This window comes from Plodia interpunctella, chromosome 23 (genome assembly GCF_027563975.2).
Source record: "Plodia interpunctella isolate USDA-ARS_2022_Savannah chromosome 23, ilPloInte3.2, whole genome shotgun sequence".
In the NCBI taxonomy this organism is placed as follows: Eukaryota; Metazoa; Arthropoda; class Insecta; order Lepidoptera; family Pyralidae; genus Plodia; species Plodia interpunctella.
The window spans coordinates 1,164,453-1,415,569 of record NC_071316.1 but is presented as its reverse complement, the minus strand read 5'-3'; the positions used below and the strand labels follow the sequence as shown (position 1 = coordinate 1,415,569).

At 35.9% G+C, this 251,117-nt stretch overlaps 8 protein-coding genes, 1 long non-coding RNA gene and 1 other non-coding gene across 33 annotated transcripts; 3 read left to right on the top strand and 7 right to left on the bottom strand.

Moving 5' to 3' along the window:
• Positions 1 to 1,911: 1,911 nt before the first annotated feature.
• LOC128680145 (tubulin alpha chain) lies at positions 1,912 to 4,833 on the bottom strand. The gene is made up of 3 exons (XM_053762986.1): positions 4,625 to 4,833; positions 3,276 to 3,498; positions 1,912 to 3,111 (listed from the first exon to the last, which is right to left on the bottom strand). The coding sequence occupies exons 1-3, from the start codon at positions 4,625 to 4,627 to the stop codon at positions 1,985 to 1,987; spliced, it is 1,353 nt and encodes a 450-aa protein (XP_053618961.1). The 5' UTR covers positions 4,628 to 4,833; the 3' UTR covers positions 1,912 to 1,984.
• Positions 4,834 to 7,722: 2,889 nt separating this feature from the next.
• On the bottom strand, positions 7,723 to 7,841 carry LOC128680283 (5S ribosomal RNA). Its single transcript, XR_008405842.1, has one exon. It is a non-coding gene; the product is annotated as a 5S ribosomal RNA (ribosomal RNA).
• Positions 7,842 to 8,128: 287 nt separating this feature from the next.
• Positions 8,129 to 40,936, top strand: LOC128680243 (uncharacterized protein). Of its 4 annotated transcripts, none has more exons than XM_053763269.2 (14): positions 8,129 to 8,340; positions 27,731 to 27,831; positions 28,149 to 28,294; positions 28,409 to 28,553; positions 28,936 to 29,101; positions 29,332 to 29,480; positions 29,935 to 30,026; positions 30,490 to 30,638; positions 31,090 to 31,202; positions 32,914 to 33,008; positions 33,257 to 33,463; positions 34,298 to 34,471; positions 34,741 to 34,924; positions 38,729 to 40,936. In XM_053763269.2, exons 2-13 carry the CDS (start codon positions 27,744 to 27,746, stop codon positions 34,888 to 34,890), a joined length of 1,674 nt encoding a protein of 557 aa, XP_053619244.1. In that variant the 5' UTR covers positions 8,129 to 8,340; positions 27,731 to 27,743; the 3' UTR covers positions 34,891 to 34,924; positions 38,729 to 40,936. The 4 variants fall into 4 exon arrangements, with proteins under 4 accessions (XP_053619244.1, XP_053619242.1, XP_053619245.1 ...); XM_053763267.2 differs by having other exon boundaries at positions 32,911 to 33,008; XM_053763268.2 differs by lacking the exon at positions 8,129 to 8,340 and adding an exon at positions 25,128 to 25,404 and having other exon boundaries at positions 32,911 to 33,008.
• A 672-nt stretch (positions 40,937 to 41,608) lies between these two features.
• Positions 41,609 to 60,086, bottom strand: LOC128680242 (mediator of RNA polymerase II transcription subunit 26-like). 3 transcript variants are annotated; one of them, XM_053763264.2, is made up of 10 exons: positions 59,907 to 60,086; positions 56,202 to 56,276; positions 54,829 to 54,964; positions 53,892 to 53,968; positions 51,819 to 51,867; positions 51,092 to 51,175; positions 50,404 to 50,482; positions 50,004 to 50,163; positions 49,444 to 49,564; positions 41,609 to 47,399 (listed from the first exon to the last, which is right to left on the bottom strand). In XM_053763264.2, the coding sequence occupies exons 1-10, from the start codon at positions 59,967 to 59,969 to the stop codon at positions 46,354 to 46,356; spliced, it is 1,890 nt and encodes a 629-aa protein (XP_053619239.1). In that variant the 5' UTR covers positions 59,970 to 60,086; the 3' UTR covers positions 41,609 to 46,353. The 3 variants fall into 3 exon arrangements, with proteins under 3 accessions (XP_053619239.1, XP_053619240.1, XP_053619241.1); XM_053763265.2 differs by lacking the exon at positions 59,907 to 60,086 and adding an exon at positions 59,485 to 59,754; XM_053763266.2 differs by lacking the exon at positions 59,907 to 60,086 and adding an exon at positions 56,418 to 56,694.
• Positions 60,087 to 61,878: 1,792 nt separating this feature from the next.
• dop (drop out) lies at positions 61,879 to 134,932 on the top strand. 4 transcript variants are annotated; one of them, XM_064436779.1, is made up of 39 exons: positions 61,879 to 62,246; positions 78,538 to 78,626; positions 80,784 to 80,858; positions 90,030 to 90,166; positions 93,005 to 93,025; positions 95,495 to 95,570; positions 97,904 to 98,007; positions 99,227 to 99,352; positions 100,043 to 100,165; positions 100,643 to 100,724; positions 101,104 to 101,208; positions 101,891 to 102,055; positions 102,886 to 103,010; positions 104,090 to 104,224; positions 104,427 to 104,532; positions 106,151 to 106,350; positions 107,689 to 107,759; positions 109,436 to 109,545; positions 109,823 to 109,940; positions 110,317 to 110,441; positions 110,850 to 110,952; positions 111,680 to 111,840; positions 113,258 to 113,344; positions 114,561 to 114,766; positions 114,987 to 115,135; positions 115,801 to 115,927; positions 117,453 to 117,579; positions 118,259 to 118,360; positions 119,004 to 119,075; positions 120,003 to 120,128; positions 120,719 to 120,810; positions 121,253 to 121,432; positions 122,516 to 122,629; positions 123,719 to 123,976; positions 124,386 to 124,570; positions 125,510 to 125,809; positions 126,258 to 126,445; positions 126,907 to 127,038; positions 127,462 to 134,932. In XM_064436779.1, exons 1-39 carry the CDS (start codon positions 62,117 to 62,119, stop codon positions 127,600 to 127,602), a joined length of 5,073 nt encoding a protein of 1,690 aa, XP_064292849.1. In that variant the 5' UTR covers positions 61,879 to 62,116; the 3' UTR covers positions 127,603 to 134,932. The 4 variants fall into 4 exon arrangements, with proteins under 4 accessions (XP_064292849.1, XP_053619186.1, XP_064292850.1 ...); XM_053763211.2 differs by lacking the exon at positions 93,005 to 93,025; XM_064436780.1 differs by lacking the exon at positions 122,516 to 122,629.
• Positions 134,933 to 137,577: 2,645 nt separating this feature from the next.
• Positions 137,578 to 188,055, bottom strand: LOC128680223 (uncharacterized protein). Of its 9 annotated transcripts, none has more exons than XM_053763213.2 (15): positions 187,864 to 188,054; positions 181,969 to 182,087; positions 153,630 to 153,741; positions 152,731 to 152,861; positions 151,252 to 151,344; positions 150,164 to 150,320; positions 148,575 to 148,686; positions 146,472 to 146,841; positions 145,579 to 145,709; positions 144,480 to 144,688; positions 143,804 to 143,929; positions 142,356 to 142,532; positions 141,052 to 141,252; positions 139,813 to 139,899; positions 137,578 to 138,517 (listed from the first exon to the last, which is right to left on the bottom strand). In XM_053763213.2, exons 2-15 carry the CDS (start codon positions 182,023 to 182,025, stop codon positions 138,117 to 138,119), a joined length of 2,364 nt encoding a protein of 787 aa, XP_053619188.1. In that variant the 5' UTR covers positions 182,026 to 182,087; positions 187,864 to 188,054; the 3' UTR covers positions 137,578 to 138,116. The 9 variants fall into 9 exon arrangements, with proteins under 9 accessions (XP_053619188.1, XP_053619194.1, XP_053619189.1 ...); XM_053763219.2 differs by having other exon boundaries at positions 146,472 to 146,682; XM_053763214.2 differs by having other exon boundaries at positions 181,969 to 182,084.
• Positions 188,056 to 191,815: 3,760 nt separating this feature from the next.
• On the bottom strand, positions 191,816 to 193,646 carry LOC128680221 (uncharacterized). Its single transcript, XR_008405830.2, has 3 exons — positions 193,506 to 193,646; positions 192,885 to 193,071; positions 191,816 to 192,261 (listed from the first exon to the last, which is right to left on the bottom strand). It is a non-coding gene; the product is annotated as an uncharacterized LOC128680221 (long non-coding RNA).
• Positions 193,647 to 198,291: 4,645 nt separating this feature from the next.
• On the top strand, positions 198,292 to 247,761 carry LOC128680155 (voltage-dependent calcium channel type D subunit alpha-1-like). 8 transcript variants are annotated; one of them, XM_053763003.2, is made up of 49 exons: positions 198,473 to 198,615; positions 215,594 to 215,793; positions 216,342 to 216,447; positions 216,893 to 217,032; positions 217,413 to 217,519; positions 218,064 to 218,216; positions 218,992 to 219,185; positions 219,493 to 219,596; positions 219,704 to 219,870; positions 220,012 to 220,109; positions 220,310 to 220,425; positions 220,803 to 220,905; positions 221,282 to 221,433; positions 221,994 to 222,204; positions 223,381 to 223,501; positions 223,935 to 224,026; positions 224,458 to 224,558; positions 224,698 to 224,730; positions 225,112 to 225,224; positions 225,322 to 225,466; positions 226,000 to 226,135; positions 226,554 to 226,717; positions 227,080 to 227,164; positions 227,531 to 227,638; positions 229,929 to 229,981; positions 230,638 to 230,775; positions 231,691 to 231,805; positions 232,133 to 232,263; positions 233,325 to 233,469; positions 233,791 to 233,871; positions 234,112 to 234,231; positions 234,660 to 234,686; positions 235,199 to 235,372; positions 236,591 to 236,690; positions 237,422 to 237,600; positions 238,430 to 238,527; positions 238,703 to 238,791; positions 239,177 to 239,317; positions 239,423 to 239,588; positions 239,954 to 239,962; positions 240,674 to 240,842; positions 241,325 to 241,439; positions 241,781 to 241,862; positions 242,325 to 242,423; positions 243,610 to 243,650; positions 244,370 to 244,446; positions 245,503 to 245,609; positions 246,107 to 246,173; positions 246,839 to 247,761. In XM_053763003.2, exons 2-49 carry the CDS (start codon positions 215,600 to 215,602, stop codon positions 246,908 to 246,910), a joined length of 5,538 nt encoding a protein of 1,845 aa, XP_053618978.1. In that variant the 5' UTR covers positions 198,473 to 198,615; positions 215,594 to 215,599; the 3' UTR covers positions 246,911 to 247,761. The 8 variants fall into 8 exon arrangements, 6 of the variants coding, with proteins under 6 accessions (XP_053618979.1, XP_053618980.1, XP_053618978.1 ...); XM_053763000.2 differs by having other exon boundaries at positions 235,199 to 235,384; XM_053763001.2 differs by having other exon boundaries at positions 235,199 to 235,384; positions 242,328 to 242,423; positions 246,839 to 247,041.
• Positions 208,989 to 210,293, bottom strand: LOC128680127 (putative surface-exposed virulence protein BigA). Its single transcript, XM_053762966.2, has 2 exons — positions 210,248 to 210,293; positions 208,989 to 209,551 (listed from the first exon to the last, which is right to left on the bottom strand). The coding sequence occupies exons 1-2, from the start codon at positions 210,291 to 210,293 to the stop codon at positions 208,989 to 208,991; spliced, it is 609 nt and encodes a 202-aa protein (XP_053618941.2).
• Positions 247,762 to 249,176: 1,415 nt separating the features above from the next.
• LOC128680154 (uncharacterized) lies at positions 249,177 to 250,791 on the bottom strand. Its single transcript, XM_053762999.1, has 2 exons — positions 250,439 to 250,791; positions 249,177 to 250,052 (listed from the first exon to the last, which is right to left on the bottom strand). Exons 1-2 carry the CDS (start codon positions 250,668 to 250,670, stop codon positions 249,874 to 249,876), a joined length of 411 nt encoding a protein of 136 aa, XP_053618974.1. The 5' UTR covers positions 250,671 to 250,791; the 3' UTR covers positions 249,177 to 249,873.
• Between the last annotated feature and the right edge of the window lie 326 nt (positions 250,792 to 251,117).

Below are 251,117 nucleotides of genomic sequence, written 5' to 3'. Positions count from 1 at the left end.
CTAGTATTGTTAAAATAGATACACATACACACCTATTTTTTTTCCAACAATTACCTAAAGCAAGGCGAGGAAAATGTATTATAAACGGCTAGAATTTTCATAGTGAAACAATTTCAATGACCTTATCGGCCGGGTAACTGTGCCTATAAATTTATCGAGCGCACTGGCTGTACTGTACACTGATATAGGTTTACGCCCGGGCACAAACGTTTTTTGCCAGCCAACCGATTGGTTGACAGTCGAATTTCGACATCACATGGCGATCCAGGGTTGAGAGGCCGCAACGCTACTTAGAAAGGAAACAAATCATGTAATATGGGAGAAATAAAGAGGGCAGTAACTTTTGGAAAAATTATTACAGACCGCGGAACAATTAGTTATTGTTCCGAGTTACAGACGCAGTGTCACGTCTCTCATGTTTTATGACAACCCTGACTGCATTGTCAACGCGGGCGGCTCTTTCGCTTTAAGCAAAGCCGTCGAACAACTGCAATATCTTAATTTAAAAACTATTTCCGCCCGGGCGTTAACTAACTATAAACGCTTTAGCCCGGCCATAAGCCGGACTGTACAAGAGCCACGCTAAGCGTCCGACGCGGCGGAATAGCCCACAGTTCGTCGACCCGCTCAAAATAGAAGCCGCGCTTCCTCACTCATCTTGAAAGTCAAGGAAATACGGGGACGGTAATATATATTTGTTAAGACGTTAAATATCGGAACGAAGTCTGTGTTCTGACATTTTAAAGTAAAAAAATAACAACAGAAATATAATGTAATAGGTACCTTACCCATCGAGATATCATAACAATAATATCGATGGCTACATAATGATTTTTAATTAATGTACATTCTACGCTACACTTGTGGCGAACATCTGAAGAAAATGAAACTTATTTACTGCTAAACCGGAAGAGCCCAAAACAGAAGAGAGCCACAGTTTTTTAGTTCAGGGTTTCTCAAACTTTAAGATGGACCCTTTTAGAAAGCTAAGAATTTAACAGAGACCTGTCTGTTCACGACAAAATAAAATCTGCTGCATGGTTTCCCAAGGTTCCAAGGAAGTTTTAGGTGTATAATTTATTTTTTACCCAAGTGAAGTAAATTAATTATTGAATAAAAATCATTATCAAAAACAATATCATAATACATAATATTTATGTCGCACATGCCCGGAGAAAACAACAGCTGTCGCGACAAAAACCGAGGTCATCCGCAGTGCTGATAACTGGTTGGTTGTTGGTCTGTGGGTTGGACCTTCTATGATCACGGCACTGACGTAACCCACGCACTACGCCACAATGAAAGTAAACGACCAAGAACTAAGCGGCGGATGTCGTAGGTGGAGTGACATCATGAGCGAGTCAGATTCTGCCGAGAGGGCGAGATAAGATTTCCTCAGGGTCGGATGTCATTTGTAATGGAACCAGGTGATGAATTCTGTCTCGGTTCGTATATTGTGATTTGTGTATGTACTCGCACTTCTCGGACCGTCGGCTCCGACTGCGGAAGCAACTAAAAACACTAGGTTGAGATTAAGAACCAAGAAATTTTATTTCAAAGCAAAATAATTTGTTATAGTAGGTACATAGCTAGTACCTACAATGTAATTGTGAACAAATTATGAATGTTTGCCCATGTCATAGTGGCCTCATGCGCAAGTCTATATCGTAGTGTCGAGATCGCGAGGGAACAAATATAAATTTCTATTTTCAAAGCAAAAAACATTTATTAAGTTACCATAAACAAAGATATTCGTAGTTACAAATTATGGATGTTGCCTGGCGTATTGCGAAATGGTAACATTTTTTTCCTTTCTTCTACTACACACAGGACTTTGGTGGTGTCAAAAATTATGTATGATTGGAGAAGTAGGTAATTTAAAGTCTGGAACAATAAATTAAACAAAAAAAATCAACATAATTTCTTTTTTATTTCATCACCGCGGAATGTATCGGTGTGCGTGACGGCAAGCTTCTTTATCTGTTTAGTATTCCTCAGCGCCCTCGCCTTCACCCTCGGCAGAGTCCATGCCCACCTCCTCGTAGTCCTTCTCCAGAGCGGCCAAGTCCTCACGAGCCTCGGAGAACTCTCCCTCCTCCATACCCTCACCGACGTACCAGTGCACGAAGGCACGCTTGGCGTACATCAGGTCGAACTTGTGGTCCAAACGAGCCCAGGCCTCGGCGATAGCAGTGGTGTTGGACAACATGCACACGGCACGCTGCACCTTCGCCAAGTCACCGCCCGGCACCACTGTGGGAGGCTGGTAGTTGATGCCGACCTTGAAACCGGTAGGACACCAGTCCACGAATTGAATGGTCCTCTTTGTCTTGATGGTAGCGATCGCTGCGTTGACGTCCTTGGGCACGACGTCTCCACGGTACAACATGCAGCAGGCCATGTATTTGCCGTGACGGGGGTCGCATTTCACCATCTGGTTAGCGGGCTCGAAGCAAGCGTTGGTGATCTCGGCGACTGATAGCTGTTCGTGGTACGCCTTCTCGGCAGAGATTACTGGGGCGTATGTGACCAGGGGGAAGTGGATACGGGGGTACGGGACCAAGTTGGTCTGGAACTCCGTTAGATCGACGTTGAGAGCGCCGTCGAAACGCAGGGAGGCGGTGATGGACGAGACGATCTGACCAATGAGCCTGTTCAAGTTGGTGTATGTCGGGCGTTCGATGTCCAAGTTGCGGCGGCAGATGTCGTAGATAGCTTCGTTGTCAACCATGAACGCGCAGTCAGAGTGCTCCAGGGTGGTGTGGGTGGTCAGGATGGAGTTGTAGGGTTCCACGACAGCAGTGGACACCTGGGGAGCGGGGTAGATAGCGAACTCGAGCTTGGACTTCTTTCCGTAGTCCACTGAGAGACGCTCCATGAGCAGAGAGGTGAAACCGGAGCCGGTGCCTCCTCCGAAGGAGTGGAAGATGAGGAAACCTTGCAGACCCGTGCACTGGTCAGCAAGCTTGCGGATGCGGTCCAGGACTAGGTCTACGATTTCCTTGCCGATGGTGTAGTGGCCACGGGCGTAGTTGTTCGCGGCATCCTCCTTACCAGTGATAAGTTGTTCTGGATGAAACAACTGTCTGTATGTGCCAGTGCGGACCTCATCTGTTGACAAAAGCAACAAAAGGTTAGAATATTTAGAATGTGTTAATGGTTTGAACAAAACTGAAATTTTTTATTCAAATTCTTTATTCAACTATGGATGATATATTGACATACAATTAGTTTTTTTTATTCTTTATATATAATGCAAATACAAGGATACATACCAACTACAGTGGGCTCCAAGTCAACAAACACGGCTCTGGGCACGTGCTTCCCTGCTCCAGTTTCACTGAAGAAGGTGTTGAAGGAGTCGTCACCACCTCCGATGGTCTTGTCTGTGGGCATCTGGCCATCGGGCTGGATGCCGTGCTCCAGGCAGTAGAGCTCCCAGCAGGCATTTCCGATCTGGACTCCGGCTTGGCCAACATGTACTGAGATGCACTCACGCTGTTGAACAAAATAAAATATTTGTTAATGTGTCACCGATCATTTAATATCATGAAGTGACTTTATAAAGTTAATTATAAAGCCTGATATAGACGCATGTACCTTCTTATTATTCAATAACTAAATTATTTAAATAATATGCATGTAGGTAACATTTATTTTTTCCAAAGTGCATAGCATTAACAATATATGAATCAAAACAGAAACAAGATAAATAAAACGAAGTGGCTACTTAATCCATTTATGGCAGTTAGTTAAAGTGTCTTCCTTTTATGGACATCGCAGAGGCTTTTTGCCATGACCTACATAGGTACATAGCGGCGACGGTGGCGGTGGGTACCAGACAAATTGACACGTCAGTGAAAGGTTGGAGAAAGCTTTGAGAATACCGGTGGGAAAATTGCAAGAAAGTGCTAAGTGCCTGTTGTGGATCCCTCGAGAATATTTGTAAAAGGTAATTAATGAACAATAATAATAATTACCTACCTAAGAAGTTAATTATTATGATTATGAACGCCCGAAAAACAACATCTACAATATTGAATTAAAAAAAACAGTGTCTACTGTGACAAACAGATGAGGTCATCACATAATATTACTAAGCCTTGAATGAGATCAAGCCCGGTACACGTCATCGGCTATAGGCAGATATTTTGTTGAAATCAGCCCATGTGGGACGAATCATATTTGTAGCCATTTGGCAAGATTATTAGCGATGAAGGAAAAATGTGAAAATCAATAAGATGTCGGGCGTGGCAACCGGCGCGGTAGCCTTGATAAGGGTCAAACAAAAATCAACCTTCAAGAGTTGAGATAGGAAAAACAAAAGTGAATCTATAGGTTTGCTAACGACATTTTACAGAATTTAACACAGAAGAACAAAAACATAAGAATATCAAAAGATAAGATACAGATAAAGCGACAAAATTTAAAACGTCCAATGCTAACTAATAACAGTTCAAAATAGCTGAAAATCGTACTACCGGTCGGATAACATGCAGACTGCCGACAAAATGGTGGCGTGGCCACCTGGTATTTCAAACCAAGATCTATCTACTTATTACTATGGAAATAATGATAATTCACATGAAAACATTTATAAAATAGATAATACTTTGTTACTTACCATATTGAATTGAGATTTGTTGAACTTAACGTACAAATAAGTTAATTAAATAAATGTCAGTCGTCGTTCAGCGCGACCGGTAAAGAGGCTTGCCGAACGAATAATAACGGCGAAAATTCCGTTGGTGTGGTTTATATACTACTAGCGTCACAGGGGTACGACGCTTTGAATTCTAGATTGTGATTGGTTAGCTGTACTGCCGCATGGGTGGATCAGCCAATAAGGTCAAAGCAGTATTATATCACCATTGCGGGAATATGTGGGTTGGTGATTCACTCAACTTTAGTGATGTATTCATTTCGTATTAGATGTATCGATAATAGTGTAATTTTTCAATAAGTATATTTTCTCTTCTACAAAAATATGTAATAGCTAAAAACTTAGGTCCATTGGAGAAAATCGTTAGTCGGTGCAGTCCTAATCTTTTACATTAAATGCCTAATGTATTTTACTTTTCGCAATTATAATACATTTATTATAGTAGAAAATGCAGTATTTATGAGTAAGGAAATGAGTATATAATGTAGGTATGTGAGTTGGAACTGTTTGTCTTTTAATTATGGAAAATCGACTAGAAGAAATGCTGAAAGATGAAATTAGGTATCACATGGGTAGAATATTATCTGGGATACAAGGTATTGTTATCCCAAAACTCCTACAGAGCGTACGTTTATAATTTGCGTATATGTATGAGTTTCAACTACTCTAGAATACATTTAAGCAATTTGAGTATACTGGTTGTACAAGTATCCACTTGTTTAGTTTAGATTATCTAAGTTAGTGTCCTGTACAATTGTTTTTATCCGAAATTAATAAAATAGTAAAAGTATATACTTTTATACTTCCTTAAAAATCCAAATGCAAAAAAGGGGAATTCTCCCTTATTTCTCAAAGTTGAAGAAAGACACAATCTTGAACGAAATATTAGTCTGTATCGCTACTCTACTACATGGTTATAAATAGAACCAAATACAGACAAGGTGCCTACATAGCATTATTATATTTTATCGATAAAAACATTTGTCGGTAATAAAATGATTGGCGCGACACGAAGTACACGCACACAGAATACATAGTGGGGTTGTGGTGACTCACCCACCCTAGCTCCCCCTGCCCATCTGAATACTAGCGCTACAGACTTTGGGAAAAATCCTACTATTGATCTTACTGAAATACTTTGGTTGACAAGTTACCACAATGTTATAATATATTTAATATATTATGACTAATTTAAAAAATCATAACCGATTGAAAATAATACTTTGACTGTTACACTATGAAACGTTCGTCCGGGAAATTCAAAAGAAATAGTACTTATATTTGTTTTTTGTTCTTTGTAATTATTTATATTGTAATTTTAAGTCTTGACTTTATTATCTATTGGGGTTCACGAATGATTGGAAGGATATCAGGTTAATCAAGATTTCTACTCTCTCTAGATGTCTACTCTCTCTTCCCATGAAGTGTAGGATAACTTAATGTATTATTTAATTATATTATATTTTTGACTATTTAAGTACTGCTTATTTGTATCACTGTGATACCCCGTCACAATAATTATCTTAGTTTATCGTAATATCTTCGTCTCTTATTACTTTTTTGTATTGTGTGTGTCTTTTGTGATGCAACAAAATGATTTTATCTATCATATAATTATTATTAGAAGGCTCTCCCGACCTTGCACGGGTTTGTACCCGATAACATAATTAATTATACACCTAAACCTTCCCCAGAAATTACACTATATATTAGTGAAAATCACACGAAATTCCGTGTAGAGTTTTTGAGTTTATCACGAACAGACGACGCGGCAGACGTCTTTGTTTTATAATATGTAAGGACAAGTGTTGAACCGGGTTGTAACGGCTATCGATAAGTACTATCGATAATTTACAACACTACATGGCGGCGGCGAGACGCGGCCGGCGTGGCGGGGCATCGCTCCGTCCGTATGCGCCACTGCGACGTCTCCTCTTTACAATTACGTAGTAACTAATAATCTGTGCTTTACAAAGAGAATACAACAAGTACTAACTACGTTCTATGTCCTCTTCTCTTCTCTATCCCACTAATACATAAGCGCGAAGCGTCGCTTAGAAAAAAACAGTTTAAGTCATCACTAATGATAATATGTTTTTTTTTGTTTTTTTATATTAAAATCAGCAATAATAAACAAAACCTAGAATCTAGTATAGAGTCCTAGGGTCCCTTGGTATGTGCTAGCTATACTAACTAGGCAGGAACTTTGGGAACGAAATATGGAGCGTAGCTCATATATTAATAGGTATCATTGGCATAGCTAATTCACAAAAATGTCGGCTTCCAATCGAAATCCTTCAATATCCAGGACTTTGGTGGTTTTGATTGCTGGTTATTCAAACAAAGCCCACGTACAGCTACGAGGTTCCTGATAATGTTAAGCCGGCCGTAATTTATGCAATATGCGGTGCATTGTGCATTTCTGCATCTGCATTGCACTGCAATGCATGCTGGCGCTGGCAGAGGCAATCCTCAAAATTGAAACACTGACATCTAGCGCATGTTTGGTTAGTTAAAACATAAACTGCAAGAAGCAGTGCACGCACAGCACGTACGCATACTTTTTCTTGTATTGTTTGCGCCTGTGGTTTGCGCAAATACACACAAGTGTGTAGCTGGTTGCTTTTCCAAAAAAAAAAGGAATAGACTATAATATGCCAGCCACAGATGCCAGCCATTATACAGAGTATCAGAAAATCAGTTCGCCGAATTTCAGCGGCTTCGACACAGCTGGTTTTTCCTTGCTTCAAAAACTTGCTCACATACATATCAACTATTTGAAAAGTTTACATTGTATATACCTACGCACGTACGTATACGCATAGCCGGCATCATTTTTATCGTGAAACAGTTCGCCAAACTCGGGCGAATTCGGTATACATTGTTGGTTTCTCATTTCGGTAAATAAAAGCACACATATTAACTACGCAATGTTCATGAATTCGCGTCGGCATGTCTTGAGTTTGGCTCATAAGATACCAAGAATCTGCTTCAAAATTTAGTTGCAACATTTACTGAACATTCATTCATAAAAAAGCTTATAAAAAATACCATCAAAAAACCAACATCACGCAGTGTTCCCAGGCGGTCACCCATCCAAGTACTGACTGCGCCCGACGTTGCTTAACTTCGGTGATCGGACGAGAACCGGTGTATTCAACGTGGTATGGACGTTGGTGATCGATATGTGATAATTTGTAATCTTATTAATTTTACTATTCAAAATACTTCTATAATTACAATGTTCAATGTATTTTTATTTATAATTGAATCTATCTATTTAATCTTTGAATTGTTTATTCTATTTGAATTACAAAATGACATGAGAAAATTGGAAAATTCATTCTATGCCTATTTTCTACTTCGCTTCTTCATTTGCAGTTCCTTCAGAGCGAAAGAGAAAACTATATGTCTCAACATGCGCCTACGATATATGATATTTCCGTTCATGTTTTCCCGCGCTGTTTCAACTTTTCAAGTCAAGAGCGCGCCATCGCCTTTCGTGCGCGTACGTTTTGCGCGCTGTAAACGAATTTAAAATTTCAAACTCGATACCTATATCGTAAAATAATTGTATGAAAGTGGTATAGAATGAAATAAATCAATATTAGTGTTTATTCAACTGTGTGTTTGGTGTTGTGTTGATCGTTTTGTTTGGAGGATCTTTACATAAAACGGTATGTATCTTTGTGGCAATATTTTCGTAATAGGTAAGTACCTATGTAGATATAACTGTAAATTAAATTTTATCAATGTCGCCTATTATTCAATGTGACATTAACTATGGTTCTTCGATCGTTATTTGTTGAATATAGGTAAGAAGAATTACATTACCTGTATTAGTAAAATCTTGTTCTATTCCACGGTTGTCAGAATAGGTAGTTTGTACTTACTTACTTTTCTTATTTGCAATTTCTATTATAAAAGTAGACGACTACAAGACTAGGTATAAAAGAGTAATCAGTCTGCGTTGAGGCCCCTACAAAATTTCAAGCAAACTTACTTACGCATTTATTTATTAGTTAGGTATAGGAATGGGATATAAAATTAAATTTTGAAAAGCATACGTACTGATATGTGCAGCATCTGCGACTATTACACGACCTTACAACAGGATTTATTAAGCTATTCATTAATTAATAGTATTTGTTATGGTATTTAAATTAAAAGTTTGTTTTTTGTTTGAAAATTTATCAGACGCGGCAGAGGACGTTTTATATAAGGATGTAAAGGTGCTTATGAATCAATTCTTTTTTTTTACTAATACTACTGCCCATACAAGGCGAAAACATAGTCCATACGTTCTGTCCTATAACGACTTATTGAATATTCAATAGCGTTATAAATTTTATTGTACGTCCTACACTAAAATTCTTTCTGGTCACTCCTACGGCATAGGGCGCGCGGGTGTGGGTGAAGTGACTGAGATCTTGAGGTCGTTATTGGTAACTATGTAACTGCCAGTTACCAGTAAACCCACGGAATAAGGTAACAAATGAGCTAGTTACGTTCGACATAATAGATCACTTGTATAAATTACGTACACCACTTATTTAGATGATAAATGTAGTATCGTTAAATGCCTATAGGCAATGGAATTGCTTGAATACTATGAAGATCCAGCGCTCTTGTTTGACCCTTTTCTGACGACTAAAACTGTGATAAATATAGCTATGTTATTGAAGGTGGATGGAGAATAATGACGGTCGAAGAAGATATCGGATGCTGTGCTATGGTCCAGTTCATAATTAAACTTAAATTACTTTTGTTTGACCTAATCCGTCCCATTGCTGGGCAAAGGGCTCCCCTTCTTCCAAGCTGTTGTGAAAATGCTTCTTCTAAAAAAGCTGTGAAGGTACATCACGATGTACGCTATTATTTACGCTTTTCTGAGTTCGTTTCATTGAAGAGGTTAATGTGCAATTCCTAGATTGGAATGAAATCAGAAATTGGCAAAAAATTTGACAAACTTATATATACTCAACTATTGAGCCTCTTCCAATTCCCTAAATTGGCCTTTATATATATCGGGGTATAAACCTTTTTTCCCGTAGCCAAAATTTAAACATTGAGCAGAGTTCGTACCACTGCGTACGTCGCTACAATCAATGTGGCCTATCTGTTATTGATAGTATCTCATATTGCAACGTGATTTCTTTTGTGGTACGGTCTATCTGAGTCTCCCTAAATTGCAAAATAATTGTACACAAAAGTAACTACTATGTTAATCATATATTATGTTAATCAGCAATACTCAGTAATACTGATGAATAACATAATATCGAGGTAAACAAATCCTGGATTCTGAATCTGGCTGAGGCCTTGTTCTCGTTTACACAGCTCACAGCTATTTCTGTGGCTTTCTGAAAAGAACCACAAGGCGTGCGTCAGCGTATTACCATCATACAATATTCGATGCAGTCATTGTAACATTTTTACTTGTTTTGCAAAATGTACTTAGTCATCCCATAAACTTTCTTGAGTAATGATCGGAATATTTGCAACTCATTTTTTAACTTTTAATGCTTATAAAAAATTGTTTGCATCCAAGCTGTAATAATGCAACTTTTTGTTTAAGGAAATTGAATATGGTCCGAGATTATATTTTACTATTAAGTCACTTGTGTTTCGATGTCTAAAACCAAAAATCTCGGCACAAATAACGTAATTAACATTCATAATAAAAACACATAAAAATGACACCTAAAAATGATTTTACTTCTGACAGAATGCACTTCATTTACATCTAACAGATAGGTAGTTAAAAGCCATGAAACATTGGATTTTAGAAGTTTTAATAATAATTGGTACAGTTCCATAAAAAGTGATCCAAAATCTCATCCTAATCACAACAGTTAGCATTCCTTCCAGTCATTCCGAATTCTACTAGCAGTCCGCAAATACTTGTAAAAACAATACGATTTCGATTTCGAGTGTAAACAGTGCAGCGAGCGATGACATCAGTCCTGGCGCTAATATTATACTTGGCGAGCGTCCATGCCTCGTCCATCGACATGGATCATAGGAATACTCAAAAATGAGAGCTAGAAATGAAAATGGTAGGTCAACGGCTCAGAATTCTCTATTTTGAAACTAAGAGACTAATACTGTTAGTACAACATCAATTTGTTCATAAACAGGTGAGCAATGATTTATAGTTTTGAGTGTTACCTAGATTTACAAGTATCAAATTTTTGTTTTGTTGTTACTATCTCTAAGGTCTGCATTTTCATGTAGCCTAAATACCCGATTTTATATGGATTTTGACATTATAGGATCCATAACTGTCTAGTTATTAAGGTGTCATTGCTTTTCATAATTCTAGGAACATTAACATTTGATTCTCAAGATCTTTTCCTTATTATTTGGCTACAAGTCAAGGCCAGCAGATTTGGAACAGCTACTTAAAAGGTCATTACTACACTATGTGCATGGAAAATGCTCTCGGAATACGAATGTGTCTTAATCCTTCACAGCAGCAATCCCTGGACATCTTTGGTGATGTAATAGCCTGCTTTTAAATTGGTCGAATTAAGTCATTTTGTTTTGCGTATTGTTATGATGAAATACTTATTTTTGAATGTGAATGAAAAGTTTAGCAATTACAATAACAATAAATAACGTCTTGATACCTAAGTAACAACTTACAAATTTTCGCCACAATATTAGCGGATGGGTAATGTTTTCTTTCAGAAACGTATTATCCGATGATATCGGAATTTATAGGTACGTACAGTATTATCTAAAATTGTTGTTAGTTATGTCTATTATGTCAGCACACACAACCCACATCCGACGTAACACCTCGCCAAATATTACCTGCCCTGACTGACGTGTTACCTATATCAGCTACTATATCTATTTCGGTCTACCTGATACCGGTGCCAACTGGGCTTTCCTGACTCAGCCAGGAAGCGCCGGTACAGTCGACATGGCAAGTTACCCGGCACCTTTATGCGGTGGTAATAGAGATCGAATTGCAATTAATTTTGTTATTGCGCTGACAACTGTACCTGGTCTAGACTGCCTTCGATCTTATTCGAGATCCTTTGAAGTTTACACAACTGCTCTTGGCTTATTATGTTAATCATATAAATTGATACTTTCTAATAAAATTGCATTATGAAAAGCTTCAATATATTTTTTAATTGTCTTGTACATTCGTTTATTTTACACACATCAGTTATCATGCCTGTTTCTCGAGGGATTAGGCAGAGCAGACTCTAGATTTTCACCTGCTACAGTCCCAGTCAGATCTCTTTCGCTTCATACATGGCCGGGTTATTTTAGAGTGTTTCTACCATAGATCATCAAAGAGAAAAAATATACCCGGGTTTGTACATAATAAAGCAAAAAGGACAATTGCAAAAGCACATTGAGGGAACAAGCTTTTTACGTGGCCTACGTGATGTGAATTTAATTTATCAGATCAACTTTACCAACCATATGGCAAGATTCCGGTTAAAATAAAATAGAAAAAGCTTTTATTTTATTTTTAATTATACTATAGTATTGAGTTCATGAAATATCGTCACTTTTTTATTCAAAATCTTAAATATTTAATTCTCTTTCGAAATATTTATAAGTGGAGTTCCACAAGGTGTTGTATTAGCGCCTGTGTTAAAAATAAAATCCTTTTTTAAATAGAAACTCTGTCAAGCAAAGAGTTTCGCACATTCTAAGAATATTTTTAGCCAGTATCCACGAGACTCCAAAATATATGTAAATAAACCAGTCAGGCGTGTTAGTGTCTTGAGGCCAGACGTTCAGATAACCTTGCCTTTATTTGCTGTATCTGTTAGGTATTCTTCGTGTTCTTTATTACTATTTTAATAGCTTCACTTCGGTTATTCTAAGTCTTGATTCGTGGCATATTTAATTGTATAGTTAACTAGAGGTCCATCCCGGCTTTGCTCGGGTAAAAATACACCTAAACCTTTCTCAGGGATCACAATATCTATTGGTGAAAACACCATTAAAACGCATGTAGTTTTTAAATTAATACATAGTTTAGGACTTTCTTTATAATATGTAAGGATATGTACATCATTTTATGTATCGCTTCGTTTATTAATTTAATATTTTACTTTACAACTAAAATAAATACCACAGGATATTTTGCAACAAACATAGATAATTTATTTCATTGGAAAGAAAATACTATACTTTTCTATAAGACACAGTTGTAAATAAACTAAAAAGAAAAAGGCGGCCACCGCAATCCTTTATGAAGAAGTTTCCCACGGCAGCGAAGTCTGGTGATAATAGTAACTAGTACTTTGTAGTATTGATGGTTGACATTTATATTTGCCAAGACCAAATCACTGCCTTCACACTTCCACGAATTGTGCGCTGCGATTGTTTCCTTGCCAAATGTATGAATCGATTGCTTGAAATAACAACACGTATACGTTTCATGCATTAGTTTATTGTCAAAATAGCGTTGCAAATGCAAAATATACTGCTAAATATATATCTCTTCCTTATACAGCTGTAAGTAATATAACCGCTGCTTTTACACTTACTGCTTTTACCGCCGCTTTTTTTCAGGTATGTCATCATTTTAGACCTTTCAATACACAAACACTCTAATAGCTTAGTTAATTTCCATTACCATTTCACTATTTTATCTTCAATTCCAATTATATGCCCACCATATAGCTAAACGAGACCTTCGAGTTACGCAACTCTAGACTCTGTCTACGCCGTGGGGGGGGGGGGGGGGGAGTAATACTGTATCTGTAACGTATTTCACAACTTTGGCAAAAAAAACAAGACTAACTTACGAAAGTACACGAAAAATTTTATCTTGATTAATTTAAATACACTTAATACAGCAACCAAGTTACTAGGTAAAGCAATATGGGATTCATAATAAACATTAAATACGAGTGACATGCAATCATCCATTCATGAATTTACGAAGCGAATCTCCTTGAGTTTTGCTGTGTAGGTGTCGGCTTAAACAAATACGTTTACATCACATACAACGCGAGATCACGTGCAAAATAGAAAATACCTAAGTACCTAAACTGATGGTTAGAAGTTAAATATTGCTATGAATATATTTCTAGTATAAATATAGATTTAGTCGTTGCTTCTATTCAACCCCACTGATGCACAGTTTTTTTGCAGTGTTGTTCTGTTCATAAATCATAACTGGCATTTTATCAAGTTTTTTTTCTTCATATTTACCAATCAACGAATATGTGTTGCGACAAATTGAAAAAACACGGGTCGGCTCCACATTATAGACAGACAATACGAGTAGTTATAAAATATTTTTTTTACCGTTTTAAAAATATGAAACACCATGTGCGTTATGTGTTTATTTTCTATTTTGTCTCGATTGTAGGTATAGGTACCTAGTTATATAAATACTCTCATACAGAGCTTCGCCTTTACTTACCTTACCTTTACCTTTCGGGTTACAGTACTGTCTACACCTTTCGGGTTACAGCGACACTACAAATGGATTTTAGGAAGTTTACATTTTGATTTGTTTTTCTTCCTGTGTACCAGTACGACGACGCTTGCCTAGGTGTGTAGGTTTGTTAGTTCGCACATCCGCCGGACTATTTTTGTCGGTTGGGTCCAGTTCGGTTGGCAACTGATTAAGTTTTAACGACCGCGACGTGACAGACAGACGTACACACGTAATTCATGTTTATTTTCAGTGAAAAAAAAAAAATGTTCAAATTACTATGACCTCTAGGTAGGTACTGATCTTAGTTCCTCTACCTTTTATATTTTTGTTTACCATATAAAAATAAGTATTGACAGATATTGGTCTTTAGCGTAGAACTTATTTCGTCCAGTAATGTCTTTAACAACCAACTTTAAAGTCAACGATAAATAACTAAATTGCTATTTCATAAAATAAACCAATAAAATAAATTTATGGATCATCTTCATACATATCCTTGCTGTCCATAGATGCTAAAATTACCTTATCTCAGGCGAAGAGTCACCGTCACCCATGTTCTTGACTCATTTATTCTGAGAATAATTCAAATTGAAAGTTTTAATAATATTGTTTACTTATAGCTGGCATTTAATTATCTTTTATTCAGAAGCTATTAGAAACAGCCGAGTAGTAACAAATTGTTAATTGATTTCTTTATATTACTTATAATAAGACGTGTAGTGACGTCATATAGGTAATTAATTGGTTAAGATTTTTCTTTCTTGACGCATTTCTACGACGCAATAATATTTCTTATATTAAAAAATATTAATTGATATGTTTACGTACGTTTTAACTACTAACTGTCCCAAGTACTGTGTTAGCATGGCTTATAAGAATTACTAAATGATAAATTAAAAAGTTTTAATACCTGACTTTGCAATAAATTGCTTATAGTTGTATAACGGCTTTATAAGGGTTAAATAGTTAGTTGCTAATAATTTTTTTATCCAGAATGTAAAATATATCTTTGAAACAATAAATACATATTTTTACGAACGAGTTCGTGATCTACAATGTATGTTTATTGCTTTTTTCGAGCATAAAACTATTTATATTCATCCTTCGCACATTTTAAATCTGGAGCGATTTGCGTGTCGGTAAAAATAAAGTTTTGGTGTTATTAAAAGAATTTTCGATTGCAGTCAGTTTAATTTGTGCTAGTTAGCTGCGTCTGAATAACATCGACAGACGATCAAATCGAAAAGAGAAGTTATTTTTATAAACTGTAAAATTGTGTTTCAATTATTTGGTCCCCATCGAATTGATGCACTTCTTGACGATTAGCTAAACTTCAGCTAAGATCAGTTAATGACGTTGTTGTAATTTACGAGCTAGGATTTTGCCTATTTGGATGGCAGTCAGTACTAAGACTAAATTACTCTAATATACTTTTACTATATTGCCCAATTCTCATGGTCACTGAGTTGGTTGCTGGCCAGTAATATTTTCCGTATCGATTTGAATTTAGGACACAGTAGTGCAGCGGTGGGCGGGTACTTGAAACTCATCTACCCACGGGTACATTTTGTATTTCCTATTTTATTTGCATTAATATTTTGTCCAATAACTATAAAAGATATTGCGCACATTTGATAACTATATTAATAATGTATAAAGAGTAAAAATATTGAGTGTAAATATTAACAAATCTGGAAGATCTGGATTTTGGTCACCTATTCCGTGACCGGCCAATACGAAAAATGTTTAACATCAAGCCGAGCGCGCTCCAGACTTTTTTGAGTTATCTCTAATTAAAACTTCTATTGCTGGAACGCGTTACTGATTTCCGGCCAAGAGTCTAATAAAGACTAATATAGGTCGATTAGTGCGGTTTAATGAACCATAGATTCAGAGAAGAACGAATTAAGTTCATTAGATTCTCAGTAGACTCTCTCTGAACTCGATTTAATATACACTTGCCGTAAGTTAAATACTTTTATCTGCTGCCATTTTATAAATGCTCGTAAACACGTCACGATAATCTCAAGTCCGAGACCTTAGCCAATAAGAGTGCAATAAGCCGCTCGTATTGGCGAACAGATAACAACAATATGAACTTGACCCCAAAATATCCAGTTTAAGTGGACCTGCTCCCATATGACATCACGTTGTCAATTGTCGCTATTAATTATTAAATTGTGAATAAATGGTACATTAATTTTTGTTGTTAACGAAGGTTAAAATTATTGTTTCTGCAATATATTCCTGAGTGAAGTGGTGGTTGAGAGGGAAAAACATCCTTTTTCTTTTTTTCGAGTACCTAAGTATGTGTTAAATTTTATTCAAGTCAAAATGTAAAACGATCCAAACTTTTGTTTATACAATAATAACTCAATGTTTATACAATACAAAGTTACAAATGTTTAATCAACATTGATGTTACTACAGACTTACTGAATTGGTTCTTTCACTAGTTGTGCACATCCACTAGCTATGAGTGATTCCGTGAAAAGGGACGCGAAATATAACTCACATTTTATTAGGGCAATGCGCTTGCGGTATTGGCATAGTACCTGTGGACTGAACCTCATTGGAACAGTATTAAATCTTGCTCGAATTTATCATAAACTGAGAGGTACCAGTGTTTTATCAATTATTATTCGGTTGAAACAAAATGGCCTGCAACAGTTAGCTAATGTTTTTGTAGTCCTAGCCTCGACCGGTTGGTCACTAACGATCGAGGAAACCAGTCGATGTCCTCAGAGGCTCAGACAAAATAGGAAGTCGTTTGTCAGCCCGTTTAGATATGTGCCAAGATTCCTGGAACATCTACATTTATTTTCTTGCCTTGCAAAGATTAAATACAATTATTTACAATTGATGTAAATATATTTATTTGAAATGGCCATATGAACTCTAAAATCAAAGCAACTGCAGTATATCATAATGTAACTGTATATTTTGTGTAATATTATATTAAATAAAGTTTATTTCATTACAATAACAATTTAGTATACCCGTAAATGCACAGTGGTAAAATCATTCATTAATCAAAATAAAAACTCATTTTAAAAATAAATTTATAACGAAAGTATAAATAAATAAATATTTCGTTGTTTTGTCAAACAGACTTGATTTGAGCAGAGCAATATTGTTCTGACGGAAGTCAATTTCTGACGATATTTGCTGTATAAAGACAAGATATGGATAGGAATAGAAAAAAGTGAAATAAGGACTGTTTGTATGACGATTTATTCAAATAAAATCTGATGAAGAAATCTCCCAAGACCGATCGGAAGAGTTTGTGAAGGAAGATGACGTCACAGTTGTTAAACACGCAAAAAAAATACAATATAGGAAATAGGCCATTTTTATGCAGTGTTAACACGACAAGACTGATCCATTCAAATTCTACTGCAACAATAACGCAAATAATAAAAGTATTATTTCCGTTAAATTTACATTCGCATTGCATAAAATCGACCGCAGAAATATTTCTCGCACTGGGGTGAGTAATTCATTAGCGATGAAAGAGCGTTTGTGAGATGCTAATGGACAGTCGATGGCCTCATCGCCATCTTGGATCGCTTCGAAATTCAAATTTTATTAGCTCCATGTTTTGCCTATAATAATATATATTCCAGCGAATGATTGTGGATTCTATAATAGATCCCTTATAAAGCCATAATTCTTACCAATGCTATGTTAAAGCGGTATTTATGCGGAATATTGATTGTTGTGATTATATTATATGTGTGTTTTCGGATTTTGTGCATTTAAAATAGTATATAGTTGGACCACTGTTGGACTGAAGAAACCATATTTTTACAGGAACTGTTATTGACTAAACCTTGATCCAGCCAAATCCAAATAAATACTCGTATGAGTATTGAACGAGTATTTAATATTAGCAACATTTATATAATAACAGTCGTATAAGCCACTTCCATTAAGGTAAGAATAGATACATATTTTAAAAGTTTTGCACTTAATTCCTAGGAATTAAGTGTTTGACTGGACTTTTGCAGCCGACCGTACCTACATACATACATCCTACTAATATTATACATGCGAAAATATGTGAGGATGTACAGTACACTACCTGTGTGATGTGTGTTACTCGTTCACGCAAAATCTAGCAATGTACGAATCCGCAAAATTTTGGCAAACTGTTCGACGACCGTGTGAAGCCGGCATAACAGCAATGCCTTGGGCGTTTATTTTTATTTGATAAGAAAGACCGCGAACGGGGAGTGAAAGAGAGGCATGTGCGAAAATAAACGAAAACAAAGGAGTCGAATGGATGATGTCATGCTGTAAGACGAATAGCGGTCAAGGGTGCATCGGCGGATTCTGCGGTTAACTTGTGTTGGATAAGACCGTCTGTTCATGGAGACTGTGAAGTGATAAAGTGACTCAAACTGAATTCTTTATAGACATTTTTCGAGGAAAAGATACCGATTGACCGTCTGCTCAGTATTATTTTTCATTTGAATTGGTTTCTGTGCTAGTGCCCAAAGTACCTGTATTAGATACTTAGACTTAGACTTGAATTACTATTTTTGTTTCCTTCTCAAGTTACACACTATTTTCTTATTTGTACTTACCTATATTTTATATTGTATTCTGCGAGCTGGATACGATTCGGGTATAGAATTTTTTTTCCACACAAATAGGTACTTAGGTATTTAAAAATCGAACTGCAGCAAATCAGGAGTTCTAGTTTTAAAACTTTGAGTTTTCGTGGATCAAAATAACAACAGATTATATTCATAATGGCCAGTAGTAACAAAAAAAAATATATAAATATCGCGTGCTTTCTAAATCTATAAAATAGGTATACCGTATTGAATTTTGACCTTAGTACAGTTCACCGCATGTCAAGTTAGTTACCCTACATGAAACTCCATGTGAAGTCAATAGTGACTAATTTGCAATGATTTTAAATAGACTCATTCATTTTGCTCCCATATTGCATATACATTGCATATCATAAATTGCTATGCAAATGCTATTCTCTTATCAGACCAACAAGCCCTGTTATGTTATGTAATACTGTTAAGTTGTTTAGTTAAGTCATGTTAATACTGTTAAGTCATCTTATATATGAGTAACCAGATTTTGCCCTCGGCTTCGCCTGCGTGAGTATCCCATACGTATTTTTTCGGGGGCGAATTTTACTTCCTATACTTCCAGCTATTCAAGTTTAGGTCTTCCTTTTGAACATTATAATTTAATTTTTAAGTTATTGTTACTTGTTAAGTTATGTACACAGATTTACTATACACAGTTTTCAAGGTCTATTTTAATAAAACTCATTATGTAAATTGATACCTTTGCCTTATACAATCGTTATGTAACACTTGTCATGTCAATTTGTATGAAAATGTTATATGTCTTTAAAATATTGATAGGTACGAGTACCTACATCTATTGTAGCTTATTGATCTAATTTAGTTAAAAAAAAACTAAATGCGACTGTGATCTGCAGCCTTCCTAACGTAGGCAATTAAAACAGAATTATGACTGATACATAGTGCACGATATTATGTAGCCTGCCCTAATCCATAAATATAAGAATATCACCCCTAATCCAACCAATCCTATCGAATTCGGCTCAATTCAACAATCGAATTGTTCTAATCTAATTAAAACTTTATTACATTGTAATTTGAAACAAAAAAACAATGCTTTAAGTAAGTAGTATCTAATTTTTACAAAAATATTTTTGACATATTTACAAGCTTTTATTGTTGTCAGAAAGATCTTATTGCATTCAATGTGTGACAAAAATGTCATATCCGTGTGTGAAGTAAACCGTTGACGAGTTCCCTCGTTGGGAACAAAAGTCCTACGTGTTCTCGTTGACTTACAAGATTCTACCTGAGATTGGAAGTTAAATAGGTAAAAGCTTTTGAAGATTACTACTCCTGAGAATAATTTTATAACCCAGCTTGGCGTAAAGAATGTAAATACACTATACTAACCATCAACATTATAATCTTGCGTAGGCGCAGTAGTGAATGGGTGACGTAACGTGCGCCCACGCATAAAGCCTTATGGAGGCTTGTGTCAGGCGGTGACATACTATGGTAATGCTGATAATATGGATATATTATGGTGACATTGGGACAACCGCACCGTTAGATAGTGTTTTTAACCCCCGACGCAAATAGAGGGGTGTTATAAGTTTGACCGTTAAGTGTATCTGTCTGTGTACGTGGCACCTTGGTGGCACCTTAGCTCATCAACGGGTGAAACGATTTGGATACGGTCTTTTTATTTGATAGCTGATTTTTATGCGATGGTTCTTAGATATGTTTAATCAAAATCGGTTCAGCCGTTCAAAAGTAGCGAAGTGAGTGAGTATTGAAAGTAGTTTTTTTTTAATTTGTCAATAAATAAACTTGTTTACTGCACAAGCAAATAGAGATGCGGTCTATGGATGTACGCTATGTAATACTAAGGGCATGACACACGCATTGCCGGTTCCGACTAAATCTTTTGCCCTTTTTGCTGAACTACATGTTGTAGACTAATTAGTGGTTATTTTGCTGATAGTCGCTGGCTACGAACTATTTCTGAGCTCATACAGTGTTGACGTGAATGCTCGAATATTGTATAGTTTGTATGAGAGAAGACCTACCACAAATCATACAAACACTACGTTACTAACGCCCATATGCTGTCTCTTTTTCGCTACAACTTTTTAACGGATTTTCATGAAACATGGCTCAAGAACACTCGGGATAAATTTATCTAAATATGACGCAAAAAACTAAACGTAAATCGGTACATCCGTTTGGGAGCTACGATGCCACAGACAGACACGTTAAACTTATAACACCCCTCTTTTTGCCTCGGGGGTTAAAATAAAGAGAACGTATGGACGCAATGACGTGCCACGAATTTTATGTTTTATAGTAGCCTCTCAGTTATAATAACGCACCATTCCATATAGGACTGGACGGAGGGTATATAGATAAAGTTGTATGACACGTGTCACAAGAGATCGTGCCTATAATACAAACATCCCACCATCTATACATAGGTACAATAAAACTGTAAGTGGGCTATGTCAGTCAGTACATATATTATGAGATCTTAAAGAAAAATAAATATAAATAAATAAATTGGGACAAATCACACAGATTGAGCTAGACCCAAAGTAAGTTCGAGACTGGTGTTATGGGATACTAACTCAACGATGCTATATTTTATAACAAATACATCCAAGACCCGAGCCAATCAGAAAATATCATTTTCCATCATGACCCGACCGGGGATCGAACCCGGGACCTCTCGGTTCAGAGGCAAGCACTACCACTGCGCCACCGAGGCCATTGTCGTCAATATGGGGGTCGTTGTGGGACTAATAGAAACCAAAACAATTATTTTTTATTTTTCTCTGTCTGTATGTTTGTTCGCTAATCACGTTGTATACATATGGTCTAACTTAAAATCTGGTATATGTTTCATCGCGATACGTTGCTTAGAACCCGAGATGTTGACGATAATAAGTTATGAGCGGACGCACGAATTAAACGCGGGCGAAGGCTCGGGCAAAAGCTAGTGTGACACATATTTATTCCTTACAGCAACGGACCAATTTATTATTAAGATTCGTGCATCTCCTATACTAATGACTGGTGCACTATTTGCATACAAATGTATGCTATCTGTGGTGCTATTAATAAGGCCGTCCTTTTGTATAGCTGCCTTTTCATTCCACTTTTATTATACTCATTCTTTATGCCAGCTCCACATTGTCGCCGAACTGTAAGTGAACACATGCCGACGCGAAAACATTGCGTATTTTATATGAGAGCTTATATTTATCGCAATGAAAAACCAGCAATGTATAGCGAACCCGCCAAAGTTTGGCGAATTGTTAATAATTTATAATTGTAATTCTCATAAGTATCATGTATATAATATATATTTTATTGCAACCTAAGTATATACTCAAAATCTCATCTCAATAATGTTATAGGTATTAAGTTTCTTGCAAGTAAAATTTCAACTACTTCCGCTTGTGCTACATAGTAAAATATGCCTTGTAGCAGTATCCATGACAATGCAATGTTATGACAAGCATAACTTAATGGTGCATCCAGGATCAGCACCCAATGAGGGAACTCCTCGGCAGTCTATATACTATTTCACTTGGACCAAAGTCCAGGAAACGTGTCTACTACGCGGACACAACAATAATGTGCCTAAAATTATACTTTTGTGAAATACTTATTTTAGATAGTAACTGTTTCTTATCGTTTCCTTTTCTTCACGATGACGTCTTCGTGTCGAAGTCAAATGCCCATAAAAAGGTGCCCAAATCATTACCAATATTTATTTCAACAAAGGTGTGTGCACGTACAATTCACAACCTCACCACATAACCAATCCTTCACGCCTACTCGAAAGTTTTAAGAAACTATACCTTAAAACCATGTGATAAGAGCTAAAACCAATTATTTTCGTTTATTAATAGCTGTGGTACCTGTAATTTGTTCAAACACTGATCTGAAAATGAAGAAAATACAGAAGTGGAGCCACTAACATTGCGCTGCCTGAATAAATACACTGTCGTCTAAAAGTTTGCCTCAACTGGCAAATTCAGCATACACTGCCAGTTTTTTCTTGCGGTAACAAAAACCTCGGTAATATATAAACTACGCGATGTAGTACGTTGATTTACATTACAGTCGTCGGAATTCTGTGAATCTCCCATGATTTGTCCACATATATAAATTTATTTATTTAATTTATAATATCCCTACTTACTTGTATTTAAAAGTCTGTTTTAAAAAAATAATGTAGTATTTTTCGTAATAACTTAATAATTTGCATATACAATTACAAATACGATTGAAAAATAATGATTAGTTTGTACCAATCGTTTTAGAGACCACGGGGGATTTTGGGTATGGAAACAAAATAAATTATCAATGAATTGGATCGACGTATTACTTTGAGTGGATGTGATCGTCGTTCCGGTTCATATCTGATTTGAAAAGATTTCTTTAGCCATCCAATGGGGCAATGAGCCAGGTATTACATTGTGGACCTTTACACTGGACATGAGACGAGACTGTCTTTTTTACTGGTTTTTGTTTTCTTTTTGACAATTTGTAATTCGTGCCACAACTGTACTATAGTTATTTTGCTTCTAAAAATAACTGCGACAGTCAGGCCCACTTCAAAGAGTTGTCCTAATTATTAATATTAACGCGGAGCAGTGTTCGTTAGGGCCTGGAGTAGACGCGGTCTGTTAAATTTCTATAGAATTAGAAAGAATTCGCTTTGATGATTTGATTATGGCTAATTTGATAAATTCAATATGAAAAAAATCATTGAAATCTCCAAACGGACCGAGATAATGTCTGTATTTTAGGAAGCTGTAAATTCAGTCTGTCTGTCACACTTTCGCGGCTAAACTGCTTGGGTCGGGGTGGGTCGATTTTGAAGGAGTTCAAATATCGTCTCTTAACTTCTCAAACGCAGTGAATTTTATTGAGGGTGCTGAGTCACAGGCGCAGTGATGACACAGTCACACCAAACTAGTCACGTTCAGAGAAATAATTCCTAGAAAAGTTATATGTTCGTCTTTTGTGTTTTTATCCCTAAGTACTCTTATTTTTGGACAGTTTAGTCAAGCACAGTTAGGTACAGTTCAATGTTCAATCTAATGGGGCTCAACATCGGGTTCAATCAACATTAATAATTTAAACCTCCGGATGGTACTTTGTTCAAAGGCTTATAAATTGCTATCCAACAAGGAAACGCAGCTAGCGTTATGGGTACTTTTGAACCGGGTACAATTCGGGGTGGCATTTTTGATTGACAATGCAATTATTTATGTTTTATTTTCTTTTAAAAAATAAAAAAAATATTTTAAAAAAATTTAAACTAAGTAGCCGTTGTCCGCAGCTCCACCCGCGGCAAAATTTATCGGGGCGTTTGTCATACAAACCCCCCTCATTCACGGTCTCTAGGGGATGAAAATTTGAAAAAAGTAGCCAATGTTTGAGCTCAGGTTATAGGTATATGTAACACATTTCACCAAAATCGATTTAGCGGTTTAGCCGTGAAATAAAAACATACCGAATTTTATATAATAATAGAATACATGTGAGAGATATTTTTATTTTCAATGTTGATTCTATTTCAACAAAAAAAATAACAGAATACTTTATTTAACACCCCTTTTTATCACGGGGGCAAAAAGGGGTCGAGTTAACCTGTTGAGGTAATGCATCACTCTCCAGAGGGCGTGTGTCGTTATGATTTGCATCATTGAGCCCAAATTACTCCCTAAGGGGGTACATCTGAATGAGTAGTCAACTTTGACCAGCTTGACTAGGCTGGCTTACCTCGGAGCGATTGACCCCACGAGGACAGCTAAATAATTTGTTCTTATGCGTGTCGACGAAAAAACTTTGATAGCGCGATTCAGGATTTTGTAGTTTACAACAAAAATAAAATTATTGTTTTTATTTTTTTTTTAATATATGAGTTAGGGTTTTTTTTGCTGAGCAATATTATGCATTATGGACTAATAAAAAAGATAAATAATAATCAATGTTTTGCAACATTGACGGGATTTGAACTTGGGACCCTTGGAATACACGATGAAATTGAAATCAAGTAATATGATTTTAGTGTTATGCAAAAAGCAGTACCAAAATTGGGGTCGAGGTAATCATAGCCTCGGAGTAGTGAGAGGGTACTAAGTACCACTCCCAAGGTACTTGGTACCATTTTGAGCCACAGGGGCATGTAATCTCCGAGCCAAATTAGATCAGCTTGGCCTACTGATTTACTTCGAGACTGTGGACCCAAGGGATTTAAAAAAATAATTTATTATCTACTTTGGTCAAAGAAAACTTTGATGGCGTGATTTGGAGTAGATCAGCCTATTGGTTCCTTTTTAAGTAAGGAGCTGTTTGGTAAATAGATTTTGTACCCTCAAAAATATTTGTACTTATCCTAAGTATGCCACATACCCGCAATATTGTAACTTGATTGTTTTAGTTTATCAGTGACCAGTGACAGTGATGATATAGCCTTTAAAATAATTAAATACTTAATTGGAAATGATGGAAAATGGGTTTTGTGTGCAAAATATTACCCATTCATTCCATTACTTCATTAGCGATTCCTTTTATGTGTACAAGGAAGGAAGTTTTTTTAGAATTCATTGAATGTCTGTGATAAAATTAAGACTACAAAATGGCGTATAGGAAATCCTTTTATTAACATAATATGGTGATTTGTTTTCGTTGTCAGTTGGTAGACAGATTGAAGATGTGTGGCGCCGGCGCATTACGCGGTAGGTGGTGGTTTATTTCAAAAAGAAGTGATTAAAAATTCTATTAACTAGAGGTGTGTTGTGTTGTCTTTGTCATAGGAATTTAAACATCAATTGATAATCAAATCATCTTGAAACCTTGGCCTTTATCACTAGATCTGTTGTCTAAAACATTGCGACAAGTATCCCAACTGGGGGGTTACCATGAAACATAAAACACGGAGCACGTCATTGCGTCTACAATTTCTCTCTTTTTTTTTTACTCAATGCGTACACGATATGAGAAAAAGAGACAGCTAATGGAAAGCACACACAAATACACCTCGTAAGTGTGTTTGTATATTTCGTGGTAGGCCTTCTGGGTCTAGAGACATAAGTAAATAGTGTCACTAACTGAAAAACGGATCTAATCAGAATGCTACTTCTCAATCGCAGATTTCATGATAGCCTATAAATGTAATTTTACAACCGGCCGTCTGCCTGACGCCTACCCTTCTTGCTACCATTGCTTACATGACGACAATAAAAGCTTGTGACAAAAATTAAACCATCTGTTTACGTACAGACAACAGCACATCAAGCTACCCTGCATGAATTTAGAGCGGCGCGGTAATAGCGGCGAGTTTGCAATGAATTTGGGTAGGTTGATGTGCTGTTGACTATACGTCGTCGGGGGGAAAAACTCGATTATTCGCAGTCGATAACCAAGTAGGCGTATACCCATAAAGAATGCACGTTTATCCTTGCTGCCAAATTAGGTGGTTCTCACTGTGTCAGGGCCAACTTAAATGCCAAGTCTTACGAAACTGTCCTGTTTTACAGATTACTACAACACTAGCTTTCGCCCACGACTTTCTACGTGTTAATGGTACTTGTAATGTAATGCTAATTTATCTTAGAAACTCGATCGCCTTACATTACCTATCAAATGCAAAATATTTAGTTGTGACACTGTTCATTAATAAACCGTTTTTTATTTACCTTTTTTTCGTTTAAAACAGTCCCGACTTAATCCCAAAGAGGGTGACGTCGGACAGGCGTCCGGTCGAAAAAATCACAGCAAAATCTACAAAATTGTTTTTTTCTGTGATGAAATTACACCGGGCCTCGTGGCTCCACAGTTCCGAATGTAACCGGGAACCTGCGAGTTTGGGAGAGACCCCTTCCATTCAATCACCTCTAGCACAGATTAGGTATAAAACTTCCAGTACAGATAACCTTCATAAAACCCTACAGGTTACCCCTGTAGTACCTAGTTTCGAGTCCAAACACTCACGCAATCCAAGCTATCACATATCAACGTGCTATATTATCTGTGAAGCTTCCCACGCACCTGCGCACGAGTCCGGTTTCACCGCCAAATATGGCGTCTTATCTAAATCTAGACATTAGATTCGATGTCGAGTATCTAAGACTTGAAGCTTGGGAAGAGAAAATAAATAATATCCTACTAATATTATAAATGCGAAAGTTTGTGAGGATGTGTGTATGTTTGTTAGTCTTTCACGCAAAATCTACTGGACCGATATGATGAAATTTGGCACACGGGCAGAATATAACCTGGAATAACTAATAGGGTATTTTTTATCCCGACATTCCCAAGGGAGTGAAGCCCCGGGGCGCAGCTAATGTTTAATAAATCACTTTTCCGAGAAATAAACTATTTATTTAGTAAAAGACTACACGTATTTTTTGCTCGTGGCAAGTGTGCACAAATACGGGAGTTTATGGAGTGGTCCTATTCTAAGGCGGGAGCCAGTGACGGATTAACACAATTGCCACCTGTAGGTAATTTTGCCGCCCCACATCGGGGAGGCACAAGAGCTGCTATTTCGACCAGTAAGTAGTTAGGGAAATCGCGCTAACTAATTTCAACACTCTTTAACGAAAGTTATCATATCATTCGTTCGCACCGCAATCGAAATATACCAAACAAATATACGTAGTATAAAAACGTCAAATTCCTCGAAAGATTATGTGGTCGTCTCAATCTGCCGTCCTTGGCTCTAGCCTATTCAGCTCATTGGTAAATCTGCCAGTGGCGGGAGCACACACCACAATTAATGGAATATCTGGGCGAAATAAAAAAATATATTTTGACCATAATTTATTTATTTATGGTCAAAATGGCAGTTTTAAATATTATTATTTTGTTGTTTATTTCTCAGAGTGGCTGTATTTATTTTTTAATTTTATGGAATGACTATTGCCGAGAAAACAATGTGTAAAAATAAGAAAAGTATTACTATGTTCTTTCAGCGCATTTTGAACTAATAGTAGGCGATTATATTTTGGCGCCTTTTTTGCCACCGTCTAAAATATTACTGTAAATATTTAATTGTTACAGATAGAAGGGCGAGATGGCGACCAAGTCGTATAGCAAGCAGAAAGAGTATAAAGAGTACTCAAGCAGTAGGAGCAATGCGCCCTACACCGACGAACAATTCGGTGAGAAATTCAATTTCTTATTGTTGCAACAAAGTCTTAGGGGACGCAGAACGAACCAGAGTACTTAGGCGCTCAACACTGAACAATTCCGTAAAAAGTATTTCAGTAGTATAAGCAATGTCGCGCCCTAAACAAACGAATAATTACTTACGTGATAACTTCAAATTCTTAAAGTTGCATCCATGTCATATAATAAGCAAAATTATTGTAAACTTCAAATATATTTTTTTAACTAAAGTTTTTACGTCTTGCCGACGTAACAATGAGAAATATGACTAGAATAAACTAATAATTTTACATTTAAATCTCTATTGCAGATATGATAAAATCCGAACTACTCCCGAAAGGCAGCAAGCTAGACTCTCTGGGCCGCGGGGCGGGCTCTCGGGAGTACCACTACGAGTACAAGGAGGAGAAACACCCTTCAGGGAAGTACGACAGGAAGGACCTCCACACTGTCGAGGTAAATAAACATTTGTTGTTTCTATCACGAAAACCGAAGCACAAGTTAAAGAAATCTCTGTAATCAAAATTCATTATTCTTACTTACAGTTCGCTCATTCATTCACAATTCCAGGAATACACTATCCCAGCTCACCCCGTGCCAAAAGCAGAAAGCAGCTCATATTACTACGAGCGAGAGGAGCGTGACCTTCCAGTCTTGAATGGTAGCTCAGGCACCAGGACTTACAATTACGAGACTGTTTCCAGTTCCAATCCAGGTGAGTTGAACCAGCTGGTAGGCAAGCAAGCAACAAGACAAAAAAATCTTTCAATAATGCCAGGATGAACTGGTTAATTCTCATATGTTTTAAGTGTTTTGCTAATTTATTTTGTTTTATTTTTATGTACATAGCACTACTCATTGCCGATAGTTTGTAGAGGATAAGTTTATTATCATTGGTTTAGATTTAGCCTGTGTAGTTTTGATTTTTGAATGCTTTGACGCGAAGAAGGATATTAAGTAACATAAAGATTGAGTTCGTTAAGGTCTTTCTAAATTAATATTGCGTCAATTATGATAAAATGATAATAAAAAAAGGAGTCAAGCAGGAGTAGTTTAAAATAGAGTATATTATCTTGAATTAGTCAAATGTTTATCAGGTTACTCCCGAGTTAAAAGCTCCAAGGTGACCAAAGATCTGACTCAGAATGTAGAAGAGCTGGACTCTCTATTGGACGACCTCCAGAAAGACCAGGAGCGACAGTTGTACAAAAGTGGCTACACTTCCGACACGGCTGAGAGCTCCTCATTCGACTACAAAAGGGGGTAAGTCCCGATAAAGCAATTTCATATCATTCCTGATCTTGAAGTTATTCATCCATGATTTTTCGAGTGACGAGAAGCCAAGATTACAATTTCCCTGTAGTAGGTACATGTGTAATATAACAAAAATAAGTAAATGATGATGATCCTTTGTACTTATTTTAATAAATAAATATTATATTTACACTGTTATGTTATTAACATAAAATAATAAATAATTGAATTGTGTCTAGGACCCCAGTGAAAGCCCCGTCAAGCGGGTACTCCACTCTCAAGCGCGAGGAGAGAGTGGAGAGCTCATCATGGGGCTCCAGCCCCCCGCCCCCCACCGTCACCCGCGCCGCGGAGATGAGGCAGGAGATGTATAGAGAGGAGAAGACAGGTATGGGAGATATATGGGTCTGTTTTTATGATTTTTATTCGATATGTCTAAGATAGCATCCTTAAGAGTCTAGCCGGTGAAGGGAGCAAACCACAAATAAACATTATGAGATAATTTTCACACACAGTTTAAATAGCATTCAGCCTGTGAGGAACTGTACCTAATAATGGGTATTATTGTATCTAAGTTTGAGACATACAATTGATTGATTGACTTTAGAAGAAAGTCGTAGAAGCTATTCTTTTTGCAAGACGAAACAAGGAAATATTTAATACATGTCTTTGCTTAAAAGTCTACTTAGATTACTTAGCTTTACCGAGTATGCACTATATTTGTTGCCATTTCTTATACCGACGATAGTTGGTATTTGCCCAGCAGTGGGTCCTGATAGCTAAATGAAATAAGTTATATAGTAAAATCCACACTATTATCACTAAGTTACTTTTATTTCCAGAGTCCCGCGTGGTCCCGTCCCAGCTATCCCCGGCGGTCCCGCAGCCTGTCCCGCCCACGATCTGCAACCAGTGCCACCACACCACATCTACGGTGAGTTTTTCATCATTTATCACATCATTCAATATACGAAGTGTTTTGTGAAAATGCCGGTTTCATTAAATTACTTTCATTGATGATATCATGATGGTGATAAATTGTTGCTGGCACTTGCTGGCAGTGTGGTTGGGCATAATTAAACACTGGGGGCTACCTAAATAAAACACGTACCACGTCATTGCGTCTACGTTCGCTTTTTATTTTATACACGATGCTTTAACTGAACTTGATAACTGTTGCTCCACGAACTTAAAAATTCTATTGACAGATCCTACATACTTTTTTTTAATCGGTTCGAAAGTTATCGCGTTAAACATGCATACATAAAATGTATTTTTGCCCCAAGTTGATTTGTATTTTGGCAACAAGTTACTATAGTTTTAAGAACATTATTTAAAGCTTACTCAGTACTCAGTTGGAAATGAAGAATTTTATAGTTTGTTCTCCGTGTATCCAGCTGTCCCGCTCTAGCACGCCCATGAACAAAGTGACGACGACGGTGAAGACGTACACGTACGAGGTGCCGGCCGACCGCGACCCCACCTCCGTGCCCATCCCCGCCGCTGCCGAGCACCGCTCCTACGTCACCAACGAGAATTTCACCACGTGTGTATAATTTCGAGGGTTTTCTTCTCATTGTGTTAAGGGATTTCAAATTCAAATTCAAAATTCTTTATACCATTTAGGATGATATACATCACTCATTGACGTTTTTCTCCATGGATGTCAATCAACAAATGTAGGTCTTATAGGGAATCAGTCGGCAACGGCCCCTTTACTGATGTGTCAGTCGCTATCTGTCAATACGGTCAGGTCATTGGGTTGAGAAAGCGCCACAAAAGATGGAGGGGTATTATAGGTTTAACGTATATCTGTGTATGTCTCTGTTCTTAGCATCCTGGCAGTTAAACGGCTGAACCGATTTTGGTCTAGGATTTTTGTTTTTATTCATGAGCATTTTCAAAATCGACACACCAAAACCATTTGCCGACTAGTAATCTATATCAAAGAAAATAAAAATTTTATTGTTGAGATAAAAATATCTATACATTTACAGAAGCACCACAAACCACACGTCGGCCGCCGCCCCCTCCCCGTCGCTGGGTTGCCAGTACTGCTCCCACTGTAACAACCGAGTAAGGGAGTACCGACACGTCACCACTACTGATGGTGAGTATTGATAAAAATACATATTACCCATACTACAATATTATAAATTCAAAAACCTTTATGTCAGTTTATGTGTCATGATTTTACTCCTAAATCGCTGGGCTAATTTCGATAAAATTTGGAAATCGAGACCTGGGGTCAACCGTGAACGTAACTCCGGACAACAACTTGTAATATCAAAAATGAGAAAATGTGTTTGTTTGTCCTTTTTTCACGTCAAAACGGAGCATTATATTGAGGTGATTTTTAGTGTGGAGATAGTTGGAGGGCTAAAGAGTAAATGTGCGAGGCTATATTTTGCTGCGGACGATGTCGCGGGCAAGATCTATTAATAATAGTAATAAAATAGTCGAGCCCTATAAGACTGCAACAATGAGAATTTCGAAGCAATTAAGAATTTCTCATGAGTGCAATTTCTCAAATAAAATCTTTCTAATCTAACGTACAGTTCTAGAATTACACAAAAACGGTTTTAATATAATTTAATTTAGTAGTTAGTTTTGTATAATCTATAATCTATTTAAATAAAAGCGAAAAACATTCACTTACTCATCACGAAATCTCTGAAACTACTAGGCATATTAATATGAAATCCGACAGCTAAACAGGTTGTGACTAAAAGACGATTTAAAAAATCAATTTCCTAAGTAAGAGGTTTAGAGTTCGCACTGATCTGTCATTGACACATATACGTCAATGTCTAGTGACAGGACGATTCCCGCCACTTTGGCTGACAGGCGAACGGGACCGCTGCCGGAGGGCTAACCAATAGTTTATATTAAATTCGTGTGTAATACCTAGTTACTGAATAAAGGTTTTGCAGTAATAATATGTGATATATTTATTGATAGTTCCACAAGAGGGTTGAACGCGGGCTGAGTAGCGGCCAAAAGCTAGTACTAATTTTATAAATATGAAAGTTTGTGAGGGTTTATGTTTGTTACTCTTTCACGCAAAATCTAGAATGAATTTTTTTTTCATACAAATTTGGGTATAATATATTTTTAAGTTATTGTGTACCCAATAGGTTAGCTGACAAATTTTGGTTTTGATGACTATTCTAAGGCCCTTATATCATTAGAAACACCAGTGAAAAAACTACTGTGATAATGACAAAAATAATATCACACATTTTTGACTCGTCCAAACGCTCCATACTAAATGACACGAACAAGTGACGTCACAACGTGCTAAAATGTTCGCGAAGAAACATGTTTGTTCGACAGCTACATTACGTTTATGGCGAAACTTCTTAATAAAAGTTGTTACAAAATTTTTTTTTTTTTTATGGTCGAGTTTGTTTTCATAATTACATACTTTTTGAAAATGGACTTTCCAACCAATTTTAAATCTTCGTAAATGATACAGCTGTATTGTTACAGTCTATGAATTATCATAATGATCCTAAATGTATATCTATTTTACTTAGATTATACATGTTTTTAGGGTTCCGTACCTCTAAAGGTAAAAACGGAACCCTTATAGGATCACTTCGTTGTCTGTCTGTCCGTCTGGCAAGATCCTTTTTTCTCAGGAACGCGTAAAGGTATCAAGTTGAAATTTATATACAATTCTATTACCTTGAAATTCAAATCATTTATTCACAAATTATACCTTCACAATCACTTTTTCTCGACAATTTTTATATATTAAATAGTTATTTCTCACAAGCTACAAACTACTACCTACCTTGTCAACTGTCCTATAGCAGAGCACACGAACGAGCGGATGGTGTACCCGTCCCCAGCGAACGAAACTAAGCTGGTCCCCGCCAACTCGCCGCCGCACAACGGACACGGCCCATATGTGAGTGGGACTTTATCTATTTACCTATACATATAAAACTCTTCCCTTACTGAGTGACTGACTGACAGACAACGCACAGCTGAAACTGCTGGGCGTAGAAAGCTGAAATTTGGTGAAGAGGTTCCTAGGACAGTGTAGGGGAGCACTAAGAAGGGATTTCCTGAAATTCCCACGGGAAACGGATTTTTACTCACATAGGAAGTAGTGGTTAAAAGTTAGTTTAATTATATATAGCTTTTTAATTACAGGGTCCAACATCATACAAGTACAGCGAGACAACCTACTCCTCCCACAACACGACGCAGCGTTTCCCGCCCTCTTCCTCCCCCGCCCCCTCCCCGGGCCCGCACTCCCTCCCCTCGGCCGCCCCCTTCCCGCGCCCCACCACCCCCTCCCCCGGCAACCAGCAGCCGCCCAAGAAGTTAGATGACCTGTTGGCCGACTTTCCTGAAGCTGTAAGTATTAAATTACATTGGTTTTTTTTTATTTCAGCTTTGACTGGATAGTCTTAATAATAACCGCCCGGTTATTATTAAGATTATCCGATCAAAAAACAGTGAAAATACATATAAAACTAAGAAAGAGGGGTAAATGTTTAAATACATGTGTATGTTTATGGTTGAATTTCATTATGTTACAGCTACACAGGTAAAACTTATGAAAAGTTTAAAAATTTAATAATAGCAATAGGTTGAAATAATTAATAAGTAAAATTAATTACAAGTCTTACATACCTCATAATTAAAAAAAAATGTAATTCTAAAATATTAAATAGGTGGGTCATCACTTTTATATCATCTCATATTTAAAAAATGTATGTTCATAACATTTAATTATTATTAAGAACAAGTGTTTTATATATTATAATCTCTTTTTTTTTAAATAAATGTTCTTAATAGTTTTTTTGGTATGTATTCTATCGTTGCTTTCAACCTGTAAGAATGTATATTTATTTACATTACAACATCCATCATTACAGAAAAACTTAAATATTAAAAAATAGAAAAAATGTGGACCATAAATAAGTTATTTTGATGACCTCGGTGGCGCAGTGGTTTCTTGCCACTGAACTGAGAGGTCCCGGGTTCGATCCCCGGTCGAGTCATGATGGAAAATGATCTTTTTCTGATTGGCCCGGGTCTTGGATGTTTATCTATATATGTATTTGTTATAAAATATAGTATTGTTGAGTTAGTATCCCATAACACAAGTCTCGAACTTACTTTGGGGCTAGCTCAATCTGTATGATTTGTCCTAATATATTTATTTATTTGTCATAACATTTCCAGCGTTTCCCCACCGAGTCAGAAGGCGCAGTGCGGCAGCGCACGACGGAGGTGTCCCGCGCGAGTGCGGGCGCCGCAACGCGGGGCTCCAGCAACAATGTGTCGGGGCCGGCTGTGTACTACCCGCCGGGGCACACGCCCTTCCAGAAGAAGGAGGTCGCTGGGTATCAAGCTAGTGTGAGTATTGCATTCCAGACTTCTTCTTGAGTTCACTAAAAATGTCTAAAGTCATCACAATTGTACAAAACATTTGTGATGACTTTAGATATTTTTAGCTTACAAGTATAAGTTATTTCTAAGATACAGTCGGATTTTTTGTTTTTTTTTACAATATTTACTTGTTTACTGTGAAATAAATAGTACATATTACGGACTGTTACTCTGCCACACATTTTTTAAATAGTTATTGTAGTGTGGCCAGAAAGTATAATGCGACACAAACGCAGGCGCTGCAGGGCGGAGGGGCGTGGGCCTCGGGCCGCGGTGTGTATGAACACGAGGCCGGCGCGCGCAGCAAGGAGAAACATTCGGAGAAGAAAACTGCTGTCCCTGTCTGTCTGCCGCTGTGCTGCGCCATGCCCTGCGTTATCTTGTAATTTATACAATTATCTACATAATCTTGTAATTTGTCAAATCAAATCAAATCAAATCAAATCATTTATTCAGAAATTAGGCCTTCACAGGCACTTTTTCACGTCATAATCTAAATTAAATGATACTAAGCTACAAACTACTAGCATTTCGGAACGACCACTGCTGAGAAGAAATGCCGAAAGAAACTCATTCAAACAGTGTTGGTCCCTATTATGCCAGAAGGGCTTACCATTTTTTATATATAAATTTATGTATAATTTTTTTGTTATAATTTTTTATCAGTAATATAACATTAAGTACATAATAAAGTACATGGTCAAAAGGTATACTGAAACATATTATGATTGTGATCAAGTGCTGATGAAAGGAAAATATATATATACTTATATATATATGTATAATTAACCAAACAAAAAAAAAACTTTTAATAAAAGATCGAGCTGACCAGTTCCCCCGGCAGCACCCGTTCACGAGTTGACGTGTGAGTGACATTGTGACAGAGTGACATCGCGAAGCTCAACCACAATAGAGGGAACCTCCCGACCCGATCCACGATGCCGCTACCGGTTTGACCATTTGAATGTGCATGACATATTCGATCTCCATAATCTAACATAATAGATACCTATGTTACTTTCAGACACTTGGAGATCACAAATCACGTATATGTTTTACAATAAATGTCAAAATATATGTAATAAACATGTCAAGAAAATATATAAATAATAATAAAAAATAAAAAAAAATTAAAATCAAGTGTGAGAGGTGGAAGTTTTAGGAAGGTTCCAAGGTTTTTTATCATTTAAATAGTCGCTAATCGTGTAATAAGCATTAGCCATTAAAGCATTTTTAATATATGATTTAAATTTTGGCATTGGCAAGTTAATAGCCTCTACAGGGAGTTTATTGAACAATTTAACACTTTGACCCACGAAAGACCGCCTAACCTTTTTAAGTCGGAATCTGTTCATACAAAGTTTATGCCTATTACGAGTGACTACACTGTTAACATCGCTCAATGTTTTATACAGGTGTAAGTTAGATTTAACAAAAATAAGTACGTCGAAGATGTACTGAGATGCAACAGTCATAATATTTATCGATTTGAATAATTCTCGCAAGGAATCCCGTGGCTTAAGCCCATAAATAAAACGAATTGCTCGTTTCTGTAAAACAAAAATTTTTCCTATGTCAGCTGCATTACCCCATAACAATAATCCGTAGGACATTATGCTATGAAAGTAGCTGTAATACACGAGCCTAGCTGTTTCGATGTTTGTACACTGTCTGATCCTTCTCACTGCAAAAGCTGCCGAACTAAGTTTTTTGGCCGTGATTTCAATATGTTTATCCCACTTAAACTTACTATCCACAGTAATGCCCAAGAACTTGGCACTGTGTACCCATTCTAATACTTTACCATTAACTACTAAAGGAATATCAAGTTGGGGTGCGTTTGAAAGAGAGAACTTAATACACTTGGTCTTGTCTGTGTTTAAAGCCAGGTTATTAGTTGTAAACCATTCAAGCACAAGTGACATAATGTTGCTTACATTGTTATAATTTCTACTTTTTCTATCAACTTTAAACAGTAGTGACGTGTCGTCAGCAAATAAAATTACATCACACAATTGTTGGGCAAGACAAGGAAGATCATTTATATAAACTAGAAATAGAAAAGGACCAATAATGGAGCCTTGAGGCACGCCCATGTGCACAGGAGCGCTGTTAGAGGCTGCTCTATTAATTTCTACTTTCTGAGTTCTATTGTCTAAGTAAGAAGATAGTACATCAAGGGCCGCTCCAGTGACACCATAGAATTTAAGCTTATTTTTCAGTATGTTGTGGTCGACACAGTCAAAAGCTTTTGAAAGGTCACAAAATACACCTATAACATCCTGTCCGGCTTCCCAAGCATCATTGATAATTCCAACTAGAGTGGCTGCTGCATCAGTAGTGGAACGACCTTTAGTGAAACCGAATTGACTATTGTGTAATATTTTGTTTATGTTAAAATAAGAAACTAATTGAGTTAAAATTAGCTTTTCAAAAATTTTACTTAATGCAGGTAGAATAGAAATGGGTCTGTAATTAGTGGGATCGTTTTTAGCGCCCTGTTTGAAAAGAGGTATAATTTTGCTGATTTTCATGAGGTCAGGGAAAACTCCATCTGAGATGCAATTATTGAATATAATAGTTAAGTGGGGAGCAATCAGATCAATAATAGTGCTAAGCACTGAGACAGATATACCCCACAGATCCTCTGTATTTTTCATGTTGAGTGCTTTGTAAGCAGATAATAATTCTTCAGGAGAAATATGTCTAAATCGGAAGGTAGATTTAGGATCTGAGGCATTTCTTTTTAATAAATCATCTGCAGCACTGGGACAAGACGAAAGGGAGCCCGTAATATTTTTAGAAATATTGGCAAAGAAGTTATTGAATTCGTTGGCCACTTCGTCATTTGAATTAATGGTTTTATCACCAACTTTTAAAGAAATATTGTTGTCGCGTGGGTTAAACTTGCCGGTTTCTTTATTAATGATTGACCAAGCTGTTTTGATTTTGTCATTAGAATTTTTTATTTTATAAGTTAAATATAAAGATTTTGCTGTTGAACATACCTTTTTAAAAGTTTTAGAGTAACGTTTAACATATGATATAAATTCCGCATTAAAATTATACTGTTTTTGACCATAAAGTTCATACAACTTGTTTCTGCTAATATAAATACCATTTGTAGCCCAATCGCAAAATTTAAGTTTCACTTTATTATTAAAGGTCTTAAGAGGAAAAGTTTTTTTGAATTCTGTTTCCACTGTATTAAAAATCTTATTATAATGTTCATTAGGATTTTTAGTTAAATCTAATTCAGGCAATTTCTTATTTATGGTTTCGCGAAAACGCATTTTGCGGTACTTAGTTAACGGCCTACGGATTACAGGAGCGGAGATAAGGTTAGACTCTTCGTTACGAATAAGTGACACTTGTTGGCCCAGGTGGTCAGACCCCAGACAGGCGAACAGCTTTCCTTCAGAAACAGTACAATCACAGAAAATATTATCTATACATTTGGCTGAGGTCGAGGTTATCCTAGTGGGTTCAAAGAATGTGTGCTTTAAATTAAATGAATCGAGCAAATTTTTAAAGCCATTGCTTTCAGAACATGAAATCAAAATGTCTATATTAAAATCACCACATAAAACTATGTGCTTATTGCTGGAGGTAACTCGCCTGAGGGCTTCCTCTAAAACATCTAAAAGAGTTTCATAACAGGCTGTAGGAGGTCTGTAAGCACAAATAATAATGTATTTATCCAACTCTACACAGGAAAGTTCTATTTTGCATTCAACTGACAACCGTACTATGTCTTTCCTTTCTTTATGCTTATAATTTCTATTAATTAAAATTAAGGACCCTCCGTGTTCAGAACTTTGTCTTAGGAATGTACTTCCTACTATATATTTATTTGGAAAAGCTAATTTAATTTCATTTTTAAAAAAATGTTCTGTAACACAAAAAATATCAACCTCTCTATGTTCCAAGAATAAACAAATTTCATTATATTTGCTGGTGAAACCCTGTATATTTTGATGAACAAGGTTTATAAAAGAAGGTTTCACCTCTGTCTTATTACCTAGTTTAAAACTAAATTATTAGTACTAGTACTAATATCTGGTGACTTCGTTATATTTGATATAACGGGTCTATAAATATTGTATGCTAAAAGTTTAGCAATAGTCGACTTATGTCTATGGGGCAGGTACACAGTACCATTGTTGTAAAAGCAGTTATTAATATATTTATTTAAATCTAAAATATAAATAAGTATATATTTGTAAGTATATATTCGGTTAGGTTCAAAACATTTTAAGTCAATTTCAGCTTTGACCGGGTAATCTTGAGTCAACAATGCCATAAGATAGAGAAAAGGTGTGCGTGGAAAATATGAGATATTTTCAAATGTATAAAAGTCTTGTTAAAACTTCACACTTTTAAAAGTAATAAAAAAATATGTAATTTTAAAAAAATTGTATATTATTATTTTTTATAAAAGATTGTCTACAGAAAGCTCAAAATACGCTGAAAAATCTGATAAATGTGCCAATATTTTTAATTTAAGCAAAACTAGGTGCTTTTTTTGTTAAATTGTTTTGGAAGTTAATTGTGTATCTTATCGACTTATTTAACACCCCTTTTTTTAGTAAAATTCCTACAATGTTTTTCTTATTTATAGAAGAGTAAGCAATCGCCATTCCGTGCCATTTTTAATTAGTTTCAATACTTTTTATTGTTGAGACAGTATTTGATAACTTGAAAGTCATGGATGCAGATTGTTCATGGAATAAAAATAATTTCATTTTATGATCTACTTTGACCGGTTAAAGTTGTTTATAGTCAAAGTTAGAATATATCTTATATAACAGCTCATTTAATTTTAACTCTGTATCCATTTTATTGGTATGTAATGTGATAATTCTTGCGGAGTAACTTAATAATATTTAACAGTGAATCTCAAACGCGATACTTTATGTACCATATTGATATTAGATCTGATATTTTTTTTTAATTTTGTAACGCATCTACTAACCACCGTGCCATTAATTATGATATTATATAAAATTATTACTGTGTAAAGAATTGTAATATTAATAAAGATTAACTGGTAAACGTGTTTTTTATTTTAACCCTCTAGTTCGATCTTAAGAAACTAAATATATCGTCAGTAATTACTCGTCGCACGCTAGAGCCACCTCACAATTTAATCCATTTATTTCTTAGAAAAAATTAAAAAGTAATTTAACAGATAATGACACACAATATGAAGAATTTTAGTTTTTTTATAATACAATTCCTTTTAATTGGCCATCGTTTTCGATTTAGTCAATTGTATGTGACAATGGAAAACTTTATATACTTACCTAATACTTTCTACTGAAAATCTTTATCTAGTGTGGCATATTTTTTTTTCTATTTTCGCTAAGAAATATAAGAATTTAATAAAAGTATGACGTGGCGTGGAATTTAATGACAGTATCAAATATATTTTTGAGTGCAATAAACTTTAAACAAATAACCTCATTTACACAAGCCCAAAATAAAACGTGTCAGACAAAACAAAGCTCTTAAACGCTCGCATTCCGTAAGGCGTCGAAATAAAAATACGAGATCGTAATAAAAACACATATATTTTGCTTTTATATTTTACCAAAACGTTGGATCGAGTCCAAAAGGCAGTCTGCGGCCGTCACTCTAGACTAACAAGCTCTGCGGGTCTCCGCTTACGATAAGGCCTGTTGGTTCTACGCCTTGTTCAGTGGATCTGTCTTTCAACAAAAGAGAGCTAACGAAATTTACAACTGTTAAAACTAAACAATATGTTGATGCAAACTATTTGATCGAAGAGAATAATACTTGTCAGAACTTTACATTGACAGAACGGCACGAAACATACTTTAGCTTATAGTATGATTTAACTTTTTTATAACAGTGTTTAGAACAACGACTCAAATTGTTGTGAAAATTGTGTATTTATTATCTTCGATCAAATATACAAAGTGTGCGTTGTGGGTAAAACAATCGCATTGCAAAATTAAAGCGCAGAAGCTCTGTGTATTTAACAATTATTTACTTACAAACGAAACAATTTCTCAGTATTTATCCATTGATAAAACAGTAACATAATCTGAACCAATGTTGCATGTTTTTGGACTAAACAAAAACGAATAAGAAATACATAGATCCATTCGGGACGCAAATTCAATTGTTAACACTTTTGTACATTACTGGCACATTTTTATTTAAATAAAATATATGTTTAGAAAGACTTTACACAAACCGGTTCATAAAAGAGACGTCAAATCTCGAACTATATCCAAAAAATGAAGATATTATGAAAGTTTTGTCAAATTAACTGAGATTTGTTTGTATGATAAAAATATTACTTTGGTAGACAAGTCGATATCCTCTTAAAACCATACAAAACTAACAACGCACCCGTGGTTTGACCACGTTATAACCAATCAACGAAAAAAAAAAAAAAACAAAGTCACAAATTGCCACAATATGACAATTCGATACTAAAAGATATGTTCTGAATATTTATATTTTTTGTACAAAATTGATATTAACTTCATCTAATTACATTTAAATAATAATCATTTCGATCTAAATATTATAAAAATTAATTTTATACGACGATATAGCATTTGTACTAAAATATATTTTAAAGTTGATATCATAATATGATGCCGATCTTTACAATATTATAGACAAGATAAAACTACATATAACAATGGTGGTAAATTGGACATTTGCAGACAATTTTATGATATCAACTTTAATTGAGCAAAATATCATCTTAATTCAGTATAGACTTAGCCATTATAAAAATATATATATAATAGACAGATCCACCGAAACTCGACAAGGGGCAAGGCGCGGCGTGCGCTAACATAAACATAGGCCTTCGCCCCCGCCCACTGCACCTCGTGACGACGCCATGTTATCTGTGAGTTGATAATCAATATGGCTCCTCTTTGGACCAGATAATCAAAAGCATTTTAAGCAGACGTCTTAGAGTTTTTATTTTGATTAGGTCAAGACATTTTATACTTAAAATACTTTTTAAAAAATCAGTAAAATCTATTTGAAAACAAATTATGGTATGTTAATATATATATTAATAGTTAATATATATATATATATATATATATATATATATATATATATATATATATATAAATTTCTTTTGTTTTCGAATAATTATTTTTAATTAACTAGTTCGAGACATTTTTTTTTTATTTTCACGAATAAATTTGAAGTCACACGTGTATCATGACCAATTTTCATGTGTTAGTAAACTTTTGTACTGTATCGTGTACTTAGAATTATTGTCTTTGAACTAAGATTTGGATATGAAGATAATATTTCCACTCCAGTATTTACGACACCTAAATATATATTATATATTTATGCATATAGGTATCAAACATTCGCTATCCGGCAGCGGTGTATTATTTAATTAAAACTAATTTTACATTAAATATGGAGCTGTTGAATAAATACTGGAAATATGACTAGTTATAACGTCAAAAATCTTCCGACAAATAGTAAAAAGTAAGATGTCTTAGACGCCAAAATGCCGCCTTTAATTTTGAGCAATGCACAAGGCGACTTGAAAATTGGCATATTAACCTAACCTATAAACTTAAAACTGTATCTACATCGCTAACATCTATTTGGCAAAATTAATATGTGCTTTCATATGGTCAGTCAAATTTAACCCAATTAGAAAATTGATATTTTTCAGTGACCAATGATAGAATCTGTGATTTTTACAGAAATTATGTGATAAAAAAGCAAAATATACTTGTACACCTCCAGCAACCCATGTACTATGTGTAATATCAATGTTATATCAATTTGGGAGTATTCTATTTGACTTCAAAATAATGCTTTTATAAGCTTTGGCGCAAGAGACCAACTCACAGATAGCAATCGACGTCCTTAAAACAAAAATAACGGAGATGCGTCAATCATTTACAAACATTTCACCAAACTTCTATAGTTCGTGGAACTAAGTATAAAAATACAATAAAATGTCATGATCGGAAAAATTACCAAATTCAATTTGGCGTGACATTGTTTCGTTATTATTATGTTACAAGATAGACCTTTAAAATTACTTAGAACATCGCAAAATATTACAAATTATCTAGCATATGTTCTAAATAGTAAAAAGATTTGACTTTTAATAATATATAGGCTAACAAATACTGTCTGTCTATAGAGTGTAGAAAATAAAGGAGGACGCTGTGTCCTCTTGACCGGCAACTCTGGGTGTATATCAACCAATCCAGACTATTATATTTGATATTGCAATGACAAAAAATTTGGTTCGTAAAAAAGCAGTTTTCTACTCTATAGACAGGGGGTAGATAAACCTAACACCTCAACTAAATAACTTACTACCACAGGGTTCAGTTTTGTCTGCCCTCGACTGTACATACGAAAATTGAAAGATATTCGATATTCGTTTGTTTTGTAATTATGACGCATCTCCATTGAATATTTGGAACACTCACAGTTAGTGGTCATTTTGAGACGCACATCTTGCAATTATATAGTAATTTGATATCTGACTGAATGATATAGCAATATATATATGTATATAATACAATTGGAACTCCTATTATTATTAATTACCTAATTTCTCAATTTTTTTAAATCACAATCGGTAACAAGAACTCATTATGACAGTCTAGAGAATTTTTGTCTTAAAATGGGAATAACTTCCTATACAACGATGGTGGATCGGATAAAGGTCTCGATCGGGCGCAAAATGTCAATTCCTCACAATGTCCAATAAAAGGTTCCGTTCTCATGGCGTCTCTTTCGCAAAATAAATACAGGTGACATTTTGAGCGACGTGCTTTTTGTGACCTTTGGCGGGACTGAAGTTTTGCGCCCGAGCTAAATGTCCACAGAGTAAAAGTAAGCCGCGAACTATCAGCGGCGACCAAACGAACAGACAGATACAAAAATATATATATATATTTTTATTAAATGAAAAACAATTTGGTCTCGATACACTTTAGAAACTTCGGAACTGCCGACGCCGATAGTTCACGGCTGAACGTGATTGAAAACGCACCAGATTTTTTTTTTTTCAAAAACCTACGGAATTTTATTAAAACATTATTTAATTGAATAACCAAAAAAGGAATGTTTTCATTGTTAATGTATTTTTTTAATTTATATCAATTTCTTTCCCTCTCGTGTGTGGAGTTACCCGGGGCCAGCGTAAAACATAAACCTAGTAAAATTTTCAACTACCCAGCAGCTTTTGCGTAAACATCCATCCATTCTCACAACTAACAGGCAATTTATTAGTAGGATTTTGTATCCGCCCTAATAGGACCAATCCATATGCTCCGGTAGACGTACGAGACGACTAAGGGATAAGCAGCCTTGACAACATATTCCCATAGAGCGACGTCAAACGCGCGGCCGGTCGTAAGATCACAACCAAATCTTCAAATTTCGCTAAATAAAAAATAACATCCATGGTATGCTTGCCGCCGACATGACTATGCCCCATATCAATTTAGAACAAACTCTCAAGACCCCTACATTTTGGACCCATTAAGGAATAACTTACGATTCCTGAGACAACATAATAATAATTTTAATATATAATTTGAATTGAAAAATCCTTAAATCCGTTTGCGTTCCCAACCACGCCGAAAGGAAACACCCCACCATATTCACACGCAAATACGTTAATATCACAACTCGACCCTCCTTGCAATTTGTTTCCGCCTAGAAAGATGTAAAATAAATACATGACTAAAACACATCGGTCGACACTCGACTGTAAACACGAATAACGCACATTGTTAATAAAACCAAATATATATATATATATATATGCTCTGTTGTAAGGAAAATAGACGCAAAGTAATGTTTTTTTTTTCTATTTGACAGAAAAAAAATTAAACATTATTTATTTTATTATTTAATTTACTTATTTTATTGTTAACTGTCGACGAATTGTTAAAAGTTTTGGAAATATAGGTTTTTCTTTTCGAAAATTTGTTCACCATGAAATCATAAACTTTGTAGTTTCTAAAAACTGCCGAGAAATTGTGAACTGTGAAAATAATTGGCGTTTCAATGCAATATTTTCAGTTAATTCATATAATCTATCGACTTGAAACAGTTAGGTACATCAATCAATACATAGTATAAAACAAAGTCGCTTCCCGCTGTCCATGTGTATGCTTAGATCTTTAAAACTACGCAACGGATTTTGATGCGGTTTTTTAAAATAGATATTGTCATTCCTGAGGAAGGAGTATAATATCCTATGGTTCTATCTGAGTGAAGCCGGGATGGGCAGCTAGTTATTAAATAAAATGAGAAGGGACGCCCCTCGCTTCGTCTTACGATAGATCTGTTTTTGTCCGTAGCAACGGCATTCTTAGTTGTCAGGTTGTACACTTGATTCGAATTCGCCAAAAAATACTATTCTAAAATATTACTTCACTTCGAAAAAAAATCGAACACGTCGAAAATATAACGTCTACTTTCCATATTACGGCAGTGTGTTGTATAGTTAGCAAAAAGGATACAATAAAAACACGATTTCTCCAAGCTATTAGCAGGAAGTTCAAGTGACCAACACAGGTGTTACCTGTGTCGAAACGTTGCAATAAGACCTTCGTATTCAGACATAGTCGGTATTCGAATTTAATGCGGATTATTTAAATCTATTATAAAATTCATATGCAAACGTATGTATGTGCAAAGTACAGTCGGCGCCGCGGAAACCTGACCTAAGTAACTCACTACCACATTATCAGGTTTATCACCCGACTGTACAATACAATGCTCAAGTATATTTTCAGATGTCGTGAAGTGTGTTTAGCGCCCTAGAATAGGGCCACTCGATATCTACCCGTAGATGTCGTACGAGGGGCAAGGAGCCTTGACAACTGATAGGCCACATCGGCATTCCCATAAAGGTATGAAGTCAAACAGGGTAGCCGGTCATAAAATTACAGCCGATACTTCAAAAGGTATATTTCTTACGCCGACTTAGGGCTTCACAGTTGAGAATGCAACCTCAACACGCGAACATGAGACTTCTAAACTCGAGAAATAGAGTCCGTAATACACCCGTTCTGCCAACTATACAATAGTGTATATAAATTAGTGAATAATTAACAATGAGCGTAATAAACATTTAAAAATAAAGCTCGGCTCACACGGAACGTTGTCTACATTATATGTACATATTCGAGCTCTCACACCGACCGATACCGCACGCAGGAGTCGCATTTCGTCACGAAAATTCGTCACAAGTGCATTTTGTCACAGTTGTCAATTCGTCATCAATTTTGTGGAAGCACGTTAAATTATTAAATTGTGTGCAACAAACAACAGTACAAGAATCTTTTAATGTTTTAAAATGTTGTTATTATAATGTCATAAGAAATAATTCATAGGTTCTATAAAAAATTTCAAACAAAATGTGCTTGAGAATAGACTGTCTAATGGAACGAAACTAAATTAAAATATTTTTTATTAAATTTTCGAGTGTGTGACCTCAATCGAACCTGACGGAAAGCAAAGATGAGGTTTAAACACACGCAAGTTCAAAAAATGCCTATGATATGTATGTAGTTATGGTTTCATGGTGTGTTATCGACAAATCAAAGCACTATCAGGTGTTTAAAAATTACGTTTACTTGTTTTTGCTTTTTGCAGCTGATGCATCTATAAGCTAAGGAAAGTTCCATGATTCAGTGACGAATTTCAAACGTGACGTAACAGAAACGTGACTAAATCGCACCGTGACAATTTACACGACAACCCGACCCACCCACACTATATACACGGGGTACACTTACATCTAAACATAAGGACACTTGAACGCACAGAGGCTGTTTGGCACTGTGTCAGTCGATGACAACGTACGGAAGGGCTAGCAGCGCCCCCACGCGGGCGCACTCGTGCCACTCCGCGAACCCCGGCCGGCGCCCCGGCCTCCCCAGATCGTCTCTCCCGCTCTCCGCCCCCGCCCCCGCCCCCGCCCCCGCCTCCGCCTCCGCCAGCGCCGCGGCCACAGCGCCGGCCACCGCCGCGCTGTCCTCCGGCAGCGTCAGCATGGGCGCTGAAGAGAACTGCTTGTAGTCATAAGGAATGGAGTCTTTCACTCGACAGCATTGGTCGTACAACGCCTGCCCGCCGTCTTTCGTCCGCTCTACGGTTCGATGCTCGGGCGAGTAACACTCGAATTTCTCCTCCGTCTCCATCTTCTTTACACTCTTCACGCTGTAACTGAACTGAGTTTCGTCCTCGGGCGTCAGTATCGGCGGTTTCAGCCTATCACTAGGCTCAAGCCGAGGCATTCCGACCATTTCCGCTTCGACCGGCACCCTATCTACTTCACTGTCTGTCTCCATAAACTCTTCCTTCTCTTTCTTTATCTCTACCTCGGGCTCGTCGACGGGATAGGGCCGGAGGGGGGGCGGCGAGGGGGGCGGCGGCGGCGAGGGGGGCGCGGGCGCGAACTCCGTCCACGGCAAATGCGTACACAAAGGGACACGGTCCATATTTTTCGTGCAAAAATCGTCCGCGTAATCGGAATATTTATACAGGGGCACAACACTATTGAACAGTCCAGGTCTTTCCGGGTCCTCTGTCTTCCTCACGGCGTACTGGTGAGGCACCAGCGGAGCCCTGGTGCCGTTGATGCCGGGCAGGAGGGCGCAGTGCAGCGCGCGGACGTGGCTGGGCAACACCGGCCGGAGTCTGGCTGTCCTCGCTGCGCAGCGCTCGTCCTCCTCCTCCTCCCCGCAGGTGCACTCGCGGGGCTCCCTGTAGTCCTCCAGGGGCTGCCAGGGCTCCGGCTCCGGGGAGGGCTCTCGCTCCGGTATGGGAGAGGGCACTCGAGATTCGCTGCTGCCGTTGCGGAGAGGAGACTCCACTTTCACCGGACTCGCTGGAAGTAGTTGATAAAATTATATAATAAGGGTATAACATATACGGAAAAATATGTATGTAAATAAGGATATCCTAACTAGAGATGTAACGGATAGCAGTTTGGCCGGATACCGGATACCGGATATTCGGCCTACCACCTGGCCGGATAGCCGGATATCTGGCCGCCGAATATCCGGCGGAACTTAGCCGTTTGGTGCAGCGCACACACACTTGGCGTAGGCGACGCGCGAACGATCGGGTGGCCTCGGTTTGATTCGGGTCTTTTCGTTGATGAGCGAAGTTAGCAATTCTTTCATTCATAAAGCTCATGACACGTTTTGGGATTGTTTTGATGAGGTAGCAAATGAAAACAATACTGGCCAGGTTCAACGCGAAGAAAGAAACGCGATAACCTGTGAGCTGGATTTTTATCTCAAGTCAGTGCGAATTGATCGCAATCGTGACCCTTATTCTTGGTGGGCAGCCAAACAATACCCAAATTTATCAAAGTTTGCCAAAATCTATCTTTCAGCACCTTGCAGTAGTGTGTATAGCGAAAGACTTTTTTCTGAAGCTGGCCTTATTTATGAAAAGAAGCGAAACCGCCTGCTGCCTCTCAATGCAGAAAAATTGGTTTTTATTCACCATAATTTGCCCTTAGTACAGTATGAGTACTAATTAATTAATTTTCTACTTTAAACAATACCTAATTATGTTTCTTAAGTCTTACTAAATAAAGTAAATAATTACTAAACAATTTTTTTTTATCCAGATCTTTTTTTATTTCGGCCGGATGTCTATCCGGCCGAATAGTAGTTATCCGGTATTCGGCCGGATAGCATTAAGGCCGCCGGATAGGCCGGATACCGGATTGTTACCGGATATCCGTTTCATCTCTAATCCTAACTAATATTATAAATGTGAAAGTAAGTTGGTTTGTCACGCTCTATCTACTCAATCAATCTTCTTCAAATTTGTATACATGTAGTTTGAATATCAGAGTAGGACATAGGGACACGGAAAAATACCTGTTCCCGTGGGAAATTTACGCGGGCATATGCTAACTAATATAGAAAGATCAAATTTAAAATTGGCTATTTCCAAGTAGGGCGAAGCCGCGGGTAAAATCTAGTAACATATAAAGATCAAATTTCTAGATTTAAATCAGACTAGTCAAATCAGATACATTTCTCAAATACCAAAAAAAAAATATATATATATATTGTATGGAGCCCGTAGTACGATAATTATAGATCCTGTGACGTGACGAGTTTACGAGTAAAAGAAGATCTTTTCGTCATTAATCAGTACAAAATTATAATCAAACGCTCTTCACTTCGCAGTCTTCGGCATTCCTCGTTGTCAAACCATTGTCATTGTTTCAAATTAAAAATAAAATCGTTTAGTCAGAAATGAGGCGTGTTTTTGTTGTTCGTTGTTTTTCTAAGCGGCGATGGTGTAATGGTTATTGATTGTGGATCGAAAGGTCCCAAGTTCGTATCCTACTCGTGCCATATCAGTTTGTATTCCAATCTGACTCAAATTATAGTAGTTTCCATCGACCACCACTTGCTTCCGGTGAAGGAAAACATCGTGAGGAAACCAGCACACTGGTGGACAGTTTAGTTCAATAATGTGTATGCGACTACCTGCCACTAGATGGAAGTAAGTAGTCGTAAAAGTCATGTCAGATGCCTTTAGGCGACTTGAATTAAATCTGACACCAGTGTTAGCAATAACACAACCGATATGATGAGGCGATTTTTTTTCATCTTATTCTCTCAACATCTACTTCAGCCAACCACAAAGATTTAAAAGTTTGAAGGGTAAGCGAGGCAGAATACTTACAGGGCAATATGGCAGAAGACAAAGTTAGCATCGTGCGTGACCATCGGTGACCACTTACCATCAGGTGGGCCGCACACTTGTATTGCCTGCTTCACTACAAAGTAGAGTCTGATCGATGGCATTGTTATTTTATACAATGTATTCCCGTACGTTAATAGACCTCGTGGGATCCTGGTCCTGATCGCTATTGGTGGTAAGAATGGTTGTGTACTAACTGGGCTCGATGAGCATGACGTCGGGCGAGTGGGGCGAGTGGGGCGAGTGGGGCGAGCGGGGCGAGGGGGCCCGGCCCGCGCGCTGCTGGATCTCCTGCAGCAGCTCCTTGGTCGTCTTCACCTACCAATCGAGAATATAGACACATAAAATATAGTGACGACCGCGGTGGCGCAGTGGTAAAGTGCTTGCCTCTGAACCGATCCCGGGTTCGAACCCCGGTCGAGTTATGATGGAAAATGATCTTTTTCTGATTGGCCCGGGTCTTGGATATTTATATATATGTATTTGTCATAAAATATAGTATCGTTGAATTAGTATCTCATTGTTAGCTTCGTGACCGGATTTAGATGGGGAAATAGAAACTCAGGAATTACTTTTGTTGTACTATATTGTGATACAAACTGAGACGAGAAGGAATTACAGGCACAATTAGCTTATATATAAACTTAAGAATAGCGCTTGCGCTGGCGCCATCTAGGAATAAAATATTTAACCAATTGTAGTAACATCCGTTGGTTTTTTATAAAGTACCTATTACTGTAGATGATCGATCGATTACCTTTTTGGCCCCAGCGGGCGGCATCTTGTTGACGAGGGCGGCGTAGGGGTCCACCTTGGCGTGGTCGCGGCGGAACCCGTTCCGGCGGCGCTCGGCGCCCCCGTTGCGCGCCGCCCAGGGCTCCGCGTCCTCCGCGCCCGACCCCGCGCGGCTGTAGCCCCTGACACACGTAGATAACATACATTATTCATTCATTCTTGTCACAATTACATAGCCATAAAAGGCTCAGGCGCAAAATGTCCCCTAATCGCAACATGTCTCTTTCTTGAATGTCGCAAAAGGTCGCAAAATCATTTGTTAATTATTACCTGATTTCAATTATGAAATAGATGATATTAGAGGAAGACTTACTTTAACAAAATAATCAAAAGGTTTAAGATACAATAAACTATTTGTTAACCTTTTTTTCTTAGGTTTTTTGTCTCGTTTCGCCTTCTTCTCATCCGGGGGAGGGGTGGGGGAAGGCGGCCGCTTCGCAGCTGCAAATAAAATCAGTATTAATATTGACAGAAAAATAACGGTTTGGTGTGCGCTCTCACTTTACACACCAATAGATTAAAAAAAGCGAGATATCCAACTATTATTAGAGGATGTGTGTGTTAGTGTGTGTATTTGTTACTCTTTAATCTACTGGACGATACGATATAACCTGGTATAACACATAGGGTACTAGTACGGAATTCCCACGGAAGCGAAGCCCCGGGGCGCAGGTAGTATAAAATATTTTTGGGTTCCGTACATCATCGTTTATGGTAGCTGATCAACAGACGTCGTTTTTTTGCGAACATATTACCTGCTTGTGACGTCACTTCTCAGTTTAATATGGGGCTTTAGGACGTGACCAAAATGCGTGATTTTAGTTTTATCACATGTTTGAAATAATATGCTACCTTTTATTCCAAAATTTCACAGTGCAGATATCAATTCTTACACAGTCAAATAGTAAAAACTAAGCCTTTGTTAATTTTTTTAAAAATTGCAATGACAGCGCGTCGGCTGCGGTCTACACGCTCTGAGAAATACCCGATAATAATACACCCAACAATAAACCCAAACCCACCAAATAATATACCCAAAAATACGCTTACCATTGAGTGTGTCGGCGCCGTGCGGCGGCGGGTCGTCGTCCACCAGGATCACGTCCTGCGAGTCCGACTCGTACCCGCCCCACGCTGCAAGCAACACACAGTACACATACACCTTTATTTTACATCATTCACTATGTACTGTACTCTACACAAAGCACAGAGAATCTTGACTAAGCATTGAAATAGCATTACAACTGTAATTAATTCGTGTCATAATTAGTAGTAATTGTTTACTATATCCAATAATTTATTGAATATGCTAATTTTTTGTGTAACACTCAATATATAAATAAATATAATAAGACAAATCACACAGATCGAGCTAGCCCCAAAGTAAGTTCGAGACTTGTGTTATGGGATACTAACTCAACGATACTATATTTTATAACAAATACATATTATAGATAAACATCCAAGACCCGGGCCAATCAGAAAAAGAGAATTTTCCATCATGACCCGACCGGGGATCGAACCCGGGACCTCTCGGTTCAGTGGTAAGAACTTTACCACTGCGTCACCGAGGTCGTCAAATTTTATATTTACACTCTGACATTTTATTTCACAAAAAATAAATGTTTATACATTATATACAAAATTAATATTTTGTAATATGAATGAAATTATACAAGCAAGACCACATAAACGTATATTCGAAAAAATCTCGCTCTAAGTTAGTCATATAACACCCCTCGTTTATGTCAGGGGTTAAAAATATTAATCTCCTCACCTGGCCTCGAAGGAGGTCGCGGGCTGGGGACAGCGGGGCTGACTACTTGCTAAAAAAATAAATAACACAAATAAAATCAGTTATTTTCATTAGTACATGGCGTGTGGTTCCGCCCTAGAATAGAACCACTCTATATTCGATAACGCGGCGACAAAGGTATTAAAAAGTTAAAGAGTAAAGGAAAGACAACAATAACATTACCAAAGAGGTTTGGCGACAAGCGGGCGGCCGGTCGTAAAAACATAGGCGAATCTTTAAAGGTGTATTTTTATGTCTATCTCGGGTTTCGAGGCATCAAGGCCACGAAAGGCAGCGGGAACACGCGAGTGCGAGATTTACTTTCGTACATGCAAACGTTATTGACGCAATAAAAAAAATCGATATTTACCGTTATTTAAGCGATTTTTAATTAAGTACTTAAATCCTTCTGCTATTGAACCTTCACATGCACTTTTCAATTTACAGAAATAGAAATAGCCAAATCATTCTTTAAGTTTCACAAATTCTTATTATTACTGAGATGTTGCTCGGGTATTCGTTCCCGTGGGAATGTTGAGATATAACAATCTTGATGGTGAAAGAATTTTTGAAGTCGGTTCGGTAGTCGCCTCAAACTTACAAAGTCACAAACGCTTACCTCTTTATAATAATAGTATAGATAGTGTGAGTGATAAATACCTTATCGAAAAAAAATTAAACCGACTTCAATATTTCTAACCCTCAAAACCGTGAAAATATCCTATTAATATCTGGAATAACATTTAAATCCCGAAATTCCCACGGGAGCGAAGCCCCGGAGCGCAGCTAGTAATCAATAATAGTTTTAATCCAAGAAACATAAATGTAGTACTTTGAAATATGACATACGCTCAACAGTATTGTTCTTTATCGATAACTATTTCTTACACGCGGCTTCGCCCGCGTGAATTTCCCACGGGTACAGTTAGTTTTCCGGGACGAAATGTACCCAATGTCCTTCTCCATACTTCAACTACATGTATGGAACATTTCAAGCAGATTGAGTATATAGAGTGTGAAGAGGTAACAATAAAAAAGAAACTTAGTTTTGCATTTAGGATTTGCTTACTTTTGCATTTGCAGTTAGAATTAGGATACTGTACTAAAATCGGGTATTTTACTATAGATAACTACTGTTGTTTCTCACACTATCAAAACACCATGGACTGTCTAGGGGCAACAATAATAGTAGTAGGGGCGTTAGAAGACTATATAGATAATGTAGCTACGTTACTGGCTTCGTTACCCGTGTACCAAATTTCATAACAATCCGTCCTGTAGATTTTGCGTGAAAGAGTAACAAACATATCTTCATAGTCGTATTCCTCATGGCTGAGGGTCGTGGTCATTACGTGGAATGAAACACACACAAGTGAACTTTCTTCACATTATTAATGGAGTGGTTTGCCATTGCCTTCTCCATTTCACACACAAGTCGATAATAATCAACCAGTGTGCAGGTTTCCTCACGATGTTTTCCTTCACCGGAAGCAAGTGGTGGTCGATGAAAACTACTATACATGAGTCAGACATACATATACAAGAAACATATACATCCTCACAAATTCGTATTTATAATGTAAGTAAGATTATTATCACTTTTAGAGGATGCCTGTGGGAACACCAGACGGGTGGTCAGTGCTCCCATACTGGGAGCATTTCACCCATACAGGGTTACTGGTATCTAACGCATAACCTTCCAAAGGCGCATAAGGTGCATAGAGACTAACATCTTTTGTTCTACGACTTTTGTCTAAACGTAATAAAAAATAAATATTTTTTTTTTTAGTTTTAATGTCATTTCTATAAAACGTTAACTCTATGTTCAATTCCGCTACATAACGCTACTGTACTGTCTCGTGTTGCTTGGCTATTATTACATAGAGTTAAGAAGTGTAGAATCGCAAATTGATTGTATTTGTTATATATATATAAAAAACACGACTCATAAGAATTCGTAGAATGAAAGTTTCTTGTTTTGATGTACCCAAGTAGTCTTTAGGAGGCTTTGCGTTTGATAGCAGTAACCGTGTACTGTATAAGTAGGATTCTCACCCGTGAGAGCGCGGGGGAGGTGAGCGGGGTGCCGCCCAACCTGCGCACTGCGCGCTCCGCTGACGAACGATTTGAACCTGCAAGTTAAAGATATTCTATTCTTATTCAGGTCAATGTCGAGCCACACTTCTGAATCAATCTCCCATCCTCACATGGTCTCCGATGCATTCGGGTGACGCCCCGAAGCGCGGAGTCATCGTAAAAAAATCGTAAGTTGTATACTATATTTCTAAATCGAATAAATATATTCCTGCCAGAACCGAGCCACTTCGTTTTAAAAATATTTACAACTGTTACGATTTTTTTTTTCTTTTATTTTTAACCCCCGACGCAAATAATTTAACGTGTCTCTATGTATCTGTAGCTCCCAAACGGATGAACCGATTTTCGTTTAGTTTAGTTTTTGTGTCATAGATAATTTTACCCCGAAGGTTCTTAGCCATGTTTCATGAAAATCTGTTCAGCCGTTCAAAAGTTGTAGCGAAATTAATATTGAAAGTAGGTTTTTTTTTTGTCTAACAGAAAATCTTGTTCTTAGTATCCAATACAACGTTTGTAAATAAATTTATGCAGTTAAATACGTAGCATGCTTGTGTGAGTGAGATAAACCGCCCGGGTCATAATCGCGGTGCGTTCAGGAACGTGTGAGGCGGCTTTGCTGTATTAGATTATACATAGGTTAGACCTTTGTGGCGTACTGGTCACCACGCCCAGGTTCTCGGTTCGATTCTCAGGACAGGCTAATATTTGTACTTATGATCATTGAAATTTTGCCTGCGGTTCTCTGTTTGTGTCCAGCGGACTAAGGCAAAGTTTATTTTTTGCAAAAACTTCGAGTTTACATTATTTATTAGTTTGATCCAATAAACATATAAGCAAGTGTGGGCTGTTCAGTGTTGTCCATATATTTTAGGTCTCATCTCGCATCATTGTGTACCTGTGTGTCCGGGCGAGGTGACGCTGGGTATGACAAGGTCCCGCCATCGCTTCACGAGCACCTTGGCTCTCCGGGCGAGGCTCTGGTCTGTTGTCTTCCGTCTCAGTTCATTCACGTGCTTGCCAAGTCTGGTGGTCTGAAAGCCAATATACAATATAAATTTACTATTATTTTTATATTTTAGTAGAAGTAGGTGTGAGCTAGGGATAGGTTTGACCATGTACTTTATTGTGTACTTACATTGTTATATTACTGATAAAAAATTATACATAAATTTATATTTAAAAAATGGTAAGCCCTTCTGGCATAATAGGGACCAACACTGTTTGAATGAGTTTCTTTCGGCATTTCTACTCAGCAGTGGTCGTTCCGAAATGCTAGTAGTTTGTAGCTTTGGTAAACATCGTTTAATTTAGAATATGACGTGAAAATGTGCCTGTGAAGGCCTAATTTCTGATTTTGAGCTACACCTTAACCACGCTTTTGAATCAATCTATTTAAAAACCCCGCATCAAAATCCGTTGCGTAGTTTTAAAGAACTAAGCATACATAGTGACAGACAGACAGCTTGTTTTATGTAGTGATTTATTTTAGTAATAAGTTTATCAGGTATAATAGTGGCTTAAATGAGGTTGATTAGTAAATTGATGATACCTCATTGGTCATAATTAGTAATATATAGATTAAGTAATAGCCGAATAGATATTTGTTTTCTTATTTAGGAAAATATTAAATAAAAGCAACTTCTTCGGCCACGTTGTAATTGTTAGCGATTGTAGCGCTGTATCTACGTGACTTCTTTTGTGACAATGTTACTAACTTAGGTGGCCTTATATCACACAGATTGAGTTAGCCCCAAATTAAGTTCGAGACTTGTGTTATGTGACAATAACTCAACGATACTATATTTTATAAGATCATAACATGAAAGACCTCGGTCAATCTGTAAAAGATCTTTCCATTTTGAAACTGGGGATCGAACCCGGGACATCCAGTGGCACCGGAGGAAGAATGAATGACAATGGTATTTGATCACATTGGAAATAATCATTCTCTTATTAAACAGCAGTTGCGACTCTCACTAGGCCAGATATCTATCAACAGGCCTACCATCAACTTTTACGGAACGATTCCAATGCAACTCAGTTCAATAGCAGGCCTACCATCAACTTCCAATTCAAATGCAACTCAGTTCAATTTAGGTACCTAAAATGAATTGCATTTATGCTAAAAATTAAGTCGATGGTAGGAATTTGTGGTACAGATAGGTCCTGAACTGGATCGCATTAAGAGATAATGTAAGCCCCCTATTCATTCGGCACAAAATATAATTTATCATCTAGACAACCTTAGGATAATGAAAATTTTCATACCTCCAACAGCTCTTTTGTGATATTGATCCTCTCCAAAATGGATATAATTTCCTTAACGGCATGCATGTCGACAACCTGTAAACAGAGATGAGAATAATTAAAACATCTGCAAATAGTTGTTACCCCCAACTATGCCCGCGGAAAAATGTGTCTGGTGGTCACACCTTTAAACTTTCACCCTCCGATCTCTGGGGGTAGAAAATTGAAAAAACTAACCTGAACAAAAATAATAATCTGAATCGGAACAAAAATAATAATTTAACTTTGCACTTTGCACTGTCTTCGACATGCTTTAGTAATAATGACCACAACTCTCAGACATGCAATATGTCTACACAACGGTTACCACAATATCACTATTATTTTTAATTACAACAAGAACACATGTCCACAAATATCACAACTATTAATGATAAAATACCAAAAACGGAATCTTAAACCAGTTGTGCAACTCAAAATGCCACAAATACATATTCATAACTGCAAGCCATATCAATGTTTGGAAATATTTATCAGCAGAGGAAATAGTAGGAAAAAATTAATCTCATTCCATTTATGTGTTGTGGATTTTACGACTCAGTCGCCATTGACTTGTGCGAAATAGAAAAAAAAACAGAAAATTCTCACTGCTCATGATGTTGGTGTAAAAAAAACGGTCTTTGAAATGTGTGTTCGACCTCAATACATTGGCATCAAAGATTATTACATCTATATATACAATACATATAATAAAACTGAGTGTGTACATAGGAAATATTAAAGAAATAATAAAATATTTTTTCTGTCTTTGTATTTGGAAATTGATGCAGTTTACAGTTGTATTTAAAATCTCAGTAATAGTTTCATCGCAATATGTTGCTTCGAACCAGGATATTTACAAAAAAATAATAAATATATAAAAATATATGCAATAAAATGACTGAGATTTAACTTTTTAGAAGGGAAATTTTTACGCGAGCAAGGCCGCGGCCGCGAGAAGTTTATTTACTATTAAGTACCTAAAACAGGTACAGTACCCTGAAAATGAGGAGGGCCAACCCTGAAAAATGGGAAGAGGTAAGGAAGGCGGAAGTTTCCCAAAGTAAAGGTCGCGACCCAGTCGTGGGCCGAATAATGAGTGTTCTTGAATCTTTTATCAGTTGAGTTGTGTTATTCAATCACAAAATAAAATATATAGTAACAATGAACTAATTATGAGGTTTAGACTTGTTTTGTAATCTATCCCAATTTCGATGCTAATTTTCCTATAGAGCAGTATAGGAAAACAATCCCATGTTATATAATAAATTATGCTGCGCCCACATATACCACGAAGCCTACATGATAAGTTTCATGTAGCTTAATGTGAGCTAACACTAAGCGATAGCATGAAGTAGTAACAACACACTTCGCAACTACACAAGTGTGGGCACAGCAACCAATCACGAAGACCCATACTGAGGAAGCAATTGGGAAAAAAAGCTTAGATAAGAAAGAGTGAAATAAAGTCATTAATGAACATACTATTTACTAATAAATATACAGAATTTGACTGAAGTTTACTCCTCACATGTCTCATATTAGCAAGACACAAGGCCAAGACACAAGGCAATAGTAACTAACAGATCTATTAAAATGTACTCGGTGTAAAAATAGGGTATTATGGTGGCTGCTTATGAGAACCATACCTGATTACAAGAAGCAGGTGTTTTCTCTATGTCATATAATAACCAAGCCTATCATTTGCAACGATGAAAGCCAATCATTGTAGTATCCTATATTTTTCATGAAAATAAGGACATTTTTATGACAAGCTTAAATAAAAATTATTAGATATCTATCCCTTAATTTTTCACATGTGGTACATTGAATAGACTTGGTCCCTACCTGGCCATAACTGCATATAAACTCCAAACAGAGCTCATATTTGTATTTTAAACACTTACTAATATCCTATTCCATATTATAAATGTGAAAGTTTGTGAGGATATAATGTGTGTGTTTGACTGGCCCAATTGTTATGAAATTTGGTACACAATGAGAATATAACCTGGAATAACATATAGGGTACTTTTTATCCCAAAATTTCCTGCCCTACCCAGCTATAAGGTCAGCAAGCATGAGATCTATGATAATGTAAGTGGAGAAGAAAAAGTATATAAATGGACCCTGGGCTCCAAGTACTAATTAAGTAGTAAGTGAAAACTTGAAAAGAAAAAATATAATATGTAAGTATATAAAAAGATTTGTCGCACATAAAAAAAAATCTGAGTAAGTGAAGACTTGAAAATCTCATGAAATTATTGCACAACAACTTGTGAAAGTCATGCAAAAATTATTCCAACTTTCTAACTAGCTGAAGTATTGAGCAAGATCCACATTAACTCCATAATAACGGATTTGAAATATGGGAAAAGTACTATGATTATTTATATTATAAGTGTGCAGCTGGATATAGACCTGCTTAATTGAATATCGAATGAACCCAATATGTAATACATTCGGTCTAGATTAGAATACTACTATAGGTATTTTTAGATATAATAACAATATTATAAATATGAAAAATTTTCGATGTAGGTTTAGGTTGAATGTGTTGAAGATGTCTGCTCAATCTCCCAAATTGTACAGAAAGGATATATGTATAATAGTTATTTAGTCAGAGGTAGAATATAACCTTGAATAGGTTAGAGGTTTTTAAGCCGAAATTGCCACAGGAGAGAAGCACTGGCGAGCAGATAATTAATAAAAATATGGGTGAACTGGTAAACACATGGTATCAAATTTGCGGTGTGAAATCTATTTGACCGAATTAGGTAGCCATGTCAAACCTAGCCACTATACTTTTGCAGTTTTTTATATTTAATTTACTATAACAAGAACAATGCGGCAGCAATATAAAAAACCATATATATATCTTGAGTATTCCTACCTGACGAGATAAAGTACTTCCAGGAAATGCAAATACATAAGATAATAAATACATAATACACAAATGTTGACATCACAGCATAAATAGTTACTAATCATTGTGATCAGAACTGATAAAACGATAAAAATCTGAAGCTTTCTCCATAAGAAAGACCTGATGAGGGCAATTCAGTGGAGTTATAGCAGCAACCATAGAGCACAAAAAGTGGCCACAGCGAAGTCTTGCGAAAACTGCTATGACCTAGGGTTGCACAATCGAAATTGCAATTGAGACACTGAAATATTATGAATTCCACGGCGGCAGCAGCTATCCAACTTGAACCAGCTTGCCCTAGGTGACTCCGGAACGCAAATAACTACATCATGTACTCACGTAAAATGGTACAACAACACATTTTCAACGAGTCCCCCACAAGAGGGCAAGCCATGAAAATCAACGGGATAGATCACGCGTGGCATGATTCCACACTTTCACATTGCAAAATATTTGGCACTGGGGACGGAGGGACGATAGGCGGCCCGCTGGCGAAGCGACGTCAGTGGCCCCAACGCGCTCGTTCACATCACGTATCCACACACACATTTTCTTCCGTTACACGACACTACTATTCTTAAATTTTGACTTTATAGATTCTTCACTCATCATCAGCGGTACTAATAGCTACAACACTCCTGAGACAACCTCCCAAGTGGCCAGATCGCAACATCGAATGGAGTGTCTGAACTCGTGGGGACCCTTCCCGTATCTCCACTCTTTATTTTCAGACTTACGATCATTGAAAGTCGTAAACTTACATTGTAATTGTTATCCAACGCATTCAGAAGTCGATTACTTAGTTCATGAGCGTTATTACTCATTTATAAACGAAAATATTTAACTAAATACGACGAACGTGTCTCGGCTGCGTCGTAATGGCGGACCGACGACTACGTATGCCCGTGCCAGGGCATTTTAGCCGAATAATTCAGCTGATAACTACCGAGGCGACGCACCACTCGTGTTTTTCCGTTTCTTTTGACGGATAAACTTTATTTTGCAAATCTACAATAATAGATGGCGCTACTATCAGATTTTAAAAACATATTTCCAGACTTATTATTACTTATTATTACTATATTATTTTTTAATAATATTATATTGCATTTGCAAATAACATTTCTTATATAACTGATATGTAATTCTATTGATAAACGATTACGATTTGTGAAGCAATAATAAAATTATTTATTGGAACTGGCAAGTCAAAACAAACAGTTTGCTCTTTGAAACACTAGATGGCGCTATTTTTTAAAATAATGACTAAAAATATATTTCTATCTCTTTCTTTTTATTGTTATGTTGCCAGTTTGAAAAAATCTACATTTTCATGGGTACATTATATAAATCTTAGGAAGTAAGCATTCATGTTTTTTATTTTACCTACATAGGATTTTAGAGATAAATAGTATCTTTTTTGTATAACACAAATCAAATTAAATTCGGTGAAATATCTGATCAGTGGAGACAGTAGTAAGAAGAAGTATCGGTACAAAAATATAGCAACTAATATGATGGCTCGTAGCAAAGGTGTTTGATCTCATGTCTCACACTATATAGCTTTTGAGTAAATATTTGACTATGCGGCTATGTGGTTTGTTAGACTCTTTACGAACGCAATTTTTACGCTCAAGCACTCGGTTATTTTGTGCGATTGATGTGGCGCTAGTGCATTACGTCTGACACATAACAAACCAATGGTCTAGAACGTCCAATTCGATATTTTGATGAAAGACACACAAACGTACGAAAGTGACAAAAATAAATGAGGGCGCTGTCTGATGTCTCTTGTTGGCTTTGGCTAGCAACACTGGGTATTTCCAAACAATCTTGACTTTATCTTATCTTATTTGGTATTACAATGGCGAAAAAAAAATTTTGTTTCATAGCAGACTGTAAGTAACTGCATAAACATATCAAAAAATAATTATTGAATATTTTCCCGTTAAATGCAGTGACAGCGGATAAAGCTGCGGAATAACAAATATTTGTTTTACTGTCCCTTTAACACAATGAGTTGAACGCACAACAAAACAAGTAAGTATTCGTCAATAATAGTAAAGTACATAATTTATCTAGTAGTATAACATAAGTAAAATTTTGTTTTTAGTTAAGTTTAATTATAATTAATTTCAATACTATTTACTTAGTTTTAATATTTTATGGATGAATAAAAATATATAGGCTTCTATTGGAGAATTAATAAATATAATAATAAAAAAATTTGTATTATTAAAAAAATTACTATCTACTTACTACTTCAAAGTATCAAATTTCTACGATTCGAATGAATTTTTCTAATTTTAATTTCTTAAGTAATTATCTGAAGATAAACTCAGGAAGAAAATAACAAAAGTCATATTTATTGAGAAAGTTAATAATATAACATGAACGTATTTATCTATTCTCACTATATTTTTCAGGTTGTACTTGGCTTAGCGAAACTTTAGTTCCAATGCATTTGTATAAAGTGTGCATTCTATGAATGAAAGAAAAAATTGAACGACAAAACAATAAATAGTGATATGAATGGCAAAGGAATATTAAAATTTAAAATTGAGTTCACGTAATTACCGGGTGGGACTGTAGGAAGTGTTGCCATTTAATTTTGCAGCTTTGATTTCTGTACAGATTTCGTGGTAAATTTATCATACATAGTAACACTACATTTTGAATCTCAAGATAAGGGGTAAATTTCTTACATCTTGCAACATTGCATTTTCTTTCAAAAAAATGAAACATGTCATTTTCGATTTGTAGAGAAGCTGTGTTGTGTGTTGCGATATTTTTATCATGGTATAGAAATACTTTCTTGAACTATTTGCATCAAGCTTGATTGTCAATCAATGTTCGCGTAATATTTATCGAACGACTGTCTGATTGAAATCACACCGTGCAGTTAAATCGTAAAAAGAAGTGACAAATGGCGAATATATTAGTGCAACTGTGTGTACAGTGATTGTGGATTATGGATCGTCGGTGTTCTCAGTCCGTTCGGACGCTGGTTTTCGACGATTCAGACTGTGATCCGCCGAAAGCCGGCCAGAAGGATTTGTCTTCAGCCGGGGCGCCTCCTTCCCTCAACCAGAGCGCAGAAGGTCAGAACATAAACATAGGGTTTAGTGTGGGTCAATATGAGTGTTTTCTTATTGTTTTCAAGGTTTATCTGTTCAGCTGTCAATTTAATTGCAGAGGCGTGAATGAACGGCCTCTTTTTATTGGTGGAACGACTTTTATGAAATGCCACGATTATTTGATATGATTATTAACTTTTCTCTCGCGTATTGTGATTGTTACAAACGGTCCATATAGGTCTGGTTCAGTTTACTGGATATGTCATCTCATATGGGTTGTATTGTAGATTTCTATATTTATGTGGGTATTGAGTAATACTTTCAACTGAATACCAAATTACCTTCATATTATTTTCTTATCTGCATTTCTAATTTACAATCTGCTCAGTGTACCTATTAAAAATATTTTGATATAAATAGTGAGGATTATTTCTTCCCTTGTTCCATAGAATGAGGCCAATGATAAGGAAATTGCTGTGGGTACTTACTGGTCTAAATTAATTTAATTTGTTTTTTTTTTACTTTGGCTAAAAAAGGACGATGATAGTGTAATTAGTTTAAAATTATTATATTATATTATATCCTTATCATAGACAGACCCTTATCATATACAGACCCGCTAGGCAAGTATTTTGATAGTATCCTAATATGGTGTTTGGAATACTGTTTTTTCTTTCTCATTCTAAAGGTGTTACAGAACTGTAACACTTTCAATCTATATCCAACTAAACATATTAAGAACTTATGTCTGCTACAGGTAATTAAGTTCTATATTAAAATTACAATAATAAAAATGTTATACAGGCAATAACCAGTAATCATTCTATTGAAAACTATTAAGTAGTACAATGTTACTAAGTCTATCGTAAGGCATGTTGATTTTGAGTTTAATTTCTTTTAATGTTTCATTTTAGGCATGTTTTCTAAATACAAGTAAAGTTTTAGCTTTTAAGTTAAGCTTTTACCCTCAGCTTGGCCTACTTGAATATCCTACGGGAACATTTATTTTTTTGGTATGTAAGTTACCCTATGTCCTTCTCTGTACTTCAAACTACTTGTATGCAAAATTTGAACCCTAATAAGGGTTTAAACATGAATATTGGATGTGGTGGCAGTTTAAACATGCTTTCAGTATTAGGTCTATGTAATAGTATCCTACACGTCAACAACCCGATTATCACATTGTGGGCAAAACATGAGTTAAGAACATTTAGAAAACATTTTGGAACAATGCCTGCAATCAGTTGTGTTTACTAGCTATTAATAGCACCGCTTAGGTACAACTTTAATTATTAGTGTAGTTAAATTTTTCTACAATACACTTAATACACAAGTCCTTACGCTTGTTCTCTGTCATCTTAGTGTTTTCCCGTTTCCATTTGGAGCTGTGACGCCCCAAATTCCACAGGTAGCCATTAAATTCGGAATATTTGGCTATGATTTCACAACCGGCCCCCAGCCTGACGTCATCCCTCTTTGGGAGTGCTATCGTTGCCTATCAGCTGTTAAGCCTTTGTATCCCTTAGTCGCCTCATAGGACATCCACAGATGGATATGGAGTGGTCCTATTCTAGCGTGAAACCCACATGTTGATCATTTCACAGTTTCCCAGGAAATAAATAAATAAATATATTAGGATAAATCACACAGATTGAGCTAGCCCCAAAGTAAGTTCGAGACTTGTGTTATGGGATACTAACTCAACGATACTATATTTTATAACAAATACATATATAGATAAACATCCAAGACCCGGGCCAATCAGAAAAAGATCAATTTCCATCATGACCCGACCGGGGATCGAACCCAGGACCTCTTGGTTCAGTGGCTAGAACTTTACCACTGCGCCACCGAGGTCGTCAATATAAAAAAATATTAAATAAGTTTTACAGGTATTAATAGTAGTTTAAAGGGTTGGGCTTTGGTTCGTCGGCCGATCGACATCCCGCCCTATGCTCTATATCAGCTAGGGTGGGGAATCACTGATGCTTATCTTTGACACAAATATTCCCCATTCAATTAAAGCCAGTTTCTAGGTCAAACGAAAAATCGGACAACGACCTATGTTTTTTTTTTCTTTCCTATCTTTGCATGTTCACAGTTTGTGATATCAGACGCCAGGGTTCACGTAAAAAAATTGCCATTACATTTTAAAGATTTTCTCACAGGCCGCCTGCTGTCGACCCTCTTTCAGAATGATATTGTTGCCTATCTGGTTGAAGGCTGAACCCTTAGTCGCCTCGTACGACATCCTGTTCTAGGGCGGGAACCAAACGATTTCGTTTATTCTTCATACTCTTATTTCTCATTGTAATCATTTTTTTTTTCTGATTTTGAAAATTAAATTATTGCTTCCTCAAGAAAATTGACGGATCGTACTAATGACAGCGCGGACGCAGCTGTCGAAACCCTCTGAGAAACAAACCCAAATTGCCGCTTCGTCGTTTGCTTTTAAAGTTATACCTACACGGGTAGGGCAAAACACAGACGTTTTATTTAGACGTTGGTTGTCGTCCCACGCATTTTACGTTTAGATAGACAATTAGCGAAACTAAATCGAACTGTAACCCTATTGATCGCGAAATGAATTCACTAGGTCAATCGTACACATGGAAATAACTACGACACGATCCCTAACACCAGGCGATAAAGTTCAGAATGCAATGGCAATGGTCGTGGGAGAGATAGGTTTTTTTTTCTGTTATGTGTATGTGTGTTAGTTTAGTTTCCATTGCAATTAGTGTGACACACATAAACAGATAGAAAAACTTGAGCCGTTTAAAATCGTTACACACCGACTGAAGAACGCATGCATTTTTTTTTGTATTGAATTGCAACGCACGCGTCAACGTTGCCAGCTGCAATTCTATATAAAATAACAAAAATGACATTTTTGCCAACGCGTGAAAAATAGTTATGGCCGCGCAGTAAACCGTTGACGCACCATCTGGTCATGCTTATCATAATAATGCATTATCATGGAAACTGAAACGATGAGGAAAATTTCAGCTCTATTGATGATGATGACAAGCGGAAGTAGGTGAAAAACATGCAAGTTTTGATTACAGACAGACAAACAGACAGGGGAAATATAGGGGAAAATCGGGACAGGTGAAACTAAATAAAAGCTTGTGAAGCTTGTAAAAAGTGTACGCGTTACGAAGTCAGTGTGCGCCGGCCTTTATCTGTCAGTATGTGAACTAAAACTTCTAATTACGCTAAGTACTTAAACATTTTAGTGGCTTCTTAGGTTTTATTAGCTTTCTTAGGTATTTAGATATAAACGTTTTATTGAGAAACTCATTATGGGGTGTGGTTCCGCCCTAGAATAAGACCACACCATATCCTCCCGTGGATGTCGCACGAGGCGACTAAGGGACACACAGCCTAGGCTTCGTTCCCGTGGGAATTTGAGATAAAATTATAGCCTATAGCAATCTTGGATAATGTACCTTCTAATGGTGAAAGAATTTTTGAAATCGGTTCGGTAGTTTCGGGGATTACCCGCCTCAAACATACAAACTCAAACGCTTACCTCTTTATAATAATAATAGGTACAAATAGGTGGATGTGGGTGTCTGCCTGGGTGTTTCTAGGGATTGCAAACCTTTCACTGGCATTTTGGATTTATTTTATGTCGGGCCCCCGATTTGAGAGTGCAATGAATAATAATTGGTATAGAATTAATCGACTCTGTTACTTATTTCTTAAGTAGTTAAGGCTTTAGGCAAGCAAGCGAAGCGAGCGTTGTATACAAGTCAACTTGGTGCAAAAAAATATTTTTTGTATGTATGTTTGTAAAGCGATAACTTTCGCACCGTTGGTCTGATTTTAATGAAATTGAAAAGGTATGTAGGTACTGTCAATAGAATGTTTAAGTTCGTGAGGCATCAAAATCGGTTAAGTCGTTTATGAAATATTCATAATTTTGTAAAAACTCATCAAAAATTTCTTGCATTCGCTAGGTCTAAGGTCGCGGCGAACAACAACCGAGCGAGGGATGCGAGCGAGGTCTGCAAATCAACTTGGGCCAAAAATATTTTTTTTTGTATGTACAGTACATATGTATGTGTGTTTGTAACGCGATAACTTTCGAACCGTTAGTCTTATTTGATGAAATTAAAAAGGTATTTAAGCCTGTACCCACCGTATCCCACTGCTGGACAAAGGCCTCCCCTTTTATCTTCCGAAGGTTTTATGTTCACTTCTTGAGCCATTTTTGCCAACCACGCTGAAACTCGTGGAGAAAGGTGTTAACATGACAAAGAAACAATTCTTATTTTCTCGTAAGTCTTTTATATTAACAACTTAAATAAAATCTAGTTTTTCAAATGGCATATGCTCTGATTCCATTTGTACCTGTCCCATTGTTCTTGTCTTGCGAAACTCGTCTGTGTCAGTGTTTGTCGACTTTGAGACTTATTTTTTAAGTATTAGAATCTAATTTGATTTTTCTTCTGTGAATGCTTGTGAATGGCTTTTTCTTATGCAAGTTTAGTTTTGAATTAAAACTCATAAGGTATAAACCGCGACGGTTTATCCTAACTTATATATTTCCGTACTACGAGCTGGCCCCTGGGCGCCATTTCCGTGGGAATTTCGAAATTAAATTCTATATCTTACATACAATCTATACGTTTATTGTTCAATACTTTCACGATTTACCATCATGTCATCCCTCTCTCACTTATCTGAGCGATTTCCTGGTTGTATCCTCAGCTGCAGAGACCACGACATCCAGAACTTTATTCAACAATGTACATATGATTAGTTTACAACCAGACTGCGTAATGTGAGTTTATAATTCGATTTTGAATTTGATTGTCGAAACTTTTCACAGTCAATCAATAAAAAGTCATTACGATGTGGTGTGTGTGATGCTCGGCTGCGTCTCGCTGCGAAAAGTTTCGACGATCGAAATCGGAAGTGCAAACTCGCACTAAGACATCGGTAATCAGGTTTGTTTTCATTATTGATACCAGCGATAGTCAACTGGCGTCCTACTCTACAAATTTATCACTCAGATAACAGCTTCTAAATGCATCTATCCCGGTCATATCGATCCGATAAAGACAAAGTGCATGTACGGCAGTTTTAAACATTATGACAAGTGTATTCCAATCACACTACCGGCCCGACCCGGCGTCGCTCGGGTAAAAACATAATAAATTATACCCCTAAACCTTCCTCAGGAATCACTCTTATCTATTGGTGAAAACCGCCTGAAAATCCGTCGTTTTTGAGTTTATTGCGAACAGACGACAGACAGATGCGGCAGAGGGCTTTGTTTTATAATATGAAGGATTACGACGACAGTAGTAGGGGAGTTATATTTTTTAATCTGTATGTTTGTCCGTGGCATCGTAGGACCCAAACGGCTGAACTAATTTTGATTTTAGTTTTTGTTTATTTAAAAAAAAAATTAATTGAGAGTGTTCTTAGCTATGTTTGGAAAATTTGCATTCGGCTGTTTGGAAATCGTCAGCTCTTCTGTAGCATATGAGATGATGCTAGCAACTTCGTAGACGTGTTTCTTAAAATTTTGATTAGTTTTTATTGACCGAGCGAGCGGAGCGAGCGAGTACTACAATTCGACTTGGGGCAAAAATATATTTTATGTATGTATGTTTGTAACGCGATAACTTTCGAACTGCTGGTCTGATTTTGATGAAATTTAAAAGGTATGTAGAATCTGTCAATAGGATTTTTAAGTTCATAGGGCATCAAAATCGGTTCAGTTGTTTTTGAAATATTCACAATTTTGTAAAAAAAAATATTCTGTTCGCGATTAACAACTAATTTACATATCGTTTTTGTTTTAATATTAAAATAAACATATAAACGTGATGTTGTGTGGTGTGACGAATGGATATCGAACATTGACAGCGGATAGGCAATAACGGCATTCTCAAAGAGTTTACAGTCAAGCAGGCGGCGTAAAACCAAAGCCGAAAACCGAAAACGTTTGTTTACGCGGACTCTAGCTTGAGGCGTCACAGCCACGAATGCATGGCACACCTGCGATTTGCAAATAGAATGACTAATGAATCAATTTACTTAAAGGCAACCTAACAGTATAATCACGTTATATAACATCACAGAGAAGCCATAATACAAACGTTGCTTTGTATTGTATCCGTTGTTACATTACAGCTTTTGTTTGTAAACAAATAACATGTTCTTTTCATCATTCTTTTCTACTTCATCTTTGCCACTTTGCATGGGCTTTGGAAACCTATTGTCAGACCATTGGCACGAATCCTCTTTGACAATATCGCCTTGTTTGCCAAACATGTTTGTTTTTTTCTGCCGGCGATTTAGAGAAAGGGACGGTAATCTACAAGTCAACTTGGGGCAAAAATACATTTTTTTTATATACAATGTATGTTTGTAACGCGATAACTTTCGAACCGGTTAGTCTGATTTTGATATGAAATTTAAAAGGTATGTAGGATCTGTCAATAGAATTTTTAAGTTCGTGGGGGCGACAAAATCGGTTTTTTAAATATTCATTTATTAAAAATACAAATAATAAAACAAAATAAAACATAAATAATTACAAAGTCAATCAAAAATGCCACCCCGAATTGTACCCGGTTCAAAAGTACCCATAACGCTAGCTGCGTTTTTTAAATATTCACAACTTTATCACTTTAATCATCAAACATTTATATTGTTCGCGAGGTCTAAGCTCGCGGCGAACAACTAGTATCGGATTTTCTCACCTTAAAATCCCTTCGATTTTGGATTAAATCGTTTCGTTTAATTACAAAACTCACCACACTTAGTAAATACAGTGTTAATTGATTAGCAATAAATCATTATCGAATAATTACGATTTGTGCTGTAACCGGCCTTGTGTCAGATTTCCCGCCATAAACAAACCATAGCCAATTGGCGCGCACTACATCATAACACTATATAATTGGTTCACGGCTGCCACGGTAAATAAAAATGCAACAGATGGATATATAAGGTCCGGCTATAAGGAAGTCGTTATACCTACATTACATACACGGCCAGGAGTTCATCGCTACGTTTGAAAATGCCTGGAATGTCAGGCAGATCAAGGTGATCAGAATCGGGGAAATTCAGTGATATCGTGGGGCTACCTGGAAAGTCAGGGAAAATTGCGAATTTTTAATTGATTGATTTTTTTCACAGTGACTGTAATGTTGAGGTTTGTTTTATGATCCCATTGTATTTTTCATTTTGGTTAAAAAACTACAAATCCTACTAATATTATAAATGCGTAAGTTTGTGAGGATGTATGTATGTATGTTTGTTACTTTTTCACGCAAAATTTATTGGACGGATTGTTATGAAATTTGGTACACGGTTAGAATATAACCTGGAAGAGCACATAGGGTACCTTTTATCCCGAAATTGCCACGGGAGCGAAGCCCCGGGGCGCAGCTAGTGTTTTTAATTTTTTGTTATTCCTTTAATACTTTGACCTAAAAAACACCACAAGTAACTACTGCAATTTCTTTAATTTGTGCTGCAATGGCTCGCTTTGAAGTTCAAATACCCGCTGCAATTAGACATTACTCATTATTTGAGTCACTTTTTAAAGTAAAAACAAAAAGTTGATGGTAAAAAAAAATCTTCGAATCAAAATAGTTTTTTTCAGCTTGTGAAGAAATTAATTATCCCTATGCTAAAAAGTAGTTAAAATACTGAATTGTTAGCTTGTGTGTATGCGTCCCTGCGGGTGTATCCCATGGCATGGCAACAATGAATTGGACCTCAGTTGTCATCCTACCACCGTCGTGTGTCTTGGTGGATTACCTTTAATTAAGTAATATAGTTTTACAACCGTATGTTGTCTTTTTATTTTTGCTAATAGGATCTAATAAGAAGTGGTGGTGGTGTAATGGTTAAGACGCCCGCCTGTGGATCGAAAGGTCCCAGGTTCGAATCCTACTCGTACCACATGAGTTTGTATACCAATCTGACTCATGTAGTTTTCATCGTCCACCACTTGCTTCCGGTGAAGGAAAACATCATGAGGAAACCTGCACACTGGTTGATTGTTATTGTAGATTTGTGTACAGTCGATCGCATCGATCAAGTTACCCTGCCATATCTTTATCATGCGGTAATAGGGGCGAGTTTGTAATTAATTATATTAGGTCGATGTGACTAAATTTATGTGTAATAAATTTATGTAAGTACATGGTCTAATATGAATGTTTAATTTGTCAATACTCGTGTCGCTGTAGGCGTATGCCCTCGATATATTTTTTATCAAGCGATCGCATCGAAAGGTTTCTGAGGAACGGGGTCGTGTCGTGACAGACAACTTTCATCTGCTGTCATCGTGTACATGTTGAATTAAAGGCCTATTCACACCGAATGCTTATCTTGCATGTGCATAACAACATTAGTATAAAAATTTAAGGCTGGCGTTAACGCCGTAAAGTCCACTTCTAATAAATATTTTAATTAATGGACTTTGAAGTAACTGTTCAGTTTTGAACGTGAGAAGTAACTGTTCATTTGACGTGAACAAAACTCATGAATAAAAAAATATATTAATGAAATTAAATTATATTTATTAAAAATTTAATGATAATTATTATATTAATTAAATTAAATTATAATAAGTAAGATTTAGAAATCGATGTAAGATCATTTTAAATGCCTACTGTGTATTATTTATTGGACGAATAAACGGCTTTATTATTATTATTTTTTTTTATCCAGTGCACAGCAAAATTCACCTGTTTCAGACTATAGATTTTCACTTGCCATGATCCTAAAAACCCTTTTTTGTTGTATAATCGCACAAGCGTTACTGACACCGTGCAGCAAGTGCTGCATTCGGTTTGCACCCTTGAAAATGACTCCCGGGACCCGTTTATAAGCCCGACTGTCATATCAGTTGGTCACAAAAATCTTATTATTTATTTATTTATCAATTTATGTACACACAAAAAACTTAAAATATAAATTTCATTATAAAAATGAGTACAAGTTTGCTTATTATTTAGGGTGCTTATTACTTATTACAAATGAAATTTCTTCCGTGAGTGAGTGAAGTGAGGAGTGAGGAGATGTGGTACATAGAGGCAGACTGGCCTGTGCATAAAATAAAAGAAAAAAAGAAAACTTAACGTAAATTTAAATTCAAAAATAAAATACACGTACATACAAATATTATACATAAATCCTTATATACATACATATATAAGAATAAATATCACATAAACTACACACACACAAGACGAGAAGAAGTTTTGAATATGTTGATTTTGGATAGTTTTAATCTATACATTAATAATTCATTATTAAATTAATTATACATAGATAATTAATTACTAAAACTGTAAGTGTAAAATTACTGAATTTTAATTGTATTCTTTGTTTAGAAGGGAATTTCTCGCGGGCGAAGCCGCACACAAAATTTAGTTCTGTTGACGATACTTATCAGATCCAACATCAACCATAACACATATTGCATAATGCGCAAGAGTCGACATTGATTCAGAAAAGCAGCTAAGTTTCTACTCTTGTGAAACGCTTTGGCGGTTTCCTTTTCCGCTGTTGACATAAGTTTTTATACTTAGTATAACGATCCGCTACAATCTGTGGTCCGATTCTCACGTAGTCTAAGTTCTCTCTTCATAGTCGTATTTCCTCATGTCTGAGGATCGTGGTCATCATGTGTAATGAAACACACAACAACATTCTTGGCGCTTTTAATGGAGGGGCTTGCCATTGCCTTCTCCATTTTACACGCAAATTAATAATCAACCAGTGTGCAGGTTTCCTCACGATGTTTTCCTTCACAGGAAGCAAGTGTTGGTCGATGAATGATACAAACTCATGTGGCACGTGTAGGATTCGAACCTTTCGATCCACAGTCTTAACCATTACACCACCACCGTCTCAATGAAGTTCTTTTCAACAAATTTTTTTCGAAGAGCAAATTCACTATCTAAAAAATCGATCGATGTATTTGTTATATTGAACTTTCTAGATTGTGATTTTTCTGACAAAGAAACTGTGTTTGGCCTTCAAAAGTATAAAGTGAGAATAATGTTGGACCAGAAGTGGACTTTTCTCATATTTCTCGCATGATAGCCAACAAATGAGTTTCTTTCGGCATTTGTTCTCAGCCGTGGTCGTTCCGAAATTCCGATAGTTTGTAGCTTGTGGGAAATTGCTATTTAATATAAAAATTGGACGTGGAAAAGTGCCTGTGAACGTCTAATTTCTGAATAAATGATTTGAATTTGAATATTTCCAGACATTTTTTGATTCGATTTTCTTCTGATTCTCAGTCAGCCAAACTTTGCCGTATGAGCAATGCGTAGATTAATAATCTGAATTCTGTGGCGCCATGAATTCATGCATGCATAATTTGTGGGGTCAGGTGATTAGTTTATTCAAGGATATTTGATTTGATTGATGATTCATTTCGGGGCTCCGCTCCCGTGGGAATTTCGAGATAAAAATTACTCTGTGTTATTCCAGGTTATATTCTACCCGTGTACCAAATTTCATAATAATCCGTCCAGTAGATTTGCGTGAATGAGTAACAAATATACACACACACACACTCACAAACTTTCGTATTTATAATATTAGTAAGATTACTAGCTTTTGCCCGCGGCTTTGCCCGCGTTAATTTTCCGGGATGAGAAAGGTAAAGATATTTGTATAAATATAAATTTCAAGAAGATTGCTTGAGTATATATAGAGCGTGAAGAGTAACAAATAATTATTTATTGGTTATATTTGGCATTGGTTAAGATAATATTAAAATAATTAAGATTAAGTAGGATTTAACATAGTGATTGCGTATGACATATTATAGAAAAAAATTCGTCTCTAGCTAATATATATAGTTAACTGTGTGTGTACGTGCTCATAATGGGTTTAGCCACATTTAGCATCGTGTGGGCGAATATTCCGACTTTGCACAACGCGAATCGGTCAAGGTTTAATCTGTTTTTGGTATGATTTGAGGTATTATAAATATTTATGTGTCAATTATGAATTTTAAAAACTGCAATTTTAATAAGAAATTCGCGTAAGCGCTTTCTTATAATTGCAACTCCTTTTATATCCATCCCTGATTTGATACCGACTGTTTCTATCATCTGAGCGTTTTCCGGTTTCTTCCTTATCCGTTTTCCTCATTTGCATGTGGTTTTCACCAATAGATAGGGTGATTCCTGAGGAAGGTTTAGATGTATAATTATGTTTTCACCCAAAAGAAGCCTGGACGGGCCGCTAGTTTGAGTTTATATTGAAGAATCATGTCTAATCTCGTCAACAAAAGATTAATAGTTTTCTTCGAAATCACATAGGTTTGTTAAACAGGTAAGCTGGAAAACTACTCATAAAGTTGATTGTTAAGCCAGCCTACAGCCTGTTACAAATTACAAAGTACAGTCTACATTATACCAATGGCACATTTATACCGCGGTAATAGTGATCAATTTGGCCAGGTTGATACGCTTTTAACTGTACAGTCATTTGCTACTTTTAAGAGAAAAGGTTAGTTACTTACAAATACAGTATTTTAATAGTTTTCAGTTATGCATTCTGCCAGAACCAGGTGGAAACGGCAGACATTTGGATTTTATGTAATTTGTCGATTTATGTAAGACGTGGCCGTACCAACGTAGGTTTAACTCCTGGTGTGGGTATCACAGACATAAACTAGACCCTTATTCTCGCGGTGGCCCACACGTCCAGCGTAGCATTGTCATCTCCGTGACACGCAAATCTCGCCTCTCTAGCACTGATCACGCTTCACTATCATAGAAAGTGACATTTATATTTAATGGACTAGATCTCGCCCAGAGCTTCGCTCCCGTTGGAATTTCGAGATAAAATATAGCCTATAGCAATCTTGGATATTGTACCTTTCTAATGGTGAATGAATTTTCGAAATCGGTTCGGTAGTTTCGGATATTACCCGCCTCAAACATACAAACTCACAAACGCTTACCTCTTTATAATGATAGTATAAGATTGGATGATCACACACACTTTTCTAGTTATTTCCAACATTTCTCAATATGTTTCCAATTATTTAAATTTTATAAAATCACGAGAAAATTACGTTACACAGTAATAGTAAAAATAGGCGGCGAATGGCGATTTAAAAACGAATATTTGGAAGCCAGCCGAGCATCAAGTTATTTGTGATCGTTGCAGGAATGTCGACTGCATCAGTATTAGTTTAACGCCCTTATACGATGCTGTGTAGACCTAGGACCGCATTCGAAATGATGCAGTAGAAATGTAGCTAACTGGAATGTTGCGGTACAGTCGAGAACATAAAGGCATTCTGTTTTTTTTAACCAAAATATTTATGAAATTTCGTAAATAGATTTATGTGCCTTTTTGTTTAGTATTTATTGTTTTAGAAACTTTTTCTAGTTTTATAACACCAGATTTTGCCTAAGGCTACACCTGCGTGACTTCCCACGGGAGCAGTTATTTTTTCGGGATGAAAGGTACCCTATGTCCTTCTCCATACTTCAAACCACATGTATGCAAAATTTCAAGAATATTGTTTGAGTAAATAGAGCGTTAAGAGGTAGCAAACAAACAAACTTACTTTCGCATTTATAATATTAGTAATTTCTCTCCGTAATTCGTACGCAGTGTCTGAATTTAATCGGCCCTCTTAATTTTTCGTGTGTTTGAAGAGGCACGTGTAAAGGCTTCACTGTTATCATTAACAACAATATATAAACCTTTGAGATATAATTATAGTGATTACAGACTAATTCTTCCATCTTATTCTTTACTAGCAGTGCGTCTCGAATTCGCTCGGGCAAAAACAGAATAAATTGTGTATACCTTACTCAGGACACCACACTATCTATTGGTAAAAACCGCACAAAAGTCCATCCGGTAGTTCTTGAGGTTTTGCGTTCATATCTGTATGAACGCAAACCTCATAAACTGCCGGAAAGCGACAGAGTTTCTTTTTATTTTTAATATGTAAGAATTCAAACAATACTATCCTATATTTGCTTATCGATATTAAAAGGTCTAGCTAGAGTTGTAAGTACAAATAAAATAAGACAATTTTCGTATGTTTTTTCTTCTTCTCTTTCTTTTAATAGTTAGCTGGGGGAGAATGCTTTCAGCAATAATTTCGCCATTTGTTTACAAGTATGCTTTTATTTTGAACAATAGAATTTGTATAAAAATAAAAACAAAAAACTGAGCTCATTAAATCATATGACTCACCTGTGAAATCTTTAATTTGTTAACCAAGGTCGCCATAATTATATATTACTGTGTCACTTGTTTAACACTTCCTAATCCCCCCAATCCTGTGCAAAGTGGTTGGCAATCGTTTGCACAAATATTGTGCAAACGATTGCCAACAAAGTGTTGCCATCATCAAGGGAATTAAAATCTTGACTAAAAGTGTACTGTGATGCTTTTAATTTATTTCTTGAAGGGGAAATCTTATAAGAAGTACAATATTTATTTTTTTATCATATGAGATCTTTTTCTGGTTCCTTTCTCCGCTATAGAACGTCGTAGCCCTGGGTTCTCTTATATGTATATTTAGATTCAGATGTCTTTATTGCAATGTATTTTTACATTAAGCGAAATAAAATAGTAGCTAAATGGTAGAAAAAATGGTAATAAAAAAATGTACCTAATTTAATTGAAAATACCTATACTATTTTGCCAGAACGGTCAACAAAAAATCCATCACTAAAATCTTTCACATTTATACTTATAATATACTTATAATAATTGTAAAGAGGTAAGCGTTTGTGAGTTTTTATGTTTGAGGCGAGTAATCTCCGAAACTACCGAACCGATTTCAAAAATTCTTTTACCATTAGAAAGGTAATTATCTAAGATTGCTATAGGCTATATTTTATCTTAAAATTTCCCGAAGCCCCGGGCGCCATCTAGTCAATAATAAAGGACAACGAATATTTTAAGCGTAGTAAGCACATTTCTCTTCGATTGTACAACTAACGCTTACTTGCACAGTGGCGCAAGTTTTGATCAAGTGGAATACGTATCGTTTGATTAACGACCCACATATATTTAGTTAAGTGACTATTTGCTTGATAGAATTGATTTATCGTCTTTTCGAAAATTATTGGTTTTCGATAGTATTTTTATTGCTTTATTGGTGCGCCCTGGTGCGCTCAAAACCTTTGGAAAATGCTACTAATATTACAAAAGGGAGAGTTATTGTGTAATGGATGTATGTTTGTAACTTTCATGCGCTTCTAGATCTTGATGGATATCGATGAAAGGTACACGTGCAAGATGAAAAAAATAATACAAAAGTGACTGTTTATCCAACTGTTGCTGTGTTACATAAATATATGGAAATCAAATTAAAACTATAAATTTAGGTAATGTTTTGCTTGTGTAAATAAAATCGATACGAAGCATAAACAATTTTGGCTTATAAAGATATTAGCTTTTGCCTGCGGCATGGCTCGCGTAAATTTCCCATGAGAACCCTATGTCCTTCTCCATACTTCAAACATATGCAAAATTTCAGGAAGATAGGTTGAGTAGGTAGAGCGCGAAGAGGTAACACGCTTTCGCATAGTAGTTATAGGATTAGGATTAGGCCTCAAATCAACAATTTTGAATAAACAAACAACAACGTGTTTATTGTGATCTTGACCACTGTGTTGACGCTGTTGGAAAATTTCGTTGAAAACTACGCGTTTTATATTAAAATTTTAGTATATAAATATTTAATTGATTGATCTCTGACAAAAATTTCATTCGGCAATATTGGCGTCAATATTTATTCAATTCATATAAATATTATGGCATTTGCTTGCGGCTTCGCTCGCGTGAATTTTGTTTTATTGTCGTCATATCCGTGCTGTAAACCGTCGATGAGCTTCCTCGTCAGGAGCCGATCCTGGGTGCACCGGATGCATCGGGTCATGCTTATATCACAATAATGTATTGTCGTGGAAACTGAAGCGACGTGGGAAATTTCAACTCTGCAGGTCAACTGGAACTAGGAGAGATCTAACTTGCAAGATTCGATTACAAACAGAAAAGCAACAACATTGAGACAGATGAAAATAAAAAAAAAAAAAATTAAAAAAAAAAAAAGATTGTCGGTCCGTCTAGTTGTTACTCGTGTGTGACGTCAGAGAACTTCGTAAATAATGTAACGCGTTTTATATTTAAAAACATTTATTCTAGGCGCAGCAGAGGCATGTCACAAGTCACAATATTACAGAAACTCGCTGACCGAACGCATGAGTGAATACAGGTTTTGAGTGATCGCGTTAGATACAAGTCCTCTATGGAAAATATTTTGTGAATATAGGTTTTGGTTTAGTTTTTGTTAAGTCGTCATTTCAATATTTCCTATAGTTTAACTGTACCATCCTTGTTCTCCATCAGGTGTTCCAGTTTTCAAAATAATTACATATACCCTATATGTTACCCAGGCTAAAATAGTCCAGTAGTTCCGAAGATTAACGTGTACAAACAGACAGACATAGAGACAGATTTTTTTTTCAAATTCTTACTCGGTTGCTGTGACTCTAACGCCTAATTTTATGTAAATTTATTCAATGTGTAGGAAATTTTTTTCTACTGTTTTATTATATGTATTGATGATATTGACGATTATTCGAAAACAACCAAATATTGGAAACTAAAATTAATTAAGAATGCCAATCATCAGAGTTTTCAGGTTTTTCTTTTACAAAAATACTTATGGTTTTAGTGTGATCACAAAAAAAACTTTTGTAACATCTGTCTTTATTGTCTCTGTATTTACTCCTGCGTCAATGGTGTATGCTCTGTGGGTAGTCATCGTGTGTTTGTTTGGTTCGTGTGGTGCGTCTAAATTGGTTCATTATCTGATAGGTATAGCCATGCCAAGAATTCACTGTTTGGCCCATTTACCTACCGGCTGACGTCGAATACCGGCATTTTGTTTTGATGTCATCCGAATGTGTGCGCAAATCGAATGGTATGCGATGTTTTTGTACGAATCACAGATTTATACATTACTTGTACGAATTGTGTAATTTGTATCGTTGTTTGTCGGTTTTTATTCCGAGAATAGGTATGTTGAAAATACTGTTGTGTGTGGTTCCCGTCTTAGTTGCCGTTAACACCACTCCGTATACTTCGACTTCATCTGCGCTTTGTAAATCGACAGTAGACTTAGATTTAAGTAAATTTTTGACATCACTAAGTGATCATTCTGAATTGAATAAAGATTTTTGATTTTGAATAGTGATAGATCATCGAGTCAGTGCAAACGACGAATCATAAAATCTCATAAATAAACTAACAATTCTTCTATTTATTCCAGATGCGGGGAAGAACACTCGCAGCAGTAACCTGGTGCGCATGCGCAGGTCTGCCCTCGGGAAGTCGGCGCCCACGCTATCCGTTCACGTGGTAAGATTATAATAACTTTAATACGATACAATACAACGTCTTTCTCCCTTACGGGTTAACAGTGCAACAAGTACTTGATAAATCAATGATACCGTCATAAATGATTTAAAAAAAACGTCTGATATTCCGAATTGATACGATATCTCGGTAGCGTAAAATGTCATCAAGCCGGGGATCGAAACTGGGACCTCCAGTGTAGCAGACACTGGAGGTCCCAGTTTCGATCCCCGGTCAGGTCACGATGGAAAATGGTCTTTTTCTTTTCCGGGTCTTGGATGTTTATGTGCGAGTGTTGTACAGTCGTTGAGTTAGTACCGCATAACACAGCTCTCGAACTTACTTTGGGGCTAACTCAATCTTATATGAAGAGGAAAAAGTGTACCTATTCGGCCATTACATATTTTGCCATGTAGCAGAAACACACTAATCCATACGCATATAATAAATGCGAAAGTCTGCTGTCTGTTCCGCTTGCACGTCTAAACCGCTGGACCGATTTTGATTAAATTTGGTATGCATATAGTTAAAGGCTCCCGTTTAAACATAGGGTAGATTTTTTTCTTCAAAAATCATCCTCCGATTGACTATAATTGGAGGTGAAAGTTTTTATTCCGCTTTCGCAGAGTAACACAGACAGACAGATAGACAGACATAATGTACGGAATTTCGCTGATATTAGTATGGATTTTATCGGTTGTGTTCACAACCTGCCTGGATGTGTCTTTGGGCATTTTGCGTCTTAAAGGAATAAACTTGTATTAGAAATTGTCCTTTCTTTCTTTCATAACAATTTTTTACGATTCAAAAACGAACGAGGTCATTGCACCCTGTAGGCACGCCCAAAAGTCATTCGTAAATAACTCTGAATTTACGAGACCGTATGTACGTACATATAGGTACACAGTGTATTGCATGTCCTGTTATTCTACATCCACGTTATGGCGACTACACACTGTCGCCGAACTCGGACAGATACCGCCGCGAATGAATGAACATCGCGTAGTTTGTATGAGAGCTTTTATTTACCGCAATGAAAAACCAGCAATGTATGCCGTACCGGTGTACTGTTTGTCGATACTGTATAGCCATTATTCGGCTATAATACCGGTGAACTTGCAATGGATTTTGTTAAGTTGACGTGTTGTTGACTGTACAGTTTAGTTCGTAAATTACACGGGTGTTATGAACGGTAATATACCGGTTTTGGAAAATTATCGGGTATTGGTATTAGTGGTGTGTACTATTCGTTTTTTAGTTTTGGTCTGATGTGCCTGTGGACTTTTGCGACTGGGTCAAAAAAGCCGTTTTACTTTAGACTTATTTAGGTTCCAGTAAAGGATAAAAATAGCAAACAAAAAAAATATCACGTAGACACCTGTAGTACCTGCCGGAGGGCAATACCTCCGGAACGAGTAGTATTTTTAAGGGTGGACACAATCCTACTAATATTAAAAATACAAAAGTTTGTGAGGACGTACTTATATGTGTATGTTTGCCCTCTTTCACGCAAAATCAATTATTACTATATACATATAACCTGAACATAGGGTACTTTTTATCCCGAAATTCCCACGGGAGCAAAGCCCCGGGGCGCAGTGCTAAAATAATCCTCATCAAGCATAGGACGTTGTTCTTGTCGGCGGATCTATGATGGTCGGATGATCTATCCTCAGCTATCGATTTTAATACTTATCTGTAATAATAATAATCTATGTATTTTTTTAATTATTTCTTACCTCTTATCAAGCGTGTTATTGCTAACAATGGTGTCAGATTATCTTTCTTTATTATTACCTACCGTCTGTTTTTAATAGCATGTTTATGTGTCCCACTGCTGGGGAAAGGTCTGCCATTTTGTCTTTCTATAATAATAATCTGAAACGTAAAATGAATGCATCATCTATCTATTGGTAGAAAAAGGCTTAGGCTTTAAGTCGTCTGACTTTTTTATGTAACAAAGTTTAAAATATAAACGATAGCTTAACAGCCCTATAACTTAATGTTTACAAGTAGTGTAGAGAAAATAGAAATAAACATTAACCAACAACGGTAGCAATTAAACGTCATTGCTTAGGTTTAGTAATAGGTTTGACCGCTCCTAAGCACTGACGTTTAATTCATACATTATCCCACTTCTGATTAAATGTCTGTCCACAGAAAGAGCCATGCACCGTGTCCAGACGGCCGTCGCGGCTGCCTCCACCGCCTCCGCACCACAGGTTGTCCCTTGTGGTGAGTACATTTGTTTTCTTGGTGGCACTCCTCACTTTCATTTGGAGTGTTGACAATTCTAACACTGACTAAATAATTTTTTTTCACCTCCCCTAACTTTTATCCAGCAGTGGGACTCAAACAGGTAATGAAAATATATATAACATTTTTTTAATGCGACCAGATGTGACCATGCACAATAATAAAATCCATACTAATATTGTACAAGTGAAAGTCTGCCTGTTCCGCTTTCACGGCTAAACCACTGTACCGATTTTGATGAAATTTAGCATGCATATAGTTAAAGACCGCCTTTCAAACATAGGATGCTTTTAAAATAATGGGGGGTGAAATTTTGTATGAAAACATGTCTGTACCGCTTTCGCAGAGAAATACACGCGGGCGGAGTCGCGGGCAAAGGCTAGTGACCTATAAATCGACTACGCATTCTACTGTCATTGAACTTCACTATTACTCGATAGAGATAAACTCTATTTATGTGACCTATTTAACCCGTCGTTTTGTTTGGACAAACCGCAATTTAATTTTGTGTCCTTCTCGGGTTTAATTTGGCCGATATCAAACCGCATCTGTGCCAAATTGGTTTAAAATTGGCTCTGCTGTTAACTATTAAATAAATACTACCAAACGTAAGGTAATTATCATATGCTGAGGTTCTATTTGACCTTGTGCCAGCCACTGAGTTCCATATCCGTACCACTCGCCGTAAGGAGAGATTCCACTCCTACCACCATGACGGTTGGCGCTCAACTTTTCACGTAAATTCTTCCTGCGCTGTACTAAACTATGGAATAAACTCCCCTCAGCGGTGTTCCCTTATAGTTTCGACATTGGGGCTTTCAAGAAAGTGTCTATCGTTTTCTCAAAAAGTCGGCAACGCACCGGTGATCCGTATCGGGTTGCCGGTGTCCATGGGCTGCGGTGTTTGCTTACCATCAGGCAAGCCGCTTGTTTGCCAATTATATTATAAAATGTGTTCACATTAAACCTGTAAACGGCAAAAATCATTTTCCAAAGAGGGTCAACGTCAGACAGGATTGAAAATCAACTGTCGAATCGTGTCAAAATTTAAAAGTTCAATTTTGTTGTAGCTCGGCTTCGGAGCGTCATAGCTGTCAATGCAATCGGTATCGCGTTCTGTAGAGAGAGAGAGAGAGAGAGAGAGAGAGAGAGAGAGAGAGAGAGAGAGAGAGAGAGAGAGAGAGAGAGAGAGAGAGAGAGAGAGAGAGATCAAAAACTCTGACACAACTTTAGAGGAATGTATTTTTATGTTTTTGAAATTCTCCAAGTACACTGTTTATAAGAAAATCTTGTTAACCCAAGTAATATCTTTCGACGGCTCTGACCTTCTTTCTTATTTAATTAAATGTTTTGCTCCAAAAAAAAAGGGACCTTGCAATTTTTTTTTCGCAATTTTCTTGTGAACATTTTTTTTATCTGTGAAGTTTTCGTGAAGGCGGCAATGTGATGGTTATTTCCTTACTAGTGTTTATTTTATGCTCCTCCTCCAGTTTATGCTCTCTCATTTCCACGTGTTCCATTCTAATTCGAAACCCAGGGTCCACGTATAAATAAACCTTAAAATTTCGAAGAGTTGGCTCTGCCTTACCTTATCTTAAAATTTTATGTCCGTCAACCCTCTTTGGGAATGTAGTTATTGCCTTTTAGCTGCCAAGGCTATGTGTGTCCCTTCGTTCCCTAGTACGTCATCCACCGGAGGATATAAATCAGCCCAATTCGTTATACTGGATATAGCAAGCAACGAAAGCTCAAATATTCATAATAATTTCCTCTCATAATAATAAGTCAAGCAAATAACAATATGTGTGTGTCGGGATGTTTGTTTGTAGTTATTACACGGAATCTCTAGATCTTTGACTGTGATCTAGAAGCCAAGTTATTCCAGGCATCTCTTATTAGTTTCGGAGCTGGCGATTGCCCAATGCACACAGTCTGTACACGAATAGGGTAGCTAAAATGAATAATGTCCAATGCATATCTGTGTGTGTGTGTGCGACTTTGCTATTCACATCTCACGATCGAGTCGATTTGCAGTGAGACGTTGCTCAGCTAACCAATCACAGCGCGCCATTGTGACGCGACGACAGCCTCGCCTCAATGTGATTGGTTCGCTGCGTCTCACTTCGAATCAATTCGATAGTGAGAAGTGAAATGAAAACCCGTACTTCGCCAGTTCTCGCACATTTTTACTCGACAAATCTTTTTTACCACCGACATCTGAATTATAAACAATATTGACTTTTTCCTTGGTGAAAGGTATAAAATTGGGTCTTTAACTTATATAAAATAGACGTACGTACGTACGAGCAAAACAGAGCAAGTATCGTGAAACCTCGTGATCCGAAAAGAAAATTTTCAGGCTATATTTCCTTATGAAAACTTTGTTCACCCGTGCAACGGGCGGACTTAATGCTAAAAGCATTCTCTAGCAGTCAACCTTCGGGAAAAACTGATAGATTATTCATTGCGATAGGTGTAAGACAGCTATATTGTATGTCAAAGATTTTTTTTTCTATTTTCCCTTTCGTTGGAACACATGTACAGTCAACACACATCAACCTACCCGAATATATAGCAAACTCGTCGCTATTACCGCGCCATAGAGGTTAATGCAGGGTAACTTGATGTGTTGTTGACTGTATGTTACCTTATTACGACCTGACCTGTTTGTTACCTGACAACCTCGGTGGCGCAGTGGTAAAGTGGCTTGCCCCTGAACCGAGAGGTCCCAGATTCGATCCCCGGTCGGATCATGATGGAAAATGATCTTTTTCTGATTGGCCCGGGTCTTGAATGTTTATCTATATATGTATTTGTTATAAAATACAGTATCGTTGAGTTAGTATCCCATAACACAAGTCTCGAACTTACTTTGGGGCTAGCTCAATCTGTGTGATTTGTCCTAATATATAATATATTATTCTCACCACAAAATGTTATTATAACATCTTGTGGTAATAGATAATTCAAAGGTAATATAATATTAATCAGAAATACATAGTCTACAAAATACTCGTCTCATCTCTGCGGTGTATCAAGGCCTTCTCTAGGATTACTCGGGTTGTGTAATATTACTGTTTTGTTTATAATGTGGTTATATTGTTACGACATTGTAAATTATTGGCCGATGCAATTTCGCGATAAAAGCGATAAAATTATGTGTGCTCTCTCTCTCTCTCTCATTTCGAATGTGCTCTGGGTCAGTTTAAAAAATGTACCAAATTTAATCGAAATCCTTCCTGTAGATTTTGCGATATTCAAAGTTTCATTCGCTTCAAATTGGCGGGACCAGTATCGAGTCTCCAGTCGATCTTCACATTGTAAGTTATTTGCATTTATAATATTTTGAAAAGATATTTTGATTTTTTGTGGTTTCGTATTTTTTAAAGTAACTTTCCGCTGTCTGTCCCTATATATGCTTAGATCATTAAAACTACTCAACGGATTTGGATGCGAATTGTTAATAGATAGTGTGATTCCTGAAGAAAGTTATTATGGTTTTACCCGTGCGCAGGCGTGACGAGCCGCTAGTTCCCATATAAAATGGACTCAAATGCTCCATTTTGTACCCAAAATTTAACAGCCCTCGTAACAGCCCCTTGGTGATAATATATCCTTAATGTATTACTCCATAAACGTTGTATTGACTACTTGAACGATCAGAGACGTCGTATCGCAGCAATAAGATGGTTGTGTAAGCGAGACCGAGTAATAGTCTTTAAGGGGAAGTTATCATGTTTAATATAAATGTTTTATGGCTGGTCAGCTCGATCTTTTATATATATATATATATATATATATATATATATATATATATATATATATATATATATATATATATATATATATATATATATATATATATATATATATAGTATAATTAGCCAAATATATTTTCCTTTCATCAGCACTTGATTTTGACCATGTAAAAATTATACATAAATTTATATTTAAAAAATGGTAAGCCCTTCTGCCATAATAGGGACCAACACTGTTTGAATGAGTTTCTTTCGGCATTTCTTCTCAGCAGTGGTCGTTCCGAAATGCTAGTAGTTTGTAGCTTTGGTAATCATCATTTAATTTAGAATATGACGTGAAAAAGTGCCTGTGAAGGCCTAATTTCTGAATCAATGATTTGATTTTGATTTTAAATTTACCATAATACAACCACACCACCATTAAATTACCACAATATAATTAGGTACATTCATTGCGGGCTTTGAACTTTTGAACAACTTCTTTCACTTCAAAATTGGTTGTCTACTTTTTTAAAATAAAGCAATTTTAGTTCCACATCCGTTGACATCGCAAGTCATATCCATATAAAATCCTTGAGTAACCGGAGCATATTCATAAAATATGATAGCGGTGGTCCAGCGGTTAAGATGCGCGCGCGTGTGTCAAGTGAGGTCGATACCTCGTCATGGGTTTGTATACCAATCTGACACATGTATAGTGGTTTTCATAGGCCGCGGCGTAAGTAAAACATCATGAGGAAACCTGTATACTGGTTGACTATTTAGTTTACTTGTGTTAATGCGATTGCTTGTCACTACACGGTAATAAAAAGTCACTTGAATAAAATCTGACACCACTTTTAGCAATAACACACTCGTTATACGATTATGATAAAATATATAACTTCTCCTTAAGTCGTTAGCGTGCGTTGTGTCACAGTTAATGCTGTCGTTAATATGTTTACACTGCGGCGACCCTTAATAGCTAATGTTTATCTGTTTGCGCGCATCTCGAAAACTTCTCCATTGTGCTTCGGGATTTGGCAAGTCAATTATTTATAAGACATACTTATTTTTATGTTTATTAATTTAAATTGTACAACTAAACCTTCCTCGGGGAATCACAATATCTATTGGTGAGAACCGCATGAAAATCCGTGCAGTAGTTTTTGAGTTTATCGCGAACAGACAAATACACTGCGTATGATTATAAACAGCTAAAAATTAACTTTTGATGTACAAAAATAAATTACCAGATGAGTGGCTGAAAAGGATATGTCAATCATAATTAGATCTGATCAAATCAATTCTAATGTCCGGCTCGAAGGACCAGTTGTTTGGAGTTGATTGAAAGGGTTAGTGTTATTTTTCTATTTACACATGGGAACGTTCACACTGTACACTTGTACAGTCAACCGCTTTACAAAGTTACACTGCAATGATCTTTGTGTAGCGGCCAATATAAGGGATTTTGTATGTGGGTAGTTTTGATGTTCTGTGTACACTTACTGTGCTTGTTTATGTCCGCACATGTGTGCGGACATAAACAAGCATCATAAACAAGCTTTTATTGTCGTCTAGAGAGGTTTTGTTGCATTCAACACGTGACAAAAAATAACAATGTCCGTCCTGTAAACCGTTGGGGAGTTCTCTCATTAGGAGCCGATTCTGATAATAATACATAGTTATAACAATTTAAGCGACGACGTGGAAAATTTAAACTTTGTAGGACAAGTAGAAGTAGATGAAATTTAACTTGTAACATTTTGTTACAGACAGATAGACAGACATTGGGACAGGTGAAACTGGATAAAGACTTGTAAAAATAAAGTTTAGTTCCGGTTAGGATTGTGTAAAAGAGCAGGAAAGATCGAAATTGGGAACGCGTAAAAATGAGAAAGACGTATGATGAAAGAGAGGGATAGCAATAATTTATAAGTTGAATAGGTACCGCCTTAAAAGCTAATACCGGCTCCACAACAGTTTGCCAAACTTTAGCAGATTCGGTATACAATGCCAGTTTTTCATTGCGGTAAATAAAATCACTCTTAGTAACTACTCTGATTACTCGGCGTGTGTCTGAATTCGTCGACAGCGTGGAGCGGGCATAAGGTTTGTGTCGTTGAGCGAAGTTTTTGCGTCAATTGTTTTTTACCAATGTTCGGTCATGCTCCCTAAATAGGGACTGGCTTTACGCGTTTTCTTCATTAACTTAAAAAAAAAACTTGACTCACTTGATGTTTTCAATGGGATTAATAATTAAGACTTATATTTTGTATGGTTTTTATATGGTTATACGGTCCATCCGGTCGGTTCATGACGGCAAATGATGTTTTTCTGATTGGCTCGGGTCTTGGATGTTTATCTATATATGTATTTGTTATAAAATATAGTATTGTTGATTTAGTAAACCATAACACAAGTCTCGAACTTACTTTTAGGGCTGTGTGATTTGTCCTAATGTATTTATATTTATTTATTATGGGGAGTCAACGCAGCCGTTGGACGTTGCGACACCCTGGTGTTGTCACCCCAAGGTGTCTTATAAGCAATACCCACTTTGTTGCCTATAGGGTATTTTGCCATAGTAATTACATGACCTCTCTCACTCTTCAAACCGGAACACAACAACGTAAGCACTGCTGTTTGTCGGCTGAAATAGATGTTACTTAGATACAAGTTTATTCGTTACACAAATTAAAAACCCTATTAAGCCGAATAGATTTTCATGAAACATGGATCTTAGTCATGTTTTATGAAAATCTCGGGATAAACGGGGCTTCGCTCCCGTGGGAATTTTGGGATCCCTAGAAGAAGGACATAGTGGGGGAATCCATATGTCCCGTACTTCAAACTACGTGTATGCAAAATTTCAAGACGATCGGTTATGCAGTTAAAGCGTGAATAGGTAACAAACAAACTTACTTCCGCATTTATATAATATTAGTTTTATATCTTGTGAAAATAAGGGTTTATTGTTACTTTAAACTGCCTTATCGGTCCACAAACGGTATCGAAGCACTTAACTGTATTATGCTGCAGTCTATAAAACATAATATATGAGTACATTATTTAGGTACATTCACTTATTTTACGCTATTGGAATGCAGACAGACAGACGACATACACGTGGTCTAACTAACCAAAGTCTGTATACGAGTATTAGCCACTAGGTCGGTGGATAGACGTAAAAGTTATGTCAGAAGCCTTCAGGCGATTTGATTAAAATCTGAATAATATAAAATGTACCACAGGCGGTCTTCTCAACCATTGGACAAGCACAGCCTTATAGACATTTCTCGAATGCTCTAATGACGCGACGCGAATGAATTAATTTTGCGTAGCTAGTGTGAGAGCTTCTATTTACCGCAATGAAAATTCAGTAATGTATATGACGAATCCTACAAAGTTTCCGCGATAATGTATAGACGTGATAATAAAAGTTGTGTAACGATTTGCGGGCCTGAGGCAGACGGAACGGGGAATCGGTTCCGTACTGGCTCCGCCCCCTTTACGTGACGTCGACATTTTAGTGGTGCTCAAGTAGGTAGATAGAGATACACCGGTTCCTTCTCTATATTTGGTTCGTGGGTTTCTCCCTACTTAGTTTCCACATACATAATAAAAAAGTTTGTGAGGCGAGCCATTCTTTTTTCTGACTCCATAGATAGATCAGCATCGTGAGTCATGAATCGTGTTGCACGGTTGTTGAAGGCATCGATTCGCGACCGGTTCGTACAGTCAACTGCATATTGTCCAGTCATGTGCCATAGCGAATTCAAACTTATCACCGCTGCGTAAGTCTAATGTCGGCTAATATACATTATCGGCAAACAGATTGCCGAACTTTGCTGGGTTCGATATTGTTGCGACTATAGCAACATTAAGTTTAGTTTTTATTAATATTTACTACAAGCAACATTATAATGTACCTTTTTAAAAAAAAAACATTGTAATGTATCTACCCTGTCTGTTTTCTTCTTCCTGTGTGTGCCTTAATAAACGCATCGTCACGAAACCCGCAAATTTAATTCCCAGCGACGAACCTAACCCAGCACCATAAAACACAGTCCACTAACAATCTGATATATTTTGCTGGTTTTTCTTTGCGGAAACTACTCAATGTACCATCAATCGTGTTGGTATAGCTCAGAGTTCGCCCATTGTGCATAGCTGGGTTGCTATAAGGTTGTTTGTGTATTGTTTAAGCGTTGGTGATAATCAATGATTGCGGTATTATTTGTGAGATTTATATCAACGCAAGCAAAATCCGTCGTCAATGTACGTCGGATTCGACAAGATTCTCAATGTTCTTAGTCGACGATACATAGCGTATATCTTTCAATAGTGCTAGGCTTTTCTAGAAGTTATTATTTAACTTGTAATGTATGTATGTATGTTCGGGTGGAGTCTTGTAACTCAATTTTGAAGCAGATATTTTCAACCGGTTGATCTGAAATTTTGTACACTTGTTTATTTTGAATGACAATGCATTATTATGATAAGCATGACCCATGAACATGATGGTGCACGTGCACCCAATAACGGCTCCCGACGAGGGAACTCCTCAACGGTTTACTGCACGGACATAATTTTTTGTCACGCAATAAGATCGGAAGAATAAAAAGCTTGTGTTAAAAATGTAATTTTTGCATCAAATAACTTATTTCAATAATTCGTTTGTGAGATCTGCGCTGTTGTGATTTGATAAAATGGTTTGTTGTTGTGTTTGGATTCCACTTCTGTGAATGGTTGGTACAGATTATGAAATATAATCTCCTTTCTAACTCCTTGTCACGATCCACAAGTTGATCGCTAACAATGTCAATTGTGTTTTGTTAAGCCGTGCACGAACTTAACGCAGCCTCAAATCTGTAAATAGCTTTAGATTTAATTCGAAGGGACAAAATGACTTATCTCTTTCTCGTATCTTCGTCCCTTTGTTTCCTTCGTTCTGTTCTCAGTTGCAGTTGCATTACTTGACGAAATCTGAGATCAACGCAAAAAACAAACAAAATTAGACAATTCGATTTAGATTTTACAACCGGTCGCCTGCCCGATTTCAATCCTCCTTGGGAATGCTGATGTTGCCCATCAGCTGCCGAAGCGATGTCTCGTGGAGTATATGCTCCTTTTCTAGGTCCTTACGTAGGAACCACACGTGACAATATGTTTTTATAGCAAACACCGCAGCCCGTGCTTCGGAGGGCACGTAAAGCCGTTGATTCATGTTGTGTTGTTTGCCCGCCAATTCGTAATGGGCCCGCGGGTGGCCCAAACTCCTTATCCAGCCGTGAGGAAGGCCAGTGCCCCAGCAGTGGGGACGTTGACGCAGCTCAATAGTAGGCTCATAATGGCTTCACAATCATCTCTGTATTTCATCCAAAACATGAACTAGTACCTTTTTTCGCAGGTGGGGTCGAACCGCTGCAGCTCCCCGGGCACGGGCCCGCTGTCCCCGGCCGAGGGCCCCCGCTGGCCGCACGCGCACCACGCTCACCCACTGCACCACGCGCTGCTGTCGTCGAGCGTCAAGCGCGGCAAGGAGCTGTGAGTATACTTGTGACGTCACATGTGACAGACCGCTCCCCAGGCCGGGAGCCCCCGGTGGCATAGGGAATTTTTTGTCCCGATATTCCCACAGGAGCGAAGCTCCGGTACGCAACTAGTGAATTATGCTGTAAATCGCTTTAGTGGAGGGAGGGCTAATGTTTTATTTGTGGTGTGCTTCCTATCCCACTATATTTCCTATATCTTCATAGATCTATTTAGCATGTACCATTTGAAAATAAAGAACTAAGCTGTTATATTATATGATATATAATATGGTAAACCATGATTGTTTACTTATTTGATTGATATCCAAACAAACACACACCCCCAGATATGGTATTACGCCCAGTTTTTCCCATGAAGCCGGGCGCATGGGTTTGCAACTGGGCAAATTCTGGGCATACACGCATAGCTATGAACACGCCTGATAAATAAGTCAATAATATTCGTGGTAGATAAATTAAAATAAGAGACAAATAGTCGTACAATCAAAATGCAGTGTAGCATCAAGTTCCAAGCGAACTGTTTGCCGAGAGAGTATAGCCGACATTTGAGTTTAATAAAATATTACTACTAGTAAATGAATAGTATGAGAATAGTAATTTCTTGAAATTCTCGTGCCGTTAAGAAATCTCGTGTTTCCAATTACATAGTCTGTTTCATCAAGTCATCAGTTTGATATGTCATTATTGAGAGCGTCATTTGAAAACGTCATAACGTCATATGATCTAACGATTGACCATTGCGTTGAAAATAAAATGAGCACAGAAGGGACACCCCAGAAATCTCTGTGCTGAATGGTGATAGAAATTTAGTTGCTAACACATAGTATACTTTTTATCTCGAAATTCCCACGGGAGCGAAGTCCTGTAGCGCAGCTAGTTGTGTTATAGTTCGATTTATTGTGCATTACAACAAGGGCTATAAAATCTATAAATTGTAACTTGTTAAAATAATAATTTCCGAACACCCATAAATATAAAAGCTTCGAAATGTGAGGACAATTGAAAAAATACGAACATCATGTAACTCGCTTCCCAGTTTGCCGTCCTATTCCTATGCCATAAAAATAATAATTAAAAAAAAGAAATTAATATAAACACGAAAAAAATACTTACTATGTTTATGTATTTAAAACGTGTGTTATTAAATTATAAAATGTATATTTAAAACAATGGTAATGGTAAGCCCCTCGGGCATGATAGGGTAACCTAACCAACACTGTTTAAATGAATTCTTCTCCGAACCTTGTAAGTATTGGGTATTTAATTTAGAATATGACGTGAAAAACTGCCTGTCAAGGCCTAATTTCTGAATAAATGATTTGATTTGATTTTGTAATTGTTTGGTAACTATAATTTGAAATAGTGAACAACTTTTAACAAAATAGTTTACAGTTCTACACTCACTTTTATTTATGCAATACGCATAATGAATAATGACCGTTTACATAATAGCTGTTATCTCGTGAACCATAATAGTATAATAACGGTATGCAACATAATTAGAGAAGATACTAGATGGAAATAACTTGTTTTGGTGCATTACTGTTGTTAGACAAGATAAATTGTATGGAAAAATACCGATGTAGATTCAGCGTTCTTCATGTGTATTTATTACTGAATGCAGGCCGTCAACTGCTTAAATTTTGTCTTATCCAGAGCTGATCTGAATGTAAAGTGAGCGGCCAATGAAGATTCCTCTCTCTCTCTCTCTCTCTCTCGCACATCTTGTTTTCCGTCTACGTCGACACGGAACCAGGATTTTTTTAAATTCGTCCTCCTAATTTTTAATATATATATATAAGACCTATATTTGTTAATTGACGTCCTTGGAGAAAAGCCTTCGGTGAAGTTTGTTGCGCCGCTTCTTCTTCACCTGCGCTTTGGAAGCCGGCAGTAGACTTAGTTTAAGTAATTTTTTTGACGTCAATAAGTGATGTATATCATCCTAAATTGAAAATAAAGAATTTTGAATTTGAATTTAGAATAATACTAACATTAGGCAAACAGACATGCGGTCCATCAGGGTCCATCTGATGGTGCGTGGTCACCGTACCATATATACGTGGTAACATCTGTGGTGTGGTGCTGAGAAGAAATGCCGAAAGAAACTCATTCAAACAGTGTTATGGTTATGTAAAAATTGTAAACCCTTCTGGTATAATAGGGACCTATGCCTGAATGGCTTACCATTTTTTAAATATAAATTTATGTTGCTTCGAGAAAAGGATGGTACGGCCGTGGCGCTTTTTTACTCGACTTGGAGGGGTATTGCCGTGCCCCCAGATACGACAAAAAGATTTTATTCTAGCATAAAATCTTTTTTTAAGCTTTTTTTATTATTTACCATAACTCTTCTTAAATACTAATGAAATATAAATACAATCAAATTTACGTAATTATTAATCAGTCAAATGAAGTCATTCGTCAAAATTAAATTTTACCTCGACGTTCGCTCGTTCGTTCGAGATCGCAAGATTAAATTTGTATAGTGACTAGATTCTTGGATTCAAGTGAAAAAACCTAACAAAATCATATACCGTTTATTTTGGCCGGACACGTAATAAAAAAGCCTAACTATTTCTAGCATTAACCGCTTAGCAGCCCAAGTTGCAGAGCAATTTAATATGCGAGTGACTGTACTATAATACGATAAAGTACGACGACGTACGACTGTACGATAAAATACAAAACACTTTATTAAAGCACCTTTAAATAAACTATTTGTCAAATAGATAAACAGAAGTTAACGATGTTAAACATAGGGGGCGTGTGTGCGTGTTTGTTAAGCGTCAGCTCCGAAACTGTGATTAAATGTTGTTTACATGTCTAGCTTGAGTAGTAGTAAGGATATGTAAGTATTTTCCTAGCATATTATACCACATCTGTTTTTATCTGTTTGTATGTTGGTCTGTATCACCTTTCATATCCATTACGCCGAATTTTTTTGTACTTTGCACACTGCTTTTTTTTTTCTTTTATTTATTTTCACTTATCCTGTCTGTCTGTCTGACGTGACGATTTTTGCTAGAACTTGAATGAAAGGATAATAACTATAATAATATCTAGAATAGGAAGTGGAAAGCCGAGAAGGGCTTCTAGAGGGTTACAGGTATCAAACGCAAAATCCCCTAAAGACTACTTGGATACATCAAAACAAGCAACTTTTATTCTACGACTTTTCGTGATTAGAATTTTTTTTTTTTCATATAAAAAAAAAAAGCCTAACCTAACCTAACCTAATTTGCGATTCTACACATCTTAACTCTATGTAATAGCCAAGCAACACGAGACAGTACATCAGCGTTATGTAGCGGAATCGAACATAGAGTTAACGTTTTATAGAAACGACATTAAAACTAAATCCGTTTATACAAAAGTCGTAGAACAAAAGATGTTAGTCTCTATGTACCTTATGCGCCTTTGGAAGGTTATGCGTTAGATACCAGTAACCCAGTATAGACAAAATAAAGGAGAAGTTGTACTACGTCAAATAGATGGCTGATGATAGGTAGACATGGAAGTCCACAGAAAAGAACAACGCTCTTAAATTATCCGGGAATGCCGGCAGCTCAGTGAAAACTTTGATATTAACGTTGTGCATTTTTGACGTCTTACGAATTTTCTATCAGGTCACGTGCCCTGACACGAGTTTAACATTCACCCCACATCGCAAAAAGTGCACAAGGACGTTTAGAAAAGAAAAAAAGTTTTCACTAAAAGCTAAAGAAGTTTTCACTTCAAAAAAATGTCTGTCTATAATCAGATTTGATTAACAGCCATTTTTTTGAAGCCAAGTTAAATTTGTATCTATAATTTTGTATCCTTCTTACATTAAAACGAAGTCCTCTGCCGCGTGTCTTTCATGGGGTTCCGTATCTCAAAAGAAAAAAAAAATAGCGATAAACTCAAAAATAGTGTACGGATTTTCATGTGGTTTTCGCTAATAGATTGTGTGATTACTGAGCAAAGGGTTAGGACTGGACGCTAGTTGTAATAAATTTCACTCCGCTTGTCCTCGGAATTGATTTTTTTTTATAAACTTATCAATTTACGAAAACAATTATCTAGAAACTGTATAAATCATATCATCAATTACTTTATCTGATTGTTGATAAGTATAATTAATTGTAAGCTAATTAGGTATATTGACTCAAAAATACTCGGAATGATACGTGACGAAGCCAATTCCACTAAGAATTAGAAACATTATCTTCTTTAAAAATCTACCATCGCCCCCTTTGGGAATGCTGTTGATGCCTATCACCTGTTAAGGCGTCTTACCCCTTTATCGCCACTTACGACACCCGCGAGATGGTAGTGAGTGGTTATTCTATGGCAGATATCATAATCATTATGTTAACACAAAAAAAATCACATTAATTCATAAAAGAATTTATTTTCACATTTATAATATTAAGGGCAACCAGAATTGTACCTTTTACCGTGGGGTAAAGTTGCTGCGTATTTCGTGGGGTAAATTCGTCGCTATTACCGTGGCAAAAAATTCAGACAGGTAACATGATATGCGGTCGATTACACAAACAAACACATTACGTTGCAATATCTCGTCAGTATAGTCAAATTTATAAACAAATGTGACTAACATATGACTAAACAACATACTCATTTTAATGACGGCTATATACTATGGGCTGCCAGTTCGCCAAACTTGGCGGTTTCGACGTACACTGATGGTTTTTCCTTGTGGTAATAAAGGAATCATACATACATATTACGCAATGCACATTCGCGTTGGAATCTGTGAGTTTGGTGATAGTGTGTAGCCGGCATAAGATTGATCACCTTCACTTTCTGATATATATGTATATGAATGTCATCACGAGGGCGTGGTTGATTGATAAATTGTAGATTGTTACTATGATAATAATGTATTTCTTGTAGTAAAACATTATGAGTAAACTTTGTTGATTCATATTTTTAAAATAATTTTAGATATGTCCAGCGGTCCATCCAGGCTTCGCGCGGGTAAAACCATAATAAATTAAATTAAAGACCGTACAAAAATCAGTCCGGTAGTTTTTGAGTTTATCGCGTTCATACAGAGATTGTAGGACGGACGTCTTTTTATAATATGTAAGGATAAGTTTTTAAATGGTTTTGTTATACATGTCACACACGCTTTGGAATTTAATTTTTGAATAATTTTAATTTCGAAATAATAATGAGATGAAGAATTCAGGAATCGAGCAGGTATTGAACCCACGTCCCTGTCTGTGCATTTCGTAAAATCGACTCTAATTTTCTCATTTTCGATGGAGATAAATTGATTTAAATAAGTATAATGTATTGTTGTCAACAGCGATGGACGCAGGTGGTCCGTGGCGTCGCTGCCGTCCTCGGGCTACGGAACCACGCCTGGCAGCTCTAGTCTATCTGTGAGTACATCATCTGTCTCTCTCTCTCTCTCTCTCTCGTTGAGCGTCGGAGCCCAGGATTCGCTTTCCTACTTTTTCGTCTCCACTTCGCACGGTCGTCGGCATCCCTAGTTGTCAGACCATTGGCACGTATAACATCCTTGACGATTACATCATCTATATTAGCTTTTATCCTCGTATTCTCCTATATTTTGGTTATTCCCTATTTATATATATACATTATATATATATACACTCCATAAAGGTAAGTTTTTCTAAATTCCTTTTTCTACCTTTTTGTGTGTGTTTTTTATAGCTTTTTTTTAAATACAACCAAGCATGTACAGGCAAACACGCATGTGGCCTACCTGATGGTAACGGGTCACCGCAGCCTATGTACGCCGGCAATACCAAGGGTGTCACACGCATGTTGCCTATTTTGCCTCTTCCTGTCTAGCAAAATTGTAACAATATAGGAAATGTACATCGGCCATGATTATACCCTTTAAATAAATGATATTATTCTATGTAGATTTGACTGTAGATTTCACTGAAATTTGTTTTCAAAAATAAAACCCCTCAAAATCCTCCAGGGGGTGAAAAATTGTATGAAAATCACTTAGATACATGTTATATATTTGCTTAAAAGAATTCCTCAAACAAATATTGTAAATGATGCAATTAGGGTGAAATAAAAAATATATATATATTTAGATACTTTTTCTGTGGACGGAGCTGCGTGGAATATCTAGTATTTAACATAATGCTATATTGAATACAAGTGCAGCACATATATTCAAAACCACTCGCTCTCGGTGAATCACCTAATTTCCGGAATATTGGAATTCTAAGTACACTCATCTTATATGAAGCATGCTTATATATTATGGTTTATAAGTACTTATAAAACATGTTCAATTTAAATGATTATCGGAAGCGTTGATTAATTGATAAAAGTCGTGTTTATTTAATTCAATAGTACGTTTCAAATTTAAAGTCTCGAGTAAATTGACCTTGCGCCAGGTGAGTTCCGCAGCCGCACCACTCGTCGTAAGGAGAGATTCCACTCCTTCATCTTGGCGGTTGGCGCTCAACTACATTCCGATTTTCGAGTAACTTCCTCCTGCGCTGTACTAAACTATGGATTAAACTTCCCTCAGCAGTGTTACCTAATTTTTGCGACATTGGGGCTTATAAGAATAAAGTGTCGATTTCTCAAAAAGTCGGTAAAGCACCGGTGATCCGTATCGGGATGCCAGTGTCTATGCTACATATATACCATACGGCTACCTTCGTTTGTCTGTTATAGTATAAAAAATATATAGTTATACTATAAATATATTGAAGCGGTGGTGGTGTATTAGGTGAAGACGTTGTGGATCGAAAGGTCTCAGATTCGTACACTACTCGTGCCATATGAGTTTGTATACCAATCTGACTCATATATAGTAGTTTTCATAACCATCACTTGCTTCCGGTGAAGGAAAACCATCGTGAGGAAACCTGCACACTGGTGGACAATTTAGTTCACTAGTGTGTACGCGACTACCTGCCATGACGATTAGTAGCCGATGGCGGTAAGTACTCATAAAAGCCATATCAGATGCCTTTAGGGGACTTGAACAAGATCTGATACCAGTGTTAGCAATAACACACTCGATATAATGATAATGACTGTAAAAAAAGCCGTTTTGATCCGTTCGATTCCGTTTTGATACCTGGTATATCGTTCTTGTACGAGCAAAATGAAAGAAACTATATTTAAAGTTCTCTATATCTAAGTTTTTGATGACAGATATTATCCCATATCTTGACTGCACCCACAATGATAGTGTTTGATAGTGCTATATTTGTCTCTTATCGAGCAAAGCCATCGCATGTGGTCCAAGTTTGTTTGATAACAATGACATTGAAGTTTCTTTCCGTATTTGTTCAAGGAAAGGATGTGTAAACACCGAAACGTATGGTTATTTACCTAAATTAAAACTATTAAATGGTAAACGGCTCTGACTCAGCTTCGTCTACAGGAAAGTCCTCGAAATTGTTAGCTTTTGTGTTAATATTTGTTATTTATTATCCATCAAGGTTTGTTTTCGCTTTGGCCTTTCAAGTAATTAACGCTATCTAGGTATATAGATGGAAAAACGGATGACAACCCGTAATATTTGGGAGTAGGGTTGCCAACCTTGAAAATTTACATAAATCTTTTGTCACTTGACGTGTAATTTTTCATTCAAGAAGAGTTTTGGAGAAGTAGTATAAATAAATAGGTACAAATCACACAGATTGAGTTAAAATAAACGATACTATATTTTATGATAAACACATCATTGTTTTGCTATAATTTGTTTCAGTCACAATGCTCGTCGCAAGAGCGTCTGCTTGCAGTGCAAGCGGTGTGCGAGCCACCGCCGCGGGCGCCCTGTCCACATTGCCATCAGCACCAGAATTCTCTCAAGTAATTATCCTGGATTTGTTATGGATTTATTATACCTGGATTATGTCACTCGTGCTTTTTAACTTTATTTTGACTTTACTTGAGTATTTCCAAAAAACTTAATTTCTTGCGTGTAACAGTGGATATGAGACTGGGGTATGTTGATTAGTTAAGAGTACCTACTATTCTCGACCCATGCGTCAACTCGTGAACGGGTGCTGCCAGAGGGAACTGGTCATCTCGTTTCTCATATATTTTTATGTAAGTTAATTGTGTTTCACATCGATATATATATTATAATCAGCACTCGGATCACAATCATAACCTGTTTTTATATACCTTATGACTATGTACATTATGTACTTTTATAATATTATTAGAAAATAACATTGTAAGAAACAAAAATGGTAAGCCCTTCTGGCATGATAGGGACCAACACTGTTCAAATGAGTTTCTTTCGGCATTTCTTCTCAGCAGTGGTCGTTCCGAAATGCCAGTAGTTTGTAGCTTGTGAGAAATAAATATAAATATAAAATTGACGAGAAAAAGTGCCTGTGAAGGTCTAATTTCTGAATAAATGATTTGAATTTGATTTGAATTTCAATTCGACGAAAGAGATGAATTTATTCAGCTGAACTGGCATGGTCTCGATAGCTCAATGGTCAAGAGCACTGTCACAGATAGACAGGGGCACGGGTTCAATTCCCGCTCGATTCAAGAATTTTTTCATCTCATTATTATTTTCAAAAATTGTAACACCATGAAGAACATCAACACAAAGGCCTCCCTTTTTTCGCGCCACTTTCTACGATCCCGTGCCAGTCTCATCCATCGCTTTCCCGGCGGCCTAATAATGTCATCCTTCATAATACCTTTATTACACAAAACTCATATATTTGCATAAACTTTGAAGCGTCACTCGTAGCGGATTACTTTATGAATCGTCACTAGAAAGAGGCGTGTATCTAATGTAAGACATTAGAAACGCCCACATTGAGTACGTCGTTTACTTTTTTTTTATAATAAATGGAATTTGTACGATAAAGTGCAATTTAACAAACATAGGCTGTTTCTTTTATACATTCGGCTTAAGTATGCATTCGGCCGACCTGATGGAAAGCGCAGCCTATGGACGCCTGTAAAACCAATGGCATCACGTGCGCTTTGCTTTTGAAATCTTTTCACGCCCTGCATGTTTTGTATATTTTGTTAACATTTGTCTATATTTGTAAACTTGCAGTAGCTCACAAGGTAGCGGGATGAACAACTGGGCGTCACTATCAGATAGTGGGGGTAGTGGGCACGCGGGAGCGCGAGCACCTTCCCCACAGAGCCCCGCCAGAAGAGTGAGGAGTAGAAGCCTCAGGTATGGCTTACAGAGGTTTTGTTATATGGTGGCAGCTTCTTCTTCTTTGCGTGTCGATGGCAAATTAACGCTCTATTGGGTGCGGGTAATATATTCTTGCCAGAATCGAGCCACTTCGATGGCTTCATAGGAAGCTGCCATTAAGTCAGCCCGAGAAATTATGGCAAATCCAATTCCAATGGTGGCAGCTGTGGGATGGGCATGTGTGGGAATGAGCGCCATCTCCGCAGAGCCAGGTCAAAAATGTTAAGGAGTAGAAGTTTGAGATAAAATGTTCACAAAGTGTATATTGGTTGTAAAGTCTTTGTATTGCGTGGTGGCAGCAGTGGGAAATGCGTGGGACTGAGTGCCTTCCACGCAATGCCTTGTTAGATGATAAAGGAGTAGAAATCTTAAGAGTATTCACATAAAGTTGCGATGGGAGCTTCAAGTGTGCATTGCATTACTGTTAAATTTCAATAGATCGTGGTAAATCTTAGCTAAAATTGTGTGATTAAATAGGTAACATCTTGGGGCTGGGATGATGGATTGCGATGGGAGTTTAGAAATCAACCTCTGTCAACCTCCGTCAACCTAAAACGATAATGGGATGCGGAAACGTATCTTATAATAACAATGTTAATTACAAGGAGTGGTAATAAAATAGACACGGAAATAATTAAATGATTGTAAGATTTATTCGTTTTGCAGTTCACCGTCGCGGTCGCCAGGTGGCGCTGGTAGCGGCAGTGAAGCGAAAGATGACGCAGTGTCAGCTATGTCTTCACTGTTCGCCGCTCGGTTCCCGGCAGCGCAGCGGGCGATGGATGATAAGTACGATAGACTTTTCTATTTTTATATAAAGTATACAATAAATAAATAAATAAATGTATCCATGGACAAATCACACATACTGAGTTGGCCCCAAAGTTCAAGTCTTGTGTTATGGGTTACTAACTCGACGATAATATATTTCATAACATATACTTATATAGATAAGCCTCCAAGACCTAGGTCAATCTGAAAAAGGTTATTTTCTATCTTGACCTGACCGGGGATCGAACCCGGGGCCTCCAGTGTAGTAGTCCGGCGTGATGACCATTAGGCCACAGAGGTCGTCTAATATGTCTATATTTTAAGCCTATTTTGTGTCCCAATGCTGGACGAAGGCCTCCCCTTTCCGCTTCTGTAACTCTCAATTTAATGTCATTCTGTCAAGAATTATCTTGTGTTGCGCGTGATGTTTTGTTGTGTGTTTGTTAAGGTGTTTTATATAAATAAAAAATAAATTGTCTTTATTTCTCATTCCAGATTGCGGGCGTTAATAGAAGAGCTAACCGAATTAGACAAGAAGCCAGATCGAAATCCTATAGAACGATTTGTACAAAGACAGGTATTAATGTTTAACTGGTTTTTTAATCCTAATATGTACATGGAAAAGTATTTATATAACAAAACACTATATTTACTGTCAATGATATTTTTAAGGTAAATAATTAATATATTTTAGTTCTCATTAAGGTATATCAAGATTTTTGACTACGTAATAGTGACGTCGCAGTCTTTAAGTTCTATAAAAAGTTCACGACATTTTGAAAAATATTTTTGGTTTAACTTTTCATCAGTATTATTTGTACAGAAAAAAAAAACGTAATTGTGTTTTATTAAATACAGATCGATCGCCAAATAAATTTATCATTGTTTACTTCTGAGAGAAGTTTAAGGTTTTAAAATTTTTCAGAAACTTAATTCTAATTTCAATATTTCCCCAGGTGTTGGAAATGGCCCGGGACTGTTTACACAAATCAGAATGTAAGCAGGTTACAAGCAGCTATTTCTACGATATGGCCGACAGTCTGGACAGGTTGCTGGCGGAGGTGAGAAAATGTTCCTCTCTCACTCGCATTATGAAAACTAAAGGCAACGAACCAGCCTAGCTAAATAACATTTTGATATATATAAGACTTATATTGTTAATTGACGTCCTTGGAGAAAAGGCTGCGGTGAAGTTTGTTGCGCCGCTTCTTCTTCACCAGCGCTTTGGAAGCCGGCAGTAGACTTAGTTTAAGTAATTTTTTGACGTCAATAAGTGATGTATATCATCCTAAATTGAATAAAGAATTTTAGGTATGTTTGAATTTGAATATACAACGTATTTACTATCTTATACAAAGCAGCACGATAGGCGTTATAAAACCGAATATATGATGAGGAAAAAAGCATCTAGCGATCTGTCTTGTATTTTCTTGTGTATTTTTTGTACTAAACTTAACGCAGGCAGGAAATACAACCAGCCTATCACAGTGCAATAGATGCCTGAAGCCCGTGGTCCTGTTAACAAATAACCATTCAAATTTGAACATTCGGATGTTATGACCGGCCGCCTGCCTGACCCTAACCTCATTGGGATTACTATTGTTGCCTATCAACTGTAAAGGTGTAAACCATCTACGGTGTGTACCCTTGTAAAAAAACAGATAAAGATTAATTCATTGATCAATAGGCAGGCCTTAACATTACGTGAAAATACACAATAATTAAATCAATTATCTGTATCAGACGCGGGAGAAATCAGCGGAAGCGGGGTCGCAGGTGGCGCCACTGGTGACGCGGCTAATACTCGCGATGGCGAGGCCCGCGAGGTTGCTGGAATGTCTCGAGTTCGATCCCGAGAAGTTCTACAGGCTCCTGGAAGCTGCCGAAGGTCAAGCTAAGCATGTACAGGTAAGTTTCTTTGCATATCTCCTTATGTCACTCTCAGATGGCGCCACTGTGGTGTTAATAGTAGACTAGTAGCCAAGGGCTGTAAGGCATCAATTGCAGCCCGAGATATTCAGATACCTATTTAAAATTGATAACTATTATTAGGTATATTTATATGAGATAAGGCTGAATAGCGAAGCGACCTCTTTGGTCATTGGGCTGAATGCATGATGTCTATTGCCAGTGTGATGGTTAGATGTACGCGAACTTTTTGAAAGAGTGAAGTGTTTTTAAAAAATATATTTACCGCCCTGCTTTTGTAGCTACATTATTATCCTAGAGCGCTAATTGGTCACTTACAATCCCCATTTGGGGGTAATAAGGACCTACTTACCGAACATGAGACATGTAAAATACTTTTATTCGGATGATATGTTAAGATATATTGTATCTTGAGTAGATTCTTTTATGGGATGTTCCAAGTTAATATTAACTCTTCAAGAAGTTTAGCACAGTATAATATTTGTAATACTCTGAAAGTTGTTTGGAAATAAATCACTACATAATATAAAACACAGTTGTCCTCTGCATCTGTTTGTTTCTTGGATTTTGACGTATTTTTCACTGTTAATTATACAATTTATTCAAGGCCGGGCCGGGTTGCTAGCGACCTGTCACGGTTTTTCTCGGGTAACGAAAAAAATTGCCTACTCCTGAACCTTTCGTTTTTCGTTCATCTCTCTGCCAATTTTTTTTTTTATAAAAAAAAAGTTTTTGCTTTTATTGTTTACAAAAAAAATACTATCCTTTTCACTTTATAATATGATTATGAATATAATGTTTTGTTGCAGGGCATAACGACAGACATACCGCAGTACATAATTCATAAACTGGGCCTGTCTCGAGACCCGCTAGCGGAGCTCAACGCCCCCCCTCCACCCCCACAGCCGCTGCCGCAGAACTCTTCTCCATCTAAGTATGTAATGAAGTATGAATTACGCGAAGTAATATTGATGAAGTATGAATTACGTGAAGTGATACGAATGAAAGAGTAACGAACATCCTGACGTCATTTTCCTGGACTTTCGTTATTTGTAGATCTGACGATATTTTTAAGCAGCAGCTGTTGTTAGATTTAGATTTCAGCGTGCTGTTTTATCGACTGTATCTACTGTTTTATCGACACATACCTCTACACTCTTTCTTGTACTCGTATTCACATTGTCGAGGGTCGTGATCCTCATGTCACACCTTCCAACCTAAACACTACATTGACTAAATTAATTAACACTAGCTTTTTTCCACAGCCCCGCCTGTGGCAAATTGTATCAGTTTCTTACTTGTCATACAAACTTCCCATTTCTGGTCTCTTCTAATAGAAATAGAAAAAAGGATTTGACGGGTCTTAAACGATTTATTCTATTATAAGGGACACATAGTCGTAGCAGGCGATAGGCAACGACCGCACTACTAAAGAGGATTGATGGCAGGCGGCCGGTCATAAAATAAGAGACAAATCTCCAAAATTTAAAGTTTTATTATTTCTCACAGGTAAATTTCGACCAAGTCACACAAATTTCAAAATAATTACTATATTACACAAACATAGGCAAAGATTTCTTCTAACAATTTTATGGTCTTTATGGTCTGACAATAAAGTATTGATATTATTATGTTGGTACGCATTTTCAGCCACAGGTCCATTGGGACCCGGTCCTTTGAGGCATTGAAGAGGCCTTTTTGTCCCTTTTTTTAGTCCAAAGTGAAATGGCTGCATCTGTAGAGATCTATCCCTTGGTGTACCATCGGGAAACCCCAACGGACAGTCCTCCACAGCTGCTAGACTATTGCCGAGAAGGGATCTACGTGATTTGGACTACGTGTATGTGATGTTAGTGGGCTAGATTTCTGGTTTGTGGAGTGAGTGCGGACATCTTACCTTATATTATTATATATATATATATACACTCGGACTGTGACTTACAGACACCACAGACGACAGTCTCGAACGCGACCGCGGCCACGCGAATATGAGAGTGTTTACTTGTCTTCCAGGAGCAGAGGCAGGTCGTCGCCGCCCGGGGGCGCGGCGGGGGCGCCGGCTGAGAGCGACTATCAAGTGATCAAGCTGATATCCAACGGAGCCTACGGGGCTGTGTATCTTGTCAAACACAAGCAGACCAGGCAAAGGTGAGTCTTGTGTGAGAGGTCATCGACCATTTATTTATTACTTTACTAGTTGCGTGGTCTTCGTTCCTGTGGGAATTTCGGGATAAAAAGTACGGGTAGAATATTACTACCCGTTTACAAAATTTCATCGAAATTTCCGCCCACGTGCATTTAGCGTCATTCTCTAAAAACTTTACACTGAAATACATTTATATATTTTCAGGTACGCAATGAAGAAAATCAGCAAAAACAATTTAATATTGAGGAATCAAGTTGAACAAGCGTTTGCTGAAAGGGATATACTTAGTTTTGCCGATAATCCTTTTGTGGTGAGTGTTTGTCATATCAATCATACGTACGCCAATATAAATTTCTCATGTTTGTGTTAACTTAACATTCTTACGCGTAATAGGCATATAATGCTGTACTTAACAACTCTGTATCACCACGTTCTATCGTAGGTTGAATTTGGATAAAACGAGACTTTCACAAAGATAAATTCGCGTCTCTTCAGTCAAGTGTTGCCGTATTTGGTATAATACTTTTAACCTGTAGTAACAATTTTTCACAACTTGTATTACATATTTTTCGAATTGCAGTTTATTGTCTATTACCACTCCTCGTTTTCTAGCTTCACTTACCTGTTGAATTTGTTTATCATTTAATTTTATATCAGGTTTATGACTGTTGATATTAATAATTTGATTATTTGTACCCATAATAATAAACATAGATTTAGATGGATTCAAAACTAGACATTTTATACAGCAGAGACAGTATCACATGATTTGAATTTCTGATAAATTTGTAAGTCATCTGCATATAAATGATAATGATTACTTTTTACACACATAGGAAGATCTGCGGTATAAAGCATAAACAGTATCGGTCCTGTTACCGTATTACCCTGCATAGAACTTTGTGTAACTGTCGTAGACTCGTATTTGCTATAATTTTGGGTAACTTGACGCGCGTAAAAAAAAAAAAAATTTTTTGTAAGAAACAATAATAGTAAGCCGATCTGGCATGATAGGGACCAACACTGTTCAAATGAGTTTCTTTCGGCATTTCTTCTCAGCAGTGGTCGTTCCGAAATGCCAGTAGTTTCTAGCTTGTGAGAAATAACTATAAATTTAAAGATTGACGAGAAAAAGTGCCTGTGAAGGTCTAATTTCTGAATAAATGATTTGAATTTGAATTTGAATTTGAATTTGCTGATGATTATGTATTTAGTTTTTTAGGGTTCCATACCTCAAAAGGTAAATAGGGTTAAAAAGGTTAATAAGGGTTCCATTATAGGATCACTTTGTCCGTCTGTCAAGATCCTTTTTCTCAGGAATGTGCAAACGTATATTATTGAAATTGAAATTTACATGAAATATCCATGTCAATGGTTATTAATAATATCAATATAATATCAATATTTTTGAAGACTTACGACTAAAATACCTTCGCAATCGTGGTGTGAGTTTAAAATAAAACACAACACCTTTATATAATTATTGCACACTATTGAGATCACCGGTCCGATATGTATATTATTTTCGACCACCACTTCTTCAACATAATCAATTAACCAGTTCCACCCAAAAACTATTCAAATCAAAAATATAAACACTGGTTCTAAAGCCTATAGGGTTAACATCATATACGACGACACATATTTTGATGTTTAGCTTTACGTTTAGCAGCTCTTTGTCGCTTTTGAGTACACTTTTAAGACTTCAGTTTTAGACCATAGGAAAACTGAAGAGCGGTTAATTGGTCCTGAAAATAATAACACCATTTTAGGTTATGTTCTGCATTATTTGGTCAACTGTGGTGATAAACTGATAAACTTGATTTTGACTGAAAGCCTTACCTGTATGAAGCCCATATTTGCATAAGTCGTCAGGTGTGAAGTGTTCTGAGCGTAAACGTAGTGAATGAAACACAAGACAACCGCAGGTGACGATGTACTGCTCGTTCGAGACGAAGCGTCACCTGTGCCTGATCCTGGAGTTCGTGGAGGGCGGGGACTGCGCCACGCTGGCGCGCAGCGGGCCGCTGCCGCCGGACATGGCGCGGCATTACTTCGCCGAGGCCGTGCTGGCTGTCGAGTATCTGCATTCCTACGGCATCGTGCACCGCGACCTCAAGCCGGACAAGTCAGTCTAAACATACAAATAAATAAATAAATATAATTTCTTTATTCAAATTCTTACAGGATAATTATTAACAGAAATGAGCATATTAAAAGTGCTTGAACTAGGACGTGAACCCTGTGTTTTAGGCGTTGAAAGCTTTGTGACTATAAGCACTATTAGTGCACTACAAGTTAGGAAAGATAAGTCAGTATATAGTCTTATTTATTTATTTAGTGCGCCAGCTGCGCCCCGTGCCTTCGCTCCCGCGGGAATTTCGGGATAAAAAGTACCCTATGTGTTATTCCAGGTTATAAACCAGTGTACCAAATTTTGTAACAATCGATCCAGTAGATTTTGCGTAAAAGGATAACAAACATACATACACACATACATCCTTACGAACTTTCGTATTTATATTATTAGTAGGACTAGCTTTTGCTAGCGGCTTCGCCCGCGTGATATTCACAAATTTCCAAATAATTTTCCTGTATGATTTGTATACACTATAAGTCCTTCTCCGTACTCGGAGCTACGTGTATACCGAATTTTAGGAAGATTGGTTCAGTAGATAGAGTGTGATGAGATAACAAACTTACTTTCACATTTATAAACCGCGTCTTCACCTGCTTAAATGCCGCCGGGTACTTTTTTTCGTATTAAAATGGGATTGGGATAGTTGGTATAAAATATTCATAGCGTATTTAGAATACACACAGCGCCATCTAGTGTTTTTATTGCAAAGTTTATTTTGTTAGCATTCAGCGCCACCTATAATGTATATTTCCGGTGAAGCAAAACATCGTGAGGAAACCTGCACACTTGTTGATTATTAACTTGTGTGTGAAATGGAGAAGGCAATGGCAAACCACTCCATTAATAGTGCTGAGAGAGTTGTTGTGTGTGTTTCATTCCACGTAATGACCACGACCCTCAGCCATGTGGAAATACGACTATTCAAGATTATTTATATATGTATGTACTTTGTGAGAAACAGACAACAAATTACACACATAAGTTTAACGTTTGATGTGGGCGTGTGTTTATTATAAATAAATAAATATATTAGGACAAATCACACAGATTGAGCTAGCCCCAAAGTAAGTTCGAGACTTGTGTTATGGGATACTAACTCAACGATACTATATTTTATAACAAATACATATATAGATAAACATCCAAGACCCGGGCCAATCAGAAAAAGATCATTTTCCATCATGACCCGACCCGGGATGATGAAATGGATTGAACCCGAATGGATTGAACCCGGGACCTCTCGGTTCAGAGGCAAGCACTTTACCATTGCGCCACCGAGGTCGTCAAATTATAATATGTTTATACATTTGCTTATATATGTTTCAGCCTGCTCATCACCGCAACTGGCCACATAAAGCTGACTGACTTCGGACTCAGCAAAATGGGTCTTATGTCATGTAAGTTAAGTCGATTTTCAAATATATAATTCAACTTTTGCCCGCGGCTTCGCCCGCGTCAATTAACGGGAACATTTATTTTTCCAGGATAAAAGGTACCCCATGTCCTTTTCTATATTTCAAACTATTAGTATTTCAAAGATCAGTAAAGATTTTCGTTATTATTCATACAAACATTACCCCCAATTTTTACCCCTTTAGGGACGAATTTTGAAAATTCCTTTCTTATCTGAACACTACGTAATAACCTAAAGCTATTGCCCAAATTTCGCATTTATAGCTTCTATGATTTGGCCTGGACGTTGGTTAGTAAAAAACCGCTTCAAGAAGATCGGTTAAGTAGATAGAGCGTGAAGAGGAAACAAACTTCCTTGCACATTTATAATATTAGTTAGGATCAAGGTTAGGATACTTGTCTTGTAAATTATTTGTAATGAAGACTTATATAAACGTGGTTGTTATAATCTCTTTATTAAAAAAAACCTTATCACTTATCACTTACATAGAAGTTAGGGTCACAAAAAACGGAATTTCAAAATATTACGAAAATCGAGGCGCGGGGCCGCGGGAGGCGAGCGGATCGCGTGATCGACCGCATTCCGATTTCACCCGATCGTAAATTAACGCTTCCGACTAATCGTTAGCTGATCGGTTATGTTTTTTTTCAAAATCAAAGGTGTATATATTTATTATGGTTATGATACAAGATTTCTCAAGAGATTTCCGATTGTTTATTTTAGTAGGTATTCAGTATTCTACATTTTTGCACTTCAGTCATCAACAGACATTTTAACGTCCCCACTGATGGGGCACAGGCCTTCCTTATGGATGGATTAAGGGTATGGGGGTGAATTTCACGAGCGTTTGAACGCGGCGCGTTTCATTAGAGTCCGACATATATTGTTTTGAAATTAAACATTTATAAAATTAACATTGTACCAGTACTTTACTTATTTATAAAATAGGACAATTAAATTGATTACTGTGTATAATACAATTTAATAAACACTAATGCCCGTGGCGGAGTTCCAAACGCTTGTGAAATTCACCCCATTGGCTATGACCCACGTGGGCCTATTGCGGATTGGCGGGTTTTAACGACTGCAAATATAACCTGGACCAGCTAGGATGTGCTCAAGATAACACATTTTGGTCACCCATCCAAAGACCGAACATTGTTTGACACTTCTTATTTTTTATTTTCTCTTTGTACTTTACTTATTTACGCTCCCTTCATTTATTGTTTTCGTTCTATATTTAAATGTTTGCTGTCGCCATTTAAATATGTTATTGTATCTTGTATTGCGACGCGCTGTTTAGTCTTCTGAATGAAATAAAATGACAGAGGTCAAATGCAAAATACATTACAATACTAGGCAGTTTTTTATTTGTGCATTTTGAAGCTTAATATCTAGATAATACAGCTTATATCTCCATCTATACTATTATTATACAGAGTAGAGGTATTAGTTTGTATGTTTCGGCGGGTAATTTCCGAAACTATTCAACCGATTTCAAAAATGATTTCACCATTAGAAAGGTACATTATACAAGGTATATTTTATCTCAAAATTACCACGGGAGCAAAAAGCCCCGGGCAACGTCTAGTAATAAATATGTAGCTGTAATGTTGATTCATTAAATTCAACGTATCAATAACATGTTTGTTATTATAGTGGCGACGAATCTGTACGAAGAATATGCAGACAGAGAAGCACGCCAGTTCTCTGATAAGCAAGTGTGCGGCACACCGGAGTACATCGCGCCCGAAGTTATATTGCGACAGGTATGTGTCTCTCTGTCATCGGAAAGCGGAACAGACTGACAAATAGACATACTTTCACATTTATATTACAATCTTTTTACCGCGGTCTCGCCCGCGTATATTTCCCACGGGAACAGTTTCCGGGATGAAAACCCTATGTCCTTTACCATATAGCGTGAAGATGTAATAAACAAACTTACTTTCGCATTCATAATGTTAGTTAAGATTAGTATGGATTTTTTTCAAATTTCTCTATAACTTTTCGTCGTAATTTTTAGACATCGATATTTATATACAGGGTTACGGAAAGCCAGTGGATTGGTGGTCTATGGGCATCATTCTGTACGAATTCCTGGTGGGATGCGTGCCCTTCTTCGGAGACACGCCTGAGGAACTCTTCGCCCACACCGTCAATGGTTAGTACGCGAAGCTGTGGTGGTCAAGTGGTTAAGAACGTCCGCCTGTGAACGAAAGGTCGCAGGTTCGAACCCTACTCGTGCCATATGAGTCTGACACTTTTTTCCGGTGAAGGATAACATTGTGAGGAAACCTGCACACTAGTTGAGGTCATCCCTTCATCCTTTGAAACTATTTTCTTTAACCATAAACGATCGAAGATTTAATCGTCCTTGTTTGTAACCATAACTTCGACGGTGACAGGAAGGGTAGTATGATCAGGTGAGTAGGTATAATGATCAGAATAAATGTTTCTTCTTTATATTTATATTGTAGAAAAATAACGTGTCAATACTGTTATTCCTTTGATATAAAAAACCTTATTTCTCATGACAGATGACATAGAATGGCCGTCGGAAGAAGACTTCCCCATAGCGGTGGAAGCGCGGGCCATCATCACGGAGTTGCTAGCGAGGAACCCTCGCGACAGGCTCGGGACTGGAGGCACGCATCAAGTCAAGGTAAAGTCATTTTAGTTCTGTATGTCCCTATTTATCAAAAATCACTTGATACCAGCCAGCCAACAACTCATACAATGAATTATTTTTGAATTACCTTTCAGATTATTTTGTCAATATTGTATTTCTTAAATTAATCCCTGTTTTAAGAAAAAATCCTAGGGGCCTATTTCACCACTTTTTGGCAAAATATCATACTGTAATCTGACACATAACTGCTAGATAAATCTGCATGCCGTGTAATAAAAATATGTTCGTAGAGTATATCACCAAGCAGTGAAACACGCTTTAAGAGTTCTAGATTTGAACAATTAAAGAGGAATGGTTGACTATATAGTCGACCATTCTTCTTTCAATGTTCCATCTATATAGATATAACAAGTATAGAGAGTAATTTAACATTTATCACAGGAACACCTGTATTTCTACGGATTGGACTGGAACAATCTCCTCAGGCGGAAAGCGGAGTTCATTCCGCAGTTGGAGAACGACGAAGACACTAGCTATTTTGACAGTGAGTATTGTTTCTCACTTTGTGTAGTGAGAAATCGTAATTTCTCACTTTTTTGTCTTATGAGTTTCTCGTCTTCGACTTATGATTTGATTAGTTAAGCAATTTTATTGTGCAATACGAATGAATATAAAAGATACGTGGCCCGGTGAAATAGTTGCAGCTGTTGTATAAATTTGACACATTAATGAAAATTTCTAAATTTGGTCAAGTATTCTTGTATTTCATATTGGGCAATATGAAATACAAGAATACTTGACATTAATAGTCAATGCGTGCTCGGCCCATAAATATTAATGCTTAAATAAAGAAACAAAATTATACACAAGGAGCTAGACGCCTATCTCATAAAAATCTACAAGTTTAGCATTGTAAAGCCGATGAGCGACAATAGATGTTAGTTGTCGGTTTCGTTTCTTCTGCGAAACGAAAGTTATTACGACGTTTATAAATTTAATTGCTTTGTTATGTAAAACATAATATATAAAATAATGTATATTGAAAATAACGAGATGAAAATTTTCCGCTCGCATTCTGATTTTCTTCATCTTATTATTATTTTAAAGATGTCTTAAGGTCCTGTCTACGTATAAAACAAAATGCAGATGATAGCAAGGGCTGATAAGTTATCAGTTCTATAAGCCCACTAACGGTTATCAGTGATAAACATAAGTTTTAGTGACAAACAAAACTGTGCAATTGTTTTCCAAAATTCTTGTCTATCCTACAGGTCGTTGCGACCGCTACAACCATAGCGAAGTGGACACGGACGAAGCCGCGGACAGCAACGAGGGCCGCGAGGACCCCGTGTTCGCCGCGTTCTCGAGCACTTCGCCGCAATGGAGGAGGCATTACCATCATTCTCAGTCACATGTTTCTCACGAGTCTAGGGTGAGAAATTTATGACAATATTACATAGTATTTATGTACTATCGATATAATAGTGCTATCTCTCTATTTAAATTTGCATCCCCATAGCCGGTGAAATATGTATGATTAAGTTTTCTTACATCACATTGTAAATAATGTAAACTCTTGTTTTTGCAAATAAAATCACACAAATACAATCTTTATGACGTTGTTCCGCCCTAGAATAGGACGTCCATCTATATCCTCCCGTGGATGTCGTAAGAAGCACATTAGCCTAGGCCGCTGATAGGCAACAATAGCATTCCCAAAGAGGCTTGACAGACAGGCGGCCGGTTGTAAAATCACAGCTGATTCTTAAACATTTGAAGTGCTGTAATAAATTATTTATACTGTTCCTACGCAATTAATTTAAAGCAATCCATTTTTCGAATTTGAAAAACATATTATGGAACCGAAGACTTTACGTTGATAAATTGTTTTAAAGGTTTTGAAATCTGGACAATAATGGATTTGAATAATTAAATAAGATAACTGTATACATAACTTAAAATTAAAAAGTTACCTCAGTCCACATGTTGTCGTACTAAGTCCTTATCGCCATTCTTTCGTATTAGAAAAAGTCTGCCGGTGCAGTAGGCGTGGACAGCTTAGTGTCTGAGTCACTTGTTTACTTGTTACGAAGCGCCTAATAAGTTTTGTGTTTAAAAAAATAGGTAAATTGCATTGTTTTGCTCATTTTTATGATTTCGTTCTTTTTTTTTTGTTTATACATTTACTGGGGTGGAGGGTTGATATCCTGAGATACAGGAATATTCCTAGTTTACGAGTAGGTATCAACCCACCATAATCATTCTTCCTTTTTATTAAGTAATATATTAAGATAATTTGAGTAATTCTTAAGTTGTTTTGTAAACGTTTTTGTGGTTACGGTGAGACAGTAAAGATTTATTATTATTATTATTATACTTTTATAAATGTATTCTCCTTTTTTTAAATAAATAAAAAAAATAAAAAAGGGTATACGCCTCATACGCGGGCCGAAGCCAAGCGTAAGAGGGAAAAGTTTTATATGCTGAAGGTTGACGTGAGGGTAGACGAAGTTAGGAATTTACGTGTGATTCGGCATGTTATTATTATTATTATTCTTCTTTGTATTTTTATATTTCACTCAAAATTAATTTTGAGGAGTTTTATTGGATACGCGAGCTCGTGGCCAAACGTAACCAATTGAAAAGAAAAAAGAAATTAAGAGTCTGAAGAAAGAAATTTGCGAACTATACGACAAGTGTTTAGTATAACTGCTTTTTGCAGTAGGGTGAAAGTTAATGGATGTATATCTAATATATTGAGACTTGTGTGTAAGGATGTTATTATTATTATAAAAAATTGATCGAATTATTTAACTACTGCAGCACTAACTGATTGAATTTATTCCCAGAGCACGGACAGCTGGCCTGGCACCCCAGACAGCGCGGGGCCGCCGACGACGCCAACGGCTCCGCATTTGCATCATCATAAATGTCCTGTGAGTGTATAATTTGATATACTTCTTTATTTTTCAAATAGCCATAGCATAAAATACTATATCGTTAATAACGCAGGCTCCTAATTAAAGAACGCAGCTACTTTTAATAACTCCTTTTGTATGGCCCATATGAGTATACAATTAGCTGCCAGATAAATTTCATAGTGTGGAAAGTCAGTTTTTAGATGGGAGCTGTTTTTAATTCTATTAGAAAAACGATATTGTCAATCTGATGACCTCGGTGGCGCAGTGGTAAAGTTCTTGCCACTGAACCGAGAGGTCCCGGGTTCGATCCCGGTCGGGTCATGATGGAAAATGATCTTTTTCTGATTGGCCAGGGTCTTGGATGTTTAACTATATATATGTATAAAATATAGTATCGTTGAGTTAGTATCCCATAACACAAGTCTCAAACTTACTTTGGGGCTAGCTCAATCTGTGTGATTTGTCCTAATATATAATATATTTGATAAGGCATTTGATATGACTTTTACGACTACTTACCGCTATCTAGTGGCAGGTAGTCACATACACACTAGGGAACTAAACTGTCAACCAGTGTGCTGGTTTCCTCACGATGTTTTCCTTCATCGGAAGCATGTGGTAGTCGATGAAAATTACTATATATGAGTCAGATTAAATGGTATACAAACTCATATGGCACGAGTAGGATACGAACTTGAGACCTTTCGATCCACAGGCGCGCGTCTTAACCATTACACTACCACCGCTTCAATGAGTATTTGGGTTTATCACCCAATTGTAATAAATATCACTATATACAAACGGAATTAAATTAGTTTAAATACTTTATTATTACGTGATGATGTGTGAATGGATAAGAATGAAATCTAAAACTAAATAAAACAAGATATTTATTCCTGTGACATTATCATAACCGCTATTTTTGAAGTGAAAACTTTCTTTAGATGCGTTGTGCACTTTTTGTTATGGGTGTAAAAAACGTTAAACTCGCGTCAGGATACGTGACCTGATCGAAAATTAGTAAGACATCAAAAATGCACAACGTTAATATTTAAGTTTCCACTTTTGCCGGCACTACCGGAGTGCAACCCGGTTTTTTTAGTCAGTCGATGTGTCCCACTGCTGGGCAAAGGTCTCCCCATACTTTTCCACAACTCTCTATCGATGGCAGACTGTTGCCACCACCGCAAAATCGCTAGAAAAATATTTATATTTCCATATATTTCTCTAGATGGTCGGAGGTAGTGCTTCAACAGCGGAATCCTCTCAAACGGATTCCGATGACGTTTCCCCCGCGTGCCGACGCCGAGCCACCTTCAGGCCCACTATGACCGTGTCCCACGGCTCCATGGGGTCGATCGGAGCCGTGGGCCTGGGCCATTCATTGCTGCACCAACACCAGCCACAGCCCACTAGCATGGCCTTGGTTCCGAGATTGTAAGTGTTTTTTTTTTAAGTCTAATCTCATTAAATAACACGAGCCACCGTCAGGCCCACTATGACCGTGACCTGCTACTTCAGGGGGTCAATCGTGGCCGTTCCTGGGCCGTTCGTGGGCCTGGGCCTTTCATTGATGCATCCACACGCTGCGGCTGGTGTTGATGCAGCAATGAATGGTGATGTATACGACTGTTACAAATTATTTTTATATTTTCAGAGCGGACGTACCAAGGCGCGAAGAACGAAGCCTGGACAAGCCGGACAAAGTGGAGAAAGTGGACAAGGTCAGGCCATCAGCTCTCATAGCGCCCAAATCTATGAGGCGCTCCGCAAGTACCTCGGGGCTTTCATTGGTCATACACCCAGGTATGTAGGTGTTCGTCGTGGGATTCCACCGTAGAAATATATAGACTTCAAATCCCAATTAATTTATTTAGAAATTAGACCTTCACATGCACTTTTTCACGTAAATTTTTAGATTAAATAGTTATAACTCACAAGCTACTAACTTTTGGACTTAACTACGTCATAATCTGACCTCGGGCTTTGAATAATGACAAAGACAAGTTTATCTGTTACACAAATTCAAAAAGCCCCGTCTTATCAATATTCATATTCATTCTCTTCAATATTCATTTCGCTACAACACTTATGAACGGCTGAACCGATTTTTATGAAACATGGCTAAGAACACTCGAGATAAAATTATCTATGACAAAAAAAAAAAACTAAACGAAAATCGGTTCATCCGTTTGCGAGCTACTATGCCGCATACAGATACACAGACACGTTAAACTTTATAACACCCATATTTTTGCGTCGGGGGTTAAAAATTAGATCGCCTGTTATATAGTGTCAGTGCCGAATCTTAGCGAATGGATATGCCCTTAATGCCGTCTTAGTAATATTCACAAGTTTAAAATAAACTTTAAATTCCACATACTTGCATAAAGCCTTGTTATGTTAAACATGACCCGATGGTGTACCGAAGATCGTAAAAAACGTTTATATGTATACAATGTTTGTTACAGCGGAGGACCTATCTATAGGCGGTGGGGCAGGGTCGCCATGTGCAGGCAACACTTCGTCCACTAACTCCTCGCGAGATTCTTCACCGTGTCGCGACCCACCTTCACCATTCGCACTGGCCAACCATTCGTGAGTATTATACATATTTATCAGTGGCGTGAAAAAAAATAGAGGTAAAGCCGGACCAAAAACACGGACAACGCGTAAATTTCTCATATACGTACTACGACCTATGTGACGACAAAAAACAAACAAACCTTTACAGAAACACTACGCACAATACACTCTTGGCAAGTAAAATTTCATTATTTTTGATTTTTTAGGTTTCACAATCAAACACAACACAAATCACAACAAATAAATTAGCATAAAAAACCTGTGCATTGCAAATGCGCGCGTTAATTAATGAGTGTGACTAATTTTGACAGGACGCTAGGCAGCATCGCTCTGATTGGTTAATAGTTGCCAAGCCAATCAAATCCTTAATACCTGCTACAAAAAGATTGGGAGGCGATTTGAGATCGGGTTATAGGTCGCCGTATATCGACGATTGGTTCTATGTAGTGGTATTAAGCATGTGTGTGTGAATTTCATTCATCTTAATTCTTAAAATTCCCAAAAACATAGGCGGGTTGTCGTGACCGAGGCGCGATAGTAAAATCTTATGTGTGCGTTTGCGCGATTTCAAATGCATTGCGTATTTAGTATTACGATATTGAAGAATGTCTTTATAAAGCGCGCAATGTAATTATGTGGCTCACGATAAAATTGTCGTTTTATATGGGCTCGTTTTTAATATTACTAAGGTAGGTAATGCGATCGTTCGTCGGCTTACATACCTATAGTAACTAGTAAGGATTTTTCTAAGAGTAGACTAAGCTATTATTGTTAATAATAAAAAATATATATATATTAGAATCTGTCAAGGTAAGCCGGCAGGAATCGTGTTGTAGGGAGGCTTCGCCACTGATATTTATATAGAAACACATTTTGATATTAATAATTACACGTATAAAATAATCATATTGTATTGTGAACGAGAGGCGTTTATACGACAACGGTGTGTATAGTGTGACTTTGCTATTTACATCTCATTATCGAGTCAATTCGCAGTGAGACGCAGCTAACCAATCACAGCGCGCCATTGTGACGCGACGGCAACCACACCGCAATGTGATTGGTTCATCCTCTGATACCTCGCATTGACAGCAAAATGTAAGCGAGCTTACCGCGAGCTCGACGTAGTTTTGGTGGCAAGGTGAAGCATGTAGACGAAGGACGTATGTTCCAGCAAACGTGACTTTGATGGATAGAAGCAGCGTCGCATAGGTACGGCCTGCGGCCTGTTTTCGGCTTGTCCGTTTCAGCCTCTGAGCTGGCTGGGTGTGGTGCATATGTTCATGTTCATGTTCAAATCCATTCCAACCCGTAGGGAGAAAAATACTTTTGAACTTTCCGCTTTTCGTCTGGGAGCTACAGAAAACCATTGAATGTAACCGTGTATGTAGTTTCTCCCCTCTCTCCTAAAAGCACACATATGTTTTGTACTGCGTTTTAATGTTAAAAGATCTGCGGTTTTTCTATTTGTGTGTTTGTAACAGTTGAATTAACGATTAAACTTTCTAAAAATGATATGTTTTCAATACATTCCCAGGCTGATCCAGTCGTCGAAACCTCCTATAGTCGTTCGTCGTGGACCGAGAGGATTTGGCTTCACAATACACACTGTTCGCGTGTATTACGGCGATACCGACTATTATACAATGCACCATCTTGTTTCGGTAAATATTCTATGTCACATGTTTTGATACGTTAATCTTGATATTATGTATTTTAATTGAAATATTCAATTTTAAAATTAAAACTTCCCACGTTGCAAATTCATTCTTACATATTATAAATAGATGTATCGCGTCTGTCTGTATGGACGCGATATATTCAAAAACTACTCGACGCATTTTTATATAGGTTTCACTGGTTTAAGTGTACAAATTACTAGCTTTTGACCGTGGCTTCGCCCGTATTAATTTTTCGGGATAAATGTCCATACTTCAGTCTACATGTATGCAAAATTTCAAGAAGATTGGTCGAGTGGATAGAGTTTCATGAAGTAACAAACTTACTTTTGCATTATAATGTTACTAGCTGTGCCCTGGGGCTACGCTCCCGTGGGAATATGGGGATAAAAAGTAGTACTCCATGTCTTGTTCTAGGTTATTTTCTACCCGTATACCAAATTTCATAACAATCGGTCCAGTAGATAATGCGGGAAGAGGTAACAAACGAACATTTACCTTTCCCATTTATAATATTAGTTGGGATTTTTATTATAATATTAGTTATGATTATAGTTTTACCCGAGCGAAGCCGGGACGGGTCCTTAGTAAAAAAATAAATTACTAGTATTTCTTGTTTATCCGTGTACATAAACGGTTAAATAAATAAATGAATGTATTGCAGGCGGTGAGCGAACAGGGAGCTGCGTGGGCGGCGGGGCTGCGGGCGGGGGATCTCATAACTCAGCTCAACGGGGAGTCTGTGCAGGGGATGCTGCACACACAGGTAACTTGTACTATTTTATTTTTATGTGTCCCACTGCTGGGACTTTATCTTCTATAGGTTTTTCACTTGAGCTAGTTTGTTGCCAACCACGCTGAAACTTGTCTAGATCGTCCCGCTTATACTTATATACTAGCTGCGCCCCGTGGCTTCGCTCCTGTGGGAATTTCGAGATAAAAGGTGCCTTATGTGTTATCCCAGGTACTATACTCTACCCGTGTACTAAATCTCAGTAGATTTTGCGTGTGAGTGACAAACATACATACATAAATCCTCATAAACTTTCGCGTTTATAATATTAGTAGGATAACTTGTACTATTTTATTTTTATTTGTTCATGAATTCTATGTAGATAGATATTTACATATTTTTAAAAAGTCTCCCTTTCAAGTCTGTCTGTACGAACGCGATGAACAAACTACCGTACGGATTATAGTCCGGTTTCCACCAATAGATAGTGTTATTCCTGAGGAAGATTTTGTTGTATAATGTCGGCTACCGACGAGCGAACTTCTCAACTTGTTTACTATAAATTTTTTTTTAACGTGTCTAATGCAACAAGATCTCATTTACGACAATAAAAGCTTGTAGCAAAAAATGATATTTTTGTAAAACATTTGTAATATTGTCTTCAATTTGTTTGAAGGTGTTGCGTTTGCTGTTGGCTGCACCACACGCCACGTTGAGAGCTACGCCGCTTGACCAAACTACAATACAGGTGAGAATATATATTTCACCGCTATATCCCGAAGCGGTGATGGTGTAATGGTCAAGACGCCCGCCTGTGGATCGAAAGGTCACAGTTTCGAATCCTACTCGTGCTACATGAGTTCGTATTTGTATACCAATTTGACTCATGTGTTGTAGTTTTAATAGACTACCACTGGCTTCCTGTGAAGAAAAATATGCGAAGGAAATCTGCACACTGATTGATTATTAATTTGTGTGTGAAATGGAGAAGGCAAATGGCAAAATACTTCATTAATAGTGCCAAGAAAGTTGTTGTGTGTGTTCCATTACAAGTGATGATCACGACTCTCAGCCATGAGGAAATATTACTATTACTACAGATGGAGATATTCCTAGGTCTCAGTTGGCAACACCTAGGTGCTTGTTTTCGTCTAGATCTAGGCGTAGACTTTTAATTATCGTATTATTGTTTAATTTGTTCATCTCTTGGCTCGAAGGGTTTTAAATCTTCTTTGCCTTCTCCAATTATTTACGTTCGGCCTTCGTCGTTCTTAGGTGCCAGAAAACTAATAAAATAGAATACAGATAAGATGAAATCTTTTATCTATCTATAAAAGACACAACACAAAAGTGACAACATTGTGACCACTTCGAAATAAAATTCAAACTGAGACTACACAGACATGTTGTCATGGCTTCATTTTGTGACGTGAAAATATTCATAAAAAAGTGAAGAAAAATCACTACATAATACACATTAAACAAAGTCGTTCTTCGCGTCTATTCCTAAGCTTTCGTAACCCAGCATTCCTAACCCTTCTATCAAATAAAATCATTTATTCAGAAATTAGTCCTTCTCAGGCACTTTTTCACGTCATTATTTGAATAATTCCCTAAATCTTAAACTCGTGCGACGCTGTGTCGAATGGTTAGTGAATACAGTGTTTGTGTAAAGGCGGGCGGGCGGCGCAGGGCCGGGGGCGGGCGGCGGGCGTCGGCGCCGCCGCGGCCGCGCCCGCGCCGCCGCTGCTCACTGTTCCGCCGGATATCCAGCAAGCGTGCCTCGCAGGAGATGCATCAGGTATGTCACTTGTTAGATACCAGTAACCCTACATACAGGGTTACTGGTATCTAACGCATAACCTTCCAAACGTACATAAGGTTTAAAGTGACTTAACACCTTTTGTTATACAACTTTTGTCTAAACGTAATAATTACAAGTCTTTAGCTACATGCATATAAAAAGCGGAACTTTCATATTTATTAAATTAGTATGGATAAAGCATATTACACTATAATAGAAATATTACTAGCTGCACCTTGGAGCTTCGCTCCTGTGAGGATTTTGGGATAAAAGTACCTTATCTGTTATTCCAGCTTATATTCTACCCGTGTACTTAATTTTTTATATCAATCCGTCGAGTTGCTTGAAAGAGTAACATTCATACATATGTTACTCTTTCACGCAAAATCTACACGGTTCAGTCCATGTATCCCTCATGTCTGAGGTTCGTGAGGGTATGTACCCTTACGACCCTCAGCCATGAGGAATACAACTACGAAGAAGACAATGATGTGGTCCTTAAGAACCATAAAAATTGTATTTACATATGTAATTAATGTCTTTATGATTGGCATATTAATCAACATATTGATTGGTGATGAATACAGATCGTGTCGAGCGCGGGGGCGGACTCCCCCTCGCCGGCCCCCTCGTCCCCCGCCACCGACAGCCCCCATCACACAACCACTCACTACCAAAGGTACTGTTAGACCTTTTTCCTTCAAAAATATATTAAAGTAAACGCGGTTTTATATATTTTTTCTGCGAATAAGCAAAGGCAATGTATGTAGGTATTTTTTGAATAATTGAGTTTATTTTTTTATTTTTTGAATAAACAAAAAAATAGTACATTAAATAATCATCAGCCTTATTGTAATAATACATTATAGTTCAAACTAAACCTGTACATATAATTTTAACTCGAAGTTATCTGCTTCAAAGTTGTTTAAAATTTTAGTGCAAGTTTTATTTTAAAATTTATGTAAAATAAAACATTTATAAATGAAAAGTGATTTACGTAAAAGTCTATTTTAATGTATATTGCTGTAAAATTATTAAAAAACATGCCAATGTAACGTTGGCTTTTCTAAAAAAACTCACTTCAAATCATTGTATATAATATGTATAATTTATACTCTCAGGCCATCATCCCTCCACGGGCTCAAACACAAACTAGTCGCTGGGGGCGTGAGCAATGTTGGCAACGTCAGCGTAGGGGGGGAGGTGAGGAGGGCGTCACTACAACACATGCCACTATCCCCCCTCGCGAGAACCCCTTCCCCCTCGCCGCAACCACAACCGCAACCCGCTTCTCCTACTAGGTGGGTATTTAGTTGTTTTATAATAAATTAGCGACCCGGTCTATTAATTTATGTGTGTAAGAACCTTCGTGAATTGTCTAAATAACAGTCAAAACTACATCAAAATACGTTGCGTAGTTTAAAATAAGATAGTTTAGAAACTATGTAGTGATTAATGATGAGGCCAATGACAAATTAATTGCTATGGTCAAGTTTATTATCATTTATCAGCTATTTTGACATGAAATGAGAATTTTTTTAGGTTTCTCGTTGTTTCTCATCATATTAAAACTCGAATCTATAATTTATCCAAACGCTGTTTCAGACACAAAGTCGTTTACCTATGAGAGTTTAAAAACTTTTAGGTTTAGGTCTCACTAAGATTTTGTCAATAATTTTGGTAAAATTATCTGTTTTTAAAAGATTCTATTTAACTTGAATTGTATCTATGTTAAGTCACAAATCTTGCAAGTTAAATTTGACCAAGAAAGATTGAAGTTTAAATGGTTGACTGTACAAGCTGGTTACATATAATTCACTCGTGTATTGTTTAACCTCCCACGCCCTGACGTGGGCACTTATATGGCACTGAGTAATGGACTGGAATCCGTCACGGGGCTTCGCTTATGGGAGAATGTCATATGCCATTTTATTGTTTGAGAAATCATGCGAACATTCGTGTAATTTCGTGCACATTGGCGAGTCTATGGGTTATTTGAGTCATCTAGAACTTTCTCGTTGTATTTAGCGTTTTCATTCTCTTGAATAATTCACTGTTTAAAACATGGTCATTTTTCATATCTTAATCATAACTGGGCCAAAAAATAGTAATATTTAATAAGTCATAAAACAAATTCGTCTTTATCTATAAACAGTAGAAAACAAATGAGGGCGCCATTTTCATTTGACGGGCAACACTGGATGTGCTAACCAATCAAAACCATTTTCAGATTTTGTATTGCAATGATAAAAAAATTTTGTTTGTAAAACATCAGTTTGCTACTCTTTATAGATTTAAAGACAGACTATAAAAATTTCTAAATTCATAGCATCTCCAACTGTCACTAACCTATCACGTGTCTATATAAATAATATAATATCTAGTCGATGCGAGGCCCGAAGTCCGTCGCCATTGGCTGCGCGGGAGTGCGGGCGGAGGGCCTGGGCGAGGAGGGACCCCGCCTCCCCCCTCCTCAGGCGGGCCTTGTCTCCAGATAGGTGAGTTAAGGTCATAAGGCACAGAAGTGTGCTATGCACAGTTCCCAACGAAGTCCAAATCAAAGAATTTTACACGGAAATGATACCTTTGTAGGCATTTTTTCACGTAAAATTTTAAATTATACAGTTTTTCTCAAAGCCCTACACAATGGCATTTCGGAACGACCGCTGCTGAGAAGAAATTAAACAGAGTTGGTTCCTATCATACAAGGGTTTACCATTATTGTTTTTATTAAAGTTTATGGTCAAAACGGCTGGCTGGCAAGATGTCGTTCATTGAAAAATGGGTTTTAAAGCCTACTCAGTAGACATATTTTACATTGACAAGATGAGAGTTGACAGCGAATAGTTCGCTAATTTGTTGTCAATATGTCTACAGCATTAAAGTCCAGTTTTCGATGAACGTCATCTTGTCGGGTGGGAGCGGTACGATTAGGGTCGCTTTATATTTTATAAAGCTATTCTAAGTTATTTAACCCTATATTCAAATCTTCAACACTATAAAAATTTATACCTAGAACGATTATTTAAATTAAATTATGGAGTATTTACAATATACGAGGATATATATATTTATTAATTTCATTTGCATGTATGTGTGTTTGATTTCCTGTTCACATTTGTTTCTTGTTGGTCTCAGTTTTCATACATTTTGTGTTTTCCTCATCCAGTTTCATGTCATGCTTATTTAAATTTGAAATATTGTTCATTAGAAAGACTGGAGTCTAAAATATTTTTTATTGAACCTTACTATGAATTTGCTAGCGTTGAGTATTGCAATGAAATTTGTAGATTGAACATGATTTCTAGATGTTATACTTATATATTGTAAACTATCTATTGCTCGCAGCTTCGCCCGTGGTAGTCTGTTTGATCCCAGGTCATTAACCATATCCGTTCCAAATATCATCAAAATCGGCTCAGCGGTTTAGCCGTGAAATCGTGAACAAAAATAAGAATGCTTTTGTGGGTATAGAATATAATAGATTGATTACTATGTTCTGTCTTTAATAACACTGACAGACAGGCTTTCGCCTTATATAATGTTAAAAGAAATATTATGTATAGTGATAATATTCCTCAATACAGGTTACACCCTCGCTCAGCGGAATCTAAATGCTCAATATCTCCCCTTTGCTGTGGCGGCGTGGCTGTGACCGTAGGGGTGGGTGTGGGGGTCGCCGGGGGCGTGGGGGCCGGGGGGTCGCGGCGGGGGGTGGTGTGGCGCGCGCCCGCCCCCGCGCCCCCCACGCCGCCCCCGCAGGAGAAGACCGATGAGCCGTTGCTGCCAAGGATTGCCGAGGAAAAAGATTCTCCGACGCATCATGCAAGGAACTTGCCTAATAGGTAAGTTTTTGTTTGTAGGTTCTCTGTCTGTACAAATGTAATACATGAGAATGGTTCGGATAAAATGTAATACATATGAGAATTTCGAGCGATAAAAAAGCTTTTTAGTAACTTAGTTTTGTTTCCTAATTCAAGTAATTTTATTGAGACGGATTTTCTATATAGTTTGGGAAGTACCTATACGTCTAGATGTAAACATATGAAAAGTAAAAACTAGACATGTGTATGTGAGAAATCAATCGTTATCATGTCACTAATATTCGCGGAGCCCAGCTCCTATGCTTAACGGCAAAATCGAGTAATTGCTCCGATGAGATCACGTCGAAGTACAGACAACAGATAAATTTTTTATCGTCATCGTCATCGAAATTAAATGAAAACAATTGTTCTAAGCAAGATTTTGTTTTAGCTCCAGCAGGACGCCAGCAAAACAGCCAACGCCGAGCATATTCACGTCATCTCCCAAACCGAGCATGGACAAGTCCGCGTTCGACACGTCGACGTCGTTCGCGTCCCTGTCTCTGTCCGACGACTCGTACGCCGACGGGTCGGCGGATATGTCCAATATCGACACTTCCAGGGAGATCAATCTGGGTGATTATTTCTCGCGTGTTTTTCATGTGTTTTTTTTTATGATGTGCTGGAGATGGTCATGGAACATCGTCGTCTGATATCGATCTATAAATAAATAAATAAATAAATATATTAGGACAAATTACACAGATTGAGCTAGCCCCAAAGTAAGTTCGAGACTTGTGTTATGTGATATTAACTCAACGATACTATATTTTATAACAAATACATGTATAGATAAACATCCAAGACCCGGGCCAATCAGAAAAAGATCATTTCCATCATGACCCGACCGGGGATCGAACCCGGGACCTCTCGGTTCAGGGGCAAGCATTTTACCACTGTGCCATCGAGGTCGGCAATTTAATAATAAATCTATTTATATCCGATGTATAGAGTGAACATCTGTCGTTAGTTTCTCTTGATTTTCTCGTGTTTTTCTCACCTGCTACTAGGAAACTAGTATTTTAATTACAATTTATTAATTAGACACACATTATGACACTATATAAAAGCTTGTATAATACTTATTAGTTATTTATAGTAATGATTTTTATTAAATATCTTTTTTAACCCGCGACGCAAAAAGAGGGGTGTTATAAGTTTGACTGCTAAGTGTGTCTGTCTGTTTGTGTACGTGGCACCGTAGCTCATCAACGGGTGAATCGATTTGGATGCGGTTTTTTTTATTTGATTTTGAAGAAGGTGATTCTTAGATATGTTTGATCAAAATCTGTTTGATCAAAGCATAAAAATCGGTTAAGTCGTTAAAAGTTGTAGCGAAATGAATATTGAAAGTTTTTTAATTTGTCTAAGAAATAAACTTGCTTGTGTATAATCTAAAGTTTGACTGTCTGAGTATGCCATATGGCATTAAATCTGCTTTTAGTTAACTTTTTATGTTGTGCAAAGTATGTCATAAAAATTTAATTCTCTAATTTGTGATCAAACAATTTTCAGACGACAGCCGAACAAGCACAGATCTCAGTTTGATGGTAGATGACAAACAAAAACCTCCAATCGAACCGCCCCCACCCGTACCCCTACCACAACCACCTTCGGAACCACAGCCCAAGGCTCGCAAGAAGTCAGACTCCAGTCTCAAGGACGAGGACTCGAAAGGGAAGGAGAAGAAGAAGGAGAAACCTGAGCTGAAGAAACAGGATTCGATAAAGAAGTTAGAGAAACAAGAGTCTAAGAAGGAACTCAAGCAGGATTCAAAGAAGGAGAGTAAACAAGAACATAAACAAGATGTTAAAGGTTAGTTATTTCTTTAACTTTGGCAATTGATTTCAGGTAGATTTATCTGCCAAGTCAGGGGCGGTGGTGGTGTAATGGTTAAGACGCTCGCCTATGGGTCGAATGGTCCCAGGTTCGAATCATACTCGTGCCACATGAGTTTGTATACCAATCTGACTCAGGTATAGTAGTTTTCATCGACCGCCACTTGCTTCCGGCGAAGGAAAACATCGTGAGGAAACCTGCACACTGGTTGATTATTAACTTGTGTGTGAAATGGAGAAGGGGCAATGGCAAACCACTCCATTACTAATGCCAAGAAAGTTGTTGTGTGTGTTTAATTCCATGTAATGACCACGACATCTGCTATGAGTAATACGACTATGAAGAGAGATTTATTTAGCTGGCTTAGGTTTTTTTACAACAATAAATGTGGTGGAATTAAAATGAATTTTTCACATTATTTCAGAAGAAAATAAGACAGAAAAGGCGATGGAGCGGACCGGTTCGGTGAAGAAGACAGAGAAGCAGGAGAAAGCCGATGCTAGGAAGCAGGAGAAGATAGAGAAGAAGCAGGAGAAGATCGAAGCTAGGAAGGAGTCGTTTAAGAAGAACGAGGCTGCTCTGAAGAGACAAGAATCGGTGGATGCAGTAAAGGTCTGTTCTTTTTGATTTTTGTTAAATTAAATAATGTTTATTACATTTATCGTACGTACGTATAATAAAGCAGTAATAATATTATGTCTGTACATTTAGTATTTTTGACTGAAATTGATAGAGTGAAACTAAAGAATAATAGAAAGCAAAAAAAAAAAAAAATTTTTTTGTTTGTCTGTTGTTGTGAACCGATTTACTTAAAACTTTCACCAATTGCTTTGTTTTAATTCAGCAAAACATTTAAAGTTCGTTTTATCAAAATCGGTTTATTAAAAAAAAAGTTATCGTCAATTCCCAAGGGCATATTTAAGCTGTCTAGTTTATTTATAAATTGAATGCCTCGTAAATTATGAAAGTAGAAAACCTGATGGACTAAACTGACACCGAAAATGTCATTATGACTGAGCTATAAGACTCAAATTTGTCTGTGATTCGTCTGTAGCCGAAGTCATTAATTCCAGCTGCCGGATTCTTCAGAGATAGTGACAGATACTCGCAAGAACAGTATGGTGAGCAAACTACTAGGCGTGATGGGCCGCAAGCGAGACGACGAGGATCGCCCGGGGAAGAAGGCGGAGAAGAATAAGAAGAAGGTACGTTTGGTGAACAAAGATATATGGGGATATGATCAGCGCTCGCTTGGTGTAAACGCTGTAGTTACGTGACGTATCATACTCTCTTATTTCAGTGTTTTATATTAATTTATTTTTATTTCGTTTCATCTGTCACGATGTTTATTTGTCCGTAATCAAATCTTTTCAAGTTAAATTTCATTTACTTCCGCTTGTGCTGCAATGTTATTTTCTACTTCGCTTCTTCTTCAGTTTCCAAGACAATGCATTTTTATGATAAGTGCTATAGTGCACCCAGGATCGGCTCCCTAAGAGGGAACTCCTCAACGGTTTTTTATATTTATTTTTTTTTGTCACGCGTTGAATTCAATAATGATTACAGTAAGGCAAAAATGTCATTTTTATAAAAATACTTGCTTTATGATGTGAAATACATTATTACAGAACAACACGTCAACACAACCTCACCCCCCTCAACAACAAAAAGTCCAAGACGACAACAAACAAGACAGACAAGAAAATGAGGAGAAGAAGGGCAAGAAAAACCGCGGTCGCGCGTCTAGCTCATCATCCGGCGAGAAGTAAGGTCACAGAATAACAACATCTATGGTCATAGGACGACGGTCTATGACATAGACAAAGAAAACTAAAGACAACGAGACAGCGTAGCCATTTCAATACAACTTTCCGACCTATCTCATATGAAGCGACAAGATGGGCGTTGTAAAACTGGACCCACGATGAGGGACAAAAAATATCAGCGCTACGTCCCGTTTCTCGTGTATTAATACGCGTTTCTCTTTCTTGTATGAGCGAAACAAAAGATGGGACGATGTCTATAGTTTCCTTTGTCTACAGTCTAATTTAGTGTATGTGGTTTGGTTGTAGATACTCTTGAATTTTGAGATTTTTTTAACAACATATAGATGTATATTTTCGGTAATCGTTGTGTACATATGCGCTTATAATATCTCTTTATTGGTATGTTCAGCCTTTCTATCATCAGCGCGTTTTCTCGGTTGTTTTCTCAGCCGTTAAGAATCACAGCCCACGGTCCGATGCTTAACATCTGGGTACGCCAAAAAGTGGACAAAGTAATCGTTTAATTAAATTCATGTATACGTAAAATATCTATCGCTATGATGTTCATATTTATGCTAATAAGATTGAATTTAGATGAAAATTGAATTTAGTGGATTGTAATGAGAAATACGAAAAGGGTAGGTGAGTTTATATATATACCAAATTTGTGATAATTACGTACGGTATCCTAAAAAGGCTCCTCCTACTCCTTTATGAATGATTTTTTTAGATATGGTCTAAAAAATTGTTTTCATCAAAGTGTTTATAATCTATACTATTATTCTAAAGATGTAAGCGTTTGTGTGTTTGAGGTTACTGAACAGATTTCAAAATTTCTTTCACCATTAGAATGGTACGTTATCCAGGATTGCTATAGGCTATATTTTATCTCAAAAATAAATCAATATTTTTTTTCCAGTACTCGTAAATTTAGTGAAACTTAACTTACTATTCTGAGTCTTGTGTAAGAAAAACATTATTTTCTATAATCGAATCTATAAAGTTATAAAGACCTTTATTTAACACTAGCGGCGCGCCCTGGTTTCGTTCGGATGAATACATAATAAATATACACCTAAAGCTTTCTTTTTAAAAATCTAAAAGTTATCTGACGGCGCGTCCCAGCTTAAAAATTCATAATAAATGAAATTCATAAAAAATTATACAACAAAACCTCCCTCCGGAATTACACTGTGTATAAAAAAAAAAAACTATAAAAAATACCACAACAAAATCCGTTGCGTCAGTTTAAAGATGCACGTGACATGCACAAGGACAAACAGCGGGAAGCGACTTTGTTTTGTACTATAATTATAATCATTCTGAAATAAAAATGGAAATCAAACATGTGTCAAGACCAAATCCTGAAATATATAACTATTTTAACGCCATATTTATCACTATGTTTCATTCAATACGGCGTACTTTATCACAGCCGTTTTATAATCCGAATTAACGTTAAGTAGCCGTAACCGTAAAACGACGTCTTTATGTAAAACGGATTGAACAATATGTCTGCGATATGTATATTAATTTATTATGTTTGATTGCAAGGAATCGTTGAAATTTTAATATCAATCTGGTGTTCATATCGGTATATAGGTTCCGTCGGTTTCGGTTGTATAGGTTCCGTCGGTTTATGAATGTGTTCTTCGATTAAGGATGGTATTCAGTGTCTTGATAGATTCCGATGCATTGAACTCCTTTTTGAAAATTGGCTAAAAATTGGATAATGCTTCAGTGCGTATTATATTTGTAGTTATCAGCAATTTAACTGCAAAATAATAGGATGAATGTTGATTCTGTTTCACCGCTTACTGATAAACTATCCGATCGAACAGATAGTGTTAAAAATTGTGTTATACAAGTGTTTGATAGCAGTTCATGTAATAATAGCATTTATCAGTATAATATTTTATGAATTTGTGGTGAAACAGACCTATTGTGTATTAAGACTTAAGGTTAATGTTGTAAATATTTTTGATCTTAAACGACGTGTAAATTAAATGGTGATTTTGCATGAGTTTAATGAGAAAAACGTAAAAAAAAATACCGTAAGCTTCATTAGACTGTGTGTAGGCTGTATAAAATTATTATTTTTTATTCTGTGGCACAAATAGTTCGATGTAGAATTGATGTTATACAAGGTCTTGGCTCGTCGGAGGCTTGCGGAGAAAATGGCGTCTATAAAAATGGCGCCTTTTTGTCATAATATTTTAATCAATTTTGGACAGTGAAATTGTCTCATATTTTTAATAGTTGGCTATTTTATATTTTTATGTGTATAGGTATTTCAAGCAAGCATTACTGTCATTAAGTTAATTTTTGTCTGTCTGGCCGCTTATATAGCACCAATCAATATAACAATCGAACGGGTGTTTATTCTTTATGTCAGTCACTAAAAATTGTGAGTTTTTGTTTTCAATTTTACAGTTGTTTTCGAGAACAAATGTTACAGATTCAGTAATTGGCAGTGGAATAGAAAATACGAAAGGAGGTATGCCTATATAGATTTTTGCTAGCAAAGGACTCACTCAGAAACAGTAATGCTTGGATGATCGCCACTGTACAGTCTACAGCACATCAAGTTACCCTGCCTGAACCTCTATGGCGCGGTAATAGCGGCGAGATTGCAATGAATTTTGGGTAGTTTAATGTGCTGTTGACTGTACATAAATATTTTAGTATTCTTATAAAAAGATACGATACTAAACATTAAAACGATATACGAACGAAATTTTCGATTTTTCATATTAATGTCATTGATATTCCATGTAAAAATTATACGAGGTTGAAGAGGCTCGTTTTGGCAAAAGCGTGGATCTATTGGGATAAATTTAAAGCATAGTCAAAGAACACTATATGGAAAAGATCTACCTAGTAGATCATGACAGACTGCTCTCGTAAAAGCCAACGCACAATGGCAAAAGATATGTATGTTTGTTTGTAATAATATTTATTGTACAAAGAACACATTTTAAAATATTGAAATAAAATGTACTCAGTCAAAACGGGCCTCTTGCGTCTCGATGGCTATGTTTGAGAGCGGCCTCAATGCTCCGTTGCGTAAATGCAGCGTTGCTATTCCGTCGTTTCATATTTCGTGTTTTGGCGTCGCTGTACTGCAGTTGTGGCATACAATACTGATGATCAGTTGACGCGTAACGGAGCGCAGCAGCCGCAGCAATGAGTCCGCACTCTTAGTTTATCCAGTATTACATTGTTGAGGCGTATTGTAGTATTTTTGTTGGCTAAGCGCTTATAAATTGCGCTAAGTCACTATGTCTTTTTAATCTCATTTAAAGTGATTAGTTTTATGCCGCGGCATCACAATTTTTCATATATTTTGACATTTGAAACACCCAATATTATCCATTTGAAATTTTGTCAATTTTATTGAACTTAGACCGAGAAAGCTATAGACGATTGAGACATCACATGAGATAGGACTATTTCATACATATGTTTACGTCTAATTGATATAACGCAGTAGGATGGGCCTAGTGAAAGGCGACGCGTGGTAAGGGACAAAACATAAGCGCTCTATCCCGCTTCTCCTCGTGCATTTTTACGTGTTTCTCTTGTATGAGTGAAATGAAAGATGGTGATGTCTATAGTTTTTTCTGTCTATAGTCTTATGCTTGGGTGAAGGATTTTAAGCTGTCAAGTATTACACCGCCGTAATTACTATCCATTGTGATAGGGATTGAGTTTACTGCCTGGTTTGTATATATTCTTATGCCTTAGTACTGTTTTATCGGTTTTGAATCGTGTCTCGTGCGAAAGAGACAAAAAACGTAACTAGCAGACTCTTTTCCGAATCCCTATACGTATCAATTAATCAGGGGTACTAAAAATACTATTATCATTAACCTAAAATTCTCATGGATATTTTTTACGCGAGTGAAGCCGCGGTCTTTCGGAGTATAAGGTTTCTTTTGTAAAAACTATAGCCATTAGAAATACTATTGTGATATAATTTTAAAGCTTCTAGATATTCTATGTTAGTACTTTTTTAATGATAGCACCGCGCTTGCTTGTTTTGTTTTTCTATTTGTTTTTTTTTCTACTTGTATTTTTGTGTCAAAGTCCACGCCACGTAATAAGTTTCGCGGCGATATTTGGAACTAACTTAATTTAAAGTCGGCCATGTTGTTTTATCAGCGACAGTGGCGCCGCGTCTACGGGACTTATTTCATGGCGCGGTCTAATGTCTACCGTGATTTTTCATAATTTTTTTTTTTACTAATAACTTAACATTTTTTGTTGTAACGGAACGCAGTTTGAAAGCGTGAAATGGAATGTAATCACAGATTTTTTTAATACGTAACATTTACAGCTGTCGTATTGTTATTATTTTGGGGAAAATTTAAATTCGCGGTTAATGTCAAATAGAGAAAAATATTGACATTTCAGAATTTTTTTTATCAGTGCCATAGATTTGAGCGTCTGCTTGTTAATTCTGCACATACAAAAGACTTGGTTTACGCCTTTTATTACAACGTCATTAAGTAAAATAAAAAACTACTGACGATGGGTGTATGGGATTAGAACCCTTTGCCTTTCCATATGGATAAACTAAACAAAAAAAAACAATTTCTGGACCTCTCTCTCTCTCTCTCTTCTGAGCGATTTCCCGTTTCTGGTATCTGATGTTCTATGAGCGCACTCTGATAGGGGACAATACAAAATATTTTATATAGTTTGAAACTACGCGTTGACGTTTTTTCGCTCATTAGTGGGCGCCATTGGTCACGTGAAGTCCGGTTACTGTGATTTACGTTTAAAATGCGCTCGCGCATGCGTACTAAACAGACAAAAAATTTCTTTGGACACTTTCAAACGTTCCTTTACTACATCTAGCGGCGTAATCACTATAATAATCTTTTGGCTTCTCTGTAGATGTATTGTGTCCATGATATGAAATTAGTTTTTATTTTAATTTTAATTTTGGTAGCGACGTCGCCGTAGCAGATCTTTTTTTATTGTTATTTAATTATATCGTCAATTTTATATACACAACAAAACAAACAGATGCTCAAATGGTCAAGTCTTCCCAATATCTCGTTACATTTTGCCTGTTGAGTTTTTTTTATTGCTTTAAATATTTGTTAGCTGACGGTCGATGTACAGACCAATTAGAAAATACGAAACGATCTCAGTAATCAAGAAATATTGGGAATATTGTTGGGAATTCATCCTGAATACAGTAAAAAAATGTCTTCTCGAACATTCCAGAATACATTAAAAATAAACTATTTTCAAAAACATTTCTCTCAACTATTCTCCTTTGTGTTTATGTAAATAACAGTTTTACTTTAGTAAAATTGTGTTTTTATAATATCTCACTTGTTTATTCTTGTGGGATTTGCAAGAATTTATAAGTGACTTATTCAAGAGTTTCTAATAGAAATAGTGATACGAATTATTTTATATGTGTTGCGACTATTTTGTGTAGGACCCTAGCGTTCATGACTTGCAAAAGGTTGTATGCACAAATAACAATATGTAAATATCGAGAAAAATCTTACGTTGCATATTCATTTATTAGCTAAAAGAAGTGAATAGAGAATATTACTGTGAATTTATCACGCCAGAGGGCAGTTTATCAACAAGTAAAGTGTATGTAAACATCGTATTTTTGACAGTGACAGTCGACCTAGCCTTAAAAAATGATATTTTGGCGCCATCGCGACTGATGGTTTGTATATTACGTAATATTTCCTATTGCTTAGGGCGCGTCCTCATTGCTCAGTCGCGCTCCGTTGCGACGACGCAATACTTTGTGGCTCCGTCGTGTTCGACGCATAGCAACTGACATCGATATCAAAAACTATAGAAAAAACGAAGAGCTGCAATGTTTATTGCGTCGTCGCAACGGGGCACAAATGAGCAATGGGAACATGTTATAAAGTGACGTATGATCTGGCATATTGCCACTAGTAATTGCATGGAGTACCGTCCATTCGCTCATTACTTTTCTTTCACATATATTATGTATGCTAGTGACAAGTTATATGCCAGATCATGTGCTATTTTCCACAGATGTGAACTGCGACTTACGTTTGGCTAAATTTGTCATTTTTTATGCAGAAGTAAAAATAATAGTAAAATCGATATGCACGGGTTTTTCAGATGAAAACTGTCGATAGTAAATCTATCGATAGTCCGCCAACGCTGGTATGGGCAATAGGGTAGATACCCCATGTTTTTATTTGTGTTTTTAAAATTAGTTATTTTAATGTCAATAGGAATTTTTATTTTTAGCTTGGACAGGATGAAATTGTACAATAAACCAATGTTACTATTAATGTAAGCTTGTGTGAAGCGTTACAGACTTATGATGCGAACGGGAATCGTAAAAGGCGAGTGGGTGATTACGCGCCCACTAAAATTCATAATTTTTCGCACCATATGTCTGTTCTGCGCGTTGCAATTATTTTTATTATTAATTTTCTTGTTTTGTATTCGAGTAATACTCACTGGTTAGTTTGTAAATTTTTGGGTAAATTTTTGTGCATGGTGATACAGGGTAACTGGCTCATACCCGAAAAGTATAATTTTTAAAAAAGCAACGCTAAAATTTTGAATATTCTTTCGAGTCATGATACAATGAATTTTTAGTAGGTTCGAGTTATTTGATACAATTTGTTTTGGGACCATTCGATTTTACGTTCAATATTATCGGTTTTTTTATAAATGTTTTCGTACATTGGGACATTTCAAGAAATGCTCGATTTTTTGTAAAACTTGAATAACGCCAAAATGGCGGAGTTATGGTTTTTAAATATAACATTCTACGTATTTTTTTTTATAATAGCTGCTCAATCATTATTATAGTATCAAATCGTATGAGAACTAGTTTTTGATGTCGAAGCCTAGTTATTGATTAGTGGCATGAAAATAGTTTCATTAAGTTCATTTTGTTACATGTGTATTGACTTCACAATGAAACTAGATTCATGTCACTAGTTTCGTATTGATAATTAGGCTTTTCGAAATTTTGGTCAGACATCCTCATAATTTGCGGTCACTATTCCGCTAGATTGTAATTTTAACGTATTTTTTTTATACTACCAGTTATTGTTTTCGCGCCACGATTTCTTGTATCAGAAAAGTCGACTAATGTAGTGCTGTCTCTTTCAATTCATTAACTGTGTAGCTTGCCATCGCCGCTGCAGATGAATATGTAATTAACCTAGCGTTAAAATGTTAAATGTGATTTATAAATAGTAAAGTTCTATAGTGAGCAAGGGAATTATTTTCTCAATCTAGTAATACGAATATGTGTATGAATTGATATGAAATACGAAATAAAGTCATGGATTAACTATTTTTACATTTTATTTTTAACTAGCGGTCTGTCCCCGCTTCGGGCTTGAACTATAATGAATTATACACCTGAACCTTCCTTAGAAATACATTATTTAAGGGTGAAAACTGTATAAAAATCCGTCCAGTAGTTTTTGAGTTTATCGCAGTCACACAGACAGAAACGTCAGGGGTACTTCTTTTTAAAAAATTACGGGCTTAATGTCACAAAGAGTAGAAAACAAATGAGTGCGCCGTAAATTCGTTTTCTACCATGGAATTAGTAGGTGCTGCTGCTAGGGTATTATGTAATCTGTGGTACTGCGTACAATATTATCTACTGATTCCGTTTTCTACTCGTTACAGACAGACTGACATGATGTATCACAGACTGTATGTGACTGTGTTTCTCTAGACTTGTCATCTCACTTCTGTATATTTATATAAAAAATTGACTGCTGACATACAGAAGTGATTCCGAAAAAATATATATAAGTACTTTAAACATTATTTAACAAAAAGTTACTTTGTTTCTATATGACGATAGCAGGTAGAGTCCGCGTCATGAACCTCAACAACGTGGTCGTCCTTAATTAATAGCTCCAAATTGCCGCGATACTTTTACATGACGCGGACTGTCTGATACGGTGGTAGATATTGATAAAATAAATAAAAAAATATTTTTTTCAAAATTTTTTATTTAGGTGTCCATTTTGATATAACAACTGAAAATTAACACACACTATTATAAACCCGTAGCAAAGCTATAATTGTTATAATTATCAGCTATGGAGTTGCTATTACTGAATTATTTATTATTATCGAGCAGGGCTTGTCGTTTCCATGTTTTCAAACAAATTCGTATCGGTTTTTGTGCGCATAAAACTCAATAATTAAAAAATAGGAACTTATATCCCAAATTATAAATCAGTGTTGCCATATTAATTAGTAATTAAATCACAATATCAAAGAATTTCATTAATAAATGCTTACAAAATTAGTTGACAAAAGAAATTTAGGTATAAATTTTAAAGAATCGATACAATGACTTTTCATTTAAAAATGAATGCAGCACTAATCACACTAAACATATAAAAGCTTCATAAAATAATACTTTCAATATTTAATTTATATTAGTTTGTTGGAAGGATGCAGATGGACTTATACGAGTTAAATAAATTAAAATGACAATGAAAGAGAAAGGTTATAGGTAATTTAAAATTATAGATATCACAAACACGTAAAGATTGTACCTACATATCAGTTTATTTCCATGAGCCAAGATTACCAAACAATATCTGACACAATATGAACGTCATTCATCTCATAAATTATTTTTTCTAAGTACCCTGTATCTACAGAATCCCATAGATTATAAAATATATGACAATTGACTACATAAATAAATCTTAACAAAACAATAACAATGTTAAAATTATAATTTCTAACGTTATAACGAGGGCTAGAAATCAGAGCGACCGAAACATTTTTCCCTGATTCTTTTTATAATGTTGTCGTCAGGAGTTAGTCTCCAGTCTAAAGACTTGTGTTCTGAGTCGTCCACCTCCTGCGACTGAGACTCGAATAAGTCTCTGGAGTGGTGTCGACCTACTCGAACCTCCTGCTTGCACTGTCTTCTATATTTCTCTTCGATTTTGTCAGATTTCGGCGTGTCATCCATCGGGCGAGGGGTCTTCCAAACAGGATCGCTCGTCGATTGCTTTATCAACACGTTCGGGGGCGAAAAATAGGAGAAAAATTGGCTAGAAGTCTTACAATCCTTTTTCTCTTCCTTGTTGGGCATTTCGAGGAACGAAAATGTGTAATCAGCGTCGTAGACCTGTTCTCGGACGTACGACGTGATGTGACGCCTATTTATATTTGGAGAACATTCAATGTTTTTCGCGCGCGCTTCATGACTTTCCTCGTCCATTCGCGTTTGGCATTTCTTAACGAACGCAATGAAATCGTAGTATTTTTCAATATTCTCAGCGCATTTGTAGCATATCGTATTCAAAACATCAGTTTCTTCAATTACAATTTTAAGGCAAACTAGAATTTTGTCGATCATGTTTGTCCTTCGTGCATAGTTCCCGTAGAGAGACACATTGAACTCGGTTTCCATTAAACAAATACGACACGATTTACGCGACAGTTCCATCTTTACCGATATAAAAATTGGCTTTTGTTTTGAGAAATTGAAAAAAAAAAACAATATATTTAGCACACGCACGCTATGCATAAAAGACGAATTTTTCCGCTAAAAATTGATTGTCTCTGATTGGTTCTTGCAAGTTCGTTCGGAAACATTTGCTAATTTGAATTAAATTTTGTGTCAGAATCAATGCCAAATAAAATCGTTTAAAATTTGCCAAAAAATACTATGTTGGACGGTTCAGTTAAGAGTATACTTTGCCCTTGTTGTTATTATGCTAAGCGAAAATGTTTTGATAAAAACAAATGTTTTACCTATTTCTAAATATTTTACGTTCGGAACGCTTTTTCGGACATATAACGTAACACACGATGTTATTTTTATTATTCACCGACGCGAAATACTGACTAATGTGATTAATTTTAACTCTCATACGTAAATTACCTTATTTTATTATGCGAAATCGCATGAAAGCCTCAAAATTATTTTTTTATGTATTATTTACTCAACCAATGAAACAATAAATATCTATTGTTTGCAAGTTAACAAAACAAATCCCATGAAAAGTATCAATGATATTTCAATTGATTGATGATTGATGACATATTTCCGTCTTATTATTCTATAAAACATATAAATGAGAACAACTAATACAGAGCTCAGTATTAGTACTTAGTTTTAATCCAATAATTAGTTATATATCGTTTCATTCCTATCCCTCAAGATCAATCTACTATCACAAGCCACCACACTCCTATTAAATAGTTAGTGATCGTATTCAAGATAATAAAATACTTAATAAAGTAATAAATACATATTACAGTCGTCGTTAGAAAGCGAAGCTTTTTTCCCTTAATTTTGTCAGTTTTAAACACTGCAGTTTAGTATTCCTACATTGATTTCAAGTGCTAAATATTATATACTCTGTGACATTTGTCATTAATAATTTTTATAATTGTAACACATTGGCAAAATCGTGTTTATTTTGTATTGGGTGTGGTCATCTGTTTCCAAATGTCAAGAGTACATCAGCACTTGCTACTAAAATAACCTAAACGTCATCTTCCTTTTTGCCCCAAAACTTATCGAACCTTGTACGAGCCCGGTCCAAAACCTCGGAAGCCGTGAGGGCCCCTGTAGGCTCATTGACGACCGTAGTATCGACCACTCCGGGCGCCACTTGAGTAGCTTCAGTCGACTTTTTTATAACTTCCTTTTCCTTTAGAGGTTCTTGAGTAGGAGTCTCGGGAGTCAATTGGTTGCTGTTGATTCCGTTGACGCCGTTAACGCCGTTCAGCTTATTCATGTCTAAGGCTTTAGTCTCGTCAATGGGGGTGAGGCTGGTGGGGGTGGTGGGGGTCTTGTCGGTGCGCTTGCTGAGGCTCGTGGGCGATTCGCTCTTCTTCAGTGAGCGAATCGGAGACATTTGCTGGTGGTGGATCGGAGCGATTTCTGTAACAGTGTTCAGTTTTGTAGAGTATTACTTTTTTTTTTTACACGTTTACAAGGAATTTCAAATGATTTTGTTTGCATATGCCAAAATTTCAGGTCTTTTGGCAAAGGAACACGCCACATTGAAAATACGCGGGTTTTTTTGTTTAATTTAGATTACCAGTTGTCCAATAAAATCGTTAATTGATCAGTAATACCTATTGTTTATGAATTTTTTTTTCATTTGAAAGTCCCTCTTACAACAAAAAGCACATCAATTCTATTACGAGAATATATATGTATTAAGTATTGAATTTGATTTCTGTGAAATTAATTTTAAATTGTGAATTTCTAATTCTAATACAATATATACTTACTTTCATCTGTTTTGTACTTAATAGGTAGTACCTACCTACATTTGTCGCAACTAAGTTGTGACTGTTCTATTTTATTTTCTAACTAAGTAGTCGGATGCTAAATAACTATTATATATAACAGTAATTAGTCACTTATACATGCCACCTCTTAAACTTTTAAAGGCAAATATCATGCTATTTTAAAATCTAAGTTTCATTTTAATTTGAATACATAAGAAATTTTAGTAATGGCTAAATGTCTTGAGAAATTGTCATGCAGCATCTAGTTTTAGTAGTACCTAGGTACCCTAAAATGGCTTTATTTATTATGACATGGAATAAAAGTTTATTTTCATACAGGCCTACACCTATTTTTATTAAAAGGATTGAGAACAACGAAAAGATGCTATATACTAATTTATTTGTATAAATTCACAACCATGAAAGAAATCTAAATTTTATTAACTTCTGACGACGACGTTTCAGTATTTGATTAGTTTTAGCATAAAAACATTATTTACATAATTTTAAACGTAAATATGTACAAAATTATCAGCATCTTCCCGAAGATTATAGATTTAGAAGAGGACAGGCAGCATGCAAAAGTGAACGATTATGAGATGGTAAAACAACGGAAAAAGTTAAGTGCATACAATGACGGTGTACGCAAACATCGAAACAGACACACACAGACAAAAATACATACGTGGTCGACGCCTCAGCGGAGTACGGTCAAAATAAATAAAAGCATTTCAATTATTGGATTAACACAATTTAATCATGAACTATTCAATAGATATATTATAAAACAGGTTATATATTTTCTGGTGTCGATCGTGTGTGCTTATGTGGCAGTGATCTCGTTGCTCAAAGCGCAGAGTTCACTGTCGCATTGCTGTCTGTCACACTCATTAAAACGTGTATGGCCAATGTTCTAGGCGGTGACGGTGTGCGTCGTACCTGCCGGGGCTGCCGGCTTCACGGTGGGCCCCTCTTCGGCAATGGACCCACCTTTAAACTCAGAGCTAGGGCGCTTAACGCTCTCATCTGAAATAATGGTGAGCGACTTGTATGGTCGGATGACGTGACTCGTGAACTTTACTTTCTATGCCCACTGAAAATGACAGCTGTCAAATAGTTTTTCATTTTACGCGGGAATCAGTGTTTTATTTTTTTTTCCTTTTTTTCTGTGGATATAGAACAGTTCAAATTAAAAAATCACGATGATAAAAATAACGAAATGTGATGTATGATTTATTTTAATGAGTGAGATACACTTCTAGTCAGTCCGTAGTTATTTCAATGCACATGACTGTGTGTTTTCGATTTGGTGTTAGTGTTGCAAGCTTCTACTTCTTTATTACTAGTGTAGGGTTGCTATCCACACTCCAAAAATTTACAATGAGTTTAAATGATTGTTACTAGCAGTGTGAAACGAAAGTGTGATGGCTTTCTTTAGCGTCCAAAAGACCTTTATCCTATGCTTACTATATACTTATTGACAAATCAATGATCTTAAAATAGTTACTGTTTTCAAAGAACATCTCGTTCCGCTGTAATAATTTAATAAAGTACAAACTCATCAATTTTCAAGTGTCATTTAACTTTCTCTAACTGAGGTGAAGGTATAAGTAGATATTTACAATGATTTTAATGTACATTAAAAGTAAAGTCCACAACCAATCGTAATAAAGGACAATAGATCAAGAGTAGGCCCCACTAATTAAGTTCAAATTCTCATAAACTTGTAGGTAATAAAAAAGATAAGTAGTGAAAAAGATGCTCTTTCATACAGAGCCTTACTTATATACTGAAGTGAAACTAGCCTTGTGAATATTACCTATACCAATTGGAATAAATTTGCCTACTGAATTTGGTACCGAAATCCTAATACAATAGGTACCTATAGTGATTTTTAAACATATTTGGTTCCTTAAATATGATTGTTATACGAGTAGATACAATTTAAGATCTAATTCACGTTATAGAAGTTAACTCCAAGTGTACTTTTTAAAATCTACATATTAAATAAAACAAATAAAATTATGTGCTATAAGAAAATAAAAAGCATCCTTATTGTTTTAAAATTTTAAATTTAGAACCCAATTTCATAGATTCACAGAACCAGTTCCACAGATTAAAAATAAGGGCTAGTTTAGCTACATTTTCCGCTTAGCCGACTTAGAAATCTTGACTCACCGCTTTTGACGTTCTGAGTGACCGTGAACGTCTTGCCGGTGTCCAGTGGGACTGTCCAGTTCACAGGGTCAGGAGATCTCATGTTCATTTGTTCAGGAGACTTCACTCGAGTGGGCTCTGGTGGTGATTTCACCACTGGAGAGTCATCAAAGAAGTGGTCTTTGGCAACCGACGCGCTACGGTGGTTTGGTATCTCGTCATCTGCAATTTTAAAAAATAAAATGTTATTTGGCTGGTTTGAGATTGTGTTCTCTTTTGCGCCCATTGTGTTGTTCTGTTTTTAAAATTTTGATTTGTAGGTATGTTTCATTTAGTTATTGTACCTAATTAATTATTATGCTATTTAAAATATTTGTAATTTTTAAATTGAATCTCATATTAAAATTTATCGATAATAATAGTATCCCAACGTTTTATTGGAATTTTTTTTGGGTTGTGTAGATAGTATAATTTTCACAGCCACTTTTGACAAATGAACACCTACAAAATAAATTGTTACGAGAACATGTATACCTAAGTAACATGCAACACAAAATCTAAGTTGACTAACATCAAAATGCAAAACAATACACTAGTGCCAATTTTTTTCAAAACATTTTATGATTAAAAAATTAAACAATATTTATCAAATAATTAACTAGTTACATACCTACCTAAGTTAATTATGCAGTTTCATATTATATTTCAAGACTGAAGAGTATATAATATTTAGTTTTCATTTTGAAACCGAAATTTTGAAATTTCTTCGAAAGTATTGAGTATCAGGGACTGTTTTTTTGATTAAACATTCAGGTAATGTGAGTCTTTTCTAAGCCTAAAAGGATGTGAACTAATATTTCCATACATTGTGTTTATATAAGTAACTCTTATAGCTTCCTAAATATGTTGTTACAATATTATTTTCGCAGCGTAAAATTTTATTCCACTACGACAAATTAACGAACTTATAAAAAATAACGGTCCTTTTTTAAATTATTAAAGATTTTCACGATCACAAGAAAACTAGGGTGGTTTAGTGCAGAGGTGTTTCACACGGACGAGACAAAACACACGAGACGTGACGTGACGTGTGAAGCCATTCCCGACGTGCCAATACGCGTGACCAAACGTTGCGTAGACGCACTGGCCGAAAACAAATTCCATATCCAAACAACAAAATCAAGCAAAAAAGAAACACAACCAAAGCCAAATAAAAAAAAATCAAGCCACATTTCAGAACGTAGCAGAAGCCAATTCGAATTTCCAAAATTAAAAAAAAAAAAAACAGAGCGTCGACGCAACCGTCACCTGGTTTTAGTACGCACCCAATTTTATCCCCACTTTTGAGATACTGCGGCTGCGCCTGCCCCGTCCTGGGGTCCCAGAAGCCCCGTTCATGGCCCCAGTTGCCCCACTCGTGGGTTTGCTCGGCGCGGACGGGGACCGCCCGCCCCGGGACGTCGACCTAACTCTAACACTAGTCGCTCTACTCAACGGCAAACCTAGCGGAAAAATTTTGCTACTATACATTTGGCTAGCGAAATATGGCTCAAGGTATCTAAAATGGGAAAATATTATATTATTTTCACTAAATAAACAAATTACGTTGCTACATAATTAAAAAAACTAATTCCACATTGAAAATACTATATACATATTATATTTTTAAATTTGGGGATTTTTCGGAGCCATATTCTCTTAAAGCCGATTAAGGGAGGGGCATGCAGCGATCAGGAACACAACATTTATGATTATTATAATAATAATAATATACAACACACATTCCTGTATACATTTAGAAGAATACAAATATATAATATTATAGATAAATCTACTTAAAAGTTTAAGTAAAGCGAGATTTGATAGACCTAATTATTGGTTTTGAATCCATTATAGAAATTAATGCTAGATCAAATATTTTTGACGTTTTGCGATGTACCGCTATATGATTATTTTATCACGCCAATTTAACGTAGGTATTTATATAATTATTCAATTTAACCTAGTCAAATAGAGTGGCAATCGGTTATTGTAGACTCATAGTCCAGAACAATAAAGACAACAATATTTAAAAGTCTTCGTTACTGCCCTGGTGGCGTCCACCAATCCGCAGACTTGTTGAAATTTTATTTCTATCCTTATCGCGAATATTTCAGCTATATGATAAGCTGATGTAATCGTGATAAAGGTATAAAAACTAACAGTTTTACTACAAACATATTCTCGCTAAATGTTAAAAGTTAATTTACATAACCATTCCGGGCGTATAAATAAACTTTTGACATTACAGAGTTAAAATGACAATGACAACAAAAAAATATCATTTCAGCACGTGACATTTAAAACTGGAAGGTTAACGTGTTTAACTTTGGACATCGTTTACAAACTTATTGGAGTAAGACAGTGATAATTTGATGGTTTTAACGCGGTAAGTGCGCTGGTGGCAAACCAAAATGGCGCCTGGTATATTAAGATATTAAATGGAATCCATTGGTACGGTAACAGAGAATTTAGATTAATCACTATTATATCAAGCATAACTAATTACTTATTGGTTAGTAGATCATCTCCGCTATCCTTTTTGATGCCCTGTTCTGCGAGTGCGTAAAAATCTTGATTTTTCACCCACGAATTCTTTAGAGTAAATTATTAAAATCCATCTTTCTGCTCCCAGAAGGATATTTGTCAGTCAGTCAGCGACTTAGTAATTGTCTTGGCATTCGAACATCGAGAACAAGTCAAATTGTTCTTGATTTAATACAAAGCAAGTTACCGGTAGGTTTAGGGGGCCTTGCGGAGGGTTCGTGGCCGTTGGGCAGCTTGGTGTGCGCCGGCGCGGGGTCCGCCGAGCGCGGCCGCCGGCGCGGAGACCGGAACGCTGAGTTCTCGCCGGTTTTAGCTGCAACATGACAATTATCAAAATGACCTTATAACTGCGGATAATAATTATGAATCATTCCTTTTACCAGTTTGATAACAAATGATTTCTGATTCATTAGAGGCTTGTCGTGAGAAACCGAAAGGAAAGTCACATTGATGTGCGATGTAGTTCTTTTGATGACATTTGTTTCTTTGTCCCTGGTGATTACTTATGGTTAAGGACAGAAATCTGGCGGAGATGGAGACCAATATCTAAATATCAGTCATGGGATAGACTTTGATATTTATACCAAGGTCGACGACGATCTTTGGGTTGTCTTCATAGGTACCTCTATCGTCTCTCTCTCTCTCTCTCTCTTTCTCATCTATATAAGCTACCAAACAACAGCGCTTCCATTGTTGTGTTTCGGTTTGAAGGGAGAGAGGCAGGGTACTGTGGGAAAGACCACATGTTTCAGTATCCCCATCTTTTTTATAGCTTTCTTCTAGTAATTACCATTTCTGAATTCGGACGCTTATTTTTAATACTACTTTAATGAAGAATACAAGATCTTGAATCAATGGTTTACCTTCTTGCGACGCGCCTTCATCAAAGCTGTGACCCTGCAGCTTTTTCCTCTGCTTTTGGGGTGAGGTTTTGTGCGGGGACTTCTCCAACGCCTTGGTCTCCTGTAGCTTAGCGTGAATAGACTGGTGGGGAGCTGAGCGGAACGAGCGGAACTTCTTAGGGGAATGGTTCTTGGAATCTTTGCCATCTTTCTCGTCTCGAGGCAGCGCCCTGTAGGATTAATAAAAGATGATAAATGACGTGTGTGGTCCCATTCTACACGGTCATCATCCTCTTTATGAAGGAGAGATTCAGATTTGTAAATATTAGTTTAAAAAAAAACAATTTAAATTAGAAACGGTGTAAAATGAATGACAAAAGAAAAAGTAACAGAAATCATTTATACAATATAAACAGTTTCCAATCCTGTTCACATAAAGTAATGGTAGCAAGACACGCGCAATGAAAGAAGTCCTGCGTATTGTGTGAAACAATCAATAACACGCCACGCTGTCCAGGGACTACTTAGCAAAATATAGATATTTACGCCAGCAATCTTATGAAAATAATATTGTATCGATTCTGCATTAAATTCTTGTCTTGATGATTACTCAATAGTATTTATTGCGTATAAATAAGAACTAGGTACTATTCAGAAACCATTGAGACACGATATTGTTAGCAGAATCTTTACATATTCTGATACTTGATTATAAAGCTTCACTTCATTTCATGAAAGAAAAAAAATATGGCTCATGATCTACGCAATGCTGCTGTTATATGTGTTGGCTCATCGCCATACAAGCCATTCTTTGTCTTGCATCAGCCATTTTGCTACTAACTTACGCCAAGCATTTTTCTTTATCCGGCTCAAAGGACCATTAAACAAAATCATTCATATTTTTGGTAGTCTTGTTGATAGTGTTAATATTGTTATAACTAAGCAGATTAGATACATACATACTCATAAATAATTTAATAAATGTACAGTACAATACATAAATAATGATTGTGTTCCCAATGTTGACTATAGAGAAACTGTAATGAACAATATTAAACATTTTCTAGCGCTCCCATTGGTCCTCCGAACCGCCGACACGTATAACGAGTGCATCACTTACTTGTGATTGGTGGAAGCGAGTGATAGGGCAGACAGCGAGGACCGACGGGACACTTGGTACCAGAGCTCGATTTGCTTATTGTAAAGTTGGGTGATGTGTTCGGGAGCAAGCTCGGTACCCCAGCCGCGATACTGTCAATAAATGGCAATTTTGAATGAACAAGCATGATGACATGACATTGAGAATATGGCGAATTTCAGTTTGGGAACTAAATTGGAGCTCTAAAAATTTCGTGGATCAGTCTTCGTGATCTACAAGGAGTGATGACGTAGTATTTCATTGTCTGCTCTTAGGTATATTAATAGCGATTGTAGTGTATAACTATAGATAATAAATAAATAAGTTTCATATTACGATATCATGTGACAAAATGTCAAATTTAATATTAAAATATAGACGGCCTCCTTTGGAGTTTCGGCATTCCCTTTGTAATACGATACCTGTAAATACCTATTTATCAAACACGTGTAACCCATTAGTATATGAGAGATGTTTAAACTATTAAAAAGAGTCAGTATTTAACCAACTTCCGTGCTTTTACTTGCTCTTTCCCTCGCCCACCATCACAGGGAATGTACTTCAAGTACTTCCTATACCTATTCATCTTGTGTAATGTTCAATATGGGTGTTTTTTCTAGATTTGATTTTGAGTTCTATTTTGTTTAATTTTTTATTTGCTTTACTTTCAATTATGTCATGAGATACTTTTTAATTTTATCTCACATATTGTTGATCGATCATTTCGAAAAATTTGTTATGTATATTACCCGGACCTAACTATAGTGTAACTTTGTTATATGTTCCATTGCTAATATTGCTACTCTATCTGTGTTAATTATTACGTTACATAGTAACTATAGTATCATCTGTGGTGTAGCCTTGTATTCGCAGACCTTGTATTCGCCGGCGCGTTTTCTCAGGTCCAGAACCTCTCGGTACCAGGAGTCGCTTTGAGACAGGCCCAGCGGCTGCAGCCCTGCCGCCCGCAGCGTTGTCGCCGTGTCCTCCCCCTCCGTGCCCCCCAGCCCCCCCTGTTCAACCCCCCCACTCTGCTGCTCGCCAAGCATCCTCTCGCTCGCCTCCTCATTCGTCTTCCCTTTCCCCCTGCATTTCGTAAATGTCCCTTTAGACGCCTCGTACACGTACTGAGAGAACGGTCTAAATTTCTTTTTGTACTCGCTTTTGTAACGTTTCCTATTATCTTTGGAACGATCCTCCCCGTTGGATATGAGGGCCGATAGCGCGCTACGGAACGTCGATTTTCTGCAAAATTCCATTCAAGTCTTAGACGCTTGGAGTTTACGATGATGATGCGCAAAAGAAACAGCTCGCGCCGAGCCAGGTTAGTAAGGAGTCATGCTTCAAATAATTGTCAAGCGCAATGGTGAGGTTAGGATGTAGACGTAGAAGAGTCTAGAGAGGTCAGAAGTGACCGGCAGAAGTGCGGGCGGCGCCCAGTGACTCGTCAACTAATCAAAGTGTTACAAGTGTTAGTGATACATCGACATACAATCTAATAAAAATCTGTATGAACGTTCACATCGACAGTGCAGGACACATTGAAATTCGAAAAACTTCTAAGAGCTGACATTCCGAACTATTGTCGTCTAAAACTACACGGCCTAAACACCGCCACCGTGAGGAGACATAGAAGCAAATATCAAAAATGAAATTTAGACTTTGTTCTGCTTGTACTGACGGAAGAAGTCGGGGCAGAACAGGCCAAGAAGGAAACTTTAGCAGGGTAAGACAAGTTACAATGGCTTTGGGCCAAATTTGTGCAGAAATGAATCATACACTTTCCAAGATTTGGACTGTGCCAAAAATTTTACGTAAAAAGAAATCAATAAACAAAGTCAAACTTAATACCAGAAGTTTATTAAATGCAAATGTTACTATTACAATTTCAATATCGGCAGTCTTGACACTTTGACGAACGATAAACTTCATGAATGGAATGATTTCGCTCGCAGTAGCAATACTCCCGCCTCATTTGCATCTAAATAACATCAAATATTTCGCTGTAGATGCTATATCTACCATCTAGAATTACAAATATCATGATCTTGATGTAAATCATGTTTTCATATTTATCTGCTAGAATATTCTGTATGATTCTTTCCTGAGCAGATATTCCAATTTGTAAAATCACTTGTATTCTTTAACATGTAAAAATTTCCTTCATAGTGAGGTTAGTACACAAAGCTAGACACAGAAAAATCGAAAGCTATATGAGCTGGAACTTCAAACGTTTATTTTGTCTTCACCTGAAAATTTACGGAATCCAACATGTATTATAATCCCAATAATGTTATATTTCTCATGGATACGATACTACATAGATATTGTATGTCCGGTAGCTCACGGATTTTGAACAAATATGTAGAAAATTGTGTGATTTTGTAAGTGTAAATATATTCTTTATATGATGTCTTTTATGATTGATCTTTGGGTATATTTTGGACCCCAATATTTAAATATGGATGACATTGTTTGCAAAGAGACAGCTGCCAAAGCTAAGCTTAATTTGTTAGTAACTCTTCAAATATGTGTTTTATAGACTGTTTCTGAAGATAATAATAATAAAATTGTACTTGTTATGTGTATAGAAAAACCAAAGCATGCTGATGTGAAAGATATTTATAAAAATGATGATGTAAGAAACAATCTATAAATATAAACTAGAAGAAAGCTGATAATATGAGAATGTGATAAAGCTGAAGCCAGAATCCAGAAGCTTTTTACAGAAAGTGAAAGGAAATTTTGGTAAATAGATTCTGAACGTTTATATTTATAAGTAAATCATTGCTTGTCTACTTCTCAACACGTTTCTTTATAACAAAATAATTAAGCTCTTTAAAAACTTATACTTAATTTAGTAAAATTTCTTAAACTTCAAACGCACATTAGTGACAGGACAGGACATTAGACAAGACACGACTTAAGAAGCAGACAAACAAAACACTCGTTGTGGTAACAAATCTACGCGAACGAACCTTTGTACCCCCTTCTTCTGTCCGTTCCAGAGGTAATCCTCTATGTACCGTTTCTGACCGTGGTCGTGGTCGCCATCCACATGATTCATCAGGGGTTCAGCTTCTACTGATCCTGGAATAAAAACAAAAGATTTATCTCTTCAATTAATTTTTTCTATTCGCGCAAATTAAACAGAACTGCCGTACAAAAACTTTCGGAATGAAAATTTTGATCCATGCTTCCCGATGTCATTCAAGGCTGTGGTGTCTGAAGCCCGCGCGGTCAGCGTTAACAATCAGCCGTTAAGTTTTGAAGATTTGGCACTGGTCATAGAATTTAGTGGCTACCGTTATCTTCGTAATAATAATTTGTACATAAATAATAAATTGTGACAATTATGTCCAACAGAAAACTATGACACTGTCTACTACCTCTACTATAAAGATTTTAGTTTTCGCTATTAATTAAATTTAATTGATAAAAATGAGATGGTGTCACTTAGCGTAGTCTTAAATAACACACTCGATAACAAAGAATTTCCAGATATATTCACACATCAAATATTATAACAAGTTTCTTTAAAGTTGGGAGTTATTAAAAGCTCGTGAAAAGCTCGTAAAAACGTGTGAAAATTCCCGGAAAAGCGTCATATGAGAGTGGTACTGTCGTGACAACAATGGAGCTTTTTTGAAGTCTCAAGCTCTGGCGGCGCTTTGTGTGGGAAAGTCGTGGGAAAGCTTTGTTTCGAATTCCAGCTTTCGCTAATTTAAGCTGTAGAATAGAATATACCACAAAAAATAAAATATGTATATGTTACAAAATATAGTATCGTTGAGTTAGTATCCCATAACACAAGTCTTGAACTTACTTTGGGGCTAGCTCAATCTGTGTAATTTGTCAATTAATTTATAGTGTGATCATTGAGTAAGGTTTTGATGTATAATTTATTGTGGTTTTACCTGAGCGAAGCCGGAACGGCTCGCTAGTTATTACTAATTTTATGGCATGTATCTCAACTCTAATGGAGTGAGGGCTTGTCTAAGTTTAACATGCTTAAGTTATAGTCTTAAATGTCAAGGTGAAAACCATACAGACAAACATCAGACCTTAGTAATAAATCAAACTTAGCGTCGGAATACTTTATAGGTTAGGTTCTAGGTTTTAGTGCTTGGTTAGAATACGACGCATTGCGTCAGTAAATTAGGGTATTTCACAATATTAAATTTCCAATTCTACTCATATTATAAATGCGAAAGTTTGTGAGTATACAACAACAGCATTCCGAAGTGGTGTTTACGTCAGTTGTGAAATCACAGAATCATGAAAATTTTAAAGGTTTTTTTTTACGCTGATCCCGGGCTTCGCGACTTCACAACCCCGAACGAAACTGGGAACGTGCAGAGATGTGCGAATTTTTTTGAGAATAGTTCACATTTATGGAAAGATCTGTTATATATTGAGGATGGAAGCGAGATAAAGAAGAGCATAAGACTTTATAAAAATAAAATTGAACATGAAAAAAAAAACAACAAACATTTTTACCAATTGTAAAATTTAAAAGCTTTCTTAATGAAATCAACAAATTTCGATATTGTAAACGAATGCCAACCTTCAGCCACTGCAGCTTTCTTGAGAGCCCCCATGGAGATGCTCTTCCTCGGCGCGGAGTCTGTGGTGTCTTTGGGCCACGCGAACTGGTTCCTGTACTCGGTGCTTGCGAAGTCTGGCTCCTTGACCGGCACCACATCGCCGAGCGCCGTAGTTGCCTATTCAACACAAGTTTTTACAAAAATGTCCTAGTTTGTTATTTATTTCGTTTCTCATATATTTGTATGTAAGTTAATTGTGTTTCACATCGATATAGACCTATACATATATATATATATATATATATATATATATATATATATATATATATATATATATATATATATATATATATATATATATATATATATATATATTATAAACAGCACTCGGATCACAATCATGCATGCATTATGTACTTTTATATATTATTAGAAAAAAAAAACATTGTAAGAAACAATAATGGTGAGCCGATCTGGCATGATAGGGACCAACACTGTTCAAATGAGTTTCTTTCGGCATTTCTTCTCAGCAGTGGTCGTTCCGAAATGCCAGTAGTTTGTAGCTTGTGAGAAATAAATATAAATATAAAAATTGACGAGAAAAATGTGCCTGTGAAGGTCTAATTTCTGAATAAATGATTTGAATATTTATTTATTTTAATAGAGAATTTTATTAATAAATCCTATTAATATTATAAATGCTCTTTCACGCAAAATCTACTGGACTGATTGTTACGTAATTTTGTACACGGTTAGAATATAACCTGGAATAACTCATAGGGTACTTTTTATCCCGAAACTCCCACGGAGCGAAGCCCCGCATAGCTGGTAATAATAACAATAAAACAAATGAATTAAGTTATTAAAACTAAAATATTTAGAAATTATTTAGCATCGGGGTAGCTAAGGTCTCGACCTCTATCGGCAAGAAAATTAAATTATTCAAATATTATTAATTTTTACCTTTTCCTCATCATTTATAATTTTTTATACATGTTTTCTTTTAACACCAATTTTTATAATTGCGATTTTGGAGTAGGTCATCTTGACAGCAACCGTTCACAAGTTGACGCGTAGGTCAGCTATCTGTTCAAATTCAGTAACTGACCTTAGGCTCGACAGTGTCCGTCCACCGTGCCTGGCGAGGCCCCTCAGACTTGCTGCGTCTCCCGGCTCTATCCGCGTCGTTTCTTTGCGCGCTCTGTGGATAATACACTCTATGAAATACCATAGACAAATGTTATGTGAAAAGAACACAAAAATGTGTAAACATAGGGGCAGATATTATACGTATACGTATGGCCAATTTATACGTAGTCTTAATCTAATGTATATATAATCCAACCAATTCTAAATGCGAAAGTTGGTGAGGATGTTGATACACGGGTAGAATATAACCTGAAATAACACATAGGGTACTTTTTATCCCGAAATTCCCACGGGAGCGAAGCCCCGGGGCGTAGCTAGTAACTTATAGTTTTAATTTAGATTTAATTAAGTAATAGTATTCTAGACACTTGTCTTTAAAATATATATTACTAGCTCCGCCCCGAGGCTTTGCTCCCGTGAGAATTTCGAAATAAAAAGCATCCTATTTGTTATTCCAGTTTATATTATACCTGTGTATCAAATTTAATAACAATTCGTCAAGTAGATATCGCGTGAAAGAGTAACAAACATACATACATACACACACAGCCTCACAAACACAAATTAGTAGGATTGTGAACCATACATAAAATAAATTATATCCTAGATTATCTGTCTTACTAATATACATACGTGTACAAAATTAATCATTAATTTTCCATTATTAAGTTACAAAGCATGTGTGACACGTATAACAAGTCTATTTATAAATTAATCATATTACTGACTTGAACCAACTTGAAAACGATCTCATAAGCGGCACGCCTGAATAATTTTCAACTACATTCTTAAGTAATAAGTTACGCCGAAACATAGCGGTTGAAAGTTTGTGGGGAGTTAAAACTTGAATGTGGAGGTATCAGCCAATGCCTTTGTGTGTTAAGCTTGATCAAGTGTACAAGATTTGTAAGTGCCTTTAAATTCAGCTCATCATTATTAAATCAATAAACGTCACAACAGCTGGGACACAGGCTTTCCTTATGGATTCCCGATGGATTAGGAGTGTGATTAGGATGACCCACGCGGGCCCATTGCGTATTGGTGGGTTTTACGACTGCAAATTTAGTTGAGATATTAATATTTTGGGTATAATTCTTTTTCTTATCGAGTGTCATTATAGCTAAAACGGTGGCTGAGCATATATTTTCATAGAACTTCAAGAATTGGCCCTCAGACCACACGCACATTTTGATTCTATTCAAGATGATGCCACGAGTTTTACGATAACCTACCGACATCTAGTGGCAAGTAGTCGAAGTAATTCATAGGAGACAACTTTTTCTAATGCAAACGACTGTCGTTGTTCATGACGAGGAGTACCTTCTTAATTCTTCCAGGCTATCTTCTATAACTCGTAGCAGATATGTAGAAGGAGTATGTGTTATTAGCCTAGTGCTAAAAGAAGACGACAGAAGAAAGAGAGAGAAGTTGGACTGACCCTAGCCCTGTCAAAAGCCGAGGTCTGCTGTGGTCGGATGTCATCAGCTGGCGCCGGGTCGAATAGCTCGTTGGATTTGTACGCCACGCCTGGGTACTTCTTCCGACGAGGCATCGCCGGCTCGATAGGTCCTGGACAACACGAGTTCAGCTTTCATTTTATTTTATACTACTGAGAGGCAAACAGGCACGCGGCCTGACTCATAGGAAGTGGACTCGCAGTCTATGGACTCTTGCAACATTAAGGATGTCACACGCGCTTTGCCAGCCCTGAATATATGTTTTCACGCCCTTTTTGAAGAACTTCATGTTCCACGAAGGCAATAGAATGTCTTAACTAGCTTTTGCCCACAACTTCGTATGTGAGTAAAAATCCGTTTCCCGTGGGAATTTCAGGAAATCCCAAACACATTTCAGCCAACATACACACCAAATTTCAGCTTTCTACAACCAGTAGTTTCGGCTGTGCGTTGTCTATCAGTCAGTTAGTAACGCAAGAGTTTTATATATATAAGATAGATAGATAGATTTGGAATGCTATAAAATGTATCAAGGGTTTTTTGGATTCAAAATACCACTATTTCCTTTAATTACATCCTCAATTTGCCGCCGGGTGCTTGACTAGAAAAAATGTTGTAAGATTCAGTCTCAAGTAGTAGCCATCGCGTGCCATGTTATGCCAGCAATACGTTAATACGTATAATACGTACGTTGCAAGACACAAATACAGACGTGTTAGTTTTCATTGCGTTGTTTACATGATAGCTTTTATTCACCGCAAGGAAAATACAGCAATGTACAATTAAACTACCCATAGGCGAACACTTTGCTGACAGTGTAAAGCCAGCAAGACTATATATACGTATTTGAAAATCTTGACATCGCGTTTCAGAAACGTACCTCGCTGCAGAGGGAGGGCTGAGGGGGGCGTGGGGGCGGGCTGCTTGACCACCCCCTGCTGTTGCTCTTTGTGCTCGTGCCATCGGTACGTGCTGCGGTATTCTGAGTGCAGCTGTAACAATGGAAAGTATTCGTTAATTATACAGGGTTATTGATAACAAACACAATACCTCCTAAAGACTACTTGGGTACATCAAAACAAGCACAACTTTTATTCTACGATTTTTCGTGATCCGTAGTTTTGTTTTTCATATTAAAAAGCAATCTAATTTGTAATTCTACACAGCTTAACTCTCTGTAATAGCCAAGACGAGACAGTGCAGTAGTGTTATCGAACATAGAGTTAACGTTTTATAGACATTAAAACTAAAAAAGGAAATGTTTTGTATTTATTACGTTTAGACAAAAGTCGTAGAACAAAAGATTATAGTCTCTATGTACCTTATGCGCCTTAGGAAGGTTATGCGTTAGATACCAGCAACCCTGCAATATGTGAAGCTAACGAAAAAATGGGAAGATCACGGACCAAATAGGTATGACAGAGAGAGATGGACTTTGTGTTTCAATTTGTGTACAATGCTAAGCGTATAGACGTCACGTGGCGTGGCGGAACCGCTCCACTCGTCTGCTTCAGCTCGCGTGTCTTCACACAACTTTGGTTGTAGGGATGATGGGTGAACAGTATATAATGTAAACGGAACAAAAAGCATTGTTGTTGGTACAAAGGTCGTCTGCATGGGTACCTCACTCTCATTTATATCAGCCAAACAGTAGTGGTTGCATTGTTGTGTTCCGGTTTGAAGGGTGAGAGAGGCGGTGGGACAAGATCCTAGGATACAAATTCGGCAACGCGAGTGACATTTTAGTATAGCAGGTGTCTGTAGGTTGCGGTGACCATCAGGTGGGCCGCATGCTTATTTGTCTGCTTGACAGTTTAAAAAAGCAGGTAAGTGGGTTGGAGAAATATCTTAACAAGAGTAAGTTTTAAGATAATCGTTCATTTTGCCTTTATTATTGTCGAAGAAAAAAAAAAAACAAACAAAGCCACGTGCAATAACATATTACAGTTTATAAATTATTCCACGCACGCCAGCGCAGGGTGACCACACGATGGAATTCATTGTTAGTTGGCTGGAGTATTAAATATGAAAGTTTGTCCTGGTTTAATGTCGAAACAGAGCGTTATATTGCGGTGATTTTTATGTAGTTGGAGAAGTGGAGAGTGGTATAGATCACTTTTTGCCGCGGGCGAAGTTGCAGACAAAAGCTAGTGGTATAATAAAATTGAAACCCATAAACACAGCTAAAGTTTCTCTATTTTTTCTTTGTTATTTTTTATCTTTTCAATCATCTCATCCTTGCGTCCGATTACATTAGCGACTGTGATTAAAATTTTGAAAGTTTCCGCTGTGTATTTTCGACCAGCCTGCCTGACGCCAACCCTCTTTGGGAATCAGCTGTTAAGGCTGTTCTCTGTGCTATCGTATGTCCCAATTAGAATGCAAATCATGGACATCGTGGTCTGTAGCATATTTTCCGTTTTATCACTTCGAATCGGTCAGCGCTGGTAGACTAATAACCTAGTTATTGGGAAATCAAATCGAAAGGCAAACGTTTTGTATTATAGAACCTATTTTTTGGATTCATAATCAAAGTAGCTAATAAAAATAATAATACTTGTCTTTTTACAAGTGTGTGTGTGTCTGTCCCGGCTTTGTTCGGGTAAAAACTTAATAAAATATACACGTAAGTAAACCTTTCTCAGGAAACACATTATCTATTGGCGAAAACCGCATGATAATGCAGAGTTTATCGCGAACAGACAGACAAAAAGAGAGACGCGGAAGAGGACTTTGTTTTATAATATGTACTAAGGTTAAGGAAGTATTTTGTTTTTTTTTTTATTATTTGAATTATTATTTTATTATATGAATTACTTAACTACAGTATAAAATAATATAATGCTTTATAGTAATAATAGTTTAATATTTAATATTATATAACGATAATTAAATTGCAACGCCCTTCCAGGGCTCATTTGTGCATTTGTGCATTTGTGTACAATGAAAGCAATAAAGAACTATGAACTAAGTAAATAATTATGTTAGTTGCTATAAAAATGTGTTTAATAAGTACTTACAATTCTGGATTTAGGTAAAAATAAAAATATTTATGGGAGTCGACTCCACGAGATCGAAGTTTTCATTTGATTAATTTTCTAAAATTATTCTCAAACATTTTGCAAATTTACAATTGCGTTTCTGTATGGAATTGTGGCTGACTGTGTTGCGTACGCAACTATACATATACGCATGCGTATGTGTAATGAACGCATTAGGTCTGCACCGACTTTAGGAACTTTGGAAGCTATAAAAAAATAACGAAATGATATTAACTTTGTTAATTATCCTAATTATATTTCTTGTCACTTTCTAAGTCCTATAAAGGAAATTATTACTGTGGAGTCAATAAGGAATGTTACAAAACAATGGGCGTGATCGCGGGTAGTTATTCTGAATCACTCTATATGGAGCTGTGGAGCTGTGTGGTTTCCGGCCTAGATTCCATATCCTCCCGCAGATGTAATGCAGCTAATATGTAAAAACAGCTTTTCAAAGACGCCTCATATTTTTGATTCCACGCCATGTATAAATACTGTGAAAATTGTTTCGTCATGTTTAGTTTAAAGTCAAAAATTTGCGGGCTTCAACGTTCATTGGCCGGACCCATGAAAATTATTAGTGGGACTGTAGTTGTCATAAGGCTAATTAACAAAAGGTCCGAAGGCGCTGAAATACGTGTATTCATCCAGAAAGATGCAGCCACAGAGACAGAGAGAGCGGAAAACAAAACCAAAGACAAAAATCATAGACACAACTAAAATGTTGCTATTTCCAACAGTAACCAGGAAAGCGCTCGGATGACAGAGAGTGTCGTAATGAAAAAAGGTTAAGACAAGGGCTTTACCTCAGTGAGTGAGTTGATTTTAGTTCCATAATTTACTTTCTGAAAATTGGCAGCCCTAACAGTCGTGTAATTTTCGCGTTATCACCCGAACCGCTATAACCGCCCAACAGGCAAGAAACCTTCATCCAATAAATGTTTACGAACACAAGACTTTATTGCTCAAACCATAAAGTTGACTATCGAACAGAAGGGCACTGAAACTGCTGAATTCTATTTTTCCGCGTAAAAATGGTTTATGGTGCGTTTTTTTAAATTTATAAATCAGTTTTCTGGGTTTAAGACACGCATCACTTTCTGTTTTTTAACTAGGGCTGTGCGAATTCAATTTTCTTTCACGCTTCAATGGGTATAATTATCCACATCAATGCTAGTATTTGGTATAATAATAAATAAGAATACACGAGTCTACGGTCGGCATTTTGTCTTGCAAAATTTGTTGAGAAAACAAGTCACGGTCGATCAATATTTCTAAACATTTTGACATAAATTACGAACAGCAATTAGTCAACATGACACAATCGAAGGCGTTTCTTCTTTGCAACCAAATCTACCATTTTATCCATCGATATATCCATGTTATATTATAATTGATCTGTAAACATTTTAACAATAAGGGAATCTCACTCTTATCTGAGAGCTTTCCCGCTCGCTTTCTCAGCTTTTAAGCTTTTGAGTCGAAGCTCCGCTTTCCTATTTTTGTTTAGTTGTCAGGGCATTGACACGCCTATCATCAAGCCAGCACTTCTTTTGTTTGTGGTTTGCCTTTTTATACTAGTGCCAGGTGGGATATCAACAAGAGAAGGACGTTTCAAAACTACTTTTGAAAGTTGCCAATGTGAATCCTTGGATTCAGCCTTCGTTCACTTTGGTAACTAAAGTTACGTAAGTAGTTGCAATGGAAGATTTTTCCTTCGCTGTTTGGTAACTATACCTAGTTGTGGAAGAAGATATATTTTTTTCCATTTTTGTAGTTAATTGATGGATATTCCATTTATACAATTTTTGCCCAAATCCCGCTATAGGGATGTCCTGGGCTCCATTCCCAGCGCGGGCAAATACTTGTATCTGTGTTACACAAATATTTGTCTGCGGTCCTAGGTGTGTTGTGTCAGTTACTGTGTTTGAGTCCATCGGACCCGCGATATAAGCTTAATGCTTAGTGTGTAACAAATATATGTGTATTATTAAATAAAATACATATATAGTATATATATTTTCCTTTCATCAGCACTTGATCACAATCATAATATTTTTCAGTATACCTTTTGACCATGTACTTTATTGTGTACTTACATGTTATATTACTGATAAAAAATTATACATAAATTTATATTTAAAAAATGGTAAGCCCTTCTGGCATAATAGGGACCAACACTGTTTGAATGAGTTTCTTTCGGCATTTCTTCTCAGCAGTGGTCGTTCCGAAATGCTAGTAGTTTGTAGCTTTGGTAAACATCATTTAATTTAGAATATGACGTGAAAAAGTGCCTGTGAAGGCCTAATTTCTGAATAAATGATTTGATTTTGATTTTACAATCTCAATCAATTTTTTTTTTCGCATATTCTCTACAAATTTTGCATACACGTTGTTTTGAAGTATGAAGTATGGATTTAGAGTACCTTTCATATAGGAAAACTAACTGTTTCAAAGCGGAAGAAATAAAGTTATGTGACATAATCCCCTAATTACCTATGTCGTGGCGTGATCATCACATGAAGTCAGATATTACGAGCTAGGAGATATCAAGATCGCCTGGTTTTTGGGTCATATTAAATTGATTTTATGTACTTCTAAAGTAGAAGCCGCCCGTGGAAATTCTCCACGGGAACAGTTATTTTTTCCGGATGATAGGTACCCTATATCCTTCTCCATACTTCAATCTACATTTATGCAAAATTTCAAGAATTATGGTTGAGTAAATAAAGTGTGAAACAAACAAAACATTAACCAATGAAAATATATGAGAATCGAGCTGTTCTTCGTGGCAGCGTCCGTTCACGAGTTGACGTATGGGTCAGTCATCATGAAGGCAATTACTAAAAGCCCATTGTATTTTTGTATTTTGTGAAACAAAGTTTAAATAAATAAATAAATATAATCTCAGATACTTCATCTAGATACCGTACGCAAACGGAACGCAACTCACACTTGACTTTTATCTGACTTCCAGCGAGATATGTGTCAGCTTCAAGGCGAGTCTAAAAATATCTACTGAAAGTCTTATCTCATGAATTTTATACCATTGGAGCGGTGAGACATTTCTGCTAAAGCATGCAGATAGAAGAACAACAATATTCATGTTTAGACTTCCGCATCCATAGAGTAAAAAGGAATTAATCATCATCATATCGAGTATGTTATTGCTAACACTGGTGTCAGATTTTATTCAAATCGCCTAAAGGCATTTGACATGACTTTTACGACTACTTACCGCCATCTAGTGGCAGGTAGTTGCATACACACTAGTGAACTAAACTGTCCACCAGTGTGTAGGTTTCCTCATATATGAAATACAAACTCATATGGCACGAGTAGGATACGAACCTGAGACCTTTCGATCCACAGGCGGGCGTCGTAACCACTACACCACCACCGCTTCAACTATCAATGCTTCTGCTATCTATCGATTCAGATGGAGCATTATATTTAAACTGATATAATGTTTTTTGGACATATTTAAATTTTGTATATTTGAGTTGTTTTATGTCGAATGATTTGAAACGAGTGATATGTGTTGATAGGCGAATGTAAGTTCTCAAATGTTATATCAGAGGCCTATAGGCGACTTGAATATGATCTGACATTAAGAAGACGTTCTCATGGCATAAGCGTTGAACAGTTTTCGCTATGGCAAGATGAAATCTATTCACATGATAAAAGATTAAATTGATGTTATCAACAAATGTCATATTGACAAGACAATCTAACGCTCTAAAAATAGAAACTGAATAGAAAAAAAAGGGTAAAAAAATTATGATAATTTTTAAATGCGTGTTCTAGTTTTGTATTCGAGAATCGAGGAATTAAATACGATTTACAAATAATGATTTTTATCACTAACTTTGAACTCGATATGTTGATGATGGGATAGTTCGTAATTACCACCAACTGAAACTGATCAATTATTTTCAATTCTCAATAACAACTTTTAGGTTATAATTGAATTGAATGAAGTAACATAGTATACTTTATATTGTGTATTTTAACACAATGATGTCATCAGTTTGAATTAGATAGATGACGTTTGATTAAGTATATTATGTTAACACTGTGTAAATGTTTATATTTATATTACATTATAATCTTTACGGGTATTTAAAGATACCTATTGCGGACGGATTGTTCCTAGACGTCCAATATTTTAAACAAAGTAGGGTTAATGGATAAATGGTTCATGTAGGCCATGATTAACCACGCGGAATGGCAGGTTATAACGACTGCAAATACAATCGGGGCTAACCAAGGAATGCCTGTGCCCACAGACCATTTAGCTGTGCCTGTGCCCCAGCAGTGGGGGACGTTTATATGGCTATTGATTATGATGACGAGTATCAAATTGTAAATTCGAAGAAACTGTTTGAACTTGCATGTAATGAATGTGTAACAGAAAGAGGCCAGTAATTGGGCGTAAAAAAGCCTTAAATCAATATATTATTTTATTAATAGTAACTAGATTCTTTATCTGTTTATTTTTCAATTAACAACAATAATAACAACATTCTCATTCAATTAAGTATAACATTCCGCTTCCACGGCCCGAATTTTGAACAAAAGGTCCACAGATAAGAGACAATGGCTTCCCGCCATATTATGGAGATTACCCGGGACGCCATTTTGTGAGCTGTGACGTTGTCCAAATAAGGAAATTTGACTTTTCATCATAGTTCGGGTCCTTGGTTAGATAATGCTCAGTGTTGACAACCTCAGCCTTCTTCGTGTGTACAATATTGTTGATAACAAGAGGAAGATCGCTTCGTAATTTCAAACCGATGTTTTTTGCATTTAAGTACTAACCTGTTATTATTTTCAAATCTCTCTCTGTTTGTTTGTTCAGGTTTTCTGTTTGTCATTTTCGGTTCGGCTTATTAATTTTCATTGGAAGGCTAAGGACGTTACGGAGCATATAAGGGTAGGACAGTATTTTTTAAAAATCAAACACAACTCGGCAAAGAAAGTATAATGTGAATTTAAGAGCGACAAGTATGAAAATATACGTAGGACTTAGTGTGTTAATATTTTTTACGGAGAAAGAACGAATGAATACCTATTGCCAAGAATACGTAATGTTATTAAAATTAAAAGATTATAAAAGTAAAAATATTTTTAAAAGAAAATTAAAGAAAATTTTGCTTGAAACCGTGACTGAATAGATAGATATAGTAATAAGTATATACTCGTAATAAAAAAAAATCTTAGTTTAATATAATATTAGCTTACGTCAAAAGTGTGAGTGTATTTGTTTTTCGCCGACAAACTGGTTTACAGTTTGGAGATTTTTTGTTTAGTGATGATAACATGTAACTGTTTTTCTGGATAAATAAATTAAAAAAAAAAAAAAACTAAGTTAAAAACAGTGGCATATTTTAAAATGCTCGTTTCTCCTGACAGTTTAAAAAACCAAGTTGGTTGGCGAAACTCCTGGAAGCTAGGACGAGTCTGTAACAACCCTGAGATAACCCTAAAACGAGAAAATCAGAAAACATTCCATCTTTCCCTGACATAACCGGGATGTGAGAACTGGGTCAACGACACTAGTCGCGTTACTCTCGCGAGAGAGCTCTCTAGTGTCGCTAGAGTTGACTAATGGCGCTCTTTGTGCCCTTTTTGTGTTTTGGGCTTATTTTACTTTCAACTACATAAATATTGAACAAGAAAAATAATATGTTTTTATAATATCATATACAATATCTGAGAAACATTAATGTCTCGTATTAACGACGATCTGGATTATAAAAGCGCTTTGTCTGTTGACCATTCAAGTGTGCATGGTTGATTTTTCATAAATTTTCCTATTTTATTTTAGAAAAATACCCGCCTTTTGTGAAAAAAAATATCATTTTTTAACCAATTTATTTTTATTTAACCTTTCGAAAAAAAAAGTTGTTCTTTATTGTATTTTAAACGCTAAGCTTTTGTGAGAATACACAATATTTAATATTATTTCATTTCAACGTTACAAAAAGTATTATTAGGAAAAACTATACAGGATATAGTCTCGCCCCGGGGCTTCGCTTCCGTAGGAATTTCGGGATAAAAAGTACCCTATGTGTGAAATTTCGTACACGGGTAGAATATAACCTGGCATTCCAGGTTTTTTCCAGGAAATTTCATAACAATCCATCAAATAGATTTCGCGTGAAAGAGTAACAAACATACAAACATACATTTCACAAACTTTCGCATTTATAATATTAAGTAGGAATAGGATACAGAACCACAATAGATACACTTTCATACTTTCCGAGCCAGGCGCCATCTTAATTGTGCTGACGTCATAGTACGGTTTCACCGGCGGGAAAGCCGTGGGAATCCATAGACAATGGGTATGTAATACGTGAGTGTCTCTGGTTTGAATAACAAATAGGTATAAGTAGGTACTAGACTAGGTTTTAATTTCTTTTGCATATAAAATTTCTTTCTCACATTCGTGATCTCTATTACTATTTAACCCCCGACGAAAAAAGAGGGGTGTTATAAGTTTGACCGCTATGTACGTGGCACCGTAGCTCATAAACGGGTGAACCGATGTGGATGCGGTTTTTTTATTTGATAGCAAATTTTTATGCGCTGGTTTTTAGATGTTTGATAAAAATCGGTTCAGCCGTTCAAAAGTTGTAGCGAATGTAATAAGTCAGGGGTTTTTTTTATTTGTCTAACAAATAAACTTGTTTTCTTATAATGCCAAGCAAGCCGACAACCGACTTGCCGTCCACCTGATGGTAAGTGGTCACCGCAGCCAGCAACACCAGATGTGTCACTCTTACGTACACTCTTGCTTTGTATCCTAGGGTCTTTTGCCACAGTACCCTGTAATCACTTATAATCACACAATTTATTCAAGAATTTTAACAACAAGGAAAAGTTGACTGCATGTTAATTTTTGTAATTTACCGATAAATAAATGTTTTTCTTCTACGTGATGCTTTAAGTTCGTGTAAACGTATTGCGTGCTTGAATCAGGTGACTACAACGAGTGAATATAGGTCTTTAATTTAATTTCATAATTATATATTCGCTGTTGTATAAAGTATAAATTGTCTTTAATAAATTTGTAGTTTAGATCGTTACAATGTATTTTTTATCAGATTTTACGGATTGAAACTCCAATTAGGAATTCATATTCAGACCAATTTAGGCCTTATGTTAATTTCCCACGTATTTACCTTTATATCAATACATATAGCACTATTAGCTGCGCCCAGGGACTTTGCTTCCGTGGGAATTTCGGGATAAAAGTACACTATATGTGTTATTCCAGGTTATTATATTCTACCCGTGTACCAAATTTCATAATAATTCCTCCGGTAGATTTTGCGTGAAAGAGTAATAAACATACACATACATCCTCACAAACACATTTATATTAATTAGATGCATGGTCTGACAACTAAACATATGTGGAAGAAAAAAAGTAGGAAACGGGGCCCTGGGCTCCAACGCACCATGGCTACGGACTAAACCGAAAAATGCTTAGACGAGTAAAAGAGAGATAGCCCTACGTCCCACGAGAGTACAGTAAGAATAAAATTTTAGGATTTTTCCGTGTAACTTCGAGGAACGATCCTTTGTTTTGTTGACAAATTGTTGCTCAAGATGGAGTGACAAGATGGATAGGGCCCGCTGGGTCGGACTTGATAAAATGAAGAACTATACAAAGGTACATAGTAGGGCCGAGACCACTAGGGTTCGAAATAAGGGCTGAAACGTATACAACATTGGTAATTTAGATGCTACGTCAAAGCAAAGCAAGATACCAATTTTCATTAAAACGTCACGTGTAAAAGTGCCTGGGCAGGTCTAGTTTCTGTATAAATAATTTGATTTGACATTGCAATATATCTATTATGTTCTACGCCATAAAGATTCATGTAGGGTTCACATGGTATGTCGTCGTTCATTTTTTAAATATAGTTACTTGATCGAAGTTATTTTACCCGATAAATTACGTGACTAAACGTTTATCTTGACGCTTCCTCCCGGTACTGGCAGAAGGGGCGACCTCAAAAAGTGCTGGCTTGATGTCGTCAAGTATGATATGCGTGCCAATGGTCTGGCAACTAGGGATGCCGACGACCATGCGAAGTGGAGACGAAAAATTACGAAAGAGTACTCTTATTTATACACTTACAATGGGGGAAGAAATGAGAGGGAATATTACACAATATCAGTCATCATCACATAGTGTTATTGCTAACACTGGTGTCAGATTTTATTCAAGTCGCCCGAAGGCATCTGACATGACTTTTACGACTACTTAACTCCATCTAGTGGCAGGTAGGCGCATACACACTAGGGAACTAAACTGTCAACCAGTGTGCAGGTTTCCTCACGATGTTTTCCTTCATCGGAATTAAGTGGTGGTCTATGAAAACTATTAAGTATATATGAATCAGATTGGTATACAAATTCGTATGGCACGAGTAGGATACGAACCTGAGACCTTTCGATCCACAGGCGGGCGTCTTAACCACTACACCACCACCGCTTCAATGGTGCTAGAATGTTTGTTTACCCACTACCGGAAAGAGAGCAGCGCTATGAAATGTAAACATAATTATTTTTCTTCCACGATCGAGGGCAAACCACCCTTAGTTTACAAACTAATGGCTTATCGATTGACCCCAACACTGGCACAGAAATATAGGAAACGTTTGGTATAGCTTTTAAATAACCGGTCAAGTGTGAGTTGGGCTCGTTTCGTCATCACTCCACCGCTTCAGTTCCAATTTGTGAAGAACCAGCGCAGCGATAAAAATTACAAAGGTTTTTATCTATTTTTTTTATATTTGTTTTTGTCGTTGTACACTCGTGTATTACGCAAATAAAGATTATCATTATCTGAGAAAACGTGGATATGAATTATTCAAGTGGTTCATATGAGAAGACAAATGCTGCTTTAAAACTTTGCTAGATTTATTAATGTCGACGATTGGCTATTTCGAATTGAATACTTTTTTTACGATGTCATAAACAAAAAATATGTGGAGCTTGTATGACAGTAATAATCCAAAGTTACAATTGCGAAGTTAAAAGTTTTAACATTAAAAAAAAAAACAAACAGTAAATCGCACAAATACAAAAACTCTGATCAATTAAAGCGATATTAATTTATCGTCTTTTATTAACTTTAAGAACTTTGTTCTTGTCGGTGGAGCGTTTTCCATCTAATTCTGTCCTCAGCCATCGATTTCCCCTCCCTACACGACACGAGCTCTGCCTTCTCTTTTATTTCATCTAGGAATGCCCTTCTTGATTAGATGGAAAATGCTCCACCGACAAGAACAAAGTTCTTAAATTAATTGATGATGTTGATTAACTTTAAATAACTTTATTATTTTATGTTTTATCCGGTCAATTAGTACATAATCGTTATGTACTTAGTAGGTATCAGTACATTGTCTGGAAGAGATTTTTTCATTGGATAAGCTGTGTATTTTGTATTTGTGTTATTTTCTTTTTTGCAATAAATTTATCTGAATCAAAAGATATAAAGTCACGAAATGGTATAAAAAGAAATGACATTTATTCTCAACAATCTCCAGCCAATCACATTTTATATTCAACTGCAGGTTTGACCATGAAACAGTTAAGAAAAAACGTGGCAAAAAGTGCTTGCGTCAGTCGCAATCAACTTTAGTAACTATGAAAAAAGTAATGTACAATAGAATCTAATTTTGTGAACGAACTTCAGTTAGTTTGTTACAGAAGAACCATCTAAGTCGCTTGAAGATAAGATCTTTCCCAAAACAGTAAACGAAGAGTCAGAACAATGAATAACTTTCACATAGAGAAGCAGGTCAAAGTTTAACGCACATTTACTTACATATATTATACAGCCAAAACACTTACTTCAGATGCCCAGTGCACGTGCCTTGTATCAGCTAAAACACTTCTTTCCATTATAATAAACACACAACAGAAGAAATCACACCATTGCACTTAAACACTGGCCACTTCCAAGCACACACCACAACTGACACCTTAGAAAAAAAGTCGATCGATCGCACGAATTCAATTTTCAAAATTTCGAAATCAGAACTCGATAAAAATGTTACGTTTCGTTTCGTTTTCTAGATAGAAGCGCGCTTGTCTTTTGAATTTAGAAAATTGCCGGTAAAAAAGGTAATTGTCGGCGTCCGCCGTGCGCTTGCGCCGGCTACTATCGGCCGACGCGCTGGAGCAGCAGTTTCCTCGGTTAGTGACGTGATACTATGCAAATTTTCGCGTTTCAAGACGCTAACTTGCAATTTGTTCAGAATTAACGATGTCTGTATCAGCTGATAGGCGTTTGCGGACAGAAAGAAAATCTTATTTATCGCTCTATCGGGTTTGTGTGCCACGTGAGACGAGACCATCGACCGTCCCGTTCTAGAGGGGCTAGATAAGTGGCGTGGTGATTTGCATCTGATAATATAGCTGGCTGATAATAATTTCCTTTTTTGCATCACGTTGTTAGTGCAACGGATTTTCACGGTGAAAGCATCTTCGATTGTTATCTTCCTTGGTTAACGTGTAAAATAAAGCTAGATACAAAATCTTTGCAGACTTTGATCAATTGTATAGAAATATCAAGAAATCGGACGCAATATTTCACTTCCTCACTCGACCATGAGCATTCCTAACCACGTAATAACGTTTTATGCAGCAAATTGAGATAATACCAGCCATCCTAGATCGAGGCCAGTGTGAGTCACCTCATTGCTTGCTATTAGTCGAGTTAACACTTTTTTAGGCACTAAAAACACTTCTCACGTCGCGTCAATAAAATACTAGATTACGACACTGGCTGTAACATTGTAAAACGAAATTAAAAATTTGGCATTAAAGAATTATAGAGAACACGTTTTGTTGCGCAAATATGGCGCGATAAATTGACGTTCTGTTTTAGAAATTTTGAAATTTGAAATTGTTTAATTTTTTTAATTGTTTTCTTTTAAAGTGTTGTATCGTAGCGCGGTTCGTTGGCCGACTAGAAGAAAGAATTGGAGCGAAGTGGGAGTGGTGGCTAGTGGTGGTGGGATCAATACCACAGTCTGGGGCGCACGCACTGGACGGCTGCCCGCTAGACTATATTTGGATAAGATAGCCTCCGTGTTGGTAGGGCTTTACGTGTTAAATGTCAATATGACTGTGCAAATGGGGGTGGGAATTTTCATGTGTCATTTGTCATTTAGTTTTTTAATCCGTGATTTTTTATTTTAACATAATTAGGACACATACTAATTTTGTATGTGATATTTTTTACTTTGGGGGCTAGCTCAGTCTGTGTGATTTGTCCTAATATATTTATTTATTTATTTAATAGCTGAGATCCCTTTTCTGGTCTCATGAGAATTCTTTGAAACAGAATGTGGTGTGTTCATAAAAATGTTAAAGATAATGTTGAGTTTCAGGAAATTGAACACAAACTGCATAATAAAATTGATAGACTATTCAGTTTAGAGTGTCCGTACGCGATCACTTGCCACAGCTTTCAGTAGGTACCTAGTTGTTACCAATCATCTCAGGTGCCTTGTTGCGGCCAAAGCCTGGCAACACAGGCGACGACGGACGTCAAGAGAAGGGAGGCGCTGCGACGGATATCCGTTATTCGCCATCTTGTTTATACATACTTACTTTACGACTACTAAAATCTCTTGTACGCACCTTTGACCAAATAATAAATCTACAAATTCAGCGTCTTATAAATACAGTCCACTCACAACCTATATTCAGGCCTCTGCGCCACCAGACACCAGTGTTATCAATAACTTAGTCGATTAGAAAGTAGACTTTGATTTTGATATAGCAAAATGAGTTCAAAACACCAATATTTAATGATTATATAGAGCTCCTGATCACCATCAGCCATTACAATGTGCACACTGGTGCACTAGCTTTCTATATGGACGGATAAAACCTTACGCCTTACTTACCTACGGAAGGCACGCTAAGCCGTTGGTATCGGTTGTATTTGCAGTTTAACGACTGTCAATCCACAATAGGCCCGCATAGTAGTGGTGGGTCGTTGAAGTTTCTTCGAGCAAAGGAAATTCAACTGTTTTTGATCAACGAGCAACTAGTTACTAAACGTGGGCGTTGACGTTGGTGTTGCCAACTGGTTTGATACGTAGCGTTTTTGGCTCAACGCATTGCATGCAGACAAATCCGTTGAGAACAATAATAAGTTAGAAAAAAAAAATCGGTTTCTTTCACACTACAGTTCTACGTACGGGTTTTTTCCGTGGCGCGCCATGTCTCGCGCTCGCCGCTCGCGCCGCTCGGTTCCACGTTGGAAGCAAACCAGTTGGGTATTCCAGTTGAATAAAACGGTTAGTTGAAATAAGGCCCACCCATAGCTGGTCCTTATCTATTTAATTTTTTTAATAACCTACGACCCACAATTGATGGGTCAACGACCGCCTTCACGTCACTTTGAATCTTGGCACAGAGCGTGCACTCATTAGCACGCGATTCTGAACTGCCAACATGGCGCCACTTCCGGTTCCGGCTTTCAATATCCGGTTACATGAGATGACTAACTGTTATACTATATCACAGATTATATAATAACTAAGTAACTACATTCATAGCTATTCAACTTAAAAAGCCATAAACGATCATTAGAGAATCTCTCTCTACGATTAGAGAAAGGAACCAGGAAATCCGATGAATTTCCCGGTTACTTCCCCTGTCGTTGAGTGTCGTAGCCCAGTGTCCGCTATCGTTTAGTCTCCACTTCGCACGGTCGTCGACGTCCCTAGCTCCCTAGCTGTCAGACTTTCAATATAGAATATGGGTTGTTAATTAATATACGGGTCACTCACGATTGTCTACGGAAAGTTAATATAGTTTTGGTTTAGTAGACCTTTTTCAAGACTTCAATGACTAGTGTTCCGCGTTCAGAAACTGCATCAACTCCCACGACTTCACTAGCTGCTTTAAATAAAAAAATCCTGTGTCCCGTTCATCCCACTAACATTATAAATGCGCAAAATTTGTGAAAATGTATGTGTGTAAGTGTGTATGTGTAACTTTCGCATTTATAATATTTGTAGGATAGTAACGTCTGCTTGGAGAAGAAATTCCGTGACGAGACGAGCGATTATTCGCGATTGACTGCGATCAAATTGGCAAATTGGGTATCCGATGGCTCCTCCACATTATCGACGGATCTGACGATACGTGTCGACCCGGATGAATGTACCTACATAGCGCAGTTTTTATCGAAGTTTTTATTGCCACAAAGAAAAACCAGAAATATATATTGAAACAGCCGAAGTTTGGCAAACTGTTAGAGAGGAGGTTATAAAAACTGATGTCGTACAGCTTTTGTGTTAAGATATCAAAACATTTCTTTTGATAAACTAAGAAGTAATTTATTTATGAACAAGCTCCGCCCTCTTATGGGGGCTTATATTATTAGGGTCTTGTTCTTTTTCCGAAATAAATGAAACCCTATGTCTCCGTATTATAAAGTAGATACATGTATGCGAAATTTCAAGAAAATTGGTTTAGTAAATACGCATTATTTACTGAAGAGGTTATATAACTTACTTAACATAGAAACATTTCAGTTCAACAAACAGTTCGGACTAATTTATCACGAGAAATTTAGGGATTTTCTTGGCTCAATGGCTGAGGAAGAAACCCGGAAAACGCTAAGATGAGAGAAAGACAGAGAGGGAGAGAGAAAGGGAGAGAGAGAGAGATTTTCCTGTTTGTTTCAACAACTATAAAGCAAAGAGCGTAAATTCCCAATTCCGATTCACGAAGCCTATTAGTTCTTTTCCACAACACCGGGAAAAAGTGTGTGTGTGTTCTTTATTTTGTGAGAAGGGTGCCTTCCTTCTCAATGAAGAAGAATAACAACAGGCACATTTTCACGTCAAAGTCATATAGTGTTTCTCGAAATAGCTTCTCAACGTGCTAGTATTCTGCGAACGACCACACACCAACAGTGTCGATATAAGTAATCATGATAAAATTAAGAGCGGAGTCTATTTGTGTCAAGCATTTCACAACATCACAGTACAAATGTACTGTGATGTTGTACTGTGAGTATGTTTGAGCAAATAAACGTTTTTCTTTCTAAAAGGGCTAATTATATATATTTTTTGTAGCAAAAATATACAAAATCTTCAGTAGAAATAGTGTTTTCATTATTTTGTGAGAAAGCCGTAAACTTTATCTAACCGTTCGTTTGGTGTCGTAAACTATCAAGTCAGCTTAAACTGTAAATACACATTAATAATAACAACGTCGAAAGTAACTGGGCATTCATTAAATGTGATTTAAGTCGTAACTTTTAAAAGGTTTCCGTCATAAATAAGTGGCTTGTTATAAAATATGCGGACATTGTATCATAAATAATTTAGTTTGGCAGTGTAAATAAAATACAGATGTTTTTTTTAGATACTAAGGAGATTTAATCTACATATTTTTTTCAAAACCATAAATTGTGAAAATTTAATATTCACTGGATGAATCTCAAAGCGCAGGTGAAGGAGAAGCAGTGTAACAAACTAATAGAAATCTAAATTTTACATGTAACCATATTTTGCACTTTAACATCAAAATGCATGCAAAATCAAGATTATATCATTATTTGGGAAACAAACAGTTATATAGAAAAACAATAAAATGTAACTTAACATACAAAAAGAGAATAACATACAAACACTAATCAAGTTCCCACTAATTACTGTTTTGAGTTGAATAGTTTTTTTTTGTCCGGTGAAGGAAAACATCGTGAGGACAAACCTGCACACTGGTTGATCCTTATTAACTTGTGTGTGAAATGGGGAAGGCAATGGCAAACCACTCCATTAATAATGCCAAGAAAGTTGTTGTGTGTGTTTAATTCCACGTAATGACCACGACCCTCAGCCATGAGGAATACGACTATGAATAATGCGAATAACATACCAACTTAACAAAACAATTTTTTTTACTGGGACAAATCCTATTAATATTATAAATATAAAATTTTGTGAGGATGTATTTGTGTATGTTTTTTAGTTGTATACACCACCAGGTCATGCTTATCATAACAATGCATTAGGTTTAGGTTTAAAGACATAACATTATACAAAACATACATATAATACTCGTTGTCACACTAATAAACAAATAAAAATAAAAACAGACAAGTTCAGTAAATGGTAACGACGTGCTTGGCTAAATGTTTCTTAAATACCTACATGGAACGAGTTCATATTTTTAATGTATGGGTATCTTGTTAAAAAGGCGCGCACCTTCATTTGCTAATGTCGACTGACCGTAGTATTTTGTCCGCATTATGCATTGTTATCCAAATTAAAACGTGTGTACACAATTTCGGCTCAATCGGTTGAAGATATCAGCTTCAAAATTGATTGGCAAGATTCCACCCGAGCCATTGCAACGTAGCGTGCACATATTGCAAGTTAAAAGCTTGTACAATGCAACGCAAGAAACGGTTTTTTCTTTTCAAACAGAGATTCGTATTTTTTATTTATTTATAGGGAAACTAGACCGTTTTATACCTTGAAATATTCTTTATAGATTAATTTAAATTAAATACAATTTCGAATGGCCGTTTTAAATTGAATAAACGATAAATTTTCGTTTCATTTTGTACGGGTTGGCGGGGCCGAAGTTTTTGTATGGAATTAATTTGTTCTACTCACTTCACCTTATTAGACTTTGTACAAAAACTGAATGCGTAATATCTGTTTTACAATCTAGCAATAAAAAGATATAAAACCGTACCTAATCACCGATTAGTCAGGTTCGGGGGTGCCTGGACACTATTTTCATTAGAGGCGATTACGTACATCTTAGTATACAAATATATATATACCACTAGCTGTTGCATGCGGCTCCCGCGGCAAGTTTACAAGTATCCAACTCCACACCAAAAATAACTTATTTATTTATTTATTTAATAAGGTATGAAAAACAGGCTACAGATAATTAAGAACTAGGTTGTAGCCCAAAACATACACACACACACATCAAGGTTATAATTTAGAAACGTAGACAAGGAAAATACAGTAAGTATAAACATATTATAGTTCCTATTCTAGGGCGGGACCACCACAACACCACCACGACTGTTAAACGATATACCTGTATCATAGTAATTTTTAATAATTACTTTTTAGGGTTTCGAAGTGTATAAAGTATATTTAGTTCTCATAGAAGCGTGAAAGGAAACGCCCCATACAGTTAAAATTCAAGGTGAAAGTTCATCGACCTCCACTATCGACCAATGGGAGCGCGTTTCAGCGACGGAAATGGCGTCGTACAAGAGCTTGGAAGAAAATGGATATTGCAAAACTTGAGAACAGAGAGATAAATCGTATCAAGATGTAATACATTTTATGATAAAAGAACTTAATAAAAATTTATAGTTTGCGATACGCCCAAAATACATTTGATGATTCAATAGGCGGCATTGCTTGCCAGTTTACTTTTGGAATACTTGGAGAAGTGTACTATAGGTACTCGTATATAGAGAAATAAAAAATATATATTGAAAAATTGAAGTTATTAGTTTAAGTGGCAGATGATGAGAATATATAAAAATAAAACCTAAATTAATACCCATTCTTTACGTGTATAAAGTATACAATATTGGGGTGTCAATAAATATTTAAACCTCCATTAAACTCGACGCTCCTCGACGCCAGCCAATCACAATCCCCGGAGAAATTCTCTTATTGGTCAACACAATAGGGTTTTGTGTGCGGGAAATAAATTTTATATTTGAATTTTTATCGATATAAGCCTTTGTAGTAAATCGTATAGAATCTTTTGTTTATTGTTATTGCAATGGCAAATTTATATTGGAGAAACTAGAATGTGATTGGGAATGGGAAATGGAAGAAAAGTTTAAGACATTCATAAATTTTTTGTAGAATTGACTTTGCAAAAAGAATTCATATTCAAAATGTTTATTGCAATAAAAAATAATCATTATAATATAAACTAATTTATATTAATACTACACAACGGATTTCGATACTTACGTTTTTTAATAGATAGTTTGATTCCTGAGGAAAATTTAGGTGTAAAATTTGTTACGGTTTTACTTGAGCGAAGCCGGGACGGGCCGCTAGTCTATATCTATACCTGACGTATTTTAGTCACGTTCCACATAATTATGACATTTGATATTCAACTTTGTGTCCAACGGAGAGCGTTTAAAAAAATTACGAATACTCTACTTATAATCTACTAGTCGCCCGGGGCTTCGCTCCCGTGGGAATTTTGAGATAAAATATAGCCTATAGCATTCTTGGATAATGCACCTTTCTAATGGTGAAAGAATTTTTGAAATCGGTTCGGTAGTTTCGGAGATTACCCGCCTCAAACATACAAACTCACAAACGCTTACCTCTTTGCGAAAATATGCTCGTACGAATGAGGGCGCTACATGTTACATTTTTTACAGTAGGTATAACTAATAGCTAAGTTAGTAAAATGCAGCATTAAAGTGATTGCAATCAATTATATCACTTGACCTGATTACCCTAGCTCAGCTAATGGCTAATTGGGAATAAACGCGCTCCCATTGCACTGTGATTGGTTGCTACAATGTTGCAAAATTGTACGATTGGAAACTTGTAGTTATAATTATATATATATATATGACGTATTTTATATATGACGAGAGAGAGAGAGAGAGAGAAAGAAGTATAATTTGGTCCGTCAACCTATTAAAGAATTTGTTACAAAAAAAAAAAAAAAACTTAGAATTCATAACCGAAAATCCACACAAAACGCTCAATTCTAAAGCTACATTATCTGTTATAAAAATCTGAATCTGTTTTAAAAGTGCCAGCGTTCTAGTGCATCTAAAATGTGCATCTAAAATGGACATTTATAGCAGCTCCGCGCTGCAGCCAAATTTAAATGTAGGTTTACTTTTAGAAAACCATATAAGTACTGAAGTAAATAGGATTTTGTTGTATAAAACACACACAAAAGAATAATACATTAGGAGAGAGTTGCTGGGTCAACTTTGACGTTAACCTTCGTAGAGAAACGTAAGAAAATAAAGTTGATTTTAACCGGCGCGCCGCTGACGTTTAGACAAAATGGCGTAGGTACGTTTAGTTTTTCTACGCTTTGTTCAGGTTAACGTCAAAGTTGACGGTGCGAGCCACGCTAAGTATTTACTTTATACAATATATAGAGGGTTACTGGTATCTAACGCATAACCTTCCAAAGGCGCATAAGTTACATAGAGACTAACATCTTTTGTTCTACGACTTTTGTTTAAACGTAATAAATACAAAAAATATCCTTTTTTAGTTTTAATGTCGTTTCTATAAAACGTTAACTCTATGTTAGATTCCTCTGCATTACGCTACTGTACTGTCTCGTGTTGCTTGGCTATTACATAGAGTTAAAATGTGTAGAATCGCAAATAAGATTGTATTTTTTTATATGAAAAAAGAAAACTACGATACACGAAAAGTCATATGTAAAAAGTTGCTTGTTTTGATGTACCCAAGTAGTCTTTAGGAAGTACCAGTAACCCTGTATAAACTTGGGACTTTGTTACATAAGGGCATTGCCTACCAGTCAACCGGAGTGATGTAAAGCGCAAAAAGTTTTACAAGTAAATGATAGTAGCCCCCAGTGTTACATTTTCAAGACTCCCCTCTGATTTTATGATCAGATGAACCTTCCTTCTTTGGAAATGTCGCTTACCAGCTTTTAAGGCTTTATGTCCATTAGATCGACAACCATGGTACAATCCTAGGGCGGGAACTACACGCACAGTACTCCGACTTTAACGTTGGAAGCCTACTCAACATTATTGGAGACCCGAAAATTGGCAACTGTGTTGGAAATCGGCCAAAGCCGAAGGCACAGTTTACGGGCTTCAAATTTAGGATTAAACTAAAACTAGGCATGTAAACTTCCATTTTAACCATTGAAAATGTCATCATAATTAAGGTTAGTTGTCACTGTTACTACTACTAGACCGCTGATATTGATTTTTTTCTTTTTTGGTTTATTTCCTCGTTTTATTGAGGAGGCAAAGGGTACTAGCCCATACAGCCAAGTCTTTTGTATTGATACGCCGCTGATATTGAGTGTGACACATTGGTGCACGAATTTTGACACAGACAGTGGTGAACGTACCTATACACAGGCGTCTTTTGAAGTGATGTGAAATGGTAATGTAAACACAGTCTATAATCAAATTATAAACTGGAAGGTAAATAATATATTTTTAACATGTTTGTATTTCTATTTTAAGAACTTTATGTTTTTCTAAGATTTTCTTACATGTCAAAATCAAAATCAAATCATTTATTCAGAAATTGGGCCTTCACAGGCACTTTTTCACGTCATATTCTAAATTAATTAGTAATTTTAAGATTATGTCACCTAACTTTATTTCTTCCGCTTTGAAACAGTTAGTTTACCTATATGAAAGGTACTCTAAATCCATACTTCATACTTCAAAACAACGTGTATGCAAAATTTGTAGAGAATATTCGAAAAAAAATATTGATTGAGATTGTAAAATCAAAATCAATCAAAATCAAATCATTTATTCAGAAATTAGGCCTTCACAGGCACTTTTTCACGTCATATTCTAAATTAAATGATGTTTACCAAAGCTACAAACTGCTAGCATTTCGGAACGACCACTGCTGAGAAGAAATGCCGAAAGAAACTCATTCAAACAGTGTTGGTCCCTATTATGCCAGAAGGGCTTACCATTTTTTAAATATAAATTTATGTATAATTTTTTATCAGTAATATAACATGTAAGTACATGGTCAAAAGGTATACTGAAACATATTATGATTGTGATCAAGTGCTGCAAGGAAAATATATATACATGTAGCAAATATTATGTAATTTTTGTAAGATTTATTTTGATAATGGAAAAATGAAATGTATCTAGACAACTGGATTACACTACAATCCAGTTTTCTAGATTTATTTCATTTTTCCATCATTAAATTAGGACATAATCTAACAAGGTTCGGTAATGATCCATTTCTCAATCTATTTTTCTTAAAAAATCAAACTCAATATTCAATAAGATTATAATTATTTAAGTGCGTAAACAAATCGTGCCACGTCTCTAATAAATCTGTCTTGTAAAACAAAGTACACGGGCAAATATTATATAGAAAATGTATTTTTTAACACATTCATTCACATATTTTTCGTTGATAATAATTTGACATTTGATACGATGAAGAGAATCTAATTCAAATTGGTGTATTTCGCGATCCAATGTCACTCACTTCGTCCTTTATACAGACGTAGGTCATAAGGATAAACGTGGATGTCGTACGAGGCGACTAAAGGATAAGAACAGTCTTGACCGCTGATAGGTAACAAAAGCATTCCCAAAGAGTGTGGACATCAGGCAGTCCTGGCTTGTTACAGGACGTCACCGACGTCCGATCTATCTAAAAACTCTTTAGTTCCTAGATAAAGGGCTATTTAACATTACCTACATTTATACTTGAATTATGTGCATTTGATTAAAATAAATAATAAAAAAAATGGATCTCAGGGATAACCAAAGTAATTTATATAACGATGATTTGTGTCTTCCCATTGCAAATAATGAAGTGTTTAAAAAAATTGCCTATATTTCTGGAATAAATGTATTTAACCATTTACCTGTAAATGTCACTTATTCAAACTTAAGCTTAAGTCCTGGTTATATTAGACCATGTGTTTTACAATATGGATGAATACTTTGAGTGTAATACTCGTATCTTACGAGAGTAAATAGTTATGTATTCCATAAATAATTATATAGTGTGCAATTAATACAAATTATACGTTGTTCAAATAGTTTATTTTTTTTTATGTAAGTGCTGTACGTACCCATATTCGTAGTATTGACGACCTTGGTGGCGCTGTGGTAAAGTTCTTGCCACTGAACCGAGAGGTCCCGGGTTCGAACCCGATCGGGTCATGATGGAAAATGATCTTTTTCTGATTGGTCCGGGTCTTGGATGTTTATCTATATATGTATTTGTTATAAAATATAGTATTGTTGAATTAGTATCCCATAACACAAGTCTCGAACTTACTTTGGGGCTATCTCAATCTGTGTGATTTGTCCCAATATATTTATATTTATATGTAGAAAATGTATTACAAGTGTAACTTAATGCTAATATTGCACGCCTGTAAGGGTAAACTGTTGAAACAATTGTATTGTATGCATTGTATTGTATTGTATGTGCCATCTATACCTTCTACTACACAGTTACTGCAATAAACATATTTGAATTTGAGAGTGAGTGTTAATTCCGGCACTGTTAAGTATTAGGTACTATTCATTCCGCTAAATTACAACAAATTACCCAATCTTGTCACTAGCTTACACACATTAATATAAATTAGACTGTGACAAATGGAGGTTAATTTCACGCTTATAAATGGTACGTAATCTATGAAAATGTAACGCCAGCTCCACTGTCGCCGAACTCAGAGACATCCCGACGCGAATGCGTGAACATTGCGTGGTTAGTACGAGTGTTTTTATTTACCGCGATGAAATAGCAGCAATGTATACCGAATCCGCCTTTGGAAAACTGTTCGACGATAGTGTGGAGCCGGTACAAGTCTTCTAAACAACCATACTATTAATCCTATACGTCGTAGGATATATTATTTTTTTTCATACTTCAATTTATCACTTTCAGTGCTTCTAATATTGTATTGGTGATTAATAATTGACTAGCTGTTGTCTGCAGCACCGCCCGCGTGAGCCTATTCACGATTTTGTAAAAAAAATGCGAAGTATATGTTCGCTTTACTTTGTTTTATACTATGTAGTGAAATTGTTTTCTTAATATGCAAAATACGGGGTCTAAATATCGAAAAAAATGGGGTTTACAAGTTAGCCTAATATTCGAACTATCCTGCAAATATGGCCAGCCCATTTAAGAGAAGACTTGTGATAATTAAATTCACGTTTATGGAAGCTATACTAGCTGCATATCGGGGCTCGCTCCGTGGGAATTTCGGGCTAAAAAGTAGGTACGTAAGTTGTATTCTATCCGTGTACGAAATTTCATAACGATCCGTCCAGTAGATTCTACGTGAAACAGTAATAAACTTACATACATCCTCACAGACTTTTGCATTTATAATATTAATAGGGTTAGGGATAAATTCAGTTTCCCCACATTTAACTGGCGTCGTAACGGTTTAACAACGTCATAAAATGATATTAAATCTTGTTATAACATCGTAATTTAAGTGTTATGATTCTGTGAACGCAATCTTTGTGATTACTTAAATGTTTGGGTGGTGTAGGTGTTGTCTGTTGAAGCGGTGGTGGTCTAATGTTTACGACGCCTGCCTGTGGATCGAAAGATCCCAAGTTCGAATCCTACTCGTGCCACACCGCTACTTGCTTCCGGTGAAGGTTGATTCTCAACTTCTGGTTGATTGTCAACTTGTGTGTAAAATTGAGAAGGCAATGGTAAACCAAACGATACGAATTGATGTTAAAATGAATTAAACATACATGTTTTACAGAATCTAGGTACGTTTGCTCGTCTATATTTGCATACCTAGTTGCTTAACCTCAAAATACAATTTAGACATTTTAGATTACAAGAAACTTATAAATAACTGCTAAATTCTTAGCACGAAATTACTAGTTTGTAGCTTCTGCGAAATAAATTGCTTTATGCTAAAATGTAATGAAACATTAACTTATTTTAATTAACTACTTATATATTGTAAAATTAATGTCTGAAATTAGGACATTGGACTGTCACAGATAATGCTAAATAGAACAAAGCCTCGCCCATATCCGGCGTCCTAGGAGAGTGACGAAATGCTGCATAACGCGGTGCGACGAGGATTCAATATTTTGCGTAGGTATATAAGTGACCTGCAACCCAGCCTGTATCACTAATATCCACTAAACGTTGTCATCGCTCGCTTTTGACGTGAAAGCTCCAACTCAATACCATTGTATTGCTCTACGAGTAGATTTAAGTAGTTGCGGATCAAAGTTCATGCATGCACAGCATAACAAATGTATGGTCTTATATTTGTTTAGAATGTTCAGTGTGAAGTGTACTTTCTATTTGTTTTTAATTTATTTTATGTGTGTTTGTAACGTTTAAAATATACACATTTCTATTACGTTTTAAAGTACGACAAATAAACAAATGAACAGTGATAAAATTTAGTGCTGTGTCCTTATTTAGTACAATATACTTTTATCTTCTTAGTTACAAATGGTTTTAAAAATTTGGATAACGACTACAATATAGATAGCCCACAAATGAAAACATTCATACATTTCATATTGACACACCGCGTCGCGCTACCTTGCAGCGTTTGTCGCTCACCTGAGACGCGGTCAGTTTGTGTGACCCGACACCAGTTGTCTCTAGGACAATATTTGTTTGGGGAAAATCGAACTACGACCTTTTAGTGGTCTATATTTTAATTTACTCAGGAATTTGTGGATAATGAGGTCCAAGAAGCATTTTGCTTTTAGGTAGGTTCTCAGAGCAATTCGAACGCTGCGGCCGCGCTGTCATTACAAATTGTATCTATATATATATGCTTCTATACTATTATTATAAAGAGGTAAATGTTTGTGAGTTTGTTTGTTTGTATAAAATATAGTCTAAATAGAAATATTTGAGTTCATCGCTTACTAAAAATGCCTTCAAATACATAAATCCTTACACCTGTACAATGTTGGCTCGTGTCCAAACCACGCTTCGGTCGCAAGCTGATAACCGTGTTATCCGGTTAAAAAGGTAAAAGATGAATAAAAATGGTTGCCTGTAAAGTCGGTATTACGGGCGAAGATTTTACGTGACAACGTCTTTTTACGCGCGCGGCAGACCGATCATAGTTGAGTGGGAGAGAGACGCAAGGCATTCGGCGGGCCTCTCTCTCGTTCGGTGACTCATCGTAACGTTACCGGGCGTTACACTTTTTCATAAGTGACTCCCAGCCGCAACCTAATTTAAGACGTTGTCACGTCAAAAAGGTAAAGTTATAACCTTTATTAGACCGTTGTGAGTTTCCCTTAACGAATGTTTTAACATGTTCATTTTTGGTGAGAGATTTTTATATCTCTTCTACAGCCCACCAGTCAGTTAGAAGTGATTTGAGAAACCTGTCTTATTATTCGTTCGTAAGGTACTTAATTACAGTCTATACTATCTATACTAGAATAGAATCTATACTATTATTATAAAGAAGTAAGCGTTTGTTAGTTTGTATGTTTGAGGCGGGTAATCTCCGAAACTACCGAACCGATTTCAAAAATTCTTTCACCATTAGAAAGGTACATTCTCCAAGATTGCTATAGGCTATATTTTATCTCAAAATACTTACGGGAGCGAAGCCCCGGGCGACAACTAGTATCAAATCATTTTTTGACCATCGAAGATATACAATACAAAAAATTACATAGTATAATATGTATTATTACCTACACATAGTATGACATCATCAGACACATTGTGCAAAATGCGGCCTTACAGCAATTTCTTCCAGACAACCTTTTGGGAAATTGCTAGACGATATATTTATACGAGACATTTAATGGAATATACCTAATAGCATGCTTCCCATTTAAATTTGCACACCCACAGCCGGTGAAACATGTTGGATTAAGTTCTCTTTTAACGCGATATCATTGTAAATAATTTAAAAATGATCTTTGTCTTTGTCAATTGGGATTCAGCTGCGTCTTATTGGCGCGGGCCTGGATTAGCAGCAGTTGGTACTGTGGTGTGTAATCAGAAGGAACAACCGGGTTGATCATAAATATTCTTAATTTTTAAGATAATTCACTTCATTTAAGAATGGATTCCTCATGTCCACTCATTTTTATTTTTCCTCTTATCCGTCAAATACGTATTAAAATATATTTTATTTTTAACACGTGTAAAAACATAATAAATTATACACGTAAACCTTCCTCTGGAATCGCACTATCTATTGGTGAAAACTTCATGAAAATCCATGAATCCGTTTTTAAGTTTATCGCGAACAGACAGACGACAGCGGTGAACTTTAAAAACTGATAACTATTAACTGAATTAACGTGGCCATAAAGGAAGGTAATTTACAGTGCTTTATACACAATACAATTGGCATGGAAGGTACGTGAGGCACAGATTCAGGTTCAGACTTTATTGCAAGTCACAAGTTATATAGGTTGGTTACATGCATAAGTTGATAGTACAAGTGACGCCCTGCAAGGGCACAGCCAACATAGAGGGCCGCTAGATTCCTGTTTAACTTATAAATTTAATTACAAATACATCAGACTGATTACATTATTCGGTGGAGAGATCAAAGCATACGTATATACAGGCAGTGTTCCAGTATACGAAGAGAGATTGAACATATTAGGATGAAGGGAGATTCCTTACAGGTCTAGCAATCAGCTCCTACCTTATCTGCGGCACAGATATAAAATAAATATATTAGGACAAATCACACATATTGAGCTAGCCCTAATGTAAGTTCGTGACTTGTGTTATGGTATACTAATTCAACGATACTATAATTTATAACAAATACATATATAGATAAATATCCAAGACCAGGGCCAATCAGAAAAAGATCATTTTCCATCGTGACCCGACCGGGGATCGAACCCGGGACCTCTCGGTTCAGAGGCAAACACTTTACCATTGCGCCACCGAGGTAGTCCTTTATGAAGAGATAGAACAAGCGAGGATGACGGAGTTAGGAGGACGATTAAATCATTTACACATGAGTATTTGATTAAATTGATATCAATAGGATTATTCCCAGAATTCCAAACATTGCACGAATTTTGAGATACACAAGTTGCCCGAAACGGAAATAGCCTTGAGAGTATTTTAACCACATATTAACTAACGTGACACAAACTAAATATATGGGAGTATTTTATGTCACGTAAGTATAAGTTAAGATAATCTTGCGACTGATGCCTTTTGCCCATTAAATGCGACTCCTCAACAAATGGCTTTAAAATACTCAGAGGAAGTGCAAGTTTATGAAATCTCAGGATAGTTTCTACATCCGCTTCAGCATCTTTCAGGTAGTTTATTCTCTTCGTACATACCAAGTTGACCTGGCCCTGGTCTTGGCAGAAGGGGCAAACGAGCTGTCTGATTCCCTACAGGTCTAAAAGTAAGTTCTTACCTTATCAACGGGCATGGAAGGGCATGCGCGACACAGGTTCCAGAAGGAGCCGATCATCTGTGCTGATCCTCCGGGCCGGCGCTAGCTGAGATTTAGGCCCAGGTGTAGGGCATTCGCTGCTGGAAGGAAAGAAAAAATTAGATAGGTACATAAATTAATAGGTTGACTGGTTGAGAATACTGTTATAAATACGGATAAAATCACACAGATTGAGTTAGCCCCAAAGTAAGTTCGAAACTTGTGTTACTCTAATTTTACTAACTCAACGATACTATGTATCTAATAATGAGATGAAAAAACTCTGGGATCGAGCTGGAATTGAACCCGTGCCCCTGTCTATCTGTGACAGTGCTCTTGACCACTGAGCTACCGAGACCATGCCAATTAGGCTGAATTATTTCATCTCTTTCGTCTCACGCCGACGTACAGTATATTCATTAGAAAGTAGCAGGTGCTTGTAACTAATCAACATACCCCACTGTTACAAGCGAGAAATTATGTTTTTTGAATATACTCAAGCATTTATTTAAAAGGATTTGTTTAATTCAATTGTCATTCAATTCCAGAATGTTTTCGTCTCGTTATTATTTTCAAATTCAAAAGTTAAAAATCATTTGTGAAATGCATAACAAATCCATTTAGATACTATTTATATTCTTTAACATATACATATATAGATAAACAACCAGGTCAATCTGAAAAAGATAATTTTCCATGTTGCCCTGACCGGGGATTGAACCCGGGACTTCCGGGCAGTACGGCGTGATGACCGACGATGTGACGATGTGATTAGGCCACGGAGGTCGTCAAGCAAGGGCCAGGTCTCTGTCACACTTTACATAACAATTCCTTTCAGATGTTATGTCATGTTATTTCTAATCTTTGACTGTATCTACCCCGTAAAGGTAAAAATAAACATTTTATCCAGAGGGCGCCACTATGCTCGTAGGGTAGGGTAGGGCTTTAATCGATTCCTAATATCATACAGAATCAATTTATCGCATTATCGAAAAGTTTCGGCAAAATGAAATCGATTTGAGCCGATTAGATAAGACGTTAGTTAATAAAGTATAATTAATTTGGCTAAGTGCGAGTTGGATTTATATTTTGTTATGTTTTGTTGAGCCATTTTCAAAGCAACTTAGGTTTAAATATAAATTAAATAAAAGCCGATAAAAAATTAGGGAATATCAACATTAGACGATACAAAATTATAATTAATAAAAATATTCCTAAAAATGTTTGTGCTAACTATGAACTGAGAGCGGCTGCAACTAGATGTAACCACACTTCTGAATTTAGCCGTAACTTATACATAATTTTACGTATTTTGATGGTTACGCAATTTTGAATGCTAATGTTTTTATTATTTAAACGTACCTATTCAGTGATACATGTATTTTAAAATCTGTATAAGTATATATAGTTTCCAGTGACTGGAGACGCTTGGTACAGGAAAATGAACAAAACTTTGAAGAACGCAAGGAGAGATGAGCTTGATGCGAAAAGGGAGGGAAATTAAAAGTAGACCTGTCTCCATGCAATACAAATTATATTGATGGTATCCTCACATGGCCGCACTGCTCTAGAACATTTAAGGCCAAAATAAGATACTTCAGCCATTTTAAGGTACATCAACGAAGCCTTACACGTGTAAGGCGGCGACACAGAGTGATCAGTCACCATAGCCGAAAAACTGATGTAATATATGTAGTTTTTCATTGCCTGTAGGTACCTAATGGCATTCAGCAAAAAAATAAATTAATATATAGGTCGTAATCGAACAGGAGGTAGTAAAATATGTAAAATGGCTGAATGAAGAAGTGTAGTATAATGAACTTCATCCAGGCAAAAATAAATCGATATTCGTGTAACCTTGAGATATTGTGACGAAAATCGTTTATGACAACTGTCATGTCTGTGTGTTAGCCGTAAAAAAAATCCAAATTTATTTTTGCTTGTAACATTTGTCCCGCTGTTGGGAAAAGGCAGGGGATGCCTTCTTTAAATAATTTGAATGTAAATAAAATTCTCTTCTTCGTAGTCGTATTGCTCATGGCTGAGGGTCGTGGTCATTACGTGGAATTAAACACACACAACAATATTCTTGGCATTATTAATGGAGTGGTTTGCCATTGCCTTCCCCATTTCACACACAAGTTAATAATAATCACGATAATATATACTCAATATGTATTGATAATAACAAATGTAATTTTGAAAGTCTAAGAGCATTGAATATTTCCCGAAATTTGTAAACACAGTTAAGTCATTTATTGAGAAATTAGATCTCCACAAGCACTGAACTTACTTTTAACTTCAAATCTTATATTATATAGTTATCTTTCAAAAGCTACAAACTACTGGCATTTCGGAACGACCACTGCTGAGAAGAAATGCCGAAAGAAACTCATTTAAACAGTGTTGGTCCCTACCATTATTGATAGAGACACAAAAATGTGGTTCAAATTTTTTTGGAGATAAATTAACACGTGGTTTTTCTTTCTGGGGGTTAAAAATGGACAAGAACTAAGTTGTTTACCAAATATCATGTCTCCTCTGGGACGTTACGTGGGACGTATGAACAACATTATAAGTATGTTTGTGTTGCTTATTCTCGGAAAACAGAGACGTACGGATTGAATATTGAAATGTAGTAACTAGCTATTGGCCGCGGCTTCGTTTGCGGTTAAATGTAGCCTACGTAGTATGTGTACCTGAGTGCTTCAGCTTCGGTAACTTTCGCCGGGTAAAAAGTTGCAAACAAATTTGTCTATGTATGAACTCGGATTTTAATTTTATGGATACCATCGAATGAAAATTTTATCAATATCGGTTTAGCGGTTTTACTGTGAAAGCGCGACAGATAGACTTGCATTTATAAAATTAGAATGGATTGTAGAAAAAATAATAATTAATTTTCCCGAAATTTGTAAAATCACATTTAAATAATTTATTGAGAAATTAGACCTTCACAAGCACTTTTTAACTTCAAATCATATATTATATAGTTATCTTTCAAAAGCTACAAACTACTGGCATTTCGGAACGACCACTGCTGTGAAGAAATGCCGAAAGAAACTCATTTAAACAGTGTTGGTCCCAACCATTATTGTTTCTTATGATAGAGAGAAAATTTCCTCTATAATCAATAAAACAAACTTTATATCAATTATAATAACTTTCGTTAATGGTATTTACAACGCGATAGAGCAATCAACTTCCACTACGTTGCATGCTGGTATGCATTATGGAACCAAATTTTCATATAGATCATACATCATACATTTGTTTGTTTCCACACTAATGGTCCTTTCCTTACATGAAGTGTAGATTTAGGCCGGTTAGGATATTTCACGCTCGCCTGTGGATCGATATGTCCCAGGTTCTAAATCCTACTCGTGCCACATGAGTTTGTATACCTATCTGTCTCTCACTTCCTTTTTTAGGTTTTTAAACTGGAGGACGTTTTTTTGGATTAAGTCAAGTAGTTATATTCTTTCCTCCGTTTTGTTCCTATAGTTCTTCTTCTTAGGTGATTGGCGTTGAGCTCTTCGCTGTTTTTGCCAGCGTCTGGATTGCCGCTTTTATGGGGGGCCTCGTAAGTACCTTTCTTTGGAGTGAGGTCGGACCTGTCGTCAACTTGGCAGGACCAGTCTGCTCCGTCATTCTGCTTACAGTCGGTACGACCTCACTGTCCTTTGGGGGCTACTCATCTATGCTGCGCCTAACCTTAGTCGTCTGATTGGTGGGGGGGTCAGATTGTATTGAAGTCGCCTCAAGGCATCTGACGTGACTTTTTACAACCGACATTTAGTTGCACTTGGTCGTATACACACTAGTAAACTAGGTCAATCAGTGCGCAGGTTAATGAAAGCTGTACACGAGTCAGATTGGTATACAAGGGCCATGATGGAAGATGATCTTTTTCTGATTGGCCCGGGTCTTGGATGTTTATCTATATATGTACTTGTTATAAAATATAGTTTGTTAGTATCCCATAATACAAGTCTAGAACTTACTTTGGGGCTAGTTCAATCTGTGTGATTTGTCCTAATATATTTATTTATTTTTAAAGCCAAAGTAATTTTCGATATTGGAAAGCTGCCATGTTCTCTATGGACATTGGACAAACATTTACTTAAATTGCTATACGTTGCCAGATTCACCAGCAATCTTACTTGGTTTGACTCCAATGTTTTCTTGTCCCTTTTCATGAATTAGTAACCATTTCTAAATTAGTAAAAGTCACAGTCATTATGTTGACCATATTTTACGCCAAGTAGTTTCGGCTGTACACTGTCTGTCAGTTTTATTTCAATGCACTAATTAGTCTATACTATTATTATAAAGAGGTAAGCGTTTGTAACTTTCTATGTTCGAGGCGGGTTATCTCCGCAACTACCGAACCGATTTCAAAAATACTTTAACCATTAGAAAGGTACATTATCCCACGGGAGCGAAGCCCTGGGTAATGTCTAGTTCTATATTATAGCACTAGGTGACGTCACACTTAGAAAAGAATAGCTTATGTCATTCTATAGCATTCGTATCACCACATGGCCACCTCAATATTCTCCGTTTTGACTTGAATGAAGAACCAATGTGCGAAGTTTTGGACTATTTACTCCAAAGTGAAAAAAAAAAGATCTAAAAGTGGAGGCGAATGATTAAACGAAAAAAAAATCCCAAATAAATTGAGAGAGAGAGAGAGAGAGAGAGAGAGAGAGAGAATAACATGAAACTCTCGATTCGTGATTTGAATTTCTGACAAGAATTTTTTTTCTAAAAGCCATAATACCAGTAAATCACGCTATTGCGCATCGGTGAGTGTTCTTCATATCATCGATGCTTAACCAGTCTTAACGGTGTTAAGTCGACTAGATTATTGAATATAGTGATAAAGTATATGAAGGCTGAATAAGCAGAATCCGAAACCATTTAGAAAGCTACTTTCTAAATGGTTGACGACCTCGGTGGCGAAGTGGTAAAGTGCTTCCCTCTGAACCGAGAGGTCCCGGGTTCGATCCCCGGTCGGGTCATGATGGAAAATGATCTTTTTCTGATTGGCCCGGGTCTTGGATGTTTATCTATATATGTATTTGTTATAAAATATAGTATCGTTGAGTTAGTATCCCGTAACACAAGTCTCGAACTTACTTTGGGGCTAGCTCAATCTGTGTGATTTGTCCTAATATATTTATTATTATTATTATTATTATCTATCAGAAAATGATGGTCGGCACTTATTCATTTTAATCGACTATCTACATACATTACTGAACTGGAAGGTTCGACATATCTATAACAGAAGACTTAATGAATCCTTCCAAGGATTCCTACAGCTGTGACGTCACCAGCTCGTGGTGCTAACGATCCATGACGTCACTTCTCTAAGCATCCTTATCCAACGCCTATCGATTTGCTGTGAAGTCAACCAAGATCCTCATACAGCGACAGCGATGTATATGCATCATTGCGAAAAAGTAAATCAGTGACGGTCAGACACTGGTGTGATCTGAACGTGTGAATACATTATTTTTATTTTAAATTTATTTTTTTAATCAGTGACAAAGATGAACGTCCATCATACAGTACATAGAACTAGAGTTTTTAGGCAAAATTCCACTATGGACAGACTGGTAAGATGCCTTTTGTCATCCAATTTGGTGTTGTGTTGCTTCCGTCAAATACTTTCGCTTTCAATTTTGACGTTTAACACACCGGGGTGGCCCATCAGCTGACGGTAATTAATGGCCAGAAATTACACGAATGCTCGTAATTTCTTCGTATTAATCAGGCGAAAAACCTTTAAAAAGCCATAAAAACGCTGTACCACACATAAAACTGATTAAATTAGAGCATCGTAATAAAAAAATACATGATAACACTTACGAAAAATCTCTCCAGCACAGAAGCACACTTTGGTTATTAATTTCCGAACGGATCGCTTTTGAAAATCGAAAATTGTAACGTGTTATTTGTAATTTTGAATAAAGAATGCTAATTTTTGCGAACGCGTAGCGCGACGGTTGTATTTTTTCGCGCTTGGCACCGGCGTGGTGGGCGACTGCCGCAAACTCGGTGAAAAATCAATATCCACCCTCGAGGCCGGGCCCGCATGCGGAACATTCCTCGAATTACACTGCTCACCCATTTCCGTATTATGTAACCAGGATAGAGCGGGATAGCACCATTTCCGTCCGTTCTACGAGCAAACAACCCCCGCGAGCGCGCCAATAAGCGTCCACAAAATGGTCGTTTGACGTTTGGAGTTTCGGCGCGAAAAATGACATTTGCGAGATATTTTAAAAGTAAATTGGCGTAACAAACGATAATGTTCTCATAAGTTTTGATTTAAAGCTCATTATTATTTGACCTTGATGATTTAACGATTTCAATGTGTTTTTGATTGGTGTTTAAAAATATTTTGTCTTATTTGTATTGACCCAAAGTCTGTGGGAGGATGCTGTCAGTTTTTAAACGCCGTGTTCTAGGAAAGTGACATTGAGGGCGAACTTTATATATCCTGGGGTGAATGCCTTTTGAGGACTGTATACCTAATAGAACTGTTACTATTGAGCACGAATAATATAGGTACTGCAATGCAGCTAAATAGTATACACTAGGCTGCATTGCTGGATTAAGTCTTGTGTATGAAATGTTAACTAGATCGAGTAGAAATAATCACGCTAACATTAATTTTCGGTGTTATTACTTCTGCATTTCGTGAAATACTTTTCTTTTGTAGTTTGAAGTGCGGTATTATTAATAATGAATGTGTTTGTTTATTCAGCAGAAGAGCTAGTCTAATACTTTTCGACTTTTTGTCGTCTAATGGGGTTGGTCAGAAATTCTTCAGGTGTGGCGACCGCCAGTCACCACGTGGCAGTTTCTTCGTCTGTCTTGCTGTTTGTCAGTTTGTAGTCAATTCTTGCAAGTAAAATTTATTACTAGGCCAAAACTATTAATTTTTGTAAAGAAATTTTTTGACGCAATCTTTTATTGTTATCACGAAAATGTTGTTGTATTCAACGTGTTATAACTCTGTAGGTTATACTATACATGTGTAAGTAGATGATATTTCACTAATATTATTTGATTACAGACAGACGGGACAGATGAAACTAAATAAAAGCTTGTAATAAAACGAGTTTCCCAGTTTGTCGCGAAAATGTTTTTGCAGTATTGGCCTGAAGGTTCAATGACCTTATTGCAGGTTTCTTAAAGAAATCCTCTCTCTCTCTGTCGCATCTTCATGTGTTGCCGTTTGCATCTCGGCTGTGACGTCTCAGAACCCAACTCGCGTAATAAATAAATCTTAATATTTTGTAGATTCTATGTGCCTTAGAGATAAATAAATTACACACAAATGAATAAAATTGAAGTCTAATTACAAACTTAATATTTTAAATTGTATGGTTTATATTATATTACTAGCTTTTGCCCGCGGCTTTACCCGCGTGATATTCATAGCAAAATCTCAGTAATTTTTTTTATCGCGTATTCTGTAAGACTGGTAAACATATATATGATTAAAATTCAGATTTTTTCTCATCTTTAGTTTTATTTCCAGTTTCCCGCTGCGTGTCTCGTCCCGCAAACTTGTCCAATTTCGCTTCCTGCTATGTAGATATCCCGTACCGTTTCCAACATATTGTTCCAGATTTTTGTTATTAATCTCATAATCTCCAACGACAAAAAGATGGGAGTTTATAATGGAAATCATAATAAAACTTTTCCTTTTTCCTACTAATAGAGCCATCTAGCAATTACATATGGAACTATTCAAACCAAAGAGCGCTTGCCGAAAATTCTGTGAAAATGTTTTTCCTTCAAGTTTTCAGGCGTCATAAATAGTTCCGCGTTCGAACGTTAGATGGCGTTACAAATAATTTCAGCAGCTCTCGCACTCCGCCTTCATAAACCATGTTCATATTTATTGCTATATTTTTCTTGGTATATAAAGTCAATGAATCCATATATTTTCTTAGTATCTACGCATCTTACTGATGTTGCCAGAATGATAAAAGTTTCAGAGATTAATATCAATCGGATATCAAAACAGCAATTGAGCAATTGGGCTGTGCTATTAATTTATTTTTTATCAAAATTTGATTTATTTTCCGACACTACACTACTCGTTAAAAACCAAACAAACAATTTGAGACCGCGACTTCGTCCTCGTCACAACAATAACCGCTAACCACAGTTTCCTTGCAGCTGCGGGTTTGTAAACCGGATCGTAAACCAATTATTTATTGATTTAATAGCGGAAGCGGTAATAAATTATATCCCCAAACTTTATTCAGGAATCACACTATCTATTGGCGAAAACCGCATGAAAATCCGCGCAGTCGTTTTAGAGTTTATCGCGAATAGACAGACAGACGCCGCAGAGGTGTTTATTTTATAATAAGTAAGGATTTTAAAAGTTTCAAGATTTTTAACTAACGATGTTTATCGATTTTCCTCTCATTATCGCGTGTATCTCATTATTCTCATATTTCATTCGCGATTGTGACGTCCGAAACACGTAAAACCAATAAAATTTAAAGATTGGGCTCTGATTTTATGGCCGGTCGCCTGCATAACGTCAAGTGTCTTTGCGCGCAAATTTCTTTCGCGCAAATATCCTGATACGGATTCGGTATACATTGTTGGTTTTTCCTTGCGGTAAATAAAAGCTTCCAAACAAAGTACGCAATGTTCGCGCATTCACGTCGGCGTGTATCTGAGTTCGGCGATTATGTAACCAGGCATTAGTCAGCGAAAACAACTTAAATATGTCACTTTACAACAAGTTTTTTACAAAAATGTGATTGCTTCCAACGTCAGAGAGATCTTATGGCAAAAATGTCATTGCTTCGTCGTCAGAGAGATCTTATGGCATTTAACGTCTGACCCCATGACCATGCTGTCAACGGTCTAGGAGTTCCCTAGTTTGGAGCCGATCCGGGCTGCACCATCAGGTCATGCTTATCATAATAATGCATTTTCATGGAAACTGAAGCGCCGTTTCAACTCTGTAAAGTCAACTGGAAGTAGGAGAAATCTAACTTGCAAGATTTGATTACAGACAGACAATGGGATATGTGGAACTAAATAAATGCTTGTAAAATATTTAGTATTCAAGCACATGTTTCTTATACATTTCTGTGTTTATTACGAACATTTAAGTATGGCAACACTATGTGTCTGTCAGTACACTGAAAAAAAAAAATGGTTGCTAGTAGCTAAAAGTTTAGCTGCATATCACCAAAATCGAGTGACTACTAAACTGAGGGCTACAAGTAACTAAAACATGTTTTGTAAACAGAGTTTAGTAATATGATATTAACTTCTTTTAGGTAACTGGTGATAACTTAGTTTTGTTATTTGAACTAAACTGTTTGGCTGTCAATAGTGCTCCGGTAAAGTTGCTTTAGCAAAGTTACTTTGGCTAATTAAAGCTAAAGTGTTAAATAACTAGTAAATCTAACAGTTCAGTAAGAAATATTAAATTATTTGTTTAATAATTAATGTTAAGGTGTGGTTATCTCTTGCTAATCTGTTTCATTACTAGTAGACAAACACTTTATGTGGAGGTAACAGCATTGTTTGTTTACCTGCTCCTGTTGGTTTATTTACCAGTAGCTGGTCCTAGATCTGCTATTGGACCTGGATCTACAGGCCACCTTCAATATTATTGGGATGTACTGGATTGATATGATTAATCATATCAATCCAGTAAATCCCAATAATATTACCAAATGGTGTCCTGCCTTGTGGATGTATATACAGGTCTAACAGCCACCTTAACATAGGGATAACGGGCTAAGTGCAATAATGAATAAAAAAATGTATATTATATAAGTAATTTTTTTGAATTATTTATTTAAAATGTTCAAAAAAATAAAATAACACAATTTAATGTCTTGTCATTCACTCAAGAAAATCCAGATTATTAAATTTAAGTTACAAACGCTGTAGTATCTCCATTGTATAATAACTAGTAATCAAACACCAATATATTATAAAACATAAATAGGGCTAATAAAAATAAAGAATAGTTAACCAAATATTAATAAGACATTGCTTAGCCCAAATTAATGTCAAACACATTACTTGAGTTTAAAATTTAACATAACAATCATAGTCTGTTTTCTTCATTTTATATAATTCAGTGCACACCGGGAGAGGCGCGGCGAAGATACTTAGAAGAATTAACTTTCAGGAATTCATTCCGTTTTCTTTGTAGCGAAGAAGTAGTCCTTTTCCTTCATTACATGAACTCAAAGTGTTGTATACTCCCTGAAATTTAAGAAACTATAGAGTGAACTAATAACAGTCCTCTTGTTTTCTTATTATATTGTTGATGCTCTGCCATACCAGGTTAATAAATAATAATAAAAATGGCTAAGTGCTAGTTGGACTCGCCACGAAGGGTTCCATGTCATTATTATTACATATTATCGAGCAAAAAATGGCAAAAAAAGAACATTTATTTTATAGGAGGTGCTCCTTGTTAACTTATATTATTTATTTTTAGTACTTAAATTTATATATTCATTGAAGTAGGTATATATCACACTAATATTATAAATGTGAAAGTGGGTTTGTTTGGATGTTTGTCCGTTAATCACGCTGAAGCTACTGAACGGATTTTGATGAAATTTGGTATACAGACAGGATATGAGCTAACTTAGGTGATAGGATACTTTTTGTCGAACGGGAACAGGATAAACGGGATGTAGAGCGAAACGAAGTTCGCGGGAAAAGCTAGTACTTAGTAATTAAATTGCAACTGTCTAGCCATTATGGTTCATGAGACACAGCCTAGTAATAGACAGACAGACAGATGGACGAAGCAAGTGAAATCTCAGTAATAAGATCCCGTTTTAATCCGTTTTACCTTAAAAAGTAAAAATGCTTACATTTGTATTTAAGTTTGGTACTTCCTCATTCTGTATATTTGTCCAAGTTCTGTAAGTTTTCAAGTCCTGATTCAGCAATATACTAGTAGGTAATGTATGGTGCTATCAGTAAGGATTGGCAAGTTATTGATACACACAGCATTTGATGATGCGATGATGCAGGGATGCTATCATCATGGATATTATGCTGTAAAAAATATGAAATTATTATCCACACTATTAATAAAACATACACATCTTCGGGATATTTTATTAGTTAAGATTGGTAAAAACATATTGCTTACATCAGAGGTTAATCATAACAATTATTATCATCTTAACTGCAAACCAAAACTAGACTGATAACAATTGTGAAAAATATCTTAAAAATTCTAAGTCCTCTGGACTGACCCTTTCAGGGCACCCTTGCCTCCAGTAGCAAGCGGCGCGAATGGAACTTTGAATGAAGCGACCCGCCTCGCCCACTGGCGACAAGACACACTACGGGGCTTCCCTGCCGCTTTCGTGCTACCCGATCCGGCAGCCCTGTGCGATACCTACTCTGACCGCGCCAATATTTGATGATTGTTCGACTGAACATTAAACTAATACGAACTAAATAAAAATTAAACATTCACATACCTTTGAACAAATTTATGTACATTTCAAGACCCCATAAGCGCAAATAGTCACTCATAGGATCAGCGGAGGTCTCGTCTTGACCGTCTGCCATTGCACTATTTATTACGAAAACACGTTTACTAAGTTTTTTTTATATACATAATGTCGCTACAAATCTCCCGAAAATAATAGGAATGTGAAAATCAATTCGATTTGCCGCCTTCACCAGCCAAGCCACACAATAATGACCGAACGCAGAGAACGAGTTCTAACGTGAATCGCATATAACTTTAATGTACTGACTTGGACGCAGTGCTGCCAACAGTGCCAACTAGTTTTAACAATATTTTAATTAAATATTGTTAAACAGTTTTGTGATAATACTTACATTTTTATTTTAACTTCATACATTCGACATAGGCAAATATTAATCAAATGATGATTTAATGGCTGCTAGAAAAGTTTACTACAAATAAATAAATTGATGAATGTCCAAATAATGATTTTGATTGTGTTATATATAAATAAATTCATGACCATGTTTTAATCAACATTGTATTAAATTTAAGTACATATGTTCGGTTACCAGCTATGAAACAGTTTGTTCTTGCAGCTAAAGTAGTTTGACTGGTTTATTTTAATAAATAATAGCTAACATTTTGATTACTGATTATCAAGAACTGATTAGCTTATCTGGTTTGGGACATGCAGTTACATGGGTTTAGATAATTACAACCAAAGTTTGGTATCTATTAAAGAAATTTGCAAATAGCAAAACTGGTTCAGCTATTTCTTTTTTTCAGTGTAGTGTTGATACACGCACTGATTGGTTGGAACATGTAGGTATGACTTTATACTCTGTATATAGAGTATATAATAATTATGTACTGTGACTCTCATCTTCACATTTCCTAGTTGCTACAGCTCTGATTTCATGACCGGCTGACGCTTGACTCTTTGGGAGTGCTATTGTTGTCTATCAGCTCAGATATGGTTACATAGTCAGCATACGCACGAAGTATGGTATGGTCCGTCCTAGAACAAACATGTATTTTTTGTCAGGCGTTAAATGACAAGGTGGACATTAGATTGACGACTTCCGTGGCCTAATAGTCATCACGCCGGACTGCTACACTGGAGGTCCCGGGTTCGATCCCCGGTCGGGTCATGATGGAAACTGATCGTTTTCAGATTGACCTGGGTCATGGTTGTTTATATACCTATATATGTATTTGTTATAAAATATAGTATCGTTGAGTTAGTATCCCATAACAGAACTTACTTTGGGGCTAGCTCAGTCTGTGTGATTTGTTCCTATATATTTATTTATTATTATTATCCCTCTGGCGACAATAAAAACTTGTTGCAAAAATAACATTTTTCTCATGGACTAGACAGAGTAACTCACTCTACCCCTATAATCCATCAAAATCAATCAAAATCAAATCATTTATTCAGAAATTGGGCCTTCACAGGCATTTGACTCCATCACTCTCTTCACGCATCTCCCTCTAAACTGTTCGATGAACCTTGTCTTTGACGTACGTTGCTGGTTTCTCCCTTGCGGTAAATAAAAGCTCTCATACAAACAACGCAATGTACGTGTAATCGCGTCAGCAACTGCCAAGTATATTATGTTGGCTATAGGTACAATGACGCGTGCGCACTGACTCATACTGAGTTATCATAATAACGGTTTTATCATTTGTTTTCGATATTTCTTCACTAGTCGCCCCCCGTGATAATTTTTTGAGGGGAATTTTGAGACGACTTTACAAATTATGTCGTTACAGAGGGTAATAAGGAAACTTGGATACTTTTTACCCCGAAATTCCCGCGGGAACGAAGTCCCGGCGCGCAGTTAGGTACTTATTACGACGGCCTCGGTAGCGCAGGCAGTGGTAAAGTGCTTGCCACTGAACCGAGAGGTCCCAGGTTCGAGCCCCGGTCGTGTCATCATGGAAAATGATCTTTTTCTGATTGGCCCTGGTTTTGTGGTTTTGGATGTTTATCTATATATGTATTTGTTATAAAATATAGTATCGTTGAGTTAGTATCCCATAACACAAGTCTCGAACTTGCTTTGGGGCTAGCTCAATCTGTGTGATTTGTTCTAATATATTTGTTTATTAACTTTAAAAGATAAATTAGAGAAATAGATGAAATAGGAAAACTATTTGACTTTTAAAACAAAAAACACGACCGCAAATAATATCCAAAGAGTTTTTTCTGTCGCTATTGTTACGTTTACCAATAATAATGTATTTTAAGCGACCCTCGTGATGATACTATTGGAGGAGTGCCAACCCTTGAATCAGTCGACTCATTTGTTACCCAAGAACCTACGGCTTCAAGCTACACTGGATTGATCATAGATTTATCTATGACAACCTCGGTGGCGCAGTGGTAAAGTGCTTGCCTCTGAACCGAGAGGTCCCGGTTTCGATCCCCGGTCGGGTCATGATGGAAAATGATCATTTTCTGATTGGCTCGGGTCTTCGATGTTTATATATATATGTATTTGTTATAAAATTTAGTATCGTTGAGTTAGTATCCCATAACACAAGTGTCGAACTTACTTTGGGGCTAGCTCAATCTGTGTGATTTGTCCTAATATATTTATTTATTTAGTTATTATCATTTTATTGTTTGAAACCTTATATAATACATATATGAAGAATATCAAAAAGTAACTTATAGAGGCAAATACGAACATATCCCATGAAGGGAGCCATCCTTTGTGGTTTAAGTCGCTTTATCATCTTTATCGAGCGCGTTATTGCTAAAATCGGTGTTAGTTTAATGTCGTCTGAATGCATCCGATATGATTTTTTCTAATATCGCCATCTAGTGGCATAAGTTTCACAATTTATTGATCATCAACTTATATTTTCCTTTGCGTAGCGTGTATTTTATGTAAAAGGCATTATATTTTGCAAATAAAACCCTATTCATATACCATTAATGTGCCTATATTTTGTGATATAAAACTAAAACCGTTTTTATGCACAATGTTTTAAAAATAATTTAGATTTAGTATAGTCTAGTGTTTAATGTAATTGATGTCGTCGTATCGAGGATCGTGACCTGATGTCTTGGTCGGCGATAATAATTAAAATGAACAAATCATCAACAAACGTCAGGGGGTGCAAAATGGTTTTGGAAAAGTCCATATTAAGCCCCTGTTTTCAGAAGCGCTATGACAGCGGTTGTGAACCAAAATTTGTTAGGTTCAATGCCATTAGTATGTAAATTATTATTGAAATTTATCTATACGAATCCATACTAACATTATACATTGGAAAGTCTGTCTGTCTGTTCCGCTTTCACGGCTAAACCACTAGACCAATATTGATGAAATTTGGTTAGAATACTTTTTTGAAAAATCTACCCTGTATCGATCGATTATAATTTGGGGGTTAAAGTTTGTATGAAAATCAGATCTGTACCGCTTTCGCAGAGATATTAAAATTATGAAGTTTGACGTGAAAAAGTGCCTGTGAAGGTCTAATTAATGTTTAATCACCGCGTGTGCCCGGAAATCCGTTTGCAAAGCGTTCACCTCACACCGGATGAACGAGTGTGTGACAATAACGAATTACAGTAAATTTATGTAGAAAACGATCCTCGCGTGTTATGAGGACACGCGAGGAATGTTCCGGGGATACGCGAGGATAGTTTTTCACCAAAAAAATACAGAGTGTAGTCCCCTCAAAAGCTCGACAGTGAGAAAGTCCAATAGTAGGACCACAGCCAAATCACCAGTTAGTATTTCCAGCAACATCGGCGATCTACGTAAACGCCGGTGAGTCTGCCAGCATTGGTGGTAGTGTGCGTGCCGAGGCAAAGAACAATGACGTACAGACGAGGCAATAGGTACAGTTTTTACGATTAGTGATAGCTATCATTTTATTTGTAGTACAATCTTATATCATAATAGTCCGGATACGTGCACTTATGATTGTATTAATTTATTATATACTACATACAGTATATTAGGTATTTACAAAAATTTAATTCAGGTACATGAACCGCTGGGTATTGCGAAAACAATTGTACAGACAATGCAATATCAGATAAAATCAATAATTGTAACATTTACAAATTAAATCATCAATTAATAAATAATGTATTTTGTGTACCAATGTGAAGTGATAAATAAATTACTTAATTAGTAAGATATTATTATCATCATCAACAATTTTAACGTCCCCAATACTCTGGTGGTCTACTGGTATACAGGACGTTACAAGATAAGACACGTAAGCAAAAAATATACCATTAGACATAATTTTCTTTGTTGAAACTTTTCTAGGCTAACATTTTAAAATGAGACTCAAAAAATATTTAAATTTACACGTTACGATGCATATTGAGGCATATTGTATGGAGAAAATTGTAGGTAGGTACATGTATATATAAGACAGATGTATTACATAAAAGAAGAGATGTTGTATGATTTATTTAGTTGGATAAATAATCATACAAAAATTTTATTTTAACATGAAGCATTCATAAATGGCATCAAAATGGGATCAGCAAATTATCACAGTTTTCTAATCGATAGTGGTGTTGTAGAAGTAGCTAGAGAAGTACGTAGTCGGAATTAAGCAAAACCTGTGACCAATTATAATTATTAAACTGACCAAGCATGTAACTGAATGGTCCTCTACGATGTCAAATTTTAGCTTCAGTATTTTCACAGATATCCCTAAAAGTTTACCTAATCTTTGATTCCGTCAACACAGTAGCTGCGCATGTGTGCGTGGCGCCATATCCCGCGATTCTAACCTAAATACAAATTCCCAGCCTCAGTTTACGCGAGCGCGCGCCCGGCCAGCGAGAACGAATTTAAAAATAAAACAATATATTTTTTTAAATCCAGCCAGTATCACACACCTGTGTACACCACAGATTAGTATTAAACTTTTTAATTTTTCATAGTGATGTGAAAAATGTTCGGAAACAGTGATAATGTAATGATACATTTTGTATTTCGGTGACAAAATTTTGGCCTCGTGCGGCCTTCCTTATTAGGATTTTAGTGGTTCTAAATGTGTTGTTTGTTCATGTGTGAGTGATGAAACGTAGAAAGTGAGGATTTGGATTGAACACGATTAAATAGTTTAAGGTAAATATTAATTTTCACTTTTATATTAACATTGTCTATCTCAACTATAAAACATCTTTAATTTCTTGATGACTTTTGAATTAGTCGATTGGGACCACGGTTTGAATGGTCTAAAATGTATTTTAGATGATGTTTCACACTACGGCATCAACGACAATCGCTTTTTCGACTGGGCCGATTCGGACCAAGCACAATATAACTTTTTATATCCTTTTTTCATGTTTAATTAATGGAACTTATGAGATAAGTTTTATTTCATATTCCAATGGACTAACCAGTTATTCACAAATTAAAATACACTTTCTGTATCAAATTTCGTTAATTCACTTTTACACCGAATTTTCACTATACTTATGTTATTATGCCTATTAAATTGCAAGGTCAAACGACCATGCACATCCTGGTATTAGTTCTCTTAACCACCTAACGACCTATAAAGTGTTTCATTGATTGATAGACTAACAAACTGGCCGCAATTTTCTTTGACAGACAGACAAACAAACATCTTTTTTGTTTCGCATTTTAAAATGCTAATATTATCTTGATTTGTAACTGTTAAATTATATGTTTGTAATTTGTTCCAACATTATTAAAAACAATGTGATCTTTGTCAAATTTGTCACTCCTTAATTATAATCTAAAAGTAAACAACAGTGAATGATACATCAAAATTCGTTGCGTGGTTTAAAAGAAAAAAACTTAGAAACACACAGACATAGCCCAAGGACGACTTTTTTATATATGTAGTGATATTGATGATTTATTTAATCATTACTACTACGGAACCCTTTAATGACGAGTTTGGCCACTTCTTTTTAGGGTTCTATACCTGAAAATAAGTCTGATATTTTTAAGATTCATATTTGTATATGTATGCATGAGACTTTTAGATCGTGTGACATTTGACGTCATTATAACATCAATATCTCGAAAAATATCATGGATAGTGGGATAGGACTCCATATCCTCCCGTGGATGTCGTACAAGGCGATTGAGGGACAGCCTAGGCAGCTTATAGGCAACAATGTCATTCCCAAGGAGGGTTGACCGTCGCAACCCAGAACGCACGGGGAACAGAAAAGAATTCAAATTCAAATTCAAAATTCTTTATTCAATTTAGGATGATATACATCACTTATTGACGTCAAAAAAATTACTTAAACTAAGTCTACTGCCGGCTTCCAAAGCGCAAGTGAAGAAGAAGCGGCGCAACAAACTTCACCGCAGCAGAATGAGAGTGAGAGAGAAAGTGCAGTATCAAAACAGTGTTGAATGGTGATCACAAAAATATTAAACAATTTGTATATATCCTGTTAATACTATAAATGCGAAAGTTTGTGAGGATGTATGTATGTGTGTCTGTGTATGTTTGTTACTCTTTCACGCACGTTCTACTGGACGGATTGTTATGAAATTTAGTAGGTACACGGTTAGAATATAACCTGGAATAACACATAGGGTATCTTTTTATCTTTACCAAAATTCCCACGGGAGCGAAGCCCCGGGGCGCAGCTAGTGTGTAACATATATTTGGTTGAAAACACGTCGAATGAAACTGAAAATAATTAAGGACGTGAGTCGAGCTTTTTTTTCTTCAAAATTTCCTATGTTTCATTTCATGTAATATATATATTTTTAACTATATCGGATACCAAACATACTTGTTGGTTACGATAGCTTTCAAGATTAAACGAGTGAGCTTTCAACATACGCAGAGCTTGCTATCTACATCTACAAGGTACAAAGTCCGACGGCCTTGTGATAGGCTATCTACTCTACTTATAATAAAATAGATTATTTTCTCTAGAGGAAAATGTATATATTTTAACCGACGTGCTATGTAGATATCCATTCATATTTCTATCCATATTTATTATAAAAAGAATTCATATTATTATAAATATTATTATAATAACACCGTATATCTTACACCGATATTGTATGTACACTATATCCGTCTCATAGATTTACAACACCGTCTGTATGAATTTAGTTAACAAACTCAAAATCTACCGGACAGATTCTTGTACGGCTTTCATCAAAAGATATTGTAATAAATCAGTTGATTGATAGCTTTCTGATGATGGAACCCGAAGGCTGTCAAGGATATGACCTTGATAAACTTTTCCTGTCAATGAAATTCGTAGTAAATACAATAAATCTTGTTGTTTATCCCGACCCTCACTAACCCATTTAGCAAGCCTGTAACGTGCACAGAACTGTGAATAAACTAGTCTAATAGAAGTGCGAAGTGAAATAATGTGGAGTGGTTGCGCCTTAGAACAGGACTATTCCATATCCTCCCGTGGATGTCGTACGAGGCGACTAAAGGACATATAGTCTAGGCAGCTGTTAGGTAATAACATCATTCCCAAAGAGAGTTGACGTCACGCAGGCGGACGGTTGTAAAATCAATCAAAAGAATGAAAATCAATCAATCAATAAAACCGCCGATTCTTCAAAATTGTATGGTTATATTTTTACGCTGGCCTTCGTGGCGTCACAGTCCCGAAAGTGACCTGAGCTTCCCCTGGCAGCACTCTTTCATTTTGACGCATGGTACCTACGCAACAAAATAACTGGACAGTTGTCTATGCTACTTCTGTTTCACACTGAACTCTGTGCTATCGAGCCATGCTCGGCTAGTTACATCGATCGATTTTTTATTGCAATCACGTCAGCCCATTTGGATTGGATGTGCAAAATAATTCCATTTAGTTCTTTTATTGAGAGACTCATGTTGTTTTGTTTTAATTATTTTCCAAACCATGTATCTTGCGAGTGCGCTCCGTGTGTTTTATTAATTTGGGTTACCTTTTTTTTTTAACGTGTGGAAAGACCCTCGTCCCGTCCATCCGGCCACGGGAAGCCGGACAGGTGTGTGGGACTTGAACCCACTAAAACCACACGATACCAACGCCAACCGCCCCTAAGCCTAGGGTCTACCTCTCTCAACAAGAAATGGCCTTAAAATTTTTGGAGTCCACGCATTAAACTAAGATATGATAAAATACACCAACGCAATAGCTTAAATTATTATTATTTTATTCATCTATTTAGGCACATAAACAACATAAACACAAGACAATCACATTTTACATATCGATAACTTCTTCTTTTATAGTTTGCGAATTAGTCCATTTGAGACAGTGCCAATTTGCGACAAAACGCGACAAAACCCTGAAGATTACCCGCTACACACAAACTTACAAACACGTCCTATTCATATTAGTGTAGACTTACAATCAAAAGTAAAAGTAGTTTTAAATCATCTAGGAATACAAAAATACTAATCGTTTGATCAGAGGTAACAGTATGTTCATTCAGTTCTGAATTATAAAGTTTTAAATCATAACAATCGGTATCAAAACATTGATTATTATAGTGATTTCCTCAATAACAATTATAAGTTTAGATAGTTCACTGAGTCAGAACAAAATTCATAGATTTATTCCAGGATAGATAACACATCTTAAACAACTAATGGGTGTGCATTTTTGAACGATCCCGTCAGCTCTCCTGTCATGTAAAAAAAGGAATTAGGTGTGATATTAAACAATTGTTTATGTAAAAAAGTAATTTTATTTCACAAAGTAAAAGGGGAAAGGTGGGGAACAATATAAAATAAAAGGTTTACAAAAATATGGGCCCAGGACGACGCTTGTCTGATATCGGCGATTATGGTTAAAATTTAAGTAAATTAGTGAGGTTAAAATAAAGGCCGACAGGCGTTGGATGGTTCCAGCTCTGCAGGTTACCTATCGGCTGTTCTAGCCTAACTGGTGATCGATATCCTCTCCAGATGATAATTTTAATAAAGTAGCACTCAGCAGAGGAAGAGGATTCGGAAGATAACTCTTGAGGCCCGTACTTTGAATCCAAACAATTCCAAATTGTGTGTGGGTCCTTGGAACTTGTATTTTGTATTTTATCAAATGTATTATTATTTTTATTTATTTATTATTTTAATTTCTCAACAATTCCGACAACCGCTCGCAAGGAAAGATGACCGTTGGTGAACAACTGACATTGACAGTTATGTACTAAGTCCGTGACAGCTGAAGTTGTCAACAGGCACGACCATAGATTATCTACAAACGGCTTTCAAACGTACAAAAAAAAAACAAAAGAAGGAACTCATACGGTCGATCAAAATATTTTTACAAAAACAAGCGTTATGATATGTTACTTGAAACTAGGTATGTAAGTAACAATATGTCATTATGTTGGGTATAATAGAATATGTTGGAAGTATTATACCTAACAGGACACTTATATCACCTTTGACTGTGGCGCCTGAAGCATGGATTTCCGTGACTAAAATGAAACTATACTGCAGATGTAACTATGCCCAATTTCTTTGAGAATGATATTGTCATCTAACAGCTGCTAATGTTTTAGCTGTAATGTTTGTTAGCTAATAACCAGTAAACAACATTTGATCACATAAAACATGCAGTATCTCTCATTCTCATCTTAAAATGTTTCCGGTTGCATCCACGGCTATGGTGCCCTAAGCTCGCGTAAAATAAGACTATCACAATTTTGAATCCTAGGCTTAGATTGCAACGGACAGCCAGCCTAACGTCAACCGTCCTCGGCAATGCCATTGTTGCCTATCAGCTATTAACTGCTAAGAGTATGTATTACTTAGTTACATCTACGGTAGGGCACAGAGTGGTCCTGTTCCTTCTACATACCACGCTAAGCTTGAAGCGGTGGTGGTGTAATAATAATTAAGACGCCCACTTGTGAACCGAAAGGTCCCAGGTTGCAATCCACTCGTACCTCACTTTGTATATCAATTTGATTCATGTGTAGTAGTACCTACGAAACCTGATTGACAATGAGTTCACTAGTGTGAAGAATGCGGCTACTTGTCACTAGATGTCGGTAGGTAGTCGTAAAAGTCATGTCAGATGCCTTTAGGCGACTTGAATAAAATCTGACGCCAGTGTTAGCAATAACACACTCTAAAAGAAAGGAATCTAAACTTGCGGTGTCTAGGCTGTTATAACTCTATAGACAGAACCAGAATCCTTCTGCCTTGTTTCCGCTCGCACTTTGGAGGTCATTGCACTCTCGACGCAAATCTAATGGTATCGACTGTTAATATTAGATATAGTTACAGTTGATTGAATGAGTCATATACAAATACTAATATCTCTAACTCGCTTCAATATTATATCTAAACTTTCTGTAAATGTATCAAGATTTCGAAAGATTTGAAGGTAGATATTCGAACAGAGTTTTGATCGATAATTATTTTATTCTCTAATAAATAATATACAGGGTTGTTGGTACCTAACGCTTAATCTTCCAAAGGCTGAGTACATAGAGACTGACAACTTTTTTCGATACGGAATAATTTTTTTAAAGTTTTAATTGTCGTTTCTATAAAAGTTAACTCTATGTTCGATTCCGCTATAAAACGTTACTGTACTGTCTCGGGTCGCTTGGCTATTACATAGAGATAAGATGTGTATCAAAAATCAAAATCAAAATCAAATCATTTATTCAGAAATTAGGCCTTCACAGGCACTTTTTCACGTCATAATCTAAATTAAATGATGTTTACCAAAGCTACAAACTACTAGCATTTCGGAACGATCACTGCTGAGAAGAAATGCCGAAAGAAACTCATTCAAACAGTGTTGGTCCCTATTATGCCAGAAGGGCTTACCATTTTTTAAATATAAATATAAATCGCAAAGTAGTTTTTTTATATGTATGAATAAAAAAACTACGAATCACACAAAGTCGTAGAATAAAAGTTGCATGTTTTGATGTAGGTACCCAAGTAGTCTTTAGGAGGTTTTGCGTTTGATACCAGTAACCGTGTACATTATAAGGTTATAAGGACAAATCACACAGATTGAGTTAGCCTCAAAGTAAGTTCACGTTAAGACACTAACTCAGCAATACCGTATTCTATAACATATACATACCAAGATCCAGGTCAGTATGAAAAAGTTCATCTATGTTGATCTGATCGGGGATCGAACACGGGACCTCCAGTGTAGCAATCCCGCATGACGAACATTAGGCCAGGTCAAGTTCCCTTGGCGTGGACTTCCCTACCATGTCAACTTTATGCAATAAAAATATGAAGTATTGTGTATTCGATATTTCATTATTAATATAATAATCATATCCACATGGCTCAGTATCGTGACCTGTAGTTTTTAAGAACAAAAGTCTTCACATTCCAGGCAATACGATCACAAAATCCTATGATACAAGGATAATATCGTAGGTACAAGGCTTGCGTCAGTAAAAACTGTAAGAGCTATGTCCCATTGCTTCGATGCGTCGACTTAGCGTGTTGTTTTCGATAGACAATGATGTGCGTGGATGTAAGTTGAATCTCCATTCAATTTTTCCGTCAACGGATATCAAAACAACGAAGTGTAAAGATTAAGCCGGGGCATGGCTTTTATTTGCTGTGTATTAATATCCTTAGTATACAGGGTGATTATTAATAATTTACAATTTTTGGTGTCTACACGTTCATACCATGATACTACTGAACACAGATTTTAGCAATATTGAAAACGCGAAAAAAAAAAAAAATGGTTGCCTGTAAAGTCGGTTTTACGGGCGAAGATTTTACGTGACAACGTCTTTTTACGCGCGCGGCAGACCGATCATAGTTGAGTGGGAGAGAGACGCAAGGCATTCGGCGGGCCTCTCTCTCGTTCGGTGACTCATCGTAACGTTACCGGGCGTTACACTTTTTCATAAGTGACTCCCAGCCGCAACCTAATTTAAGACGTTGTCACGTCAAAAAGAACAGCAGTTACTTGCAAAAGCTAATAATCTAATTTGAGGAAAACGTATGCAGCTGAATTATTTTTTCGCGATTTCGGAGATGCTCACATACGAAAAGTTGTTCAGTATTATATATGATATGCTGAGAATGTAGACAAAAATTTGCCAATGATTAAAAAGACACCTGTATATTCATGTCATTTAGCGATAATCCTTAATTTAGACGCCGGAATATGTCCCAGCAAGATTCCTTAAGAATATGATGAGTATTAGGTTTACGACAAGCTATGATACTTCATAAAATCTCTTAAATCCATTAATGTGTTTCTGAAGAAATAGGTCGTAATACAATAACTTCATTAGCATTTAGCCTCATTCTGTATGCGATAGTAATGCGACAATCAAAATAGGACAGAAATAAACCCTTGTGTGTTTGAGTTTCTTTCGGCATTTTTTCTCAGCAGTGGTCGTTCCGAAATGCTAGTAGTTTTGGTAAATATTATTTAATTTAGAATATGATGTGAAAACTGCCCGTGAAGACCTAATTTCTTAATGATTTAATTTTGATTTTGGGATAGAATTTAAAGGAAATTAGTGTATGAAATTGTGTGTTTTATAATTTTATGTATTGTTTTGATGGATCTTCCAATGTTTAATGATTCAGCTGCATTGTTATAGTATACGAATTATCACAATATCTGAATTTAAATATATCTATTTCATCTAGATTAAACAAATATTTGACAATTCTCTGACCTTGCCCTTTTTCTGTTTACCCTATATATCTGTATGTTCACTGGTTTGTGCCACAAAATCTCATAAATGATTTATTCAGAGTGAAGTCATTCGGTATTGAGTGGTTAATGGTGCGTGGATAATAAAACGTCTCAGATTTGTATTGGTAACGACAGGGTACGTGCACTTTGTATTAATAAAGCCAACAGCATTCATTCATTTACTTACTTCTCTGGCTCAGCTGACCATGCGTCAACTCGTGAACGGGTGCTGCCTTTAATTGGTGAGCTCGGTCTTTCGTTTGTGCTTTATCTATTATTGATAAAATTTCTTTAATTTTTTTATCTATTTTATTTCTTCTTGACGACCTCGGTGGCGCAGTGGTAAGGTTCTTGCCACTAAACCGAGAGGTCCCGTGTTCGATCCCCGGTCGGGTCATGATGGAAAATGATCTTTTTCTGATTGGCCCGGGTCTTGGATGTTTATCTATATATGTATTGGTTATAAAATATAGTATCGTTGAGTTAGTATCCCATAACACAAGTCTCGAACTTACTTTGGGGCTAGCTCAATCTGTGTGATTTGTCCTAATATATTTATTATTTATTTATTCTATTTGTGATCCTTTAATTTATATACTCGATCCTTTAATTTAATACCGACGACCTCGGTGGCGAAGTGGTAAAGTGCTTGCCTCTGAACTGAGAGGTCCCGGGTTCGATCCCCGGTCGGGTCATGATGGAAAATGATCTTTTTCTGATTGGCCCGGGTCTTGGATGTTTATCTATATATGTATTTGTTATAAAATATAGTATCGTTGAGTTAGTATCCCATAACACAAGTATAGAACTTACTTTGGGGCTAGCTCAATCTGTGTGATTTGTCCTAATATATTTATAATTTATTTATTCTATTTGTGATCCTTTAATTTATATGCTTATTGCTGGTAATTTATTATCCTGTAACAATTGAATAAAGAATTGAATTGAATTGAATTCTTTCATCAGCACCCGATAACAATCATTGTTTAAATGATTTTCTTTCAGCATTTATTCTCAGCAGTGGTTTGTTCTCAAATGCTAGTAGTTTTTAGCTTTGGAAAATCTATGAGTATAATAAAACTGTAGCTGATGAGCTATGTAATAATTGGAAATCAGTGTTTCTGTGTACTCAGGTGCAGAAAGTTTGCGTTGCGTTATGGACTTTATGTCTTGCTGCAGCACACCGATTTGTTTAATTTTATATATATATATATATATATATATTATTCCTAGTCTAGTTCCTAGTTATTACTAGTCTGTTATTTTTTTGATGTCTGTGACAAATTAAATAAACGAATTATCTATCTATCTATCTATTACTGTACATAGTAAATTCGTCCTCCTAATTTTTGACGTCCTTGGAGAAAATGCTGCGGTGAAGTTTGTTGCGCCGCTTCTTCTTCACTTGCGCTTTGGAAGCCGTCAGTAGACTTAGTTTAAGTAATTTTTTTGACGTCAATAAGTGATGTATATCATCCTAAATTGAATAAAGAATTTTGAATTTGAATTTGAATTTGAATAGTGGAATATTAAAGAGAAATAATTTGGGGCCGTATTTAGGAGACAAATAGAAGCCAAAATATATATATTTCTTTTAGAATTTTTGTCTGTATGTATGTATAACTACTTATTATTATGTTAAAACAATAAAATTTGTGTCCACAAACAAAGGTAGCTATGTGAGGTGACCGGGAACATATCCAGTTTCCCAAAAAGGCATGGGACGCCCGGGAAGTTTCCCTCTAAATGGAAATGTTCAAGATTAGTTGATAAACGCCATGTTGCCAGTTAGTGGCTTCTTTTATTTTATGGATAAGATTCGCCTTGTATCGTACTCTAAAGGCCATTATCGTCTCAGTGGGAAGTACGCTCAACTAGAGTAGTAAATCAATGACGAGAGACAAGCTTTTAAGACGCTGGGAAAATGAGCGTATTATGTATATCTAACAATCAATACTATACACGCTATCACTACATACTATCTAACATTCTACATATACAAAAATATATTTTTTGTATGTTTTTTTATGTTCGAACCGTAGGTCCGATTTTGATGAAATTTAAAAGGTATGTAGGATCTGTTAATAGGATTTTTAAGTTCGTAGGGCATCAAAATCGGTTTAGTCGTTTCTGAAATATTCATAATATTGTAAAAAGTTATTCTAGATCATATCCCTAGACATGCGGACGTGAAAAGGCCCATTGACAACCACTCAAACTCAAACTCAAACTCAAATATCTTTATTGCAGTAACTGTGTAGTACAAGGTGTGGCACATACAATACATATAGTTTCAACAGTTTACCCTTTCAGGCATGCAATATTAGCGTTATGTTACACTTATAACGCATACTATATTTCTATATATGGATACGTACGTGCTGTCGTTGCTCCGTCACCCTCCGTTGTGTTGACGTCCGACGACGGAAAACGCAGATATTGTACGGAAATTTGACGTGCGTTGGCGCACGTCAATGTCAAAACCTATACAAAACAACTGAGCACAAAATAGTGCGTCGCGTCGTCGCAACGGAGCGAACGTAGCAATGATGCCTGGCTCTTATTCAAACTTTATAGTTTCGTTTTAACGCCGTGATATAAATGTTCACATGGGTATTAAAATTCTCCCAATTAACCTAAAAATAGTGACAGACGGAGCTTCAAACAACTATAATTAGATGTGATACATCCGCACAGATTCTTGGTTTGATTACAAAATTAATGTCATTCTGTCCAGATGTACTTTTTTAAGAAATCACAGTTTTGTTTTGTTCATTTTTAACTAGCTGCCCGTTACGGCTCCGTTTGGGTAATAACATAAAAAAATCATACACCTAAATCTTCCTCAGGAATCACGCTGTCTATTGCTAAATCTTCCTCAGGAATCACGCTGTCTATTGCTAAATCTTCCTCAGGAGTTACGCTGTCTATTGCTAAATCTTCCTCAGGAATCACGCTGTCTATTGCTAAATCTTCCTCAGGAGTCACGCTGTCTATTGCTAAATCTTCCTCAGGAGTCACGCTGTCTATTGCTAAATCTTCCTCAGGAGTCACGCTGTCTATTGCTAAATCTTCCTCAGGAATCACGCTGTCTATTGCTAAATCTTCCTCAGGAATCACGCCGTCTATTGCTAAATCTTCCTCAGGAATCACGCTGTCTATTGCTAAATCTTCCTCAGGAGTTACGCTGTCTATTGCTAAATCTTCCTCAGGAGTCACGCTGTCTATTGCTAAATCTTCCTCAGGAGTCACGCTGTCTATTGCTAAATCTTCCTCAGGAATCACGCTGTCTATTGCTAAATCTTCCTCAGGAATCACGCCGTCTATTGCTAAATCTTCCTCAGGAATCACGCTGTCTATTGCTAAATCTTCCTCATGAATCACGCTGCCTATTGGTGAAAATCACTTGAAAATCCGTGCTGTAGTTTTAATGTTTATCGCAAAGAGAGAAACAGACAGACACGAACGGCTTTGTTTTCTAATTTGTAGGTACCTAAAGATAAGGATGTAATCCTGGAAATGCTAAAACTTTAAATACATCGTTAAGAAAGTATTAATGTAATAATTGTGTGTGATATTGGTAATATTTCACATATTAACAAAATAAACTGTATGACACTTACTTCAATTTACTCTGCATACGTAAACCTAAAAAAATTTTGGACATCTTCATAGTCGTATTTCCTCATGGCTGAGGGTCGTGGTCATTACGTGAAATCACGTGGAAAGTAACACACACACACACAACAATTTTCTTGGCACTATTAATAGAGTGACAAAGTTAATACACACCACCAACAGTCATAGAATTTTCACGTCGGTTTTGAAGTCAAAATTGATTGACACTATAGTAAAGCATTACTTTGGTGTTAATCCGATATAACTTAATAAAGTTCTACAGGAGGCCTTATTACATTAAAATCAATAGTAATATTCGCTTAACATCAGTCCATAAACATTATTTCTTCCAATAACACGGAGACACGACAAAAATGTACTTGTAAAACAAATATTAATATTAAGCGGCATCTATATGGGGTTGCGTCGCCATGCCAGTCTAGACGACGCCTTATAATAATACTAACTGATGTCCGTGGCTTCGTGTGGACTCTCCGGTGTAGAGTTCCACATCAAATATTCAGATATTTCTATTTAAGTGAGCATAAGATGCTTTTTGGGCTCAATAAATTTTGCTATGGAACCATTTTCGTATGTTTTATAATGAGTATGTTTAGCTGTTCTATTATGACGCTGCAATAAGTGTTCAAAATCAATCATAGGTTACCCTCGATATTACCCAAAATATGAGGTCAAACGTGACGCGATTTTCAATTCGTTTGACAAACTTAAAAAGAATTAAAGCTGTTGCGACCAATTGCGTCCCGGCCATGTGACATTCGAAAAAAAAAAAACTATACGGGATTTGTTTTATTCATTGCAAAAGTATTCACAATATACTGAAAAATATAAATATACAAAATCTTTTAAAAGAAATGAACAGTGAAATAAGAACGAAAATTTGTCGATATTCCAATACTAAGTTCGATCAGCTAGCTGATCAGGATATTCGTATCCCCATACGAAACAAATATTATTTTGTAATTTTTTGACATCTGTTTCTTTGGATACGGACTAAGTTTCCATAGTCGATATCCACAGAATTATATATTAACCATCAATGTCTTTTTACACAATTTATGTAGTATATAAACATTTATAGAATGTACACTTTTAAACAATTTTATATCTCAATTTAAACGACGTAGACAAACCCCTTAAAACCTTAGTTGACCTTCTACTAAGTCTCAAGGTCACATTTTATATGGAATATTCTGGCCATAATACTATAATAAATTATTGTACCATTTGTGCTGACGGATAAAGTTCGTTGACGCGACATTGATAAATTGTTCACTTTATTAAAGAATATTGTTTTTTTTTTCAGACCAGTTCTAACGACAAATAAAACTAAAAACTAAAAACAATAGGCTTTTTTCTTCTTTTCGAGTGTGCGTCAGATTTTCTTTAAGTCGCCTAGAGGCGTCTGACATGACTTTTTACGACTACCTACCGCGCAAGTACTGTAATCGCATACATATTTAGTGAATTTAAATTGTCAACCAGTGATCAGATTTCACCGGAAGCAAACGGTGGTTGATGAAAACTACTATACATGAGTTAGATTGGTGTACACGCTCATGTGGCACGAGTAGGATTCGAACCTGGGACCTTTCGATCCACAGGCGGGGGTCTTAACCACCACCGCTTAAATATAGATAGAGAAGATAATGGTTTTAAAAATATTTAACTGGGTTTTGGGTAATCTTAACTTGCTTTAGTAGGGGTACATTGCTTAAAACTATTTAGTTAAAAATAACCTGACTAATTGAAGACAAATTTAATAAATGATTTAAAAAGAAAAGTGGTTCATTAGATTTACAACATTAATCGTTGTATTTTTTTTGAAAATTCAAATTCAAATTGAAATAATTTATTTAGAAATTAGACCTTCACAGGCACTTTTTCTCGACAATTTTTATATTTATAGTTATTTCTCACAAGCTACAAACTACTGGCACTTCGGAACGACCACTGCTGAGAAGAAATGCCGAAAGAAACTCATTTGAACAGTGTTGGTCCCTATCATGCCAGAAGGGCTTACCATTATTGTTTCTTACAATGTTTTTTTTAAAATAATATATAAAAGTACATAATGTACGTAGTCAAAAGGTATATCAAAACAGGTTATGATTGTGATCAGAGTGCTGATTATAATATATACATATATACATATATTTTGACGACCTCGGTGGCGCAGTGGTAAAGTTCTTGCCACTGAACCGAGAGGTCCCGGGTTCGATCCCCGGTCGGGTCATGATGGAAAATGATATTTTTCTGATTGGCCCGGGTCTTGGATGTTTATTTATATATGTATCTATTTATAAAATATAGTATCGTTGAGTTAGTATCCCATAACACAAGTCTCGAACTTACTTTGGGGCTAGCTCAATCTGTGTGATTTGTCCTAATATATTTATTTATTTATATTTATTTATTTATACACATACGTATATGATACAGAGATATTTGTAAACTAGTCACACAGACACTTTATTTCGTTTCAAAACCTCACCTCGCATGGAGCTAAGTAATTGAAGTTGAGACAGAGCAACCAAACCAATTAAGTTGATAGAACCTACCAATTTATAACTTGATGGTAGTACATTGAAATAGGTTTAGGCACGCGAAGTAAATAGCTAATCCAATTTATGTGTAATAACAACTATGATCAACGATTCCCGAAAATATATTTTGATAAAACGTTATCTGTAGTACAAAGGGTTTCTTTTGAAATACCAATAACTACGCAGGGCTATTGTCAACTACAATTTCAAAGCTTTTTGTGATAAATATGTTAAAATGTTCGCTTAGAAAGATATGTTTGTTCGACAGCCACATTAAATATCACGTTTATGGTGATGGCTTCTTGATAAAAGTTGTTACAAAGTTTAGTTATTTATGATGGTTGAGTTTGGTTCATACTTGTTGAAAACGTGTAGACTAGATTATATTTTTTCGGTACCAATTGGTGCACTGAAAGGCAAACCTCGTTATAAATAGTAAAAGTTATTTAGAAATTATCCAAAGCCATATATATTACTAAACAACCATATCTGAACACGTGTAAACACTAAAAATAGTGTATTACTTTTGTGACCCCGTTTTGGACTATTTATGGGATGTAGGGATTTTGAATGGAAGGCGGTAGGTATACGTTATACGATATATATGATAAAATCACAATTACGATCTGTCTGTAATCAAATATTGCAAAATCTGCTTCACTATCGTTTCCCTGACAATGCATCCTTACTTGTTATGAAACAAAGTTCTCTGCCGCGTCTGTTTGGTCGCGATAAACTCAAAAGCTACTGCATTTTCATGCGGTTTTCACCAATAGATAGTGTGGTTCCTGAGGTGTATAATTTAATATATATAATTGTTTCTACCCGAGCGACGACCGAGCTGGGACGGGCAGCTTGTTATTAATAAGTATGATTGATGGTGCACCCAGGGACACATATAAAAAACGACCCCTAAATTACTATAAAAGGGGGTGAAAGTTTGTATGAATGTCATATCAGTTGTGCATCCGTAGAGATATTCATATTCAAAAGCTAGTATAGTTATAATTATAAACTTACATAAACATATTATATGATGCGTAAATGACGCGTAAAATTCCCTCGAAAACAATTTTTTTCCCGCGTATTAATTAAAATGAAAATGAGATTGTAGGAATAAAATATCCATAGAACATTTCTATTACTTGCAGCGCCATCTAGTGTTTATATTGCAAAGTTATAAAACATAGTATTTTGTAACCCCTATTACACCCGTTTAGGGAAAGAATTTCCAAAATTCCTTACTTCATTATTATATGATAAAAACATTACATTGATGTAGTGTTCTTATATTTGTGGTTTTGGTGTTGTATCTTATCACACAGATTATTTGTATACGAGACCCGATCGATTGTAATGAGCTATCGAGTTTCTGATTAGCACCATGTTGGTACTAAATGTATACTTTATTAATGTATAGTATAACAGCGCCATTAGTTATATTGCTAGGATACTCTGTAGATACACTCTGTAGAACCATGCTCCATTGTTACATTTTTCTGGACGGATTGTAATGAAATTTGGTACACGGCTTCAATGTAGCCTGGAATAACACATAGGGTACTTTTATCCCGAATGTCCCACGGGAGCGAAGCCCCGTTGCGCAGCTAGTTCTAGATAAAATTAGTCTGGACAGAAATCTTTCAAATAAATTAACTGCCTCATAACCAACTCTTTGACGTTGTGTATATACTCATGCGCGGAGATACAACACATGTAATGTGTTAAAGTTTTATCACCATGCAAATAGTTTTGTTCTGTAAATGTGTATTGGACCAGAATATCCAATACACATACAATGTTTGATATGAACAAATAAATATTTCGGTGAATTTAAAATCTCCTTTTTATCACGGAAGAACTTTTTCAACTAAATTTTTTCTCACTCTGTGCTAAATGTTCGAACTCCAAATCAGTGATGGGAATTTTTATTTTTAGGAAGGCGATACAAATTGATTTGAAATTATTCCTTGAATCGTAACTGAAAAACATTAATCTGTGTATTTATTTTTGCTTTTTTTTCTTCTCTTTTTGATTCTTGATAAAATTGCAACTTCTTCCTTCCTTCCGAGCGCTTCGTAGCCAGGGTTGTCGAATATTGCACGTATGTTCTAAGTGTCCAGTTCATTGGTCCTTTAAAAAGATGGTTTTATCGGATGACGCGCCGTAGATATCCTATTCTTTTCACGGGGTTCTCATTGTTTTCGGATATCTTTTTATGAAAAATCAAATTTTATAGGCACTTTTTGAGGAAAAATAAATTTTGCAAATGTTGTGTCATATAAAAAAATGAAAGGGGATTATGGATTTACTATGAGGATCTTAAATATAATTCTGATATTATTGTAAAATAAACAGTTTCAATGTTATTCATGAAAAACGTTCTTATGGAAAATAATTGATTAGAAACATTAAAAATGTTGGCATTGTACATAATTATGTATGTACTTGTCCATTTTTGTATAAAAAATCTTGAATTATATTTTTTGGAAACACTTTGCTATTATTGTGTTTTTTTTTTCACTATGTTATACCTATTCATAAGTTTAATTTTAGAATTTCAATTTTAAACGTAAGGTATCTCCAGCTTTTGGACTGAAACGTCCAGATTTTCAGGTCCAAGCAACCCTAGCCGTCTGGTTTTATATCTCTATTTTGCGACCAGTTTATGAAGTTGTAGCTTCTTTCGTCCATTGTTTATGCCAAATATTCAAAAGCTTTATTGAATTCGGCGAGGATTTATTACGATTCAAATGACATTATGAACGCTCTAGTTATTATGATCATGAAAGCAACATTAATCTTTAATTCCTCTCTTGTCTGTCTATTTTCATTCTTGGCTGTGATGGCTTCAAGTTTACGTACCGCGTAAAATGTGTTATGTTATATGTTTAAGGAAATTCAGCTATGGGTTCGGCCGTCTGCCTGACGTCGACCATATTTGGCAATGCCTAAGATTTTTTATCCATTAGTAACCTCATACGACACCAATATTCTAATATTTACTTACGCCGAGTCTCTCTTACTTATTTACTTAAGCTTAGAAGAAGCTTTCTTTCCATTAAACCACACAACGGATTTTGATACAGTTTTCACTGTTAATTAGATAATTTATTGACGAAGATTTGTACATATAAAATAGCTTATTAGACCATGCGAAGCTGGGCTGGGTGGTTATTAAATCATATTCAAGAAATAAGTTAATTTCTGTCATTAAAATTCTGATTCTGACTGTAATTTTTTTAGGTCAAAATGGCGGAAGCTCAGGCGGGAGCAACGACCCCTGGTGCTGACAGCGTGGCGGACCCCACAGCTGTGGTAGCGAAGAAGAAGGAGAAGACCCGACCCAGGGGGAAGCCAATCCCTGAGAGACCAGTGCGCAGTCTGTTTTGTTTGCACAAGGAGAATAAGTTTAGGGTTTTTTGTATTGATATTGTTGAGTGGAAGTATCCTTTTTATACTTTTTAAAATGATTTGATAGTTTAAATAGTCATTTGGGAAATTTTAATGAGGAAAGGAAAAGCAAATCAATTATTTCTTATGATATTTGAGATTGTATCTAGTAATTAATCATTCATACTTGCAGTATTTTCGCTTGCTACGTGTAGTAGAGCGGATTTTTCGAGTAAAAGGCCGTGTTACTGCGTGCGAAACCGGGTGAATAATTACATTGCTTATAAAGCATTGATTAAGCGACATCTGGTTTTATCGTCTGTAATTAGTAAGAAACGGATTATTATGATTTCTAAACAAGCCATTACTATATTTCAATTAAAGCACATACTACCTGTTAGACAATTATGCCTAGATGGCGCTATTTACAATTTCAACAATTTAGTTGCAACTGAAAATGGTGATGTATCCTATGCTCAAAGATGTTGGACTGATATGTTAAATACTACCCGCGATTTCGTCCGCGGCAAAAGCATATTATGCCATGCTCCGGTTCTCCAGTGTATGTGGATTGAAGATTTCCTTACAGCAACAATTCCAGACCGTTTGAGTATATGATATTGACGACAATCTTCGCCAATTGCATAGCGTTAGCAGTGTTCACACCGTATCCGTCCGGAGACACGAATAATACTAATTTGATATTGGTAAGTTTTTTGGTTATTATTTACAATATTCCACATGGAGCAGAGTACATGTTATTTAAATAAATAATAAATAAATTAGGACAAATCAGACAGATTGAGCTAGCCCCAAAGTAAGTTCGAGACTTGTGTTATGAGATACTGACTCAACGATATTATATTTTATAACAAATACATTCAAAAATACAAACGTACAGGCAAGCACTTTACCACTGAGATCGTCATCGTCATGTTGGAGCAATGGATAAAGTACCGTTCGACGTGCCTACCATGAGTCAGTCAACGTAATATTAACATTTACCTCGCATGTACATTCAAAAAGCAGTTTTTTTTTAAAATGAGAAAATGAATACATTTTCTATTTATTGGGCGTTAACGTGAAATGAAAAACTATTTTGCTTTCCGAGTGGAAATAGGGCAAAAATCGATTCTAAAATTATGTTTCCAGGAACGAGTGGAATGGGTTTTTATGGTTATATTTACGGGAGAGTGCCTGATGAAGATTATAGCGTATGGGTTCCTGTTCCATCCTGGAGCGTATCTCAGGAATACCTGGAATAGTTTGGATTTTACCATAGTTACTATTGGGTAAGTTGGCCATATTTTTTGTAATATTTTAGAAATCGGATAAAAGATTTCAACAATTAATTGTGCAGCATGTAGAATCCGAATGAGCACGAAAACTTATTTTACACTTCAGAGCCCGTTCTCAATATTATTATATCATCCATATTGTTCAAACATTGAGAATCAACCTCTCATATGAGACGTATTTCCATTTATGATATAAGTTTAACTTATTTTCAAAGCTTTTGTATTTTTGGCCGTGTTGAATAATATTTCTATTATTTCGATTGGATCGGCAGTTGTTACATGTATTTGATTATACGCACTTCTGCATTCCATCTGTACATTCAATTGACTACCAAATTTTATTTCTACATAATTTTGTTTTTTCTTTTATACAGTATAGCTAGTAAAGCAGTGGAATATTTTTCAAAAGACTTATTTGATGTGAAAGCTTTGAGAGCTTTTCGGGTGCTACGACCACTTCGGTTGGTCTCCGGTGTGCCAAGTAAGTAATTATTAATTTCATATAAAATATAAATATTAATTGCTTATAATAATAATTTAAGTCAACCTTTAAACAGATGAAGATAAATTTTATTAGATAATTTGATAAGAACATTATTTCGATTACAGATATAAAGTTTTGTTTGTTTAATGAATTTTGTCTCAGAAGAGGATGTGATAATAATTTTTTTAACTAAAATTTTAATAATTTTTTAATTAATTTATTTTCTTTTACACTTTTATTACTTACTTACGTTATTTATTTATACACAGAGTAAATATAAACCTTATATACATAAATACTTCTAAAGAAATTTATTAAAAATAGTATTTAATAATTTATTGAAATTTAAATAATTTGGCGGTATTTTAGTTCATTCAGAGGAATCTGTTTAATAATTCCACGAATAAATTTACTTAATTTATAATTTGTTTGTTTCGTTGTTAAAAAAAATATATATTAAAAATAATATTTTAAAATTAAAAAAAAATAAATAAATTAAATCAGATCAAGATAAAAAGACGATGTTTATATGATATTCCAGGTCTACAAATAGTACTGAACTCCATTCTCAAGGCCATGGTACCTCTGTGTCACATAGCCTTCCTGGTACTCTTCGTCATCATCATCTACGCCATCATTGGCCTGGAGCTGTTCTCCGGGGCGTTACATGTGACTTGTTTCACTAATACTACTGGTATGTCCCGTCAGATTATAATACTCTAAAGAACGTTGCGTTGTTTATAATTAAAATAGCTTTCACCTGCGGCTACAACTGCGTGAATAATTATCTGCGAAAGCGAAACAGACATCATTTTCATACAAACTTTGACCCCCCATTAAACAGACATAATTTCATATAAACTTTGACCCCCCATTAAACAGACATGATTTCAGACAAACTTTGACCCCCCATTAAACAGACATAATTTCATATAAACTTTGACCCCCCATTAAACAGACATAATTTCATACAAACTTTGACCCCCCATTAAACAGACATAATTTCATACAAACTTTGACCCCCCATTAAACAGACATAATTTCATATAAACTTTGAACCCCCATTAAACAGACATAATTTCATACAAACTTTGACCCCCATTAAACAGACATAATTTCATACAAACTTTGACCCCCCATTAAACAGACATAATTTCATACAAACTTTGACACCCCATTAAACAGACATGATTTCATACAAACTTTGACACCCCATTAAACAGACATGATTTTTCGTACAAACTTGAACCCCCCAATATAGTAATTTTAATTTTAAAAAGTAGCCTATCTAGTATAATATAAGTAGTAGTGACGGGTGTCTTTAACTGGACACCGAATTTCATCGAAATCAGTCCAATAGTTTAGCCGTGAAATTAGAAGAGACAGACGTACAGACAGATAGACTTTCGCATTTATAATTAATTAGTATGGAAGTATGGATAGTTTGTCTACGACTTGTGAATTTTCAGACAAAGAAATGATGGAAGACCCAAACCCCTGCAGTGATGACGGCATGGGCTATAAGTGCGAGGATGGGTACGTTTGCTCCGAGTACTGGGAGGGGCCCAACTTCGGCATCACCAATTTTGACAACATTGGCTATGCCATGTTGACAGTCTTCCAATGCATCACCCTTGAGGGATGGACTGATATTATGTACGCTGTAAGTAGTTTATAAGTTTTACTGAGACGCTAAGAAAAATAAGAAATAGCACTGAATATCAGTGATATATGCTCAGTTCTACTGGCAACAGTCTCCACTAATAGATGACAACACGTAGAAAAAATGTTCCTTTTTCACTTTGTTATATTTTAACAAAAATATGCTTGGACAGAAAAAAGAGTATTTGAAAAATGCTACACCTATGCGCGAATATTACATTGCCACACGCCACACAGTTAGATATAGATGAAAAAGTTGATGAACTGTCATTGGAATCGTTCATGTGTTATTCAATCCTATTTTCCAGATTACGGATGTTAAAGGCATCCTATTTTCCTCCATTTACTTTGTGACGTTGGTCATTTTCGGAAACTTTTTCGTCATGAACCTTATTCTTGGTGTTTTGTCTGGGTAAGTTAATTTGTTATTAATTTTTCTTCAATTTTGTGCTTTAAATTATATTATATAAATTTGCTATTCCACCCACAGGAGTAATACATTTTTTTAATCCTTTCCAGAGAGTTTTCAAAAGAAAGAGAAAAAGCGAAAAGCAGAGGGGACTTTCAGAAGTCCAGAGAGAGACAGCAATTTGAGGAAGATCTAAAGGGTTACCTCAATTGGATTACTGTAGCTGAAGAACTTGACTTAGATCCTAATTTGAAAGAACAGGACTCGGATTCACAAGGTAAATCACTTTTTTTACTTGGTTGGTTTAGGTTGGATGGTTCTTAAGCTACATAATTTATTCCTGATGACGTAATTTGAATAGTACATAGAGTATGATTAATCAGTCATAAATCTAACCAAAATGTTGATTTGTTTCTAGGGAAAAATGATCGGAAAAGCAACGATGGATCACAGATAGAAGTCAACGATCAAGTATCTCACAGCACTTGTAAAGCTTACTTTAAGAGATTTGATAAGGTAAATCATGTTTAAAGCTAAAGGTTTTTGTTAAATTTCTTTAAAACATAATCTCCACACCACACACATAGTGACCGGCTCTTATGAAATTGGAAATTATTATACACAAAAGTTACCAGCAGTTCCTCCATTAGACCGATTCTTGTATTTTTGATATCATATAATTTCTTCCTCGTAATGTTTTTTTAACTTATTTATAGGTAAATCGACGTATGCGCAGAGCGTGCCGGAAAGCCGTCAAATCACAAGCGTTCTATTGGTCAATAATTGTGCTGGTCTTCCTGAACACCATGGTTTTGGCTACTGAACATTACAGGTACAACGTTATTATTTTTCGGCGTTTTATCTCCGCAGTGATCGCTCCAAAATTCTATTAGTTTTGATTTGAGAGTGAATAAATATTTCGCTATTTAATACTGGACGATTATTTCATGGAATCGTCGCGTATTAAACTACGATTCTTCATAAAAATCCACCTTATATTAGTATTAAAAGTGATATATTTTAGAGTTTTTTATATATATAACGATAACTTTAATAAATTAAGCATTACAATTTGCTATGGCTTTCATTATTATGTATTCATTATTTGTTATTTTGTTCATGTTACCTAAACATAAAAGTGATTTGAAAGCAAATGTCTAAAATCGATGAGATTTTAATTTATGATTAGATTTATATCTTTTGTTGCAGGCAGCGTGCTTGGTTGGATGATTTTCAAACCTATGCCAATTATCTTTTCGTAGTTCTTTTCACAATGGAAATGTTGGTCAAGATGTACGCTTTGGGGATTCAGGTAATTGTGGACATTAAATACTCAACGATCAACAAAGTCATATTTGAAACAGTCTAAAGTCTAATATATTTTTGTGATACGTTTGGTTCGTACGAGCGTTTGGTAGTGGTCCGTATGACTAAGTATACAGTAACAATGTCATTACCATTCAAAATTTTAGGTTGTTTCACGTTGACCCCGAGTTTCGTGGCGTCACAGTCTTGAATGCAATCGGCAACACGCGGAGATGAGAGAACATTATTTATGTTTGTGATGCGATAACAAATGTTAAGACAAAATTACGAAAATTGCACCATTTTCGTAAATAAAATACGTTTAAATATTTAAATACGTTTCGTAAATAAAGCAAAAGTGACGGGTTTTTTTTTTATTTCAGGGTTATTTCGTCTCCCTCTTCAACAGATTTGACTGCTTTGTAATGTTCTGTTCCATCGTAGAGTTAGCTCTTACCCTCACTGAAACTATCCCACAACTGGGTATCTCCGTGCTGCGTTGTGTTAGACTTCTGAGGGTGTTCAAAGTTACTAAGTAAGTAAAATTATTGTATTTTGAAAATTAACTGAGTAGATTAGCTAGGGATAGAAAGTTAGTTTCCTATGTGTTTTTCCAGCATATATTCTACCCGTGTACCTACTAAATTTCATAACAATTTATCCAGTTGATTTTACGTGAGCGATGGTGGTTGTTTTCAACCATTAGGTTAAGACGCCCGCCCTTGGATCGAAAGGTCCCAGGTTCGAATCCTACTCGTGCCACATGAGTTTGTATACCAATCTGACTCATGCATAGTAGTTTTTATTGACCACCAATTGCTTCCGATGAAGGAAAACATCGTGGGGAAACCTGCACACTTGTTGAGTCTTATTAATTTGTATGTGAAATGGAGAAGGCAATGGCAAACCACTCCATTAATAATGCCAAGAAAGTTGTTGTGTGTGTTTCATTCCACGTAATGACCACGACCCTCAGCCATGAGGAATACGACTATGAAGAAGAAGAGATTTTACGTGAATATAGTACTAATAGGAGTAGGTTTATTAAAATCAATCATAAAAAAATCCAGTTGATTAAATGACTCTTTATTTCAGGTACTGGCGCTCCCTATCCAACCTTGTGGCTTCTCTTCTCAACTCTATTCAGTCCATCTTCTCTCTTCTTCTTCTCCTTTTCTTGTTTATAATGATCTTCGCTCTTCTCGGCATGCAAGTTTTTGGAGGTAAATTCGATTATGCACCAGAAGAACAAAAAGAGAGGCACAACTTTGATTCGTTCTGGCAAGCTGTGTTGACCATGTTTCAGGTACTGAATTAATTAAATATTTCATAAGCACAAAATAGTTAAGCGTTATATCAATTTGTATTTAAGAAAGACTTTGGTAACAGAGATTTTCATGCTTATGGAACCGCTGTGTGGCTTTCCATATTCAATGTGTCGCGATTGAAATCACGTGCAGTGGAACTGACTTATAAAGGGATTATTTATTTGCAAAAACATCAGTTTATATTTTTTTTACAATGTGGTGTTAAAAGACATTAAAATGCAAATTTGACGACCTCGGTGGCGCAGTGGTAAGGTTCTTGCCACTGAACCGAGAGGTCCCGGGTTCGATCCCCGGTCGGGTCATGATGGAAAATGATCTTTTTCTGATTGGCCCGGGTCTTGGATGTTTATCTATATATGTATTTGTTATAAAATATAGTATCGTTGAGTCAGCATCCCATAACACAAGTCTCGAACTTACTTTGGGGCTAGCTCAATCTGTGTGATTTGCCCTAATATATTTATATTTATTTATTTATAATTGCAAATTTAATTGGAGAGCATGCTATCGTCCCACAAAACAAAATCGAATAAATAAAAGTAACTAATTTTTTATCTAAATCTATCATTAAAAAAATCGTTCAAATTATAATAACATTTATCAATCTAAATGTTGGCCAGCTGCTTAGGCATACGTATATTAACATCGAACCAGTTGCTTACTTACCCTGCTTCTTTGAGCAAGTAATATCTTGATGGTAAGAGTTTAATGTCTTAATTGTTTGGTATCACTGAAAATCAGCGTCATGGCTCTTCGTTATGGCACAAGCTGAGTGGTACCCTTTTGTTGCATATTTTAATGTATTTTTGTAATATTAAAACTTTGCTAGTTTTCTATGATGTATGTACTTAGTACGTCCTATGCTATGAGTAAATTTATTTCTATTTCTAATAAACGTGCGAATAACAACGACCTTAGTGGCGCAGTGGTAAAGTTCTTGCTCCCTGAACCGGAAGGTCCCGGGTTCGATTCCCGGTCGGGTCATGATGGAAAATGATATTTTTCTGATTGGCCCGGGTCTTGGATGTTTATCTATATATGTATTTGTTATAAAATACATGGTATCGTGGAGTTAATATCCCATAACACAAGTCTCGAACTTACGCTAGCTCAATATTTATTTATATTGAGCTATATATCTGATCTGATTTCAGATCTTGACTGGTGAAGACTGGAATGTAGTAATGTACCACGGTATAAATGCTTACGGCGGTGAGGGTACTCCGGGCATGTTGGCCTCTATCTACTTTATTGTCATCTTCATCTGTGGCAACTGTATCCTTTTATACACATCACTGTGGAGTGTGACTTTTTTATGTTTATTCTTACCTCTATTCTTTGTTTTATTTATATCACAGATAGCACTGGAGATATATGATTTCTTCCAAGGTCATGTAAATATATCTGAAATGACTGCCGTCTACCGGTAGCCGTACTGAATGAGCTAAACTGTGTAAATTTTTGATATATTCCAAGTTGTGGCAGAACAAGTTAGAAGTAGTAATTCTTTCGGCATATCATCAGTTGCAGATTATTTGCTCCTCTGTAATTCAAAATCATACACTTTTTACGAAATTTTGATATGCAAGTGTTCATGCCGGTCTCATTTCTGAATTATTATATGAATAGAATTGAATAACTTTTTTTTTTTAATTTTGGTACTTTTTTCGTAACGTATGAAATAATTTTCATCAACAAACATCGTCAGATATTCTATTGAACGTGTTCTTGGCCATCGCTGTCGATAACTTGGGCGATGCAGAGGAAATGGACGAAATTGAGAAGGAAAAAGAAAAGGAGGTAAGCTTTATCATTGTATGACAATTTAGTTTTGCATACTAGTATATTAGTACTTATATAGAAGCGTACATATCTACAATCGATTCAAAAGTAACTATATTCTAAAAGATCAAACTTGTGTTGTGAGATAAGTGTAAAGAAAGTAAATACCTAAATTGTATTATTTTCGACTGGTGACTCCAGTTGAAAATACTTAACTGTGACAAAATTCATTTCAATTTTCTTCTACCTAGCTTAAGCCTACCTGTGCTTTTCTCAATCACGTATGCTAACATGATTTGTTTGCGATGTGCAGTTATGTTGTCGTCTGCCCATCTTATTACCATCCGAAATTCTTTTCTTCCGTCAACAAATCAGTTAATGAAAGTCGTATTAAAAATATATTGCAAACGTCAAAGAAAACAAGACTAATGGGTATCTGTATATTCCAGGGTGCAGACAGTCCAGAAGCTGGCAATCCACAATTAGATGAAGAAAGAGGAGAGACTGATGATGAGTATGTGAATGAAGAAGAAGGATATTCTAGTGAGGGGTAATTGCAAATTATATTATTATTTAATTTCGATTTGATAAAATGATTACTTCATCTAAAGATAAGCCAAGTCTAATTTATATAATTTCAACTATAACGCTTATTAATTTATGACCTTTTAATAATTTATTGCATGCAGCCGGCCTTATAAAAGATACAGAAGAGTTGCCAGGTAAGTGAATTAAAAAAAGCCACTTTATTTTAAGAAAATATTAACAATAAAAATAACAATTAATTGCCTTGTAAAACGTGAACAAAATGTACAATTTTCATGTCTTGACTATCTAGGATATTTTTATTTATTCCATTTTTACGCGAAAATATATTACCATCAAGTAATCAAAAGATCGTTAAATACGGAATACTAAAGCTATACGCTATTAGTGGCAACAGCAAGCACAGTATAAATAAACTACCCGTTTCTCTGGTGATGTCAATACACCTTATGCTGATGGTAATAATGAGGATAATATTGCTAGATAGAAAATTAATTTGAATATTTGTCGGCAGAAATAAAGTACAACTGCATAATTAATTCTTTATAATATTACAGATCAGAGCACGAATATGAAGAGACTGGTTCAGAAGAAGATATAGAGGCGCAGGAGCACGATGAGTCGGACAATGCCAATGACGCACTCGTCACAAACGAAAAAAAACAAAATGGTTAAATGTTACTTTTGGATTACTATAGTTTCCTCGCTTGACTGAAAATTTGAAAAACAATTGAGCAACGTGGATCATTCTTTTCTTTTTCTTGCAGGTGACATAAAGAAGGAAGATTCGAATTTGAAACGAAATGAAACTATATCTGCTCGCCCTCGCAGGTTGTCTGAAATAGAAATGAAGTCCCAAGAGAAACCTATTCCTGACGGCAGTAGCTTCTTCATATTTTCCAAAACGAATTGGTAAGTGTTGTATAATAAATAAAAAGTATGTAGTAGTCACATGTTGCTTAAAATAGTTATCTGCATTTTACTGTAATATCAATGGTAATTTACCAATAAATTAATTTAATATCAATTGTCGAAAAATAATATCAAATTAATAAAATTGTATTCATTATCACTAGTGAAAAAATCAAAATGGCTAATTACGATGATAATGATGATTCTTTCTTACTGGGAAATTAATTATACAGTAGTGGCAATTGAGGAAGAGAGAGAAAGCAAGTAGACAGAGAAAAATATAGATTTCATCATATCTTTGTTTTGCTCACATAAGAAAGGGAAATGTTTATAACAAATACACGGAACAAGATAGAGCACTAATATATTTTGTCTCACATCGTGTGATCGGTTTTATAACGCACAATCTGCCGTTTTATATGAAATGGGCTGCGAAGTTGTATAGTATTTTTCTATCTCATTTGACTACACTAGCGCGTGATCTTTACTTTTCTTTATCTTTGAATTAGTTTTGATTTATGTATTCTTTTCAGGTTTCGTGTGACCTGTTATAAAATACAAAACAATTCTTGGTTCAAGAATTTGATCTTGGTTTGCATTTTAGCATCCTCGCTCATGTTGGCCATGGAGGATCCTGTCGTTAACAAAAGTAATCAAGATAAAGCTGATGTAAGTTGACTGAAATACAGAAAACAATATTTAGAAAACGAAACTAAATAAAAAAATGAATAATACATTTATTTACTATTAATTATTAATTTAGTTTTGCATACTAGTATATTAGTACTTATATAGAAGCTCTAAAATCGATTTAAAAGTAACTATATTCTAAAAGATCAAACTTGTGTTGTGAGATAAGTGTAAAGAAAGTAAATACCTAAATTGAATTATTTTCGACTGGTGACTCCAGTTGAAAATACTTAACTGTTAATTATTTATTTACTTGACAATACTGGTGTTATTTCAGTCACCTAAAATAATCTAGCATGGCTAGTGGTAGTAGACTTAGTAGATCTACACTAGTGGATTAGATAACAGTATTTAGATCGAGATGAATTTAATGTTTTATATTACCATTATCTTTCAGACTTTAAAGAAAATCGACTACTTTTTCACTGCGGTATTCACGTTAGAGCTATGCCTCAAACTGATTACCTATGGATTCCTGTTCCACAAAGATGCATTCTGCCGTTCAGCTTTCAACGTGCTCGATTTGCTTGTGGTTGTTGTATCTCTTGTCTCTTTGAGTGGGTGAGTTGTTTTATTGTTTATCTCTTTTTTCATATGTCGATTTTATGGCAGCTTTCGACCAAAGCGAAGAGGCAAGGTGTTGCACTTCAACAACCAATAAATTTACTATTATTTGATTTCAAATATCGTCAAAGTATTTCGTCGGTTTTTTGAATAATTTTTCTCTTCACAAGAACTCAGCTAGCCGTTACTGTTATAAGAAAAAACATTTTCTTAGCTTACATGGATGATTTCTTCTACTCCGATATTGATATTAACAGTACCATTTAACTACTTTCTTACACACAAAAAAAGAATTAAATGCTGACGGCTCAGTATCAGTAATATTTAAAATATTTTATGATTATTTATTTGCTTGACAGGTCTGGATTATCATTCATAAAAATCCTGAGAGTCTTTCGTGTGTTGAGACCGCTGAGAGCTATCAATCGAGCTAAAGGTTTGAAGGTCAGTGTTATCTATCCTTTTATATAAAATTATTATTTCAAATTCGCCTATTTAGTTATTATAGGGATAATTTTGAAGGTTTTACTTTGGAGGTCTACAGTTATATTAGATTTCAAGATTGATAAACGAATATTTTTATTAATTGCTGCCATTTTGAAAGTATAAATCCAAAACTAATTTTGGTTTTCATGAACTGTTTCTTTTCTATTTAACTACAACGATATGAATATTATTTAATAATCTTGTTGAACACATGTTTTTAATTTTTTCATGAGACTAAATAGACGAATAAAACTAGGTAGTATTGATAAAACAATTGATAAATTAGTAATAATAATGACGTGTGTGCATTTCTGTCAATTTTAGCACGTAGTTCAGTGCGTGATCGTTGCGATTAAAACCATTGGAAACATTTTGCTGGTGACAAATCTACTGCAATTCATGTTTGCTGTCATGGGGGTACAAATGTTCAAGGTAGGGGGATAACCGACACCTTTGGGTAAAGAAATTCATTAATAAAACACATTCCCGTGAAGTAAGTACGCACTTCGTTCATACGAAGCACAGCTTAAAATTACAAGTTTGTTTTATAATTATACATGAAATAAATCATCTGGTTTCGTTATTTTGTGTGAGCTTTTGGATTTTTAGACTAACATTTATATTTTGCTTTTTTTGTGGGTCCAAAAAATGCGCTAACAACACGCATGCTTTATGTTTTTTTTTTTTAAATTCAAATCAACCCAAAGGTGTTGTGTGAATCTAGTGTTAAAAAATATAAATATTTTTGTAATTTTTTGGACTCAAAAGTGCTTTGATTGTGTTTTGTTTGCACAGTCCTCCCTACCTTGACATTTTTAGGAGCGAGGCCCTTGGTTTATAGTGTGTTTTTTTTTCCTGTTTTTTATTTCATTACTTTTTAATTACTTTTATCTGACAGACAACAATAAAAGTCGGATCAAGACACTGGCAATTTAATATATTTTATTTTAAACCTGGGGGCTTACCATCATCTCTTTACGCGATCCACTTTACGACCTAAACTGAAGTGCATCGCAAATTCGTACCATCGACTTAATTTTTTGTATGAATGCGATTCATTTTAGACTTCTAAATTGAACTGAGTTGCATTGGAGTCGTTCTGTAAAAGTTGATGGTGGGCCAGCAGAATTTGTACCTTAATTATTTGTAGAAATAATTATTTTTAACATATTTTCTTATTGGTGTTAATGTTTTTTTTTTTATTTTTGCATTTTTATACAAATTACCCATCGTGTGCTACATACACTACATATACGTACATTGGATGTAATGCGTGAAAACAAAAATATACATAAAATTGGGTAAAATGTTTGTTGTCTGTACTTTTAACCGTAACCATATATGTTTAATGCAGTATGTGGTGAAGTGCGTATACGCTTCTATAAAATCAATTGGAAATATATTTATTATAAATAATATGTTGCAGTTTATGTTTTCTGTTGTTGGTATTCAACTATTCAAGGTAAATAATTAATTAAATAAATCTATTGACGATATGTTTTGAGGTGATTTAGAGTAATTAAAAAAAAAAACAAACCATATGCTTTTTGTATTTTTACAATTTTAATGTTATATTATACTAAAGAAGTATTTGCCGGTCCGTAGAACATGTTCAGCGTATATTTTCTTGAAAAATAAGACACTTTTAAATATAACGTTGATAGATTTTCATAAAATATTACTGATATAATAAAATCGTATTAGATAGAGAGATATGCTGAATACAATGTATGTTTTGAATTAACATACAAATATACAATACAATACAAAAATCTTTATTGCACAAATTAATATATCAACCATATATTTATTATATCAATAAGTTAAATGTACGTTTGATTCAATAATGTGTAAATGTAAATTTAAATTAATTAATTTTATACAATTAAAAGCACTGTTATAACACAGAATTTCTTAACGTCTGTATGTATTTGTTTCGCTTTTTTATTTTAGTTCAGTTGATTTATTTTTATTAGGTACATGCCAAATTATTAGTTCACATTAGAAATCAAAATTACAAATTAAAATGTTTCTTTTTAATGTAGCTATTGTTAATGGATGATAGTATTAATAGGTGATGAAAGCGTGTATTCGTCCAGAAAGAGAGGGGGGGAGAGAGCGAGAGAGGGAGAGCACGCGGGAAATATATCCAAAGACAATATATATATATATATATATATATATATATATATATATATATATATATAACATAGACAATGCTAAAATGTTGCTATTTCCAAGATATTCTGCTTGAGAAACAGAACAAGTTTTATAAGTAAAAAAACCAACAAATAATTATATATCAGCCCTTATCGAAAAAATGGTAAGCCCTTCTGGCACGATAGGGACCAACACTGTTCAAATGAGTTTATCTCAGCATTTCTTTTCAGCAGTGGTCGTTCCGAAATGACCAGTAAGTAGTTTGTAGCTTGTGTAAAATTTGACGTGAAAAAGTGCCTGTGAAGGTCTAATTTCTGAATAAATTATTTGATTTGATTTAAAGGCCGACAGTTCGTCGGGCCACTTCCTTATTGGCTTGCCTTGCGATATTTTACCATCGGTTGGGACCCAAGTAGGTTATACTTTTGTCCCATCATTCTGGCATCAAAACAAGATAATACTTAAATTGGTTTAATTTTTTTAAAAATTGTAACAAAGATTCTTCCTTTGTGTAATAATATGAGCATGATTTTTCTTCGGGTTAATTGTTACACATTTTCAGGGAAAATTCTCCTCTTGTAATGACGTTACCAAACTCACAGAAAAAGAATGCAAGTAAGTAATTTTGATTAGATTACTTTGTTTAGATTACTGCCGCAGCACACACACCCATATTCACTTTTTGTACTTACCAACTTTTTTTTTTAATCTTAATTTTTTTTTCGGTTATTATGTGTATGTCTGTAGTTTTTAGAATAAACTCATTTCTGTTCTATTCTAATTTAATTCTTCATTTTATTAGCGTGTCGACTCAGCTAAAGCACCTGGTTATTACTTAATTACCTGAATCCCTTTATAAGCACAAAGCGCATAGTTTAAAAAAAAAAACCAATATAAAAGTGTATTATACATTAGTAATAAGGTGGCTTTTGATTGATTTTGCTGAAGAATGGAACTGCTGCAGATTTGAATTTATTTCTCGAAATCGATCTATTTACATAATTATTCTTTATCAGCAACTTGTTCCACTGATAACGAACATGCAAATGTCTCGAATTCGATAAATAAGTGTACACCAGAAACGGATGCAGCATCGATTTTGTTTAAACAAAATTCACAGAGAGACGCTGTCTGTACTGCTATGTTAACATAGATGTACAGACTCGACTCTCTGTGAAGACATTACTCAGACAAGCAAAGGTCTTCTTGGCCTATCTTCCACCTCTGGAAATATCGACTGTTGAAATGATGATAATGCATAAATTTTCCAGGGGTTCTTATTTGATATACAAGAATGGGGAGCCGACGATAGAAGACAGGGAGTGGGTCAACAATAAATTTAATTTTGACGACGTCCTCAGCGGGATGCTGACTTTATTCACTGTATCCACTTTTGAAGGATGGCCAGGGTGAGTTTGAATCGAGCAAGGAAAAAGAAAAAAAACTTCTGATTTTCTTTAATTGCAGCGATAATTTCAAAAAAAAATACGTTTATGTGTCTGAAACCTGTGACCTCATTAAAAGTTGTCAAACATTTTGATCGTAATCAGTAATAATGTTTAGGGCTATATTGACCCCTTGTTAATTGTTTTTTCTTTAAATTTAAACTTAATTTTTTTCTTTTATTTAGTTTCACCTGTCCCGATGTTTTCTTGTCTGTCTGTAATCAAATCTTGCAAGTTATATTACTCCTACTTCCACTGGACAGAGTTGAAATTTCCCACGTCGCTTCAGTTTCCATGAAAATGTATTAAAATGATAAGTATGACCTGACGTTGCGCCCAGGATCGGCTCCCAACGACGGAACTCCTTAGCGCTTTACAGCAAGCACATGGGTTTTTTGTCAGACATTAAATGCTACAAGACCTCTCTGTCGACAATAAAAGCTTGTGGCAAATATGACATTTTTGTAAAATACATGTTTTCACTTTTGCTTACACTAGCCGCTCGTCCCGGATTCAAAACCATAATAAAAAAGTTGCCTATGTCACTCCTGAAGGTTTCGCCTATCTCTGTGCCAAATTTCATCAAAATCGATTAATAAGTTTTTGAGTTTATTCATTACAAAGAAAAAATCAAATCTTTTCTCTTTATAATATTATTACATGTTGCCCGAGGCTTCGCTCCCGTGGGAATTTTGAGCCTGTGGCTCTCTTGGATAATGTACCTTTCTAATGGTGAAAGAATTTTTGAAATCGGTCCGGTAGTTTCGGAGTTTAACTGCCTCAAACAAATAAACTCACAAACGCTTACCTCTTTATAATAATAGTATATAGTATTGGAATAGTTAGTATGGATTAAAATATACAATTTTGCAATTGCAGATTGCTGTCCACATCGATGGATTCAAACAAAGAAGACATGGGTCCTATAGAAAATTCCAGACCACTTGTGGCATTTTTCTATATTAGTTATATTATTGTCATTGCATTTTTCATGGTAAGTCAATTAAAATATTAATTTTGGTTTATCAAAATAATGTTATGGTTTAATATGTTTTTTGATTGTTAATTCACTTCAATTGAAAGGCTGCAGTGAAGTTTGTTACGCCGCTTCTTCTTCACCTAGGTACGCTATAGAAGTCGGCGGAGGGAAATTTAATTGAGAGTGTTTTTAGATGTAAATGTTTGGCAAAATTTGAATTCAGCCGTTTCGATATAGTCAGATCCTTTGTAACGTATTTGATGAAACTTCGGAGGGTGTTTCTTTTAGTGGTGTAGTCATTATCAATTTCTGTTTGTATTAATTTAAGATCTATTATTCCAGGTAAACATATTCGTTGGTTTTGTCATAGTAACATTCCAAAAAGAGGGAGAGCAAGAATTTAAGGATTGTGAGTTGGATAAGAATCAGAGGAATTGCATTGAGTTTGCTTTGAAAGCGAAACCAGTGAGAAGGTACCGCTTTTCTTCTATATATTTTTTTTTAGGTCCGTTTGCTTGTTTATGGTACTATTCTACTCGGGAATAAAATAATATTATTGTCAAACAGTTTTCTTTTTGTTTGGCGCATACGCGATCACAATACTTGGCAACTTTCAATGGTCAATTATATTAAGTAGACATTTTATATTAAGTAGCTATTCACATCGGACCAGATAAGGTACAGAGACAAATTTATGTTTGAATAGTTATAACTCATGTATCTTCTGTCTGGTGCAGTAAATAGTTCATATATATATATATATATATATATATATATATATATATATGATTCATTGTAATTTGATTGATTTCATTGTAATTTCCATTTCCATCAATCAACTTTTTTTTTTGCAAGAAGTTTAAAGCAGTTTAAACAGATATTTATTTTTCTTTACAAAAAAGTACATATATTTTATGCAATCGTTAAAACTTTATGTTATGGTATTTTGTGATGACTGGTGCTTGAAATAGGCTAAAACAGCCTCTCATACAAGACACCAGAGGCCCCACCTCCAAAATAGTATTATTTTGCACTTATATAGCAGAAAAAAAAAAAGAAACAGCGTGTTTAATTGTGTATTAAAACTTTTCGTTCGTCTTCTGATTTGAAAACTGTCTTAATATTTTCCTTTATTTGTTTTTCTTGTAATACTTCATATGATATTTCTTCAAACGTTTAAGTACACAATATTTTTTAAAATGTTTTATAACTTAGCGCTAGCGCCTACATTGAGGGCAATAAATGAAAATCAGTGTTTTTGTACGAATGTGCAGAAATTTCTTTGAGTTATGGCCTTTTTGCCTTGCACTAATTCTTTTAGCATTATGCGTGTATCTACATGTAATATCAATATTGTTTTAATGATTTATATGTTAGATACCTATTGTTTTTAGTGTCTGTGGCAACACAAACGTTTTCTATATCTATGTCTAAAACTAAATAAAAATGACAAATGTAGAAAAGTTATTGTTAGTACAAATGTAATTATATGCATAATATGAATTCTACCTAGTAATATATGTTTACATTTCAGATACATTCCCAAACACCGCATCCAGTACAAGACGTGGTGGTTCGTGACGTCAGAGCGCTTCGAGTTCGTCATCTTCTTCTTCATCGTGCTCAACACCGTCACTCTCATGATGAAGTTTCACGGCGCTTCTCTCGAATACAAAAAGGTTTTTGACATAATATTCATTAATTTTATCACGTCTTTCGTCTATTGCATCTGTTTGTTTCTCATCGCGAAATTATTTTTGATCGAAAATTGATACTTTTTAGCTTGAAGAAATATCCCCTTTGTCCATTTTCGTAAAGAATTAATTTAAACCAGTCACAGGAAGAAAATAATTTTCCCTACTTATATTGACAACTTTAACAGATTGTGTTTTGTACAATGCGTAATATTTGTTCGTTACAAGATATAAGATTTTGAATGGATATTTTGTAAAGGTTTATCTAGATTGATGTGTAACATATTTTTCTTTAATTTTTTTCAGGTTTTGGATTACTTCAATATGATTCTCACTACAGTATTCATGTTGGAGTTTGTATTCAAATTAGCTGCATTTAGATTTAAGGCAAGTTGTATCAAATAACTTAAGATAAATACTTAGTTTTTTGTTGAGACAATTCTCAACAAAAAACTGAAAATCAAAATATTTTCTTATCGTACGTTCCTAAATATTTTGTAACTGAAATTTCTTCACACCTCCGTGACGACGTAACTGGTGATCCAAGGGCAAGGGTATTAAATGCGTTGTATTGGATTGTATAAAGACATAAATATATCTTTTCTTACTTATTTGTAACTGTTTCAGAATTATTTTGGAGATGCGTGGAACGTGACAGATTTCATTCTCGTAGTGGGGAGCATTATTGATATAGTGGTCACACAAGTTAATGAAAACAACCCTGATCTACCTGTTTTCGATCCCAATGTAAGAAATATTATAAGTTCGACAATATAAAATGCGTTTATTTAACAAAATATAGCATTAAAAAACTCCTCCTCCTAAACTAGACAAACTCGTAGAAACTTAGGGCACCGTTACTAAAAAAGCCTTATACACTACACAACTGACTTCAATGAATAGAAGAAACAAATTAAAATTCCAAGTTGCTTGAGGATGTGACAAAATTGTTTTAATATTATGGATAAAAATTCAATTAATGTTACACTAATTGAGCACGTAATATGTGTGTATTGATTTTATATCTTTAATTATACCCGCAGTCTTCTCTGCATGCTTTCAGCGTAAATTCCTACGACAGTACTTTTTAAAAGCTGTATTTTATTCAATAAAGTTCAAATAAATAGGAAAAAAAATACTGAACAGAATGCAAATTTTACTTTTTACTATTTCAGAATCCACAAGCGGCACCAAAAGACGAAGTAAGTATTAAAATCCATTATAAAATAAGGCCAATTGAAGTATGTCTCTAAAAAAACTATTTGTACGTTGTGGGCATACACAAGTACCTCCGTTTACTTAACTTGCTAACTGGATCAGGTTAATTCGCCCATTTGTATTTTAATTAAGTAATGTACGATAAACAATACACGACAACACAAGCATACTCACACATCCGAACCCTGTGCCCCACTTCCATAAAAAATTATATCCTATATCCAATGATCACACAATGTTAATGTGGGCGAGTGTCCTGGAGTCCTGAAACACAGGATTTTCCTAGCTCAGACTCCAGTCCACCCCCTCCATTATTAAATACAACTGATGTAATTTGAATTATGGTGGAAATAAATATATATTTTTTTCTTTTTTTTTTTTCTCAATATAGTGCGGATATTTCAAATCCTGTTTGCCTAACTAAGGACGTTAGAAGAAGGAAGGAAGTTAGAGGACTAATAATGTCTCACGTGATCAAACATATCTTATTTTCCAGGGCACCCTTCTAAAATACGTGACGTTCTTCCGACTGTTCCGAGCTATGCGACTGATCAAGCTGCTATCAAGAGGGGAAAGAATTAGGACACTACTATGGACATTCATAAAGTCCTTCCAAGCGCTACCTTACGTTGCTTTGTTGATCGTGTTACTGTTCTTCATCTATGCTGTGGTTGGCATGCAGGTAGGCAGTATACTCAGGACAAATTTAACTGTAGACATTATGTAATCAGTGATGAAATGATAAGAGCAAATATTATACATAACACCTTTATTGTATCTGTGTCTAATAGTTGGCAAATAAATGTTTGGATCTTTGAATCTTAGTACACCACCGCAGACATGGAAAACTATAAACTAAGTGCTTTAATTTCGCTACTGTAAGAGGGATAAACGCTTATTTGATATACACAAGAAGTAAAAGAGATAACGCGTATATATTTTCTCTTTCATCGTGTGCTTCGTTTTATATCAAAATCTTGCAACTTTGTAAGAAATAGACGGGAATATTGTAGTCTATCTTATTCGACCACGCTAGCTTCTTGTCTTTAGTTTTTTTTTATAATCACAGGTATTTCAACAATGCTTAATATAATCATAGTTTGACGACCTCGATGGCGCAGTGGCAAAGTTCTTGCCACTGAACCGAGAGGTCCCGGGTTCAATCCCCAGCCGGGTCATGATGGAAAATGATCTTTTTCTGATTGGTCCGGGTCTTGGATGTTTATCTATATACGTATTAGTTATAAAATATAGTATCGTTGAGTTAGTATCCCATAACACAAGTCTCGAACTTACTTTGGGGCTAACTCAATCTGTGTAATTCGTCCTAATATATTTATTTATTTATTTATTTATTTATTTATAGTTATTTCTCACAAGCTACAAACTACTGGTATTTCGGAACGACCACTGCTGAGAAGAAATGCCGAAAGAAACTCATTTGAACAGTGTTGGTCCCTATCATGCCAGATCGGCTTACCATTATTGTTTCTTACAATGTTTTTTTTTCTCTAATAATATATAAAAGTACATAATGTACATAGTCAAAAGGTATATCAAAACAGGTTATGATTGTGATCCGAGTGCTGATTATAATATATATATATATATATCGATGTGAAACACAATTAACTTACATGAAAATATATGAGAAACGAGATGACCAGTTCCCTCTGGCAGCACCCGTTCACGTTTGTCTATTGTTATTATATATATATATATATATATGTATTTGTTATAAAATATGTTATCGTTGAGTTAGTATCCCGTAACACATTTATCGAAGTTACTTTGGAGCTAGCTCAATCTGTGTGACCTTGTCCTTGTGTATATTTATTTATTTTATTTATAGTTACCTAAAGTATATTTCTTTTTGTTTATATTTCAGTTGTTCGGGAAGATCGATAATGATGATGACGTAATAACGAGACACAATAATTTTCAAACCTTTGGGAACGCCTTGATGGTGTTATTCAGATCTGCTACAGGTATTAATTAAGCAATTAAGCAACTCACGTTATTAAATAAATCTTAACACGAATTATCTCTCGCGCAATCCTCCAACTTTCATAGATTTGTTATCCAGAAATAATATCTCCTTCAACAATGCGCTGTCAGTAATGTGTAGATCTTACATTAAAACTAATGGCTAATTAGATATCTTCGGCCAAAGCGTCGGACAATTCCGAAATTCTATAATTAAGCTGTTCCCCTAGAATTTGCTTTACAATTGTTTTATCTTCTCCTAATACTCTGTACAAGCTGCTGTTCTGTGACATTTTCCTTTGATCAACTTACTTCTTTTATTAGCTATGTGAATTTATCTGAGTACTTATCTTCATAGTCGTATTCCTCATGGCTGAGGGTCGTGGTTATTACGTGGAATGAAACACATACAATAACTTTCTTGGCATTATTAATGGAGTGGTTTGCCATTGCCTTCTCTATTTCACACACAAAATAATAAGAATCAACCAGTGTGCAGGTTTCCTCACGAAGTTTTCCTTCAATTGGTTCAAGTGGTCGATGAAAACTACTATACATGAGTCAGATTGGTATACAAACTCATGTGGCACGAGTAGGATTCGAACCTGAGACCTTTCGATCCACAGGCGGGCGTCTTAATCATTACACCACCACCGCTTCCTTGAGTTCATTCAGCTCATTTTTGATGATCATGCTGTGTACACTAAATTTACTTTTGCACTTACTTTTGTAGGTGAAGCATGGCAAGACATAATGATGGCACTGTCTACTGACACTAGTGAAAGGCCAAACGAACCACCGAAATGTGTCAAATCCGATTTACAGGAAAACCAGGAAGGAGGGGAGGAGAATTGTGGCAATTGGCTTGCATTCCCGTATTTTATATCGTTTTCCCTACTTTGTACATTCTTGGTAAGACGCTTTATTTAGCAAATTACATAATTACCATATTTTATATTGATATATTGAAATGTAACAACAGCTTTATTTGAATTGATATGATTCTGTATTGCCACAGACACTATTACTAAACAAAAAACTAAATATACATATATTAGAAACAACGAGATATTCTAAAAGAATAAATGTATTTACAACATAAAGTACTATAAATTAAAATTAAAAATTAAAACTAAATACTAAATTAATTTAAATAAAAAAATGACACTAAATCGTCGTCGTCGCGCGGTAAAGTTCCCAGAAGGCTGGCGACATTTCCTCTTTGTATGGCCAAACTCAAACGTTGGCCAAAACAGTCGCCAGCCCTTGGGTCCCCAGAGACATCGATCAGGCGTGCGGACATTTCTTTGTAAACCGTTTTTGCATCAGCACCCCAAGGTCCCAGGGTCTCTACAGCAAAAGGCGTAAATATATTGATATGATTGAAATAACATGAGATGAAAAAACTTTATGACTCAATTTGTAATCGAAACTTATAGGAATCATGGCTGCTTTCATCTCATTATTTAAATAAATGAATGAATAATAAGTTAACAATACAACATTATCTATCAACGTCGTTCAAATGAGCTAATAATCTGATTTCCTATTTACGTCCGAAGTACTTAAAAATAATTACGTGCGTTTGCTCTTAACTAACCAAAAAATTTAAAAATGTTGTCATTCAGATTTCGTCAAAATGGTAATAGCGAAACTTTTATACTTACTTTTCTAATCTATATATCCTATAACTTTTATCGTCCCGATCCAATTAAACCCAAAGCACGTATAAATTTTTCAGATCATCAACTTATTCGTAGCTGTCATCATGGATAATTTTGATTATTTAACAAGAGATTGGTCGATTCTGGGACCTCATCATTTGGATGAATTTGTAAGGTAATTACTTACTTAATTAAACTGTGCCTTAGAAGTCGGCAGTAAATTTACGAATAAGTGTGACATCTAATCAAAGAATTTTATTTCAAAAAAATATTTGTATTCGCAATTATTATGTAGCACCTATTAGATTTCTAGTGTGCCTCAGTTTCTATTTTGGGCTTTGATTTTTTAGGTTATGGAGCGAATATGACCCCGATGCAAAAGGGAGAATCAAACATCTGGACGTTGTGAATTTACTAAGAAAAATTAGCCCTCCCTTAGGTATGTTAACAGTTTTTATACATCTAAACGGCGCTAATCACAAGATTATAGTTGTTAAATAAAAAAAAGTGTTGGGTAAAGGTATCTTTTTCTCATTAGTTTCTCCAAGACGTTCGATCTTAGGTCAAATTGCGTCATTTTTGCTTAGCGTAAGACTGAGCCGTTGCCTATTGTGATACGCGTAGGACCTAAGTCTTTCTTTATGTATATGTTCGTGTGTGTGTGTGTGTGTGTTTCACAATAAATACTATTCTATTAAACATTTATCAAACTTATCTAGGTCCGCCAGCGCATTTTTGGTCTACCCAGCCACTTTTTACCATTAAATAGGATATTACACCATTAAAAAAAACTTAAAAAGTTATTTTCGCTCTTAAATCACCAGGTTTTGGAAAACTCTGTCCACACCGGACTGCATGCAAGCGGTTGGTGTCAATGAACATGCCTCTAAACTCTGATGGTACGGTCAACTTCAACGCGACACTGTTCGCTGTGGTGAGAACACAACTGGACATCAAGACATCAGGTGACAATACAAATAATGTAGATAGTTACCCTATTTTATCGAAAGTACGCGATTCCCTTAGGATTTGGTCAATATTTCTGAAAGTCAATGGCGCTTTATATTTAGGTGTGATTGACGAGTGCAACACGGAACTGCGGGCGATCATCAAGAAAGTCTGGAAACGAACATCATCGAAGCTTCTAGATCAGGTGGTACCACCTCCAGGAGATCCGAACGAAATCACAGTGGGCAAATTCTACGCTACATTCCTTATTCAGGATTACTTTAGAAGGTTTGTGATATCATTTAACATTGATCTGTTAATTTACTGCCAAAACACTCTTCTTTCTCCTTGCTTAAAGATTCCAAATGAATGAGTGGCTTAGTTTTCTTTGAACAGTTTCTCTCCACATAGAGCTAGCTCAGGCAATCTATGAAATACATATCAGAAATCATAACTGTAAAATGAAATTATTTTCCGCGCCTTGCTTCATGAAACATCGCCATCGTTATAGTTTTGACATGTGAATTTATATTTTAGAAATAATTAATACAACGAGTGCATTTAAGGTCAGTTACTATCTGACAAGTTTTTATCTACCTAGATGACATTCTTGTTAAACTACGATTGTTATTAACACATTTTTTGTTTTATAGGAACCATGCGTAAGTCGCTATCCAAATTATAAGCAACTTGAAGATTTATTCCGCTGTATTTTATGCTTTTTCGCCCTTGGTCCCGATACCAGTGTGTCTTCCAAGGATGTTGCTTGATTTATATTTTTTGATGATTTTTCAGAAAGTTTTTATATCATGCCCCCTTCCCCATGCAATGATTGGAGTTACGCAATCTCAATCGTTGATAAACATTATTTTATTTTTTATGTCTTTATAATTTTATTTCACTTATGCATATGAATAAAGATTGCATGATTTATCAACAGAATTTTTTAGCTTTTTCGCATTTGAAAGGTTGTATGTTCTACTACAGTCCGTTTTATTTTTCGATTTATTCCAGCATGATGTTTACCTTTATTGATTTCTCAAAGCATGTTTTCTCCGAGTGTACACTTTTCTGTTTACAATCACTTGTTTCAAAACGCACCATCTATAATTCTTTATTGTGTTTCAAGAGTTGTGAAATTGTTCGTAAAATGTTTTGCATGTAGATAATCAATTGGCCTAACTTTATAACAATTGATTGTAAAGCCTCCGAGAAGACATGTTTTTTAGAAAAAAACAACAACTCGAGTTTCAACTCAACACACATAGGTCTTTCTCATTTTTTATCACGTAATTAATTTCACATATTGATTGCGTAAGATTTTTGATTCAACTGTGATAGTTTAAGATTTTTTGCTTGGCTCATAATGGCAGGTTCAGAAAGCGTAAAGAACAAGCCGCTGCGCAGTCGCAACAAACCAATCAGATTAAGACTTTGCAAGCTGGACTCCGGACTTTGCATGAAGCTGGACCTGAATTGAAAAGAGCTATTTCTGGCAATCTGGAAGAAATTGTTGCTGAGACTGTTGAACCTATGCATAGGGTATGTGTTATAGTAATTATCAATATTTTTTTCTGGCTTTGATGATAAATTTATTATTGGATTTGTAAAGTGACTAAGTCAGTAAACTTAAATGTTAATTTGTTATAATTTTGCTTGATGTATGGTAGTTTTTAACAAGACAAACCACAAACTTTTATAATACTTAATAGTTTTAGAACTGAAACTTATTTTTACTGCATAAAAAAATTGTAAATGTCTAATAAATCTCTGTATCGTGTCGTGTGAGATAAACCCAGATGGGTTTCAAATTATAGATATAATTTGAATTTCTCTTTTGAGTTTAACACGAATCTTCGGTCGTGAGGAAATGTAATTTTTCAAAGTTTATAAGATCTACAACTATATATAGTTTATAGACCATATAAACTTTTAAAAAAATTGTAACATTTATTTTATTTTTAATTTAAGTAATTAGTGGTTGTATTTGATTGAAAATTTTAATTAAACTGGTTTATTTTTAGCGTAACCATACACTATTTGGAGCAGTGTGGACGACAATAAAGAAACATGGCCGCGAGAGTTTCTACGGAAAAGACAAGAAAAATATACCGCCCACTGTCAAGTTGAAAATAACTGGTAATTACAAGATTTTATTTGGTTTCGTTGTTTGTTTGTCTGTAACCAAATCTTGCAAGTTACATTTTACCTACTAGTACTAAGTAAAAGTGCACAGCATTGCAAATGAAAACTGAAATGAGGTGATCATTTCAGTGTTCATTTACAATGCATTATTATATTAAAGCGCAGCCTGATATTTCACTCCGAAAAGGTTCGCAATGAGAGAAGTATTCAACAGTTTACGTAATGGGCACGATTTTTTGTCACACGTTCAATACAAGAAGATTTCTCTGATGACAACAAGAGATTATAAAATTTTTGTAGAAAACATTTCTTACAAACTGTTCTTTCGTCGCCAGAAACGCCTGAAGATAAGACGACGCTGAGCTCCATGATGAGAAGAGAGTTGGGTATGGATGGAAAGATTCCAGAGGAAGAAGTGTAAGAGATCAATATATCAATTCACTTATTTATTAATTGCTTTATTTTTATACTAGATGTTGCCCGAGACTTCGCTCCTGTGGGAATTTTGAGATAAAATATATATAGCCTATAGCAATCTTGGATAATGTACCTTTCTAATGGTGGAAGAATTTTTGAAATCGGTTCTGTAGTTTCCGAGATTATCCGCCTCAAACATATAAACTCACAAACGCTCTTTATAATAATAGCATAGATTATTATTTTTAGCCTGTAAGTGTTGTGTACCACTCTTCTCTAATTGTTATCGAAATTAAATTAGATATTAACAGAAAGCATAAATAAAAACAGAAGTTACAGAAGCCATAATTAAATAAAGGGTAGTAGATTTTTGCGTGTAAGTAAATTATATAGAAAAAATCGCCGGAGTTCGTGGCCAATACAAATTAAGACTACATAATCTATATTATTTCCAATTTTCAGAAGATACGACGAAGCAAACCAAAGCGACGGTGATGAAGAAATTGCCATGCAGCCATTGTTACACGAGAAGGACTCCGAGAGGATATTCAAGGCGATAGAGTGAGTCCACCATTTTGTTCCAGTTTGAAACACGAAATGGCCGCTCAGAATTTTATATGATTTCATGAACGTACGAGCTATTATTAATAGTATTCTATTTCTCATGAGTCTTAAAGCCATGTCCCATTACACAGTCGTGTTCCGTTGAGATAACGCAGTATGTTGTGGCTGTCCCATGCGTCAACTCGTGAACGGGTGCTGCCAGAGGGAACTGGTCATCTCGTTTCTCATATATTTTCATGTAAGTTAATTGTGTTTCACATCGATATATATATTATAATCAGCACTCGGATCACAATTATAACCTGTTTTGATATACCTTTTGACTATGTACATTATGTACTTTTATATATTATTAGAAAAAAAAACATTGTAAGAAACAATAATGGTAAGCCGACCTGGCATGATAGGGACCAACACTGTTCAAATGAGTTTCTTTCGACATTTCTTCTCAGCAGTGGTCGTTCCGAAATGCCAGTAGTTTGTAGCTTGTGAGAAATAAATAAATATAAAAATTGACGAGAAAAAGTGCCTGTGAAGGTCTAATTTCTGAATGATTTGAATTTGAATTTGCGTTGTTTTCTGTTTGACATTGACAGTCTTGATGTCAAATCTCCATACAATTTCTGGATTCATAACGATGGAGCGCGACTGAGCAATGAGGTTTGGCTCTTTGATCAAATTATTTTATGATAAATTTAATAAATAAGTTTATCAACTTCTTGTTATTAAGTTTTATTGAAGTCAATATTCTGAAGGGTCATTTCGAATCAATTAACTTCACAAGTAGGTAGATTTATTTAACTTGCTTTATTATTATTTAATTATATTTTTGTGTAATTATGTGTCGTGCGTAATTATATAGATCATTGCACATTAAAATTAAAAAATAAATAGAAGTACCTAAAAATAATGGCGTTATGCAGTTATTGTATTAATATAAAATTACTGTAAAAGTAGAAAAGGAAAAAAGTACCAAAGTAATTACTGCCATCTATACGTAACATTTGGAACCATGTATCTAATTTTGTCTTGTGAATGCATTCTTTCATGCATGCTTTTTTACAATTTGTAGTTACAAACACATATCACAGATGGCGTTGTTCTTTTGGGGATCATATTTACAAACTTACAAATTGTAAAATGCAATTTGTATGACGCCATATAAAAATGTTGACGTTTGCAGAAAAACCTCCCACGATTTAATGCTGAGTATGAGAAACAACAGTAAGTTGGTTTTAGTGTGTTGTGACAGTGTGCATTTTATAATAATTGTTTTTTAACTTTATCAACATTTGCACCAATATAATATGCATTCCTTATCTTTTATAATTATCGTATGTAATATAGATTTTTATATATACAATATTAAAAAAAACTTATATAACTTTGCAAACTAATTAATAAATTAGATTACAAAGTTATTAATTGAAAATCATTAATTACAATAATTTAATTGTAAACTAATTAATTACATTTGTTTGGATCGTAGTTTTCATTGCATGGTTATTTTGTGTAATCCGTATTACGTGTAATGATTACGCAGTTTAAACCATTAATCTGATTACGTTTTGACCATGTATGAGATGTATGACGTTGTTTCGGATTTGGTTACCATTTAAAGCATTGTAGGCCGAGATTTGTTAGATAATAATATCTATTATAAAATACTTACCAATAGCTTGCGGGGAGCAAAAGGCGATTCACTCCTTTCCAGGTCTAGGAAAATCCCTTTATGAGAGATACACATTTTGCATGTAAGATATTCCGTTCAGATGATTGGTTAGAAATGTTTGGATTTAACTCGTTTTGTGATTAGATGAAAGAGCAGGCTTTTTGCGTAATTTGGCAAATGCACGGAAGCATAGTTGGTTTTTTAACTAATTAATAAATGGGTAATACATTTTTGGTAAGTTTTTTCAAAAAATAATTTGTTTTATTTACAGATCGTGACAGGAGACCGAGACAGAACAAGACCGTGCCTTATTGTGTAGCGAATCCAGCGGAGAATCTTATTACACGAGTAAGTGTTAAAAATATATTTTTTGAAACATACCGACACACCCTCGCCGGACTAGATATGCGTCATCATAAAAAATAACGTTTATTTTAGGCGGTTTGAATTTTTTTTTTAATTTAATACGCGAAGTCGCAAACTTAGATGTACGAATGCAAGATGACTAGTATCACTCAAAAATATTTTTTATTTAATGTCATTTTTGACACAAGTCTATATTATATACATATATATATATATTGTTGTCAAAAAGATCTTGTTTCATTCAACGCGTGACAAAAAAAATCATGCTCGTGCAGTAAACTTAGAGAGGTATTCCTTAGTTGGGAGCCAATCCTGGTCCACTACCAGGTTTTGTTTATCACTCTAATGCATTATCAGACCGGACGGTACTGAAGCCAGGTATAAAATTTCATAACCGTGCTACTAAACGTTGAGGAGCTCCCTAGTCGGGAGTCTTTTGCTGCACCGTCAATTCATGCTTAACATAATAATGCATTGTCATCCAAACTAAACGCGTGTACAAGAGTTCAGCTCAATCGGTTGAAGATATCTGCTTCAAAATGGAATTTATAACCTTCCACCCAAACATTATGCCGGCTCAACACTGTCGCCAAACTCATGCAGACGCAAATTCGTGAACATTGTGTAGTTAGTATAACGGCTTTTATTTACTGCAATGAAAAATCTGCAATGTATACCGAACCCGCGAAAGTTTGGCATACGAAATTGTGATTGCAAGTTAAATAATGGGAAGCCCTTCTGGCATGATAGGAAGTTTGGCATACGGCATTGTGATTGCAAGTTGCCAATGGTAAGCCCTTCTGGCACGATAGGGACCAACACTGTTCAAATGAGTTTCTTTCGGCATTTCTTCTCAGCAGTGGTCGTTCCGAAATGCCAGTAGTTTGTAGCTTGTGAGAAATAACTATAAATATAAAAATCGACGAGAAAGAGTGCCTGTGAATGTCTAATTTCTGAATAAATAATTTGAATTTGAAAATAAAAGCTTATAAAAACAATAATAATAACCAGTGATAACTACGAAAATAATTTTGCCAGGTACTGAAGGAGCAGGGCCTGGGTAAATACTGTGACAAGGAGTTCGTACAGAGCACCTCCAGGGAGATGCAGGAGGCGCTCGACCTCACACAGGAAGAGATGGACACGTGAGGAACAACTTTAGTCATTGCATCTTTATAATTAACACTGACGCGATAATCTTGTTGCCCAAGGGTTATCAAGTCGGATTGTCTACACTGGAGGTCCCGGATTCGATACCCGGTCAGGTCAAGTTGTAAAATGATCTTTTTCCGCTTGACCTGGATCTTGGATGTTTAACTATTGTTATAAAATACAGATTGTTGAGTTAATATCCCATAACACTTAGTCTCGTATTCTTTGGAGCTTAGTCGATCTGTGTGATTTGTTAATATATTTATTTATTGTTACTGTTTTTTAGTGGGTGTCGATTACAAATGCAAAAACGCTATACCAGATAGCCAAACTTTATTTATCTACAATCAAATTTGACATAGGGAGTTTGCTTCTAATTTAGACGGATGGATAGAGTTTTATATTTGATATTCTATTATTGATTGAAATTTAATTCGGAAGATTTTTCCATTTTGCCATGCGATTTATTAATTCTTCATCGTGATTACAGCGCTGCTAACGAAATAATAATGGAAGAACGAAAAATTACTGAAGCTCAGAACACAGCCAATCAAGTGGTAAGCTTTGTAGCTAAATGAGAAATTACTATCCTACCTCATCAATAAATTTGAGAACTTTGTTCTTGTCGGTGGAGCGTTTTCCATCTAATTCTGTCCTCAGCCATCGATTTCCTCTCCCTATACGACACGAGCTCTGCCTTCTCTTTTATTTCATCTAGGCATGCTCATCTTGGCTTTCCTTTTCCTCTTCTTGCTTCGATTTTTCCTTCAATCAGATATTTCATAAAGTTGTCGTGTCGTATAAGGTGGCCAAACATCTTTCCCCTTCTTGTCTTGCTTTCAATAACGTTCTTCTCTCTTTGATCTTGTCTAGTACTTCTTCATTTGTTTTCTTATCTGTCCAATTTATTCTCTCCATGCTCCTCCAGCACCACATTTCAAAAGCTTGTAACTATCCCACTATAATATTATAAATAAATGCGAAAGTTTGTGAGGATGTATGTGTGTATGTTTGTTGCTTTTTCACGAAAAATATTGTAATGAAATCACATAGGCTACTTTTTATCTCCAAATCCCCACGGGAGCGAAGCCCAGTGTAGTGTAATAAAAAATTTGACGTGAAAAAAGTCTTAATTTCGAAACACTAAGGTTTACTAAATTTGTACGAAACCATTTCCAGAAAATCTTTGCCTACAGAAATATAATACAGATTTTTTTTTCAGGAAAATCTCTTCGCGCGGCAATACCATCCCTTCCACCAGCCCCCCATGCAACCCCCTCCCAGAGGCAAATAGCACAAGTACATGTAATTTTTTTGGATGCAATTTTTCTAACCTGAAACGGCTGATCCCGTCTAGGTTTCAGAGCCCTTCGAGGGTGTCTGGGAGAGGAATTTTATTGAAGTTTTTGAAAAATATTTGTATATAGTCATTCGCTTGGAAGTTTTTCTATATAGGCTTTGTTTTAATCGATTTACTTAGCATGGGAGAAAGTGTTTTCAAATTTTACATATTTAATAACTATTTCTTTTTTGTTTTTAAATTTAGTAATGAAAAATAATCTAATGTTCTTAGGTTTCCATTTTATTTCAGCCAGTTTTTTTTATGAAATAGATATCTAAAAATATATTTTTTTCTAATTTACAAGCAAATCGTAATGTTTTTCTTTTGGATATGTGGATCAAGATTGTTTTTACATCTATCGTCCTTAATTTTAATAAAGTTACTTTACTTATTATTCTTTTCTAAAGTGCGACCATACTTTCTCCCAAGCCTAGGTTATATTCCATGGAATTATTATGGATTGTTAAGTTTGTACCCCATTTTCCAATAATTAACATTTGCTATTCATGTCATGGATAACATCAAACATATTGAAGTTAATTCTCTAAACAGTAATTTTGGGATATGAACAAAATATGTATGTCTGTCTTTATAATTCTAAGACCAAAACGGTGGTCAAGTTACATAAAAATGTAGAATTATTCTAAATAAATAAACTGTACAAAAAACCAGTTTTAAACAGTCAAGTTTTTATATGTATATTCGATTTTTAAGCAAAGAAATTATATTTAATATATGTAATTATATTTGTACTATTGTGGCGTTGTGCCTTATATTTATAGAATGCCAAATTAATAAAAAAATGTGCCAAGTATTTAGATTTATGCCATAAATTTTATTAAATTAATAACTATTTTATATATCCACAAATATATAATAAATGTTATCATAAGTAGATTTTTGAAATAATATTATGTATTTTTTTTACAAATCAAACCATTTGTTGTTTATTTTCTAAATGTAAATAAATATTTATTATTTTATAAGAATAGTTAGGTTTTCAAAATTATTTTCTCGAGCATAAAATAAGGAATTATATGTAATTTATTTTCAAATCTGAGTAAACTCTAGTCAAAACAAAAGTAGCTTGCTTTTTGGTACATGTTGCAGTGTATAAGATTATAACGATATACTATAATATGATATAAATGAGGTATATTTTAATGTTGTATTTTGTATGAAATATATTTGTTATTGTGAATAAAATTGTTGGGAGAGATTTAAACGGGATTTAATTCTTACAACCATAAAACACTATCCTACTGCACTACCTATATCGAAACTGAGATGGTCCAAAAAGACGCTCACCTGTGGTTGCAAGGTCCTAGATTTGAATTGCACTTCTGCCGTTTTGAGTTTGGATAATCTTAATAAGGTAGTTGACAAGGCCAGATGATTGTTAAAAAGCTATAATGTAGATAATATAAGATTATCTACATTATGAATGAATGACAATAATGAATACATTATGATGAATTACATAATAATTAGGATTATTATGTAATTCATAGTCTGTGACAATGTAGCTGGATCATTTATACGAAGATTTAAACTTGGATGGAAAGTTAATTTTCAAAAAGTATGAAAATATAAAAACAAACTCGACCATCCTACAAAATTGAAATTTTGTAACAACACATCATCATAAACGTAATATTTTATGTAGCTGTCGAACAAATATATCTTTCTTCGCGAACACTTTAGCACGTTGTGACGTCACATGTTCGTATCATTTAGTGTGGAGCGTTTGGACGAGGAAAAAAAAATGTGTGATTTCATTTTTGTCATATCATTGAAAGTATTGTCAATATCATAGTATTTTTTTCACTGTTGTTTCTAATAAGGTCCTTCGAATAGTCATTAAAACAAAAAATTGTCAACTAGCATATTGAAACCAAAGAAAACAGCACCTTTTTCGTTTCCAATGCTATTAAAATACCTTTCGTATACATTACGAAAGCATTAAATGATTCAGTATCCTTAAATATTATAAAATGAAGTCCCCCTGCCGAGTTTGTCTCACTATATGAACGCGATAAACTCAAAAACTGCAAGACTGATAATTTATTATTGTTTTACCCGTGTGAAGTCGGGACGGGTCTCTAGTTGATAATTTTATAGTGAGATTTATCTAATGTGTCATATTCATTCGCATGGTTGGAGAAAAGTCGATGCGAATGAATTACACAATTATATTTTTTTTAAAATTAAAAAGAAATTTAACAGAAAACCTTTTTTTTTATTTAACCTTTTATATAACTTATTTTAGTCGTTAGACTTAAATTCCGGATTTAGTTCGGATAATATTCGTCACAAGGCTCATCTAGTTTATTCATATTTTTGTCAATGTCACTCTTAAGTTCGTCTATCATCTCTTCAAGTCCGTCGTACTTGTTAGCGTAAAGAGATTTTTCTTCTCTCATAATACGATTGATGGTTTCCTTAGCGTCAGACACACCTGGACTACAGGATTCGCTGATTTTTCTACTAAGTCTTAATAAATCAGCTATTGCATCATCAAATTTTTTAGATTCATCTGATGGCAACTCTGAAAATGAGGTAAACGAATCAGGTCCCGAATTCACATCCTTTGGGGTACACTCTTGAACATTTTTACATTCTTCTGTACTCACAACTGATACGTTAACATCTGATAATTCTTTCAACACAATATTTTTATCAGACAATTTTGAATTCATTGAAATTTCAGAAATTTCAATTTGAAGTTTCTTTATAAGTTCCTCCAAATCAGATATTTTCTTATCTATATCAGCTGATGAAACTGGAGCTACATTAGCTACTTGTGTGTTCTCCTCTTTATTTGTGTTACTTTGATGATACTCTTCTTGGAGTTCAGTAATAAATTTCTGAATCAGAGCATCTAATTTTGACTTTCCATCGTCCATTTTTGCTTTCTATTCCAAATACCGTTTCATTCTTCTAGCTTTTTCTTCCAGACATTCTCGTTTTCTTTGCTCTTCACAAGGATCTATTTTAGGCGGATCTGGGGGGTGAGGTGGGGGTGGACAGTTGGGCCAGAAGTAATCAGGATGCGCTGCTGTTTGGTCCTCTATATCGTCACATCTAGAAGTGCCTGTAATCGTTTTTATAATTAAAATACATGTTTGCAAATAATTTTACTGAACAGAAAAATTCTTTATGATACTTAATCGTTAAAATGCATAAGATTCAAAGCGTAATAACTAATAATATCAGTAGAATATTGGCACTTGAATTGGATTCAAAATCAGTAGTAGACTTCAGCAGTAGGCAGGCGTGGTCAGAATTTATAATCATTACATATTATAGTACAAAGAAATAAGGGAAAAGGTATCAAGTGACAACGACAACTGGCCAGTGCGTATGAAGAGAGTGATTATATCGATTATAGAAGACACAGTAGATATATGTAAGCGTATGCATACACGGAAACATATTTAGAAAACAGACGTAATTGTATACATATAAATAAATACTAACCAGTTTTCTCACGTTCTACAACACAGACTATTGGAAACTCGGGTTTCTGTAATATCACTTCTGGGTTTTTGATTTTTTCTCTACAGATGGCGCAACAATCAGCTGGTGTGGGTGGTTCTGGTTGAGGCGGAGGCTGGTATACAAGCCCCTTCTCTGCACACTTCTGCAGTTGACAAGGGGTTGGGGGTTCAGGTTCAGGAATAGGATCAAATTCACATTGTTTTGTATTCATATTCTAGAAAGGTATACCTTAACCAGAGCTGATTGAGTCCATTAATGAATTTAATTTGAGCCACTTTTATGCCATGTTCTGTTTGTTTTGGATTGTCAATGTGATGGGTGTTGAGTAGGTAAATTTATTTCTTTTGCTGCCAGTGATTTTTATTTAGTTTTTTTTTAAGGAGGCATAGTAATGTCTGAAAGATAGCGAGGAAGAAAGGAGGATCTTTGACACTCAATGTTGTCTTTGTAATCACACATTGCTTGTATTCTACTCTATTTACTACTCCAATTTGAAGAAGTAGAAGGGAAAAATTGAAAGTGTTACTCGTACGTACGTCGTTACGTACCTCCTTAACAAAATGTCTTAAAAGTGACGCCCCATGATGTAGTTTAATTTGCACTGTTAATTCCCCTTTAGGGAATAAACAGGATCAGCAAATTTTGGTCTAAAAATCTC

Excerpts from the sequence above, each read along its gene's own strand:
- LOC128680243 (XM_053763267.2), top strand. The coding sequence starts at position 27,744 with ATGGCGACCAAGTCGTATAGCAAGCAGAAAGAGTATAAAGAGTACTCA. Across the intron at positions 30,027-30,489 it reads GCCACCACACCACATCTACG|CTGTCCCGCTCTAGCACGCC; the intron begins GTGAGTTTTTCA and ends CCGTGTATCCAG. Across the intron at positions 34,472-34,740 it reads TCGCTGGGTATCAAGCTAGT|GCGCTGCAGGGCGGAGGGGC; the intron begins GTGAGTATTGCA and ends ACACAAACGCAG.
- LOC128680154 (XM_053762999.1), bottom strand. The coding sequence starts at position 250,670 with ATGAATACAAAACAATGTGAATTTGATCCTATTCCTGAACCTGAACCC. Across the intron at positions 250,053-250,438 it reads TGTAGAACGTGAGAAAACTG|GCACTTCTAGATGTGACGAT; the intron begins GTTAGTATTTAT and ends AAACGATTACAG.
- dop (XM_064436779.1), top strand. The coding sequence starts at position 62,117 with ATGGATCGTCGGTGTTCTCAGTCCGTTCGGACGCTGGTTTTCGACGAT. Across the intron at positions 62,247-78,537 it reads CCTCAACCAGAGCGCAGAAG|ATGCGGGGAAGAACACTCGC; the intron begins GTCAGAACATAA and ends TATTTATTCCAG. Across the intron at positions 109,941-110,316 it reads CTTCGCCCACACCGTCAATG|ATGACATAGAATGGCCGTCG; the intron begins GTTAGTACGCGA and ends TTCTCATGACAG.
- LOC128680145 (XM_053762986.1), bottom strand. Across the intron at positions 3,112-3,275 it reads CTTGGAGCCCACTGTAGTTG|ATGAGGTCCGCACTGGCACA; the intron begins GTATGTATCCTT and ends TTTTGTCAACAG.
- LOC128680127 (XM_053762966.2), bottom strand. The coding sequence starts at position 210,293 with ATGTGGAACTCTACACCGGAGAGTCCACACGAAGCCACGGACATCA. Across the intron at positions 209,552-210,247 it reads ACACGAAGCCACGGACATCA|GCAGCGTGATTCATGAGGAA; the intron begins GTTAGTATTATT and ends TTTCACCAATAG.
- LOC128680223 (XM_053763213.2), bottom strand. The coding sequence starts at position 182,025 with ATGATCGGCTCCTTCTGGAACCTGTGTCGCGCATGCCCTTCCATGCCC. Across the intron at positions 148,687-150,163 it reads GAAAGCTGCAGTGGCTGAAG|GATCAGTAGAAGCTGAACCC; the intron begins GTTGGCATTCGT and ends TTTTTATTCCAG. Across the intron at positions 138,518-139,812 it reads GAAGCCGGCAGCCCCGGCAG|AAATCGCTCCGATCCACCAC; the intron begins GTACGACGCACA and ends ACACTGTTACAG.
- LOC128680242 (XM_053763264.2), bottom strand. The coding sequence starts at position 59,969 with ATGAGTAATAACGCTCATGAACTAAGTAATCGACTTCTGAATGCGTTG. Across the intron at positions 53,969-54,828 it reads CACCTCGCCCGGACACACAG|GTTCAAATCGTTCGTCAGCG; the intron begins GTACACAATGAT and ends TTTAACTTGCAG. Across the intron at positions 51,868-53,891 it reads CCTCCCCCGCGCTCTCACGG|CAAGTAGTCAGCCCCGCTGT; the intron begins GTGAGAATCCTA and ends TTATTTTTTTAG.
- LOC128680155 (XM_053763000.2), top strand. The coding sequence starts at position 215,600 with ATGGCGGAAGCTCAGGCGGGAGCAACGACCCCTGGTGCTGACAGCGTG. Across the intron at positions 216,448-216,892 it reads ATAATACTAATTTGATATTG|GAACGAGTGGAATGGGTTTT; the intron begins GTAAGTTTTTTG and ends TTATGTTTCCAG. Across the intron at positions 221,434-221,993 it reads AGGGTGTTCAAAGTTACTAA|GTACTGGCGCTCCCTATCCA; the intron begins GTAAGTAAAATT and ends TCTTTATTTCAG.